This window comes from Daphnia magna, linkage group LG7 (genome assembly GCF_020631705.1).
Source record: "Daphnia magna isolate NIES linkage group LG7, ASM2063170v1.1, whole genome shotgun sequence".
NCBI classification, from domain to species: Eukaryota; Metazoa; Arthropoda; class Branchiopoda; order Diplostraca; family Daphniidae; genus Daphnia; species Daphnia magna.
In genome coordinates, this window is record NC_059188.1 from 10,426,894 (window position 1) to 10,636,880 (window position 209,987).

Here is a 209,987-nt window from a genome sequence, read left to right on the forward strand (position 1 = left end):
CGGTGTATTGTTGTTTTTCCTAAAACCGTTTTCCTAAAACCGCGGTGTGACCCGTAAGAACCGCGGTGTGACTCAACAAACCGCGGTGCGATCGGTTCCCAAAAATTGATAAACCGAACCGCACCGGTTTGGCCTTTTTAAAAAAAGGAACCGCGCGGTTCGGCCAAAATCGTACCCGATCGTCGCGGGGCCGAGCCCTAGCGCCAATGCACCAAGTTGGAATGGAAGTTGCTAAACCGCAAAACCAAATCCAGAGCAGTCATAGCTGGTCATGGAGGTGATGGCAGAGTCATAGAACCCTGGTTCGTTCACGACAGGGGGGGAATCGTCTGTCTTTGTGCTGAATTTCGGAAATAGCAGTCAGAGCCTCCAGCGGGTGTGTGATAAGTGCACCAATCAGGAAATACTTTGAAAACTTCAACAGCCAATCACAACAGTGATAAAGGAAACGAACAGAGCAGACGATACCAGAAAAATTGAAGCTCGAATAGAAACACTGAAATGGCCGTTGAATAATTCAGTTTCTCTCGATAGATGACTCTGATTTTAGTTTCCACCACTGTGCCCCGCCCCAAAAACGTCGAAATTTCAGACATTCAGACCAACGAAACGCGGTATAGGGATTCCTCTCAGCCTGGACCAACCAGGGTTCTATGACTCTGGTGATGGTTCGTTCATTGGGTTCCCTCTAGACTCTGCCACAGTGATAGAATCATGGTTCTATGACTACTATGACTCTGCCAAAACTAATAACCAATAATCAAAGTCCAAAACCAAAACCATAAGAAATTGAAATCAGAGAATGAGATTGGTTGTGAACTTGTGGTTGAGATGTTAAAATTTTTTTCTTTGCTTCACAGCAAACAGAACCTGCAATGCCTCGATGATCCTTCTTCAAACTGCAATAGACACTATATTATCAGTTTTAATTTAAAAACTGTGTCCAGTATCATTTTTATCTCTGCTTTATGTACACCATGAGTCAAAATTTTTGGATAATGATTCCTGTACAATATTTCGTTGCAGAGAATAAAAAGTAGAATCGTCACTCTAGGTCTATGGTATCAGATGAATTATTTCAAAATAATTTGTCTTCCACTAAGTCAAAATGCATTTTGCTTCAACTTTCCTTAAACCAGTAAGAACAAACCTATTAATATTTGAATATTTCCCACACGGCGTGTGCTAGAAGCTCAATTGATAGGTCTCCGTCGGTAGTGGTGACGTAACATTAAATACGACGTCTCCACTTTTGAAACGCTTTAGCTCAAATGTCGTAAGGCATCGTCAACAAGGCGACAACAAAAAGCACTAAGCTGGAAGAAAAAACCATTTGGGAATTTTATTTGTCGTTAAGCGATTTGGGGAATGGTTTATATTGCGTATTCAGGCACTAGTCGGAGTCAGATGTAAGATTTGCGGCTGATGAGGTTGCTTGTGAGCCTCGTTTCCAGGAACCTTTTCGGGATTTAGAATTTTTGTCTCCTTTTCGTCTTTTCCACTCAATATCGGCTTCAATTTCGCGATCCGCTTCTTCGGGATCAAGACCTTTTTCTATTAACTTTTTCCGCTTGTTGATTCTTTTCTTTTCACCGAAATCTTGCTCGTCCAAATTAATCTCTTGTTCTCTTTTCGTTACAGCCACTTGCGTCATAATTTTGATTACTTCTTTTTCTGTTTGGCGGAAAGCAAGTATAGGCAAGTTATTTCAAAAATAAAAAACAACGAAATAAATTATTAGTACCTTTGATTTTGTATTCAAGGAGTTGCTTTGAAATCCGTCCTTCAATCGCATGAAGAAGTTTTATATCATTGGGAGTGATTAGTGTCAATGCAAGACCGCCTCTACCAGCGCGGGCAGTACGACCCACACGATGAACGTATTCTTTGGGACTTGAAGGAACATTGTGATTAATGATAAGCTGAACTGTAGGAATATCGAGTCCTGAACGAAAAGAAAATGAAATGCTTTGAATGATTTAATCAAGTACAGTCAATGCACTCACCTCGGCTAGCCACATCGGTAGCCACAAGAATTTTGACGGTATTTGAACGGAATTTTGTCAATGTTGCTATCCGTTCACGTTGGCTCATCATAGAGTGCAGGCACAAGCTTTGAAAGCCTAATTCCAATAAAGTCATGCTTAGGATTTGACAACTCCTACGAAAACACCGAAATAGATATTGAATTATAAAACGCTTAATCGCGTAGCCTTAAAAGTTTTCTTGTTGTTACCTGCATGTATCAGTGAAAACAATAATGGAGCCTTTTGGTTTCTCTTCTCGAAAATTTTGAACTACGTGGACCAGGTATCCATCCTTAAAATCTGCTGGTACAAGTATGTACCTTTGATCAAGTTCTTCTACGGTAGCAGTGTCTACGGGGGCCGACCACATGAATGGCTATGAGTTTGCGAAATACGTTAACGAAGTCAAACAAAGCCTCGATACGCATTCCAATATTTCCTTACGTTATTCAGTGCACATTCACGAAGCTTTGTCAAAGTGTCCGTAATCGTCGCACTAAAAAGTAATGTCTGCCTTTTTTCAGGTAAAGCCTGAAATATCGTCTGTAACTGGGTTTTTTAAAATAAAAAATTATGATGTTTCTCAAAACTTAAGGTATGCCAAACATTATTTTAAGAACCTGCTCATCAAAGTTGCCTTCCAGTAGCCTGTCAGCTTCATCCATAACCAAGAACTTAATTGATTTAAATGAAAATGTTTTGCAGCTTTCCAAATGATCTGCAAGTCTTTGAAAGAAAAATTGTATCAGTCAGTCAAATTTTTTTTTTTTAAGGATATAAGTACCGCCCAGGAGTTGCAATGACTATATGTGGATGATTTGACAGTTCTATGCCTTGTTCCATCATTCCCATTCCACCAACAACAACCGACAGTCGCAGGTTAATTGACTTTCCAACAATTTGGAATTGATCTGCAATCTAAAGAATGGTGGATTCATTAATGTAATCTCGAGAAAGGAAAATGGAAAGATACCTGATATGCCAATTCCCGTGTTGGAGTTAAGATCAGAGCAAATATACCGTAAGGATCTTTGCTCAGAGTTTGAACTATAGGTAACGCAAAAGCGAATGTTTTTCCACTTCCAGTTCGATCACAACCTATGCAATCACGGCCTTCCAGAATAGGAGGTATGCAATTGGACTGAACTGGAGTTGGTTTCTCAATCCCTATCAAGAAAAACATTTTGACTTGAGATGACACCAAAGTGAAAAAAGGTAAGTTAAGCTCGAAAGATTACCTAAAAGTTTACATTGATTGATGAGCCATTCATCGATTTTCAATGAATGAAACGTGGAAACTGTTTTAGTTGTTTCCATCTTTTATTTTGCAGACACACGTGAGATATACAAAAATTCGTTGGGAAATTTTATATTTTTCGTCTGTTCTCGATCTTGGTTGCTAGCTTAGTTGCCTGATTTTATGAATTCAGGTTCATGCCTTCCAGTACCCTGGTTCCAGTTTCCAGACTCCAGACAAAGTCATAGGCTCATAGCTCATAGATTAGATTTTCTAATTTATGACTCTGCTCCAGACTCCAGTCTAGACTCTGATGTTTTTATCTTCAACTTCAATTAGACCTATTCATGCAAGATGCAACAAAAACATCCTTTGGACGGACAACTCTCCACTCGGATCGATCGTGTTCCATACATTTTGTTCCGTCAACATCAGTTCGTAAATTTTGATCTCCGTTCTGACACGGCTTAATGCGCTATTAAAACACCAAGAATAGTGACATATCAATGACGCGGGCTGAAACTATTCCAGATATATGTACACACACACACACACAAAAAAAAACCTTCATCTTAAAACATTCCCTTCCTCTTACTAAAATCCTCTGAACACAAGAGCATAGAGTAAAACATCATCATACAATCGTACACAACAACCTTGCTGGAAATGCATCATACATAGGCTACTGCTTTACAAGCAGCTGGGAAGACAACAATAGATGGACGGTCTCTCAAGTAATAAATCCCTTCTTTTTGTTTTTTGTTTGTCCAGTTTAGATTATAGATGCTCTAGCCGTTTATTTAATCTCAAGCAGGATAATAGTTTTTGCGACTTATCCGCCATTATTACTTGTGTTAGCCTTATACCTTTCGTGATAGATGTGAATGAGTAAATGTTTCACTGTACGATACAAAAAATGCCATGCAGTACGTAGCAAATTTAGGTAACAGAAAACCAGAATGCTTTTCCTTCGAAACAATTAGATTGCCCACTAATCCGCTAAGTGTCTTTGATGCTTCGTTCCAGATTTTCCTTACTGACGCAGTACATCAGGTTGAAGCCATCGATTTGCAGCTTTATATCGTCAAACATGGGTACCTAATAATCATGTTAAGTATAATCGTACTCTTGCGGCTTGTACAGCATCTGTGTCTGTTGACAAAAACTAACAACGCAGCAAGCAAAAAAGGCCCTGTTAATGTACTTGAGATTATTTCGTTTGGCCCGTAGATGGATTTCTGGGGTCAATTCCCATCTGACTGTTCTTACGTTGATGCTTACTCGGTATATACCTTTTTTTTTCTCTCTCGAATCCTATACCATCAGTTTGACGCAATACGCAGTTCGAAAAGAAGTCCCAAACCTCTCGCTCCTCGTCTTATCCCCCTCCCCCAAAGCAGCTTCTGTCTTTTCGGGCTTGGGTATTTATTTTTCTTCTTCGCCATCTTATAGACTTTAATGCTAGCTTGCTAGTACAGGCTACCGTTCAAAGACTTATAATCGGATCAAACGTACACCGAAAAAGAGAGTCGGGCAAAATAAAGACTCAACATGTCCTCTCTTAATGCCAACTGAATATCAAAGGTCTCTGAGATAACTTGCATATTCTCCACTGTGTTTACCTTTTTACCCCTCTTCGTCGTCGAACAAAATCAAAAGGAAGTCGATCAGATTAAACAGTCGTCAGTGGGGTAAGTAAACTTGCGGACGTCTGTGGCGTATAGCTGGTTAAAAAAAAAAAGGTGGGGGGGGGGCAGTCTAGCAAACCAATGATGCCAACATTTTCTTTAAGTTTGAATGTCATGTCAAACAATATCTGGCAAAAGGTCTTACGTATTCACGTATTAAACGACAAATGGGAGACGACCGCCAGTTCAAGGATGTCATTCTGATTTCGTGTCACGTGTCCTTATGTCCGCTTTATAGCGTATAGCTTGTACAGAGACACACACAAAAAAAAACACAAAAAAAAAAAAAAAAAAGTAGAAAGAAAAAAAAAATAAATCAAAATGCAGGATTGGAGCACACAAATGCGCTCAGCAGCCAAAAAGCATCTGCCACTTGAAAACGAGAACTATAGAGAACGAGTATATCTACACAGTGGAGCGTGTCCATGATACCATTAGCATTTTCACTGGCTACTCCCTTTCTAGTTCCTCTCTCTCTCTCTCTCTCTTTTTTGTAGCTTTTTTTTTTTTTTGATCAAGTGCCCCAAACAAACTACAAAAGAGCAAAGAGAGGAAAAAAAAAACAGGAGGGGAGACCCTCCCCCTCCACTCCCCGCTGTACAAAAAAAATCGTGAGTGGTGGAGAGGAGGCGTTACACGCAGATACACTTACACACAACAGGGAAGAATAAAATAAAAAAAAGAGACGTCACAAAAGAATAGGAAACAAAAAAAAGGGAAAATCGTATCGAAAAGATATTGACATTCCCTAGAGGTAGAGCACCTTTTGTTATCCTGTCGTAAGAGACTCCAGCTGTCAACACGGGGGAGGGTACGATAACGAGAAGGGTGCTACTGTTGAGTGTATTAACTCTCTTGATGATTATTTTCCACACCCATATCAAGAGATTTAAATTTTCAACCATTAACGTTTTTGAATTAGTATCGCTTCTAAATCGGTTCGTGTGTCTAATAATCGCGTCTACGAGATCCGAGAACTATGGAAAAAAAAAATCAATGTGTGTGTAGGCAACTGCGGAGGTCCACTCGTTGTGGAATATTTTTTTTTTTTTTTTCTTTTGCTGGTGGTGGCGAGTTGTTGATTTATGTAACCATGACGACGGACGAGCGTGATGTCCACTGTCTAGTGGGTTCCACGGTTTGTATTCTATACACGTTACGATGGAGAAAGAAAAAAACTTTGCGGTGTGTGTCTCCCGGATTGATGAACATCACGTTCCATTTACCAATTTCCATCAAGAGAACATATAACTATACAAGCTGTAGTGGACTCTACAAAAGACGCGCTACAAACAAATGACACACACGATTCGTGGCTAGATGTACTGGCATTGTAAATCCTCTTTGTTATGTTGACTGCTAGATTTCCCGTTTCAGTCTATTGATTATGATAACCAGAAGCTCGTATATATTATTGGTCATCGATTCATTTGGATTGTATTGCCGTGCATTGATTTATCGGATCGTGTGATTCACCTGTGTGAACATCCCAGTTGAAATGGTCCCTTCCTTTCGTACACTAACAATAACCACAAATCTGGGAGGTCTTATACCCACCTGATTTTTAAATAAGCACACGCACAAAAATATATCTCATGAGAAAGGGAACGAGTTTTTTCTGTAGGCTCTTCTTCGTCAAAAAGTAAAAGTCTAATGATTTTGGGGAACATGTTGGAAGTTATAGAGAATCAAACCCCTCAGCATCCGACTTCTGTTTTTTTTTCCCGTTTGGATAGCGTGAAGTCTGCTGATTATAAAATGAAGGCGCAAAAACCCTAAAAAGCCAGTACGTCTATAGACTTCATAATTGCATACGTAGGCAGCTTCGAAATGGCCAAGTTTTGCTTCAGCGGATGTAGAGCCATTTTCATACGAGGGGAGGGCTGAAAAAAGTGCGCCGACACACGGCCTGAGTGTTATCCAGTTCTCTGACATGAAGGGCGGAGGGTCTTTTCGTTCATCCAGTAAAGCCCCATATTACGTATGATAAAAAAAAATAGAAGGGAAACAACAACAAACAAAAAAACAGTCACAACTTTTGGGGGTGTCTCTCTTATTGTGAGCCGATTGTTTTTCACCTACTACTGTTGACACTTTGATGGCCAAGTTTTGGGTCTCTGTTTCGTATATAGGCGGTAGAGAATGGCAGAAGGCAAACATGCAGCCGAGAGGAATCGAAACTTTTTCTCACCCACTTTTCTCCGGTGCATTTGCTGATGGTTCGAGGCTACCGGCATATTCACCTGTCTCTGTAGCTCCTATATAGGCTCCTGAGGGACGTGAAGAAGGCTGCCAGATTGGAAAAGAACATCACGCCAACGAAGGTCTCGTCGAATGTTTGTCATCTCAACTTCTCTGTACATCGCCTGATAGGAAATTCACCTATTTGTTTCTATTGTAGACATATATAAAAGTGTGTTAGATAAACAGGCCAAAAGGAATGAAATCCAAGAATAATCAGTTTATTCAGAATCAGCAGTCAAACAGCAGATTATGCGTATTTAAGCTTATCATTCATTCCTACGTACAGATGGGATATTGAACGAGCTAACAGGTAGAAAACAAGACAGACGGATTCCTTTCATTGACTAAGAATCTATACCTTATGTTGGTTTAAAACCTTCCGTTAAGACAGAATGAGGAATGAGCACTTCTAAGGCAACCCATCGACGTGGGTAATGAATACGTTGTCGCTGCACTATAGTTTTTTTTTCGTCTATAATTGATCAGATAGCTCAACAGTTGTATCAGTAAAGTCAAAAGACGTGAACCGAATTCTCAGAATGGCCAACGACGAATGAACAAAGCAAAAACAAAATAGACAATCGTCTGCTGACAAGAATTTGTTTACAATTCTGTATCGTCTGCTCGTTTTCGTTTGATTTGCAAATCCTTTTGGCGATTGTATTCTAGTAGGATATTTGGCTGTGGATTGCATTCATTATATACAGCTTGGGAGATCCACGATGACGACAATACCTTTCTAAGCGCATCTCTTTCATAGTCCCCAGCATCCATGAAATCAACGCTGGTTGATTTGTTATTAGTGGAGCGTGTGTGTATGCGACCTGCGATGGTTTTAATGGATCGAACATTGAATATTCCAGTCATTAAGTGCTCTTTAGTGTAGACTAATTATCTAATAATCGTCATGTCCACGTTAATTCATTCCTCCCTAGCATATGATATGCTAGATACACACTGTTTAAATCTATGTTTACTACAGTGCTGAGCACACCACAAAAAAGAAACCAATGTGTTTTATTAACATTCTTTTTACGTCTTTGCAGATTTACTGTGAAATAACCATTTAAGCTTTTATATATATACTAGAACAACATGTGTATAATACACTGGAATGTATAAGTCAGGTTAGTATTCAGGTTGTCACCATATCCACATGGGCAGTCTATTTATACACAGTCTCAAAGAAAGAAAAAGAAAAACCACATAAATGAATATGTAAAAGCAAAGTTGGGGAACAAAAGCAGTCTACGTCAAACAAAAAATGTGATCCTTTCTACTCTCTCCCCCCTATAAGCTGAAGAATACACAAAATACTATATAAGCTATAAGAAAGAGAAGAAAAAAACAAAATGTAGAGTTTGCGTACAGAAGCAGCTTGTGCAGAATGAAGCTGCGCGTGTGCCTGGAAATGCTGAGCATCCAGTGTATTACGGTGGGGATGGCAGTCACTTTAGACTCATCTAATATTGAAATGAGATTGAGGTGAATGTTCCATTATCTCTGCAAGAAGCAGCGAACAGCAGCACTAAACAGCAATAGAGCCTCTCGACTCTTTATCTCGCAGTCGTTCGGCTCTAACGTTCTTTGGCTTTTCTCTTTTCTGACGACTGTATAAACTGGCGAGTCGCACACAACAGTCTCGTCGGGGCGTTCCTATCGAGGAGAAATAACCGACAAAAGAGAAAAGACAGCGGAGGAAAACTCGCTATTCTCACTGAGTGTCATTCCTCTTTTGGGACACAACACTGGCACTTTGGTCAGATTCATTATTCATCAAGATCTGCTGCGCTTCGCTTCTGATTTCCAGCCATATAGTAGCTTGTGTGTAGCATATATTTATATATATTGTAGTATTAGAAAAGCGTGCGTTATTATACGATATCTCATTTCTTCCGTCCCAGTCTTTTGATTCTCTTTCAAAGGGCTCGCATGACAATCTTAGTGACTCCCCGTCTTCGCAGTGAACATTTAAACAAACAAAAAAATGAAATGAATTTTGCAGGGGCTACGTTTATAACCGAATGAAATGTTTTATTCAGAGAAAAAGATTACTTTTCGCAGGGACGGGAACAGGCCGAGGAATATTAGAGATCGAAACAACAATCAACTGGGTGAAATATTGACGTCACAAATTCTGTTTTTTTTTTTTTTGCTTTTTTGAGTTCACGTCTCCAGCCATTTGAATGAAAACAGACACACCAGAGAATTAAAAAAAAAAACAAAAAAAACAGCATAATAATAATGTGATAACTCCAAAAATCAAGTAAAAAGAGGATGACAAGATTTCAAAACGTGGGACTTAAAAATCAAGACGAAATGAACGTTCAAAGAAGTCAACTTGTTGGGGGGAGATTGGACCCAACAACACAATGTATGGCTATTTCTACATTTATAGCTATATTTAATCGCATATATATATATATATATATTTTCCCTTCCTCGATAATCTTGATCATATCACATGTATATTATATGGTTTGAATATGATGAATGCTAAAAGACTGTGAGAAAAAGAGATCAATATATATACACATTGACACGACGGCCAAGGTAAATTGGGAGGGACGATCAATAACGACGTGTGTGCATGAAAAATGATTTTTTTTTTTGTTTTTTATCTTGTCAGTAATTTAAGCTTTTTTTTAGCCGCGACGAACATTACAACAACAAAATCGCACGCTAATATAAATAGAATAAAATCAGCACGACACATAGCAGAAATCAAAAATCGTTTTTAATCTAAAAACGAAAAAAAATAAACCAAAATCAAAGATGAAAAGAGAAAACCCTGTTGATTGGCGCCGAATATTACACGTTAATAAAAATTGGGAACACGTTGCGTATACACACGTCAAGAATAGTTTTTAAAGGACCGTATGGATACGTATCGATATAATGTCAAATGAATTTCTATAGATTTGATTAAATATTTATATGTTTGTGTTTAAATCGAGATCGACGTTGAGCACGTTATGTTACTATGAATGTAGAATAATAATAATAATACTCTAGCTTAAAACAAAGACAGTCGGATCAAAATCAAAGCGGGGACAGACATTTTGAATTTGATTGAAACAGAAACATTGCGGGATTTCTTTCCCCCCCGTTAGTGGTGACCAGAGAATATTTAGGGACTCGAAATGACCAGACCAGTGGACACGTAATCATTTTTTTAAGCTTATTCGTATTAGATATATATATGTATATAAATATATAAATCAATTAAATGACTGACTCAATTTTCTTTGGTTCCGTTTTTTTCTTTTTTTTAAATTAAAATTTAACCTAATTAAATTTACTTGTTCTTTTTCTCGTGAAAAAGGAAAATTGATGGATTCAGCACGACTGTTGGGCAGCGAATTTCATGCGCTTCTGTTTCTGGCGTTGGTTGCAGAACCAAACGCGGACGACATTCTTTTTGAGGTCGAGTTTCTCGGCAATGGCGGCGATCTTCTCGCCAGACGGACGCGGCTGGACAGCGAAATAGGCCTCGAGAGATCGTTTCTCCGGTGCGGCAATCGACGTCCTCTTGCGCTTCTTTTCGCCAGCCGGAAGAACCGATGGCGCTTCCGGATCGCGACGCTTGTTTCTCGTCTGCGCTTCAGCTTCTTCCAGCCACGCGTGTAAAATCGGCTTCAACGCGATCATGTTGTTGTGTGACAACGTCAACGATTCGAACCTTGAACGATTTTTTTTTGGGACGGAAAAAAAATGTTTCAATTTTCTCAATTTGCATTTATGAGTGCATGTCATAAATTCTGATAGCCTATTCTTTTAAATGTGAGAAGAAGCAAAGAAAAAGTTGGCCTCGTTCCACCGTCCACTCAACGATGCAAATCTAAATACATACACGAGACGTAGACATAATAACCCGGATGACATAAGAAAACTTGAACGCGTATGCAAAAGAAGATTTAGAAATCAAAACTAAAAGACAATATTATTTATCAGTTAACAGAACCATTTTAAAAATGTTCAAATATTCTACAAAAAAGCTACGCAAAGGCAAAAAAAAGATGGACGTGTAAGAAGAGCCATTAAACGTATACACAGGCACGGCTGCACGTGTCCATGAATGATGGCGGCTTTTTATCAATTATAGAAATGGCTACACATACGTTTTAAATACTTAATTTCACCTCCTTGTGAATGAAACACGACGCGAATCACACACTCTTTGACCAGCTTGTCAGTCATCTCGTAATCCAATTTTTTGTTTGTTTGTACGAACGTAATATTCTAATCGCCTTTGTTTAGTACTTTTGCCCCATTTAGCTTCATGAAACATGTCTATATACATCTACATAATTAATTAGATTTTTTTCATTTGTTTTGTGCAGCAGCTCACCTGCAAATAGTACTCTGTGACAGGGCACCGACGCCGGGCAAGCGGAGATTGGCCAGAGCTTTACCGACGTCAGCTTGGGTGACGCCCAATTTGATGCGACGCTGTTTGAATCGTTCGGCAAACGCTTCCAGCTCTCGAGGATCAGAATCCGTATCGTGGATGCCGAGCGGAATGCCGGCCATTCCAGCCATGCCGGCCATCCCGTTGTTGCTTCCAGCGTTGCTGTGCTGATGCAACTGATGGGCGTGAGCTGCGGCCGCGTGAGCGTGATGAGGAGCCATTGACATGTGATGCGGATGTCCGTGCGGATGACTGTGCTGATGATGGTGGCCGGATAGTCCGGCGGCGGCGGCTGCTGCGGCCGCTGCCGCAGCAGCCGCCGCGTGATGATGGTGGTGACTGTGCGACGCCATCATGGCGTTGCTGGCCATGGCCGCGTGACTGTACATGCCGTGCAATCCCGGATGATTCGACATTGAAACTCCTCCACCGGAATTGTGATGATGGTGACCGCTGTTTCCGCTTCCGTTGCCTCCGTTTCCGAACGGATTGTGCTGATGACCCAATCCGCCGTTGCCAGACGACATCCCGTTCTGATCGGACGACATGGAATTCAACGATCCGCCGACGGAAGTGCTGACCGATAATGCTTCCATCATTTCCATCGTATCCAGCGACGGATGCCCCATCTGGTTTTAGTTTCAAAGTTACATTCCGAATGCATTTTCAAAATTTAGAAGACGCTACCTGATGTTGGCGTCCATTTTGGCTGGACTGGATCGTTGCCGTAACGGAGACGGACGAAGGGACGTGACCGTGAAGGAATCCATTGCCGTCGTGATGATTACGCAACGGTTTCAACGATTCGCTTCCACTTCCGCCACCTCCGCCAGACGATGCAGCAGCCAGAGCTTCCGATCGTGCGGCTAGTAAACCATCGCCAAGACTTCCAAACAATTCCGGTTGGCCGTACAGAAATCCTCCGCCATAGTCCCGACTCTGATCAATTCAAATTCCATTTTGAATTAAACTATATATCCACTACGAATAATGAACTAGGCTTGTAACACGAACGATAGAACGATGTACATTTACAATACTTGAATTTAATTGAAAAATGTAAGAATTCTTAATCAAAACTTGAATATAACAAACTCAGATTTATTGCCGGCCATTGCACGTAACGAGGCGTCAACGGTTGGACGACGTCTATCAATAAATCAAGTCATTTCGCCACATTTAGTACATCAATAATTCAAATACATTTCCCCTTAAATTAGCTATTTAAAAGCTAATAATAGATCGTACACGCCCGATTCCGAACATTAAAGAAAATTTGAAATTACATGTTGCATTGAACAATTATAATGGTTACCTGACGTTCACTATTTTAAGTGTAAGACCCATCAATTGATATGTTCGATGGGCTATGACCATTTCAATGCCAACTGATTCGTACACGTGACGAGTGTAGACTAAAAATTCATCGAACGTATCACCCCGTTAGGTTGGCAAACCCTTCACAAGGAGGCAGGGTAAGGAATGGCACGTGCCGTCCAGACCGTGAGAAAACGCAAAATTTCTGAGAAACGTTTTTAAAGAGGAATGTGACGCATCAACGCCATCGAATTCAAGAGCAACTCAACTTTCAGGTGGGAAGTTTAAGCAAAGAGAGGCGGGGGAAGGAAAATATTTAAAACGGGTTATTACTTTTGAATAGCTGTCGATTGACAGGTGCATTCAAGATGGCACCTCCCCGTAAATGAAACGAGAGGAAATTCTAAATCAATTTGAAATGAACGGCAATTAGCTCGATTTTCGGCGTTGATGGTAATCAATTAGTGTTTTAGCAGCGTTGCTAAGTGAATACAACGATACATAGCCAAATGTTAATATTCTCAGCTAGTACTTTAGATAAAACGCCTAACACTGGCGTCCAATTAAAGATTTCAATTAGTCAGCAATCAGAGGTGTGCTGTCGGTGCGCTGGCATACGAAGGGAAATTATTTCAAGATAAGAGGGAAGGGGTCGAGAGTATATAAAACACGTTGCCATTAGCTGAGGAAATGATATCTCTTTGTGCGTCTAGCCGTTCCGGGACAAATGCATCAGGTATATTTATCAGCAAGGGGATTGCACGTGTACCTGAGAAACGGATATAACCTTTTGTTTCCGACTTTTTAAAAGGCCTATCTCATTTTGGGGTCAACACAAATGCAACTACTTTGCCAGGCATCTTTCACCGTATGCAAATTAGGCTGTCCTATATTTGTGTTGTATGCAAAGCATTTGATTGAAAAATGTTTCCGTCCGTTTAAAAGAGGAAAATTGAGAAATTTGCATTTTTTTTTTTTTTTTTCAAATGGAGAATAGCCTCATTTCGGTGTTATTGCCGCTCGCGCGTCATACACGCCAGCGTGAGCGCGTGTGACGGGATATGATCAAGCTCCGCCTACCGACCTGAAACCAACGACCAATCATTTGGGCCGCAATAGATGAACGACGTCTATATGATGAAACCCACAAACCCAAAGCTCCACCCCATCATTTTTTTTTCCTATTCCTATTTTTTTTTTTGTTTGTTTGTTATTGTTTTAATTGATTATAATTGTACAGACACTCACCTGGGAATTTGTCATGCAACGTCTCATAGATTCAGCGGCGGATGTGCGGTAGGAAGTGGGCGAAAATCGGCCGGCTGCGGAAGAGTAGCACGACGAATTACCGGCGTTGACGACGGCGGCTGCTGCGGCGGCTGCCGCGGCCGCAGCCGCAGCCGCAGCCGAAGTGATGATGGGTTTGCCGTTGTTACCGCTACCGCCATTGCCACTGCTACCGCTACTCGGCGATGAATGGTGATGATGGTGGATGCTTTCCTTACTGTCCGTCGCGTACATCATGTCGTTTCGATCAATGATTCAAGCGGCCAACATACACACACACACACACCAACACAACACGAGTTTAAAAAAAAATGAAAATAAAATGTAACTTTGAATTTCCCGCGTAGATCCTCTGAAATCGATTAGCTACAGCAATTGTACTTCTGTTCTTTAACTGGACACCAGGCGGGTGAAATCAATCGTGTGTTCTACACGTATCGAAAAAGATGGCGGCTCTGTTATGGGAATCGGTTAAAGACAACTGGTCTGCATTAGAAAACAACCGACTTCACGAAACCGATTTGAAAAAAAAACAAACAAAACAAAACACGCAGCACGAAACGTGACTAGAATCGCAACTCGTTTTCCTTTTGTGTGTACGTTCTCTTTCGTAGAAGGACCCCTTCTTTAGAGGAGGGTGAGGTGCGAGCGTGAACGAGAAACAATAAAAGATGAATTGGCGCTCATCAAATGGGGGTATATGGCAGTCCGGCAACTGAACGAACAGCGTGTCAAACTTGTGTGCACCGGACCTAAATTTTTGTTTCGCTTCTCTCTGTCTCACTCTCATCTATATTACTGCTGTTACTCTTGCCGCAGTGCTCCTCTTTTTCTCTTGCCTCTGCGGGACCTTGATCGGGGTGGAGTTCGCAGCGTGTATAGAGACGTGTGGAATAAGGAAAAGGCTCCGCCCAAAACTCGGCTATCGGTGGGAGGAGTTGTAGCGTTTCCTATACGCTATCGACGTCAACCAATTAGAGATGGCCCCCGCGTTTGCGCCGCTCATTCATCTATGTGGCCCGTGAAAACAGCATCACGAAACAGCCTCGCCTATTTTAGTTTGTCTTTAGCGCCATTTACAGATTCAGGACTCTCCCCCTCCCCCTCGTTTTCTTTCGCTTTGATGAACAAAACTTTTGGCTTTAAGCGTCGCCTTTCTCTTTCGGAAACAGTTCACAGTTATGACGGCAATTATTAAAATTGAAAGATAAAAAGAGAAGAGGATATTTAAAAAAAGTTCCCGAAAAATCCTAAACCCACGTATTCATAATTATTTTATATACCAGGCCTGTAAAGCCTTAAATAAAGGAAAAATTAAGAGTCATTCTAAAAATAGTCGAGACAATCTCAGCAAAAGTTTGGTATGGGGTTTGCTTTTGTTTTTGTTGAAGGTATGGGTCGTGAAATGGGAATTATGTATGCATGCGTCGTTGAACGTTCTAAAATGAAATGAGTTATGTGTTGCCTGTGGACTTGAAATATTTAACAAGACCTTACATCTCAATACACGTTGGCTTTCCTCCTTGCTCTTTTTAATAACAAAAGTCTATGCATATTCAGTAACAACTAATAACGTTCACGATTGAACGTGAAACAGTTGAAGATCCCCGTTTGTGACCCATCCATTTGTGCTTTTCTGCTACTGTACGTGAATGGTTGCATTTGTATACAAAAACAGATAATTTCGTATGCATCATCAGGTGGTCGCCTACATTAATGGCTGTAAGAAAGGTCAAGAACAGTCGATTTATTTGTACACGGCCACATCCAACACATCATTTTTTTATCGTGAATGCTTTATGTACATAGAGTCGTATATATGCATACAAAATGCACGAGCGACGACTCAATACAACTACCCCGCATTAGCTCATCGCAACGCAAATGGCTACACCGATGCCCTCATTTGAATCGCTTGCATCTTTTTCAAATTCAAATTGAAAGACGCGTAAACGTTACAAAGGGAATAACGCTCAAAATAAAAAATTGTGTGTACATAGAGGGGGGCGAAGAAAGAAAGGAGGGTGGAGACATTTGATGACATTGCATGACCGCGTAGGGCCGTGTGTGCAGTGCCATATGGTAACGTACTCACGCCGGGGAAAGAAAAGAAACGAAAAAACAAAAAAAAACAAAAAATGTTGGGACGATATGAGACTGTTCCATGCCACTTTATTCTATATAGTGTGTACTGTGTGTCGCGTAGAATCGTAACACGAAAAGAAACAAAAGGACGATGGAGAGCCCCAGCACTCGACATCACATGTTTGAAAGGAAGTACGTATATACTAGAAGCGGATACAAAATACAGGAGAGACGGCCTCTGTTGTCTAACATCGATTGTTATGTACCTTTGATGCTATTATATACTCCGTCATCTCATTAAATAAGATGATTGCGGTTCATTGTGTGTATACATAGTATACATTTCACTGTAAATGAAAATCAGCTAATCAATCGTGTGGCAATAAACAGTTGTCCAGATGGATTACTCTTTTTTTTGCTGAAAATAGATTTCTGATGTCATCTAATAATATACAGCCGTGATTTTATTATCCTTCCTTCGTATAGATTGAATTACATGGATTTTTTCTTTCAAATTCCCGCCGGATGTGTATTGCTACTTTTCTGTGCCCCCCTTGACACATCTCCCCCTTCTCTTTTGGCACGTTATAGTTCTGTTGTACATACACAACAAAAGAGGATTGTAAGGCAGAGATTATGACATAGTGGGGGTGGGTTGTGTATACAAAGAGAAAAGAGAGGGATGCACACACGAATGAAATTCAAACCATAACAGATTGTGTGCACAAGGGTATTGACCCATGTCATTCACCATACAACGAATGTGTGGATGATCATCAAGGTAGCCTATACTACTTTCGAATAGAGATTGTCTACGTATTGTATATATAAAGCTCTTGTGTGTTCACCACAAATCACGAGCTCCATTAACACTCGATCTTGTATATAAACAGATAGAAAAGGCTTTAGTTATAGGGCACCGATGATTACACAAAGAAAAGGCCCTCGTTACAATTGAAATGTACGCCAAACAGTTGGGACTTGTTTAAATTCAATTCAAACGTGTTCCGCTATTTATAGTCGCACACAACAACAACAACAAATTGAGTTTTAAACAAGTTTGATCATTCAGAAAAGCAGCTGTTACGTCATCCAGGGTTTATAAAAAAAATCGGGTTTATATCGTCAAAGAAAGAAACACGTTTCATTCGTTACTTGAGTACATTCTATTCTTCCGAATCATTAGAGCAAATCATACACCTGTGTATGCAGACAGGCCCTTCCTCCCCTCTTCATCGTTGGCCTTTATGTCAATATGGAAACATAGTTTCTCTCTCCCCTCACCCTACAGTTACGTCATTGTTACACAAAGTCCACCTCGTTATTTTCATCCACACACAAAAAATGACGAAAAAATAAGGCCCTCGGTATCAAACGATGACGTCATTTTTCTTAGCTAATTTCTTCTCACTTCAATTTTTAATCGAATTATTTAAAAACAAATAATAATAATAATTTCTGCCACACCAAACGAAGACCCCCCCCAAAAAAAAAAAAAGAAAAAAAGACGAAGAGGGGGAAAAGAAGGAGGGAAAAATGGGCGTTAATTCTTATATGGGGCTGTGGCGACCCCACCATTTAGGGGACTCTACGAGGTCTCGAAATGAGCATTCCCGTTTTTATATGCTGTATACAGTACAAAAACGCTTCCGAATATATATAGAGGCAGAAAACATAATAATGACTATCACATTGTGTTTTTCCCAACCGGTCAGGCCCTCGTTGTATAGGCCCTTACAGCACCGTATATAAAAATGGCCCTCTATATACTAAGGAAGCCGGTCGCCTTCCTTTTCCCTTTTTTTTTATAGCGTTCCATATTACGATGTATGCATTTTCACAAAAAAATATGAGAAATAAAAATAGCTATAAAGAACATAAATGCGTCTGTATATTACCTCATTCGGCCAACAAAGAGGGGATAGATAGTATAATAATAATAATAATAATAAAGAGAGAACGCAATCGATTGAGAGTTAATGGTCCGCATCGCAGCCGTCTAATTGCGCAACTCATTTCTGCCTATCAAAAAATCATACGATGTAGTGTGTCCGATAGCCTATAGCTAAGGAATTGCAGTCCTCAACATAAAAGACTGGCGCAAAGAGATATATATAAAAACCATCGGCGTGAACGAATATAAGATGTGGCAGGTATATGGAGACACACATGAAAAACGAAAAGTTCTTCACGGCCGATAACCGGAACCAGACGGTTCCGGTTTCTTTCCGTTTCCCCCTTTTAAATGGAAACCCATTGTGCCTGTCTTTATTAATTTGGATGTATATACGTAATTAGAATCTGTGCTGCATGTACAAGAGAAAATCTCGACAAACACGCAACTTATAGACGTGCATGTCTGTCAATCTGCGCTTGCAACAGTTTCAAAGGGAACTTTACAAACAATGGCTCGTCAACTGCCGTACACGGACGCTGGACAATGACACGAAATTTCCATTTAAAAACGTCATCCTACTTCGAATAGCAATTGATTTGCCGGATCTCATTTTAAAAAAATGCCGGATGTATTCCAGTACTTCCGTACACGATTCCGGAGAAAAACAAATCGATCCAGCCGTATTTTAAAAAATAATAATAATAATAATATCGCAAAAGATCTGAATACCCATACCCTCATTTGTTCCCCCCCCTTTACGATTAGTAGATGGACCCTACGGTCTGACAGGAAAAAAGACATAAGGTTCCGATACAAAAAAAGGGGGGAGAAACCCATAGAAAACGAAAGTACACACACACACACACACACACAGAGTAATAACGATTAACTCAATTTGTATATATCTACTATACAGACAACCGCCCCCTCCTTTCGTGTCCCTGTGTATACACATCGTGAGGATAACAACATCCCCCCTATACTCCCTCCTTTTCACTTCCGACAGCAGCACGTATGTAGATACACACCCCTTTAATTCCTTGAACAAATTGATTTGCTTAATAACAAAAACATGGCGATGCAAAAAAAAAAGGGGAAGGGGGGACCTTTTTTGCGGCAGTCACGTGACCGCAGCAAAAAGTCACGTGACGTCGATTGATGGTTGGTATTAGGCATCATTTACACACCCAGCTCTATACATCACACACACACACACACGGGGGGGGGGGGCAAATGTTAGCCGAGAGGCACAACGATTACTCAATAATGATTTGAGTGGAGTTTGATTTCTTCTTCTTTTCAAAAAGAAAAACAGTCGCAATAAAAGTAATTATGTGTAACAACAGAAACAGATATAGTTCTAACGAGAGATACGGACGATACGTAACGACCATCAAGAGAGTGAGAGAGAAACAGAGTAAAAGGCATCTGTGTCTACGTAAAAGGGGTGGGGTAAAAGAACAACAACAACAAAAAATGGGCGTCAAGAGTTTCATCGATGATTTCCCAACTGAATTGGAAAGTAGTTACATTCCTCAGTGGCGTTGTTTACTATTAGAAATTATCGTTTGATCGCGCAACACGTGTGAAAGTATATACCGTCTCCTTTCCCTTCTTTGTTTCATTACAATCACAAGATTTATTGGCCCTTTGATTGGATTATAATAGCAACGGTGCGTTCATTCCAAAAAAAGACGGGGAACATTTGATGCAACTACACCGATACGGGTGTAGTATATTATTCGATCCGTTGATCAGCTGGATTGTTTTTTTTTTTTTAAAGGACCTTATATATCGTAGATATATGGTAGGTGTCTGTGTAATAACGAATGACTGTGTTTGGATTGTCGAATCAATCAAATGTATATAGGTCCTCGATAGATAAGGATATTATTGTTGGGTATGATCAAGAAGATTCGAGCCTCCCATCAAAGAAAACAATTTATTTTTTTAATTTTTTTTCGAAAAACAAAATCGTTAGAGTGTGTGACGGATGATTGGAACTACCATCAGTAAGATCGAATTTTACAATGCCGAGTCATCCCTCAAACGGCTGCTGCTTTTGCGGCTGTTGGGTCTTACTCGATTATAAATGCCCGTTCTTTAGCCCTATAGCCCTATATAGAAAACAGCTACCACTATATTATAATGTCTTAGTATTATGTTTTTTTTTTTGTTTTTTTGAAACCATAAACTATCTGTAAAATTCATTGATTCTTTGCTCCGATTTGCTGTTCTTTCAAAATTTCAATCCCCTTTTGTTTTCTCCGCATTGATACAAGGACCCCCCCCAAAACAAACGAACAACTCGTAGATTATACATCGATTGAAACATTAATATAGACGTATAGTCGCTGTATACAGAGTTCGTTATAATCTGTATAATGGCTTTGTACAGCAGGTTCACGTCTCGGTAAATGAGGGTGAAAAAAAAAAAAAAAACTAAAGTCAAAATTTTCTTTACAGAACAAGTTGGATTGGCAACCAGAGCAGAGACAATAGACTCTCTCCTGTCGCAAAGCAAAGGTTATCCAATGAATATTCAATTAATTTCCATATTCCCCCATTCCACCGACAAAAAACGAAAAAAACATCTTATTCCCCCCCAAACAAAAAAATAGGAGATGCACGAAAATCTTTATAATGACTTGGCAAGCAGGTCTCTATAGCATCACAAAAACATGTTAACTGTCTTACAGAGTGTCACTGCTCTGTGCAGACTGTACAGGGCGACCTTTTTGAGCCGATGGTCCAGTTCCCGAATTCACCGTCTACAATGCAAGCTCATGTATTGGTAAATGCCTCAGTGTAAAACTTTGGATTCTCACGGAATTATAGATGGCGTATAATAACGCAGATCTAGGGATGGATGGCCTGAACACACCGGGGGCCATCAAATGTTTAATAGGCCAGTTGAGTGGCAACTGCGCTTGATTTTACCGAGTGAGGAGGACCCTGTTGTTATTGACGGTGTCATTCTGTCAAACAGATGCGCATCTTGGAAAATGGAACGTGATGGACCGGCAAAATGCCCATATGCCTCCAGCTAGTCCTTTCTGAAACTGCGCAATAGTTTTTATTTTTATTTTTTTTCACGGGTTAGGAGGAAAGGTTAGATGGATCGGATAGACGTAAAGCGGTAGACTGTCAAAAACTGAATCCAGCTCATGTTTACTTCAACATATTCCCGTCTACTTTTTTTTTTTGCGTTTACTGACAGGTTCTATTGGGAATGACGTAAAGTGGAGATGGGCCAATGTGACCCTTTCTGTCGATGTATGAATTAATGAAGAGACGTAATATCCTGCGTTTCCTCTTCGGCTGTATCATCAAAGAAATTTTTTTCAAAGGTGAATTCTATCCCAAACTCTCGATTTTTGCAATTTTTTTTATTTATAAGACAACGCGAAGCTTCGGAAAAATATACATATATATAACGTCTAGCTCTTGTATGCAAAGTGACGGACAAATTTGCATAAAAGATAAGACAGATGCAATATCTGAGCTAGTGCACCCTACGCATATTTTCACTTGAAAATATAACGTAAAACCTGTGTAACGGATGGGTGACATTTTGTTTTTAATAATCAAAAATATTAACGTGGCTCTTTGAACTGGACGGAAAAAATATGTCACTAAATGGAACCTCCCAAGAAAAATTTGTTTATGAATAAAAAATTCTTTTCCCAAAAATATGGGGGGAAAATAAAATGGATGTATCAAAAAAGGCGTGGTCTCAGGGCGTGGGTGTCGTCAAAATGTGAAAGAAAAATAGAAAAAGAAAGCAAAAGATGCACCTGTTTAAACCTATGCTGCTCTACATTCGTGCAACGGCATATCGTCATAGACTGAGAAAAGACATAACCTATACATGCCCTTCTAAATAAATGATAACAAATAAAAAGAAAAAGGGAGAAACCAGATTTTAGGTAATTCTATCATCGAAAAAGAAAAGGGGGCGCCTAAAAATCAGAGAAAAAACGAAAATAAAAGAGAAAGACAGGATCGATTGAACATTCATGAGTTTGGGTTCTCTCTAGCAGCTGAAATCGACAGAAAAAAAAAATCGAAAAAAAAAAGGGGAATCTTCAAAAGCAAAAAGAAATAATAGCACGATCTATCCAACGCATGAAAATCTTTCAGATTCAAAGGGTTAGGTAGCGTCCCTATTCTCAAAGGCATACGCGATTTCTATAGATTTCATCGGCAACGATGAAACGTACATCAAAAATCGAAGGTAATGAAAAACGTATGTGTACACATACCCCGGTTTTGAAAGGAGTTGCACGTCGACGCAGCTTCATCCGGCTTAGATGTACGCCAGATTTTTGTTTTGACCCGCTCAATGTTGTTCCACAACATCGAGAAGCGCGTGCAACACAAGAGACGAAGAAAATGGGCAAAGCCAACCGGCTGTCCGTGCGTCCATCAAGTTTGAATTATCGATGAGCTGGACATGCAATGGGGTTCCGTCATTCTGTCCCGACATTTCGGCTGTGCTCTTATTACCGTCTCCCCTTTGTGACAATAGCCCTGTCGATCAGAAAATAAAACAAATGACACACGATCAGCGCCTATACACGTAGAAAGCGAATTTGATATTTGAAGAAAGAAAACGAAAAGAGACAAACGGTGAAATAAAAATCTGCTGAAACGGGTCAGAGCAAAAAATAGAATAAATAAATAAAAATGGAGGAAAGAATCGAATAAATGCAAAGGGAATGAGAGACAGGTGAAACAGGTGCGTTCCCGTGAGCTGCGGGAATGGAGGGTGGCCGTTCGAATTGTGGGGGAGGACGAACAAACAAGGACAACACGCAACGTTTTAGAAAACAACTGGGAGAGTAAAAAAAAACAAAAAATGGCACGTACACACAGCTCAGAGAGACACCTTTCGGCTTTCCCCCTTACCCGTGTCCAGGTGCCCCATTCAGTGCCCCTTCAAGTTGATAATCAGTAATGCATGACGTTCTCTCGGCTAGAAGAAAGTAAAACAAAATCGAATCATGTTGTGGTCCGTGTTGAGTTTGGAAACGAAAATGATTGCCATGTTTGGATGCGCAATCGTAATCGCTTTCAGCATTCTGATTGTCATTTGTTTTCTCATCCCGGATACCTGGTGGATATGGCCGTGGACAGGTAAAACTAATCAATTCTATTTATTTTTTTTTTTGTATGTGTGTGTGTGTGGAAATCCAGCAAAAATGAACTATCGATCTCCAACTTGTGTTGCATCATCGTCATCTCAGTCTACGACGCCATTTTTAACGAATGAATGACTCATGTTACCAATTGCAGGTGAATCCGTGGCTGGCGAAACGGAAGGTACTGGCCCCAACGTTAAACTCAAAGATTTCCATCACTGGCCGACGGAAGAATCGACTGCAACGATCGTCGATTCGAACAGAAAACCTCGTTTGTCTCGCAACGAGTTGTGTTACGATTCTTCCGGATTTTCCCTGGATAGCGGAAGACCTGGCTCGTACCGCGGATCTAGCAGCAACGCATCCAGCATCGTCAGCGAAGCCGGAATCAGTCCGTGCAGCAGTAGGGTAGGTCCCACTTTCGCCTTAAATTAAAGACAGGAATGAAAAAGAAAGTCTTTTATAATCATTGAAAGCTACTCCATTATCAACGACTCTTGTTCAAATCTAAATGCGACGCCATATTTATGTTGGTTTTTAATGAAAGAGTGGATCGACAACGACGCTGCAGACGCCGATAGACGAGCCGAATCGAGCGCAAGTGCATCTCACGTTGCAATCGAGCGTCGTCACACAATCGGACGACAACGACGTCAAACATTCAGCTCTTGATCAGCTACTGATTATCACAATCGAGGTAACGTTTTGCTGCAATTCAATGGACGATTGAGATTTTAACTATGACGCCCCATGTTGATGTGGGTAGTGGGGAATTTCGTGTGTTCTAATATGCGGGTTGTGTTTAACGCGTGTCCCTGGACGGTAGAAATCGGGGTCGAGGGAAACACCTGTCGTTATCATTTCCCTGCTTTACGGGCAACTTGTCGTCGAATTTTGTTGATTGGGGTGGTCGTGTTCAATCATCTAAATAAACCCTCACCCCCACCCCCCCTTTGATGACGTGTTGGTGAAATCCGCTGCCATCCGCTCTTGATTAACCGCAAAGCTAATCGAAATCAACACAACAAATGGCCTGGTAACATGAGCTAAAGTAGTAACAGATTTCATTAATCTTAACTTTTTCTTGTGGGGAGGTTCTGCATAAGGGCAAAACTTTCCTTTTTCTTTCGAAGCGAATATTATGTAGAGATCAAAGTTAAACATGTGTGTGCATATTAAAAGAGATCGTGTTCCCATTGACAAAATAAACCCCCTCCTCTTTCCACACAAGTAAAAAACCTAGTGGTATACATACGTATTATAATCCGATTAACTGTGCCAGCAGGGGGGTTATATTATTAACTAGATGCGCGGCTAGACAAAAGTAAAAACAAAAAAATTCCGCGAAATTCGAAAACTTATTTTACAATTATTTTTTTTAAAAGAAAAGGCAAAACTATTTTAATTAAAATAATAATAATAATAATTCATTTGTAACGTAGAATGCAACTGACCTTCCGCCGAGGAGTTACGTTGATACGGTCGATCCATCCGTCAGTGTCCGTTTGGAGAAGAGGAACAATCACCGGCTGGGCAGTCTGATGGGCGCGTTGATTGGCAGCGGAGGAGTGGTCAACGGACGAAGAAATAGCCACCACGTCGTGACGGAAGACTCCACCTGTCCGGTGGTCTACCACAGCCGACATCCGCGCTTCCAGCATCCAGTGACGATCGCCGTGCCCAAATGCACGCAGCTAAAGGTTCGAATAAAAACGAAAAGGTTCAAAACTAAACGGGCATCACTGACGTAGCTCCGAAATCCGGAGCGGCCTAATATTCCCCCTCCGCCGTCTGTTTTTCCTCCAGTTAATGGAATATTCAATTTCAGTTCAGTCAAGCGCTTGGCAATCGTGATGAGATGCCCCAAAGTCTGCGTTTCCCTTCAGTCGTCAGCCTCGAAAGCTATTATAGGCAAAGCCTTTTGTTTCCCGATTATTTCCGTCCGCTGTGTGTGTGTGTGTCTATCCGGCCCAAAGTTTCAAGGCTTGTCTGACTCGCTTCGACCGTGAATAATGATCCAAGGTTAAAAAACGAGCGATCCTTAGACGATTTGCCCAAATTGAGAATTCTGTTCAATATGGGATTTCATGTCTGAGATCTAGGGAAAAAGAAGAAAGAAAAAAAAAAAAGCTATTAGAAACAAATAGGGGATCGTGAATAATTACGTAAATCATTAAGATGATAGGCGTAGAACATGAGAATTTGTAACCAACCAATGAACAAATTGACGAGAAAAAATTAATAAATCAAGAACCTTTTTTTCATCCATCTGGCGATCATACTAATAACTGATTTGAATAAATTCAAGTCATCTCGATTTTAATGTTTTGATTTTTTTTAATTGCAGGATTGCCAATTGGTTGTGAAAGTGGAAGACAAGGATAAATTGGTGGGCGTGACTGAACTGGGCCAGTGCACGGTGGACTTACGCGAGCTGGATTTTTTAGCCGGATGGCTGGATGGAGGAAGCCCTGAACGACAAGAATCGATCGTGCGTCTCAGTCGATTTCTGGACATTTCCAAACCGGTAGAAAAAGGCGCCATCCTTTTGGGATTGTCTTTCCTTCCCACCTCCCAGCGCATCACCGTTCAAATGACGCAATGCAACCGGCTCTTAAAAACAGCTGATTCGTCTTTAACTCAAGCTGTGATCCGCCTATTTTTGCTCAACGAGTCGGGCAGGGTGTTGAAAAAGCGGAAAACGGCCCCGTTCAATTATCCGAACGGAGGCGGTGGACGGATCGAATTGAATGAACTTTTTCACCTTGACGTTGAAATTGAGCGTTGGGATCGTTGCGTCATTTTGCTCGTCTTATCGCGTATGCTTTCAAACGAGCTGGCCGCGTCACAGGCCAGCAGTCAAGAGTCCAGCAGCCTAGACGGAAAGCCTCAGCCGATACGGAGCCCTCCGGTCTACCAGCACTCGGGTCACGTGGCACTCGGCAAACGGGTAACGGGACACGCCGAACGAATTCATTGGAACAGCGCGTTCCAGAGTCCTAGACGAGTAATCAGCCAGTGGCATTGCCTACATTAGGGATCGAAAATTTTGAAAAATTAGAAGAAAAAAAAAAATTAAATTTGTGATGTTTTCAGAAAATGTGTGGCGTTCGTGTGCTTCTTTAGTTTCAAGTCCAACGCAAGTTCGCCGACGTGGCAATCGAAAATCCATTAATCATTTTTTTTGAATTTGTTTTGACATTTTCCTTATTTTTGTTTTCTTCTCTTTTTTTTCCAACTTCCTGTGCGATTTTCAGTCAAGTCAAACGACGTCAAGTTTTATCTAAACATTATATCAGGCAATATAAATTTTGAATGGGAACTCATTAGCCTCAATTGACGATGATTCAAATTTCGCATCCTTTTCGTGCCATATATAAAAACCTAAACGTGAAATTGTATCAAAAAAAGACATTTCGTTTGTTTTAAATCAATAAAATTATATCTACACGATCGGTTTGTTGTTGGACAAACAAAACATTGCGGGTCCCGTGCGTTCCGGCGGTCGCAACCAAGTGTGAACGCGGGAATTGGTGTTGACACGAGCCTCCACGTGCGACCCAGTTTTGTTTGTTTCGTTGCGGCCACACGATGGAGGTCGTCCATTCATGCTCCCATATGATGCTCCATATCTGATACAATCAGAAACAACTTCCACGATGTAGAGTTTGATATCACATCCGGCATCCGCTGCTGGCGGTATTTACGTTGGATTTCATCTGTATGTTTTGGTCTGCCTTGTCATTTGATTCTCGGCTTCCACCATTCTTGAATATACAGAGAGGTTGATGCCACGAAATTTCAATTCACAAGCCAACGAAACTAAAAAAAAAAAAATATTTGATAAAGTACAAATAAATAAACAACAAAACAAAAACGTCGGCGAGATTGGCAGACGCAATTGCCGAGATGCAGGGTCTACTATGCAAATGGCAAACAACCTTTTTTTTTTTTTTCTTTCTTACGTTTGTGAACCTTAACGACCTTGATCGATCCAGTAAGAACCAACCGTACACGTGTAGGCTATAAGACAACATCCTCTCGGTACATTTAGCCTCCGCAGATTCAACTGCACTTGCGTCCTTTGCGCAAAACGAAATAAAAAAAGGGGGTCGAATGGATTGCGAGAATTTTTTTTTTCGCACCGTTTGTAATTTTGTTCTTCCGCAATCAATCCACATTTACACAGACATTAATCTGATGTATTTTTAGCCATTGATGCGCTTATTTTGGCAAGTTATTGATTGATTCGTTGGCAGAAAAAAAATTCTGTCGTTGGCAAAAATCGGTTCCAAATTTAGACATTTTCCAAACATCCGGCGCTAAAAATTGCAAATCAGTCCGCAAAACATTTTAGCCTTCGTGGGGTAAATGGCTAGCACGGTCATCGGGTTCACGGCCGAGTAGCTAAAGTCGGCCACTAATGGCTTCTAAAAATACATGTATTGACACTTGCGACATGACCAAACGAGGGAGTAATGAAAAACGAGTCGGCTGTTGCTACATACAGATGTATATAGTAACGGCCATAGTGCCCGTGACCTCTAGTCCCCAGCCCAGAATTTTTGGCTATTAATAAACACATTTTCAAAACAGAACAAAACAAAAAAAAAATACATTCCCTTGAAAATGTAAAGCAAGGATTATCATCTTGCGCTGGTTATGTTTTTATCAGCTGTTCGTAACAGACGGGGAGATTTCATAGGCAAAATAGAAACGAGAGCGTAAATAATTTCGTTAAAGAAAAAGAAAAAATCCTTACGATTTCAAGGAAATAGAATGACCACTAATAAGGATGCTATTATCGGTCGTAGACGGCGAAGGATATCGAGTCCAAAATGCATCACGAATCATCAAATCGTCTTTTTCATATGTTTTGAAAAGATTTGAAATTTGATCAACGTAGCTTTTAGAAGCGGACCTTTCATAAGAGGCCGACAGTGATGCAGCGAGTCATTCATCTCTGCTTCATCAACGCTCATCCAACATGGTTAACGAGCTTCGTCCAACATTAACAGCCTTTACCGTCTTCTGCTTGGCAGTTAACATCGTCGCTGGCATGAGGCTGCCCGTTAGAGAACGTCAATTACCTTTAGGCACTGGCATCCATCCGCTGGAGCATCGAATCGGCGACGTGTTGCAGAAAATCTCGTCATCCGCGAAGGTGATTCCGCGGAGTGTCGATGCTACAACGCCTCCACCTGCAGTTGTTCCAGTGATTCCGGACAGTCTCAGGTCAGACATCCGAGCCGCCATCTTCGTCCTTCGCGAGACTCAGCTTCAAATACTCTCCGTCCTGTCTGTTCAAATCAAAATACAAGAGAAGTTATCTCACTGGCAATTAGCACCACATCAAACCAAGGTATAATACATTTCTAAATTTTATTATTATTTTTTTAAATTTAATTCTTAAAACAAATAAATTAAAAATGTGAAATTCAATTACAGATTGACGCTAGTCAGACGAATGATAATTTCCTAGTTCCTTCGGAATTGCGCACAGACGCGCATAAAATCAATTCGGTGGAGCATCAAATGGCCCACCTTCTACAAAGGATTTCATCGACTTCTTCGAACATTCAAGGCTGGCCGAAAACAGCGCGGCTCAATAAAGCAAGTTCCAACAACGACAACAAAGATCCTTGGCTGCTTTATTCCGCCATCAAGGAAGCCGCTTCGGTTTTCCAAGAAACCCAAGTTCAAATCTCTTCCATCTTGTCCGTCCAAGCCGATATCCAGCAAAGTCTAGACTATTGGCAAGTCGAACTTGTCAAACTTTTAAGCCCCGAAAACGTGGCCGACGACGCTGAAGAAAATACCACTAATCCTTCGGCTAATCTTCCCTGTTATCCCAACGACACAGGTGAATTCATTTAAATTGTCCAAATGGGAATTTAAAAAAATAATAAAATCAAATCAAATCAGATGACAATCTAAAATTTTCTGTTCAGAATCAAAGTCGAGTTGGCTTCTTAAAGCGTTCGTGTGCCACTCGCCGCTGCATGCCACTTTTTGGATCAATTCCGGAGCTAATTGGTACTGGCGTTCCAACAACAACGGCCAGACAGCTCTGCAATTGGCCGTCAGCCGGAATTGGCGATCCGTGGTCGAATTATTGTTCAAACGCGGAGCTGATTGCAGGGTTCAATCTTCGCAACAGGAAGAAACTCTACTACACCAAGCCGTGAGAGACGGAGTGGAGGCTCCTCTGGTCCGGCTATTAATTAGTGCTGGATGCGAAGTCAACGCTACCGACGGCCTACACAAGCAGACGGCCCTTCATTTGGCTGCCGAAATGGGACGGAAAGATTTGGCTGATTTACTCGTTAGAAACGGCCGAGCTAACATCGAAGCGCAGGATCAGATGGGATTTAGGCCGCTTCATTCGGCCGTTAGGAGCCCGCAAATAGTGACGATGTTGATAGCCTCCGGTGCGGATATTGGGGCGACAACAGTGACGGGCATGACGCCACTCCATCTGGCCGTCACGGAGAATCAAATGGCAACCGTTCGCATTTTAGTGAAGGCCGGCGCAAAAGTAGGTAACGCCTTCGACGTCTACGGCCACACGCCACTTGATTACGCGGCTCTCCTCGCAGACTACGAAATGAGGACGTTATTGGCGCCTTACGCGTCCATTGACGAATATTTTCTCGACATGCCGTCCGAATGAAGACGTTCATTCATCATCGAGTCGAGCATTTTCAGTTGTGTCTTATTTAAATCTCATTGCTGCTGGTCTGCATTGGTTTTCAATTCAAACGTTAGCTCGTGGTGTCTTTCGAATAATCAATAAATGTGTTAATTCTAATGTCGCAGTTCGTTCGGATACGTTGCATTATTATTATTTTTTTTTCACTCGAATATTCCGATCGCGTAAAAATGAAAGTCTAGAGAATTTTAAAAATCAGTTAGAAATTACGTTTAATGTAAATCTAGAAAGAAAATGAATCAATTTCAACTATTAGGCCCATAACATAATTTTAAAAATTACATTTCTGAAAGTCATTTAGGCTTTGTAAATAATAAAGTAAATAAAAAAGTAAAAATTGTAATCACAAAATAATTTATATACGCATGACTTCGCTAAATAAACGATGCAGATAAAAACAAAACCCAAAAGCTTCAAACGACGATGAAAAGATCCCTACGAGGGCAATACGTTGGAGCGGAAAAGGAATCAGCTGAGAAGATGCTGGTATTCGACGATTCGTTTTTAAAGTTTGGGTACTTTGAGAGACGAAGGAAACAAAAGTCTGAAAAAACAAAATTGTGTGGATTGATGGATACGCCTACGATTTGACCCACTACGTCAGCATGTCTTATCTGATGCCAGTGTGTGAACGAAAATTCGGTCGGGAGTTACGTCAAATCGCAAACAGTGGCTGATCTCAATGTAATAGCGGGTTATCAACGCTCAGATTTCATCGGGAGCCAAATCACGTAATCAAAAGGCCTAATTGACAGTAATCAAATTTTGTGAAGTAAGAAGCAATTGAAAAGTTAGGATGCCTCCAATAGAGCCATGAAGCGCATTAGACGAGTTGCGTAGGAATAAACAAAATTGTCCTTTTTGGGAGGGCATCTGAAAGTGATCTACAAGCACGCACCATTAAATTGATAACGAGCAGACTGAGTTGTTGGATAGAGACTGTTTCCCAGGAACAGGGAAGCCGCTGCAATTTGAAGGAAAAGAAAATTTATAAAACATGAAAGCAAAAAGTAATGCTTGCCTTAATGAACTTTAATTATTTTTTTATTTTTAATAAACAAATGAACAATGTCTGCCACCTAGCGGTAAAGGCTTTTACTAACTCGTCCAAATTTACTGGGGAAAAGCGCCGTATGGGCTTCACATTTAAAAACGTAAAGATAAAGAAAGTCGAAAGCCCAGAAAATTCACAACACTAAATAATTTACTAGTATTTGTCTAATTCTTAATAGCGACCGTGACGCAGCATGGGCCTTAGCATTAAGTTAGTAATCTGCAATAACTTTTCGATAATCAATGAGATGATCCAGTTAAAGCAGAGAACTAATAGATGTAGAAATAACACAAAATAGCAATGACCGCGATGATTCCCTTTGACTAAATAACTTCGACAATTCTGGTATGATGCCTTTGTTCAAGAAAAGCACGTTTTGAGCCTTTTTTAGGTTAAACCGTTAAAAATACGAGGCTCGAATGGTTTTCCCGATATAGATTTGCAAATGAAAAACTGACTTCATGCGAATGCTTAAAAACTATTATCAATGCCGAACCTTTGTTCTCCATTTACTTGAAGATGAAGTATGAACTTCGTTCCACAGAATGTAACCACGCGGTTGGCAAGTTGAAAGCAATATGGCCGATCCATTTTCGAAACCAAGTTCACCTGTTTACGCTGTCCTCTGTTAAACTTTTCACAGACGCACAATAACAAACAAGATCAATCCTTTAGACTAACAAAACTACAGATTTTTTTCCTGAGCTCGACAATTATCATGGCTTATTTAGGCGGGAACAGTGGGTACTGGTGCAAAATCCTCTAATGGCATTTTAGCCAACGCGTTATTCTTGGTCGTTGCAAAAGTTACATGTGAGAAATAAGAGTTTTGTCTAGAATAACTGATGACCTACATGCCTAGGTGCATAGCTTAAATAAAAATCTAATAAGTTAAGCAAGCAGAAATAACTTACCGCTGCTTCCATACGGGAATTTCGTCACGAACAGCCAGGAAAGAAGGAAAGAATGTCCATTCGACGACGACGACCACCACGAGAGAACTGAACTGGCAAGACAGGGCTTTCTTGCATTCGGTAGTAATGGCGGCCTCTGATTCGAGCATGACATACATGTGTCTGTGATTTAAACGTTGTGACTTCTCAGAGAAATTCAATTTGTTTGTTAAAAATGGTGCGCAAAGAGTTAGACAAGAGGATCCGCACGTTAATTGAGACCGGAGTAAAACAGGGACATCGATCCATGTTTGTAGTTGTCGGTGACAAAGGCCAAGATCAGGTAAATTATCTATGATTTCCTGTGGTCCTTTGAAAATGACATAATATAGCTGTTTTTTGTTTAAACAAGACTGTCATCCTGCATAATATTTTATCAAAGACGACCGTCAAATCAAGACCCAATGTCTTGTGGTGTTATAAAAAGGATTTGGGGTTCAGCAGGTATCACTTGTTTAGAAATTTTCCTCTGTACTAGTAAATCAAATTTTTTTAAATTATAGTCATCGTCAAAAGCGGATGAAACAAATGAAGCAAAAGAGGAAGCAGGGCAAAGTTGATGTCAATGAAGATGACCCATTTGAACTCTTTATCCTTTCCACATCAATCCGTTACTGTTACTATGCAGAGACACACAAGATCCTTGGTAACACATTTGGAATGTGTATTCTTCAGGTCAGTTTCACAATTACCACCATTTAAGAAAATGTGAAAAACCATGATGTTTTTAGGATTTTGAAGCCTTAACTCCTAATATCCTTGCAAGAGCCATTGAAACAGTGGAGGGAGGTGGTCTTGTGGTTCTCTTACTAAGGTCCATCAACTCACTCAAACAGCTCCATACTATGGCCATGGATGTTCATGCAAGGTATAGGACGGAAGCACATAATGACGTGGTTGGCCGGTTCAATGAAAGGTACAAAAAATTTAATGTAACTGTACAGGTTTTGGTTAGCAGTCACCAGAACTTTCTGTTTTAAATTAATTTTCTAGATTTATTCTATCTTTGGCCTCCTGTACTCGCTGCTTGGTTGTGGACGATCAGCTTAATATTTTGCCCGTTTCGTCTCATTCTTTTGAGATTAAAACTATGCCTGCAGTTGAGACTGCCAACGAACTGAAAGAATTGAAAGCCAGTATGCAGGATACCCAACCCGTCGGGTCACTTTTGAATTGTTGTTGCACACTTGATCAGGTAAACCAGGAAACGAAATATGGTGTAGGATCGTTCCCATCATATTAAAAACTTTCATTATACCAGGCCAAAGCTGTTCTCAAATTCGTTGAGTGTATTTCGGAAAAAACATTGCGCTCGACGGTAGCATTAACAGCAGCACGTGGACGTGGCAAATCAGCAGCTTTGGGGCTAGCCATGGCAGCTGCAGTAGCTTTTGGTTATTCCAACATATTCGTTACCAGTCCAAGCCCGGAAAATCTGAAAACTCTTTTTGAGTTTATCTTCAAAGGTAAGATATATTTTACGTTTCGTACACGAAGTATTTTTCTAATTTAGTTTTATCGCTTAAGGCTTTGATGCACTACAGTACAGCGAACATGAAGACTACAGCATTACGCAATCGAGCAATCCAGAATTCAATAAAGCAGTAGTGCGAGTGGATGTTTTCCATGACCATCGACAGACCATCCAGTACATCCATCCAACAGACGCAGCCAAACTTGGTCAAGCAGAATTGGTGGTTATTGACGAAGCTGCAGCGATTCCTCTACCTCTCGTTAAGGCCCTTCTCGGACCCTATCTTGTTTTCATGGCATCTACGATAAATGGGTAGGTTTATCTTTGATTTATTACAATCAACTAGAATATTCACAATAACTTGCGGTGTAGTTATGAAGGGACAGGTCGATCTTTATCTCTCAAGTTGATTGAGCAGTTGAGAGTGCAGAGTCGACCGATGGGTGCCTCTACTAAACAGAAAGAGGTCGATTCTAAACTCGTAGGCCGCAGCTTGGCTGAGGTAATGTCTAACAAGTGTGACCAACTTCCAGGGTGTGCTCTATTATATTGAAACTATTCCCTAGATTACGTTGGACGAATCAATTCGTTATCGCAACGGAGACGCCACCGAAGCTTGGCTTAATCATCTTCTATGCTTGGATGCAACTTTGGCTCCTCCTATTCCGGCAGGTTGTCCGTCCCCTGAAAATTGCGATCTTTACTACGTTGATAGGTGAATTTTATATCGCGTTCGCCGCTTCATAATAGTTGTGCTCACTTCATTTTCAATTGTGTGTATTAGAGATGCGTTATTTTCCTACGATAAAGGGTCGGAAGCTTTTCTTCAGCGAGTCATGTCGCTGATGGTATCATCCCATTACAAGGTAGACAAAATTCTACGATTGCTGCCCTTATTCGTTAACGTAAACCGATTACTTTCCCTCCAGAACACGCCAAATGATCTTCAGATGCTATCAGACGCACCAGCCCACCATCTTTTCTGTTTACTTGGACCCTTGTCTTCATCTGGAGGGAAAACGCATGAAGTGTTTTGCGTCATTCAAGTCTGTCTAGAAGGTGATATTTCCAGCGCATCCATCATGCAAGGCCTCGCTCGAGGCCAGAGGTCCTCTGGTGACTTGATCCCATGGACTGTGGGAACCCAGTTCCTCGATCAGGACTTCCCAAGATTGTCAGGTGCACGTGTCATCCGCATTGCAACGCATACAGATTACCAAGGGATGGGTTACGGAAGCCGTGCTTTGGATCTGTTGGAGAAATACTATGAGCAAAACATGATCAATATTGATGAAATGGAAGAGCCTGAACGCCAAGGACTGAAGATTGTGAACGAGGAAACGGCTGGGGAGCTAGGAAAAGATCAAGGGAAACCTAGAAAGTTGAAGCTTTTATTGAAGCTTAGCGAAAGGAAACCAGAACGATTAGACTACCTTGGTGTGTCTTTCGGCTTAACTGGCTCTCTGTTGAAGTTTTGGAAGAAAGCTGGATTTGTACCAGTCTATATCAGGTAATTACTTTGTCATTTTCGCATATTTTATTATTGTTTGCTTTTGTGTTTTTCTATTTATTATTATTATTATTATTTTTAACATTTACTAGACAAACAGCAAATGACCTGACGGGAGAACATTCGTGTATCATGCTGAAGGTTTTGCGCAACCAATTAGATGATGCCATCCCTACCGACAATCAATGGCTCCAGGCCTTCTGGTTGGATTTTCGCCGTCGTTTTATCTCTCTGTTGGGATTCCAGTTCAGAAAAATGAGCCCAGCTCTTGCTTTGGCCATTCTCCACAACAAAGCTGTCAATGACAACCATTCTGGTATCAATTTGTTTTATGAAGTTTAAAAGCAAATTCATTCATTATTGTGTTTCTTAAGATATTTCACGCCAAGAACTCGAGTTACACTTAAGTCAGTACGACCTTAAGCGGCTCGAGTATTATTCCCGCAACATGGCCGATTATCATCTTATCATGGACTTGTTGCCGAATGTCACCAAAATCTATTGCTTGGGTTCCATGGGTGACACTCACTTTTCAGCGGTTCAACTGGTAAGTGCATCTACAACTGTACCAGGAATTACAACTTGATTTAACTATTGTGTACTTTTTTCAGACTATCTTAATCGGTATGGGATTGCAGTACAAGACTGCCGATGAATTAGCTGCGGAACTAGAACTACCAAGCACTCAGTTATTGGGTCTATTTAATCGAACCATGCGTAAGATTTCGCAGTATCTCTCTTCAGTTGTCGAGCAAGAAGTAGCTGCTGCACTAGAATCGAAATCTGGCAGAAACTTGGTGTCATTCGGACAGCCTATTGCCCAAACTTTATCAGACGAACTTGATGAGGACGCTAAAGTAAGTTCTCTGAATTTTCCGTGCACATATGTGTTTAAATGCATTTATAGTTACCCTAATGTACATCATTTCGGTCACAGAAACTGAAAGAGAAGCAGATGGAGGAATTGAAAAAACTGCAACTCGACGACCTTTCTCAGTTTACAATCAAGGGTAGCGAAAACGAATGGAGCAATGTTTTGGCCAAGAATCCGAAAGGAATCGTCAGCTTGAAAAGGTAGTTTTATTATTCCACTCGCATGTTTTTGCTGCATTACTAAAGTTCTTTGTTGTTTTCTTCCAAAAGTGGTGAGAAAAGACGACTACTTGATGCTGCTGAAGAAACTAACGTCGAAGACGAAACAAAGCCAGACAAAAAGAAAACACACAAGAACCAAAGTCAAAGAGGCAAAAAGAAAGTTAAGAAGTAGGCTCTTTATTTCTCCTTCAGGTCACTGGTGTTGTCGGGGGCAAATATATATGCATATGTATTTGGCACGCTAATGTTGGCACTGTAAATTAAATCTTATGAGAAGAAATTTTTGCGAGCACGAAAGGTATCCGCTTTTATAATTGCTGCTATTTAGAAAGTCTTTTCTGTGCAGTAATTGCCAGTGGCAGAAATCGGTTGAAATAATTCACAAAAGGTAAGCGACCAAGACTGTCAAAAAGGTGGCAGAAAGGCTAGCATAGGTTGACGTTCCACTACCCGTTTCGATTGCGGCCGAATCTGTAAGTAAGAAGTCCAATTTGATACGTTATACTTGTCATAAGGAACTGTTTTTGTAGAATTACCGTTCAAGTGAGATATTGAGATGAAACGGTCCAGTGTCACAACAACTTGGTCCAGCATGTTAAGTCGATCTACAGTTAAAAGTGAAGTGCTGTTGCAGACCTCCAGTCCACACATCCTTTGGATGCCTCGCCATTTACCTTATGTCATTGGAATTTATGTTAAAGGTAAGTCATTTCAAAATATTAGTCTCTTGTTAGGATACGCACTGGTATCGGTGAGAAGAACGGCCGGGAGCGGGTTGTTGTTGTGATTCCAAAAAGGTACATGATCTTGTTTCAAGAATTCAAATAATGCTGGCGATGCGGCCGTCCGACGGATTTCCAGCTGGATTAATGGAAATTGTCCTTGAGTGTCAGTTTTGTTCCATTCTTGCGCAATGACGTAATCCAACTGCAGACTCCTGAGTCTTTCTTTGGTGACCATTGCCAGGTAGTTGCCCTTGTACATGTTTGCTTGCACTTGACTGAACGCTTCCGGGAATGACTTTGGTATGCCAACAACATCATTTAATGAAACTCGTTTAAAATTAAATAACTTTTACCTTGTCAAATCCACTGGGAAGAACTTGCGACCCCGTGCTGCTATTGTAATTCATAACTGAATCAACGACAATGGCTCCAAGGAAACCTGGCTTGGGTTGTTCGTCAAGTATAGTGGCCAATTTTTCTTTAACAAAGAAATCACTTCCACCTGTTTGTCCCAAGCCATCGCTAAATTCCTGCAAAGACAGCAGAGTTTGGATTTTTTGTTCCACACACATGCAAGAAATATTTCATTACGTTTTGGATATCAAAGGCGACAAACATGATTGTGTTTAGAAGGATCGCTTTGCGGTTAACAATGGCATCGGCCAATCCGCGGGCTACTTCCAACATGGCTACCACTCCGGAGCCATTGTCGTCGATGCTGATTAAGGGAGAGGCTTCCGAATCGTAATGAGCACCGATGACTAGGATCTCGTCGGTAGCTTTCCTACGATTTTTGCCAGAGAAGGTAACGATGATATTCTGACCTTTGATGTCAGTCGATATGTTGGGCACGAAAGATATCTCTGTTTGGAAGTCTTGGATTTCCATCGTTACGTTCGGTACGTTGTGGAGGATCTTTTGGAATTCTTCCACAATTGCAGAACGAGCCTTAATCCAATTGACTTCGTTGAGGTAAGGGTGTCGCGGCAATGCAAAGTGTTCGGTGAGTAAACTTTTGTAGCGACCTATTCTTTCGCTGGCAATCGACCTGCTGGAAGCGGCTGATTTAGCCTGTCCATCTGCAACAGGAACGTTTCAGGTAAAAGTCAATTAAATAACAGTTCAATTTAATGCGTCGAGTCTTTTGATCATCATGTTTTATTTGTGTGTGCGTGTTTGTGGGTAGGTCTATGTGTTGTGGTGTGTTTGCGTGTGTGGGTAGAGATTTTTCGGGCAGGATATCCGCCCAGCAAAGTGTGTACATACGGTTGAACGCTTCTTTTGCAGCAGTCACGTTTGTTTGGTTTATCTTTTTATCTTTTTCTATGTAATTTCAACAAAGAGGTACAGGAGAAGAACTGCGCTATTTTAGAGCTGGAATGTGTAAATATTGCTTTAGCCTTTCCTGCCATAAATGCTGATGTAGTTGGCAATTCAGTTCAATGTTTTCGTTTTACTAAATGAACGTACGACTTCAATTTAAACTGCAGTTTTGTTTGCCTCGTTCGAGAGGAATTTGAATGTATCGTTTCAAGGTGTACTCAGTGGCATGGTGTAATCGTAAAAGGATACAAAAGATCGAGTCTAGTTTTTTTATGGGCCCGATGATAGTGTAAAAGTCTAGAACTAATTCAACTTCCGTCAAAAGAAATTACAACAACAATGTGAACTTACCGGTTGCGTAAATGGCGATAGTCGCGATAAGTAACAGTTGCCATCGTGTCATGTTGTTTAACAATTGTATTTTGTAGGTGGGCTATAAAAGATTGTCTAACGGCCGTCGAAAACAAAAGTGAACTGGCTTGGCTGTTCTAACGAACCGCTCTCTTATACGAAAATGGGCCATAAGATACGAGTCGTGTGGAAAAACCAATAATTTTTTTATTCTTTTTTAGAGTCATATAGACACATCTCCCATTGCTGAAATATCCCGCCTTACATCCGCCCGACGTAAGTTCGCTAAAATAAACAAATTGACACATACTGATGACCGTACCGGATAACAGAATTTCAAGTTGAATTTCTTGTTGAACTATGGATCATTTCTTCTTCCTGCGAAATGGAGAAATAATACAACCGCATTGAAGTTTAAGCCGGGTGAGCAACTGTCACGCCAACCAGTGATAAAAAGATTGCGTTCCCCTCCCTCCTTGGCTGCTCTCATCGAGTTCACTCACGCGCTTTGGCTTTATCGCCAGGATTTTACAATTGATTACGACGGCTCGTCTGTTAGCCTTGCACGATCGATAAGGTATAATCCATTTTCTTTCATTTTTTTATATTTTTTTTATTAATGATTTGTTCTCAATGAATAGAGCAAACGCCCATGTGAGCAATATTCAAATTTATGTTATCTTCAGGTTGAAAAATGAAGGAACTAGGAATCTTCAGAATGTCGTAAAGACAAACGAAAGTCGATCTTTATGACCATGGAAGTGAAACTTGAAAGTTGCACATCTACCGACTTGAAGGAAAAGAAACATTTGAAAGATACCTGGTCGAATGGCTCTTGCGCGCGCACTGTGGGGGACCTGTCCGTCGAGTTCCAGCGGGTCACGTGATGTCGATGATCGGCCACGCCTCGTTCCACCATTCTACCTGTCCGTGTGCTGCCTTAGAGATCGATTCATTTACCTTTTTCCCGTTTCTCTCACTCGTCCCTCTTTTGCTTGTCTATGGGTTTCCATCTGATGCGCTTCACACACACAAACCGGATGCCTCTCCGCATGCCAGTGACATGGTGTGCCATCCTTGCCCAGTAGTTGCTTCATTCCTTTGGTCCAATCGTTTACCCGTCACCTTCCTTTGTGATATCATTCAGTTAAAGACAAGTGTACACGAAAATCGTCTTTGCCGGTGATGGTGGAAATTCGGTGGATGGAACGAGAAATGGGTCCGTCATGAATCCGTTCATTTTCCTACTATTTCGAGTCGGATTGGTGGCCGTCGGCTGGTTCGCCTCGTCCGCAGAAACCGCTCCTGTTTTGCCGTCTTCATTGGATGTTGGTAAGTCAATCAAACTGAGGAAAACGATTGTCATTCACCCGCCTCATTTTTGCGTTCCAGTTGAGTTATGTTTCGGTATGTTTTTGAGTTCCAACACCTCAGCGACGAACAACAACACAAAAGACTCTATAGACGAATAACATAAACGATGGCGTCACCCATGGCAACCGTCGAGTTGTTGGTTGTTCGGTCCCTTCCGGCACACTCAACCTGACGTGCATATGCGCTTTCCTATAAATAGTTCATCATTTTTTATTATTCATTTTTTTTTTTTTTCTTCTGACTTCCTGTTGTCGATTTTCTTTTTCAGAACTGGTGGACATCGTAGCTGTCGATGGCGATGAAATTGTACAAAGTTCCATGATCACGCCATTCCCCTCGGGCAACGGTGGATTACTGCCGGACGAGCCCAACTTTTTCTGGAGTGGCTCTGGGGACGATCCCGATGCTGGAATGACCTACTGGATCACCACCACCATATACAAAACAGCCGTCGTGACCATGACTCCATCAACGCCCAAACCAACTATCGCCACTACATCTCCGACCATTACGCCAACTCCACCTATGAAAGAATCATCAAGTCCACCCATCACCTGGCCAGTCGAAGCCTTTCAACCGCGCAATTGGATCAGGACAATAATTCGTTCAGATATGAATGAAACATCGCCCCGATTCCATCAGCTGATCCAGTCGAGGCTTGGCAGGATGTACTCCGACCTCCTACAACAACGTAATGTCACAAACGTCATAGGGATTGGTGCACCGCTAGCGCACGTCATCATCCATAATATCACTCGACGATCGGGGGACATTGACGTCATCTATTCGTTATCGACTTGGCATCATCAAATACCAATGGATGGATCAATTACTAGTCGCCTAGTCGAACCTTATTTGGCGGTTGCAGCGGTGCGGAGAGTCGACGTCACGCGTCAGCTATGTCACAGGCAGGCAAATGACACACAGGAAATGAGCCTGTGCCTGTCCGTTGTCAACCAAGCCGAACGTAATTTATGTTTTCTGCTGCGTAACAATATAGTGTCATTAACGCATCATTTTTCAATTTTGTTTTTGTGTGTGGATGCAGCTTTCTCGCGAGCAGAAGAGACGAGTGTAGCCACCACGGCTAGCACGGGTTATCAATACTGGATCGTTGGAGTCATCGTTGGTGTCCTTCTGATTGTGATCGTCATCGTTGTGTTCATCTATTTTACTGGTCGTAAAAAGAAGGAGAAGAAGAGGAATAATAAAAGAGACGTGGCCGTCGGTGAGTTGTCTCCTCCTAATGTGCCGCAATCGGAATCTGTTGGCGATAGTCGAAGCAAAGCCGTCAGAATATCGAAGAATATCGTTTCAAAATTGGTGAGTGCGGTTTTTCTTCTGCCATTTCATTTAAACTGATTTAATTTGTTTAAAGGCGAAATATGTTGTTTGATAAACGTTGCATGGGTCCTCCTTGTCTATTCCGTGAAATCGTTATTTCAGCTGATAAGGGGCGGAGTACAATTTCAAAAAAGGCTTGCGTGTGCAGTTGTGTCTTGCAAGTCGAATCAATCATTAGAAGGGAACAGCAAAAATAGAATCGGCATTACTTTTAAGGTAGCGAGTCCTTTCCCCGTTATCGTGCGATGTCTAGATATCCAAGAAAATGTGCATGTTTTCCAGCTGGTAGATGTAGTCTTGATGGATGGTGGTTTGTCTGTCTTGCAACTACAAGATGGATCTAATCTCATTGCCGAAATGTAGGTGGCAAAAGGCTCTACGGAAGTGGAAGAGGATCCTGATCCGTGGGTGCGGAAGGCACGCAGTACGTCGAAGAAACAACGTAAACATAAACTGAGACCTCAGACTGCGCCAGAAAGAAATGCGCATCGACAGAGTTCTAGCAGCCTTTCGGCCATTTTATCCGGATCGACATCGTCCACATCGAGCAGTCTCGACCGAATGGAGTATCGTCTATCCCGAGAAGAGCCCGTCCAGCCTAGTCGGGGAGCCCGTCGTCTGAAACGGAAAAGAACGGCCAAAACGGATGTTTTATCCCCGGAGAGAGCAAAGCATAAGAAAGAACTGAAAACGCAAACGACGGACGCGTCCATTTTAAAAACGAGACGTTGGATTACGACTTCGGTTGAAATGGAAACTCAGGAAGTGATGGCTGATTTCAGCGATTGCCCTGACACTCCCGACGATGTGTCTCACGAAGTTGAATTAATTCTTACGACGGACGATCTTGGATGGCAACCGGGCAGTCTCATTCCATCGTGCGTGACGGCCGGTGTTTTCGGGTAACATGAAATAATTCTATTTGTTTAATTCTGTGGATGACATTTCTGTTTTTAGTTCTAGGAAAATATCATCGGCACCTGTCGTACTCGAAAGTGCTGGACATACTGGAGAAGATGGCCGGCAAGCTATGAAGCCTAGACGGGCGTGGTCAACGCCAGATCACGTGCAATTCAATGGGCAATCGAAGAATGTCGAAAATATCGTTCCAATTCATTACGAATCGTCGAATATTGAGAGTTCGGACGACCACTCGATTGCGGGACGGCAACAAGCGACTCACTTAAAACATCCAGCACTTCATATCCATTCCATATCGTATCCTACTTGGCCGAGCTTAAGTGACACCGATCCTGCCATCGAATTAATTCGCACAATCAAAGACGAATTGAAAAAATTCGAACCCAAAGTTTCTTAGGCCAATTGATGAGTCGTTTTACTTTTTAAAACAAGACGTGACAAAAGGTCCCTTTTCGACCAATGGGGTTCATTTATTTCTTCGGTAATAATTGTGAAATGTGGGTGTGTGTGTGTGTGTCAACAAAAGATGATTATTATGTTTGCACTGTACATTGTATGATGAGCATTTGGTGGTAATTTGATTTTATTGTTCGAGTGTTACTGTACAAACCTGCAAAATAGCGAAATCTCTTTTGTGGCGTATTTCTATTCTTCTACCTGCCCCTTGTGAATGTTGTTCCCGTTCAACACCGCCATTCTTTTCCTATCAATTAAAATCGATTTTCATCATCCGGGATCCGGAGTTCTTTCTTTGCAACCGTTTTTTTTTCCGTTTTGATCGCCACACGAGCAAAGTTAAGTGAATGATGGTTGCTATCCTATTCACATGCGAGGCTACAAAAAATATCATAGCGACAGAGAAAGTACTAATTGAATAGTGGGAGTGGTTGGCGTGCGTGATTTTATCAAGAAGGATAAACGTCACGTGTGGCTACGTTTAACGAATAATTGTGACAACCTTTTTTTAAGGTCTTAATGGTCAATGATTTTGTTTTTTCTAATCCAATCAGTGTTATCAAATGATTACCATCAGTGACAAACATCGCATGTGGTCATCCTCTTACAAATCCAATCAGTATTATCAAATTAATTTCGGCTGTTTATTGTCTAGAGAACAGCCGTTTCCTTAATGGTATAAGAGTCATTAAATTAAATAGGTAGACTAGTTAATACTCATACAAAAGCAATTCTGAATCAAGTTAGACATCCGAAAATTCTCAATCCATAGATGTCAAGTTCTCAAGTCCATATTTTTAAGAAATACTATTTGAGTTGTAATCGAATCATTACGAAAACATCTTCAAAGGTCAGTGCTATATTAAGAAAAGAAACAAGAATGAATCTTCATTTATGTCTTTGATCTGAAACTGAAACCTCGTTCTCTGTGACCATCGGATCCAACAGTCTTCGCATGACGTCTTATTGATTTAATGCCATTGATATGGTTAACCTTTGTCCCGTATGACTTAGCATTGTTGCTTGTTACTGCGTGTCAGATACCTAATCAACTCGGGGTTACAATGACGAGTCTCTTCGAAGCTGGCCGTCTTTGATGAGGGGTACTACATGATATGGAAAACCCGTTAGCTTGTTACGTCGTGCGTGAACAGTTGGATTTGTTTACTAAACTTTGAAGATTAATTGTATAAGCATTTTGTCTTGTTTAGAGCGTGTACGTACTTATAGGGGCTAGGTGTTTAGATTCTTGACGTAATAGGAGCACCGAGATATGTCGCTTATAGGATACACAATATCGCAAGTAGATGGTCATAAGGCAACCATTAGCAGCCCCTCAGACTTGACTTGCGGTTGGATTATTGTGTCATGTTACGTGATGTAATAAGCCTAATCAACAATAGCCCTAGGAAAGTTTTGCTATAATCTTTTTTATTTTCTTCCCAAGTTCAACACAACGACGAATAACGAATCTTATCATTACCTTAACTCTCGAGGTTAACATTAACAGACAAATGATGAGAGATTTTAAAACAATTGAAAAGGTACAGTTTGAAAAAAGAAAAAGGGAGAAAGAACATTGCTGGACCCATTCGGACCCGCTTCTCCGGAATAAGACCTATTCTGCTTAATAGAATTGCACATGTATAAGGGTATTGATTGGCTTTTAACGTAATAGGAATTCGCCTTAAACTAATGTGAGAAACTGATCAAGATAACAGCCAACAGTCACTTGATTACATTGATTGAAAACAATTGACAAGCCCCGTGAGCAGCTTTAATGAAGGTAGTCAGATACATTGATTGTCGTTGATAAAAACCGCAAGTCACGCACGCACCAACCACCTGCGCTGTTCAATTAGTTTTTTTGCTTGGCGTTGTGTCTGTTTTGTAGCCCCTAGAAGGTCAACATGTCGTTTAAAAGACGTGTGTATATAGCCTATGACGTTTTTCCTCGTCTACATACAAATTACTTGTAACAAGGCCAGCGAGAATGCAATTCACGATATTGAAGACTATATGCACGGGCACATCAATTGTCAATCACAATTGCAATAAAGAAAAACTTCCTGGAATTTTTTTGTCAGCGTCGTCGGCCACCGAAATGAAGAATAAACCGAGCCCTAATTTGTGTCTACATGAGATACCCCTATAGAGTGAACGCAAGGAATAGCTGCAAGCCAGAGATGTCCTTTCTGGTGACTTCTTTGAAGCCGCTTTTCCGATAGCCGGCCGTATAAAACGACTAGTACTCCGGACGTTTGAGCACAGAACGGCACAAGTAAACGCAAGACAAGCATCTTGTTGGAGCTCCCCAAGATCCGTATAGTTTTTGTTTTGCTAGCTGACGTGCTATTGTCAAATCAGAGTTGATTTCCGGTTGATAATTTGTTTTCTTCCAGCAATGAACTGCCTCAAGTTTAATCTTGTCGCCGTTGCGATTCTCATTATCAACGTGGTCACCGCAATGAAGTTTCAGGTAATTTTTTTTACAGTGATTTCTACGTTGTTCATATTCAAGTTATGTGGACGTCTTACTTTAAGGATTTACATACTTAAATTTACTTATGAATCGTTCGTACTTGAATGGTAGGTAAATGTCAGTAGATTATAGAATTTACTTGTTGTTGAGTATTTTATGTTTTAAAAAAACTAATTCAGCATGCTCGAACCGCACTGACATGTTCAATCAGAATCGGTGACCTTTACCTTGTTGAAAATGATTGCCTAATTCTCTTTCTTCAGGGCAACGAATACGCATTTAGTGGATGCTTGTCTTATCCTAAAAATTGTTTTCCTCCATCATTTTCCTTATATGTTGGCTTTCCAGAGTAGACCATTCAATTTCTCGGGCGTGAGGTGGCCGCCATAAAAAAAAGGCTCAAGACTTTATTTTTTTACAATAGCTCGCATAAAGAACGTGACAAGGCGCTCAATAGTTAACCATATATTGCCCGTTTCCTCTCTTTTCACCTCATTCAATCTCATTTGCAGAGTGACGACGCGGCGGGAGTAGAACGGGAGCGTGATTTGGATAGACTCGGAGCTGGCCAGCACATTTTTCGCGGTTTGGATTCAATAGGAGAAGGCAGTCTACTTCGAGCAATTTACCGAGGCAAGCTGCTGCTGGATACAATTAACTTATAGTATAACATGGCCTTCATAGGTCAAGGGTATCGTTTTATCTTTTCGTTTCGTTTCTATAAGCATTTTTTTAAAGAATATGACAGGTCCTTGGCCGGCATAGACTTATCACATGTTTGATGATAGAAATGAGCTTCTGTGGTTCGTGTTATACATTTTAAAACTGATCTTTAAAACTTGATTTAGAAAAACCAAGAGACTTTTTGCGGATAAACCGAGGATTGGATTCACTAAGTGGTGCCTCTTTTGGTATAGAGAAACGCCTAGACTCGTTGACGTAATGTTTTTTTAAAATTTATTTCATTTATTTATTTGAATTAATAGAGTTGTTTCTTGACACTAGTGGGCTGGGATTCGGCAACCAAAAGCGCAATCTCGATGAAATTGATAGATCCAATTTCGGTACGTTCGCCAAGCGAAACCTGGACGAAATCGATCGCAGTGATTTCGGACGTTTCGTCAAAAAAAGGGAAACCATTGATGGAGAGAGTTCTCAACAGCGTTGAGCCTTTCACGAAGAAGAAAATGACCTCTTTTTGTTCCGAATACCAGTTGGAAAGGAGCTTGCTTTAACATAGATCTCCACCATGTCAAACGAAAGTATTATCGTACAATATCGCCGTCTCTGATTTCACAATGCCGATAGGGCTTTATAGGCCTATTGCACGCGTCATTGTAGGTGCACATTATGGCTTTGTTATTATTCAGTGTATCTGCAGTGACTCCTTTCAATAAATCAACATATTTCAATCAAATCGGAAACGTGTAAACGTGCTTGAACTTGTCTCGTTCACCGTTTTTCAATTCTAAAATGTACCTTTCATTTACATAATTTGAAAAGGTTTACTTAAGGCCATTGCATTTTGGGGCGATGAGGTAAGGGGAAGGGGTAGAAAATTACTTTGCATAAAAAGGACACGTTTTTTATTATTTCAAAGTTTTTGTTCCACCACTCTAAAATTGCACGTGCAGACAAAGTCCAAGGACACAGGTAAGTGCGTAGGATAGGTAATCTTTTTACAAAGGGACGTAATCGCATACAACAATAGAATAAAACGATAAAAATTTATTTTCCATATTCTCTTATGACTCTAATGCTGACGACTTGGTCCCCAGTGTATGAATATAATACAAGCAAATAATGCTCAGCAAATCAGTCAATACTCAAATGCCAACCTTAAAGTCAACGTGAATTGCTTCATCAGCCCACACGTAAGCGCATAATACGCACACACGAGCTTCCACGTTAAATTACTTGCGTCGTTATTCAGTTCTGTATCGGAAAAGCTGATTTTCTCATCATTAAAGAAATGCTAAGTCAAAGCTTTCTGGAAATTCAAAAAGAAAGGCTAATGCGCACTGAGAATACTCCGCGTAGGATATATTTTTATTAGAACAGCAACATGTACATGATTCTGAAACAGGTGATTAACAATGCATCGTGAACAAGAACATGACAAAATGGCTCGATGTATTAACGAAGCCATAAACAGCGTTTGTAACGAAACGTACGCCATATCGGATATAGCCCCATTTTCGATTAGTAAAAAAAAAAATTCAAAAAAACTGAGATCGTTGAAAGAACTTGTGGGAGAACCCCTGAGACGAGCCCAGCGAACTTATTCTTCCAAAAAAGGGACCAAGAATACAAAAAAATTGTTGCCAATCTACATCCAAAAGTGAACCAAACATTGCAATTAAAGTGTTTTCTAATCCTACCGTCTACAAGAAATCTATAATCGTGTTGTTAAAGGGCAATAATAACGAAAGATTCACTTTTGTACAGTTGGATTCGCTTATTGCTCATGTGCTAATGGCTGTCCCCATTCGTTGAGATGAACGTTCGCGATTCCTTTCATTTTTGTTTTTACACGTTAGAATCTTAGAGGATGTGTGTCAATGCATATTAAGTGCCCTTTTGTAAATCATTTTAGTGAATTGAATGAAAGAGTGACATAAGAAACACAGGTAAGAAATAAAGGTATTTACCTTATGCAAAACAGTGAGGAGTTTCTCTCCTTTTTTTAAGTGTGCCGGACACTCGTATCGCTCACATGTCAAATAGATTAGTTAAAGAAATAAGCTTGAATGAGTTTGTAAACAGAGCTGGATCAACGTGTTTTGATAAACGGTACTGATGAACCTTGTCAACTCATTTTTCTGTTTTAAGGTTTAGGATTAAGTTTAACAATATTTGTCCCGTACGATTTGTAATTGTAAGTAATGGCGTTTTCGTCATACTCGGGAATGTCTTTGAATTTGGGCGGTTTAGTTCTGATGCTGGTGTAGTATGTGGATCGTGGTGTTGTGCTAACGAAGGCAGACTTTGTTATTGGCTGTTTATGAAAGGCTTCTTTAGTGGTCTCGTTCGCCATCTTGACCCTCACTCTTTGCGCCCAGTCATCGATTGTTTCTCCTTCGATTCGAATCGGAGGGCTCTCCGTTTCTTCTAGACGAACCCACCACTTATCAACTGGCAGGACGAGTCCAGGAGGACCTTTTCTGATCACGTGACTGTCGTTTCCTAGCACGGAAACTGTCGGGCTATTTGGGCTTCGAGTGTTGAAAAGATTGGCTTGACTGAAAATAACCAATCCATCCGGATGAATGGCCGCGTACATAAACAAAATCGAAAAGCAAAGAATGACTAGGAAAACGAACATGAGGACCATGATGGCGAACCAACGGCGTCACGTCTGCCTCGCAGTGGCTTCCGATTGGAATTCATCCACTCGATCTTCATCAGCTAAACTGCCATCGTAGTCCAGCGACGGCTCGCGTCTACCTTTCACCGGTATTTCAATCAAAATTGGTTAGGGCCAATAACACAATCCGCCCAGCCAAAATCCAGCGTGTTGAGGCTGGTACAACAAACAAATTTTCAAGACTCACTGACCTGCTGTTACTCCCACTGTTTGATTTGCGGCTGGGCCGGTTGGATTTGGTGGAACTTCGACTGACGCGCGTTGGGCTGCCCATCTCGTAAAGCTCGTGAAGTTCCTGAAGATTAGATCCTCTTGAAGAGCCTGGGATCGGCCGTCCTAAATCCCTCGGTCGTGTTGCTGCAACTCTTCGACTCTCGCGTTCACGGCCGTCTCGACTGGGCGTCATCGCACGTCCGGGAATCTGAATTGAAAAGTTATGCAATTTACGGATGGTGGCTCTCCATTCTCAGGTCAATATTTTTGCAATAAAATCTACAGTCTAAGGTGTACATGCTACCTACTCGCTTTCCGTTGCCTTGCGATTCACGAGTGGATGCCGACGAGCCCGTCGAATAACCAGTGTCCTGACGTGTTGTGCGTTTCTTTTCTTTCCTAAAACAATAGGCGTAAGAGGGCTATTATTATTTGATCACAGTTTGTGATTATATTACGATTGACTAGTTGAACAACGACTGGACACTGAACGGTTGGTTGGTGACCTGTTTGACGGCTGTGGTACACCTCCGGCCGTCTTGCGGGGCATGGGCACTGGTCGTGTTTGACTGGTGCCCGCTCTTGGTCTTGACGATGGATTCGATCTCACTTCATCCACCACAGCATACCGACTGAACAAAATGGATGGATTATATTAATTTGGTCTTCAAAGACTACGATGGGGTTATTTACTTGTTTGTTCTACGTTTTCCAATCTCCTTCTCTCTGGAATATTCCAATTCCGCAGAGCTCTGCGATTCTACGTCATCGTTAGCCTCTTCATTATCGTTATCTTCTTCTTCCAAATTGCTGAGCCTCTCGGCTTCAAAATCGGATTCGATGAGATCACCTCCCTCGGCATCACAACCTGCCCCTAAATCGGCACTGAAACACGTCGATCTGTCGGGACTGGAATCGATTTCAACCGACATTTCGGCCGTGACACTGAGATCGCCAGTCGATAAAGATCTTCTCCTTCCCTGTTAAGAAAAAGACGTCAAGAAACTACAAATGTTTCGCATTTGTTTGAATGACCGACCCGTGAATACTGTCTCCATGATGTGTCATTTTCCGTGTGCAACAGGAACGCGGAACTATGCGCTGGATAAACGGCCGTTCCATCATCCTCGGATGCCGTCCGCACTAATTTCGCCACCGCACGTTTCGGTGATTTAGGCGATTTGCCTCTGACACTGGCGGGACCAGGTGTCACTTTAACGATTTTAGTGGCACGTAGGTTTCTACTGGACTCCATGCCACCAGCGCCACTTCCAGGAGAAGTGCCCCGTTTCTTACTGGAATTGCTGGACATGACTTGATTCTTCCCTATCACCGTGTCCCCTTGCTTACTCGATTTAAATCCTTTGCGCTTTTCGGCTTGAACGACGATGAGCCGATAGAATTGGAGAGTAATGACCAACGTGTTCTGCGTCAAAGCCGAAATGAGACATTTTTAAATTAAAATTTGCGTTAACGAGTGGATTTAGAACCTTGCACGTAAAGAAAATGTTGGTTTCGCTGATAATTTTGTAGTGCAGAATGAGTAGCAATCGAAAGATAAAGAATGGAGCATCCTGCAGGATTATGTTGATAAGGATAGACCAGACGTCGACTGAACAGCACACATTTTTGGCCGTGTGACAACAATTGGGCTTCTTCTCTTTCACGCGCAATTTGCTTTTCTTGCTCTTAGTTGGACTGGCCGTCAACACCATTGTGAATTGAAGCAAACTCCACGACCAGATTGCCAGGATGATGATGCATAACACACGATTGCTGGCCACCTTGTCGTCCTGCGAGATCAATTATAGAGTGCACGCAATGAGCGCAAGAAAAGAGAAATCAATTGTTTCACCTTGAAAGAGTCGAAGAATTCGATGATGTCGGCCGCCGTGCCGATGTAAACTAACAGCAATTGAGACAGTTGATCTCTGGTGAGGTCACCTTTGGGTAATAACCATCGACCAATGATGAGAATGAGCATCAGAAGCTGTTGGATAACAGTGGCCCATCTCTCTGCTGAAAGCGTCAATGGAATTTTGACGCCCTTAAAATCAAAAGATGTTTCCAATCAATTGCCTATTGAATTCGAGGATGAAGACACTTACTCCAATCTCCGACAGCTCTTCTGTGGTGTTCAGCGCGGAGAGCGATATGTTGGGACCTTCTCGTTCTTCAAGCCTCCTATCCAATTTATCGAATTCCAGGAGCCAAATCGACGGCACGACACTCGACAAGTAAAGAAAAACACTCGGGCAAAACCTGAAAAAGAAGTCAACTTTAGTCCACTTTTCCGTTCAATGGATTCTCCGATTTAATCCCCAACATTCAATAATGTGATTTGGCCAATGAAATCCATGATTATACATCACACTGGCACATCCAGCACCGTGTTAATGAACTATGCAACGCGATTCAATGAACAATGCATTCCTAATTGCTTAACGAGGCTTATAGACAATGAGATGTCTAACTATCCACCATGATTATAACCTGACCATATAATATGTATAGTGAGCTCAGAGTTCAGTCAGAAGACAAGGCAGCAAGCCTGAAATCCGGTGTTCACGATCACGCTGCCACGTGTATTGCGACGCACCTCCTATAGTACGTATATCTTTGGCAGGGTTGCGGAAGGTCCACTAATCAAGCGAAACAGATGGAAAGCCATACAAGGGATTGTAAAGAAAGGTCACTAAAAAGAAAATCTTCTGTATAGAAATACGCAGTCGTCGTTTCCTTGATGACAGTTTCGCGGCCAAATATCCTTTGCGCTGAATGCGTGAGTTGTTATGCTCGTTTCTTTTTTTCTACCTCTCTTCTTCTACGCAATAGTCGTATCCCATGGCCTGCGCCATGCTAATGCAATGACATAAATTCAGAGAGCAGGAAATGGGCAAGTCGAAGCTTGGTTTGTTAGAAAAAGAAAAGCGACAAGATCGATTCTGTGCTTTTTGACGATCCAATGAATGGCAGATAACGCGAGTCACTCAGCCATAAGAGTATCAGTTGTTTGCTGATTCAGTTCTTTGCCGTCTTTTGCAAACTCGGCAAATATTCTTGTGGCTTCTACATACCGGCAGGACAATACAGACAAAAAATCTAGGCGGATGCAGAATACCAAAAAAGAACAGCAAACAAGAAATATGCATTTACACAACAACAACAACAACATTGAAAAAAAAAAAAAGATGCCAAATATTTTAAGACTCTATGCCTTATATACTCTGGCAAGCTCATCATTTACTACATTTCGGATTTACAGGGTCTTTATCGCTATTTAAAAAAAACAAAAACAAACAAGTAATCAGATAGTATACAAATACTTTTAGACGGTTCTATACATAGAAATGGCGTTTGTTTTAGTGAAACACGTTTTTATACAATGTCAACATGTTTGGGCCGGTTGGGTGGGAAACACCATCGGGAAAGACGTCTATCACGTGATTGTATGCTGCGGATATGCATGCAATCGATATGTACACCCAACTCGCTTAGGATTTCGCCCTTGTTGACATGTAGACGCAAAATTCTATTTGCCAACACATTCTCGATTGAAATGCTTTTGCTGGCTCAAAAAGATGATAACTATTAATAGTTGATGTATGCATTGTTTACGGCCGTGGGCTTGCATTCGAAAATAGATGAGTTGGCCATACATTACACGACAAGGAGAACAGACAGCACTTTAAAAAATTGCCTTCCACTCTAAAGCGCTCAGATTGGAGATATGATGAGCCATTGTGCGCTATTTAAATTGATTGACTTGATGTTCAGCGGCTCAAACTGCTTAGATACGTCGCTTTTCCTATCGCCTCAGCGGTACGTATACATAATTCAGCGAAGGAAATGATGGAATTTGTGTTTTTCTTTCTGCATAACGGTGACACGGAAAGCGCAAGCTGTACGATCTGTGTATCCGTAACGATTGCGATATTGAAATTTGTTTAAGCATCAAGACTTTATCTTCTCTCCCCTCTCTAATTCTAGCACTCGACTGTAATTGGCGATGGTGAATCTTAAGCATCACAATAAAAGAGACAGAAAGGAAATCGATGAAACAAATAAGGCAAATGGATTGCGGTTATTCCATTGTGGGTACCCCGTCATCGATACGAAGGACGTTGTACCCTTGCAAACTATATAGTCTTAATACTATTGATTAAATCTATATTATTTAGCAGAGTATGATGAAGTGTTTAGCTCTAAGATCTGCGGCTGTTTATACATGAAGGAGGGACGTGTTATGTAGATGATTGCTGATGGATTCCTTGTGCGTAAGATCTAAACTGGTTACGTGTGATGGATTGACATGTAACGCCTTTACACCACCCATATAAGCCCGCCCAAGTCGGTAACCAATATAGCTTTACAATGTGATGTACAGATCTATTTTTGGCAAGCCAAGAAGTTTATCTTTCTTATTCCCCACTCCAGCAGTTGACGGGAGGTATTTGGACGCTGCACACTCGCTATTGGTAATCAACACTAACTGGCACTGACAGGAGATCTGGAAGACTCAGATAGAACGACGGGCCAAAAAAAAAAAAGGGTTGGGTTCGCTATACGATGGATTCCTTTTGCACGTTAACGCCGATCGGTTAAAATAGAAATCAACGTGACACATCGTCATCGGGCAAAGAAATTGGAATAATACGTACCATCTCCATTCTTGGTTAGCTTTGATAGTCAGAGTAAATATTCCTTCGAATGCTAGCACCAGCAACGAGATCGACAGGTACCAATAGGCAGGATCGTCCTTAATGGTCGTGACTCTCCATATCGCTGTGAAATGACGTAAGGGAAAAACACGTTGATTTTCATTCAATCACATTGAAATGAACTTGATTAACAATTCACATTTTTTTAAACGTTTCTTCTGTACATTGAAAGTATTGCTTCTAAATGACGTCCCAGCGCACGCTAGTTCAACGTGAATATCAGCGGATTGGACATTTAATCGTACTAACCTATAAATCCGTGTCCGGCGAAAATCAGACGTGTCAAAATAGCTTTAAGAACGTCCACCACTTTGCCCATGTCTCTGTTGACCAGTTGGCTTTGAACTAAAACCTTTAAACCTGCCAAAAGTTGGTGAACAGTATCCTTCAAATTCAAAAGCCGAAGAACAAAGGCTACACTAAATGAAAAACGATGATGAGCGCGGCTCTTTCAATCAGCGGCCGTTGCTGTTTTAAACGTTCATTTTGGCTGGCTGGAACACTGGCCACTGGAACTGAAACGTCACACGGCACGCACGATAAAGACACGAGTCGGCTATTCGACGGAGGCAAAAGAATGGCAGTTGCGAATCCAGTGGAACTAGAGGATAAACATTCCGTTGGCTGGTAGTAAAAAATGGTTTTTTTTTCTGGGCTGTTGCCGGATTTAAAGGAGAGGGAAACTGAGAAGGGACTCAATGGAAGCAGAAAAGAAAAACAGGGGGAAAACACATCGCCGCAAGAGAGAACGAAAAAGAAGGGTTCCGCGCCGCCGCAGTAATCTGGCAAGTTGCCGAAGACGTCACACACCCTTCAGAGGGTCATCATCTGAAAATGTTGCCGAAAAAAGAAATCAAACAACAACAACCGTCGACGATATCATTATACTCTTCCGCATCGACGTCGCCGTTGTTGAAATGTGCTTCCGCGGCAGAGCCCAACGCAAAGGCCATTGACCAGTTGCGGCCGGATTGGTTTCCAACGTCTCAATTTGACGTCCATTCTTGTTTCTTCTTCTGTTGAATTGAATTCACGCCAGTAAATTCTGGAATTAAACAGCGATAGCTCAAATGGCCCTGTATTTTTTAAAAATCAAATACAATAAACGAATAGACGGCAAGGTGTCTCGAAAAATGCGGTGATCTATCAAACGGTATCCTTGTCCGCTCCATTTTCCACCTATCAATTCGTGCAAGTCAAGCAATCTGTTGCATTATGCAAGGGGTCAAAGAAGCTCTTTATTTTTTGATGCTATTTAAATTCAAGACTGTTTCCTATGTCTATGGTGTTGAAAAAAAAAAGCGACATTCGTTCAACATCATGGTGAGAGACGATTGTGGGTTGCAGACGCAGTGATGTATGAGGTTGATGCATTCTTTTTTGTTCTTTCCGAACGGGGGAGGAAAGGGATGTCCAAAGATTTGATAAATGCAACGGCACGAGGCTTTTTGGCAGCTAATCACGTTGGATCCTGCCGAGCTGCACGAAGGTGCATCTCCTACTTTTTTTTCTTCTTCTTTTCTATCTGTCTATGTTTGGCTACGTCTACTGCCAAGGAAACCGAAACTGGTATAGCTTAGACAAGTACAATGTGGAGGCTAGACGTTCACAAACGAACAAAACATCCGAACCAACGCTTTCATCCTTTTGTAAAATAAGCGATCCACTGATGGTCGGTTCGAGTGCAGCAGTCACGATCTTATAGCTCTGGCCAAGTTTGAATGCATGTCTATAGTACGTAGGCGGTGATAAAGAAAGGGTAGTCATTACGTCATTGGGTGTTTTGCATGTACGTAGGCCTATATAGATGCACACCTAGGAAACGATTGATTTGCATAGATGTATGTCGTTAAAGCTCGCGGCCCAATTGAATTCAAGTTGAGACTATATACGGCCACAGTGGGAAATTTTGTACTGTGTCTATTTGGCAACCGCTTTCGCCCCGTGTGTGGTCAAATGCAAATAAGACGATGACGCTCGTGACGGCGGAAGTGGTTTTTTGTTTGTTTTTTTTTTTTCTGGCTCTCGGAATCGTTTCACACAACGGCCGTGGCTATGCATGTCAAACTGCCAAAGACCTTTGCGTATATATATTTTCGTTTCCTTTTTTTTTTCTCTTTTTCATGTTGTTTTTCCAGCTGGGATGTTCCCGACTGTTGACGAAAAAATTCATTTTCTGAGGGCGCCACATTTTTCGGTAACGTCTGTAAAACAACATTCAAAAAAAAAAATCCTTCTATTTTTTTCTGAATGCTTTCCATAGGCGCATGACGGCCATTGCTTGTAGATGATCCACTAGATCGACTTCGTACATATATCCAAAACCCTTTGGTGATTAACGACGTGCTGGCAGCCACAGCGATTGGCAACCTTTTCTCAACATGAGTTATTGATTATCCAGTTTGAAAACGTTATGTTACGGCTAAAACAGTGTGAGATCTGCATTCGTTTCTATAAGCTATACATCTATCCTTTCTGAATGGCTTTACGGATTCCGGTAGCTTCGTTTCCGGCCCGCAAAATGTTGAATCGATGCTCTACAGATCCCCTACTTTCCATCCGTTCCTTCAATAACTGCGTTGTTTTCTTTAACTAATTTTACAGTTGATTTCTGGATCCTATCGTAGGTCCAACGTGCTGATCACAAAAACATTTCAAAATGAATATTTGAAGTTGGTTTAAACGGATCTAGTTTTATCATCACTTAAACCACAGAAATATGTAAATGATTTCCAATTGAAGAGGAGCTGAGGACGTGAGTCTCACCAGCCTTCTCAATCACTCCGTAAACCAAGTAATCAATCAATTTTTAAAAGGCATTCGCTTCGTCCCGATATTATTCATAAAAAATAGATCGATAGAAACGTTTTTAAAACGTTTTAAACCAACGATGACAAGGAATTCTTCCTTCTTATTTTGATGGTGACAAGCATTTGCGTAACTTAAAAAGACGCCCAATGTTTTATAGATAATGTTCTTTCACCTTTCAGACAGATACAAAAATCATCGATAGATCATCGCCGTGGTTTCTGTGAACGGCTTTTAGCGAATAAAACTCATCGGGAAAAGGGTCGAACAAAAGAAGAAACAATGCAGTTGTATAAAAGTTATTAAGGTGTCCAGAATAGTGCGATACTTAATGATGGCTGGGCATCAGTGCGATCCTTCAAACGAAACGAGATAACGTAAAAATGGGGCAATAAGTATAATAACGTAATGTATCCCATAGAATGCGGATGCAAGAGCAGGAGGAGGTTGTCTTGGCTGTTGGCGCACGTCCCAACAATCCAGAAAATGTTACACTAACATTTATTTCTTTTCTCCATTGGTTCGAGGTCGTCTTAGTCTTGGTCTTGTTATTTTATTTTCTTTTCTTTTATCTCTCCTTTCGGCGATGGAAAGGCCGGACATTTCTTAGCACTTGGCACGGCTTCCGACACTCGTTCGGTAGAGACGGCAGACCAGGGAAAAATCTCAGATTTGGCTTCTCTGAACCGGACAAATGGCTGCGAAATTCAATCAAATTCTCGTTACTTCCGTTCGACAGTCAGATATAATAGGGACTAAGAAAGCTCAAATCTTTCAGCTCACTTGTTCTTGCAAGCTTCTCCGAAGCCTTTCGCTCTGTTTTTTTATGAAAAACTTACCTTTTGTTTTTTTTTTGTTTCTATATTGTTTCTTTTCTGTCTTCTAATTCCATATCGACTGCCATTACATTCCCACAACACATGTCTAAAATAAACTAGCATCGTAAAACAAAAAATTCGGTTTCCTTACGTCTGGGCAACGTTACAGCATAAAAGTAAATTTGAGTTTTTTTCCTTGCAAATAATTGATGTTTTATCATTTGTTTTTCAACTCTGTAAACTCGCTTTCAAAGTGGAGGCATAAACACGTTACAAAGGCATATGTACTCTATGCTCCGGATATAAGGACCTAGTGGGGGGAAAAGAGAAGCATATAAGAGTGATTAGGCTAACTCTGTCATTTTTCATTTTTGGCCTATGTGTACCTCAGGAATCGATAAGCACTTGATACTATCCAGCTCTTAAAAAAAGGCTAAAAATAAATTGAATTACGTTTACTGAACAAGAGACCCATTGAGACAAATCACGTCCACCCACCGCACACACACGAAATTCACGTATTTTCTTTTTGGAAAGCAAGTCTAACTAAACAAAATAACTCACTATCCCAGCCAAAAATCTGAGACAATTAATTGTACAAGTTTACAATGAATCGCATACTAGTATAATTAATGATATATTAGCATGATTTTATCATACTAGCTTGTATTAAGTATGATCATAAAGTAACAACATGCAATTTAATACATGCTAATAAAACAGAAGCAATTAATTATGCTAGTTTTCAATAAATCGCATACTATCAAAATTAATTATTTGTTACTTTACTAACTGGTAATAAAATGTGATATAAAAGTAATACTATGCAGTTTGATACAAGGCGGAGGCAATTATTGCTTAATGTATATATTATTAGAAGTCAATTATTCTAAGTTATATTTTAGTTTTCAATAGATCGTGTTTCACACCGATGAAACAAAAGTTAACATAGTGCATAGATGTGATTAGTGCGTAAAATTTTGGAAAATTATTATATGGCTGTTAAAAAGGATATAATTCTTTCGGGGTTAGCAAACCAGGAATAATGGAAAAAAGCAAAATTTTTACATTTTCCCAAATTTTCGGGGGTGTTTATACCATTCATTATATTATCAAATAATATCCTAGAATTTTTTTGGACATATGAACGCCTGAACCGAATAAACGAGAATATAACCCGAATATTTTATGGACTTGGAAAGTTGGGAAGAACCCATTTTTCAGGGTATTTTTATTTTGTTTAGCCACTTCTATTCCAAGTATCCGCATTAATACGAAAGTTTAACTTTATAATGTCGATTTATCTGTTTCAATATTATTATGTTAATTCAATTAAGTTAAGTTATCATTATAAATTTCACAAAAACAATTTTTATGAATCGTTGATGTTCGAAAACCAAATTCTATCACGTAAAATTAAATGTTTCCAAATATTAAAAAAATCTCAAAAATTTTTCTATCACCTAACGCACTTGAATCGAATCTGGATAGATATTTTTTGGAACCATCACCATCGAAGGTGGCACAGTTGGTAGCACGTTCGGCTACCGATATATAGTTCCGTAGTTCGAAACGCATTGAGTACAATTCTCCCATGATTCAATCTATTATTTAACTTATAGTATACCAAAATTGGGACACAATTCATTATTCTTTTTATCTAAAAATTATATTTTAGACTTTAGTATGATTCAATACATAATTTATATCTTCCTCAAGTGTCCCAATATAAACATGTATTAAAACATGCATTTAATTGTGTCGGATTTTTGGCTGGGTATCTATCCAGTAGATGGCATAACGATTCCAATGACACAACAATCACAAAATAATAATGTAAGAGGGTTGACCATTAGCTCCTTTTTCTATAACTTTCTGCTAAAGTGCCAACACTGAACGACTTTGACTATAGCTAATGGTTTCAATCGCTAGATGCACAAGTCGGCTATTAACACCTTTCTAAAGGCTTCCTTGTAATCCTAACACCACCGCTAACATACACGCAAAAATGATCCAATTGCATCTTCTAAAATGCTAGCGCTAAACTCCACTCTCTGTTAGCAATCTGTATTACTGTAACCCAACGACATCTCGCTCTGAAGCATACTCCATTCACAACTATTGATTTATCCAGGTCCAATGGAAAGGTTTCAATATAGTCGACGCACTTGAAATAATAGATTGTGTATATAACGTCACGTAAGCCGTTCGCTATGCGGCGCTTGAACGTTACACTTTACATCTAAGTTTCAAGCCCGCAACATAAACCTGCATTACTCACAACACAGTTTGTTACATTAGCATCATGGCTTTGTGACTAGCTACTTCTTCATATAGTTCTATATCACATTTAGATATGGACGCTTTGCATTATCAAGCGTTTTTGCTCGGTGCGCTACACTTTGTTGTCAAACTGACTGTTTGGAAGATTCATCAGGGTAAAAAACAAAAATGACCGCATTCATCAATTAATTTGGTGATCGCTATCCATCGAATAAATAATATAACACTCGAGCAAACTATACAACGATGAAGCACCAACGCCAAGATAGTGAATGGGGCGAGATTGTTGCCCAATTGTAAAGTAGCAGATCTTCCCACGGATTGATGGGGGAAAAAAAATCAATACTCTTCAGTTCGTTTATCTTTTGGGTAGGTCTATACAAGATTGGCTTGTTTCCTAAAACAATAACTTGTGAGTTTTATCGTTGTTTCTTTTCTCAATTACTTACTTTCTACTAACTCAGAACTATATTTTGTGACGCGTTTAGAATAAAGGGCCATATATAGTTCTATTATAATCTTTCCTAATTGTTTAAATGTTCACACATGACCTTCATTCGTTAAATCTCCGTTGAAGGAGTGGTGTACCGTTTCACGTTAGATTGGGCAGCGTGAAGGACGCTAGGACAAATTGAAAGACATCGGAGCGACGTTTCAATAAAGGATATTCTTGTCTCTTTGATGAGAAATTCCGATACGATCGGCTTAGGTGCCTGCTCTAAAGTGGCTCTTACGCCATCGTGGTTTGTTGCACACGAAATTAGTTGATTAAAGATGACTGGTTCCTCCCCTGTTCGTTCAGTTTATCCTTTCGTCCTATGTTTTCTCAAGTTGTTCCCAACTGAAACTAATGGATAACCATAATTATTACAGAACACCTTCGCAGGCCGATATACAAACCAATGAGGTACCGCAAAGAGCAGAGAAAAGAAGGTCATTTCCATATAGGCCATTGGATCTTTTCGCTCCTTCCGAGCTACTTCAACATCCTTGCTCTACATTAGATGGCGTGGGCAGGTACATCGGAGAGAACTGATCCACTGTATACGTTTCTTACTGCATTCACTCCAAAACATTCTTCGAGGAAAGGCAAGACAATTTTAAAGAGCGAAGTCACTGGAGATCAACAGCATCGATGACGCAGATACAAGGACAAGTCAATGTAAGGACAAGTACAGTACGTGTAACGTAAAAAAGGGGGGAGAAAGGTATTGAACAAGGATCAAGAAGAGGAAATGCAATCGACACCGGGTCAGCAGCGGTCAGGAGTCAATAAATGTAATGTGCAACAGGCCACTTGACTTGAAAGGATATCCGAGCGGAGAAAGAAACGTTTATTGATTGTTGACCAGTAACGGGGGGAAATGCGCATATGAAAATCTTTGTCGCACGTACAGCAGAAGTTTCAAACATTGTGCTCTGCACGAGTTATGCAATTAAGTGTTAGTGCAATTGATGGCACTTTTGCTAGTAACAGAGTTCTGCCTTCCCTTAAAATACCGTGCAAAAACTAGCGAATAGATAAAGGATTTTTAATGCCAAAGTTTTATTTTTAGGAAAGATTTACGACCAGCAAGCGCCAGGACAATTGAGGCATTTCTGCGATGGCACCTTTGTGTTTGCTTTTATTCGGCAACGTTTACTACTAACAAGGTTAAAATTTACCGACTGTCTGCATCGCTTGGTCTATTCATTGATTTCAATGTTTTATCGAAAACTTTATCGAAAACGCACAGAGTGCTCGAACTTTTGAAAACTCTATCGCAAACTCCGCCTGTTCGCCTATAGAAATAAAATGCCCACGCATAGAAAGACACTTGTTTCCTCTGTGCCTGATAAGTTTGACATAACGTCAAGAAATATCATAAAGACTTTATAAAGTTAAAACAATGGCCATTTTTGGTTACAGGGTCGTTCTTTTTTACCGACTGTAAAAATCGATCATTCACATTTTAGAGAAATCTACACAAATATATGCTCACAGCGGAGAAATGGTCTGTTAAAATGTAAACAATTGCGACACGTAATTGCGCACCTCTTTGTGTTTTTCTTTTACCAAAATAAGCGATTTCCAATCTAGTTGGGGGAAAAAAAAAAGAATCAAAATCAAAAGCACAAAATGTTCTCACGTATGTTTACTTTGTTGGCACAATATGGTCTTACGTGCGTAGGGCGGCGTACGGTCGTACGTGTATTCAATAAGAATTCGTATCACGTTGTACGAATTCCTGATGTCTTCCGCTTTTCTCTATAGACCTATAGTTTCGGTTGACTTTAAACACTTTTCCTTTGCGCAAGGATAAATCAAAGGCATGATAGGATTTTGTATTCTTGTGTTTCCTGTCCCTGTATTTTAGATTTTTCAAAACTAAAAATACAACCCTCGAATGCATTGTTGTTAGCTGTCTGTCCGTTATATATACGCCCACGATATCAGTAAAACTGGTGCGTGCTCAACTGACCGCCTATTCGCCATCGCGGCCGTAAGGCTGCACTTGAGAGAATGGAATTCTCTCAATTGAAGCAAAACAGTGATGGTCTTTTTTTGTTTTCGGTTTGCTTTACAAACAGGGACATGGAGGTGTGCAATTTGATTTGGAAGCATAGCCCACTGTCTATTGGCTATGGCAAAAGAGAGAACGGGAGACTTCCTTCAGCTGCCATTCTTTATTTGTTACGCTTTTTTGTTCTGCGCCTGGTCGAAGGCAACCGTATAAATAGCGACACAGCAATCGGAAGGCAACTGTCGACGGAGGAAACAGAAGTTTAGTTCACAACTTACCAATACCCAGGAGCATCCCTCCTTCTAATCGACACCTATATCACACCGAAAAGTAAGTTTTAATCAATCACATGATCATTGATAGTCTCATCATGATTTAATTCACACACGTTAGATTGTGTGTGTCGAGTTGCTAGAATAATGCTGAAGGATGTGGTCGTGTGATGCTGATGTGTATATCACTTGGTAGACTAGCCTCAATACTGTCAATTCAAAACGTTGTTGTTGACGGTGCAATCAAACATTGCTGATTCGTTCCAACTTGTTAGGTGACATGTTGGCGTTTTTAGTTGTTGGACTGCTGCTTTCGGCGGTTCATAGTATTCGAACCCCGCCGTCCCTGTCCCAGATCGTAGAGAACTCTCAGCCAACTTCAAATCCATTGCGTTGGTTTCGTCAACATTCTTCGGAGGACGTGCAACCATTGGAACGGACACATCCTCAGCTCTGGTATAGCCAAGCAGTTAGACGAATGGCCCAGATGCACGAAGAACCATTTACTGACTATGGGCTGAATGTATACCGGGTAAGCTTTAAATCACTTTCTGTACATGGTTTAGGATTATAGTTTTTTACTCGGTAAGAGTTGTGATTCAGGGCAGTGTTCAACCTATTGATTTAAGATTTTCAGTCATTTTTATAGTTGTGTTTGATTTTTTGAAAACCCCAAATTAGGGAAGCGACAGTTTTGCTGCTCCTGGTTTAAGTACAATGGATAGAGCGGAAATCAGTGACCTGTCCAAAGAGCGGTAAATATACTTAACCTATATTACTTGACAGCAAAGCTTTTTCATGTTCTCCCTATACAGAATGCAGAGAATCACTTCTAATGAGCTACCGTACATGGAAAAACGAGACAGCTGTAAGTGGAAAGGATAACGTGACGTCCCAAAATGAATTTACGATTATGTTTCAATGTTTGTTTTTCAGATTTATCAATGTGTCACTTCAAGCTTTGCAATCTGGGAAGAAAACGACGGATTTCTCAGGGAGGACAAATGGAACTCGCTCCTGGCATCCTTAACTCCAATTAGTCAAACCCAAAGAAGATGCCGTTGAGGTTAGAACCTTTGAATACAGAGATGGCAAGAAATATATGTCATAAAACGTTAAACGAAACACAAGGAAATAGATTGTAAATGATACGCGTATACGTGACGCGTGGGAAATAAAAAAAATTCATTTGTAAACTGCTCGATGTACGGAATAAATTGATTGGGTACAGTCGCACCACGGAAAATGAATTCCTTTATTTTCGGTGAATGACACGAAGCATTGTCAAAATTTGTCTGTTTGTTTTGTTCTCTTGAAGCAAACGTCTTTTCTTTATCTACGGAACGATGCCATCGTACAGGAAATGGTTGACTGATGGACGTAATATTTCTCCAAGAGGTTGACGGGTCCCCAGGATATAATTTATTATGTATTGCACAACAAGATCGTGACTCTGATTGAATTTCTTCACATTGACACAATGGGCTTTCATGTCATCTAACCACAGAATTCCAATTAGGAATTTCCAAAATATTTTGCAACTTGTCTGAACGATTAAACGGTTGCCACTTGAAAAATTCTTGCGAATTGAACTCGGAATGTTTAAAAAAATCCAAAGCCTGTTCCCAGGATTGGAACTGTTGAACAGGTGATGACGTCAGACTATATTTTTGTTGATTAAACGATTGATGATCATTCCCAGAGCGATAAGTGATAACCCTGCCACGATCTTCTTGAATCGGTCGGAAATTGTCGTTGAGTCTGCGACCTTTCTTGTCAAACAACTGCCGGAACTTCCTCAACTACAACACGAGTTTTAATATTAGGCTGTTAAAATCGACTAGTATTGGAAATGTAAATTACTTGGTATTCAGAAACAGTGATGGGCGTCTCGAAAACAGTCCAACTGACAACCTCTTGGCAAGTGGGAGTCGTTAAAGAGCCATCGTACCTGTAGAAATTCTGAATATTGGTCGGAAGAAGGTCTTGCAAAAGAATAGGATTGTGCAGTTTAGCTGTTTGGCCACCTTGCAAAATATCAACAAACTGTCCGACGATGTGTTGCAAGACACTGTTGTCGGCTGATCCACTCTATATATCAATTAATACAACATCTTACAATATACGGAAAGAATATTGTGGATTTCAAAAGCGATTGAATATACCTCCATTAAGATAGCGAGAACTGCAACCCCGTCTTTGTGTTTAGTAGCTTCGGCGAACGATATATACTTTGAATTATAGTGAACTATGTGAAGCTCTCCGGAATATCTAGGCCAAATGTTGGATACATTATCTATCAATATTTTTTTAAATAGTCGAGTCTCCCAAAAGTAAATGTAATATACTTACTGTTTCGATTGAATTAAATGTTCACTGCCACGTACGGAGTCGCCACCCCAATGGAAGTGGAGTTGCACAAAATTGAACTGATCCGGCAGGCCACCACCTCTTATGAATGGCAACATGTTAGCAGGGTAGTTACGGGGTAAATCAAGCAGAACTATTATACAGATAAAATGTTACCAAAAAGAAAATCGTTTTTATGATTTAGCTATGGAAATCATGTTTAAAATTTTCGTACCTGTGTGACCATCGTTGGTGATACTCATTGGCCAGGTGCGGTCATAATTGCCAAAGATGAGCTTCGGGTAGCTCTTGGTGATTGCCTTGGCAGGATCAATATTGATTGGTGACTGATAATTACCGTTGCAGCTGTCGTAGACTTGGCTCCAACTCGAAGAATCTAACCGGTTCAGTTTCACAACATGGTTTTCAAAAAATTGCTACGTATTTAATGGAGTGAAGCGCACGCAATAAATTACCTTCGTAGTTCCAGTAGGACGCCATGGAATCTGTTCATAAAAAAAGGTGTAATGCGGCATATTCAGTTTTGCATCAAAGTGGATTACACAAATGATTTAAGGGAATTCTCCAACGAGACCCGTTGCTTAAGGATAATGTATGAGGTTATACAGAAACTTAGACTTTGCTTTAGGAAACGTTCAGTGTATAGAATTTAATTTAGCAAACTAATATTTAATAAGGGGTAGATAAATTTAGAGTTGTACTTGTTACTTCCGTTGGCTCAATTATTTCGGGTTGAATGTCATCTAATTCGTTCGTGAATCTTTCATCGGTGTCAATTAAATTGTAATGATAAGCAAACGGCAACCCAAACGTTAATCCAAAGAACTCTGTGATGTAGAGAAGCATCTTAAGAAAAGAAAAGTTACAAGGTACACAATTCCAGGGTAAAGCAAAAGAAAAAAAAAATCTAAATGAATAAATGGAAGTCAGTGCTTACTAAAGAAAATGTAATAATCATTTTCTCAAGGAAAACGTCTTGCAGGAACTATCCGAAAAGTTTGAAAGAGAGACCTCTAAGAACTACTGCATTAATTAAAGGATGGACCAGCCCAGTTTATATAGAGTGCCACTGTATTCACGTTATGCACATAACGAGTATTTTCACCTACGCTGCCTTCTTTACCAACTATTGGCTTTCTGCATAGGTTATTCCCCCGCTTTGAGAAATGGTAGGTCGTGCTTCATCAGGGGACTTTCGTCGTGATGATTGTTACAATAACGAAGTGACTAAGAATTGAAATGTCTCAAAATGAATTCGATTTTTCTTCGCTCCAACAATATTACAACATAGATAAACCTGCATGGTTCTGTGTGTACATCTCTATTGAAAGTCCTCCCGTCATTTTTATTTTAAAGAAACGTTACCATAACAGAAATTTCAGAACAGAATTTCTGTCGGGAAAACTCCCTCGTCCCTAAAGTTTTAATTAAAGGCGAACCGGACCCAGATGCACACATACTTTTACGTCCCACGCCAACAGAAAAAGTTGTTCTGTCGCAACAATTTATTTTTCAGGACAATCACTAAGTGGAAAATTGGGGGCGGGTCTATTATCAATGATGACGGGGCACTAACAGAGAATCTATAAAGACGAAAAAGGGTGTTTTCAGAATTGCTTTAGTACCGATGATAAATGTCTTAATCGATAAAATTGGAATTCCGGAACTGATTCGGACACTGAAGGTCGCCAGCAGCAACTCTAGATCGTTGTCTAATGTCATGCAGTTGCTACACTCTAAAAACAGAATCACGTTCTATAAAATTTGTTTGAAAAAATAACCATTGCCTAATAGGAAATGCACATTGTCGAGCAGGAAATACACCGATGAAGACTGTTTGAGGTTTTAGATCTGGCTACGTCTAAATCTAAGTAGAGTCGTCTGCATTACGCAACGAAAACACGAAGTTGTTCGGTAAAGCGGATCTACACTGTGCTATTAGTACCTGTGTTTTGTTGTTTGCAGTTGTCAGCTTAAACTCGTCGACCTATCGAAAATGCTGCCTTGCGTCATTCGCCAGGTTAAATTCTCCTCAACCCGTCGTTTTGGTCATGCGAAAAATGTTTTTCCAAAAATACTTGGAATCTGTCATCGAAATCTGGTTACCAGCGTAGATCGTACGTGTGGACTAGAAAACTATTTAGTTTTTTAGTTTTATGTGTTGCTTTGATTAAACTTTAATCCAAATTTGCAGCTTCCAGTGGGTTAAGTGAAGAGCAGCAACAAATATACAAAACAGCTCTAAATTTTGCTCATCAGGAAATGAGGCCTCACATGGCTGAATGGGATGAGCATGTAATTGGTCATCTTCATACATTAAAGTTTAAATTGCATATCAAGTTTATCTGTCATTTTTATTAGGAAATATTCCCAGTTGACACCATGAAAAAGGCTGCAGCCCTGGGATTTGGTGCTATTTATGCAAGAGATGATTTTGGTGGCACAGGGCTTTCACGACTTGATGCTTCCATTGTATTTGAAGCTCTATCACAAGGTTGTGTTTCAACTACTGCCTACATTAGCATCCACAAGTATTATCTTCATATCCCTACTCCTTGTTAATTACTGTTTTATTATTTAAGTTGTACTCAGTTGCATCTTAATTTTATTTGTACTATTTTAGTATGTGTGCATGGATGATAGATACCTTTGGCACTGAAGATTTGAGAAAACATTGGGTCCCTCAACTTGCAAGTATGGAAAAGCTTGCATCATATTGCCTGACTGAACCTGGAGGTATAATGAGAAAGAAACTCATAATGTAAAGGATATGGTAAATGGTAATGTGTTACAATTACTAATTTAGCTGGATCAGATGCAGGCTCTCTGAGCACCACAGCAAAGAAATCTGGAGGTGATCTTATTCTCAACGGTTCAAAGGTGATTATCTTTTCTCTCAATCTTCCGAACCGCTTGAATACCATTGCATTACCGTTTAGGCTTTCATCAGCGGTGGAGGCGATACCGACGTATACCTAATAATGTGTAGGACTGGTGAACCAGGTCCGAAAGGGATTTCTTGTGTCCTCGTTGAAAAAGGAACGCCTGGCCTTAGTTTTGGGAAAAAGGAGAAAAAAATCGGATGGAATTCACAACCTACTAGAGCCGTCATTCTGGAAGATTGCCGCGTTCCTGTCAGCAACGTGATCGGCAAAGAGGGTCAGGGCTTTAGTATTGCAATGAAAGGATTAAACGGTGGTCGAATCAATATCGGTATTGACTTTAACATTTTCTAAAGATTTTCTTATTACCCTGAATGATTTCTTTGACACTGTTCTATAGCGTCCTGCTCCTTGGGAGCAGCACAAGCAAGTCTGGAAATTTCAAAAGATCACCTCCAGGTGCGTAAGCAGTTTGGGAAGCCACTTGCTGATTTTCAGGTGAAAAAAAAAAAGCATTTAGGAATATTTATATTAATATTATTTCATTATATTCATTCGTGTAAATTTCTGGAATGTAGCATACCCAATTTCAAATCGCAAAAATGGCTACAAAACTCGTTGCGTCAAGGATGATGATTCGGAATGCCGCCACGGCTTTGGAAGAGAGCCATCCTAATCACGTCACTCTGTGTTCAATGGCCAAACTTTATGCCACAGAAGCGTGTTTCGAAGTATTTTCGCCTTTTTTTTTCCAATAACCAAACTCGCCATAACTAGGATTTTTCTTTGCATTAGATTGTCAATACTGCTTTGCAGTTGCATGGTGGCTATGGCTACCTGAAGGTATGAGTGCCTCTATTCATATCATTAAAAAAAAGGAATAATATTTTCATAGAAATGTAATTATTAGGATTACCCCATCCAACAATATCTCAGAGACATTCGCGTGCACCTAATCCTGGAGGGAACCAATGAGGTCATGCAAATGGTGATAGCCAAAGATATTCTGAAATTCAAGTAAATTATTTGTAAGTACATCCCTTGATTTAGTCAGTTTCTTTTTATTTTATTATAATTTTTTTTTCTTAATGATTATTTGCGTCGGGGGGGGGGTAGTGATACAACTCGTAAAGTTTGGCTTTATTGAGTATATTGTAATAAAATCAAACTGCCCATCTTGTTACGGTTTCTTTAGTCCGCCGTATAGACCTATGGCTTTGTGGATTGTTTCAAACATCGTGGTTTCAAATGTTACCGTGGTCGTGGTTACCTGTGAATATAATACCTGTGAAATCTAAAATTGCCGAAAGATGGCACTACTGGTCTAGCAGACGAAAGTTAAAAGAAGGAAGAAAACAATTCTCAAATTAGCCTTTATCGTCTTCCATCAGAAATTGATCAGTAATTACAGTTTGAAATAGTATTTTTCGTTACAATCAATTAAATTTTTCATGTTGGACGTGCTGTGTCTCAGGCAAATCGTTGTTGGTGAGTAGAATACTTACTGTACATGATCATTGTTTAGAAAAGAGAAGTATCAAACATAATTTTCAGTTGTAAGTTTATTTATGTCAACAGGTGTGTTGGATTAAGAATTCAGAATGAAATGCAAGTTGTGTTTGTTGGCTCTGTAAAAGAATTGGACAGAGTAAAGAAAGGGACATAGACATCATTCCCGATTCTCCGTGTGGCCTATTCTTAATGATGAAGGTCAGGCATGTCCCTAAACTGTTCTCTTTTTGTCATGTATACTTCAATTTTGTTTCCTGTAACCTCCAGCATATCCATACTTCAAAAAACCTGTCCTAGTGAAACTCCTAAAAATGTTAAAATATCTGCTATAGGTTATATTTCTCCTTGGACTTGCCTGGAGTTGCTTATAGATGAACTGTGGGAAAACGCCGGCCCGTCATTGTGCATTTAATTTTAATCAAGAATTAACTGCTGTGAAAACAAACGGGAAAAAGGTAAAATTAACACAAGGTGCAATGTATTTTACTTTATCTCATTGGTTCAATCAGAATTTTTCCTTAAATATTTCAGGTTCTTCTTGTATGTTACCAAAATGCCCTCCAGACGCCCACCGCTCACAGAAGAGCAGAGAGTTGAAAAGAATGCAAAGCTTCGCGCAAGAAGGGCTGCAGAAACGGCTGATGCTAGAGAGAGGCGGTTGCAGGAAAACAGAGAACGAAAAGCTGCATTAAAAATACGAAGGCTCAATAATGACAAAACTCTGGAGACTCATGCTGCACAAGCTGCACGTAAACGAATAGCACGTCAACAAGAAACATCAGAACAAAAAGAAGCTAGGCGCAAACAAGACAGATTACGCCGTCGAATTCTCTGCACTAAAAAAAAACAAGAAGAGCAAGAAATAGTAACTGCTTCAACGATATCCTCATTTCAAATAAATTGTGAATTAAAGTCCGGTTGGAAACGTGACCAGAATACCTCAGAAACGACGATGGAAGTAGGACAATCGGGCGATGCGAAGAGTGTGCCCACGGTCCTTCTGCTTATTCTTCCTACACCTGTTGAATCAGAAGTTAAGCAGATAAAACAGGAACATGCTTGTAAAGATGTAGCGCCCGTTCAACCGACTCTTCCCGTGCCTTCTACACAGTTACTTCGTCTTCTTCATCAGCACAACGAGAACGGGGTACAGGCGAATCTAAGTGATCTGGAACTATCAGATCCAGACGCCCTGGTAAAATCCACAGGCTCAATAGGAAACGAAAGAAAAGGGATAGCAAGTTATGTCTCAAATCAGCAGAAAAAGAAAGGTATACCGTGTAGTTCTTCAGTAACGAACTCTGCCGTCCTTCAAACTATTAAAAATCTGCATCAAGCTCCTGCCAAACAGCCCCATATCCTTCCTATGCAATCAAACAGTACTCTAAGTCTTGAGAGTCAAACTAAGATTGTAACACTTTCTCTCCCACCTGCTACCCCAAAGTCTGAGAGTCTGCCAAATGTCACCGTCAAAACAAAATCTCACACACTTTCTTCATCGTCCAGAGCGATAAAGCCAAAAACGCCGAAACCGCGTCTTATCCTTCCAAAGCAGTCAAAGAGTACTCCAGGTGTTTTGCTAACTTGGTCTTTTAATCAAATCAATCGGATTCCCTTGGCGATCTCTGCCGTTATTCCACCTAGTTGCCAGAAAAGGACTATGTTACCAATCGTATATGACAGCCAATCTAAAAAGGCAACTCTTTCCCAATCGTCGGTTACCCCAGAATCTGTGAGTCTACCGATGGAATGGCCTGTAACAAAATCTCACACAATTACTTTAACGAACGAAGCAGAAGAGCCAAAAGTAGCAACGAGCATTCCAATGAAAACTATTGTGGTCAAAAGCCTATTGAACAGTCCTCAGGCGGCCGGAAAGGAAATCAGTGACAGCTTGCGTCCGGCTGAAGTTCTTCAAACCTGTTCACGACAGCAGGAATCTAGCATCTCGAAAAATAACAGAAAAGTTCTTCCTGCGCAAGACCCGGGGACTATTCTCAAATCACTTCGACAATTTCGACCCCTTCGACTACCTGGATCAGCTCTGGTAAAAGATGCTACAGCGACTCATCCAGCCTTAACAGCAGCAAGAGCCAAGATTTCTTCTAGTGTACAGTTTTAGTTGTTGTTGGAGTTGCCTTTGACATTGCTTGGCTCACGCCATTTAGCCTATTTTAAAACTGATAATTGATTTCGTTTCATTACTGTTTTATCGGTATTATATACGTAAAAAAAATTATATCATTTATAAGTGTCTGAACTGATTTACAGCAATACGTGACACTGCAAGGACAGAAAGTCCACTAATAGAGTCATCGTTTTTTTACCCTTTATCCATGAGGTTACGGGGTGCCTAATCGGGGATACATACAACCCCGATTGCAATCAATCGATCGACGTAAAAACATAATCGATCGAGTCAAAATCGATTATTATGATGAAAATCGGGGAGATCGCCCCGAATAAACCCGACTCTACCTCGTAGTTTGAATTCCAGGCGCCATTTTTGCAAATGGCGTCGGGGCAAGCGGGTTATCCTCAATGTTTGCCCCGCCCCACCCTGGCCTACGTAGTAGCACCCCGATTCAGCCCGGATTGCCCTTTTATGGGGCGGGGCGGGGCGGTTAACCTGATTTTGGCTAATCGGGGTCAATCGCTTTTTCTGAGGAATAACTTTGAATTTGAAAAAAAGAATTTGTTAAATGTTTACTGGCGAAAAGGGGTAACTGTAAGCAAAGTTCTGAATGTTTTTGTTTGTTATCTGGTCACGTGGTTAACGAAAGAAATAAATGGCCGCCTCGTGTTTTGTTTCCATTTCGGTACAGCAACCTGTTTAGCCGTTCTTCCGGTGGAGCTGGAAATTGCTGGTACATGGTTTCTGAACCCAACAGCATGACTCAAAGGTTTATCAACGTTGAACGTATGATTTCATCACAGTCTGAGTCTAAACAGAAATAACTCTGGTGGTGATATTGGGCACCACTGCTTCAAGCCCTAATACCAGCGCACCAGCCTCGTCCGCAGAAAGCACAAAAAAAAAAATTTCATCAGACGCTAATCAGAGTCGTAGAAGCAAGTAAAAGTTAGTCTTTCTTCCGTAAAATTTCCAGATCTGTTTCCTTTTGCTTCAGGTAAGCGTTCATTAGGTTTTGGCAATTGTTCTCATATGTTTTATTTCATGACACATGTAAAAGTGATTACAGAAATGTTGTAATATACTAATATTCAAGTTGAGGCCACTTTTACATGAAGCAATCATACTGAAAAGTTCACATATTTGAGAAATATAAAGATGAGAAACCAATTATTTGAAAGAATTGGTAGCCAACAGGCTTTGTCATGCAAGAAAAAAATTATAGTTGAATTTGTTTTCTTTATTTTAATTCAATGGTTATCCATAAGCTGTTTGCTGAAGTATTTCATTCAACAGAATGTTGCATCATATCCAATAAGTTCATTTTGTTTGAAAGATTGTGAAACTTGCAGATTTTGTTAGGCAGATTGTGAAACTTGCAGATAATTTTATCAGCAAGATTCACAATCTTTCCAGACCATGGTAACAGCCGTATGTCTAATGCCTGTAAACCTTTTAGCAGTATTCCAGTCTGTGTCCATCCATCTGAGTGATTTTTCCTGTTGAAAATGACCAGAAAAAGGGGAAAGAAGCAGAATGAAAAACCTGATGAAAGTAAGTTAAATCTTGTGTATACTTGATCTACTATGTTTAAATTCTTTACATTTTAAAAATTAGGTGCTCGTGAGGGTGAAACAAGAGGACCTGAAGTTACCCAAGCTATGGAGCAACTTACTCTAGGCCCACAAACTGTGCAGCAACATCCAGCTGAACATTCAGGGGTGCAGCAGCGTCCTGCCGGACCTCCAGGCGTGCAACAGCGTCCTGCTGGACCTCCAGGTCTACAGCAACGTCCTGTCGGACCTCCAGGGCTACAGCAGCGTCCCGCTGGACCTCTAGGGTTACAGCAGCGTCCCGCTGGACCTCCAGGCCTACAGCAACGTCCTTTCGGACCTCCAGGGCTACAGCAGCCTTCTGCCGGACTTCCAAGCATGCAGCAGCAAGCAGTTGGGTTTCAAGGCGTCCAGGAACATCCTACTGGGGGCCAAGGCATTCAACAGGAACGTCCTGCTGGACCTCCGGGCATGCAGCAACGTCCTCCTGGACCACAAGGCATGCAGCAACGTCCTCCTGGACCACAAGGCATGCAGCAACGTCCTCCTGGACCACAAGGCATGCAGCAACGTCCTCCTGGACCACAAGGCATGCAGCAACGTCCTCCTGGACCACAAGGCATGCAGCAACGTCCCGCTGGACCCCAAGGCATGCAGCAGCGTCCTGCCGGACCACAAAGCATGCAACAGCGTCCAGCTGTACCCCAAGATATGCAACAGCGTCCAGCCGGACCACAGGGCATGCAGCAACGTCCTGCTGGACCGCAAGTCGCGCAACAGCGTCCAGCTGTACCCCAAGATATGCAACAGCGTCCAGCCGGACCACAAGGCATGCAGCAACGTCCTGCTGGACCGCAAGTCGCGCAACAACGCCCTGCTGGACCACAAACTGCGCAGGAACGCCCTGCTGGACCGCAGGCCACACAGCAACGTCCTGCTGGACCGCAAGTCGCGCAACAACGCCGTGCCGGACCATCAGCTGTGCAACAGCCTGTTGTTCCTCAAACTCAGATAAGCCGGCCAATGGCTCAAGGTGGTGCCCTTCGTCCTCCTCCCCGCCAAGCTGCCGGTGGTGTGGGAACCCTAGGCCGCCCGATTCCTCTTTCTGCAAATCATTTTGCGATTAATATGAGAAAGCAAATACTTTACCATTATGACGTTGATGTCAAACCTCTACCGTCAAAGACACTATTCAGGTGGGTATTTGTAATGCAAAAATTTGCCTTGTTAGGATAGCTTGTATTGTATTTATCATCTGCAGGAAGGTCGTTGAACAGTTTTTGGGAAGCGATGCGCGGTTTAAAAATATTCGCCCTGTCTTTGATTCCAAGAAGAATATCTACACTGCTTGTCGAGTGCCTGGCCTGGATTCCAAGGTATAAAAGCCAAAGTTGCCATTATATTTCCAGGCTTTTGTTTGATAATCTGTATTGTCTTTAGTTGGAAATCAAATTCGAATTTCAAGAAATGGACCGAGATCCACCCAGGATCAACGAATTCACCATATATTTGCAGCCCACTGGAGAGGTAGAAATAGACCTATCGGCACTGGCGAGTTATTGTCAATCTGGTTCGTCTGTTGATATCCCGCTCCGTCCCATTCAAGCGTTAGATATTGCCATGAAATATGGTGCTGCCCAGCGGTAAAGAGAATTTCTTTAACATTTTATCATCTCGAGTAACAATGTGTTTTTAACTATAGACCCACGAAAGTGATGCTCGGTAGTTGCTTACTAAGTAAACCAACTGGAAGACCACAAGAACTTGGTGGAGGAGTAGAAGTCTGGTTTGGTCATTTCCAATCCTTGCGCCTTGGTTGGAAACCTTTCCTTAATGTAGATGCGACTCAACGTGCGTTCCTGAAATCGGGTAAAGTACATCTGATAATGGCAGAGATGTTCAATACTAGGCCTGGAGAAGAATTATACGATCGTGACTACATGGATTTCAGCAAGAAAATTGCTACATTGAAGGTAAAATATATGCATAAAGTTTTACGAAAAATCAGCCAAATTTTAGATTATGTTTATTCATATTTAGGTTTCCTATAACCGCGGTCAATACATTGCCACTGTCGGATGCAATGGCATTAAAGGTTCCGCCAGCACTGAAAAATTTGAATGCGATGGCCAGCAAGTTACAGTGCAACAATATTTCGAGAGAAAACTTAATATGAAGTTGCAGTATCCTCATCTGCCGTGCGTGTGGGTGGGAAGCCGAGAAAAGAGAAATCTGGTTCCGATGGAGGTAGAAATAAGTTTTTTCCTGGCCTGTTGCTCTTTAGTTATCTTGCTGACCCATTTTATGATATATGTAGTTGTGCTTGATAGCCGAAGGCCAGGAATATCGACGTAAGTTGACTGATTTTCAAACATCGGCCATGATAAAAGTTGCAGCAACACCCGCCGATGTTCGCAAAAAGAAAATCCTCGATAGCGTTCGTAGTATGGAATTCGACCGGGATCAATATGCTCAACATTTCGGCATTTCTGTCGACAGCCAAATGGCAAAAATTCAAGGTAGATACATGGTTTTTCCAAGTAATCGAGATAGGCCGCTTAGCCATTGCATTGACAACCGTTCTTATTTTTCATCATTATTTTTTTCATCATGCAGGGCGAGTGCTACCAACACCGAAGCTTGTCTATGGAGATAAAGAATCTACTCCTATAATGCCTAGGGATGGTGTTTGGAATATGAGAAACATGAAATTTATAGAAGCCAAGTCAATGAATGCCTACGGTATATTGAATATTACAAGATGTCAAGATCGTGACATAGAAACTTTCGTTATGGCATTGACTAGAGCTGGCCGGGAAATGGGTAAATTGTTTTGATATTCGTATAAAACTATCTGCACTTATTAAAATATATATAATTGCCTTCAAACTGGCAGGCATGACCATGGGTAACCCGCTGTTCAACAGGCCTTGTAGTCTTGCCAACTTGGAGAAAACAATGAAAGAGGCAAAACAAAAATTCCCGCAACTTCAAATAATTTTTGTCATCATTAACCGCAAAGGAGACCCTGCGTATGGTAAGTTGTTTTTAGATTGAGTCATATCTTTGTAATTGTAATGGAAAAGTGATGCTAATGAGCAGAAACTATGGCAGTGCATGGAAATCAATTTAAAACATGTAAGTCATATTTTGGTTAATAAATTTTTTTCTTTCATTTTAGAAATTGTCAAACGTGTTGGGGATTTGGATATCAAAATCACAACACAATGCATTCAGCAAAAAAACGTTCAAGGCAGAAATGGCCCAGATCCATCAACGATGGCGAACATTTGTTTGAAGCTCAATGCTAAGTTAGGAGGAATCAACAATTTGATTGCACGTGATTTTCGGTAAAAACTTATGCTTATTAAATATTTAAAAATAAAATAGGTTAGCTAATCCGTTTTCAAAGCCCCAAGGTTCTGTTGGAACAACAAGTCATCATCATGGGAGCGGATGTCACTCATCCCGGTGCAGACCAACAAGATTCCGGTAAACCTTCAATTGCTGCTGTGGTAGGGAGCGTAGATCCCCGTGCCTCTCAGTATTGCTGTGAGATAAGAATTCAAAAATCGAAACAAGAGTATATCGAAGATATGGAAAACATGGTTTACAATTTGCTGCGCAAATTCAACAGAGTAGCTGGAACAACGTCCACAGGAAAGCCTCAACGCATAATTTTCTACCGCGATGGCGTGAGCGAAGGGCAATTTGCTAAGGTACAGTTTCAATTTAAGATAGGTTACTGTACTCGAACACTTAATTGATCAACGGGTTAGGTACTGGAGTGGGAGCTATCTGCCATACGCAAAGCTTGCATGAAACTCGAGAACGGCTACAATCCGCCAGTCACTTTCATTGTAGTTCAGAAACGTCATCATACTCGTCTTTTTCCGGAAGATCCACGAGATGAGGTAGTAAATTACTAAATTGAATGTGGGGACCTAACTGTATTTTTTTTTTTTTTTTTAGTGTGGCCGTGGAAAGAACGTCCCACCGGGAACAATAGTTGATAACACCATTGTACATCCTGTCGAGCAAGACTTTTTCTTAGTTTCACATCAAGGCATCCAGGTTAGACAACTAGCTAAAGAGGTGCTTGTTCTGTTGTCTTTACGATTTTGTTTTGTTTTTGAAATAGGGTACAAGCCGACCAACTCATTATCATGTTCTTTGGGATGACGCTAAACTGCACGCTAATGAAATTCAGATGCTCACTTACTACATGTGCTATCTGTTTACCCGATGCACCCGGTCAGTGTCGTATCCGGCGCCGTGCTATTACTCGCATCTGGTAGCTTTTCGTGGAAGACAGTATTATGACAAGTATGTATTCATGTAAACAGTTTATCTGTGTTCTCATTAATGCTTTATTTTTCGTAAATTTAGTCTAACGGGGAACCGTCAATCCGTGACCTCCAGTGCTTTGCAAGCTCACATTGATTCTACCCGAGATTTGAGCTTCATGTTCTTTGTTTGAACACGAGTCGTACTATTCTATTTTTTTTTCCTACTTACCTGGGGGTTAAGAGTTGCTTCTCCTTTTTCAAAGATAAGAAAACTGGTTGGTTTCCTTGTGATTTCCTTTCGTTTGATGCCGTCTTGATGACATGAAAAGGTGATTGTCTAGTTTCAGCATCAACGCGATCTTTTTCATTTTTCGCTATATTTTCATGTATCTGGAATTATTTGTTAAAATATACCCATTTATTACATAATTTACTTAGTCATAACATTAATTCTGGAACAGAAAGCAATGGCTTGGAAGTAAACCGTGTAATAATTTGGAAATCATTGAGATAAATGGTGTTCTTAGGTATTAACTCTCATTGGCAACTTGCTTTTGGATCTTCTCAAGGAGGATTTCTATTCTACCCTTCATGACTGGCTGCCCTTTCTTTGTTTTCTGAGTGAGCTTCTTGATCCTTTCCAGTCTTACTTGTTTGCTCTTCATGATGGCCATTTCTCTTTCTTTTACTTTTTGTTCCCTTTCCAATCGAGCTTCTTCTTTTAAACCTTGTATACGTTCATATTCTAGCTTGGCTCGTTGAAACTCAGACAGCCTGGAGAAAAACAAACTGAAATGTCATAATACAGTGTAATAGAGTTTAGTAATATCGGTACCTTTGAGGAGGTGGTGGTTGAGAATATCCACTATTGTAATTTCCATCAGCAATGTTGTACAAACGATTTGTAATGTGAACAGATGAAGTAGATTCATCCTTTTTTAGCATCTTCCTGTATTTTCTTTTTACAGCTTCTTTTCTTTTGCTTTCCCATTCCGATACTGAAATTAGCAAATAAAGGTTGATCAAAACATGTGTTGCACATGGCAGTTCCAACTCAATTCTTTCTTAAGGAGAAAAGTGATGGTAAACTACATACTAATAGTTCAATACCTCTCTGTTTGTGGCTGTATTGCGTTTCTCGCCATTTTTTTTTGTCGAAATTTCGTTTGCCTTCTTTGTGTGTGTTCTGTGCTTCCATTTTTAAATCTATCAACTCATCGAGCCTCCGAGGTAATGTTGGCTCTTCGTCTGCTACTGCACTGTGTCTACTCCGCAATCGCCGCAATCGCCACCTGCTCGAACAGTTTACCATGGAAGATTAGATAACTATGGATTTGGTAGTTGTATAGATCCTAGTTAAAATTAAGTTCTACTTTTCGGCAAGGATCGAAAGAAGACACTGGAACGGCTTTTATACGTAGTTATTCCCGCGGACAAGTGACACCTCTTGAATACTAAAGTAGACACTGGAACTGCGAACTGCCATATTGCCAACCCAGAATCTGAAACATTGAAAGAGAAAGTTTGGTATTGTTTTTTTACTGTTTTCAAATCCTTAGGCTACTATACTATTGGGTTAGGGCTAGGGGCCTTCACTGTAAATGTGTTCGCTCCAATTTATTTGAATAACGAAGCAATATTTACTAGCAGACTTGCCAGCATGTAGCTGTAAATGCATGACAACAGATTTTCTGGGAACACATAACTGAAATTTTGATAGTTATTTGGTGCTGAGGCGAAAGTTATTTATTCTTTGGAATCAATGTCCTGATCCGCAACAGACAAAATGCTAATAGCAAAGGGCGATGTTCGTCAGCAAGTGCATTACAAGCGGCGTTCGGTCCAGACGATGGGTGATAGTTTCCTATCTACTGTAATCCTGAAATACAGAAGACCCAATAACCTATCGCACAATGTGTACCACTGTATACGTGAACTGTTTGGGCCTCTTGCTTACGCAACTTAACTAGAGGTATCAGTTGTGGTGCAAGTATCACTGTTGAAATCGTTCGTATAAATAGGAACATGAATCAAATTCTCAATAGACTCTTACTGCACGTGTTTCTTGGCGTGTTATTTGCAAAACTGCCTGCTATTATAGTGAGTTTAAAAATTTCCCTACTAGAGCTTTCCATCAAACAACGCAAGACTAAACAATCTTTTTCAATCAAGGCCCGTTCATACAAAGCTGCTGTTATCGAATATTCTCCAACGGGAAGTGTATTCAGCCAAACTCCGACGGAAGTACTGGGTCAAAACCTGAACAACTACAATCAGTTGATTGCCGAGGCTGCATCTTTAGTAAATATTGTCTTAAGAAATTTCGTTGTTTTAATAAAACAATGTTTTCTTTTGCTACGAAAGGGTGCGGACATAATCGTTTTTCCTGAGTATGGGTTAACAACACTGTCGCTATCTTCTCTGTCACGGTTAGCTGCCCGGCCTTTTCTACAACAATTTCCGTCCATCAACACCTCTGTACCTCAACTTTCTTGCGATGGCAACAAAACAGTTCCTGACAACGAAATAGTTTTCACAGGACTAAGTTGCTACGCACGCCGAAATGCTATTTACGTGGTGGCTAATGTTGGCGAAATAGTGATGTGCCCTTCTGGCCAGAATACTACAGAAAATGGAGGTAAGATTTAAAAAAAAAAAATCGTTCCGGATACATATGTAACCAACTCTCTACGACTGAAAGTGTGTCCGGAAGACGGCGCATTCCAATATAGCAGCAACGTCGTCTTTGACAGAAACGGCGTATTAATTGCCCGGTAAGCTATTCAGAAAAATCTTAATAGAAAATAGACAGGCATTAAGTCTAAATTCTTAAATTGCTGTGATTTCATTTAGGTATAGAAAAACTCACCTATTTCTGGAGCCTTTATTTCAGTCGCCAATAATTACCGATCTTACTGTTTTCCCCACTGATTTTGGAGTAAATTTTGGACTGATGACATGCTTCGATATTATGTTTTACGAACCAGCTTTGTCTCTCTACTACCAACAAGGGATCAGAAATTTCATCTTTCCTACGGCCTGGGTAGACGAACTACCATTCCTAACTGGTAGAAAACGAAGTAAAACAACTATTTGTCTTGTAACTGACTTTTAAAACGTTAAGCCATTCAGAAACAAAAGGCTTGGGCCCGCTTCCTAGGGGCAACTCTGTTAGCTTCTAATTATCATCTGCCGGCTAATGGTCAAATCGGCAGTGGCATTTACGATGCTGCCGGTGCAATCAGTTATATATCTAGTCCGGATTCGGGAACGCGAATTATTGCGGCACAAGTCGGGAACAAAGAGGATAGTCCGCGCGGAGAAGTCTGCCCAAAAGAGATACTCCAGAATTCCACTGTAATCAATTTCTTTACTTTTTACATTTTGTGGTATCATGAAGTGCCAATCTACTCTCAAAGGCACGTTGGATGGAGCCACATGGAATGTTGTATGAAGACTTAACCAACTATTCTAGCATGGAGCTCATAGCTGGTGTTGCTCAAACTGCCTTCTTATGCCATGACGATTTGTGTTGCCAATTAAACTACTCCATTTCGTGTCCCTCGAATGAGATTTGTGACCAGTACCGGCTGTTCACCTACAGTGGATTCCGAACCCTAGGTGGCGGCGTGTATACAGTGAACATTCAGGTTTGTAACTTAAGTGTGCTAAATTCACTTTGCTTAATCGTTTATTCTTTGCAACTGTAGTTGTGTGGAGTTGTTGCTTGCACTGATCAAAACGTAAAAAGCTGCGCCAAGCCAGATGTAATCAATTTGGCGCAAATAGATGCGCTGGATTTATCAGGAAATTTTTCATCAGCGCGTCAAGTTTATCCTACTTCGATTACCAAAGATTTGCAGCTTTTGCCAGCCGGAAGTCTAGATCTCAACTTCTACGGTGACGGTGCCATCGGCTTGATTACTTCCCTCCCCTTGTCGGAGGCTTTAGCTATTGGTCTTTATGGAAGAGCGTACAGCAAAGATATTGACGGAAAGTAAAGAATAAAAGTGCTTGGCCGTGTACACGAAATTTACTTGGGTAGTTTTCTTCAGTCGGCTGGATAAATATTCTTTCCACCACGAGAAATAAATAGCTCATTTGACAACCTCATGTTTTTCAATCTCGCATTCGGTGTAAATCATTGCGTTCCAATACTATCTGCTGAATAATTCTGTTGGCCCACTGCTAGAAACTAGTTAAGAAAATAAATTAACTGTTTAGAAAGAAAGATTTGACCTTAAGTTATCGATTTTTTAAATGATCGTTTTGGATAAAACTTATAATTATCAATTACCTTATAACTTATAATTACAGTATTACCATGGTATTACTAGAGTCATAGAATCCAATAGAACCTAGGTTCTATGACTCTGGTATTACACTTACACCATGCTTACACATTTATATAATATTACATTTTTATGTAATTTTGTCAGAGTCATAGAACCCAGTCATAAACAGTTGGGTTCTATGACTCTGATTTTGTTAGGGCTCGGCCCCGCGACGATCGGGTACGATTTTGGCCGAACCGCGCGGTTCCTTTTTTTAAAAAGGCCAAACCGGTGCGGTTCGGTTTATAAATTTTTGGGAACCGATCGCACCGCGGTTTTACCGCGGTTCTTACGGGTCACACCGCGGTTGTTATGACATGAGCATGTTTGGCGGTAAGCGCCTGGTACTCCTTTAATTCTATGACAACTTCTGTCAGGTTTCGCGTGATGCGGGTTATGCTAATATCTCCACCTCAAGTTACTATGTGTAATGAACGCACTAGGAAAAATTGTGTTCATTGGACAAAAATCGTGTGCTTGTAAAAAATTCAATCAGCATTACTAATGAGTTAATTTACTTACTCATTTTTTTGCTAGTAATTATTGACTGATTTGAAACATTCGGCACCAAACAGGGCTATTGGAATTTGTCTTGTTTCACTTCCTTAAAACTAAGTAAACTAATCCTTAATACTATATACTAAGTTCAATTTAAAAACGAGGGTTGAGGCACTGACTCTTTCCGACATTCAGACGGGGGGTGCTCCCTACGAAAGTGCATCCCAGATCGCTATCAGATACGAAATCTACGATCCTTGAGGGGGATGCACTCTGTGAGACGATGGCACACGAATGCTACGGCATGACTTGGCACTAGGTACCACCCGTCTTCCGCTTAGTTCGTCTTGGCAGCCTCGCAGAGCCCGTATCCGTTTTGAATCTCTTCATAGCCAGTGTTACTCAACCCTACATTAAGAGGAATGGTAATGCAAGTCTTTTATACTGCTCCATACATGATGACAAAAGGCTGCAGTTCATTACGGCGTCAGTTGACCTTTAATGTTGAATTTCGGAAACACGGTGGACTACAACGATTATAATAAAAAATGAACATTATTCTTGACTTGCTGTGTTACTTATTAAATAACATTTCATTTATGCTAGAAAAGTTTAAACACGCAAAAAAGCTACAATAGAAACTGGTGCACGGATCATGAATGGAACATGTATACCAATCCCGCCCTAAGACCTAGAAGATGCTCTTCGGTTGCCACTAGGTGGCGCGTGAGTAGCATATTTCAATGCAATCTATTCATTGCTAGCAACGTTTGCCAAAAGCAACGAAAAACAGCAAACAATTGGGCCTTTTTAAGATAACAGCCTAAAACAAATGATTTCAACGCTAGTGAAACCAATCAAACGTAAACTTCACGTTCGCATTGGCGATTCGAAAAACCGCGGTGTGACCCGTAAGAACCGTTTGCAGAAGTTTGCACAAGTTTACACAAGTTTTACACAGTTTATACAACAGTATAAGTCGTAAATTATGTGAAAAACCAGTTGTATTTTTGCCCACATCATTACAACAATTTTCTGAATCATCGTTCGTCAATGTTTTCAATATCGAATTCAGTCAGATTGTTGGAACGTGAATCAATTTCGTTGATCAAACCGGCTTTAAACCAGGAGCGCAAGCAGATGAGGGCTTCAACAGTCTCGGGATTAAGGCTCATCCTAGCAATTCCAAAACAATCTTTTCCAGTGCTGAACGCCCTCTCACTGCCTGCACTAGTGGCTGGAATACTTAACATATCTCTAGCCATGTTTGATAATTTAGGCCATTACAGCAATGCCTGACAGCCTGACCTGACTCAATTAAGTCAATTAGTCAAAGTTCGAAGTTCAACTCAGGTCCCACCTGGCAACCATTGGTGCCACTTCACGCTCAACGCGATTTGATTGGTTGATTTGAAATTTCCGTCAAATTTTCAAAAAATTTTCAAAATGGCGGCGGTTCGCACCGGTTTGACCGAATTCCAAACCGAGAACCGCACCGAAGTAAAAAACGGCTAAACCGAACCGACGGTTTGGTGATTTTTGGCCGGCAAACCGCGGTTCGCCCCGATCGAAAACGATCGGGGCCGAGCCCTAGATTTTGTACTGTCTTAGCCTTATTAGCGTATCACTGGCAACGACGGATTTCCTCCCTGATAAACAAGCTCAAACGTAAAGTGCGGAAAAACTAAAAAGGTGCTTTGACGTTTACGAACGATTAGCATAAGACCAAAGTTCGGTCACAGACCGTCAGACACTTGATAAGGCGTGAGTGACTTGCTAACTTTTCATTTTAAAAAGACAATTCATCGTCATCATAACTTGCGTTATCCGAGGTATTTATTTACCAGATAGGTTTCACGTCGCTTCACAACTGTTTGACACGTTTCCGAAGAGAAGAAGGCCCTTCATCTCTGCGTTTCCGTCTGAAATTTCTTGTATTTCGTTTGCCGATCACCGGAAAATAACTCTGAAACTCATTGAAAAGAGTGTAAATCGAAAATGATAGATATACCAAAAAAAGGAAAAAAATTTATTCTTGCACGCCATTTTGAAGGCTCTCCAACTCATGACAACTTCAAGCTTGTGGAGTTTGACATCCCAGATCTCCAAGAAGGGGGTAAAGTTGTATTACAAAATTAACAAATAATTTTGTACATTAATATTTGTTCTTGATTTATTTCAGAAATTTTGGTTGAAGCCCTTTTCTTGAGTGTTGATCCTTATATGAGGCCATATAGTGCTAGACTTTTACAAGAGGGCACTTCTACTATGATTGGCAGTCAGGTGGCAAAGTATAAAAATCTTGTAGCATACTTCAGGAATTTACAACTAATAAATAAAAATAACTCTGTGTTGAATTTTAGGGTTATTGCAACCAAGAATGGGGAATATCCTTTGGGAACCAGATTGGTTGGATATTGGGGATGGTAGAGAAAGATATACTCCATAAAACCTGAGAATACTATAATACTACTATTATTTGTTGTGTATAGGTCCACTCATAGTGTAGTGAATCCAAATAATGTTGCAACTGGCATGATTGGATCTTTCACACACTTTCCAGATATAGGAAATCTATCTCCATCTTTAGGCCTTGGTGCCATTGGAATGCCTGGGTATGCTATCTCAAGCTTTCTTATAACTTGGAAAGTGGGAAATGATGTTGTTACACTTCTCTACTTTTTAAAGGAACACTGCATATTTTGGATTTCTAGAAATTTGTCAACCAAAAGAAGGAGATGTTGTTGTAGTCACTGGAGCAGCTGGAGCTGTTGGAAGTTTAGTTGGACAAATTGCCAAGATTAAAGGTTCAGTATGACTGTACCATACCAAAAATAAATACATTACTTGTGTATTTCTTCTCAATATGCATAGGTTGCCATGTAATTGGATTTGCTGGAAGCGATGATAAAGTAAAATGGCTCGTCGATGAAGTGGGTTTTGACAAGGCGTACAACTATAAAACAGCGGATTGGGATAAATGCTTAAAAGAAGCTGCACCAAATGGGGTTGACTGTTACTTTGATAATGTATGGAAGAGCAATTCTGCAGGTTGTTGGTGTTACATGATTTATTTATTTTCTCTTCATTACCAAGGTCGGAGGTCTGTTGTCAACAACAATTCGTAATAATATGAAGGATTTTGGACGTATTTCTGTCTGTGGATCTATTTCAACTTATAACGACAAAACTCCAACCATGGCTCCTGCTTGTGAAGCCGCTTTTGTTTTTAAGCAGTTGAAAATGGAAGGATTTCTTGTGGGACGCTGGAAATCGCGTTGGATGGAGGGTTTGTCTCAAATGACAAAATGGATTCAAGAGGTAAGAATAGCACAAAATAGTACATCAGATACTCGGTCCATTGTTTTCCCTTCATTTTTACAGGGTAAAATCAAAGTAAAAGAAACCTACACCGAGGGTTTCGAACAAATGCCCCAGGCCTTCATTGATATGCTTAATGGCGTTAATGTTGGAAAAGCAATCATTAAGGTTTAAAAAAAGAGCATTTCATCCCTAGAATAGACTGGTCGTTCTAGCGACGTTACAGTATAAATAGTCATCGTTTCAATTTTCGCTGAAACATTAAACTATTCTTTTTTCGAGATTGGCACTTGTTTGAACAGAATATTTTCTAATACATTATTTTCTTTCATGAAAGTTGTTATTTGTGCACCTTGTTCTTTTTTGGTTCATAGAACTAGGCTAGACTACTGTTTAAAAATTCTTGCTAAAACCAGAGTCATAGATTACATGGACATAGATCTATGACTCTCTATGACTGGTCAGACCATGTAATCTATGACTCTGCTAAAACCACTATGCCAATTAAGCGTTATAATGGAACAAAATTCAAATACATATTTTTTGTCTCTTACGTTACCATTCCTACTGAAAAAAAAATCTCTTTATCCAGAGTGCTTTCTCTTTCTTTTCCAATTTTTTGAAGGATGATTTGAAATGGGCTAAACTGGCAAGCGCGCAACTAGAACTATCAGCTGTACAGAGCTGTGAAAACAGTAAATAAAACGTCTGCTTTAATTGAGTCCTTTGTCTCGTTGTTAGTAGAACCTGTAGAAGTTACGCTATTTTCCTAAAACTGAAAATGTTTTAGTTACTCAATACTTATGTTTGAATTATGCTGCGTCTCTGCGTATGACACTTATCCATGCATGACAATTAAAAGTGCTTCTCCATCTTGCAGCATTCATTGACGGAACAGGTTATTTTGGCTAAACGTATACTTATCGAAGTGAAAGTGTTGCTCAGCCTACTAATACGCGTCGCAATTGGCATGTGAACAATGAATGCTAGGACACAGGTTTTTGAAATGGTAAGAAATATTTGTTTCAATATTTGTCAAAATCAACTCAATGGGCATTATTTTCTGGATGATATAATTTTTTTACTTAAAGCATCTCTCTCCGTCAATCATCGAAACTCTAATAATAGATTTAATAGTCAGAGTTTCAGAATTTTAGTATTATATAGGCAACTTTACATTAGGATCTTTCATTTTTTGTCAATTTTAGGCATTGCAAAGTATCAGTAGTTTCCAAAGCAATGCTAAAAACTAAAAAAAACCCTAAAATTTATTTTCTTTTTTTTTCTATATTTTTAGCAGTCTAGAACCTACATCATAGTGAAAATATGCATTAAATTTTTTTGTAAGTTCGTATTTCTTAATTAATTAATGTAATATTATATTACCAGGCACTTGAAGGAAGGCAAGTGGAAGAAGCTGTTTCAAGTTTGTTTCACACATTGCTATTCCATAGAACTTTGGGAAAGTTTCACTACAAGCAGGAAGGAAATTATTGTGTAGGAACAGTTGGATATGAAGATGCTGACTGTGACTTTGTTGACCTAACATATGTAAAGACACTAGAAAATATATCCCCTTTCTTTTGACTAACGTTTACCTTTTTCAGGTGCGATGTAGTTCTGGTGACATTAAAAAAATTGTTCATAAAGAAGCTACGGCATTTAGCGAATGTCTACGATCACAGGAACGAGAAACCCAAGGCCAGGCAAGATCTGGCCATATATCGTTGACTTTCTACCAGATAAAAAAGGCCAGGTGGCCATTCCCATCAGAAAGTATTCCTTGGGAAGTGTGGAACCTAAGAATGGAAATAATGACACTTGCTAGTGAAATTGGTGAGCTCTTAACAAATCAAAAGTTTACAATGCACTCCTGATTAAACATTTTTCTTTCCTGTAGAACGGCAGCTATACAGGGAAAAGGTTGGAGAATTGTTGGCTGAAAAGATCCTGTACATAGCTGAATCGATGAATCGTCCGTCTTATGTGCCCAAGATGCCCAACCAACCCGAGCTGGATCTCATCTTTGACACCAGTTTTGCTGATATCCAACCATATTTGTTCAAGGTTAGTCGGTAACGTTTTCAGCAGGTGTAATTTTATTCCAGCGAAACATTAGCCTGAAACATCACCGTCGTTTAGATTTCGTACGGAACATCGCCACCGTCAACATCGATGGGTACCACCGTGCGTCGACTACTCAAGGACACCCTCTCTATTTAGAGCTGTTGCTATAAAATTAATATTTAGGTTAAATTTGATATATTGTAAAAAAAACATACAAAGATGCACGAGGCCATAGTTCAATTTAACATGTTCCAGCTCACATTTTCCTGATCACCCTTTATATCTTGGATAACCCTCGCAACGGATGTACATGGGTGTTCACGTTTATTCCGTGTCGTGGCTTTTGTATAAAATTGTGTACCAAGCAGTTTGTAAACAGAGTAGGAAGAATTATTCGCTTATCTTCCTACCTCTGTTTACTATGCGTTTTCATGGCTGAAGTCCAATGTTAGTCAATACGTGAAACAAAAAGTGTCATGTCAAGTTTCTAGGTTAACCTGTAGAACCAAAACCTATGTTTCAAGGTGGAATATTCATTGCTATAAGAAAAGGGTCAAGTTTTATTGCTCGAATTGCAACACCGCTATTTAATGGGACAGTAGAACACGATCGAGATTTTGAGAGAAAGAATATAAACCTTTTAGAGTTTGTGCCTTATGAAAATAAAAACTTTATAAAGCGCAAAACATGAAAACAAATCGAAAAAAGGATGAATTAAAATACTGAAACGGTTCAAGCAGGGTATTAGACTAGAAAAAAAAAACGGAGTTGGTGTTTAAAGCCATAAGAAGAATCAGACATGGACTGAAGAACGAGCAAGTAGCAGAAAAATGTAAGCCCCCCAGAAGTTAAGTATGTTTGCATGCCAGAAGTGTTACTATATAAAACACAGAAATCATAATTCCGTAAGTTCATATTTAGATAGAGCTTTAAAATGTGAATACCAGGATTTTTGAGTGGAAGGAATAAACCTGTCAAGAGAAGCTCACTCTCTCCTTAAAAAAAAAAAAAAAAAGGTTCATGAAAGACTTTGGGAAATACAAACAAAAGCTACAAAATAAAATAAAGAAAACACCTCAGCTCTAATAACCAAAGGAAAGGAAATCCTTAATCATGAAGGAAAACTGTCTCGAGATTTGAGTATACTGTTTAGGACGAGGCACCTAATGGTAACGGTCATTTAAGGCGGGCGGTGAGTATACATTCACAGCTCGGTTTGGAGGCGAATCTTCACTCATCGGTTCAGAAACGTTCCATCCCCACGACCTGTTTGGCTGGGGATGCATAAATTCTGGACAAGTATTACTTCGCCTATGCACATTGTTGGCTTGCGAGTAATGTGGATTATAAGGCGGTGGTTGGCTAATAGCTTCAGAAGACACAGAATTTCTTCTATAACGCTCGACTTTTTCTTTAGCTTTGAGCACAGCTTGTCGTCCGGATACAGCACCTGCAACAGGCGACGTAATTATTTCTGCCACTTCATGATTATTACGTGAAACGCAGAGTATTTACCTGTATATTTGATATTTTCTACATTGGCATCTTGAACATCAGGCAATGCTAAAGCAACTTCTCTTTGTGCTTCAAAAATGTGAATACATTTGTGTGCAAGCTCTAGATAGGATTCAGATATTTTGATCAAGCTTTGTTTCATTCTGATGAGCTTCACAGCTTCATTTTCCTTGGAACACTCTGTCACTATTGAACATAATGTAAGTGATAATTGACTGGAATAACAGCAGAGATTATATTACTTTCTTCCTGGGCCAATTCACTGGCATGCGTTGCTTGTTTTAGCTGTGTTTCAACATCTAGAATTTCAGAAGGCTGTTCCCTTTTAAAAGCTTTTTTATACTCTTTCCTCAGTTTAGCTTCTTTGGCTTCAGCCAAAGAAAGTTTTTGCTTGCAGTTATCCACTTGGTTTTCTCCTTCAAGCATTAGCTCAAATTGCTGCTTGTAGTCTTTCAGATTGTCTGTTTAAAAGCCAGAAATGTAACAAAAGACAGTATACTGAATTAGAACTACTAACCTGTAAAGCTTTTCTGAGCATCACTCCAGATCATGTTAAGTTCAACAAGTTGAGCTGCTGTTTCCTGTATAGCTCTATTCTCACCGCGAAGAGACCATTTAAGAAGGTCTCCAAGTGCAGAAGTTTGAGAGCTTTGGAACCATCTAGCAGCAGCCCTCATTTCTTTAATTTCTGATATAACAAGTTGGAGGTCAGTGTGCCCACTTCCAGCTGATCTGATCCTTACACTGCTTCTGTAAGAGTTAGCATATGAATAATAGCTTTAGTAACAAAGCCAGTTTTGTTTGTTTGTTTGGTTATTAACTATGAACATATAAACTTATGAACATTAAATTTGGTATAAAATAAACTTAATTTGATTATTTTATTTTTAATTTGGATTTTAACCATATACAGATAAATGAAAATGATTTTACCTACGAAACGCTTTGCTGGCCTTTTCCATTTTTCTCAATGTTTTGATGAAATAACCGTTGCATTGGCAACCAAACTTATAAATAAAATTTTCGTCAACCCCTCCCCAGGGTTGCCGCCATTTTTTTCGAAAAAGGATACAGTTGTCGCTAGAGGGCGCCAAGATTAGATTCATTTTGGAGGCAAGGGAATATTTTTCAAAGAAATTGTCAGCCAACAGAACGTCGAAAAACTCCCTGGTGAGTTATCGAATTTTCTTATAACATGGGAGTTTGCATATAGATTTTAAGTGGGTGTTATTTGTCTGTAGTCTTGAACCATCTTCACTGTTTCGTTTGCTTTCAGTCCTGTATGTCCCCCCCCCCAATATTTGTCAGTTTGAGAAAAGGTTTATCAGAATTCCAATTCTAGAACCGTTGTTGAAGCTGCCTAGGCTTAAGTTCTTAGCTTAAGAGGAAATGCTTGACTTTGCATAAAACAAAGGGGAATATTGAAATGTATGGTAGATTGTGGTCCTAGCACATTAACCCCACTTGACAGCATAACATTGTCATATGGTGCCTTGTGGTTTTGGCAGAACCCAAAAGGCTTTTGTACAATAACTTTATGGTAGAGAAAGGGAAAGGAATCAAGCAAAAACAGAAAGAATAGAAAAGTGTGGTTGCTCATGTAAACAACATGGTTGTCAGAATGAAGAATGGTCCAAAAGTTATGGTAAAGGTAGTATTCTACAGCTCAACTGTTTAAATGCTTTATGATGAAAATGGTAAGCTGTTGAGATGTTATATAATGATTGCAATATTACAATAACCATTCTTTAAAAGATTGATCATATGGATTGTTAATTCACCAGACAGGTCTAAAGCAAATGTGGGAGAAACTCAAATGTTCAGTGATCTACATTACTTTTTCTTTTAAAGGATTGTGTGTTGTGGTTGTAACTTATGATTTCGTTACGCATAATTGCTTAGTAAAACAGCTTCTTTTCCCCAACGAGAAAAAGTAAAACAATTTTAAAGAAAAACAAAAAATATTTGTAGCCATTTGTTGATGGCCCTCTAACGAAGAATGATTGAAACGATGTGTTCTGCAGATGTTCGTTGTTAACATGAGACTTGTGAATCGAAATGTCGAATGAAAACGTGTTTTCGCAACGCGTATAGGCTCATTCGAACTCGACTAATAAGGACCACACAAGACAAAACGGAATCTGATACGCATGACTGTTTTCTCCGACTGATAACGAAGCTTTTCCAGACCTCTTTGCATCTACCCAACCAGCTTCTCCAGTAAAGAAAAGCGAAGCTGGACGGCCAATCCGCATTCAGTCTTATCATGAGGTCAAATGTCATTTACTGAGCTGATAAAGGAAAGGCTTGGCTCTTTTTGGGAACCAGCTTTAGTATCTTTCGAACCACTACCGCATGTTTGTGAGCTTTTTTACCAAATCGTTCTTCTTTCGAATTCACTTTTTAGCAACAGTTCGATTTAACTGGGGTTGCATAACATTCTCTCCCAAACATTCTACCTTGCATTTCGAATTGTTATTGGCGTTTCGTACTTGTGGTTCTAAAAAATTGATGGTTTTAATCGCTGCTAGTGTGTCGTAGCAAAAGTTATGCAAGCAGAGTGATTAAAATGAGACTTTTTGGTATTTTATCTTGCGTGCTAGGAATCCTGTTCATTTTTCATCATGCTCACGGTAAGCTAATCGTCGAGACATAAACAATTATGCCAATAACTTTTGCATTTTGCTTTGTTCTTCTTCATGGTTCAGCTATCCCTTCCGGAAATAGACCAGTTACGTGCTCCAAATCGGAATGTCCAAGTGAGTTTCAGAATCCCACAGAGGATTCGTATGCCTGATCTTATTGTGTTCCCATAATTTTTTTCGTACTGTTCAAATATATATATATATATTTTTTTTTTTTTTTTTTTTTAATTTCTTTTTTTGTTGTTGTTGCAGGATCTCTTAAATTCCGCTACTCTCCTGGAAAAAGTTACTCATACCGCTATGAAGTTGACGTGGCCTCATTTGTGGATGGTGTGAGTGGAGCTAAGGAGTCCCGGATTCATTTGACGGCTAAAGTTCACTTTGATGTCCATACAGCTTGTGACTGGACCTTGAGAGTATGTTTTCGTTTTTACAGTTTTATCGTTGAATCAGCCAGTTAGCATCCTAAAAAATTGCTCGTCACTTCCTGGGTGCTATTAGCGTTCGAAAAAGGAACCTCCCTAGAGAAAATGAATTTACTTTATAGCATTCTAGTTCCTCAATAGATAGGGAATAGGAAACTACTTGTTAGCGTCTGCGGTCTAAATAATGTTGAGTATGTCGTTTGGGACATGAACACGATCTAACTCGAGTTTTTGTTTAGGATTTTTCTGAAATTTGGACTTGAATATTTGGAATAATTCTGTTCTTCTCCTGCAGGTTCAAGATGTTACCTTACAAGACTCCGATCCGTCAGATGCGACGCAGAAGTCAACCATTCCTGGAGAAGCTGCTTTTAAAGAAACACTCGAGCGCTCTGGCTTGTCTTTCACGTTCCATGATGGTGGAGTGCCATATATCTGCCCATCGATTGATGAACCGTCATGGAGTATTAACATCAAACGGGGCATTCTATCTTCCTTTCAAAACACCATGGTTCGCTTCGATGTAGACCACGAGAGTCTGGATGTAAGCAATTCGTGAGATTGTATCGCAAACTTCATGAACCTCTTTTTATTTTATTTTTTAATATTTAATGCAGACGGACGTCTTAGGAAAATGCAAAGTTGGTTACGTTTTCAATGGTGCTTCACTGAATACCATCAAAGTTATGAAAACTTACAATCTCGTATCGTGCACCAACCGTTACGGTTTCTCCGACTCGCTGCCGAGTGTACCTTATCGATTCTTTGGGGCGGTAAAAAACATCTTGTAATGTATCACACTATACAATTCAATTCGTTTCGTTTGTTTCCTGATAGGGCTACGAATCTATTCCTTTGACGAATTCAACAAGTTCATGTGAACAAACAATTGCAGCACATCGAATCATTCAATCTGAATGCGAAGAGAAACATGTCCTCCGTCCTTTTTCTAACGATGGCTCTGGTGCTACTACCACTGGCCGGCAGTCGCTGGTATTTATTGACGAAATACCGACTGATGAAAATGAAAATGGCAATAGTGCTATTAAAGAAGAAAAGCCACGGAAGAAAGCCTCTCTTCTCTTTCAGCATTCAAATGCCAAACACAGTAGTGGCTCTGATTCGGCAATTTCTTTACCTCGCATCTTGCAGAGTCTCTGTCAGAACACAGAGGTATTATTTATAGTTTTCTCTCACGATTCTGCAATTAGAAACTACTACTGACAGGTTACCTTAATTAATTGTGGTATTTGATCATATCTAGGAAGGTATTGAAAATGAAGCAGCTGCAGTTTTTGGTCGATTAGTAAGAACTTTGAGAACCATGGATTACCTAGCCCTGGGTGAACTAATGACTTCGGCAGACAAAATGTGCCGTGATGGAAAAGCTGCGTAAGATTTCGAAAAATAATTATGATACAACAATTTTGTGGAGTAGAATTTCAAAGGGAACTTCTGATATATGTAGCAGGAAACATCTATTAAATGGACTGATCAGCGCAGCAACGAGTGACGCGGTTGCAGCCATGAAAGACGAAGCTTCAACCGGAAAAGTAGACGAAGATTTGATTGTTCGATGGATTAGTTCCCTAGCTTTTATACCGAGGTAATGTGAGTGTGTAACAATTTGTTATTACAAATGATTTTTTCATGTTTTCTCTTTCAGACCCACAGGCAAGCATTTGACTGCTGCATTACCTTTATTGGACATGGCGTCTTTTTCCCGCCAAGCCAGTTTAAGTATTTCATCGATGGCAAAAAAGCTATGCATCAGTGGCTGCAGTAGCGAAGTCTCTCAATTGGTTGGCAAGCTTAGCAAGCAATTAGGCAATGCCTGTCAATCGAGATCAAGAGAAGAGCGCGAAGAGGTATATTCGTCAAATTTGCTTTTTCCGAAAGTTTTTTTTACTAAAATCCATGTTTAGATTATTCTTGCGTTAAAATCACTGTCAAATGTTGGGGAGGCCATTTCGGGAGATCATCTTAGTACCGTCAAACAGTGTTTTGAAGAAAAGGACAATCCAACTGAAGCCCGAGTGGCTGCGTTGAGCGCATTTAGGTCAGTAACTTGTTAGCTTCAGTCTTAGCCTTTTGATTTAAACATTTAATGCAGGACAATACCTTGCCATATCCGAGGCGATGGAGCCATGAACATCTTAGCAGACAGTAGCGAAGATTCCGAAATCCGCATTGCAGCCTACTTAGCAGTGATGAAGTGTGCCGACTACCAAACCATTTTAACCGTTAAGAATCTTTTGGCAAATGAAGAAGTCAATCAAGGTTAGTTACAACATTCCATACGTGTAATCGTAACTTTTTAAAAATAGCATAACTCTTTTTTAGTGGGTTCTTTTATCTGGAGCCATTTGAAAAACCTGGCCACCACCTCAATGCCATCCAAGCTGGAAATCCAAGGGCTTGTTCTTGATCAGAATTTGGTTGACAAATTTGATACGGATGCACGAAAATTCTCGAGGAACTATGAGAAGTCTATTTTACTTGATCAGTATAACGCTGGTAAGAAAAGAACAAGCTCAAAAAATATTCACATTGATTAATCATTTTTGTCATGAAGCTGTCGGTTTGGAAGGCAATGTCATTTTCTCTCAGTACTCTTATTTGCCTCGATCGGCATCCCTTAATTTGACTGTGGATATTTTTGGCCAGTCAGTTAATTTACTTGAGGTAGAGTGCATTCTTTTCAGCGGAAGTGAAAAGCAATTCCTTAATTTTATTTATTCCTTAGGTTGATGGACGTATCGAGAGCTTTGAACGGTACATCGAATCGCTTTTTGGCCCGGGTGGCCTTTACCCACAAAAAGAAGTAGGATATCTTTTGGAAGGTTTGCGCTCTAAACGAAAAACGAGTTCATCATTGAATCAGCTAGACGCTAGGAAGCTCCAAATGATGGACGCACAGTTCGATGCTGGTAGTCGATTCAAAGATGAACCTGAAGTAAGTGCAAAGAAAGATTTAAGTAGGATTATTATAAATAATTTTTTTAATTACTAGATGTCGCTTTCGATGAAAATCTTCGGAAACGAAGTAGGATTCGGTCATTGGGAGGGACGGAAAGAAATTTTAGAGAATATTCAAAAACTCAATCCTATTTCGAAACTTAATCATTTGATGAACGGAGAAGAAAACCAGTTCAGCTATGCTGCCCAGTATATCGATTCCACCCATACAATTCCGTTAGCAATCGGTTTGCCGCTGAACTTGGTGGCTCAGGGTCAGGTGGTTGCTGATATACGGGGAAACATGCGGACGGATCTCAAATCTATATTTTCACGTGGCCAAGGGGAAATTGTTTGGAAGATCCATCCTAGCACGGCCGTCAGCTTTAACGGGGCGATGACGATTGATGCTGTAGCAGCCAAGGGTAAAATATGGCTTAAAAAATTTCACGATTAATTAGCCTGGAAGAAGGCAAAGAAAATTCATTTCAACTGACTTTCGGACAATGTTCATATTTAGCTGGAGTAACTTTGGAAGCAACCTTGCACAGTTCCATAAGCACTTCAGGAAAGTTTTCCCTTGACGGATTAAAGCTGATCGATTTTCAAATAGATTTGCCACAAGAGAAGGCTGAGATAATTTCTTTCAAGTTGGTTAAATTTAGATAAACTAATACTTGCATTGTTAAGCTAATCTCTTTTGTCTTAACCGAAGGAGTGAGCTTTCAATTACTCATCGTAAACTGAAGTCATCGTTGCCGGGAATAGAAGAAAACCGTGTAGAAATGTCAGATTGCACACGTGGTTTGACCCAGCGCTATCTAGGCTTGCAAGTTTGCTCCCAAATTGCTTACCCAAACGCCTCTGACGTGGAATTTGTGCCATATTTCCCATTGACTGGGCCTAGCCATTTGAGCATCGAATTGGTCAAAATAGATCCGGCAATAACATCGTATCGTTTTCTCCATAGAGTAGAAAATGAGGAGGTAGAATCTTAAAGCATTTTACCTGTTCCGACTCACAACGTTCACAAAACCTGAATTTAGGCAAAGAAATCGTGGACATTGAGTTTCCGGCCAGAAGGTGCAAAGGAGTCGAAAGAAGTTGGTGTCAGAGCTGGAATTGAATATAAAGAAAGCGATTCTGGTTTGCTAGAGTTCAGCTTAATGCTCCCAAGTAACAGCTACGAAACTAAGGGTAAGTATATTTGTATTGATTGTTTCATGTAAAATTTATGGACGACAAATCTGGAATCAAGGTACATTTAAATGGAAGGAAGAAACAAAAACAGTCGAAGCCTCTCTTTTGCGCGATACACAAGAAAAACTACTTGTAGCCAAAGCTAGCCTGAACCGTTCTGCTTGTTCGAAGCAATCCGCTGCGCTTTGCTACCAGCCCAAATTGACTTTGATCCTGAGCAACAAAAAACTGATAGATCTTTATGGTAAAATTCTTCTCGTTTAGGAAAGAGTTTGAATTCATCAACTAATTTTATCATTCCAGGAAATATTAAATTGACGGAAAAGCAAGGCAAGCGCAACTACGAAGTAGGCCTCAATTCAACGTTAGGCGATTGGCGATCTGTATCGAAAGGATACTACTTAATGGACGATACGTCGCATGTGTCTAATCTTACAATTGATTACACATCAAATCCTCGTGATCGCCCAGAAAGAATACAGATTGAAGTATGGACCGATAGAAAATAAGCCAATCTGAATATATCTTCAATTTTAAATCTTTATCATCAGGTTAAAATGAACAAAAAGTCCTCACAAGGCTTGAATCAGTTCGATTTACACCTGGGGATAGAGCCAACAGCTTATCCGAACCGAAACTTTGTCGGTACCTGGCGTCTACAGCGTGGGTTGGGACATCTAGAGAATGTTTTGATGATGAATGTTGGGTCGTTGCCCCGGGAAAGTCGCAATTCTTTAACGATTCAGCAAGGATTTAGTTATTCTGTCGGACTGAGCCAGAACGTTAAATTAAAAAGTCATTTCGAAATGGCTCTGCCAGCCAAGGGGCTTGATGTCGGTTTGATTATCGGACATGAGCAAACCGAGTACAGAACGGATTCGGTATTCGTTGGAAGATATGCACCTGGTAACATTCACGACGACCAATAACTTTTCATTCCTTAATTCTGTTTTTCGTAATTAGGTAAGGAACTTCAGTGTGGGCTTCTTTTTACGAGAAATCCAGGCGTCCTCTTAAAAGCAAGCGGAGCTTTCAACTTAACGTTGCCTTCACAACCTGTCATTAAACTAAGCGCAAATATCCAGGAGCAGTCAAAAAATAACTATCGGGTATAATACGTGCTTTGCATATTTATGGTAGTGTGAGCCTATTAATTTGCCGTATATTTAAAACAGGTTGATGCGGATGGGGTTTGGGGACAAGACACTGATTTTCAGCTAAGCAGTAGATACGACAATCAAGTCAAGAACACTCATTCCAGTCAACAATTGACTGTGGAAGTGACTGGCTCTACCATATACCCTGCCGAATTAGCCTATACCTTCCAAACCAATCTCACGGCTATAGAAGTTCAAGTGCAAGTATGATAGGCATTGAAAACACAATTGTTAAACTCAAACTTTACATTAAACATTTAAAAATCTTCAGTCGAGCTACGGAAAAGATGCGGCATCGATCTATGTCTTGCAAGAAAATCCGACGAAAGAAGAAATAAAGATTGTTACAAAAATGAGTTACCTTAATTACCTCCACACTGTCGATGCTTACTGGAAGGAACTATCAGATGGCAAGCAAGGAACTCTGGATGTCCACCTAGACAAGTTTGAATTATCTGTTAACCCTCAGATGTCAAAGAAAAAATGGCAGTAATCCTTCTTCTTTCGAATAGAGTAATGGACTTGAGAAGTGATTTTAGCACTGACGTAGCCACAAACGGACGCCGCGATGTCTCACTGGATGTACAGTGGGACCCCAATCGCAACCCGCAGAAGAAATTCGTACTTAAAACCTCATTCGAACCTTCTAACCTCAATTCCGATGACTGGACAAGTGCTGTTATTCTCAGCTATCCTGGCTCATATGTCAGAGGAAACCTTGCGGCGCTTACTAACAGTAAAAAAAAATTTAGCGAACATGTGCTACTGCAAGAGAACTTAACTGCAGCATTTCTTAACGCGTTTTTTTTTTAATTTTAATTTAAATTTTTTTTTTTAGAAAATAATCGATCTATTTCGGGTATTATTGATTTGGGGTCGAAGAAAACTGTCAACTTTCTAGCTTCTACAGTCCGAACTGACAGTGAGTTGACAAGTGAAGTAGTTCTTAAAACACCTTTTGACGGATGGAAATTCAGCAAGGCTGTTTTCACGTAAATAAACTTTCAAACTTACCCAAATAGAGCATGCAGCAATCATAACCTATTTTATCAATTTCAGGTCAGAGACAAATGACTTGCATCATAGAACCCAGCTCATGACAAGTTGGGGAATAAACGGCCTTTTTGAAGCCGGGCTGGATGCTCGAGTAAAAAAAGGCGTAGAGTCAAAGATCGCTGAAGTTTCATTTGGGTTGAAGAGTAGCTTCGAACAATTACAGAACTTCCGAATAATTGCTAAAGGTGAAATGCTTCCTAAGATGTTGGACAATGCGATAAAAATTCAGGTTGATTTCCGTTCTTGATTAGTTTTGATTTAGCACTTTATTTATCCTTAAATTTTACAGTGGGGAAAGAATCAAGAAGTTGGATTCAGTTCAAACCTGGAATGGAGTTTTGATGGCCAGTTCATGATAAAAAGCAATACCAATTTGACAACACCTTTTCCGCTACTGAGTCAAGTGAATCTTGAAGTTTATCATAATACGGAATGGGAGTCGGCCCAAATTTGTGAAACGAGAGGATCGTTGGGCTTCAATCAGCTCAAATATACAGTTCTCCTCAAAGGTTTGATGAAAGAACTCAAATAATCAATTACGTATCTTAATTTACGAGGTGACGCAGGAGAAAACCCGGAGTTGAACAAGCGCTGGGAGGCCTCGGCAGTGTTAACGACGCCTAATCCTAACTATGCGGTGATCGGCATGTCATCCCTGTATATTGCTGATGAAAAGCAACCCACATTTGATTTACAAATTAATTGGCCTGGAAAACAGATCGGAATCAATTTCATTGCTGATGTTAGCGAAGCATTTCATGGGGGGCAGTTGCAGATCAAGACCCCTTTCGAACAACTTAGAAATTTTACTTTAGACGGATCTTTTCCGCCACCTTCATCTGATCCTCAGGTAATTAACCGCCAAGTTTTAGTTTAGCGAACCAACACATTCATTTAAGTAAACCTTTAAAGGCTTTTAAACTTGACCTTGGAGCACGATGGAATGCCATTGAATATGTTACATTCAATACAACTTGGGACGTAGAGTCCTTAATGAACGGCGATTTATTGGTCGACCTTAAAACGTCATTCCCTCAACATGAAAACTATGGAACCCGGTTGAAACTGAACATAGATCTCGCTGAATTTCCTTCTGCCAGTACTCTGATTATGGTCACATTCCCGTCAAGCCAGGTAATAATATTTGTTTATTAATTACTTTCTGAAATTTTCATAGCTAATCGGGTCTTTTAGGTTGGATTCGGTGCCAATGGATCCATGTCAGAGATAGAAGATGGTTCGTCACTCGACATTGTGACTAGACTTGAAATAACCGGAATCCCGGAAATGACGCTTAATATCACGCATGAGACAAGAGGCCCCATGGATTTCAAAATGACTACCCATTTGTCAAAAGGTGAACAGTTCTATAGTCTGAACAGCTACGCAACAACGACGGTAAGACGCTATTGAACGTCTGTGCCAGTTCAGAGATATAATTTGTTTTTCATGGATAGGATGATGGACAATTCGTCGCCTCATTAGGCGCAAAGACACCTATAGATCAGTTGAGTGAAGCCGAAATTCGAATTCGAATCCTTAAAAAGATCATTGATGAAGTGAACGTAGAACTGGCCTACGAAGCAGGGGCAAAATGGAAAGAATTTAACGAAGAAAATACAGTATTTAAATTTAAATAATAATAAAAAAGGCATTGGCCGAAGTTTACAATTTCTATATTTGATTTTTTTTTTTTTTTTTCCAGATTTCCGGTCGCTTTCATTATCTTACTTCAGTGGAAACAAACGAAGAATTTATGGAGAAATCAACCACTAATTTTGAGTTTAAGGTTGCAAGCCCTTGGGAAATGATCCAGCGGTTGACGGTGAAAGCTAAACTGGTTAATGAAAACTCAGAGATGTTACCCAAATTTGAGGCTATCTACAACAATCATACCTGGGCGCTCACTGGAAACGTTAACGTAAAAATGCTACAAATTTATTGTTTGTGTTGGTAACAGCTGTTTGTACTCTTATTATTTCAATTGCAGTTTATCACTGAAAGTGCCAACATAGTGATTATACGGAAAACTCCAAATCAATCTAAGCCATTGAATATCCGGATGAATTCTTCTTGGGCTCTGGAAGATGATAAGATTCAAGTTAAAGGTGTTGTCACAACTAACGTACAAGGATTCAACCGTATTCCATGGAAATTAGAAATAACATTCGTAGATTCCGAAGAAGATGAAAACGTCTGGGAAAGACTTTTAGTCGGTGAAGCACGCCTAAGTAACTCGCAGTTCATTTTGTTAAATGCTGCTCTGTTACCGGCGAAACTAACAGCCAACGTAGCTACGCCTTTTGCATCATATAAGAATGTGAATTTAACGCTCGACTATGAAAAAGCTACCGATTCAGCAACTGCCATCACTGCGGAAGTTCGCATCAATGAAGACCTTTTGGAGATCACGGGTAACCTTGATTGGCCACAAGATAATACGATTCCAGTTTCTACCCAGTTGACGGTTAACACACCTTATGAATACGAAAAGTTAATGTTCTCGTGGATATCTGAAGATCCTCGAATGGCTGCCGAATGGTTGACCTCTTGGCATAAGAAGAATCAGCCAAACAATTTGCAAGTGCGCTACAACTTAGACTTAACCACTTTGGAAAAGATGGATGTCGATCTAAAGCTAGAGATGCATGACAAACCACAAAAAGAGTTCTGGGCACTCCGGTTTAATTCCGATACATCGGAAAACTTCACCGGTCTGATATCAGTTTCTACCCCGTTGAATCAGTTTAAAAATGCAGAATTATCGGCATCCAAAGTAGACAAAGTCTACAAGTTATCAGCTGTTGCAGATACTTTGCCAATCTCAGGAAAACTTATAGCAAATCTCTTGTGGAATGATCAAGGGGATATTTCCGTTGATACCAATTTGGAAGTTTTGCAATTTTGTGAGTTTGACTTGAAATTTGCCATCAAACAAAACTACAGTGATGTTATTCTCGACACGTCTGCTGTATGGGATCCTTTACTTATACAGTGGGGAATCAAATCTAAACTGAAGCGAGATGGTTGGAGCAAGTATTCGTGGAACACGACAGTGTCATCGGATTCCGAACAGAAATGGTTATTTGACATAGACGTGGATTTCAAAGATATCTCAAGCCTTTACAGCCACAAAGTTCGCTACGAAGCCGTTCACGAAAAGACTTTGTATAGCACCTATGGTTCTCTGTCTAGAGAAGACGTCCAATACCAGGGTCAACTGGGAGTCGATTGGGGGGCATCCAACCCGATCGAATTGAAGTTCACTAATAAAAAACTGGCGAAGCAACTGGGCAATGCTGTGATCGAAATCATAACTCCATGGTCGAAAGAGCCATCGCTCGTGGTTGACGTCACTGTCGATGCTCGTCAACATCCCCTCGAGGTTAAAGTTAATGCTGAAGTGGCAGACAGAATTGTGATTATCGGCATGGACGCTAAGTACAGTAGCTTGGATTCAATGTCGGCTAAAATCAATCGTGAGTTTCAATTCGCATTATAAATAACTAAGCGGTTATCAAATTTTTTCTAATTTTATTTTCAGTTATAACGACGAAAACATGGATGCCAAGAGCTTCGTTGAAACTAAATACTCATCGAGGCCGAGGTCGAGGTCGAGAATCGTTTAATGGATCTTATGTGTTAGAATGGTTGGACGGTTACGCTGTAGACGTCAACGTTTTCCGCCAAGAAACAGAAAGAGATTCCCTCCTCGATGAAAGAAAGGTCGAAGGCTTCGTTCAGGTAAATGTTAATGTATAATCTTTCAATTGAGCGATTTTTTTATAGCCTTTGTTTGTTAAAGGTGAAATCGTCGTGGAATAAGCTACCGGAGGCAAGCGTTCGTTATTCCAAATTTGTTAGTCCAACCGGAACAGAATCAGGAATTTCCCTCAGCCATAACTTCACAGAAAAAATTAAAGTTGCCTACAATTCAACTGACAAGTCATCGGCCGGCCATGAGATGAACAATGGGCAGTTAGAATTCAGTGGAACATTGTTATCTGGAGGGTTTGCCTTCAGTCGCTTGTACAAGTATAGTGGTGGCCAGAATGGTGAAAATTTGCCAACAAGTCTGAACCGCATTTTAGAGATTTACGAAATCGGCAAACGTCCTCACTTTAGTCTGCGAGCCGAGATTGTGGAGAAAGAGACATTCACTGGTCAAGAACAGGTGCTCAAGCTGTCATCTCCGTCCCGAACCATCGAATTCCGAACCCACTCGGACTTCCCTGACGGAGTTTTCCGACACGGTTCTGAATTTCGCTGGAGGCCTAACGCAACAATTTCCTACGAGATCGACATTGAAAACAAGACCACAACAGCGGCAACGGATTACGTTATGACAACTACGCTTATCACTCCCGTCCGCAGCATAGGTCTTACTGGAACATTAAGGCAGACGAAACGTAATTTACGTGCAGTTGGCGAAGTCGTTTGGGATTTAAACCGAAGGGATAGTGTTGTAAAAATGACCGTCACGTGGGAAAACACTACTAAAACTAGAGATATCGATGTAAATCGTGTGAAAATAGCATTCTCTCAAGGTAGGCCTCTTTATTAGCCATAAAGTACGAAGACAAGTGCAACGAAGACAAATGGATTTGTATTTATTTTCTTTTTTTTTTTTTTTATACAGGTAACTTACCTCAAGAATTGGCGATCTTAACTGAAATCTATCGCAGTGCAAGATATCCACTTGATATGCGCACCGAGATCCAGTACTCGAACGAGCCAGAACGAAAACTTCTGATCGGCACTTTAGTAACATCTCTTCCTGGCAACTACCGATATGAGATGAACATGACTCACCAAGCAACTCAGTTAGAACTACGTCATATATTGGCATATGAACGTAATGCTATCGGCCGTGCTCAACTGACGCACCTTTTCTCGCATTCTCGTTCCGATTCGGAACTTATGGTCCTCGAACACTTGTTCGTGCTGGATCAGCAAGAAAAAAAACTGATTTTTAGCGCGTCGTCCCCAACGATGAATTTAAGGCACCTCGGCCAGCTAGTACAATCGAGCAATACTTCACGCATGACGTATGAAGTTCAACAAGATGATGCTACACCAAGAACTGCTGAGTTAACCTACAACAGCAATCTTCCCTTTGCGCGTCTTGTAGCACAGTTTGATCCAGAGAATCAAAAGGTAAAAAAAAATAGAGATTGACTTGACGTTTGCATACGTTCAGTTGCTTAATTGGTACCAAATCATTTCTAGGGTCTTTATATGAATGCCGGAATGCAGGATCGGCGCCAAGTTATTCTCGAGTTGTTCAACATGGACGACCAGGAACGAAGCACTTTCTTTGATTTTGCTTTCCGCCTGAATCATTCGCGTCTTGTGACATCTAAGACTCAATGGCCAACTGACTGGAAAAATCGTTTAGCCCAAGTCATTGGTCGAACGCGAGACTCTCTTGCTCTAACTGCTGATCAATGGGTATCGGCCTTCCTGCTCAGTTCTTTCTCTGAAACGGTTGGATCCATTCTGACGATAGCAGACGATATCGAGCTCGTACTCGATACAGCCCTACTGAATTTTGGCAAAGAAATAACCAAACTGCAGGAAGACGTTGAACTAATGAAGCAAAACATTATCGAAGGTTACTACGCTGACGCCTTCTTCGCTAAACTTGTTGTTGAAATGGGTGGAGCAATTATTCAAGATATTCCATTTGGGTCATACGCTCACAGTTTCGTTGCGTTCATTGAAAAGACGGGCAATCGAATTTTGCATCCATTTACAAATGAGGAAAACAGCTTCACTCGTTGGCTTGCGCATTTGGGACAATATTTCAGTGACCTCTCTGAAACTTTGTCAAGTTGGTTAGGAGACCAGTGGAATTGGCCAACCGAAGGATCTTCAAAATTTCTGGCAGAAATGAACGAGGTTCTCAGCAAGATTGCAGAAGAATATAATCAAGTATTACGTTTGAAAAATTCCGCGCACAGTTCCCCGATTTCCAATTTGTTGTTTTATTCTGTGACAGTTCGTCGAGCAGTTTTGTAACAATTTCTGGGAGTCTATACCCGAAATCGCAGTTCCGCTACGTTCTTTGTTACACAATTCATGGAACGATATCTACGCTGTTATCCGCCCTCTTGTTTTACGCGGCTTTGTCACCATAGAAGCAGTAGCCTGGAATGTGACGAAAGAACTTTTGGGTAAGCGTTACCTACGTCGTGATGATAACCGTAATGATTATATTGCTTTGGCAAACGATTTTGATTACAGACTACTTTTACGTACATCGCAAAGCTGTCGTGGAGTCTACATACTTTCAAAAGCTTTCGCTTCTACTGGACGATCTCAAGCAATTCTATTTAGACATGCAGAGTACCGATTGGCCATCCAGGATCCGAAAATATGTGACACGTGCTGGCTACTTTCTAAAAGAAAAATACTCAGACTTGGACGAGTATCTGTCGTGGCTAGTCAAAATACGATCTGAAGTTGAAATGATATATCAAGGATTCTTGAGAGAAAATCCCGAACTACAAAAAGGAGCGGAGAATTGGCAGAAATTCATGGCTCTCGTTCAGTGGTGTTACAACCACATTGATTTTAACCAGAAAATGTCGGATCTTGTTGCATTGCTGCGTGAGAGGGGAGCTGAGTTGTGGCGCCAAACTGTCACAGACGTTCAAATGAGACATATGGTGCAGAAAACAATGTTCAGATTCAATCCTGAATTAGGACATATTGAACTAGAGCAGAAGCTACCCTTCCCTTGGATTAGCCTGGATGAAACTCCGCTCTTTGATCAGCTTCCAGAAATCCAGAAAGTGCAATCGTTGGTGTCCTTTTTCAAGCCTTCCAACATCAGTACGATAGACGTGCTGTTCTCCTACCTCCCTAGGCAACAGCAGCTATCCAGTTTGCTACCCCCTTTCAAGAGTATGTTTCTTAACTTATTTATCTTTTAACGCTTATGTAAACTAAGCTTCAAAAAATCGAAAACGCACAGGTTCTGCCCATTTGGTAGGACTGCAACACTTTACAACTTTCGATGGCCGGCATTTTGATTTCGTTGGACCTTGCACCTATCTCCTCGCTCGAGACTTTTTAACACATAACTTCACGCTTGCCGTGCAATATGTCAGCTCTCGTGGCAAGCCATATGCTTCTGTCTTGCAACTGTTAGTTGACGACGTTCAGTGGGATCTTGATTTGGCCAACCGCACCGTCCGTGCGAATGGAATCACCCAAATGTTACCAACTTTCGGTTCACGTACCGAACGTGGCACTGCTGCGTTTTATGAAAACGGAAAGCTTGTCATCGAATCCTTTGTTAAAGGAATCCGCTTGGAGTGCATTGTGGTGTACGAAGCCTGTACTATTACATTGTCTGGTAACTTATAAAAATATAAATAATTTCTTTTTTCGATATAATTTTGCAACACAATATTTCTAGGTTGGTATAACAACAAGGTCGCTGGCATGCTGGGTACTATGGATAACGAACCCACGACCGATCTTATTTTACCAAATCGCGCCGTCGAGCTGGATCTGAGTTCTTTGGCCCGTTCATGGGATGTTTCAACTAAAAAGGATTGTAAGACTATCGATAATCTTGCTCGTAAAAGCGTGGCTCAAGAGGATAGTCTAACTGAACTGTGTGCTAGCTTTTTCCAAAGCCAGAGGTCAGTACGAAATTCGAAAATTAAAATAATGGTAGCCTCTAATATCGCATATTCAATAGGTCGCAATTGAAGAAGTGTCTGGCAGTGATTGACCCCTCACCTTACCTAAAGATGTGCATGATCAAAAGTCGTATGAAAGGAAGTGTTCAAGATGGGTGTCATGCTGCAGTTGCTTACGCTTCTGCATGTGCTGCAAAAGGTGTGCCTCTCCGTGTTCCTTCCCAATGCATCCGGTAATTGAACTCAGCAAACTAATATTCGGTGTCGAAATCACTAACTTACCATTACTATAGTTGTCAAATGGACAATGAATCGTTATCAGAAGGAGAGACGAAGGATACAAACTCAGATAAAAACAGTCGGCCGTCGTCTGATGTAGTGGTTTTACTTGACCTGAAGAAATGTAATGAACCGGATACCATGTCAGCCCGATTCTTACCTTCGCTAATCAGCACACTTGAAAAGGAACTCGTTAGCCAAAAAATTACAAAAAATCGCTATTCTTTGATTGTTTTTGGTGGACAAACCCCATACGATAGTCCTCGAGTTCGGACTGTCAACGGGCAAGAATTCGTTGCGGCTAAAGAAACAGCAAATCTTTTCGAAAATCTACCATACGGTATTAAAAATTTCGATATCCTTTTGAAAGTTGGTTCATGTTTTATCGTATCTAGGCAATGGAGTAGCTGGAATTATGGATGCGCTGCGACTGGCCTCTCTACTCAACTTCAGACCAGGAGTGTCAAAAACCTTTATTCTACTGCCCTGTTCTAGCTGCCAATCTGACAATACTGTAACTATTGCTAATTATTATTTAATTACCACCTTAGAAAGGAGAATTCATGATCAAGGCTTTCTTAGGACTATGAAATAACTTCGGGATCGTTGTTAGAGCAAGACGCGACGATTCATGTTTTGACAAATGCGGAATTCCGCTTCATAAAGCATAATGTTAGCCGTCAATTTCTAGGTAAGTTTCAATCGATAAGATGTTAAACTGTAAAGTACCAATGTAAAACCAATATTTCTTTTTAGGACTTGATGCTACTACGGGATTTACGCCAAAAGAGATTAAAGGTCGCTTGATTGGTGATGCTGATCTTCGACGTCAAGCCCGACTACCACGTTCCTTGCTAGGCGTATGTGCTCCTATTGCCCTTGAAACCAATGGTGAAGTTGAATTCATATCCCACGATTGAATTGCTTAATTTATCGGGGTTTTTCAATTATTATTATTGTTTCTTAGGAACGATATTTGCTGTTGCTCGCTTACGTGAACAGCGCAAAAATTCCGGTGAGAGTAAACGCGCTCTCAATGTTTGGGTTAAACGAGTTGTCACAACAGCTCGCCCGGCTGATTGCCAAAAATGCACGTGTAATCTAAAGAACTATCATGAATCAGTTTTAGATTGCCGAGTTTGTACTCCTAGGGTGACACCTACTGTTGATACCGTAATACCAACTCCTTGCTTTAATAATCGAATCTTTATTTATATATTTTGTATTTGTATTTAATTTTTTAGTCTTTCCTCGTCGACGAGGCAACTCAACAAACTTCCAGCAGGAGTAATAGGAATCGTTCAAAAGAGGAATAAGAATGCGGCTTGACGAAAAAGAGGAACAAGAAATTGATTCAATCTAAAAAAAACGAGCATAACAAGAAATTTCTTATAACAACAAAGCTTTTGCCAAGTTGGACAGGCAAAATGTCCCGTATTGGCTACTTTTTCTGTCTTTAATTCACATTTAACAGGTTGTTGGATGAGCAAGTAATTCGAGTGTATTCAATTCAATATCGATTCAGTCATTTGCCATACAATGTAATCTTATTCATGCGTAATTTGAATTTAGCCTTACATAAACAGTGGATCCTACGCTTCTACAACGCTCAGCGTGTAAGCTGATGGCGATATTCACGTATATTTAGATGGCCTCAGTTTTAAGGGTGTGGTGTCACTGTTTAGCAACTAATTAGGATATTAAGGCTGGTATTATTTGCCTTAATGACTAAACTTTCCTGTTGAAGTAAACAAGTGTTTCATTACTGACGGTGTTTGCGAGGTTCCCGGTAGCCATAACTCAATAGACAAATCAAATATTAATTGATTTAGAACTTTAAACGAGGCAAGCATTCCAGACGGCGAAGGTGTGAATTGTAAGCAATATGACTGTATGAAAGGGTATGTAAGCTTCTAAAAGTGAATAACAGCTCTGACGTGTTTGGTATGCGAAAAAGGTACAGCAAAGGGAAGCGTCAAATGGCCGTTTTAAGGATGAACTCTTTCGTTTGCTTTGCCCAATGAATCTGTACTTGAAACTGGCAGGTTGCGTTTAGCAGTGGCACCCCAATCTTTATTCTTAAAAGCCAGTTTGTTTTACTACCCACATTGTTAAACATTAGACAATAAATGCAAGACCTGTGGAATGAGGAATCAGAAGATCAGAACGATAAAATACTTGACTTGTACCTTGTCAAATCGGTAGATGAAACATTTATTTTGCTTCCTTCCTGTCATTTAAATTATAAAAACCAATTTCCTTTTAATAATTCTCACTCACGTGCTTACTTCAACGCGACTCCTAGCATTGTAACTATTTCTCTTTTCTCAAGCAGACGAACTGTTTGGCATATCAATTTCTGATATTTACACTGATCGCCTACGGAACGCCAAATTACCCCCTAAAATTTCAGCACCTAAGCTAGGGCCATTTATTTTTTTTCGCAGAAAATTATCACCATCCACCAACGCCATCTAGCGGCCACGATACGCACCTTTTTGAAATCCCACCCACTGGAGGAGGAGCTGAATCACTATCGATTCCTATAACCATTTCCAACCATTAATATCGATTTTATCGTGACAGTGACAATTACATGTGAATGTGTCTGTGATTGTAAATTTGTTTTGGTTTTCTAAACATTCATCAATTACTGGTTTTCAATAGTGTTCGCTTGTTGCAAAAACATACCAGTTTATCTCGCCGTTGAAATGGACGAGGCTAAATTAGAGTCTCAGGTCCACAGGTATTTAAGTAAGTTCACACATTGTTATGAATCTGCATAGTTTTTCTTGTTAATATTTTATTTATTTAGATCTCGGTTTCCTGGTTCGAGAAATCGCAGATGAAGTTAATATGCCCTACAAGAGGCTTTGGAAATTTATGGCAAGAAAGCATATAAGTGTCAGAAATATGTATAGCACAATGTCTTCGGAAGCTCTTCAACTACTCGTGTACCAGATCTGCACTGAGAACCAAAGGCTTGGAGTTAAAATGGTTGTGAATCGACTTCATGCCATGGGTCATCGATTGCAAAGAGCCAGAGTAAGGGAGGCCATGAATCTTATTTTTGGATCAAGGCAAATGAATAGAAGGCTGAAAAGAAGGGAATATAGAGTCCGTGCCCCACTATCTGTTATCCATTTTGATGGAAACCACAATTTAATTGGGTAGGAAAGAATTGTGTATTTATTTTCTGTTAACGGGTAATTTTAAATTATTCGCGTTTGCTTATTTTTTAGGTGGCGTTTCGTTTTCCATGGTGGAATAGATGGCTTTTCACGCCTCATATTCTTTTTGAAGGTGGCAAATAATAATAAATCACGGACTGTCTTGGAAGGTTTTTTAGAAGGAATAAGAAAGTATGGTGTTCCCAGTCGCGTCAGGTGTTATAGCTTATTTCTAACATAAGAAATTATTAAAAGAAAAGTTATTTCTAACATCAATGGCATTCTATTTAGGTCTGATCATGGTGGGGAGAATATTCTTGTCGGCAAATTTATGCTTACTCACCGTGGATTAAACCGCGGTAGCTTCATGACTGGTCGGTCGGTCCACAATCAAAGAATTGAACGACTATGGCAGGACGTGTGGAACTCCTGCACTTCCATCTTCTACGAATTATTTACGTAAGCAACGTTAATTCTATCTAGTTCAGAATCTCATAATCACGTTTATTAATTTATTTTTTATAGAAAAATGGAGCGAGAACGAGTCCTGGATCGGTTCTCTGAAGTGGATCTTTATTGCCTTCATTTAATATTTCTTCCAATTATGCAGCAACATATAGAAGAATTTATTGACGCATGGAATCTTCACACCATCCGCACGGCGCCGTCCTCAATGTCTCCCATTCGTCTATTTCTAAGGGGACTCACATCTTTGAAGAGAAGAGCAGCTGCGGAAAATAAACTGTTTAAGGAGTTAGAACAGGTGATTAGTTTAAATGTTAAGTTTGATTATTTTAATAATATTTTTCATTTAATCCAAAAGAATATAGACTTTGAACAATATATCGAGGAAGACGTGTCCATCGATACCGAAGCAGTGGAGGTTCCGGAAATCAGAATACATATTGACGAACGAGTCGAACGACGCCTAAAACGAAAATACGGCCATCTTCTTTGTAGACTTCCAATCGCAAAGAAAAGATACCTCAGACTTCGTGAAGAAGTAATTTCTAGCTTGACTGCATAATTGTTTAGTCCGTCTATTTTCAAAAACAAATACAGAACTTTGAATGCAAAAATTATCTTTTCCCTTACCTTATCCTTTTAGAGAACGCTCTTACTGACTTGTCCTGCAGAAAATTGCAGTACTATTCTTACCTGAAAAAAATTCAAAATATTAAAACATTAAAAATTTTAACGAACTAAAACTGTTTCCTTCAGCTTTTCCCGACATAGAGTAAAGTGCGAAATGGACTGGAATCGGCTACACTGAATACTTTCCGTTATGGACATTAATCGTATCCTTATGATAGGTTTCTTATTGTGTGTTTCTGTCATTTGAGCTGTTTTTTCCTTCAAGATGATCAAAAAGATTCGCTGTCAAGATGAAAATAAGAAGTTTTCTTACCATAGGGGGAGAAAGTAAAATTAAATTTGTTTACGGTTTTTGGTTGTTAGTCTGTCGAAAATGTTACACCTTTTCCTGTACAACCGGGGGTAGTCTTATCTACCTACTTTGACCTTACTTCGGCGAAAAGAGTTACACGACCTTTACCAGCGGTTGGGGGAAAAGGTTAGTATGCTACCCTAGTTCAACCCCCCTCCCAAATGTTTCAAGGACTTTTCCCAGTTGTTCGAAAGTATAAATTGCAGCAACACTGCAAACCACCATCAGTCTCTTATGGTTGGTACTCTGAAGTTCACCAAAAATGCCGTTCTCCAATAGTGTTGTAACTGTAATCGGCATGTGTTCGGTGTGCCATAATAGCTATGAGTCTGACGAACGTCCCCCAAAATTTCTTAACTGCCACCATCGATATTGTCTGGAGTGTTGCGTTGTAAGTCACTCTCTTTTTTATTCTTTTTTTTTTTTTTTTTTTTTTGCCTGTGTACACGTGTATTCAACGTATAAAACCTAATGTGATGATTATGCCTGTGATTTCAGATGATTGCACTCATGTTTTTTTTTTGTCATTTAGAATCTGGTCGATGAAAACCACATTAAGTGTCCTCAGTGTCGCAGATTCACTCCGGTTAGTGCTGGGAGAATCTCTGTGAATGAGGATCTCCAAACCGATCACGATTTGATGGCCCTACTTCTCAATTTTCCACATTCTGCTGTTACCACTCAACCACAGCCATCGACTTCACGTTCAGCAGAACTACCTGGTGGAAGCGGTGCCATGAGTCTGTATGATGCAGTAACTGAAGTACCGACATCCGAAGCTTCATCTAGCGATACTTCAACTAGTGAAAAAATCAGAAAATCCAGAAAAAAAAATAAAACAAAAAAACCAAAAAAAAGGAGCAAGAGAGCCAGGTCTAGCTCCAGTGAAACTTCTTCATCATCGGAAAGCAGTGCATCGGACAGTTCGTCAGAAGAAGAAAAATTCAAGAAGAAGAGAAAAGCCTTTAAAAAAAAGAGACATTCTTGTGTAAAAAGCGAATTAGACGCTTTAATGAGGACATCAAAGTCCGCAATCTTCAATAAACAAAAAAAAGGTGAGTTTACTTATGGTTTATATTATAAAATTACCGCACTGAAAATAATTTTATTTTTTATCTCGTTTTCTTAGAAAAAAAAAAAAGAAAAGGAAAATTCTTTCCTGAAAGACCTCTTTTTAGTTCCAGAAGCCGATGCCCGGGAACTTCCTGAGACGACTCAACACGGTAGTTTGGAGCGTGCTGGATTGGGCCTGAGATGTGATGTGGAATTCAAGTGTGGCGGCTCATCAAATCACGTTCTTCGGGTATTTAAAAGGTATATTAATTTACTATTTTTTTGTATTGCTTGAAATTAATTTATTAAATATTATTGCACTCAAAGGATTTTCCCTCGCCTAGAAGAGGTCAAGCGCTTCTATATTTGTACAAAAGCCCAGGGTGTGAGTCGCAACTTAACAATCCAACATTATTCCACTCCATCGGCTCCCGTGCTTAAGGTAAAAATTCAACTTCAAATTAGTAGGTACTTACCTTAGTTGATGTGGCTTAAAATTAATTTATCATTATTGCAGCGCTTGTCCGGCAAGCTGGTCGTGTTGGTACCCCTAAAGGCATCACTCCCTTACGAGTCATCAGATGAAGGGGTAGACTGTGACGTTTGTCAACAAACTGTTCCAATCCGGCAGTGGGCGCATCATATTGATCGTTGTACAGAGCAAGCCTTCCGCACAACGAAAAGAAAAACGTATTGAATTAATTTATTGTTAAATTTATGTTTAAAACTGTTGTTTATGTGGTACAGAATGTGGTTTGAACACAGAAAAAATTCAGAATTACACTAAGACATAACGTGAAATTGTTTTATTTTTAACAAACTCTCCTACCCCTATCGTTTATAAGCAACCTTGGAGCAGATAAACAATTTTAAGCAAATGTTGCTTATTATTACAAAATGATGGAAATGTGAGTAAAAAAAATTGGGAATATAGTTGCAGGACATCTTCCGTGTTAATTTGCATAAGACGATCAGGAAATCTGGAATGAATAAAAAAATTCAAAGCAAGAGGCACTTGAATTTATGCAAATAATGATTAAGAGTACCATAACGTGTTAATCTTCGTTACTTTTAAGAAGTCAGTAACAGATTTGTTGGTGTTGATTTCCACCAACGGAACAACCTACTCTTCAGCTGGACAATCATCATTAGTAAGGTGAATGAGAGTTCACAACCATTTTAACTCCAAGCCTCGTTCTTAGTGCAGATCTGGTACACGAGTAGTTGAAGAGCTTCCGAAGACATTGTGCTATACATATTTCTGACACTTATATGCTTTCTTGCCATAAATTTCCAAAGCCTCTTGTAGGGCATATTAACTTCATCTGCGATTTCTCGAACCAGGAAACCGAGATCTAAATAAATAAAATATTAACAAGAAAAACTATGCAGATTCATAACAATGTGTGAACATACTTAAATACCTGTGGACCTGAGACTCTAATTTAGCCTCGTCCATTTCAACGGCGAGATAAACTGGTATGTTTTTGCAACAAGCGAACCGTATTGAAAACCAGTAATTGATGAATGTTGAGAAAACCAAAACAAATTTACAATCACAGACACATTCACATGTAATTGTCACTGTCACGATAAAATCGATATTAATGGTTGGAAATGGTTATAGGAATCGATAGTGATTCAGCTCCTCCTCCAGTGGGTGGGATTTCAAAAAAGGTGCGTACCGTGGCCGCTAGATGGCGTTGTTGGATGGTGATTATTTTCTGCAAAAAAAATAAATAGCCCTAGCCGAGGTGCTGAAATTTTAGGGGGTAATTTGGCGTTCCGTAATTTGGCGTTCCGTAGAAGAAACAGTATGAGTTATTTTTTTACAAGAAAGTCGGGCTTACTTCGCTTATGGAAAGGTGGGAGGGTTTCAACCATAGACTTCAACTTTCAAGTTTGGTTTCAAAGTGGGTGGTGCCTTGACCATATTTTCTAGACATCTAGGAGAGAAATAACTAACTCCATAGAATTTTTATGGGTGTCAGCTATCCCGTCAGCTGTTCCATTTCGCGTGGCTTTGGACTGAGGATGGATGCTTAAACGTACGTGTCTCCTCTTGAAATTCAGGATGGATGCTTAAACAACCGTCTCTCTTCTTGAAATTTCACCACCGATTCCGTTTTTTTAGCTGCATCTTTGAATTCAATCAATGCAGAGTTGTCACAGGTATTATGGCAAAAATTTATGTCAAAGAAACATTGTACCACATTTATTTTAAAGTTTTAAAGTTTTTAAGGAGGAGCATGGCTTGGCTTTCTAACACGTTTTCATTCCGTTAGTCTAATACACCCATTTTGTACTAATGGTGATAAGTAAAGAAAGTAGTTCTATATAATCTTTTTCCCTATCTAGATCTCGAAGATTCTTGGAGGTGACATTATGTGATGTTAGAATTTATTGTTAACAGTTCAAGGTTTTTTTTAAATTGTACTTTCAGATCTTCGGGATTCACCTGATGTGCTGTGGTGGCCGCAGAATCATTCAGTGACGAAGGAATGCTGTTGTTGTTCTGTTAGTTAAATACAATATTTCCAGTATTAATCTTGCATCGGTGAATTATTAGCTCACGTACAAGAAACAAAGACAAGTTCAAGATGATTTTGGTCTTGACATTGATCTTTACTGGCTAGTTGAGTTTGTCACATTTGACGTCACGTACATTGCAAGTCAATGAAAAACTTTAATCTGGAAGATTCTTTAACAGTTGTTGTTTTATGATTCATTGGGGGGGTTTTAAGACAAAAAGTGAATTTCTTAGTTGGATTGTAAAAATCGACGGTTTGAGGTTTAGTAAAATCGATTGATAAAACGATTTATCAATTTAAAAATATCTATAATTTAAAAATATTTTATATCGTTAAATGAAATACAAAACGAAGTAAATTAAATTAGAATTGTTTTTATTGTCCCACCTCCACCCAACAATTCCACCACTATTTTACATAATTTACATTACATACATAATTACATACATATAAACACATACATACATAATTACATACATAAAAACACATACAGATATATATACATATACAATTAACAAGTTAACCCGTTGGCTGCCAGGCCATGCAACCCGTAGGTTGCTTAAACTACTATTGCTACGCATCACGTCAGAAGGATCGCGAACAAGAGGGGACTTGTCCGAAGACAAGTCCGGGCTGGCACGGTGATAGAAACCATTCCGGGAATGCACACCCCTGGAAATCTATCACCGCGCCGACAAAGAGAAGTCCCTACTGGTGCATTGCCTACGGCGCCTAAAGGCGCGGCGACTGTTCCCCCCATGGCCATGGGGCAGAACAGCGCCCGGTCCCTACAAGCTACAAAAAAAATGGGACGCAAACGGGGTGGCAGCCAACGGGTTAACTTAAACATTACAATGCAAAACAAAACAATACCAGGGCGACGATCCACGGTGAACTCCCTCCATCGCTGTGGGGTGTCTGCTGAGCTGCATCCCTTTTTCGGTCGAATTTTCCGTAAAGGGCGATGGCGAAGACGGCAATAGGGCAATGGCGAAGACGAAAACGGCGACGAGACGATGGCAAAGGCAAAGGCGAAGACTGTGAAGAGACGATGGCAAAGGCAAAGGCGAAGGCTGCGAAGAGACGATGGCAAAGGCAAAGGCGAAGGCTGCGAAGAGACGATGGCAAAGGCAAAGGCGAAGGCTGCGAAGAGACGATGGCAAAGGCAAAGGCGAAGGCTGCGAAGAGACGATGGCAAAGGCAAAGGCGAAGGCTGCGAAGAGACGATGGCAAAGGCAAAGGCGAAGGCTGCGAAGAGACGATGGCAAAGGCAAAGGCGAAGGCTGCGAAGAGACGATGGCAAAGGCAAAGGCGAAGGCTGCGAAGAGACGATGGCAAAGGCGGAGGCGGCGAAGAGACGATGGCAATGGCAAAGGCGGCGACAAGACGACGGCAAAGGCAAAGACGGCGACGGGAGGATGGAAAGGCGAAGACGGCGCCGGGACGATGGCGAAGTCGAAGACGACGATGAGAGGACTACCAGGACAACCTTTCTTATTTGCCCTGTGTAACAGATGTAAATAAATTAGGCTAGAGAACGTGACATTTTGTTAGAAAGAGATCAAAGTATGATTAAGGTTTACTGGAGTATCAAAATGATACAAGTTTGAAAACCAAAACTAGCTTGGGTGATTTCCTGTGACCATAATGATAAAACTGTCTGAAGACAGGGGGTGCTACTTCTGCAAAATGGCTTTTTATATAAAAAACAAATAAAATTGCTAAATGGGAATCTTTTATCTTTAATCATCTTTCAAGAAGAGCTTGTTACAAACAGTTGTCTCATATTGCTTCGCTTGTGGATTGAGGATACAAGGAGTTCAAACAAGGAAATATCTAGCTCAACTAGAAGTCGCAATATTGAATACAAAAGTGCAAAAGGTCAATAAAACATTTAGTGCTCTAGATATAAGTGAAAAAAAAACAGAAATCTAAAATATAAATAGCTCAACTAGTGGGCTTAAGCTTCAAATATTTTGGCCAAACCTTTGGGATTTACTCACGATGCTATGTGACAGACTCATTGTAAAGTAATACTCTAGCATAAAATTTACCAATAACATTTCTGCTATGCTTGAAAGAAGAACTGGGGAGACATTTACCCCTAGAAAAATCAGAAGATTGCATTTTCCAAAGCACAATCTGAGTATTGAGGTATAGGATTGCTTGTTATATGTGTTCAACTGATTATTGCTTGTTAACATAACAGGCTTCCACCTTCCTAATTCTAACAATAACGCAAAATAGTAACGCTTAGATAGGTATAATGATCACATATTACTTACTTGTTGCTATAGATGCACAAAACAACAGAAAAACTTTAAAAATCAAGAGAGAAAATTTGTTTGCATGTTTACATAGCTAATGGCAGACATAGCGGACGACGGTAGCTGATAAAATTTTAATCATGGGTTTTAATCCAACACCACAAAGGTTTTTTAAAACCTTATATAATAGGTATTCTGGAATATTTAGATACACTCTCAGTGAATGATTTTCTTAGTTAGACTGCGTTACTGCATTTTATGCAAATTTTCCGGAAATAATTCGGAGTTAACGAATAACTTCAGAAATATGAAGCACACAAAGAAACGAATGAGAGACTAGTAATTCATCCTGTAAATCTTGTATACAGAACGATTGATTTTACTTAAGAACCTAAACTTTGGCCAAATATGCTTTTTGGTATTTTCTTCTGACACAAGAATTCTACCCCAAACTGTGTGAGAATCTCCAAAATGCGGCTCTTTTTTCTTGCAGAGACTCGTTAGACAGGCATGTAAGTCTGTTCGCCTGGGTTTGAATATGGATTGAATTAAGAATTTGTACAATTCGTCGGCTTTAACTGTTGGTCCTAGCAGGGGTGAAATGCAAATATAGTGTGATATTACACTGAAAACAAGCGATGACAAGCTGTTTAAAGAGGAAGTTTATTACACGAGTTTTAATTTCGTGTTGACCATTCTTACTAATGCAGGGCATAGGGGGATTGCATTTCATTTCGAACGGACAATCCGACGTGGTGAACTGGTCATTCGTTTATGTTCACTGGCGTCTGGCCGTCCATTTTGGCATCCAGCGATTGGTCGTCCAATCCCATACAAACAAGAGAGCAATAAAAAGGAAAGAATAGGAAAACAATAAATATAATATTAATTTAATAGAATTTAAAAAAAATTTTATAGAATAAAAAAGCAATGTTGAATTAGGACAGAAAGATCATCATCAGCTTAATATAGCAGAGCCGAATGAAGTTCACTGAACTGAAAAATAAGACGGATCACGGCAAATTGTCAGATCAATCGACGTAGGATTGACATATTTCGAACTATATTAGCTCAAACTAAACGATAGAGCTTCTTTGCTGAATTGATTTGCTCTATGTAGTAATTTTTTTTAAACAAATAAATAAAATTTCAACTTTGCAAGAAAATTCTTTCTTTAACTTGCAAAAGATTGCCCTAGGATGAAATTTGTGATTTACACTTACGTTTGCAATAAAAGTAACTTATGTTTTATGCACAACCAACGTGGATGCATTGATGGAGGAAAAAGGAACTGACTTACTCCCAATTCGACACCAAGTGTAGCTCCGAATACTCTACGCGAAAAACATGGTCAGCAATCAATTCGATCGTATGTTCTGTATCGCATGAAAAAACATAAATAAATAATTAATTCGTAAGCTGTCGTAGCTGCCATTTAGAATCTGCGCAAGCTTAACAATAATACGTAACAGTAATACCTTTAGAATTAGTTCCCGTTTTCCGGTGGACGGTGCCTGCCTAACGAACCATACAAATTTAAGATAATTCTGAGAATACAACTGTTTCGACTGCTTTTGCTAACAAGAGTAAACGAGTAACGAGTAAACGAAATATACCACTTCGGATTATCTCCATGAAGGGAAATGGGGAGTTAAAAAACACCCTACATTGCCAAACTGACAAATTCGAACAAATTTTTCAAAATATTTTTGTTTTTTCTGATAATTTAGTTTTTCCTTGTGTACAATAGCACTTGTCCTCCCATGATTTATCTGTACATATTGGATGTCTTAGTCACATTTCGTTGAACGTGGAACCATATGGATTTACAAGTTCGTTATTCAGATTGAGGCAACTAAGTCTCATTAGTGTACAATAGTTCAATTGCCACTTTGTAAGCATCGCATGCTATATAGTTAACGTTTCGTGGATTTAATTTAGTCTAAAAATCATACACTGTTTGAAAGTGCCATATTGACATTAGAATACTCTTTTTAATTCAGATTTTATTTTAACTTGACTCTGTAAGGAATCTAACCTTCATATTACAGCATCCCAGGCCGATGCTCAACCACTGAGGACTGAGCCATGAGTCACATTATAATTTTACTGTTTTTGCTATGTCATTTAAAGTGTGTGTACATTTAGGTGTAAATGTACGAGTGATGTACCGTACCTACTTGTACATCACTCTAGTCCCAAACCAATCCACTAGATGGTGTTTAAAACCCGTTGTTTTGAAAAGAACTGTCAGTCACTCTCCCAGCAAAACAAATCAAATCATCCTGATCTTCATGAAATTTGAAATGGGAATGTCCCACAGCTGGATATTGCAATTCTTACCATTTGATGCCAACATATGGCCCATGAAAAGGCCTTTTTTTAAACCCAACTGTAAACCGCGTTTGAGGTCTACATTTTGACTTCAATCGGATACTGAGTTCTCGCAAAAATCAGGTTTTCCATTGTGGTTGTTTATACTCTCGTGCCTTATGGCGAAAAAAAAAAAAAAAGTAAACATGACATAACTTGAAGTTGTTGTGTTGGTGCATAAAAAAAGCGAATTTCTATTGCAAATCTCAATCACATCGATTTCTCTGTGTACGGGCCCATTTAAAGAATAAACCTGTTCTCAAATTATGCTGATCTAAAGATTAAACGAAAAAAAAAAGCTAAAAATATCAGGAAAAAATAAAACAAAAAAATCCCGTCTGAATAAGCATTTAGAATGGAGACCCTTCTTGACGGAATAAGAAGGACTTTCCAAGGCCGAAAACAAGACCGGAACAGGAGGACGACATTGGTCAACCGGACCATAAAAAGCAAAGAAGAATCCAACAAGGAAATGCAGAATGTTTGTTTTCGTTACAACGTTTCGTTCAATAAACAAGAAAACACTCCTCCAACGAAGGCTATTGCCAAGGTCGTATTTATAAGCTGCATGTCAAATATCAACGCAAAATGAACTCGTCAATGTTCGTTTTCCATGTTAGCGAACGTTGGCAACAAAAGAGCCATCAGAAATTATTTAAAAAAAAAAAAAAAAACGTTTGTGTTTTTAAAAACCTTGTGATCGATTGTAGGCTGTACAGGGACACTGTATTCAAGTGCCGAATATAAAAAAAAAAAAATGGAAAAAAAAAAATCATTTCAAGTTATACAGTGCAATTCGAATTGGAGGGAGTAAGAGGAATCAATACACAAAGAAGAAATAAAACAAAACAAAACAAAAAAAAAGAATATGGAAGCGCAGCACCCAAAAGAAAGTTCACGCACGCAACATCAGCAAACCCGAGGAAACTAAAATTTGTTTTTTGGAAAAAGAAAAGGTCAATTTTCAATAACGACAATTTTGGGATGGGAATGGGGGGGAATTAAAAAAAAAAAAAGAAAAGAAAAGAGGTAAAGAGAAAGTGAAAATAGAATTATGGATGGAAATACATAATCAAATCTTGTGATTACACAATCAAGTTTTTCTTTTCGTTGGTGAATGAAATAAACAGCAAGTGGTCTTTTCCCCCTTTTAAAACAGAATAGAATCCGTACGCTATGATATAATAGGTTTCCTTTTTGATTAAAAAAAAAAAATTATATTTAATCAAATTTCTATTTTTAAAAACAGGGAGAGAAACGCACACATTCGTCCAATTTGCAGCACGCGCCCTGCGCCTTAACATCTTTCATCATTTCCGTATGTGACATGATTTCCTTCACGCGGCTGCGAGTGAAATCTTCATCAGAAACACACCGTTCCTAATTAAATTTATGATTTTTTTTTTTATATCGCCTTTTCTTAATTTTCCCTTTTTTTTTTTTCAGACAAAATAATTGGCCGCAAAGATTCGCTTTCACAGTGGAGAAAATAGGGTAATAGAAAAATTTCAAATAATAAAAAAAAAACCTAACCTCTTTCTAAGAATTCAAATGAAACGATATTGACCCCATTCGAACATCTGCGATTGGGATACTAATAATTGCATTTGAATTTAGAACTTTCCACAAATCGTCGTTGTCTTTGTCTTTTTTTTCATCGTCCTTTCTTTTGAAACGTCAACATTTTAATATCATTCATTTAATCATCCTTGTTGTTTGTTGTCTTGTTGTTCAATTGCTTTGTCTCAGACGTCTCCTTCCGCCTATTTTGTTAACCGGACAGGGTTTTGAAACTGCGGATCGTCTCGTGGATCCATCCGTCGAAAGCCGAGAGTCGCGTGTAAACGCCCGGCAAATTGGTCCGCCCACAGCCGATGCCGAAACTGACGACACCCACCTGGAACCACTGACCTTCTTTTTCACATACAAGAGGTCCTCCTCCGTCTCCCTGCGACCGGTCCATCGACATAAAACAAAAAGAAACGAATAAACAAAAAAAAAAGAAGAAGAAAAAGACAAATGAGAAAAAGTTAACAAATAATAGACAAGAGAAATGTCTTGTTTTTTGTTTTTTACATCACAAGCGTCTCTGCCTTCTGCGCCGGCGCAGATGGACGTGGACGGCAAGACGAAATTAGGTCCAAATTGGGTCTTTAACGCCGCCTGACACTTGGCGTCGTCCCACAAAGGCACTTCAATTTCCTTCAAAATCACCGAATGCGTGCCATCTGTCGGGATTAATTGTCATTACATCAATTTTTAATTCTCAAAACAACAACAACACAATTGAATTGAATTAAAAAAAACATAAATATATAACGGAGCATACCTTCGAGCTTGCGTCCCCAACCGGTGACGACGCAACGTGTGCCTTCCGATTCGGATACCTGGCCCGGATGCGGCATGCAGACGACGTCGATATGAGGTCGACGTCTTGCCGGCTGGACGAAGCGGAGCAAAGCAATGTCATTGGCCAGCGACAAATTGTTGAATTGCGGATGCACCATAACGTGCGAGACGTCCAGCTCCTCGTAGGCCAGCTGCTCGGTCGTCACGCTGACGTCGTATTCGCCAAGACGGACCTTTAACACAGAGCTAATGTTGCCGCTCGCCAAACTGTCGGATTTATTTTTTTTTTCAAAGAAAATAATAATAATAAAAAGATTTTTTTTTTTCGGGGGGTTTACTATTCACCAGACGTCCTACTTTATATCATTAAAGGATAAATATGCATAAAGTGAAATTTTTTTCCCGTGTTTTGTTGTTATCTCTTTTCAATCTTTTCCCTCTCTCTCTGTTTAAAAATAAAAAAAATAAAATAAAAACGCGTGTTTGTTCTATAAGATAGCAAACTTGAAAGGCCGGTCTTGAACAGAAAGTCGATCTTCTTCCTCTTTTGTACAAAAAAAAAAAAATGGAATCAAACGTTAAAAAACAAAAAATGCATTGACTGTTTTTGTTTTGCAGTCAATGCAAAAAGGGGGGGAAAGCCGGTTAGAGGACTTTCGCAAATGGTTAAAAAAAAAAAAAGAAGAATATATACTGTATATAGCGAATGTCAACTTTCATTCGGTGACGGGCTGGAATGAAGAAAGAGAAGGTTTCGGACGGGAGAAAAACAAAACAAACGGTAGACGATTGAAAACGGAAAACAGGATGGCTGTTTCTTTTCCAAGAGAACAGGGTAAGCTGCAAACATTGGTGGACAACTTTCTAACGTCTAGTGATGTGACATCAGAGCACCTCTCTCTCTCTCTACTCTACATGTCCACCTGAAGTCGTTCTGGCTAACACCATTTTGCGACGCAATCATTTAACATCCTGTGCACATCCCATTACAAGACTTTTAAACCAACCTTCTAATAATCAATCGAATGTGTTTCTTTTTCTTCGAAGAAAAAAGAAGAGGGGCTTTAATTCTAATTGTTAAAATGGAAGGCAGAAGAAGGAAACATCCAAAAATAATAAAAAAACAAGTTTCACTTACTAATCATCGACGCAATGTGCAGCTGTGACGACCCACGATTCGTCCAGTAAAGAAGCGCCGCAAACGTACAAGTCCTGCGGTTTCTCCAGCACGGCCGCCTGTTAACATTCGTCACAACGTGAAAAGAAAAGAAACAAAAAACAGAGAAACAAAAAAGAAAAATTCAGGTAAAGAAATCAATGGCCAATTTGCAGAAAACGTCTCCCTTATCGGGAAAAGAAAAGAGACAATGCCAACAGCTTCTCTCTCTCTCTTTCTCTCTTTCGACGTCCGTCTTCTTTCGCAAAGATACAAAGAGTTTCGTGACAAAAACGGCCGGCCTTGAGAGAAATGATGGCAAGCGTCTCACTGTGTTGATGCCCGTCTTATTTATTCGTTTTGTTTTTAAGTTCGAAATAACTAAACGGAACAAAAAGCTACACGAATGAACGAGAGAAACGCCCCCCCCCCCTTTTTGCTATTTGCATAAAACATCCCTTTTGTTTGAATAAGATAATGAAATGTCGAAACAATCGCGGGGGAAAACATTTCCTGCCGTTTTGGCTTACGTTTTAAATGACGTGTTGCCACACCTGTCAATCCGCTAGGGCCAATCACCCCGACCGGGGTCAAGTGCTCGTCCATGTACACTCAAAAAAAAAATATAAATTTATATTTCTTTTAAAAAATATCATTATCATCATCACATTTATCATTTTTTTTTTAAAACCTGGTTGCAAAGGGCTCCGGTCAGCCTTGAGAGAGGCCGTTGGCACCAGTTTTTGTTTCAGGATGCCCGCCAGCGCACCGTGCATAATAATGGATTTATACACACACACACACACACACACGCAAGATCGCAAGAAAAAAGAGAGAGAAAGGGCCACCCTCAGCTTCCTTTTCTGCATATATTGAAATATCGCAGCCAAAATAAAATCAGCAGAGACAGCGCGCGAGAGAGAGATACGATTTTATATAGCGCGCGTTCTATTATGGAGCCGGATCTTGTAACCAAAGTGCGCCGTTCGCTGTGTGTGTGTGCTAAGAAAAATTGCCGGCAGCTACTTCTACTTTTTGTTTCGGAGCCGACCTCCATCTTTTTGCCTCTTCTTCTTTGAATCACACAATTACAAGCTACTCTCTATTCATTTGTTTATGCATAAAACAAAAATGACGGCAGCCTATACTTGCTGATCATCTCCGATGAATCTCGCGTGATTGATCTGATAAATCGAGTCTGCTAAACTAATAAAAACCTGAGAAAAAAACAAAACAAAACAAAAAACAGATGATGACGTCTTACATGCCATGGCCATTCTCCCAAATCGGCCAGTCCGTCGCTTCGTTTGCGATCGCCAACGGCTGCGGCCACGTTTCCTTTGCGTCCGCACTTGGACTTGTTGAGAACGGGCAAGAGTCCGATTGGACGGGCGCCTCGCGGCACGTAGCAACACACGCTCTGGTCCATGTTGCCGCAATAGCTGTAGGCAGAGCCGCCACTATAAAAAATTAAAAAATAAAGAAACCCAAAGTTTTAAAATGAATGAAAAAAAAAAAAAAAAGATTTGGAATAATTTTAGTGTTTTCAACCTGGTAATGCAAGCCCAATATTCCATGCAGTCGCAACCCATGGGATTGTGGTTGTGGTCATCGTCGTGCAGATCGACGTGGTTCTGCTGGCCGGTGGAGACGGACACGGCCACCAGCAAGAGGAGCCACCTCATCCAATTGGTCCTTCCCATTTTTGTTGTTGTTGATTCAATCGAAATAGACGACGACCTTTTCTTGTTGTCCTCTTCGTCCTCTTTTGTCCTGCAGTGGGAAACAAAAAGAAAATGTGTCATCCATTCATCATGTTTTATTTGTCGGTTCAAATGTTGTTCAAATGTCAAATGTATTTTGTCTGGATTGATGGTCGGTTTTTTGTTGTTGTTGCAGCCCTATCGGTTATTTAAAAAAAATGAACCGGATTTCTTAAAACGGAGAACGTTGCCATACGTTCAGGTAAAAAACCAAAAAAAGTCTATATCTATGTCAATCGTTTGTTACAAACGATGATCGACGGCTGACATCCGAAGAAGAATTGGGTAACACGCCAAAGTATCTTTAAAAAAAAAATCATTTCCTTTAATACGATGATTCAGAAAGAAGAAGAAAACAAAATGTGTTGGATTTTCTAGTTAATAGCTTGAGGCTATACACTCCTTTCTCCACTGCTTTACTCAAATAAAAAGGAGATAAAAAGAAAAAAGCAACAAGAACTTGCTGTGTGTGTTGAGGATGAAGCACAAAAGAACCAGAAAGAAGGAAGAAGAAGAAGAAAAAGAAAACAGGTTAGATGTTGTTGGACGTGTAGAAAGCAGGTACTTGACGAACCAAATCGATGGGTTACATACCGTACATCATTCCTTAAAAAAAAAGAAAATTAAAATTAAACAACACTTGATGTGTGTGAATCGAGTCCGTGTTTTCACCTGACGTGTCGCGCAGTTCTACCTGCCGTTTGACAAGGTCGTTGTCTATCTAGCCAAATGCAAAAGGGCTGCACACGAACAGCAATCAATAAAAAGAGAGAGAAAGAAGAAAGTAGTGACGAAACTAGGTTAACGTAATAACAACCGAAGGTGGTCAGCTGTGTAAAGCACAAGCGACCACCATCCATGCAAAATATCAAACTCCCGTCCGTGAGGAGTGGGCAGCGCAATAAGAAAATGTCACGCAAAAACAGCTGATAAGCAAGACATCCAAATTCAATCGTTAAGAAATTGAACAGATATGATCAAACCCCAACGCACATGAAGTCACCACCCCGAGTGGTGTTCTTTTTCAAAGCGGAAGTGCGTAGGCTTATCACCATCAAGTATATACACACCTCCGTTGGACACGTGAATACAGGAAAGATGTGTGCACTTTCACGATGACATCACCTTCGTGTTCAGAAGAGACGTGACGTTTTGTCTCTGAAAAAGAAAAAAATTCAGCTGTGCCCACTCGGATGTTTCTTTCCCTCTGCTCTACGTATACGCGATCGCGTTCCCTTTGCACATGGCCATCCGCAAAACGAAATGATTTCATTCAAGAAACAGTAGAGAAACAAAAAAAAACTTACGGCCGAGTGCGCGCTGATTCGCTTCAAACTCGAATAGAAAGGCGCTAAACGAAAGAAGAGAGAGAGAGAGTCTGTGAATGCACGTGTGTACGCTAAGCGAATGGATGAGAAACTGATCAACAAAATAAAACACAAAAAAAAAAGAGGAACGGCCGGAAAAAGTTGTTCCTTTTTTTTTTTTGGTTCCGGCATGTTTGTTTTTCAGTGTGCACGGTGCCTTTCGTCGACGTGCGTGAATGGTTGAATAATTTTTTTCTCCTTCTGACGTTTCCCTGTTTTTCTTTTTTTGTTGCGTGATTTTGTCCTTTGCGGTTTTTGTTTTGTTTTTTTTTTTGTCTTGAATTTTTCCTATGCTCAAAAAAGGAGAAGAAATGCGGCTGGGAGTGGCGAATGAAATGCAAAAATTCACGTTTAGTTGCCGTGCTAAATAAAACGCAGCCAAGTTTATCGACGTGGAAACGAAGGCAACGACTCCAGCGTTGCCGATTCGTTTTTGGTTAACGACCAACATGACCGTGAATTCAGAAACAAAACAAAACAAACCCAAAAAATGGCAATCAGTTACATAAATTCCAGATCGTCTTACGGAAGAGACGCCACCTGAATGACGTCACTTCAGACACACACACGCCAAAAAAGAAAAGAGGCGCAGTCATCCGATAATGAAAACACACAGGAAACTTTAAAAAAAAAATGCACTCAAATAAAACGAAAGACTTGAACAATGAAAATACCATCGCTGAAGGATGAAATGCAAATGACGGAAATGTACGAAAAAAAGAAAGAGAAGAAACAAAAATGGCGACCTTGTCACCTGCTGTGGCAGTTACATCCGCAATACGAAGGCACTCGATAGTTAATGAACGCTGGGCAAGGCTAAACACAGGTATTTTTCAAAAACGGTGTGTCGACCTGCGCATTTTTGTTTATTTTTTTTAAAGAAATACAATCGACGTAAGTTTCTACTAAATTAAAAAAATAAATAAAATAAAATAAACGGAGACGTCCTTGGCCAAGGACGTTCTTCGACTCTGGCAATCAGAAAAACTTCTAGACGCCTAATGTAAGCAGATGTTAAACCAGCATGAAAAGAAAGTCATCATCTCTTTTAAGGAATATTTTGATTGTAAAAAATGAAAAAAAAATTTTCTTCTAGTTTTCTTTTATTTACTATTATACGTTGGAGAAATAAGAAAGAAAAAGAAAAATGTCGGAATAACATTAAACAAGAAAATATATACGCCGCCAGGAGGCAGATCGAGGGGTGGCTTGTCTAAACAACCCTTCTCTCTCTCTCTCTCTCTCTTCCTTTACTATGTTCAAATTTAACTTTCTCTCTTCTTCCCTTTCACCTGTCACTTGAAAAAGAAAAAAAGGGGATTCTGGTTAGAGATCTGTGACGCAACAACCCTTAAAAAGAAAACTCTCGATTCATTTGCCCCGCTTTAAAGAAAAGAAAAGGTCAAATCCTATCACAATCAAATCTCATTTTCTCTCTCTCTCTCTCTTTTTCTCTACACACACACAGCTGAGGAGAGAAAGTGATATGCCCACTTCAAACCGTATCCTTTGCCCCCACCCTTTTGGTGGGGGGGACTCTTATCGGCCAAAGTAGCCGAGACTTTCGTGACGAAAAGAGATAAAAAAAAAAAGAGAAGCCCCTCGCAACACAAACCAATCACGTTACGGCTTTCACTTTCACTTTCCCCTCTTTATAGTTAATGCTTCCCTTTTTTTCTTTCACGCTGCGGCCCAACCAAATAATAATCCTAACAACCGCCACCTTCTTCTTTTACCTTGCGGCCATTTTGTTTTGTTGTTCTTTTTCGAGAAAAAGAAATAATAAATACAGATGGGTATATATTGTTCGGCGTGACCTAGTGAGCCGTGAAAGCTCTCCTATAAGCGAGACACTCACGATAGAGAAGAAAAAAGAAAAGCTTAAAGAGAGAGAGAGAGAGAGAGAGAAAGGGAAAACGACATGTCATAGTCGTGAAAATAAAAAATAAAATAAAACTTCCTAACACGGAACTGGGCAGCAACAAGACATATTTGTGTGTGTGTGTGTGTGTGGAGAAACAACTTTTTATTTTTAAAGATTCGGAATACGATCCGACATGATCCATTTAATTTATTTTATTTTTTTTATATTTTTCATGGGTGAGTTGCTCCACCCATAAATGGCTAACAAAAGCAGGGACGGGAGGGGGGGGATTGTGAAATTTAAAAAAATAAATAAATGCTTCTTTAAGGTGTACATCAAGATTGTGAACTTGATCCATGACGATGGAACAAGCCAAGTTTCAAATGCGTAATATAAAGATCGAAATGTTTGGCAGAGAAGTTTGGCCACTTTCACTTCTCATGCGATTCATCAACAAATTTAGTTTTTTTTTTTCTCTCCCCACCCCCCTTCCTATTTTTTTTCCACTTCAAAAGACGCAAAACTTTCGCCATTTTTGCGGAGATTGGAGCGTCGAAATCTCTCAAGGCTTCCCGACTGCGTTTTTTTTTTCTTTTTCTTTCTCACACGAATAAATCTAGAAACGTTGTCGTTGATATTCTCATTTAGATTTTGGCCATTTAACATTGGCATTGTTCACAAAATCGTGAACGATCCCTCCCTTTTCATTTTGTTCGTGCAATTTTTTTTTGCGGCCCTCCCTTTTGCGTACCCCATTAACCTTTGACCTGGTATTATCCAAAGCCTCTGCGAAAAATGATGCAACACGTGACCGACTTGAAAAGAACATCATCGCGTTGACAAGAGAGATCGCGTACACGTCGTTCAACCAAATCCAAATATCATCGGTGGCGCTAGTTGGCGGCGTGTCACGGTCGACTAGAATTTATTTTTTATATATATTTGGCAACAAGGTAAACACGGATTTAAAAAAAAAAAAAAGGTGAACTTTCCCTTGTCTGGTGGGCGCGTGTGCCAACTAAACAAGCGAGAAGAACATCAATTTTTCCTTTACTTAATAACCACCCACAAGAAATGGAGGAATGCAAGGCCGTTTGATATCGAAAAATAAATAAGATCTCTCCCTTTTTTTTGTGTTTTTTGATTGTCTGATTTGTTAACTTCGTGAGTGAGAGAAATGGACGGGCGTTAAGAACCCGACTAATTTGCCCGACACTAGCCGCTCTGTCGCGCCGTCTACAAGTTAAAAAAAAATATAGAATAGCAATTTCTTTTTTGCTGGTGTTTGTCAGCTCGCGTTGTTAGAGTAACAGTGGGGGCATATGCAGCCAAGAGAAAGGGAAGAAGAGAAAGAGACGGAAAAAGAAAAAACTGAGCGAGAGCTACGAAAAAGAGCAGCAGAGAAAGTTGCCTATGCTGAGAACGACGACGCCGATATACTTTGATATAATAATGGCTTGTAATCCCATATAAGGGCAAGTATCACGCATTAGCATTCAACTGCCGCCGAAAAAAAAAAAAAAAAACAAAATCAACAAGTTCTTTTTTTTTTTGCATGAATCGGCGAGTTTGGAATATAATTTTTAAAAAATAAAATAAATTGACTTACCGCTTTTTAATGTGTGTGTTTTCAACTGGAATCGGGATTGGCGATTAAGTCCTTTTGCTTTTCGAGGAAATAAATGAGGAAGAAAATGTGCGTTTTCTTTTTTCCTCTAAGTAACTCGTTGCCGGAGCTGATGGCTTCCTTGTTGTCGGTCGTTATTAGAGTGGCAGCACCAGTCCATACAAATATATCGCGATTGTTTTTTGTTTGTTTTTTTCTTCAATCAGAAACAAACAAACAAAAAATGAGTTTTAGACTTCACGTATACGTACGTACGGAGCACAACACGTTCCAAAAAAAAACTGATGCACAAACCAATCAAGACACAAAAACTTCTTTTTCTCCCCAATTTTCTTTTTTTAAAATAAAAAAACCCAACAAAATTCTAAAGGAAAGGGCAAGTTAAATTTAAATAAAACAGTCGTCGGATGTGATGGAGGGGGGAAAAAACAAAGAGTCAACCGGTTGAGACTGCGGATCTTTTGCCACTGAGAGAACTGCTGGTCTGAACAGCGCTCACGAAGCCAACCTGCAGGGGAGATTGGGAGGTTCTAAACGAGTAAGAAAAATTTAAAAAAAAAATACACGACGATAGGAGGCGGGTCTTAATTTTTGTTCTCAGGTGAAAAGAGAAGAAGAGCGCGCGCGGGATGGAGCCCGTGTTTGGCTGCCTGCCTAACTTTCACACACCAGCCACGTAACACACGTTTACTTTGAATCGATGTAAAATCATTAAAAACAAAAAACACAAAAAAAAATTTAAATATCGAAATTGACAGCGGACCGCAATGACAGGCGACAACCTTTCCTCTTTCTTAGCGGCAAAGATGGCCGCTGTTGAGCCTCCATTAAGGCCTACAACGAAGGCTGTCCTCCTCCTTGTTTTGCATTTCGGGAAGGTGAAAATGAAATGTTTCGCTGCAGTTTTCGGATAGAGAAGAAAACATGGCGCCTTTCTCTTTGCCTTTCAGCGCTGCCCAAAAAGTCCGCCCTTCCAACTTCTTCTTTTTTCTTACTGTTTGCCAAAAAATTGTCGAGAAAATAATTCCGCTTTTCTGTTTTCCGAGAAAAATAGCCACAGCAAAAAAAAAAAAAAAAACCGCAGCCCCACAAGATAAAAATGCAATAAAACGAAACGCAATCAAATAAAAATCTTCCGCGTTATCCGCGAGAAATGACACGAAAAAAAGAAAGAAAGGAGGCGATCTTTTCTTAATTGTGAACGCACGTTGAAAAATCAATTACAAACAAAATAAAAAAGGGAGGGTCTTTTATCTAAAACAAAATCATTTTCTACAGTTTTCTCTCTCTCTCTGAAACGTAATACACAACTGACCGTTTCTCTCTCCAGCGGAAAACGTTTTTGTGAGCTCAACGGCGCAAAGCGGATCGCGTCCGATTCGTCTTTCGTAGGAGTCGCCCTTGTTTGTTAATGACACGTCAATTTCTTCTGACTTTTCTGGCCCTTTCAAACATAAATGTCTTTCTTTCTTTCTTTTTTTTTAACGTGAAAAAAGAAAAAAAAGAAAGAGAAAAGAAATTCACATACGCCAAGGAATGAAAGTTCTATTATAAAACGCGTTTTCTTCCGGAAAGCCCATCCCCCCCGACGTAATATAGGCCCAGGATGTTTTTGTTTAATTTTTCACGATGAACGCGTCCGTAACGATTCTTTCATCACATTAGAACAAAACATTTTCGCGCTTTTGTGTCGGCCTTGTTGATGACGTCGTGACGAACAAAGAGAGAGAAAGAAAAAGAAAAAAAAAGGGGGGCAACACGAAGAAGGAAGGGGGGGGATGTAGAGCTATGGTCGTACCAAAACAATGACGGGCGTGAAAGCTGGCCATGTGAACTCCGCCGCTAGTGTGTGCGCACACACACCGTTGGAGAAACGAGGCCAACTTCTAAAAAAAAAAAAAAAAATTAAAAAATGATGTTCTTTCTCTTTGAAAATCGTTCTTTTCCTATGTGTGTGTGTGTGTGTTTCTCATTCGTCGTTGTATCGTAATCATTGCCTCATAGTGGCAGAGAGTCAATCCTGTATACAGTATATATAGCACATAAGCAAGTAATTGTTTATAGCATTTAATTATCAACTCTTTATGATGATGATGACGTGGGACTCTCTCTTTCTCTGAGCCGTAGACAAATGACGAGCGTTGAACGAGCCCCAAAAAGACGATAAGAAGACAAACTTCTCTTCCCCCCCCCTGTTATTTTAATTCAAAAAGAATTAAACAATCATAATATGAAAGAGTGATTGCATTATATCCAGCAGCTCCCCACCCCCCCCTAAAAAAATAAAATTAAATTAAACTCCAAGGGCAACGATGAGAGACGCCACTGATGGAATCGCCGCCGTCTCGGCTGCCCGACGCCCTTTTTTTTTTTTTTTAAATACATTTTCTGACCAGTGTACGTTTTTTTTCTTCTTATATTACAACAACAGCTACGTAGGCATTAATAAGCTTCACCTCTCACTCTTTTTTTTTTTTCCTCATCATAATTTTCTCGGTGGAAAAAAAAAAAAAGAAAAAGGCCACCGAATGAAATCATAAATTTAGATTTCTCTCGTTCCTTTCGTGGAAGAGTGGAGATGATTGGGGGCGCATTCCCGAAAACAAAACAAAAAAAATGAACAGCATCTCCCGCCACCACGGTCGATTACTTACAGAGTTTTGACGTAACCGATGCCAAGAACCTCAACAACAACAAACAACAACCTTGCGAGAAAAACGCGAAAGTGAAACAGTCAATAATAAATCAACTGTTTTCAAGTGTGTGTGTGTGTGTGTGAAGCTTAGTATGTGTCCATTCAAATGCACCGTACATAAGTACACTGTATATTGCATTATTTTATTTTTTTAAATATATAATCAAAAATTTAAGAGAAATAAAATATAAAAAAAGAGGGGAGGGGGGTTAGAAAGTTTGGAATATGTACCGCATTGTGTCTCCTTATAATATCGTGTCATACGATAACGACCGGAAGTCGTTTGTCCAGTTCGTGATGAATAATAATATAAAAAAAAACCCTTTTTTTTTCCTCAATGTCCCCCCTTCCTCTCCATCCCGACAGACAATATAAACAGCGGATCATATCGTGAATGTCTCTTCAACAATGAAGTTAAAAAAAAAACAAACAAAAAAACAACACAAAATGTCTGCAAGATTCGATTGCGAAACGACCGTGTGAATAGAAAAATGCTGTTACTTTCACTGGCCCTTTCGTGTGTGTAATCATCATCCAATTAACTTTGAAAAGAAATTGGCAACGTGATTACTAGCGCGTAAAAAAACAAAAATGTCAAAATAGAGATCCGCTTTTTCGAGGGCACGTCCAGTGACAAGTTCCACAATTTATTTATTTAAAAACTAATAACAAATAACAACAAATTTCTTTTTATAGCCAACAGGATCCAGATCTTAACTCATCCGAAAAGCCAAATCCCTTTGCTGAAGAAAATGTTTCTCCCTTTTTCTTTCTTTAACAAAGAAAAATGTCAAGGTGAGTTATTCAATTAGGTATCACTAAATGGAAGGTTTTACTTTCACTTATCCTACCTCTACGATAACGTATCGACTTGATTATAAGGGAATCAAGAAGTTAGTGGCAGTCGTTCTTTTTTTTTTCCCTCTCGTTCCCCCCTGACGTGAGTCACGTCTCGTTTATCCCGAAACTGACGCAATATGACTGGGCGCTCGGTTTGACACGATAGCGCGCCACAAGACTTGCATCTCTAGCGGCTGCTGATGGAGGAATGTTTGCGCAAGAGCCCGGCCGTGCGTGTCGTGTCACGCAATCTCTTGCCAATCGAAGACCAATAACGCAAACCCAAACGGGGAGGGAATAAATAATAATAGCAATAATAATGATACAACATCTCAACGAGTCGATAGGGCCAAAACACAAACAAAAAAAACGAAACTTGTGTCTTTTTTTTTTGGTTAACGCCCACACAAACAATTTTCATATTGATTTTTACGTTACGAACCGAAACTGTAAAAAAAAAATATATATGTTGGCTGGGCGATTTGAACGCACGCATTTACCGTATCGTCACATAAAAAATAAAAAAATAAAAATAGCAAAAAAACTTTCTGTTGTAGCCTGGCACAAAGTTTCTTTATGACTCCCTCCTCTCTCTCTGGAGTTTCGTAGACATTGTTGATTGTTACTGACAACCAAACAAGAAAAAAAAACATACAAGGTCGTCGTGAAAGGGGTTTCGTTTAGGACAATTTTGGACGGCGAACGCTGTTGAGATAGTGGAGACTGAACGAATCATCCCGGAGGATGTGCACTCAAAAAAAAAAAAAAAAACAGATGAAAGACATTGACGGAGGGAGAACGAAACATTTGTAAATAATAATAAAAGGACAAGAATTTTCGGAACTCAAAGGACGAGGAATTCTTTGGGATGTATAGTTCCAGGACAAGCCCACGCAAAAAAAAAGAAAAAAAGATGGAAATAAGAAAACATTTCCATGCGTAATCTGAAAGAAATCGTCGAAAAGGGAAAAGTCGTTTGTGTCCGAAAGTGAAGGTCGCCATCAGTCGCCATTGGAATTTCCCCCCCTGAAGACGCAATCATCATATTATGCATACATATAGGCTCCATACGTAGAAGATCCTGTCTCGTAGTAGTAAGAGTACCGCTAACTTTAGTCGGTTCCACACACACACACAAAACACATTTATTTATTTATATTTTTTTTTTGTGATGGATCCGCGTGAAAACATGTCAACTGAATTGCTATTGCATAGCTAATTGACACGGTGCCACCTAGCGAAAAAAATAAATAAATAAATAAAAATTTCCCTTTCATTTGCGGTGCTTTAGACGTGACCCTGATGCGCAGAATGTATACGCAAAAGAGATCAGCATTTGAATTGAGATGGAATTGTTTGTTTGGGTAATGGCCGTTTTCTACGCGTCTATCCATGTTTGGCAATCTACCCATTGCGGCTTATATGTCCAACCCAAAAGCTAAGCAAACTTTGGCTTTTTACTTAAGAGAGAGAGAGAGTTGTGGGGATGCAACAGTGTGGCTTATTTGATTGTGACAAAGAGATTCTCTTCGTTGAAAAATATATTTCTTTTTTCAAAGCCTTGCTCAAGTAAGAAGGTGTTGAAGCGCAAACAAAAAAAAAAAAATGGCTGTGGGCTGCCGTGCATTCATCAGCTACCGAGAGCGTGATGAATCGGGCGAATTGGCCTAACAAAACACAATACATTTGTCTCTGGGTGCTAAGATAGGCGGTGGTTTTTTTTCACGTTCTGGTCCAGTGAGAGTTTTTGAGCGAAAAGAAAACTATCGCCTACAAAACAGCTTCTGTAAGCCGCAGCAGCCGGAAAAATTGCTCACCGACATTATTATTTGGGCTCGGCGATGCATGAGAAATTTGCATGCACATGTTCGCATTTCACACCCACAGAGAAGCCAAAAATCCTATTGTTGCATTCCGATTTCTAGTGGAAATAGGAGACGAATTAGCAATCAAGTTGTCACGCGCCAACCATTCGACCAAGGAAAGCGAGAGAATTCCACACAATATGCTTTGGCTGATTTCCCTCTCTAATTATGTCTGCATGTCTGCATGTAGGTATGCATGAGACAGACAGCACAACTGATAAATGGGCCATTCAAGGTGTTGCAACATGCAACTATATTTAGGCAAATTCTGTCAAACAAAAGGGTGACACCATGTTTAGCATGCCCTTTTCGATTTGAAGGATGAGAGGGGGAAAAAAATTGACTTGTTAATTTCAATGTCTGAGGCAAAGTTTTGTTTGCGAAACATGAAAACGGTTGTCACACCAAACTGTCAGAAGCTGTTTTAAAGAAGTTTCAAGTCATGGTGCAGCACTGCACTGGCGAAATGGAAAGTCGACAAAATGCCAAGTCATTATTGCGGAATCGAAACGCTGGTGTGCTGGGACTCAAAACGTATTACATGACCCAACACCTGGTTCTAGAAAAGACGTGGCGTAGGCCAGCCACACAGTAGGATATGAAATCTGACGTCAATCCCAGAAATATACATAATTCTCTTACCTTTTGTGAACTTCAGGGACGAACAAAGGCCAAACATTCCGATGATTTCGCTGAGCACGAACGCGTAAAAAGTAACACTGTTTGAATTCATTTCATTTGAATTTTGAGAAAGCTCTTGTCGTCGACTGTTGCCATGTGGGCCCAAACATTTCTGTTGTTCTAGTTACAAAAGTGACCGCTAGATGGCGTGTGGAACCCCGAATTTCAATTATTCAAATCGAATCCGAAAACTAATTTTGAAACTGCGACAAGTATTTGTTTTCTTTGCCAAGATAAACAGAAACAAAGATAGCACTGAACGCTTCGCTCGATTTGTAATTTTAAAAAATAAAATAAAACATAAGACGGGGAAAGAAATGCAAGAAATAAAATTGCGCCATCGATTGCCCAACAGTGCGCACGCGTCATAATTCACAATTTCGGTGAAAGACACAGTTTTCTCTTCCTTCTTTCATCGTTCGATCGAACAAGATAATAACATGAAAGCCTATTTACACGAGACTTTGGTTGAGATCGTTTGTTACGTCTTTGCAAACCTGAAAAAAAAATGTACCATCATCACTTTCACGAGAATGACGTGTCACAACAAGCTCAATGGATTCTCAAAAAAAACGACCGAAATTTTTCTTTTATGGCGACGTGCATTTGTAATTGTCTTCGGAGAATTAAGGATGACGGGAGAGAGGAAGATAAAGAAACAAACTTACTTCACTGGCAAAAAAATGTACACACATTAAGACACACATTGACACCCAACATTTACAGCACACACTCTCACACGCTCGGCTTCATCTTCGTCGTGTAAAAATACCAAGAATTGAAAAATTTTAATAATAATAATAATAATTGATTTTTTTTTGTTTGCCTTTTCTTCTTTCAATGGAAGCTAATGTAGCCCAAGTGATTTTTGTTTTTTGCTAGAAGCCAATTTCGGATGACGTCATCTCTCCCAACTGGCCTTTTTTTTCTTCTCTTTGCCAATGGTCCGTCTGCACTAGTTTATCAAAGTATGAAATGTAAACAGCCATGTACATCCATTGGGAGGAGCAACACGTAAAATAGGTGAATACACTGAGTGAAGGATTATTTTGATGATGCACACACACAAACAAACACACACACACACACACACACATTTAAGTGAGAAATGAGGAGTAGGATATAGTAGTATTAATTTGAAATCGTATTCATTTTTATGAAAATACCGAACAGTAATCAGTCGTTCAATAAATGTCCACAGAGAAGGTGAATGAAGAAAAAAAAAAAGAAGAAATCAAACGAAAATTTACGCCATGCATTTGTTTTTCCTCTGAAAAAAAAAGGGGAAAACAGGCCTACAATCATTATTTGTCACACGAATTATAATAATTAACTATAACGAAATTGTAAGACTACCAGGTAAGTTTCGAACCCTCACGACATTCTTGTTGTTTTGTTTTTTTTTTAACTCTCGCAATTATTTTTTTCTCTTCTTCTTTAAATTAAGACGAGCAAAATGAAACAAAAAAAAATAAAAGAAAATGGATCCCAATTTTTGCTGGATCGTTACAAGGAAGAGAAAAAAAGGGGAAGGGGGAGGAAAAATTTGAATATTGTACACTCACGGACGAAACTAAAAAAAGACACGATCCAGCGCGCGAGAAATGTATAGGGGAACTAGGTGTGTATGTGTGTGTGTGGGTGAGGATTGTGAAGTTGACAGCAAAGTGCTACAACAACGACAGCAACAACATGATATTGATGTGAGGCTGATAATAATAATAGTTATTTTTTTTTCCAGCGCGTACAAGAAAGAGAGAAAAAGGAGGGGGGAATGAGATCGAAGAGGATTTATCTTCTTCCTTGTCCCATCGCGATTAGTTTGGCCTCAGATGTCCGTCTTTTCCTTGCATATCTGCCAAATTTTGCCCGAAGAAACTGGGAGGGTAGCAGGGCGGGGGAATAATGGAGGTAAATTTAACTTCGTCAACAAAATCAACCAAGCGTTTCTTTTTTCTTTTTGCTCCACGAACAAATCGTTGGCAAAATGAGGTGTTTCAATGTGGGCGGTTTGTGGGTATGCCAAAAAAAAAAAATCATACAAAACAAATGAAAAAAAACCAAAAAAAACAAAGAGACATCCGTCATCTAAGTTGACCGATGACCGGCTTGCTGTTGATGCTGTTGGGGTTGCAGAGGCATCTGTTGGGCACCGTAGCCATGCATATGTTGTGAGGTGAGGTAGGCTGCTGTCGGGTTCGGCGATGTCGAATAGATGCCTGAAAAGAATACACAAGTTGTAGTGGCAGGTTTTATTTTTTTCCAGTGTTTTAAAAACAACATTTCCGGCAGAACAAACGAGTTGAAACCGGCGTGACCAAGAATAGAGAGAATCGAGGGAGCACGTGATCGACCAAAATAAGTTCCCAACACAACCCTCTCTCCTCACTGTGAGTGTTTCTTTTTTAACTTTGCTCGGCTTGGAAAAAAAAAAAGGGGGGAGCCACAAAGAACTGCAACACAAGAAGAAACTTGAAAATGTTTGCAACCACATACCTGGCGAGGTACCGAATTTATCGGAGGCCGACAGTTTGGCAAAGGCGGCCAGGGCGTCAGGAAAATTGGGGGGTGTCGCTGGCGTGTTGGCTGGCGTACATAACTGCAAGAAAAATAAATGCATTTGCATTTTAACAAATGTTTCAACACACAAATCAAGCATGGCGATCATGTCGCCATGAGACATAGAACCGGTTTGGAAAATAACAAGTGCTCGAGGGTTTGTTAAATATACACACGCGGTGCAAAAGATGAAGAAAGAGAAAGAATGTTGTTTGAATACAGAGAGAGACAGACGCACCTGATTGTAATGGAATTGATGGGCATGGCCGGCACCTCCGCAGTTGGCCACGTTAACTTCTTGGAAGAAAATACTTAAGGCCGTCTGTTGATCCGTCGTTTCAGGGACGAAAATGGAACATGGAAAGTTAAGAAAAATCCAGTTAGCACGGTGTTTACCGTAGAGTGACGTATGGACAAGAAAAGACATAGAACTTCTTCTACTGCAATAACAAACTATGATCCAATTAGTATTAGTATGGATCCGTGCAAAAGGGGGGAACTTGCGTCGATGCCCAAAAACGGACGAGACGGTTCAACGTATTGGGTAATCAAAACATCACGTGATCTCACGACCCCCTGCGGCATATATAGGTAAACACGTACACACACAAGCGGATTGAGTTTCCAATCCGCCGCACGACTTGTTTTAAGGTTTGCAATTCGTTTCGATTATTTTTGGCGCTCGTCGTGCAATTCAAATTTTCTCTTTTTTTTAAACCCCTCCACTCCTGCATTTTTAGCAAGAAAATCCAGGAGGGAATTATGAGAAATGTTTGCCTATGGGAGAGGCAAACTATACAAAGAGACAATCATAAGTAAAATAAAAAAAAGAAGGGAGGCGGACTTGGCTGCGGCCATTACCACTATCCAATCGTCGAAGGTCAAAAGAAACCAACCCGCTCAAGGACAAAAACAAAACACAGCTGTGTAGAGCTATGATCCAACACGGTCGAAAACACAGCCGTCAAAACATTCGAATTATTTCATTGGGTCCAACAACGTTCGTCTAGTCAACGTGACCGATCATGTCGCTAAAGACAACGTGATTTTTAAAGCGTAACGTTAAACTGCATAATAAAATTGTTGCTGAGATCACGAGACCATTTTTGAAACTCATTTTACAAAGCAAGATGGCCGATTTCCTCATCGTTCCCTTTGCCCTTGTTTCTTCGTCGCCAATGGTAAATCGCCATTCAAAACAAAGTCGCCCCACTCTCCATGGCCCCCTTAAAGAAAAAAAAAGAGAAGCTATCTACGTTGCGTAATGTTGTGAAGCGCCAACCGTGCAGAAAAAGCCAGACAGTCCCCCAGCCCCCCACCCGTCTCCCCCTACTCTCCTTCTGGCATACATCCATACACGCAGAGAGGAGGGGAATGAAAACCACACACAAAAACAAAAAAGAAATTATTCTGGCGGCCAAGGTAAGAAAAACAACAAAAACAACAACTTGAGGCACCGGTTTGCTCAAGAGAACGGTTGACGACGACAAAATATGATGCTAATTTCAGATTGAAGGCAAGCATTAAATAATTTTCATTTAAGTATTGGAACAACAAAAAAAAGGGTTTGGTGTTGTTGAAGAGAATTCGCCTCGTGGTCCACCGGTTTTATTTTGCGACTCCATGTTTTTTCGTATCTCGTGGTTTCCAATGGCTATTTTCGAAACTGTTTTCTCTAGTAACAAAACCCTTGTTTCGTTTACAAAACACGTGGAGGAGGCGACTCTACACTTCCTGTGGTGAAATCGTGTGTTCAACGAACTTGACGAGTTTTGCGACCATCTTGGGGCGGCACGAGATGGTGGCAAGAAAAACAAACCCGCCCAAACACAAGGGGCCGAAAAAATTGCCAAAAGTGAATTCAATGGGAAATATCGAGGCCAAAAAGAAAAGGCATTTTAGACGCGTGGGGGTCGTTTCTCTCTTCTATGTGGCCGTCCGTTAGCAGCCAAAAATTCAATCTTTTCCCTTGTTTACCTCGAATTGCCAGTGTGCTGCTTGTAACAGTTGTCTGGCCTGTTCCCGGGCGCATCCGGCAGCGAGGACGAACTGGTTGATCATCACTTGTTCTCGAAGTGAATCCATAATGTAGCAGTTGTTTTGACAATGTCTTTAAATCGAATGAGAAAATGGCAAACTCAATGGTTTTCTAGAAGTTTCAAAAGACCCCAAAAAAACGGTTTCTATCACCAACAACACACGGCACCGAGGTGGGGTGATACAACACACGACAGTCAACAAACAACACTGGCTTGCTAGAACTCAATGGCTGGCTGAGAACACACAGACAAAACAACTCGGGCGGTACGGGTGCGATTCTCCACTGAGAATATTTTTCGATTCTCGCCAGTCGACTGCTCAGCTGGTTAGCGAATGGGGTCATCTGCTTGCGGATAATGGTACCTTGAGGCATGTGGTTTGTTTGGGGGAGAAGGAAATGGAAAATGTTTTGAAAAAAAGGGGAGATTTTTGTTGTTTTTTTGTATTCTCATGGAACGGCTTTATTTTTTTCGCTGTCTGGCACATGGCGTGTCGCCATTATTAGACTTTCTCCCATTGAAAGGTTTTTATTGTTGTTATTCAACAAGGTTTCAATCGAGCGAAGAGAAAATGGCTGTTGATGTGGCAGACCTACATTTGCCATGCAATCATACCTCATTATTCGACGAGTAGGCGACTAATTGGCCAGTGTATAAATCTTTTTCTTGGCAATAAGCATCCTCTTCATTTCACATAAATCATTCGACTCATTTGTTTATGGACTATTAACGATATCATGTGCAACGTCCATGTCTCAGACTTTCTGTGCACGTTTGTTTACATGCCAAAACAAAATTTTAATCGAAAATAATAAAAAGAAAACACCAAAAACATACAAAAGTCAAAATAAAATATGACATCTGATATGTTTTGGTTGTTTATCTCGTATCCTACAACGTCGCAAAACCATTCATTTGATTTCCCTTTTCAGCACGAAAATGGTACGCTGTAGCAAATAAAGCTACACGAGAAAAACGTGTTAATCCAGATATGTTTGAGGGGAAGTTTCATTTGAACTTTGCTTTTAGACGCATGTGACCAGAATTTCGAAATACACACAGAACATCACAAGGGTCTCCAAGGTGACCTGATAAGAAACAAATTGTAATTAGACTCTGCCACGATATGGGCAGGTCGGTCATACCCCAATGTATTAAAAAAGTATTTACAATTGAAAAGAATCATATTCATCAACAATTTCGAAAACGGTAGCAAACGTTCGGTGTGTTAAGTGACAGCTGTCAAGAAAAATTTTAAACCATAATGTAAAAAAAAGAAAAATAGGGTTTCTCTTTTTCAATTGTAAAAAAAGAAGAAACCAAATTACAGAATTTCCGTAGAATTTATCTCCGTCTAAAATCTTAGGGTTTTTTTCTTCATCAAAACCAACCTAATACGCCTAATTATGGCTGATTGGGATCTGCAGTTGGTCGTCTAGCCGTAAAGATTCGTTCCCCGCTGTTTTGGGGCATCCCAGGTCTATGGTTTGGTCGAACAGGTCTATGCCTATTGGCCTGCTGATGCTGTTGTACTGGTCCTCCTCTATCACGGTTCATCTGATGAAATCCTTGAGGTCTGTATCGGTTCATCTGGTGAGGACCTCTGTCACGATTCATTGTTTGCTGAGGCACATTTCTGTTATGTACTTCCTGTGCCGCATTCTGCGGATTATCTCTTGGCAGGGGAGGGTTTTGATCTTGACCCCTGTTCCTCTTTCCCCTGTTATCACATTCTTTGGCCTTGTGTCCAACTTTGCCACAAATTAAACATCCACGATCGTTTGGTGGTGGTCCGGTGGCAATCAGCACTTTGGGGTTGAACAGATATTCCTATACAAAGGGGGAGATAAATAAATTATTCTCGAGCCGGAATTTCACGCTTTGATTAATCTCAAACCTCCAAGGACGAAAAATGAGGGGGCAGTGCTCTGACGGGAGTCTGAAAAAACCTCCGAGCGGTCACGAATACCCGACGGATGTAAGCACCCACTTTAAGAGATAAGGTTCCAGTTAGGAAAAATATCCTTGACTGATGGCTACTATTTCACATTTATGATGGGGAATAAACTTACTGCGAAGCGATACTCCCGATCCCAGATTGTGACTCAAGTCAAAGGGGTCTTCGATTGCGATTGGACGATCAGTCCACATCTTTTCAAGCCTGAAAAGCGGTTTTAGCTGTCGGATAGAGACAACTTGCAAGCGATAATCGAATAATTTGGCATAATAAAGTAAAAATCCAAGCCACAATGTTGAGGGTGGTTCGCGGTTGGTACCATGATGCGGCCACACTCTTCCCTATGGGGTTTGAATAATGAATCACAAAAACATTTACCCACTCTACTCAACCGACATACCAAATCTTCAGCATTTTCAAAAAACCACGTATCCCATCCTTCGACAATGTACTTTTCCCTGTCGGGGCCCTCAAACTTGATCTACAACAAGATTGGTACTTTAGTTTCACCGATCATTTTTACAATCAAAACATGTAGTTACCTCTTGGAGAACGGGGATAACAGGCGGTGTGACTTGTTGCAAGTAATGAATGACCATTAAAGTGTATGCATAAGAAGAGAGCGAGCCGCGGGAAGCATCACCAATTTCGCATTGTTTGGCTAATAATTTTGTCATGTAACCCAGGATCTAAAGTAATGGTTTTTAAACGTTACTGTTAATCTGATGCAACTGAATCGTCTAACTTGGCATCGTACCCGAACGCGCGAGTCAATCGCGCAATAGGTTGCGAGAAGTTGTGAATTCCGCCGACCAAGTTGATTATACAACGAAATGTCCGACTCCAAACCTGTTGGTCTGTGACGCAATTTAACGATGGGAACCTTCGCTGATGATATGGGAATAATGTCGCAAAAGAAACGATTACGTCTTAAACTGTTGGCCAACTTTTTGACGACCGCCACGAAATCTATGCCCTGCAAGAAAGTGAGGTGACCCCGTTCGTTGAAATATTGAACAAATGATTTCGTTTAGTTGAATACTTTGCCGTCTTCGTTGGAATCGAATGTCAAACAAAGGTCCACGTCACTATCAGCGAATCCAAAACCATTGCACGATGATCCAAACATGGACAGGACAGCATCCGGATAGTCACCGCGAATATGCGTTTCAAGCTCTTTTTGGATAGTTTTCCTGTAAAAACAAATATATATGCTCAAGTTATTAACTGCTTTAGGAAATTTGTTTTTCGAAAGCTGAACGTACCTATTGGCGGTATCCACCTCCCTTTGAGCAAAGTTGCGAAAGATATTCCAGCAGACGTTGTCTAAGAGAGCAAAATAACTGAAATCCGGTGGCGGTATGAAGCCAACGTCCGGCACTTCCAGCTCGGTGCACTTTTGTTTCGTGTGTCCATCAGCACCGCAAACAGTGCAAATAACTGGCAGACGTTTCGAAAGTAAGATTTTTTCTGGTTGAAAATCCCATTTGACATCTTCTTTTTTCAACGCTGTCATTCTTCTTACAGCTTCCGCCGGAGTACACTGTAGGGGATCATCGATGTTGATTTCACCAGGCAACAGTAAATGGACAAACAGCGGTCCATTGGCAGTTTGTGGGACCCAAAAGTAATGAAATATGTTGCGTATACAATCAATGAAAAATTCAAATGCTTGAGCGGTCGACATAAATGCGCCCATATTGACATTGCAATGAAATGGATCTTCAATAGCGATACGACGATTGCCCCAATTTTTTGTTGAACGCAACAATGGCTCAATAGAGCGGACACAGACGGCATGCTCGTTGTTCGTGAAAGTGTAGGCATAAAATTTCAAAAGGCCCAACCAGAGATGGGCTAGAGTCAAATCCTTGGGTACCCATTCGCCTCTTTTCTTCATTTGAAGAAACTCGGCAGCAGCTAAGAAAGAAAAATAGTTAAGTCTGCTGATTTTCTATCAGTTAAATTAAGAAAAAAAAAATCGACTTACTCATATAGTCGTCTTCCCTGTCACTTTTTTTCAGTTGGTGTAAAACGGGTAAAACACGGTCTTGTTGCAAATAGTACAGGACCATGAGGGTAAAAGCATGCGAAGGCAAAGAGCCCAATTCCGGTTGGTCGAGAGAGCAAATACGAGCGAAGGTGCGAAACGCTACGGTTAGCACCGCAAAACGTGGATCTATGTCCCGATATTGTTGCAAAAGAAGAGTTGTTTTATAGGCATTTTCGCTTTCAACAACCATAGCGAACGTGATGCCCATTTGCTCGTATCGAAAGTGGATGACGGGCGTTCGACAATTCAAATCGTCGCTGATGTGTCGGAACGTGTTAGATGCGGGACCTCGCAGCCAGGACAGAACTTGAATGATAATTAATCCGTCCTTCTTCGTATCAGGAGAGATTTCTAACAAACCAACATTGACGTCTGAAGCTCGAAGTCCAAGCTCTAAAAAATGAATCGTACATTAGTATGTTCGCGATTCGTTTGTGTAGGCGGAATTTACAAACCTGTGATGATAGAACCATAGGGCCTTATAGTAAATCCTGGAAAAGCCATTTCTATCATGTTTTTTAGGAACTCTGTAGCAGATTTACGGATTTTCAGATCCCCTTTGGTTAGACCAGAACAGTGGTATATATTTTCGACGAACTGCTCAATGACATCGGCGATTTCAGGGGTTGGTAAAGGCATCAACGACGCTGTTTGGCGGTTCATTTCTTGCTTCTGAAGTCGAACGTGTCGGTCGTCTTTGGTGTGACGGTACACTTCTGGTATGGCTGCTGATGTGAAAACTGCATAACCGACAGTGAAAAATGGCCCTGGGAAATTTCGGGCTAATGTGCTTCAGTGGGAGAACACCCCTTCTGCGGAATATCTCCAATTCAGGTCTGTGTATATTGAATATCAGAGGCTGCTGGACTGTGTTAGGCCTTGGTCTTTTTTCCTCTTCACTTGAAGACGAAGAACTACTGCTGGACCTATCCTTTTCCGCCTTTCCTGGAGCTTCCTGTTTCTCACGCTTGACTCCTTTCTTTCGTTGTTGTTGAGGTGGCGTCGGCAAGACCACTATTCGGACCACCTCTTCTCCATCTTGATTAGTCATTTGCGGAAGTTCATCACGATGGGTTTTTTCAGCATCTTTTGAGACAGGTCCCGCGCCATTTTTTTCACCATTGGATAGAGCAGCCGAGTCAATAGGTGGACAAGATGGAACTATTCCTACGGGGTAGTTGGATTCCAAAAGATGTTTGGGAACTTCTTTATATTCTAAGATCAAACGAGAAGTTAATTCATTACGTTCTTTTTTTAAAGCATCCTTCTTAACACGAAATTTTTCAGTGGTCCTGGCCTTGGCCCCCGCTCCTTTTTGTCGTCTATCATCTTTCATACCGCTTTTTGTTGTTCCTTCCGACACATCGTTCACGTTGTCGGCCACAGTAGCTTCTGACAGGTTTGCACGTTTGCTGCTATTCTGCTCACCTGCAGATGAGTTACTCTCCTTAGGCGTCACCTTGCGAGATACTTGGCTAATTTTTTTAGGTGGTTGGCGCCAATTCTGTGGAATTTCTTCTCCATTACTGCTTAAGACTCTCTCGTCTTTCTTCGTAGTTTGGTCATCTTGATGCCAACGACGGTCACGCATGAAACCTGAAATGGAGGTTGACTCATTTGGAATTTGTTGTCTTGATGGATGTTTTTGTGCAACATTGTTCTTTTTTTCTTGTGCACTATCATCCTTTAGATTTGCTGATGCATTTTCTCCTTTTACAGACTTTTCAATAGGTTTGGTGCTAGAAGAAGTTTCGCTGTGAGAAACTTCTTTTCTTTGGTTAGCCAGAGGCTTTTGGGGTCCTTTGTCTGGAGTTGACTCACTATTTTTTCCTCTAGAAACCTTAGTTATAATTTTGGTTGCTGAAGTATCTGATTTTTCAGGCTGAGAAACAACCTTCCGGTTTCTTCGACAAGCCGAATTTTGTGCTGACTGTGATGGTGTTGGGACATTGGCACTTGAAGTAATACCCAGTAATTTTTTGAGATCTTGCTCTAAATGAGCTACACTAGTACTTTCTGCCATTTAGATTATACTTTTAATAAGTGAAATATCCACAAGGATCACACACTTGTTGGCAGCTAAGTTTCAGAAACTTGAGTCAGTTCCAAGCTATCAAGCTATCAGGTGATGAAATTACCTAGAAACAAAATTAGTCACATTTCTGATTAGATAAAGATTATGATGAATCAGCAATGGCTCTGACAACAACAGTACCATATGAATTCAATGCAGTCTGATAAGAAAAACATTTTGGTCGGTGTTCCTAAGACTCGGATAGGGTTAACATGGCGAAGTTCCAAATATTGTTAACAACAGTTACAGAACCTATTTTTTTAAAATGTGGTAATACAAAAAGTGCTTCACAACACAATACCAATGTCACCAACATAAATAAACATTGAAAATTTGCTTTTACTTGAAAAGGTGCGAAATCAAAATTACGAAGCCGCCATTTAGATGGGCAGTTAGCTATTGCTTTGTATTAAAGGAGGCTCTAAAAACGAAATAACGAAACTCCTCCTCCAAGAATCGGCCCCGAGTGAACCGGGTAGATGGCAGATCGGTTTGATCGTTTTGCTTTTGCACATACAAGAACGATGATGACCTAACACTAACAGGCATAACAGGACGAAGGCTAAAATTGAAAAAACAAACCAACAAGGTAGATCATTTTATCAAATCCTAGTAATTTCTTTTGAAATTGGTTCGTTTAATTATAAACTTAAGGAGATTGAAACTTAAAAAGTAATCCAATTATATTGTTTAAACAAAAAATGCGAAATATTATCGCTAATTGTCATTGCCAAACAACGTTTTGCTGGATTGTTTTCATATACGGTGATTGAATTGGAATTCACAATCGATTTTCGCCATAAAATAAAAATGATTTTGGAAAAAATCAAAAACTTTTTGTCGCGAAACAAAAGCTGGATCATAGTTCTCACCCTGATCATCGTTCAAGCCTCTTTGATCGGCGTTGTCGAAAGATATGGCGACTCTCTCCAGGCAAACCCAGTCAAGATTAAGTGCAACGATCCTGCCCTCATCCACCCAAAGGAATTTGCATACTACGATCTGCCACTAAACGAATTTATAGTAAAGGCGGTATTATTGACGGTAATTTGTGTATTGTCCCTTCTAACCCTATGGTTAACATGTGATGGAAATGAGAGCGACTTCCCAATTGGCCGGCCTCACATTTCCTGGAAGTGACTCGCTGGAAATCGCTCCTTTAATCCTCTTGATACGCTGGATAAGCGTGGCGGTGATTGGGTTTCTTTTCGTGATTTTGACCACGTTTACATTGAGTTACTCTCTCGGAATAGTAGCCCCCAATTTCGTGAGTGCCTGCAAACCACAACATCGAATGCTTTGCGATGCTGGCTACATTAATGTCACTTGCACGACGTTGCCTCAAAAATGGAGGCGGGCCGGGTATTCTTTCCCTCCGACATGTGTGACCCTTCAAGGCTATCTGATGTTTGCTGCCGTATATTTCATTGAGCATCGCTTTTCCTGGAAAGGATCGCGTCGATACGTAAACATCTTTAGCCAGGTGTTTTTTATTGCGATGGCCCTGCTCACTGGATTCAGCACGGTACACTACAACGAGGCGAATTGGGGTGAAGTGTTGATTGGTTTTCTGATCGGAGCTGGAACAGCTTGGATAATATTACGTGTCACTTTCATTTGGATGAAATGGGGAAAGGAACCTGGGCTTCCATATTACTGGAACGACGTCCTGGGAAGAATTATTGTCAGTCAAACGGGCTCGATCCCTGTCACGCCTCTGCCCATGTGGCACCGAGAACCAGGACAAATGGGACAACAACTTTCCTGCCAACGGAATAACGAAAATGAATTGCCTCAAACCGGGGGAGAAACACGTCAGCCACCATCGTACCAACCGATAATATTTTCGAGCTCGGAATACACGGAAAGTCCCCCAGCGTACGACGATATAATTTCATTCAACCGGACTTGAATTTGTTTTGCAGATCCTATACGAGTTCATTACATGTAACTGGCGACTCTTTGGATTTATGCATGTCATGATTACAATAAAACTTTTTTTTTCTGAATATTTGTTGGGTGTTACATTTATTTGCACAGCTCTCACGATGTGTGAGATTCAAACTCTTTCAACTTCATTCGTTTGAAAAGAATGAACGGAGATGCAAGTTAACTAATCAACGTTGACCTGCACAGCAGTGATTGATGTTGGATGTCATCGTAAAAGTTGAACCATTCCACAAAGATCGTTTGTGAACCGACCCACCAAAGTCATTTGGCTGGTTAGAAAAACCCAGCTCGTAAACAGTTAATAGTCAGAAAGTCTTTGCACACGATGAGCTCTGTGTCCGGTTCTATATTTGTCGATCACGTACGCCCTTTTGCACGTCGACCGATGCAAAAACATGCAAACCACGCCAGGCAGTCTCACCTAATACAACTGAGACTGTTTGTTTTTTTTTGCAAAAAAAAACCCTGACCAACGATGATGGACATTTGGCACTAGTATATGCACAGTCTTTTAAGACAGGACGCAAATAAAGAACACGGACTGAGACATTGTGTGTATTGTTGCATACATATAGTAATAGAATTTTGTGATTGAATTGTTCTTTCTTTTTGTTGAAGGTTTTATAGTTCATCAGGCTGGGGACAAATAGAAACTGAAATGTTCAGTAGTTGTCGAAAACACTGAGTCTATAACTAAAAATAGGGGAAATGAGATGAAAAGAAAACGAAGAGAGACAAGCCAAAAGTTCCCCCTTTTTTTTTTCTTTCTTAATGATGACGTTAAAGAAGAACACAGTCTTCTGGCCCTGTTTGTCGATTTTAGCCACTCATCATCGTAAATTAAGAGGAGGAAATTTCTTTTTTTTTTTTTTTTACAAGCAGTCGAGAGAATTGCACACGAACTGTGATTGTCTTGTTTGCGAGCTTAAAGAAACACAAACAAAACGCACAATAAAAACTGTTGGGTCATCATGCGTTGATAAGGAGGGGAGGAAGACAGAGGTGGGATTTGTTTTTAAAATTTTATTTGAGGCGTGTACAGTTGAGAAAAGAATAGTGCGATGGCTGCCGGAGCTCAATGATGTCGGGCATTGAAGAACTGTCTAACAGTTATTGAAATATACGAGAGAGACACATCAAGTCAAAGGGGACATTCAGAGCAGAAAAAAAAGGGGGCAGTTCAATTCATTAAGAAAAATTTGAAAATTCCAAAATAAAAGGTAAAAAAAAAAAAAAATGTTATGCGAATTGATAACAGCATTCCCGACCGTATCATTTTCAAAGGAAGTCACGCTAAAATCAAGGCATGTATAATAGAGAGAATCCGGCCGATGAAGTATGTATAACGGCGTGACGTTTCGTGTTGTTTTTTGTTACCTTCTAGTTGACCCATGTTATTGGCGGAAGAGTCAACGGAAATGAACTACGCGGTCTTGTCCCTCTGATGCCCCCAAGACCCTCTTCGTGGTGGTGTACGCGCAACTGCTTTACATCTACATTCAAAGAGAACAACGGCATTAATAGTTTCAAAATATTTGAAATTCTCCCGCCACAAATAAAGCAGCAACGATAATAGAAGGAAATGAAAAGAGAAGTGAACGATGCACGGACGACACGTAACGATCCACTTGAACAGCTCCAATTTTTCACGCACAAAAAAAAAATGGTTGGAAAGCAGAGAAAAGAATAAACGTTTTTCGTGCCCAGTTTCTATCTTTAGAAATTCAGCTTTGTTTTTATTTTTGTTTCCAACAACGAGAAGAGGAAGAGAACTAGGAAGAATAAGCGCAGCATCAGCTTACGTTAAGACAGCAGATATCCATCATGCAAAGTGGAAGAGTCAAAAATGTTGTCGGTTAAGGGACAGGGTTACTAATTTTTCTTTTTTTCTTGTTGAAATAGAGAAGAAACGATTATATCCTCGTGTGCATGACATTTCCGAGCCAAAGTGGCAGCTGTTTGACCCTTTTTTTTTCTATTTTTTACTTAGCCAATGGAGCAGTTGCGGTCCCGAAATAAGCGCCAGAAAGTCATCAGACGCGTACCCATGTTTTTGCTTTTTACAATTTTCTGTTTGTTTTTGAATTTTTTTTTTTTTTTGGCCGAGTTTGCTTTTCTGGAATGGGCAGTTTTTTTTAAATATTTCTTTACTTCAAAAAAACAAAATCACACCAAAAGTAAACAATAAACATTTTGCTAGTCAGTACTGCTGCTTTTCTCCGGTTCAGGGATTTTCGCCCCGAAAATTGGGGCCAGGGCGCAAGAAAAGGCGGTGCTCGTTCAACAACTGACGATCGTGTTGAAAAGTATTCTCGTGGCACGTGTGGCAGCCGCTCTAAAAGTAGTTCTGGGGGCCGAAAGCACACACACACACACACACAAGATGATGATGGTGCAGGAAAAAGAAGAACCCGTTCACTGGGCTAAATTGGTTGTTCCTCCACCCGGTAACGCCCCGTCCCTGTGTAGAGCAACCCCTTCCCTTACGACTTTTTTTTATTTTTTATTTTGGCTCTTGACAAAAGACACATAACTCAGATAAATGCGCTTTAAAATAAAAACCAAAAAAACAAAACATGGCGGAGCTTTAATTTCGTTGTCGTCCATTTTCCTGGTGGGGTGCCATTTGCTGGAGAAATTAAACATTCATTCTGCTGTGAAATTGGCGATCCCCTCAAAAAGAAAATAAATGTCTGATGACGTTGAGCGACAGGTAGAAGAAAAGCCATGCTTCTTAATTAAGAGATTTCCATGCTGCTGCGTCTCAAAGGCATTTTGTTGCTTTGTTTTGTTTTTATAGGCCAGACGACAGATAGTAACAGGCGAGTAATTCGATTTTCTTGTTTTGTCTGGTAGCATTTTGGCTGAGACAGTGCGAAAGAAATTCTTTTGCCAAGAGAAGAAGAAAAAGAAGAAGAAGAATTTTAGATCGAGGACATTTTGCGGCTAATGGGGTTGCAATTGCTGGCTGACTGATCAAAATGTACTACCTGGATATCCTTCCTTAAAACGAACAACACGATTTTTATTTTTTTATTTTTTGGAGATAGATAGAGAGAAATTGTGTGTGAAAGAAAGTGATGACTGATGACGTGAGGAAATGGCGCCGCGTGTGAAAATCATTTGTTTTCTCTTAAAACGCCTATTATTTAAACACACCGTTGTTTTAATTAAACACGAAAAATCAGCACAAACACACACACACAAAAAAACAAAACATAATTTCAGTTAATTTCAAAACTTTTTGGTCTAATTGCACGTGTGATGAATTGATATCTTACCCCTTCGTAGAGGAGCCAGAGAAGAGACAGCAGCAGAATGATGACGACGTAGTTGATGATCAGAGATTTAGCGTGGGCGTGCTCCGGGTTGTTCATTTTTACTGCTGGACGGATTGGGACTTGTGATTCAAACCGCTCTGCGAATGATTCGAATGTGAAAATATTTCACACAAAAATGAGTGGGAAACGGCCCTGGGGATGGATGTTACTCGAAACTGTAACTCTGCACGGGAATGAAGACTTAAAAAAACGATTTGAGCGAGACCGAGAAGGGCTGGAGGTTGCAGTTGATCTGAGACTCTTAGGACAGGATCTTTAGGATCAGTATAGCCGCTTTTGGGGGGGACGGGTGATGTATTTGGGAGGTAAGAGTGGGATGTTATTGGGGGGGCCGATTTGGCACGGACTCACAAAGTCTTTTCGAGTGGTGCACACGAGAGGAAATCTATTTAAACGACGCCAAAGCATATAGATGGATGGGAGAAAGAACCAGATGAAAAGGTGAGGCGGAGTAGTAAAAACGAAAGAGAACGAAAAACGGGGTAGGAGAGAAAACTTGAATGTGTTTATTAAACCCGGACCGATTCCAAAAGTGGACCAAAAGGTCTACACACGTCTTTGGCTTCTTCTATTATATGCTATACTGTACACATGTCCTGCCGAGAGCTTCTCGCACGCAAAAGGGTGTGGCCTCTTCAATGAATATCACAATTTTAAAAAGATCTTTCGTATACACGTCGTTGTGCTATATCCTCATGTATTTTTAGGTTACCACATTGTCCATCATTTGAATAATTTTTTTTTCAGAACAAATCAAGGAAATTTTTAAGAAGAGTGTTGCAATATGCCATCCCCCATGGTATACCAATCCATCATCATCAAAGTTTTATTTTTAAAGGTGCTCTACTTAAATTATAATGGTCATACACACCGAGATGTCGCTGTTGTGTCGCGTCTCTCTTTCGATATAAATAAAATATTTTAAATACAGTGTACTATATAATAAACAGATGACGTACGGCTGCTCTAAATATAGTGGAGGAAGGAGACGGACGTGAGTAAAAGCACAGTGAGAAGGGGCCATGAGGAGACGACGCCTCGAGACGACAACAACGACGAAGACGATCCAGTGGCGTGTTGTTGTTGTTGATTATTTTGACGCGAAGAAACAAATTCCGTCTCGTCGACGTTGCGTTCCTCCTCGATTCCGTCACTGCGGTCCAGGGCCTGTTCGGAAGCCTCGTAGTTATTGTAGGTCGATGACGAAGTCAACGACGCATCGTTGGACGTCGGTAGTTCGCATTCAATTTCGTGCTCCGTTCCGGGCTCGTAACTCAGACAGTAACCCTAATTTGTTTTTGGTTTTTTTCAATTATTCATATGCAAATTTTATTTTCAAATACAAGAGAATTCAATACCTGAATCAAAGGACCGGCCATTGTGTCGAGGAATCCTCGCGTGAATGAAGCTGTAAAAAATGGATCATTTCAAGAGTTATGAATATGTTAATGGGCATTTCGTGCGTGATGAATACCAGTTTGAGCTCCGCATTTTCCGGCAACGACTGACTGCGAACACTTCATGTAATTCTGGAACGAACTGTACCGTGACAGGCGTCAAGTACGTTGTTACGTCGCAAATTAGAGGAGATTTTTTGTTTGTTGTTTTTATTAATGAAAGAAAAAAAAATGTATATACCAGCAGAGTTTTTTGGAATTCTCAACCGGATCGTCAGCGATGCTGCTGCCGCCAAGTGTTGCGCCAGCGCCGTTGTTATTATTGCCGCTATGCTCCCGCACGTGACTCTGGTATTCAACGGCGCAGCGTTCGTAGCCCGACTGGACGTCTCTCATGCACGGAGCGTGCATCAGATATTCTGCATTCATTCACAAAACAACAAATGTTAATTGATTTAATCAGATGGAATTCGCAGCAACGGTGATTTGTATCTACCTTTCTGGTAATCTTCGTCTTCGCACAGATCGACGATGACCTGTTTGGTGCCTGCGTAGAGCATGTGGAAGAATTCACGATGTTGGGCATCTAAGCAGCGCGAAGTGAAGTTATCGATGCATCTCAAACCATCGATTAGTTTCCTTAAATTATTCCAAAAATGAGTCAATTCGAGTGGGCAGGGGAAAAAAATGCACGAGACCTTTACGGTCACGTAGCGTGAGTAACTGAAAATATGGCGGCCCACACGTGTGCAACACTTGGAAACTAAAGTGTGAAGCATTTCTGTACATGTTTTCTATTTTTATTCGAACGATTACAAATCGCCTTTAAGTGCGTCTAGTGCCTTTTCCTTCTTTTGAATCCTTCGCCTTTTTGGAACACTGCCAAAGTGTCCGATTTAAAGAGGCCAAAACGGGCCCACACCTCTCGTGAGTCTACGCACTCTTCTAATGGCTTCCGCCTGATTTAATCCACCTGTATTCTTCTTCGAGGAAAACAAGGGGTATCGTCCTTCAGCGCTGCACATGTTCTAAGTCAACCTATTTATCTTTTTGGTTTTTTCGTTCACGCTGCTATTTATCTGCCAGCTTTTTTGGACTGCGGGGGAACGGCTTTTAAACGAAAACAAACGCTGTAAGCCAACAGCAACAATGCTCTCGCATTATCCGGCTATGAATAGAGAAGGCATCAGCACGTTTTCTTTGCTAGGATCATTTCAACCTGATTGTTTCCCATCACCTGTTTAGACGTCCCGTTATCTGATGGCGCTGTCATATTTCTTTCGCACCTAATTCCACGTAATATCTTCAGTTTTGCGTACACAACACTGAGTACTAGATGGCTATCAACAACAAATCTCAGTTTAACTGGTTAATCTGTTGAAATTCACGAATTTCTATAGCATTCAAATAAAACGATGACCGAGAGAGTTTAGCCTCAAACGATTGTGAAAGAATGCTATACAGTTAGACGTATGGCTTTGATTCTTCATATAATAGGCAATCACGTTTTTAGCTTCTGGACACAAGAAGATGTTGACCGGAGCAGGTTTTCTTATTCGAATGTAGCGACTACGTCACGAATTTTGAGACCCAAATGAATGGCTGCAACATCGTCAAACAATAAAGAAATAGAACACCCACGTTTTTAAGTTAAGATATATAGTTAACTATAAGAACTCACGGGCAGAGCGTGTTGAGTTCCTGTTGGGAAGCAGCAAAGCCCAGGTCTCGATTGTTGGTCAGGACTTTGAGCGGATCGGTACACCTTGTCAGCGAATCCTGTTGGCACGTTGCAGTCCTTAATCCTAATTCATTTGATGCTGTGAACACACAATTGAAGCAAATTGTAATTCATTCCTCTGCTCAGCAAAAAAACAAAAAAGGGGAAAACAAAAACTTTTGGGACACACGAACGACGCAACTCACCGTTGATTGAACTACAGATGAACACCAATGACACGATCACAGGTAGAAACATGTTGCGATAATCACAAACTGCTGGGACACTATTGAAAATAACACGAACGTGTGGAACGCACGAAATCAAGTGGCGAAAACTGAATTTGACAGAGCAAAGCGGATGGAATGTGCGACTAATGAACACCGACGATCAGAAGCGACTGAAGAGAACGAGACCTACACTCGGACAGGTATAGCTGATGGCTGTATACCCTAAAACATATCAACACTACATATAAAGCCCCAACTGGGAGAAGGGGGTTGGCCCAGTGGTTTGCGTCTTTGCACCAACAACAAAAAAAGCAGCAGCAACAAGTCGAGCGTGATTGAAAAAATAAGGAATTTGAACGGAAGGCTTTTTGGTAACCCAACCACCGGTTCGGGCCGTCTAACGTTAACACAAGGACGTGCTGTACAGTCTCCAGTATTAGAAGAAAAAAAAAGAAATCTTCCCAGTCATGTGTTTGTGTTTTTAGACACGCAGCAATGGCAGCATGTAGGACGTTACTATGCTTTACCTATCGTTCTATAGCTGTATCTTAAAACAAACCAGAACACGCCAGGTGGTGAATGCAGCCTTCGACTTCTTTCGGTGGTACACAACTGGCAGCTTGTATGTTTATATACGAGTTTCTTCTTTTTAAAAAAAGGCTGATGTTATCTCTCGGCTTCTAGAGAAGATGATGGTAAGAATGATATTAGTAACCTAAAAAAAAAAACGTTTTTTACTGTACCGAACATAGAAAAATCCAAGAGACTAAATCATTTGTGCTGATCTGATATGCAGATATCATCAGATTTCTTTCCGTTGGGGTTAGACAACAGGACATGTGGGTTTCGTCGGTGCGGTTTGTGATATGTGTGTTTGGACACGAGACCGTTGATGTTATTATTTTTGTCTTTTTTTTTTGGGGGAGGTTGTTGGTTCTCAGCAAACACCGTTACTATAGCTACGCCATCGACCCAACAATAACAAAATTCGGCGACGCGTTTCACTAGCCCAAAACTGGTCGATGCGCCAGGTGGCTGGGCGTGGACAGTCGGAGTAAAAGAATGAGGACGAAAACAAGGGACACCTAACTAGTGCTAGTGTGTTCCAGTCGGATTAATAACATTTTTTTAAAATCATCCAGTTCTTTGAATCATTACCACCTGCATTTGGTTAATTCAACTGGTTTTTTTTTTTATGTTTCCCTCAATCACATTCGTGGTCGGCCTATAACTGGAATGGAAGATCTACGCTACGAAGGCTGGTCGATTGGACGCCAATTGAACGCCGTGTACGAATCGTTGGAACAAATTTGTGGCGTCCACGTCGCGGCCGTAGACATCAGCCGGGACTGCGTTCGACCGACATTGGTTAACGACGAAACAGAAGAGCATCTGCAACAGCTGCTGGAAGGATTACGCCAACAGGAAGGCCTCCTACGCCAGCAGATTCGTGACCTCATTGCCAAATTGCCCATCCGCACAAACGACGAGGTAGTTTCAACGAGCCTGTTCACTTCCCATTATCGTTTATTCTCGTTAAGGTATCAGTACCTGGTCACCTGTATATGACAAGATGAGATACTTAACGTAGATACGTCTCATTTGCAACGGGCAATAGGATATTACCGCTATGGTCGTTTTGGATTGAAATGTCAGGTGAACGTTTCGTTGGCTGTTCTTATTCAGGTTTATCGATGGGTTGATGGACTATTAAACAAGTGAATAGTTCGTTCGTTAGACTATCGTTTTATTTGCCATCACGAAATAGATAAACCTGAATCGTTTCTTTTAAAGGATCAGATGATTCGATCTTTCAGATCTCCAGGACATTGTTGACACGTTTTTTTTTTGTTTAAAAAGAAAAGAAAATTGAGCTGTTAAAACTAAATTTAACGATTGAAAAGAAAATGAAAAACGACCAAGTCTTAACGGACCTTTCCCATGAATGATGGTTAATGTCACATTTCATGTACTATTTTATTTGAGTATTCCACTGTCTCTAAGATCACGTCACATCCAGCAGCGTTACAGCAAACATTAAAAACAAAAAGATGACTACATTAAGTTTTGATAGATAACATTTGAAAGTTGCTTCAGCTTCTTGTTTCACTCGTGTCAAAATCTGCGGTTGGGGAGGTACGAAACAATCAGGACTGGGGGGGCTATTACAATGCCAAGGAAACGACACTGGACAGCTGACATGCTGGAACCAGCCAATAAATCATCGTCATCCATCGTGAAACTGTATACAAAACTTTGTGTACAGCCACCACAAAGTATGTAGACAACGGGGCCTGTACGTGATTAACGTCTCTTAATGTGCCAGGCGGTGACCAATGGAACAGCAGCGCCTGCGGCCGAAGCGCTCCGTCACTTCCTCGTCTCCAACGGTGGCGAAACGGGCGGATGGGATGCCCGAGATCACGGCCTTTTCCTCCAGTGGCGTTCCAGATTTAGAAACAATCGACAGACGTTCGTCTCGGCCGTCTGTGACACGGTGCCAGGTATAATTTTCACGCATGCATATATTTTGGTGTTTGAAATCTTGAGTGCAAGGGGGAGCAAACGGGATTTTCTCGGGATTTTCTCACGATGTTCGACCACCACAACACGATGGATGGCATCCAGCAGCTGCCATTTTTTTTCTTTTTTACGTGTCGCACTGAAAGCGACAATTTTGAGTTACCGATGTCGAAAACGATCAGCGGAACGACGGGAATTTTCATTCAAGTTTTGTGCTTTTCTTGATTTGGCAGTCACAAACAGTAAACGACAACAATCAGAAAAGATATAACAGTTGATGATAGTAAAAGCGTCCCATGCTGCGTTTAGAGAAAGATCCGTTTGGCGGATTATTCGCTAAATTCTTCCCTTCCCCCCCCCCAAAAAAAAAAATTGAAAATGAAAATGAACGAGAAAACGGGAAATGACCAAAAGATTCCAGGCGAATGGACGATATCTTTGCTATTTACCGTTAGCCACGAGGAAACTAATCAATGCGATTTACGGTCAGCAACACATGGCGTGTGAAAATCAGTGCGATTCAATCGGCCCACATTTTGTTCTTATTCAAAAAGAAATGAAATAAAAGACATGACACAGGTAAGAATCCAGCCCAGGTGGAAGCCCATGAGAAATGGTATCAGAACTTGCAGAGGTTACGTCGTGAACAACGACAGGAACTGGACAATTGGAAGCGCGAAAAAAGGCAAATGGAGGAAGAAGATCGGAAGCGAATAGCGTCGCATTTGCAACAGCAAGAAAGCGACGCCTGGGTGGCCGAATGGCGTCGTCAACGAGAATCGGTTCGTGAGCGACTCGATCGCTGGAAGGTAATCCAATCAGCTTGCGTTAATGAACTGATTGTTGAGTGATGTTTTTTGTAGGAGACAAAGGCACGAAAAGCTGCTGAAGATCCAGCAATGACAGCCGAAGCGATGGAAGAAGAGCGGAAAAAGGCGGAAGCGGAGCAAAAGCGCCGGATGGATCAACAGTACCAGAAACTAGTGGCCTATTTATGGCGGATGGAGCAAGAAGCGGCCAAAGTAGCAAGCGAAACGGCTGATGATTACTTGGCTCGGCTGTTGCGGAAGCAGAAATCACTGTCCAGCAACGGCAGCAAGAACGGCCAGCTGATGGCCGAGCAAAGGCAACAACGCGACCGGGAATGGCTAGAACATCGACGTCGTCAGCTGTTGACTCGCCAACAACAACAGCCATCATCCAAAGTGGCTCCGCTCAGGAGGGCTGTCTCCGTTCCACGCGATCCGCAGCGTCTCCTACGACCCACATCCGCATTTATGGCCCGGCTTCTACCTGCCACTGATGACGGTGTGTCAGGACGGCCCACCGACTCTTACATCCTCAACGTTCAGTCCAAGTGAGTTGTCATTGTTTTCCTTGTCTTCTTGGACTCGTTTTCTTTTATGTTTCGCGTGCGGTGCCATTTTCGGTTAAACGAAAGACAATCGGCAATTGTTTGACCAAAGAGAATCGCTGCGTTTATCAAAACCAATGGGTGAGCTCGCTCTCGGTTATTCTCACGCAAACCAGCTGTAACACACATAGAGGGGACAACTATATAAAACACCATTTCCGTTTCTAAATTGTTCGGAATGAAGCGAATTTCGCTTGCAACATTCAAATGATTGCGCCTTCTTTTTATTGGCCGGGATTTCATCTTTCCTTCTATAACGGCCAGTATAACCCACTTCCTTATATGTCACGTGACCAAATGAGTTTCATCTGCGAACGCGTGCATCATTAAAGAGAAAAAGAATATTCAACAGGGCGCCCTTACGATTCTCTTATTTCAAGAAAATGGTGCTGTCCAATTGGATGCTACCATATGGTTCAAAATAGACATGTTCAAAATGTGTGTAGCGTAACGGTCGGCATCCTCAGAGTGAATCATTACGTGGCCAATGTCGTAAAATATAAATTAACGACTACACAATAATCCAGATTTTTTTTTTTTTTGTATTTTCTAAAATTTTGGTTCTTTTAAATTCTGGAACTACCTATATACTTTAGGACGGTGCCCAGTTGGCGACAGCTATCAACGGGCTGATGACGTCATCACTGGAAAATGGAATGTCAAAAAAGACGGTCGTAAAACATCCAACACCACCACCGCAGCTGACATTTCTTTTTTTTTTATCTAAAATTTTTCCAAATGAGAAGCGATTCAAATGCGTCATGTTGTCGTCAAAGTAAAAAAAAAAATGATGTGTTTCTTTTGAAGTCTTTCATTCATTGTCCTTGTGTTGATGATCGGCGCAATGTTTTTTAGTGGGCGGATTCTTTTCATCGTCATCTTGGTGAACCAGATACGACGGAGCCACGGAATGCGGCAACGAAACGGATGTGGGTGACGGGGCCCTCGATTCCAAATCCAGATAATCTTTGACAGCATCGACGTAGCCTGTGAGAACATTTCACACGAAACAAAAAAGAAAAACCATTCAATGTCTTGTTTTTACGAAATCCGACATTGTTTTAGCGACTCAACAAGTTAAAATTGCGTTTATGGACTGTGAAACGTTAAATGCGCGCGTGTTTAATGTCCGAAACGGGACAGGTCATTTCAGATAATCGATTGCTTGTTAAGTTGGCAATGGACCCGTCAACTCAAATGTTACAAAAAAAGAAAGAGCTGGAGACCTTTGACGCTATTCCATATTTTGCCTTCCTTGAGCAAAGCGGTAACAGCTTCGATATCTGGGGCCATGTAACGATCTTTATCCCAGGGACGGACGACTGCTCTGACGGTGCGATAGACTTCCTCCAGAGGGACGGTCGTTTTCAATGGCCGCAGGAATTCGATGGCTTGGCAAGCGGCGAGTAGTTCAATAGCGATCACGTGTTCCACGTTAGCGACCACCTGTAAAGCTTTGCGGGCAGCGAATCCTCCCATCGACACGTGATCTTCAGTTCCAGCGCTGGTCGATAGCGAATCGACGCTGCTCGGATGGCAAAGGACTTTGTTCTCCGAGACGAGAGAAGCCGCCGTGCAATGGGCAATCATGAAGCCCGAATTGAGACCGCCTTCGCGGACCAAGAAGGCAGGTAGCTCACTCAACACGGGATTTACTAGACGTTCGATTCGGCGTTCGCTCATCGATGCCAGTTCGTGAACACCTGAGAAAGTGGATTGTTGTTCACCATAATGGATGATGTTTAGTTCCGTTGATAGAGCGGATGATGTTGTTTTTCTTTTACATACCAATAGCCAGGTAATCCAACGCTTTGGCCGGGTATTCTCCATGAAAATTTCCAGCTGAGATGATCTATTTACATTTAAAGCGCGTGAGATTATTGGGCGTTACGGAAATTGAATGAAACAGACCTCTCCGCGTTCCGGTAAAACGATGGGATTATCAGTGGCGCTGTTCATTTCCGTCTTGATAATTTTGTGAACAAACTCGATCGTGTCGTGAACGATACCATGCACCTGAACAAACAAACAAAATTATTAAATTAAGCCTAATGTATAAATAGCTAATGAGAACGGACTTGAGGGCAACATCGTAAGGTGTAGGCATCCTGGACACGGTTGCAGAAACGATGGCTTTCAGCTATGGCTGACGGATAAGCCTGTGAATGGAGCAAGGATCTCAAGCGACGGGCGACGTTGATCTGGCCAGGATGCGGGCGCAGCTGGTGGATGTCACTGTCAAACGCTCTCGACGTGCCCTTAAGGACCTCGAGCGAAAGAGCAGCTACCACATCGGCCTGTTTGGCAATCGACTCGCATCTGTCGACCGCTTCGGCTCCGAGCGCCGTAATTAACTGTGTTCCATTGATCAAAGCCAATCCTTGACAAGTTTACACAAAAAAAAATTAAGGTTGAATAGAAAATCGAGGTTGATGAATGTCAGTTGTTTAAATCTGATTATTTACAACGACCACATTTTTCAAGAGCCACCTGGAATTTATTTTATGGACTGGAGTCTGTTCGTCTTTTTTTTTGCGGTGATACGCCAATGTGGCGGATTTGTTTTCTCCGACATGATTGGGTTTTTATAGTATTATTAGTATTATTATTACCTTCCTTGGCTCCCAGCTTAATCGGTTCCAGTCCGTTGCTCTCCAGGCAGTATTTGGCGTCTGCCCAACCGGTACGACGGCTCCACATCTGTTTGTTTATGTTTCAGTTATACACACACACAGAGAGAGAGACATAGAACAACTCTATATTGGTGACGGATTCATGGACTAGCGAAGAGAAACATTCTTTAGACGTCAACAATTGATGGCAGCAGTTTCCCAACTACGTCAGGTGAAATTCCGTACGTTATAACTTCCACTAATTCCGAGTTTGAGTTAAAGCGTATTTTTGAAAAATACCACAAGAGATCTAGGGCATGGAACGCGTATTAGAAATCCGTAAACGACTCATTTCCCTCCACGTCGTTAAGCGGGCAAAGAGGGGGGAAAAATAGGCCAACTGTCTCATAAGTCGTAGGCTTGCGCAACACTTTAGAATCAGCATATGGGAAAAAACCTTGAACAGATTTGCATATTTCCGAGAATGGTACTGGAATTTTGTCCTACCTTTCCTTCGCCCAACATGCCAAGGGCCAGGTGAGATAATGGGGCCAAATCTCCACTGGCACCGACAGTCCCTTGTTCAGGTATCCATGGCAGACAGGAGCTGTTGAAGGCGCTAATGACTTGGTTAAGGGTTTTCAATGAAATGCCCGAATAACCTTTAGCCAACGTATTGATCCGCAGGGCCATCAACATGCGGACGCGTTCCACAGAAAGCGGCTGACCGACTCCGGCCGAATGGGAACGAATTAAATTTTCTTGCAATTCTTCCAACTTGTCGGCAGAAATGACCGTTCTTGCAAACTGAAATGAACAGATGACGTTAAAGCAAAAAGAAAAAAATGGCAATTCATTTGAGTGAATTGCAATTTCTTACCTTGCCAAATCCTGTTGTTATTCCGTACGCCACCTGACGACCACGAATAGCCAAAATACATAATCAGATCACAATGGCTAAAAAGCTCTGGTCAACCCTAAAAATATGCATCTTTTTCGCCAATAAATTAATAAAAGAGTTGGCCACAGGCCGAACTGGGCTAAAGCAGATGCTAAATCGGACTCTACCGGCTATTTTAGGTACACAACGAGCTATTTTTAAACGGCAGCCCAAAATTATTTGGGCTTTATTTCAAAAAGTTGATGGAAAACAGCCTCTATTCAACCACACCCATCTACCTCCTCTCCATATGTATATATTAAAAAAAAAAAGGATAGTTCCATTAACCTTATTTTCTTTCAAAATGGCTTCGACGAGCTGGCGACCGGCTGTCACACGATCTTCGGCAATCTTCCTCAAACGGATTTTAGTGTTCCCTTTGCTCAGCAACACCAACTGTTTGATGGTCAGATGATAACCGTCGAGAACGATGTCGGAATCCGAGGACGCCGTCAATTGGTCGTTTGCCACGGCATCTAATTTGTCGGAGAGGATCATCGAATCGGACAGCGTGTAATCGAAATGGCTGTTGGATGTCGGGCCGATCGTGCTAGGTCCAACAGCATCTGGTAGATCGTTCTCCATCCTGACGTTAACGAAATCATTGTCGTCGAGTACGTCGACGACGTTGTCTTCCGGATCGAGTAGAACACAACCGCCAGTTTTGCGCACCTCGACCATCCGCGGCTTGTTGTTGTTGGTCGCTAGAAGAACGTCCCCACTGACCGGATGCAACCGCACATAACGACGTACCGCCTCTTCGGCCAGCCAACTTACAGTCACGTTACCTGTAAGATATTTGTTTGTTTAAATTAGATATTGTGTGTGGCAAAAGAGGGTTTACGACGTTGAGCCATTTATCTTCTGTTTCCTCCTCGAGGGGTTCTTTCTATCTAGACGTAAGGAAAGCTTACAATGCAGACAGAATGACGAGCAGCTGCTGCAGAATCGAATGTTCAATGTTTGATTAACGTAGAAAAACTACGTTTTCTGTAATACCAGTCGCATGGGACATGGTGAAAAGAGATGAAGACGATTTCCTTAGAATCAAATGCGAACGACGATCGAAATTCATGGAAATATCCAAAGGATAAGAAGGTTCATTCAAGAAAACGAAACTCACCGTCTTTGCAAGGGACTTGAAGCCACTCGCCTCGCACTCTGGCCGATATCTTCATGATTCTCTTACGGAGGTACAAGATCGGTTTGTAGAAGGGGCCACAACTGTGCACTTCCGGATACAAAGTGATGAACAGCGGGGTGTTATTATACTCAGGGAGGCCCAAAAGGTGCGTCCAACTTGGTCCAAAGAAAAAACAAAACTCGGTGGTAGTGCCCAAAAAGAAAACGACGCTGACTTTATATCCATTACCTTACCTGTGCGCGCAACCTAGCCTTTCGTTTTTGGGTCGATCTTCCGTGGAGGTCGAACCCCTCCTACCATCACGTCCTTCAACACAACAACAGAGAAAACATATGGATTTATAACTTTGTTGTGAAATGTTTTTTTTTGGGGGGGGAGTCGTAAACTATTTTACCTTTACCAGCTTGACAACATCTCCTGGATGGAACCAACGGCAATTTGACCTTCTAGTGACCTCAGGTTTCTTGACCTTGGCCAATGAGTTTTGCATCTGCGTCTTCGTTGCGCAGCAGACTGGAACGTTAGTTTCAACGTCTTATTGAGTAACAGTGAATATTATTGTTAGCTATTTACTTTTCGTTTGGTTCGAGACGCGAAACAATTTCCTCGTTCTTTCTTGTAAAACACGCGTCGTGACATCAAAGAGTTTTTAAGAGCAGAGCTGGCGCTTGTCCAACGCTGATAGCACTAAAAAGGGAAGGAAAAAGAATTTATTTTAAACTTGAAACTTGCTCAAGTGCAACACACGCTGCGTTTTTTAAAAATTAAACAGTCCTAAGATTTCGGAAAAAATCATTCCATCCGGTGTACAGAATAAAAACCCCGTTAAAACAAGACACGACTATGTGTTTCATAGCGATAAACATTTTTGCCGCCGCACTGTTTCGATTTGATAGTCCAATTTTCCATATTAAAAATAACAAAAACGAAAATTCTTCAGAAAAGCTAGAAGCACTAAGAAAAAAAAAGGGGGCAGCAACGTCAATAAACAATCGGAGAACGAGAATGTGTGAAATACAATTTTTTGTTTGAACGGATGCCAGCTTCCTGGAGTTATGCTAGATTCAAATTTAGCCGAGCTGTAATAGTACAACTCAAGTCTATATAGATTTATGTTAAAGAGATATTTAAACGCCCCTCATCCTCTTGTGAGCCTCTCACATCATCTCTGAATATGGGGGGAAAGCCAAACCAGAGCAACTGGTGCCTGACATTTTATTAGCAGTGTCTTTCATCGCAGCTTCCCAAAAAGTTATATACGGAACACGCAACGAGTCGTTTGCTCCTGTCTGTGTCTCTCTATTTGCTTTTTGGAATTCTAAACAACAAACGGGGAACAGCATTTCGATGGCACTACGGTTCTGCACAGTTTTGCTTTTGATCCAATGGACCTGCGCTGTTCCAGGTATAAACTTTTTGTCAAGAAAAGTAGGGCAAAAGACCCTACGATAGACTCCCCCCTAACAACTAAACAAAATGGTATCATCATCATTGTAAACTCACCGATTTTTTCCGCTAAGTTTCCGAGTCGAGTGACCTCGCCGATCTGCGGGATAATGTTTCGAAACTGTGGAAGGCCCTCAGGGAACTGGAAGCTGAAGTCCGTGAAAGTTTCGATATTCACGCGGCCATCGAAAATCACGAACACCAGGTAACAACCAAACAATGGACCTCTATTTTTATTCCGCCTGGTTTCCTTCTTTAAAAAAAAAAGAGAAAAATAGCACAAATTATTGTTTTACAGGTACATCATCTGGGTCACGAGGATAATGGACACGATATTCACCATTCTGAGCGGCATCTCAAGGTTTTCCCCCGTCCTATAATTTGTAGCTTTAATTGCCACGATATTAATCTAAGAAAATCTTTTATTGTTTCCTACCCAATGATTAGCATCTCGAGCAAGTCCACGGGCGGACGATTGCAGGGCCAGCCGGTATCGAGGCCCATAAGCCACACACTCCCGAAGAAAAGGTTTCACGATTAGTTTTAATGTGGGAAACTTTAACCGGAATTCTTTTTTAACGAACAACAAATAGGAAGTTCTACGACACGAACACGAATTTCATCACGCCAATACTAGTTTCGAGACGGAAGAAGAACACAAAGGCCATCACGACGAGAATTTGTTGAAACATTTGGAACTCGACCACGGACACGGTGAACATAACGGTGTTCATCACGGCAAGGTTCGACACGTTTAAAGTGTAGTTGTTCTTGCTCATCAACCTGCTGATCGAAATCTATGCCGATCTAGATGAATAAGGAGATCGAACACGAAATCGATGTTCATTTCATGTTGCGCAGTCACGACGGTCACGCTGCACATCACGATGAGAGTTTACTAAAGCATCTTGAAGAAGATGACGGGCACGGCCCAGCTGCGGATCGACCTAAGCCCACAACGACACCCAAACCACCCAGAGGATCTAAAACCTATCAAGCAGTTTGCGAAATGAAACCGAATCGCGCTCTTCAAAGAGCTAAACACAGCATCGTCGGCAAAGTTGCGTTCACGCAGACGACGGGTGGTCCTTTAAATGTTCACGTCAACCTCAAAGGTTTGCGTACTAATGGGAGAAGTTTGCACGGACTGCACGTGCACGAGCTGGTTCCATATACTGATGGCAATTGCAACCAAGCTGGGGGACATTTTAATCCAACAAATTCCGTTCACGGTGGACCCAAGTCACGAACCAGGTACACCGACAGCGAAAACAACTACAGAAGCGGATTATTTTGAATTCAATTTGCTTTAGGCATGTTGGAGATTTTGGAAACGTCGAAGCTATTGAAAATCAAGGTATTAACGTATCGTTTACTGATTCTGTAGCGACACTTACCGGACCGAATTCAATCCTACATCGAACTCTTGTGGTAAGTTAACCTACAAGTAAAGCTTAAAGTTTAAAACAATTTTTAATGAAATGTGTTACCATTCGTTTAGATTAAAGAGAAAGAGGATGATCTGGGACTGAATCGAGCTGATACAGAGAGTCTAGCCAATGGTAACACTGGCCGTCGTTTAGCTTGTTGTATCATTCGCGCTGTTTAAAGCGATAACATTCTTTATCCATTCTAAATGAACAAGAAATTTTGGAAACTGGATTTCCTTCCGCTACTTGATCAGCAGTTTTTGCTGCTTCTTCACGCCATTACTGATTCGCAACTTGTGTTTCGCACCGCACCATTTTTCGATCCAAGGATCAAATTGTCTTTTTTTAAATATAAAAATTCCATTTAAACCTATGAGCGTATTGCATTCTATCCGTGTTCGTTTGGTAGATATTCTCCTATTAAAAATGAACTTGTAGACCAATAAGAAATTACTATTTATGCAATGCTATTAAATGAGACGCAGCAAATTAAGATACAATTTGTGGTACTAGATTCGTATCGGCATCATGTTTTCGATTTCACTTCGGAACTTGAATCTTTGGGCGCTGACTCGTCACTCTCATTTTTCGTTGCTTCTTCTTCTTCTTCTTCTCCCGGTTTTTCGTCATTTCCATATAAAGTAGGATAATTAGACATACAGTCTTGCATGGCTTTAAATGAATCAAAACAATCGCTGCCTTTTGGTTCAGTAGTGCTATGCCACAAATAGAAAGATAAATTACTTACGTGAGTTGTTAATACATCATCAATAAAATTAGTTAGGTTACCTATAATGGAAGCAACTGAATGCTTCTCGGAATTCAACTCCACATGGACCCGTAGCCATTCCACCTAAACACGGACATTCCCAATTGATTTCACCATTCGGCAGCATAAGACCAGGTGGTTCATCTTCAGCAGGAAAAGTGACAGTACTAGGTTTTTGCAAATCCTCTGGCGTTAAAAAGACAATCTTGTCTTTTCCTAGACAACAAAACAGAAAGCAAGTGCTGAGATAATTACGAGACGAGGTTTGATCTGTTTGATTTATAGAAGAAGAATTTATTAAAAATTTGACTAGAGGTTATTTTCTTTTAATTAATGTTTCTCTAAGAACTGCAATTGCCTCACGGGAAGAATTGTAAATGAATCTCCAAAATGGTTCGTGGTCTGACGCAAAGCTAGCAGATATGGCTTCATTCACTATTTCAAGTTCGGCTGAATAGCGGTGCAGTGGAAGTGCAAATTTGTTAAACTGATTACTTATTAAGAAGATAACAATTTTCCCCATTGTTATATGTTATTCCAAGTTCTCACATTCAATGTCTGCAAATAATTTAGTTTTCTTACTAAAATAAGACTTACATTTTGTCTACTTTCTGTTCAACTATTCTGCAGTGGTGCACAATGCAAAGACGACCAGTAAACCATCATGCATTTGCCATAATAAGGTAAGCCTGAAGATGTAGACAAGACTAAATTTTTTTCCAACATCTACAGTGAGACATTAATATTTAGATTAGGACAAATAAACAACTATTACACAACTAAACAATAACGGTGGGGGCCCTGATATGAAGCACACCAAAAGCAACCCTTATTTACTGGTTCCTTCACAGATGGTGGTGGAACAATCCCTAAACTACCAACACGAAATATCAACCAAGATTAGCGACAACCCCATTCTTTCATTAAAATTTGCCAGAAAATATACGATTTTGGATAAAACGACAAACTGGTCAACGTTGCGTAATTTGGTTGAACGAAATCTCATTGTAAATATACCATCACATGTAAGGGAAAATATTTAAAAAAAACCTACCTTCTTCTTTACAGTAAGACATTTTTGGATATGGCACAATTAATGTTGAGGGGAAATTAACGGAAGTCGTCGAAAAAATTTTTACCGAAATACCGGTAAAATTTCTATTTTTTCACGTGCTTGACGGCCAATAGCCGAAAAGTGTTTTCGTCTGCTAATTCAACGATTGTGCTGCCATCTATCCATGAATAGATCTACTTGCTGGAAAACCATGTGACATTCTTTCTGCCAAGTCACGGCGGGATTTTATTACACAACAGCTTGAGCCGGTTGAATGAAGATGCATTGAATTGCTTATCTGAAGGCGTTTTGCTGTACCAATTTATTTATGAAACGGTACAATTGCACTTTGGACTGGACGACCAAAACTAATTGTTTGGAACCGGAATGCTTGGGAAAAGTTGAGAAATAGTGTTGGGGAAATCTCAGGAGATAACTGTGTCAGCTAGATGATTTGTGCCGGGATGAACTGAATTCCTTCCTGTTCTTTTTCGCATGCCCCTTCTCGGAGCCCTCCAGACGCATAACGTGTTCTGCGTAATTGTTTATTCCGTTAAGCTTAAGCCAGCTGTCATCTGTAAGGCGTCCCAAGTCATCTGACTTCAAACCGTTATATAAATGAAATAGAGAACCAAACTCCATATTATTTCTGTTACACAATATGATGCAAACACCCTAATCTTACCAGAAAAGGAATTTTTTGTTTTTCAATCTCATCAACGATAGGAAATGTGGAGCAGGATATGGTAAGGTATCTATAAATGTCAAAATGTATTGCGCTAATAAGGACACGTGTGTGCTTGTTGATAGAGGGAGTGTGGAAAAAGCGGTTGAGTCTCGGGTGGGGTTTTCCGTCAAGGTGGGAGGGAACTACTACCCAAAAAGCCGACGCCTTTTCAACCAGACAAAATTCATGCCCATATAAGGAAATGCTCAGCGAACGACCCTACTTTGCAGCTAGTTGGTAATAGGGCCTGGTCCTTTAGAACATTATATCTTATGACGCAGTTACAACAGCCGAGTTACAGTTATAGGGTGTACACGAGCGCCCCTGGTGTCAAACTAATCAAACCCTATTTTAAGAGCTAGGGCAGCATTCTTATTGCTAATAATCGATGCTGCAGATTCACTATTTTGTCAATCTTAACCATTTGACTAGGTTGATTAGTTTCTTGTCTTTCAATACAATAGGTTGGTATAATCAGTTCCATGAAGCTAGGTGTCGCCACTAACTCCGGGACTTGAAGAGTTTGAGACAGCACCTGTTATAGTGGGAAGGCCTTTGTTATTCAAAATGGTTCATCCCCCCAGTCACAACGTTGCACGATCTAAATAGGATAGGAAGAAGGAAGGGAAAGAAGAGGGCATAAAGGCAAGGCAAGCGTCTCAACGCCACGTTATTGCTTGCGGTGCCGGCTTTGGTGTAACTTTGCTTTCTCCGGTAAAAACGGATTTTTACTTCTTAAAACATTTGTTCGTTCTTAGTTATTTTAATCGATAAAGCGTGTACATTATGTCTAGTTAATTTTCCCGTGCTGATAGAAGCGTGTCGTTGTCGTTGTTACGTCAAAATTCAAATTGTTCGTTCCATTTTGTACCGGCGTCTGTGTGAGTAATACGCAGCCATACGCGAATCAATAGGGGTCGCACCCCTCGAGAAAAAATCCGTTGGGGAATCGCCATTTTCTCTTTCCTACGGGAAACGAAAGCCGTTTTTTCCTGAGATTGTTTCCCATTTTCTCATAGCCTTGTCATATATTACTTGGTCTTGGACTTTTTCTATTTATTTTTCCGCCGTTGTGGTGTAGTGTGGTGTTTTTCGTTATCCAAGGTGATCTTATCTTAGATCGAAATTTAAGTACGTGGGTGCGGCGTCGCCCCTATCTTTACGAGTCATCTTCCGATAGCTTGTTACATGGCATCATTTTTGATTTCACAATAGTCTTGTCTGAGTCCTTGAGCAGTGACAGTTTGACAGCTGATTTTTCTAGATTTAGCAACTGCTCTATTGTCCTTAACACTTATGTACATATACAGATTGGTATAAATTGACATGTCATAATTCTTGTTTCTTTTGACAGACTAACTTTAACCTCCCAGCTCCAACATGTGTGACGATGAAGTAGCAGCATTGGTCGTTGACAACGGCTCTGGCATGTGCAAAGCTGGCTTTGCTGGCGACGATGCTCCGCGCGCCGTCTTCCCATCGATCGTAGGACGTCCCCGCCATCAGGGTGTCATGGTAAGATAATTAAATAATTAATGATCCAACACCAATCACATAATTCAATGTACATGTTCACTGAGTACCATGGCTAATATTGATCCATCGGTGCTACACTGAATTTATATTATACTGGAAATCAATACACCTGCAATAGGTGTCAGGTGTTTAGTTATACAGAATAAAGATAATATCGTGTGTTGCTTGAAATTTAGGTCGGTATGGGCCAGAAAGACTCGTACGTAGGAGATGAGGCTCAATCCAAGCGTGGTATTCTCACATTGAAGTACCCCATTGAGCACGGAATCGTCACCAACTGGGATGACATGGAAAAGATTTGGCATCACACTTTCTACAACGAGCTGCGTGTCGCCCCCGAGGAACACCCCGTCCTTTTGACCGAAGCTCCTCTGAATCCCAAGGCTAACCGTGAGAAGATGACCCAGGTATAATTTTTATTTGGTTTTGACAAGGCTTGATCATTCACGTTGTTTAACTTGTTCTTGTTGTAGATCATGTTCGAGACCTTCAACACACCCGCTATGTATGTTGCCATTCAAGCCGTACTTTCCTTGTACGCTTCTGGTCGTACCACTGGTATCGTGTTGGACTCTGGTGATGGTGTTTCCCACACTGTCCCCATTTATGAAGGTAATCCATTAAATTTAGAATGCAATGAAACATAAAAAATCATGCTCTGCTTATCACATCCAAGGTTACGCTCTACCCCACGCCATTCTCCGTCTGGATTTGGCTGGCCGTGACTTGACCGACTACTTGATGAAGATCTTGACTGAACGTGGTTACTCCTTCACCACCACTGGTACGAAATAAATAAAGTCAAGGTTTCAGCAAGGGTATTTTACTACTTTTTTTTTTAAATTCGTGTAGCCGAGCGTGAAATCGTTCGTGACATCAAGGAGAAGCTCTGCTATGTTGCTTTGGACTTTGAACAAGAGATGGCCACTGCTGCTTCTTCGACTTCTTTGGAGAAGTCGTACGAGCTTCCCGACGGTCAAGTTATCACCATCGGCAATGAGCGATTCCGTTGCCCCGAGGCTCTTTTCCAGCCCAGCTTCTTGGGTATGGAATCTTGCGGTCTTCATGAGACGACCTACAACTCGATCATGAAGTGCGACGTTGACATCCGTAAGGATCTGTACGCCAACACCGTCCTGTCTGGTGGTACCACCATGTACCCTGGTATTGCTGACCGTATGCAAAAGGAGATCACTGCTCTTGCTCCATCTACCATGAAGATCAAGATCATTGCCCCACCGGAGCGCAAATACTCCGTCTGGATCGGTGGTTCCATCTTGGCTTCGTTGTCCACATTCCAACAGATGTGGATCTCCAAACAGGAGTACGATGAGTCGGGACCCTCAATCGTCCACCGCAAATGCTTCTAAACACATTCATCACCGTCACCACAGCCAATACTTTGTAGTCACCTGGCGCAATAAGGAGGTGGTGAAGAGGCTGATGTATGAAAGGGGGAGAGGAGGAGGAAGAAGAACAAGAATTTATAAAAAAAATCCATCTGGCTTCAAGTGCTGTTTTGAGTTTTTAAAAGCAGTCTTTTCGTTTGTTTAAAAAAAAAATCCATCTCCCAACTCCTTTGTTTCCTTGATTTTGTGCGTAGATTATCGTGACTTGGTGTGTTTGTTAGCTGTTGACGCCTACCTACCATCATTCCGAAAAAATTTTTTTTCGTTCGATTCCTTTTGGAACAGATAAAATTCCTCTAGCCATTCCCGCAAACAAGAGCCAGCCTCTTTGCGCGCAAGTCACTTTGAGGTGTGCGTGTGTCTGTGTATTTTTCCCCCATTTGAGAGTTGTGATAATAAAACTCTCGAAAATTCCAATTTTATGTCTACTTGCATTTTTAATTGGGGGGAACAATTTATATCTTCCGATAGATGGAGAATAATTTAAAACTCGACTAGTGAGGGGTGAGACAAATTGCGGAAATCACCTAGAGCCATCTATGAGTCGTGAATGATACGAAGTGTGAAGGGCATTTTGCACGTGGTGTCTGGTTGAAGGGCAAATGATTTTCTTTTCTGTTCGACGTTCCGGAGTTCATCCATTCTAATCACAATGAAATCATCTCACCGGTGTGTATCCATAGTGAAAAAAGAAGCTGATGGTCACGACACTGACGAATAGCAGTCATAAAACGAGTTTGGAGATCTTCAACTCTTCTGTTTCTTTTCATCCTCGTTTTGGCCACCTGGAACAAATTGGCGAGTGGAAAGCTGGAAAAGGACCTCAGGTAAAAACTAGAAAAAAGATATACAATCGCGACACACAAACAATAGGTGACTTGAAAAGGGGAAAGAGAAAAAAGGGAAGCAACATGTTTTGGGTTCAGTTGCCTATTGCTTTCAATTATCTTCTACATTCAACTTAAACTCAGATACGTCTATACGTGTGAGTGTTTTTTTTTCTCTCTCGGTATGTTATTATTGCCCCTCTCCAGGGTGGGTAGGAAAACATCAGCAGATGTTACTGACCGTTGAATAAATATGTTTTTTTCTCCCCCCTTTTAAAAAGCAGAAAAGTGAGAAAAAAACATAAAACTGCTTATTTCTTCCTTAACCGGCTTATGTATATATCTAAGTCCTTAGAACACACTGCATGAATTCCCATTTTTTATATTTGGTAATACAGATGTATGAGAAACTGGCGTGGCGTAGGGATAATTCATTCATTCGAATTTCAGATGTTTCCGAGAGAAATTTTTTCTTTCCAGTCGAGTAGTTTCCCTGATCCTCAAAGGAATTTTGAGTTCTCAACAAGCTTTTATCTCTTGTTTAAAAAAAAAATTATCTCTTGATGTGAACCAAACTACACGAAGAGATAACTAAACTTTTATCATCAAGATAACAAAACACTTGAACTTTCTGGACATTAACCGCCCACTGTATGCTGATATATCTGATCCCGATAAGAATCCCAGGCTTTGAAATTGGAAATCAACACCATTAGAGGACGGTAGAGGAGGAAACAAAAAAGTAGAGATAAAAAGAAACGTACACATATCTAATGTCTTTACTCCGGGTGGTCTAATCATTGGAAGCACGTTCTCCTCATAATATCAACTAAAACTCGAGTGCATGCGGGTCAATGTTGGTTTATTAAATTATAATTTCCCCCCCGTAAATTCATTGCAGGGTAAAATATAGATCTTGGGCGAAAGTTGATGAATTTCCCTTTTTTTTTTTTTTAAATCCGCCCTTGATATTAATCAGTCGAGAATTTTTCAACTTGTGCGACTGGCTTTCGCGCAGCTCACTTTCGTTCCACCGTAAAACACGAGGAAAAAAAGAAGCCAAACATGTCGTGTTCGAATTCCTTCTAGTGATCATAGTAAGGCATATGTCCTTTTTCTGTTTTCGGATTGACCGATATGCAAATTTCACAATTAAAATGTGCTACAAGAGAAAAGACAATGCGGCAAAACTTTCACGTTTGTCTTCTCTCTCCCGCAAAAATGCTAATGTGTGAGAAATAATTATGAGAACATCATCGTCTTATAGTTAGAAAGCTTTTCATACTGGCAGGGGAAGCCGGTGAGAGTGAAAGCATATACCGAAAGTCTTTTGCACCATGCTGCTAATGATGATGGAAGCTCTGGATAGTCCAGCCGAGCGTATCAAATCCTTGTGTTCTACTCCAAAGTTCTTTTCCCTTGTTTGTAGTCGCACAAGTTAGACCGTCACGGAAGGGGGCAAGGAAATATATCTGTCCGCTTTTTACTGACATTCTCTTAACATTGAAAGCAGATGTTTTTCAAAGCTGCTGCTACCGCCCAGAAGATAATAAAGGGAAATTGTTGACCGTGTCAAGAAGACTAATAAAATTATTTCAAATTTGAATGCAACTTTTTTCTTTGTTATTCTCACAGATGATGGGGCAATCAACACCTGGATGATGATCCTCCCCTTTTTTTCAAGCTTCTGATTAGAGAAAAGGTGTTGACGACGACTAATGTACAACACATGCAGCTCCGGATGAGAAACTTATGGTCCATTTTCTTCTCCAGTGGCAAGGTAAAATGAATTTCCCACGGAATGGCATTTATCATCATCAATTCTCGAGATTTTTTGACCCACAAATAGCCACAGCTTTCGAACACAGTCGACGTAAATGGAAGTAGAATATGACGATATACCAATGAAGCAAAACACGAGATTGTTGGTCCGCTTTCCTGGACATGTATCGCCATAACAAAACTGGCCAATAACAAAAGACGCGTCATCACTGGACTACTTAACTATTTTCCGTACAAGTCTAATACTATGCAGCTCCAGGGAAATCAGCTAAAGAAAAACTGGGGATATTTTTTTTTTTTTGGGGGGGGGGGGGGTTGTTAGATGGAAAAGGTCAAAAGATTGGGACCGAAAAAGCGGAAGTGATTAGACGATCCACGGCGTAACCGCAGATAATTGTTGGCCGAACGGTTCTTTTTTTTTTCTTCCTTTAGCGTGTGCTTTCTCTTTTTTTTTTTTCTGTATGCCCCTAAGAACTAAGAGTTAACCCAAACGGGAAACGGGCAAACATTGCGTCCGGCTCAACGGAAATGCTCGTCAGTCATAATGTAACACACCGGGCAGCTGCGTAAAACCCATCGCCCCAATAGACACACGCGCGTCAGATTGTTACGGACTACTGATCTCATCCACACAACAAAAAAACCTTTTTCAATCTAAAAAAAATAAATAAATTCTAAAAAAATTTTTTTTTTGTAAATACAGATACCATAAACAGAGTTGCCAACCCGGATTCAATGGAAAGAAATGGTTACGTTTTATTACATTTCCGAAGGATACTCTGATTTCCCACTGTGGTTCGGGAAAAATAAAGGTAAAAAATGTTTTGTAATTTTGCGTTCAACCTTGAAAAGAAATGTGGAAGTTTTAAAAAATCAGCGTACACTTTGGCGAAATTCGATGGTGTGTCACAGGTATTGTTTTCTCAGCAACCAGAGGTTTAATTGACAGGAACGGTTACCTGTACGCAGGTGTGTATGTGTGTGGCAAATAAGTATTTCAAGGAACTTGAAAATAATAGCAAGAAGACTTTTCGTCATTTCGGGGGTAGTATCATGTGTGTGTGTGTAAGCCGTTTTGATTACGACAGCTACACGTACAATGATTGAAGGTAAAGAAAAGGAAGAAGTGGTCAGTGAACTTCTTGTTTAAGGTTCGTTCTGCTCAATGCGCAGACAAAAGAAAAACATTTTCCGTCTACATCAAAAAGATACTTTTTTTTTTAAAAAGAAGAAAGACGAGCATTTCCGACGAAGCGAAAAAAGAAATGACCAGTTGATTTTTCTCGCTTTTCTTCGTATTTTCCTGTGCTTTATGGTCAAAATGTAGGCTCTCTCTACTTTCTCCGTGTAATCAGAGACCATCATCAATTTTTATGACGTCAACTATAGATGGATAGCACTCAAAGTAACTGAAAAAAAGCCCTTTTTATGTTTATTTGAGCAGATCCGGGGGTCTCTTGCGTGTAATCAACTCTTTCGTTTAGTTCTAGTGGTGATACATTCTTTTTGTCTAAACAATCCAATTAGTTTTAGCCTCTTTTCTTTCCTCCCCTTATTCCAGTAGTTTTCTCTTCTTTTTTCTGCAGCGCAAAACAATATGAATGCATTTATGTGTGTGTGTGTGTGTGCCTCTTTGGGGAAAATGTCGATATTGTAGACTCGAACGCCATTGCTTTTTTTTTCGTATGGTCCTCTAAAAAGCCTTCAGGCCGTTAGCGGTGGCGCTAGTGTCCTCCCTTCTCCCCCCAAATCCCATTTACTCTCTCTCCACTAGTCTTCAATGCTCTTCAGTCAGGAGACGCGGCTCCGAGCCTCGAGTTGTGTTTCTCCGAACGTTGGTTTTTCGTCCCAATTCTTTGTACATTGCAACAAAAGTTTTAATCGCTAAAAAAGAAACAAAATTTGTGTTTGTGTGTTTGTGTGTGTGTGTGTGTGGGGTTACTTCTGCTAGTGCGGCCACGATGTGTTCTTGAAATATCGACAAAACGTCAAAGTGTGCACACACACACGAGGATTTGTCTCTTGTTTCGCTCACGAATTTGTGTGTGTGTGTGTGTAGCCATCGAGAGGTATGACAAAGAGAGGGTTCTTTTTTTTTTATTGTACAGTCGTAGGTTAGCTCGGAGGCAAATGGACGCGTATAGTTGGGGGAACGAAAAACGAAGAGGTTCTCATGTACCTGCCAGTTTTTCTTTTTCCTCGAAAAAAAAAAGGAAAAATGATTTTTCGACTTTTTTTTAAATTTTTTATTTCTGCTCTCATCCAAAAATGCAACAGCTTCGTATTTTTGAGGGGGTGGATCGATAATTTTCGAGCTTTTACTTTTTGTTTTACTTGTTTTTTTTTTTTTAGATTGTCGGTCGGATGCTTATGGAAAAAGCGGCACGTAAACTATAAACAAACGAAACTCTCTCTCTATTATCCTTTCATCCGTAAATTTTTTCGGTATTTCTTTGTTCGTTATCAGACCGGAGAGAGAATTTTTGTGTTGCCTAGTTTTATGCATGTGTAGCAAAAAGAACCACCATGATGGATCAACTTTCTAATTTCCGACACGTTACAATCCCCCCTTTTTTCCTCTCTTCCGGGTGTGTATAAAAAGATGTCGTCCGTTAGCCCATCGGTTTTTAGGAAAAACGAATTCTATTCGTTAAAAAATAGAATCGGATGAGTTTTTTGGATCGATATCTCGTTGGAAGTGATGTATCATTGTTTCCCCAGCTGGATATGGTCAATTCTGATTAATGTATTTTTGTATTATTATTTTATTCCAGTTGATTGGCAGTGAAGGGAAAGAGGAGAATTACCAATGGCAACCCTTCATTCCAGCTCAACGGGTGGCGGCGTCGCTTCCGGCGCCGCTGGGGGACGAACATCTGTCGTCCGGGCGCCGATCAGCGCCTCGCTGCCCAGCTTGTTTGCCCGAACATTACCGACGCAATCGAACCGACAGCCGGCCAGCCGCGATCGTCGGGGACGTCTCGTGTCGACGGAATGCCAAACGGAAATGGAGGATTCCGTTTCTGTTCAGCAAAACGTGCGCGTTGAAAACGCCCGCAATGAAACAACGACGACGTCAGGCATCTTATTGGATCCGAGTGGCCGTCGGAGTAGGCCCGTCTCGCAGTTGAGTGAGAGTGGATTGAGTGGTGTGGAAGAGGCCGTCACCGAGTTGGAACGTGTCGGTCCGCCTCGGCGGAGGCGACGTGAGAAACGACGCCACAGACGCTCACAGGTGCCGGCTCAACCGCTTCAGCAACACGTCCAGCAGGCGTTGCACGATCAGACGGAATTGTCTGTTGATTCGTTGGCTGCGCCCGTCTCGCCCAGCAGCTCGGATCATCTGCCCGACATACTCAACGCCCACATGCCTCCGCCGTATTCGACGTTGCCACACAATAGCGAACGATGCATGGGCATGGGACCTATCCCCATTACGGCATTGCCCGTCCCATTGTCCGTCGTTCCCATGGCCATCGGGCCGACGGCCGCCAGTGGTGGCTTATTGGTTCCTCCTTCCACCACCACAACTCCGGCCGTAGTAGTGCCCGCTGGCGGAGGCACTACTTCACTTTTAGCAGCCAGCAATAGTTTCACCTTGCCGCCAGCCGGTGGTCGAAGGTAATTTAATTCAAAACTCTTATTTTTTTTTTTATTATTATTTCTTTCTCATTTTTTGCGTTTGTAACATTTTACTCTTCTTCTTCTTCTTTCGTTTGATTGCGTGCAATTCCGCGGAGGCTTTAGGCGTTTCCATCCGACACAAGACGATTTTTCTTGTTTGTTGTTTTTTTAGATTGTTGTTGAGGGACACGTAGACCGCAAAAAGCTTTCCGATGTACAACACATTTTTTGGATGAGAAAAAATTCTAGTTGTGCGTTGCCTAACGTCGTCATCATTTGCGGTTTGAGGGGGTGCAAGGTTGACACCATTTTCTCTTTCTACTGTCCTTCGACTAGGATAAAGAACCTATTCGCTTTCGCCCTTTTCAACGAAAAGAAAAAAGGATCTTACAAAATAGTTCCGGAGCTGTTTGGTTTCCGCCGGATTTCCAACTTTTTTTTTTTTTTAAATCATCACACGCATAAAGCCAATTATAGGGATAAACTCTGTATTTTTTTTGGTGTCTCGTTTCGAATAGACACACACACACACATTTCAAATGTTTTTAGATGTAATAGTATGCAACTAGAGTCGATATGTAGAATAAGGATATTGTGTGTTCAACTAGGGCGGGGGGTCTCCTGTATCGATTTTGAGGGGGAATTTTGTTTTGTTTCGTTCCTTTCACAACATTTCCAGCTGCAGCAAAAACGGTTTGTGTGTTGTCCGTTTTTGGGGTTCTCGATCAACATAAAAACCTTGAACCTGAGATTTTAGGCTGTCCTTTTTGTTAGTGCCGGAGAGCTTCCCCCCACACGACCCGACAATAAAGAGAAATAAAGCCCCCAACAAAATCTCTTTTTATTTTTGGGGCCGAATGGTTTTCTTTTTGCCCGGAGTTATGGGCTTGTGACCTCAATTGGCTTAGAAAAGACGCACACCAAAAGACGTCCTACATTTGCGTTCATCTGACATCGTAACGAGGTATAGCCACTATACACACACACACACACACAAGAGCAATCTCACGATTGCTGGCGCCGTTCGACTGGCACGATGCCCGCTAACCTGATTTTTCCTACTCCCGTCCGTGTCCGTTGACATTTAAAAGTTTACAGTCGTTCCCTTTACCCTATTCAACATTTATAGTGATGGAGCTGGCGTAGAGAGTTTATCTCGGCCGTACACATTCTTGGCTGCGAAATCATTTACAAAAGATGGTTCTTCTTTCTTTCTGAGCATTCATTTTACATGAATAGGGTTCTCTCTTTTCACCCTCTTCTCATATTCGTTCCTCTTGCACACACACAACAATATGATTCTTCTTCTCTTCCTCCCTCCCCTCTAGTTCGCTTCTTTTGTATGCGCGGGGAAAACATTTTTCAGGTCTGTGCAGCAGTTTTTCCCCTCTGATTTCTCCCTTTTTCTCCATGTGGTATTGATCGCCCTTCTGCGCGCTCTCTAGCGGAATGTGCTAAGCCACTCAAAACAGAAGAGAAAAGCCACGCACATTTTCGTGATTTCGAGGCACAGATTTTGTGTGTAAACCCCATTTCTTTAAGACAATTTTTTGATTCTTTTAGTGATGTTAAATTATAATAACGGTAAACGCAGTGGACGACAATATCAGGGTTGTATGCAAATGCGACCTACATAAGGGCATTATAATGCGGTGTACATGGAAAAAAAAAGAGGCTGGTGACCGAGTTTTTGTTTTTTTCCTTTATTTTTTTTTATTTGGACATTGAGACGACATGGAAATCATGTCGTGTCTCGTCAAAGTCACGGTCGGACAGTTTTCCCCGCTTTTGGCGTCTTGTCCGTTTAGTTGTTCTTTTTTAAATATTATTATTTGTTTTTCCTTAAATGGAGAGTGAAAGTCCCCGCCCAAATTTGAAACTAAAGATTTTGGTTTTTGTTGTGTGTGAATGTTTTGTTTCTCAGCAAGGTCGTGTGTGCTGTATGGTAGATCAGAAAGCATTCGGGGAGGGCGGTGAGAGTCAACCCACTTAACGATTTCATGGTGAAAACACGAAAGATTCTCGTTCATTTTTCCCAGCATCGTAATGAGTTTTCTCTCTCTTGCGTGTGTGCATTTCAAATGCTCGTAGAGCTCCGCTATGTGAACCCTAGAGAAAGAAAAATGGAGGGGGGAATGTTTTTATAGATGAAGTGGAAAAATGACGGGAAAAAAAAAACTAAAAGTAACGTGATAATAACAAAACAAAACAAAAGAGAGAGAGACCCATCAGCAACGAAAAGCAAGAGGAACCACAATGCTGTTAGTTCTTCTCACTATTTTTTTTTTGGGGGGGGAGGTTCATTCAAACAAAAATGATCACACGAGCACAATTAACAGTTAGTCTGTTTCTTCTTCCGCCGGTGACAAAAAAAAAAAACTTGAAGTATGAAGTCGCCATCGGGAAAAAAAAATAAATTTTTTTTATCATGATAAAGTTCAATGACACGCCATGACTCAATGCCAAAGGCCCTCTTTCTTTGGTGTTTGTTTTTTTGTCGGTAACCTCATTCAGCCGACAAAACCGTCCACAGGGCGTGTATGATAACCTTATTTGGATTTTGTTTTTCTTTCCAAGTGATGAAGAAGGTACGTTTCCATAACTACCTGACAAAACGTCTTCCGCACGGACTTAATTGTACGACTGGTTCATATTATTTGTAGACACAAAAGGGACTATCAGACAGTTACTAACGGTACTCTCATAGCGAGTGAGATCCATACGATCATCCGTCCTACACTGTTGAGATGATCAATTTAATATTTTTTTAAAATAATTTTCTGGAAATAGATCGCGAGGATCGATGTACGCTGGCGAAGAGAGCGGTAAATCATGTTGCGGAGTGATGGTGACGCAAACGGTATCGATTCGCTGGTTCATCGTCATGATCGCTTTTGTCGGCATCTGCTGCGCTGTTGTCGGAACTGTCCTCGGTGCCATGAGATCTTCCGGACGGGAACACCTAACCGTCTCCCTTCTCATGATTGGTAAGTTGATTATTACGCAATTTTAATTTAGGAGTTTAGGTTTGTGTGGTGCACGGTGAAAAGTGCATTTAAATATTATTTTTCAGATTTTTTGAATTTAGAAACTAGTCGTTGCTTGGAAATGAGGAAGATAATAAGGAAGCAGCTGACTATGAATTTTTTTTTTTCTTCTTGCGATAGTTGGAAAGTTTGGGGGGAAAAGAATAAAATTCCTTTTTTTTTTTTCATACTTGAGTTAAAAGACATAAAAAAAGGGAACTTTCACTCATGACGGGGTTTGGCCATTGTTATGTGTCTGATGGGATCATTCGGTAAGAAGCAGTTGAGCGAATCATCAATATTTGAAAACTCCCTCCTTTTTTCTCCACCTTTACGACGACAGTTGAATTGTGCGCTTTCATCTCAGTCGGGTTTCATCTGCCCGTTTCTTTTCCTCACATTCAATTTGAGTTTTCCTTCAGCAAATCGTCGGCGTTTGAAACTATCGACCCGTTTATTTATTTATTCATCCGGGTAATTTATCACAGCTAATGCCATCTGACGTACGGCAAGGAAAACAAAAAATTTGTAAGAAATAAAAATCTAATTTCAAAACGCCCTTTTTATTTTTCTTTCTCCAACTTGGCCCCTAAAGAAAACTTAGAAAAAAAACAAAACAAAAACAAAAACATTTGCATTTAAAGGTAAAAATGTAGAACCGGTTCGCAACAGAACGATCGTGAGTGTGCATTGATTATTGACGTTAGACGGGGGAGGGGGAAAGAGCATTAACCCGCTAGGAGTTGCATCCGTTTTACCGGAATAATAGAACAACTTCCCTCTTGATGATCTGGAAATGGGTCGTGCCATAATCCCAACATTTTCCGTGAAAATTTCAATCAAAATTGTGTTGTTGTTGTTGCAGGTGTGGGCATTGTGTTGATCACGGTCAGCACGATAGCCTGGAGGCTGACGTCACAGGACGCCCCGTCGTGCCGGGCCATGATGGGACTGGGTGGATCCTCCATGACGGGCGCTGGCGGATTGCCTGTGGCGGAAAATGGCGAATGCGGAGCTGGATTAACGAACGCCGGGGGAGTGGCTGAGCCCAGTGGGCGTCGCTTTCTCTCACGAATTCCGCCGACTTACGGACGGCCTCACCATCCTTACGCCGCCATGATGTATCCGGAATTCCAATATCGGCCTCCTCCGCCGTCCTATCAGGCGTCCATGCAAGAATATCGGCTAAGGTTATTGTTACTCGATCGGGATAGACATCAACAACAAATGCAGCAGCAACAACAACAACAGCAGCAGCAGCAGCAGCACAGCACGCCTCTTAGTCGGGCGTGCGTGGCCGCTAGTAACGTGACGGTACCGCCCGTTTCGCCTCCGCCGACCTATCGGTCACAAGCCAATACTCTTGTCAGGTAATCAATTAAAAAATGCTTATATTTGAATTCAAAAATTTAATCGATCCCTTTTGTTTGTTTTGTTCGCAGGCCGTCATTGCCAATTAGGGAGAGCGAAATTAGCCGTCCGCCAAGTTACCGATCGAGGAGTAGTGCCTCGACGGCTCTTGAAGCCCGGAGCGAATCTCAGCCGCCAGCGCCGCAACAGCAACGCGCGGAAGAGCCAACGCCGTCCACGGAGGCATTAATTCATCATCAAGCGATGGTTGAAGCTAAAATCAAAAGTGCTCCGTTCGACGAAGGGCTGCTTTCGCAAACGAGCAAACGAGACAAGGATAATAACACAGTCACGATCGTGCAGACCAATTCGTCCAGTCAGGTGCTCGGCTGCCACAACGGCCAATCGTCGCCCGTTTTGGTTACAGTCACGACGTCTCCCACTGTTCACCATCAGCCGTCTTCCTCCTCACCAACCAACTCACAGAATCTCCAAGTTTTGGCGCAATTATGACATCGCTCATAATTTAGTTTTTCCTAAGAGAATTAATGCTGTTATGAAATGTCCATTCATAGCACATTCTTTTTTTTTTTTTTGAAACCTTTTTGTTTTTATCGTCTTCGGATTGCGCGTACCTTCTGGAGAAATTTGGCAGAGTCTCTTTATTTTTTTTTTTTTCAGGGAAAAAAAGAAAAGTCATTGGAACTCGTTGCAGCCGTTCCAAAAACAACTCGGCAAAGACCATAAATCATTTTGTTGACAAGTTCCTACGCGTCTCGTATATACATTATACATATTCTTCCGATCGGATCGATTCGCCATCCGAGACACTCAAAATCTTTGTTTTTTCTTCTCCTTTTGCGCTAAAAAAAAAGTTTCAGATTTCGCGGGGGGTGAACATTTTTTTTTTTCTCTCTTCTATGTGCATGCTAATGAATTATTGCGATTTTTTGTTTTTCTTTAAAAAAAACAAAAACAAAGGCTGAAATGGATTGCCTCAGGGAACGCAGGATTTTTAACGCCTGTTTGCTTTTACGCCCGTCACCATCACAACAACACAAAAATTTTTGATTTAAAATTTAAATCAAAATCTGAAAATTTTAGAATATTTTTCCATGAAACTAAAGATTGCGGATTTTTTTTTCTTTTTCTTTTTTGGTATTTCGGGAAAGAAAAAAAAAATCAAATCCGTGGCTTATACATGGCAGCGTCGTATTGATCCGCCTGCTTTTAAAAAATTGTTTTTCCCCTCATGTCTCTATTGAACCAATGACGTGTACATTAGGGTTCTTCCTTTTTTGGGTATCTTAAATAATTGGTTAAAAAAAAAAAAAAAAAGAAAACAACTCGCCATTTTTTTCTTTTTCAAATGCTTTTGTATAAAAAATAGATGTTTCTCCATCGTTCAAAAAACTCTTCCAAGTCAACAAACTATCTTTTTCCCATTTTTTTTTTGTCTCTAAATAATGAAATTGTGTGGTTTGTGTGCAAAAAAAAAAAATACAACGTCGTTATTTGTCTCCTTAATGCAATTTATAGTCGTGATTACGATAGTCTTCCGCACAAGGATCGTCCCAGGGATATTTGTCTGTCACAGGAAAGCAGCGGACAGATCTTTTTTCCCGCCCGTTCTTATCAAAACAACATTTGTGTTTCTTTTCTAGTTCGTACGCCGAAGATTCCGTTTGATCCATCCAGTACGGAAGCGAGAAATCAGGTTTATCGTCATCGGTAATTTCTTTTCCTGCGAAAATCGGCAACGGTGGAACCAGTATTTTGACAAGTAGCACTAGCGGGATCAAGATGATGATGAAGGTTACTGCAACGCCCACGACTAGGTAAACGACCACTTCAGCTGTCGATTTTCGAGCCATGACGTAAAACCATTGCACTTCCCAGCTGAGAAGCTTACGGATCGCGTATGATACCACTTCCGTTTGTTTTGTTAACACGACTACGCGCTCCGGTGAGGGGTGGGCCGTTGGAGAAGTCACCGTTCTCTTGGTACGAATTCCTGAATTTTCCTGCAAATATGTATGCAAAACTAACAAAATTGAAACTCTGAACCTTGGAATAGAATATCTTAGAATAGTTTACCTTAGACAACATTGTCACGTTACTGCCATAATCGGGCGGTTGTTGCCCACGCACCCACGTCACGAACAATAAAACAAGAAAAATGCACAGACGCATCGAATGCGAAAAGTTGTACGAGACACACGATACACAACCGACGACATGAATCAAATGAGGTGAAAGTGCGCTGGGATTGTCCTATGCAAAAATGCGTTAAGGTCATTCCCCCCATTCAAGTGGTGCTTAACCCCGCGGACGCAGGGTGATTACCCTTTAAAAAGGTAACTACAAGATTCCACGAATGAGATTTAATTACAGGATGATTCCAAGAAACGCCCCAAATCCAAGGACTGTTTAAGTGAGACCTGTAAATAAATCGAAGAATTTTTGTTAGTGAAATTGTGTACGTTTGACAACTCAGCTGATGAGGAAAATCCTTTCTGAATCTCGAGAAATTCCAGTGTCTGTAACGAGCCTGCAGCAAAAACGTTAGTGATTTTTATCAGCAAATTTGTATATTTCCTTCGACCTCACAAACGGAAAAACACACAAAAAAAAACCTTGGCATAAAATTAAAGGAAGAATAGGAAACTGAATCAACACTCTTCTTCCTCTCTGTAAGTGTAAAACTAGACACGGATAGATTTGCTCGTTAAATAACTCGCACTGCATAGAAGTGCGGGAACGAAACAATTCAAAGGGATGGGATAATTGAATTTATGAGTTTATCGCTGAGAAAGACTACGGATACTTTGAAATCGTTGCAAGAACGAGCATAAGAAAGGAAGAAAAAGGCAGTTCTGTACAAGATGTTCATAACCTTTTCAACGTTCTCTTTTTGTCCTTGACGATGGGTTTCTTTTTATCCGCTAAAACTGTGCGATCAGTAGCTGCTTTCTTTGATGCTGTCGGCCCTTCCGCTAGGTTCGTGTCTTCGTTCAAATGTGTATCAATGCTTGACTACAATTAACCAACATAAGGATGAGTGTAACGGCATGATACTTAATTATTGTGCATGCTTACCTGATGTTGATTAATTTTGGCATGAATTTCTGTCATCATTTTTGCTCTTTGAAAGTAATCTTCATAATGCTCCAAGAGGAGCTTGCCAGCTTCTTCATTTAAAGCTGACTCTGGGTTTGGGACAATCAGCAAACATTTAATAGTCTGGAAGTAAATTAATAATCAGTTTTGGATCTCACCGAGTCAACAGACATTAAATTAACTTACCAAAAATATGTGTTTGATACCCAAATCGGGTTTCCAATCCTTTTTTAAGGTGTTGACACAAATTTCACCTTGTTGCGAGACATTAGGGTGGAAGATCTTGGTTAAAAAAAACCTTTTGGTGGGCCAGAAGGAAAGTCTTTTCCTAAGTACTAATTTCACTCTAAAATGTCCACATGCATAGGGTGTACCAGCTGAAGAGGAAAAGAAATATAATTGACCATAAATACAAAAAGCTTTGTTTAAGTGAGAATTTCTTACCTGGTCCATCAATAATGGCCTGAATATCAGAAATATCTTCTTCATTAAGAATAACTTTAATGCCTTCAGGTGGATCACTAATTAGGTGTTGCAATTCTTTGCAAATTTGGCGACTAACTTGAGGGGCCAAGTTTTCAAACGAAACCTAAAATTTTAACATTCAAAATGGGCGCATATTTGTATTGCCTTATACTGGGAACTGTAATTAAAATTAATAAACTTACTGAAGCCATGAGGGTAAAAAAAAAACGGACAAAAATTAGTAATGGGCTCACAAAAATCGAAGAACGGAGGAAAAAAAATTTGAAAAATCTAGACACGACCGTTAGAATTTCCAACAATACCAACTAACTGCGTTAAGATGTTAAGGCTGACTTTCAGAGAAGGACAACAAGAACAACGTTGCCTGAAAAAAACTAAAATGTTAAATATTTAAATTTGTCAATAAGTTCACAGTTCAGATTTTTGAACCTTAGAAATCAAATTTGAACGCAAAAATATTAGTAAAAAACCATCTAGTGGCCCAGGAAATGGAATTTGTTGATGGGATATTCCATATTCGATTATTCCTAACTTTTCCGATTTTCAGGAACCATGTCAACATTGTACATGAATCATGAACTTTTTCAGCTATTCACACATGCCATAATATTTATTCCTACTCTTTCCCATTACGTGCCGTCTCGGGCTCTTGGTTTCTGAAAACTGTTGTATTTTTAGGTTATAAGATGCCTGATATCCTTTTGGTATCAGACCAGGTTACTACATTGCAATAATTTGTATTACATGAAAATGTTGGCTATATTTGGTGATGTCCAAATCCAGGAAAAGAGGATAAAATCTCTGAAACGCCGAATAGAAACCTGGCGTGTATTTCTCGTTGCACTATATCCAGTTTTAATATGGACAGAACCTTGGTATCCTGCCCCAATTATTGGAACTATTAGCACCATATTTATGTAAGGTTCCTGCCCAGTCAATTTTTTCTTTTGAATTATTAATTATATTTCACTAGATTGTACTGGTACTGGGACCCACCAATCATCACCAGCATTTCTTTATTTTTTATGCTAGCAAGTTTGATTGACTATATTGTTCCCAGAATCACTATGTCAATCTCTCATCCACAGCATTGGACGGCAGCCAAAGGTATTTATTCTTAAATACAAATATGTGTTGCCACCTCTTAATTTTCATGTATGTAATGGTTCTTTTCTATGCAAAGAAAAACAGTTTGAAATAATATGTGAATCTCTAGTTAAAACACAAGACAACATCTGCAAACAGATAGCATACTTAATGGATCTCAAAGAAAAACGGCCTAAAATGGTAATTTCTTAATATTCTGCACTAAAATTTCTTTCATAATAACCCATATTGTAATTTTTTGTCTAGTACTTCCTGTCTCTGTTTTCATTTTGTACTCTTTTAGCTTGGATAGGCTATACTGTGAACAACCGGATTATATGTCTTACCCTAGGTATCATAATGTTAACTGTTAGTTTTTTTTATTGTTCAAAGATATTATTATTTTTTTATTAGTAACACTCATTGCATTGTACCCTGGTGTCAAACACAATGGAGTATCAAAAAAAATTCTTTCGGTATTTTTGAACCGAATCACAGACGGAATACGATCGTACACAGAAAAGAATTCTGTCAAAAGTAACTGAACGATAAAATCAACGTCTCCAGAATTCCATCCACTTCTAAGCATTTTAGATAACATTGGAGACATTTAAAGATATTTTGGCATACTAGTCTTTGTACTCAATGGTTCAGTTCCTTGGTTTGTATTGATGTAAACATTAATTTATTAATTGTACATTTGAGTTTAATCATTCAGTAATTAGGAACTGTAATAAAAATGCCAACTGAAATCATTTCCTTAAACTTCATTTGAATTGCATTATAGACTTTGCGGAGCGTTGACCAATTTTTCGCGTTTGGTAAGACTACCCTTAATTATTTTCTATTCATGTCTTTGTTGATTTCAAAGGAACGTTTTATTTTATTTTTTTCCATTTTTAAACCTTGTTTGTTAAAATTGTGAGAAAAACTGGAAGTATAACACAGAGCCTTGCTTTTTAGTGCCGATTGAGAATGGAATTTTTCCCAGTTTGAAAGTATTTAATGAAAAAGTCGGTGGCTGGGCGTAAAAAGCAGCTTAAAAGTTGAAACAGCTGAAGACACAGTTGACAGCGTTAACTCGCTTTCCATAGAAAATTGTTTTCCTGATTAAGAGGATGGCGGAATCAATTTCACCGCCACCATCGTTCTTCAGAATCAAAACAGAAAAAAGGTACAAATACAGATGCAGTTGCTATGCCCAGCATTGAACGAAAACGAGAAGATCTTGGAAAAAATTTGAATTTCGGCGTCTAACTAAAACTGATGGCATCATCATTTTCGAAGTTTTTTACTACAGTACTAGGCAAAAAATCTTACAGCAGGATTTTCTAACTTTGTTTATTACTATTTGATTGTCGATTAATTTTGAAAAATGGTGTCATTTTTCTTTTTGGGTCAATGAAAAAAATGGTAAATCTTATAGTCCGCTAGAGGGCTTTTCGTGGGGGATTTCGTCATAACATTGACGACGTTCTTGTCATTGCATCTAGAAGGAACGAACTACAACGTGCGGAATTGTATCGTAGCTCGTCGTTTTGTGGTGAAATACAGAGTTTAAATATGTCTCTGAATACAGCCCACGCAAACAATGGTGTGCTTATTTATTCTGGAGAATGGTAAGTTATTAACTTCATGTAACAATTCATTAAATGATTGATTATCTATTTTTTTATTTCTCAGCATCCTGTTGTACTGTGATAACGTCGTCATGGAGTTTAGCGGACAAGATAAACCAGAATTTAAGGGTGATAAAGCAGGAAGGCTTTATTTGACAACACACAGGATGATTTTTAACAATTCAAATGCAAAGGATCCTCTTCTTAGTTTCAGCTTTCCATTTTGCACTATGAAAAATGCAAGTTTATCTTGTTTATCCCTAGACAAGTGGAATAATAATAATAATTACAAAAATTTCTTGTTCTTGTTGATAGGTTGAATTAGAGCAACCAATGTTTGGAGCAAACTACATCAAAGGCAAAGTACGTGCACAGCCCAATGGTGGATGGATAGGAGAAGTCAAGTTCAAGCTCCACTTCAAACATGGTGGTGCCATTGAATATGGTCAAGCAATGTTGCAGGCTGCTGGATTAAGTATACTCTATCTTTGGTGATTTAAAAAAACTGTTTTCATACAATGTCTAATTTTGCAGCAAAACGTAATCATCAGTACACTGATGAACCACCAGCCTATCAGCCACCCACTGGACCCTGGCATGATGCTGCTCCACCAACCTATTCTCCTCCAAGTGGCTACTATGGGTGGGTACCTCCACCATCTGATGCATTTCCTAATGCTCCTCCTGGTAGGTTTATAGCTGTTCATTGGATACTTAATCAGATAACATACCCAACTATTTTTCCTTTCAGCAAATTCAGTTTACATGACTGATATGCCTCCACCATATCCTGGAATTAACACTGGTGGATATACACCATCTGCACATGGTAGAAAATCAAGAGTGTACTCCTTTTTCTGTATATTGTTCTTAATTTTTTTTTATTTTGTTGCAGATGCTAAGGCTGCTGAAGCTGCTGCGAGTGGAACAGCATATTACGACCCTAATACCCATTACGCTTATGTTCCTCCGGCATACGTAAGCACACCCTTTTTTTTCTTGTCAATGTAATCAAAAGTGATTTCAACGTTAATTTTTTTCTGCATTTTTTTTTAGTCGAACGAAGCTCCGCCCAGCTATGAAGAGAGCAAAGAGAAGAAATACAAATAAAAGCCATCTAGTACGCCGAACGGTTGGAAATTTTCTTTATTCTCCTATACTTTGATTGAAATATTTAAAACAAAATTTACTCGTCTATTCGGTGTCGACCTAATTATATTGCATTCCTTATTCCCGCTTAACGAGGATATATTCTGTAGTTTATGTTTGCGTCGCAATCTCTAGTCGTTTTTTCGATTATTGTCTAATAGCTTTAGGGTGTAGATGGTCGGTCCCACGTGACCTTAAATTCATTTTGGCTCTTGTATTCAATAAGAAAATTGTATCCTTGAATAGAGAATTTGTCGCGCATCGGCTCGGATGATTGGACTTGGTTTGTAAACAAATTGCGGGAGCACATAAAGTGATAGAAAAGTGTTTGGTAAGGATAAAGTAAGTGTTGGCACGACATAATTTATTGTTAACGTATCGTTTTGTTTTTTTTAATATCCAGATTTCTTGTTCGTTAAGGGAGTATTGATCAGGCGATGAAGGGGCCATTGTTAGTGAGCTCAAAGACCTAGGATGTCGCAGAAAGATTCGTACTTGAGTTTTTCGTAAGGAGAACGTTCAAAGCATCCGTAGAGCTTGTTCACTTTATAGCAATCAGTCCGGCTCAATCCATCGCGTTGACCAATCCTGGCATCGCGACGTTTCGGCACCAAAGTCGGTTTATCTTTTCCCGCACTTTAAACACCAGCAAAAAAAAAACCAAGAAAAAGAAAATCAAAGGTAAATATGCGCTGGCATGTGGGTTTCTCTTGAATGATCAATGATACCTAAAAAAATGGGTTCCGTAGTGCATAATGGATGCGTAGTCGTACTCGAAATCGTAGGTCGTGTTAACCAAACTCTGTTTGGCAAAGTTGTGCAAGAATGCTACCCAACAGAGGGAAAAAAGATATGAAGTGAAGAATATGTTGAAAATGTTGAAGGAATTTCTTACGCTTTATGACATTTTCCCGGTTGAGTGTTACGTAGTCGTCCCGGTCGGCTCGTGATTGCTCGTGAAAGATACCTAAGGCGTGAAGCGTTTCATGAATAGCTTTTCCTGGCCCTCCGAGACACTTCGGACCTGTTATGTGATAACGTTTTAACTCATTAGTTGCTGAATGCGAATTGCTGTAAACCTGTTTTCGTGACCGTACCTTGACTATCTGGCGGCTGTAGGGACAGAACCTGCTGCCCTCCCGTCCTACCGATGAACGACCAGCAACTGTGTAGATAGCGTTTAACCAGAGTTGAATAAGCATATTGGTGTGTTTTCTACAAACTAGCGGATATTTTTTTAAATCATCAAAAGTGGACGTTACCCGGCTGGTTCCTCTACAGGCCAAATAAGCAAATAATCTTCTGCATCTCCGTCGTATGGGACGAAATCGATGCAGGTCATCAAGCCGATGGTATACAAAGCGGTTTGTATGGTTTCTCTATCGATAGAGCCTTAAACAAACAAAAAAAAGTTGTGTGATGTTCAGTTAAAAGAATGCAGGGTAACTTGTTATCGCTAACTGAAAATCGCGAACGCATACTGTATTTGTGGCTGATGTGATAGGGGACTGTGGCATTCTTCCAGCGCCTTTCGGGAAAGACTTCAAATCTGAGTCCTAAACGCCAAGTATAATACGTCTGAATAAAAGAAGTCATCGTGGGAGAAAAAAAAAAACATCGTAAGTGCCAGAACCATTGGAGGAAAAATGTTATGTAATCACGTCAAACGATAATCCGGCAATATCTCCTTCCCACATCCCCGGGCTAACCTCCGGGTCCGCTTGTTTCAGGTTAAGCTGTACATTTCGATCATAGTCAACGACTGTGATACGTGAATATCACATTATTAAATCAGGTAAGTTGTTCGTTATTAACATAAATTTATAGCCATTACTTACCGGACTTTTGCAGGAACGAAAGTGAAGAAATTTCTGGGAATGGCATTGGCTTTGGCAGAGGACTTGCCAGCGAATACGCAACTAGCATAACAATTAACATCAATCCGCTGCAGTGCTGCCAAAGAAAAGAGTGCAATGATGCTTAAACGTCTTCTGTATGGGTTATCAAGGTCATCAAGAATTTTTTCATGGTAAAACGATATTAGATGATTGTTTAAAAAAAAAACAGGAATAGTTGTCTTTTACTGTTGTTTTTTTCTTTTTCTTTCTAGGACACGTGTGACACTTTGCGTTTCAAAATGTTTGCTCGTTACGAGTATTAATTGGTTTGAAACGCGTCGCAACTGTGTGGCAATCCCGGGGAATCTCTGACATTAAATCTACTGATCCGTTCGGGCAGCCGCCAGCCATCCGATTTAACCAGTAGTTGCAAACTCGTCAAGGCCAAGGTCCCGCATTTGTACAGGTAAGAAATCTACTTCTTACATGGACTACTTTATTATAGAATGATTTTGCATGGCGAGAGCGTCATTAAAAGAAAGAAAAGGCGGACCTCTGTTTTGGCTCGTCGAAATCGCAGTGATAACGTTTGGACTGCGCGTTGAGTTATGTTAGTACTTAAAAAGAAAGCTCCATTTTACCGCCTCGGAAATTTGGTTGAAAATAACAGTAAGGTCAATAGCCGTGCCTCGTTCGTCAAGGAGAGACTAGAAAGGAAATATGCAAATAAAGGCTACCGTCCATAGCCGTTTAGTTTTTTTCCCCGAAGAAATCGTGTAGGCAGAAGGCAATGCACAATTACTTATGAGTCAGCTTGTTTTATATCGTGCATATTCAATTAACGGGTTGTGTCGGTTAGTCTAAACGATTACCAGGAACGGCGGCATGTGCCATGAAAGTTTTCAACCTGATCAGAAGTCGGCACTGAATAGGGGACTTACCATCATATTTTTTTCTTTCTTCGAGATTACAAGAAAAACCAACACGTCACCACCCGCTGTTGCAAAAAGCTGCTCGGTGGCTTCTTATCTCCGAGCTGCCACCCTATTTTCTTTTTAAAGCCACCCTCTAAATCCGACGAACCGCTAAACAAGAAATAAAGGTCAGGAAGCTATGAATTTGGGTACTTAATATGGCCAGTATATGCCAACTCGAGCAACTTGGGAGACGGTTGGTCAGCAACTGAAGTCTTTCATCCTACAGACAGACGGTCAAGTTCTTTTTAACATCTTCTTTTGGAACCAGAAGGGAAGAAAAAAGGCCCGAAAAGAAAGAGAGAGAGAGAGCGAGTATAGAGGGTCTGAAGGTAAAGATGGGCGTGGACTACCTGACCGTTGCGGCAAGCGAGAGCCACTTACATTAGAAACATCAGAACCAGCCGAGTTTCCCACCAATCTATGCAATCTCACAAGAAGCGATAAAGGTAGAGGGAAAGAGAAACGAATAAATAAGCAAAAAATTAGATTACAAACGAAGGCAAAAAAAAAAGTCTTTCTTTCGCCCTTGCATATATTATTCTTTAATGATTAGTTTTGCTAGCATTTTGTTAAAGACTATCGAAAGAAGCCCCCTTCGAAGTGATGTACGACGTCAACCGTTGGGCGTAGTCATTATCAGAAAGCCACATCCAAGTTCAACTTGACGAGGGTTACACGCGTTCCTTCATGGGTGGTAGAAAGTTCAAAGATTACGCTCTTGAACGTATCCGAACTATCTTGTGTTCCAGAAGGTGGGATTTCTCGGCCGTCAAAGAGGAAACAAACAATTCGAGAAAATTAATTTTAATATGTTTGTCAACCACTCGATTCTGTCACACACACCTGTCTTTTTTTTTTTTTACCAAGTCATTAGCACCAAATGATAACATCTCTGCGTCCTTGGCAATGGTTTCGAAAGAAAATAAAAAATGTAGTGTGCCCATGGATCTTCTCGTTCAACGGCAATAGCTGACATGCCAACGTTAATCTTCCGCCCTTATCGTACAATCACGTCCAGGCGATTGAATTTCACTCTTTCATCATAGTATTTCTTGAGGGTAAAATTTTTCACCGTGACGCAGATGAATTGGCCCTGAAAGTGTTTGATTAGCAATTCATCCCTCTGCGTTTTTTTTCTACGTGCGTATTGAGTCAACAAAGATATTGTGTTTGATGTGTGTCTATTCTGCGTGGCTCCATTGGGGGCGTGCTGTTTAATTTGCCTGCTTTTACACTCCGTCAGTGTTACGGAGTAGCGATTGACATGAAAATGCCCATGGCTTGGCTATCTTTCAACTACATAGACGGTCATGCCGCTAGGGCTTGTGTAAACAGCCAAATGGGCCCGGTTTTATTTCCGAAGATGATGATTGCATTTTTGTTTCTCATTTTTTCTGGAGCTCATTTTTTATTTATTTGTTTTTCATATTTTTTATGTTTTTGACAGTGTTCGTTTTTTTTTATTTACTAGGAAGTAGGAACTAGCGAGGTCACTAAGGTCCATGACCCGGTGACTACCCCGCACACAGGCTCAAAGGTTAAATCGAAGATATCGGATGGAATCTGTTCCCAAATCCTGTTGCAACTGACGTTCTGTGTAGTCGGTCGTGGAAATCTGAGAAGCCATGGACTTTGAAAAAATGGTATTAATCAAGCTTGGCCGCCATTACGTAAGTTTTTGCTGAAGTATTTGTTTACGTTGCAATCCGGCTTAACGAATTTATTTCCTTTTTGCATGCGCTTTCCCGTCTTCCCTGGATTTACTTGTACGTGCAAACTATTCATTTTTCAACAATCCGTGAAGGTGACCGTCATTTCTTTTCCTCCTTGCGTAAATCACCCGTCACGTGTCCTGACATTTTTCTTGCATCGCAAGCGTTTGTCGACGTTCGTTTTGTGCGTCCTAGAGCAGTAAAGGCGCAGTTCAGTCGTAAGCTCACGGTGGCAAGAAAAGAAAACGGCAACTTACATGGTTTGAAATATGTCCCTAATCTGGCAAAATGGTTGCCTATGCTATCGAAAACACAATGAATAATTGCCTTTTTTTATAAAGTAGCCAGTGAGATGATGTTCCATTATTCACGATTCCATCAACGATCGTTTTCATTGATGTTTACCGAAACAGTTCCAAGAAACAGATATCGGTAGCTGCAGGGGACGTCCTGCTGATACTTTTTGCCCAGAAATTTAGTCCCTCAAGTCACGTACGGTTTTTCATATTAGTTTTTTTTTAGAGCGACTACAATTTGCAGCTATCACTTTCTTGATTGCGACGAATAACTGACGTTCCTACGTCTACTGCACTCTAATTGATATCTTTAAGGTCATTGACCGTTTTGCCTCTTGTTCTTTTCGGTTCGATTTTTTTAGCATAATTTTTATTCGGCTCCTAGACTCCAAGACTACTCCGTAGGTGTCCCCCTTTTGCCGTACCGCTGGTAAGATTAATCATAGTAACTCATACACAAAAAGATATTTACCTATTTTTGCGCAATGTTCTATGTTGCGGCATGGTAAAGTACCAACAGGAGGGATTCAAACGCATCGATTTTATAAACAAGAGTCGGGGAATGAGAGAGATCATGCCACCTTCCCTACGACGTTGTCGAAAAGGATGGACCAATATAGACGACCTTGCCATTGACCGATAAATGAGGTATGGTTTCTTAACAAGATTTTCGCTAAAAGAATCACACACCAAAAACATTCACCTTTGCATTTGTAGATAGGTGATTCCGATCTGACGTGAACAACACATACCAACAACTCAACAGCTGTTGGTTTTGTTTGCAGCCTGTCACAAAAAGATGGTGGCATTGTCATGTAGTTGTGAAGCCTTGTAAAGAAAGCATTTCTTCCGCATTGGCTCACTCCGCTTGATGTCTGTAGGAGCCTGCGGTACCCCGACAAAAATATTTTTGAAGAATGCTTCACTAGCTAACCACTTAAGGTAAATATTTCGAAACACATTGTTGCGTTGCAAAACGCAGCTACCTGGCTGTTTTCTTGCTTGAGGGTTAGTGGTTTAGATATAACCCTTGACTTTGCATAGGTTCCGGATTTTAGCCACTCGATTATTCATGTAATCAATAACTGCGGCTTAATTCCGCACCTTTCTTTCTGTACAGTTTTATTCAAATGGTTTGTTAATGATTCGACAACCTGTTTTGTCTCACTTTTTTGCTACAGAATTCAAGCTACTTTTGTGGGTTCACAGGGAGCCTAACTATCGACATTCTAGCAAAAAGGCAAACATTTATTTATCGGCTCTAAGTCATTAGTGAATCATGCTGTTATGCTTAATGTCAAAAACTGATAGGCATTCAACAGAATATTGGTCAGTAATTTGTTGGTATGACTTTATGCGTAATAGAAATTAGGAGGGGACAAGATCAAGATGAAAAATTTATAAGCGGTAGTCGATTCATCGTGTACTACATAGTTTTGCCTAACGACTGTATGACATATGGCAATCACAGAGCCCGAAGAATGTCAAATTCAAGAAAAACATGCACTACAATTAGAAGGATAAATCAACAGTTTCAATGACCGGATTTTGCATCGCCTAATTACGCACTGTTGACACGGAGTGGCCGAGGGTTAAAGATGGAACATAATGGTCATTTGTTTAGCAGAAATTCTTTTATTGAAAACAAATTTAATTAACCCCCTGTATCATGAGCTGAATTTCACATCCGTTGTTAGCCTTGCGAAAATTCAATGGCTCAAGATTTTCCTTTGTTGCAGGATAAACAGGAAAAAAAAAATAATCAAGAAACATTAAAATGAACGCGGAAAGGAAATTTTTAAAAGGCCAATCTGCATGTAACACACACATACACACTTTCTTTCTTCTCATCTCCATAAATTTTTTGTGGCGTGACAGTTTGCCAGCAAATTCTCGGTGATAACGAAGATAATATATTTGTTTTGTTTATGCTGGGAGTTGCAGTTTCTTTCCTTTGAGAACTAAATAAACATGTGTTTTATAGTAACCAGTTTCCAAGTAATAATGGTGACTTTTCTTTTTGCAGATTGGTTACCTTTGGTTATGTAGAGGTAGAAGAAGTCGCAGTACAAAATAGTTTGAACGATGCCAGCTATAACAGCAATCCAGTCTTGGAAGCTCTCTCCATAGTAACGGTAGATCCAGTTTAAGATGTAGAGGGCACGGTATGAACCCAAAGCAAACAAGTAGTGTGATGTGATAGATTCAGCCTCACCCGTCTTTGAATTCAGTGTTAGAATATGTCTTCCAATAACCATAAGTTGGGTCTAGTTACCTTAGAAACCATGAAAAGCTGAGGCAAGATAGCAACTGCTTCTAGGTAGATGGAGAAAGCCCATAGCACTTCCATGACAGAAAACTCATGGTTAAAAAGAAGAGCTAAAGCAGCAACAGGAATCAGCAACAAGTTCCACTCTAAGAACATAAATAATTTTAATACTGCAGAATTTCAACATTCTAACATGCATGTTATAAAAATCTTTACCTGAATGTGTCATGGTTTCGGTCATAAGTAGCTCTAAATTTAACATACATTAAATAAAGGGTGCCATAGGATGTAGCGATGAATACCACCTAATCAGTGAAATTGTATGAAATTTCTGTGAAGATATATGATAAAAATTGAACATACCTTCATGAAAGAGTTGTACAGGGAGACATAGTTTGTCAACAAATCCAAGTACCGGGTTGTGTAGACCAAGGCAAACAAAAATTGAGACTTACCAGAAATACCTAAAAACAAAGGCATATAGGGATGATTTAAGAAACGCGCGAATTTCTGTTTACAGTGTTTTTCCTCAAGTACCTGCACACGAGCGGGTCTTCCATATCTTCAACAGAAGAATGACAATAGCTAGGAGGTGAGAAATATCTCCCAACAGTCGGAAGATGTTCATTGTGATCTAGATTATATTCTAATTATCCAAGTTTTGGAAGTCGGTTTTATACGACAAATGTTGAAAGGAACGACAGAGGTACCGAGCTGTCAACCGGTTAATATGGCCGCTATGCTCGATGCAGAAGCTATGCACGATGACGTGGACTTCTCATCTAAGAAACAGTTTAACTGCGATTCAAAATAAATCTGAAAACGCATAATATTTATTATAAGGAATTTTAGTAAAATGTAATTCGCTATTTAAACTAAAAATGAATATAAAATTCAGTTAATCTTAAACAAAGGATTTTTTTTGTTTGGAACAATAAGGATGCTGTTTAGTACTATTATCGAGAAAAACAGACAAGAATTGGGGGATGGGTAAGAATTCTGTCTGCAAGACTGTAACAATTAACCAACTAGCGGCCGAACAGTAAAACTTGTGACACTGATCATATGGAATCCATATAGTGGTTCTGGTAATCTGTACGTCGCTTTGGTCTTATCGCGATCTGCTTGTTTGCTTTATGTTCCAAGATTAGCAGATCAAATTGGACTCATTATAGGAAATATTTTGAGTCTATAGTGAAACTTGGTGACTTAAGACGAGAAAAATTAAACTATTGTTTGACTGTTTGATTCGAAATTGAGTGCTTCTACATGTCTTCAGTGAACAACACTCGGACTGAGCTTCTAGTCGACGTTGAATTGGTTTCTGTAGAAGCAATTTCGACTACCCTTGTAGAAAACAGCTCGACCGAAGAACAGCCGTTACATCAGAATAATCGCAATCATTCTAACGGCGCAGTTGTAAAAAGCTATCAATCCACTGCAGCAACCAACAAAACCAGAACCACATCCTCAACTTCAGATGATTCAGCTTTGCTGCCTGACGTTGGATACAGCACCATACAAAGTGATTATAACCATTCAAATATCTGAATGTTTACAGAATTTAATTGTTTTTGTTGAGGAAACAGAAGTTTTGGGAGTGTTACATCAGATGTTAAAACCTTCTGTTTTGTGTGACCTAATTTTTTGGCTCTAGATTCAACTAGAGGTGTTCAGGAATATCAACCATTGTTGAACAGTAGAATGGACATCGATATGACATTTAATTATTTTCCTGGTAAACTTACATATATTTTGTGAATTTATCTTGTCAGAATTCTGACCTTCCTGTGTTTACTAGATGATCCTCAGTTCAATGATATTATCAGGGCAGCTGAGCTTGCAATTGAACATGGGATCTACCCAGAGCGGATATATCAAGGATCTTCTGGCAGTTACTTTGTAAAAGATGCTGAAGAAGTAAGTTTGTCAGAAGTTTTATTATTAGAGTTGAAGCTCTCTGCCTACATAATTCTTATAATGTTCTTGTTAGAAAATTATTGGTGTGTTCAAGCCAAAAGATGAAGAACCTTATGGCCGTTTGAACCCAAAATGGACCAAATGGCTTCATAGTTTGTGCTGCCCCTGTTTATTTGGGCGATCGTGTTTGGTACCCAATCAGGGCTATCTGTCAGAAGCAGGAGCCTCCATTGTTGACCAAAAACTGGGACTCAATGTCGTGCCAAGGACCAAAGTTGTCATGCTCGTCAGTGAAACCTTCAATTATTCTAGAATAGATCGAGAAAAATCACATGTAAAAAAACTAGTCTCCGATCATTTCCCTAGCGTTGGGAGGCGGTTTCATCGCATCGGATTACCACCTAAAGTAATTCATTATGTTTTCCTATAAAATAGCTCCTGTAAAACTGTTCTATTGCGTTAGGTGGGCTCCTTTCAGCTCTTTGTTGAAGGATATAAAGATGCGGACTACTGGCTACGGCGTTGGGAGTCCGACCCACTTCCTGAAACGATAAAAAAAAGCTTTCAATTTCAGTTTGAGAAGTTAGTTATTCTTGATTTCATTATTCGCAATACCGATCGGGGCAACGACAACTGGTTAATAAAGTATGAGAAACCTGAAGTCAAAACCACTAATGAGGAGGTTTGGTCTGTTTAATAATTACCAAATTAGATGTGACATTAAATTGTTGGTTTCAGCAGGATGACTGGTCTATTGTGAAGTTGCCGGAAGTGAAGATTGCCGCCATTGATAATGGTTTGGCGTTCCCATTTAAGCATCCAGATTCATGGAGAGCGTACCCTTTCCATTGGGCCTGGCTGCCGTACGCTAAAACACCATTTTCGACCGAGATAAAGGAGTTAATATTACCCTTGATTTCCGACATGAATGTCGTCCAGGATTTGTGTGATGAACTCTACGCGATTTTCAAGGTCGGTATTTATAAAAATGCCTCTTATGCAAAAACTCCTGCATAATTTTACTTTTTGTATTACCGTGATAGGAGGACAAGGGGTTTGATCGTCATATGTTTGAACGCCAAATGGGCGTAATGCGAGGACAGTTACTAAACCTGAGCCAAGCTTTGAAAGATGGCAAGTCTCCAGTTCAGCTAGTCCAGATGCCTCCAGTCATCGTGGAAAGGTAAGCCGTAGGAAACCAAGTCGAAATAAGTGATTGTAGATTAAAATGCTATCTGATGACAGATCTAAGGGTCATGTTGGAACTACCGCTGCATTTCGGAACTTCAGCGATACTTTTACTCAGCGTTTTCAGTATAAAGGCCCGGTATTTTCTTGGTGGTAGAAAACCAATTCCCTTCCATGTGGTAACTGAACTCCCCCGTCATTTCATTTTATGAAAACACGAATAGAAAATTCATGTTGTTGAAAGACGGGGATGATGCTGTTTCCTGGAAGTCGCGCATCCATCAGTATACACACGATTTATTTACCTTGATTCAATTGTCGATAATTCAATCATGCTTACGCATTTGTTAATTGCCTCGTACGCCGAACCTAAGTCATGAGAAAATGGTACAGTATATTTTTCCTCTTGGATGACTGCCGAGCTGTTTCAATCGCGATCATAATCACTATTTTTTTATTCGCGCCTGTCGGTGGATTTCCAAAAGAGCATGGTATGTCGGTTACATTCTTTCCTTGTTTTGCCAGCGGGTAGCTCGTGTTCGGCTCTTCCTAAATCAGAATAGGTAGGCCACCTTATTCTTTCTTTTCTCCCTCCTCTTGTCTAGCATATATAATGACTATTGTACACAGACAACATGCTTACATCTTACGAATACATACACCATTCCTCAATCAATATTGTAAGATCAAACAGCAAATTCGAAAAACCATTTACAGTTTTAGTTCCGCTTTCAGTGACCATAAATTAAAATAACCAGTATTTTTTATAGGACGTTCTCTTGTTTTTAAAATTGTTGTCATCGAGTGTTTTATGCTCAGAGGTAAGAATGTTTTCATGATATTGACCGTAGTTTATGTTATCCTGTCACGTAATCAAGCACAAAGTGTTTTGCTGTCTGAAGGATCATCCTTGTCTCATGCATTTGAATCGATAAGTACCTGCGTTTACCTGCCTTAAAAGAAAAACTATTCTTGTATCAAATTTTTTTGATAATTCTAAATCGGATTGTTCGGAAGCGCACTCAGGTAACGTCCAATCGATTTCGAGTCACGTACGTCACAATTTTCTAATATGCAAAAACTTTTCCTCTATTACACAAGGATTACTAAGGAATTTATTTCACGAAAATTAAAATTTTCAACAGAGCTGCAGAAATTCAACGAAAGGTATCTCTCATTTCCGTAGCTAGTGTGGTAAATTCCATGCCCTTTTTATTATCATACTTTTACACAATGAAAACAAAAAAGACTCTAATCTATAACCTTTTGACTCAACGAGCCCGTATGATAACGAATCTCCCTAAGCCGACGAGTATCTTAAACCCTTAAAATTTTCTATCATAACAGAACAGTTTCACTTTCTTTTTCATTTTGCCCATTTATTACTTTTATAATTTATAAGTATAAGCTCTTCTGCAAGTTGAATCGTCTCGCAGGCAGTAGGAATTGTTTGGATGTTGGTGAACTGTTTCCATTATGATTAGGTCGCATGATTCTTCAATCGACTTTTGATCCCGAGATATGCGTGAGGCGAGAAACGGTGAAATTCGTTGGATAATGATGAAAGGGACATTTGTCTGGTGGAGAAGTTCTGTTGCAAGCGTTCGTGCCACAAAACACCTGACTTGCCCTTTTCATCGCTGTTGTCATGACATCGCGTGTGATAAGGTAAGAGCAGTATTGATGGCTATCGAGGTCTAGTGTTTCATATTGTAATGATAAAAAACCAAACCATTTTCATACCCTAAGCGGGCCTGATTGGGACCATAAGCTGCATTCGGTTCCGTGATACGGCGATTGCAGTACCCTGCTCGGCATCTTCTTCGCGAATTGGACACCAATTCAATTTCATCCAGGTAATTAAATTAAATTAAATTAAATCTCGTTGCTAATGTAAAGCGGCACAGCAAATAGTTACCTGCTGTTAGGTACGACACTCTCGAGTGTAAATTTGTTCTAGATACATTCCTTTTCTCGTTTTTACCCGTAGTTTTGAAATTTTTACAAAACGATTGGTTGCAACCTATGTTTTCCTTTTTTTAGGATTTATTATTTTGTCAAGGAATTTATTCATTCAAAACTGTATTTCAATTGTTAGGAAAACTGAAACTTCCTTATAAGGCTATTTTCAAATATTGGGACATGGAAAACGAGTGTCGAACTAAGATATGGAATGTCTGTTCTTATCAGTTCATCAGTCTGACATGTCATATGCTCAACCGTTTGTTCTGCACGATAGTCATTCATCCATCTTTTTTCAATCTTTTTTACTATTAAGATCAACGCTTTGATATTCCCAATTGGAAAAAAGTGTAGCAACATGACCACCAAACAGCCCAACGTCGTTGATCCGGCTTTTAATACAGTGCCCAAGGATAGTCCGGCATTCATCATCTGGCGTGTGGAAGTATGGCATTTTTCATCCATGATTCCATTTCTTTAAGCTGGTACATTTCTTCTTTTGCATCTCTTTATCCAGGATTTGAAGCTGGTATTGTTGCCTAAGGAATCGTATGGCAAATTCCATGCCGGTGACTCATACCTGATATACAGCGCTTTCGAGTCTGGTCAACCGTGTGGAACTCTTCTTCAGGTATCACTTTTAACTGTCGAAATTTTGTTTGTATTAGAAGCGATTTAGCAAACTTGACATTTCCACCAAATCATTTTAGTTTAGATAAAGTGCCTTTATTAGACTACATATGGTACAGACTGATGTGATAGATAAGATCGTGAGATAATACTATTAGTCAACGACTTGTTGCGATATTTATTGTGGAGCCAAGAGATAACAGAAAACTAACTAAATGATTTTTTTCACGAACAAGCAAATCAAAGGGTCATCGAACAAGCTAGAGCGCTATATTCATTTTTGGCTCGGAACGGAGACTACCCAAGATGAAGCTGGCGTAGTCGCCATTAAAGCTGTCGAGCTGGATGATTTTTTGGGCGGCTCGCCTGTTCAACAACGTGAGGTCGAAGGCAGTGAGTCTGCGCGTTTTATGACTTACTTTAAGGACGGTATAAGGTATAATCTAACACGTGTTATCGCATGAACTCTGCTTAATGATACCCATTATGTGTTCAGAATTCTACCTGGGGGAGCTGCATCCGGCTTCAAACATGTGACGGATGAATTTCACCCAGCCCTTTACTCGGTCAAAGGTAAACGTAATCCGGTAGTACGTCAACTCGCGGAAGTCTCTTGGTCCCTAATGAACGAAGGTGATGTCTTCGTCTTGGATTGCAAAAAATACATCTTTGTATGGGTTGGACGTTCTGCAAACAGCAGAGAGAAGATGCACGCTGCCAAGGTTTGAATATTATTTCGCTACCTGATTTCAAAAGGTGCTAATGAAGCTCTTTTGTTAAAACAAAAAAAAAAGCTGGCGCAAACACTGAAGGGCGATCACGGTGAATCCTACAGTACCTTAGTTATAGTAGAAGATGGTCAAGAACTTGGATTGCCAGATGCAGAGAGAGGAGCATTTGAAGGCTTGCTTGCCATTCAGCACAAGAAGGTATTGATAGTGAAAGCATAATTCAGTAAAAATTAATGGGGTCCTAAGTTATCGAAATGTCGTAGCTGAAAGCTATCGAGGCAGAGAATGATGAGTCGTTTGAGAGCAAAACGACTGCAGAGATCAAATTGTACCGCTGCACCGACGAGGATGGCACATTGAAGGTTACTGAAGTCAAGAAAGGACCACTTTTCCAGGCAGACTTGTCGTCCAATGATAGTTTCATTGTTGACAATGGAGCAAATGGTAATTAAGTTGGTTGTTTTTGTAAGTAATAAAGTATTGAAAAAACTCTTTGGAATTTCTGAACAGGCATTTTTGTGTGGGTCGGCAAGAAAGCCACTCCACAAGAGCGGGCAGAGGCAATGAGGAACGGGCAGAGTTTCGCCAAAAAGAAGGAATACCCACCAAACACCAACGTGACACGAATCCTCGACGGAGGTGAACCTGCAGAATTCAGGTCCTTGTTTCGCGATTGGAAAGTACTCAACCAAACGGTTGGCTTTGGAAGACAAGCATCAGGTAAGAACATATTTTACGATCCGTGCGTACGGCTTTAATTTTAAAGAAAACAGAAATTGACGTGAATTGTGTGCCCAGTTGGCAAAATCGCCAAAGTTGTTCAGACGAAATTTGATGCCTCGACACTTCACGAGAATCCAAAAGTTGCCGCTAAAGCCGGTATGGTCGACGATGGCAGTGGTAAAAAAGAGGTCTATCGCATTATCAATAAGGAGCTCTCTCCAGTTCCTCACACCGAGCATGGCAAGTTTTACGCTGGCGATTGCTACGTCATTAATTATGCCTACACAGCCGGTGGTACAGAAAAGAACATCATCTATTATTGGCTGGTAAGTTAATTTTTTTTTCTTTGCATGCAAAACTAGCACGGCAACAGTTTGTTCAAATGTGTTTGATTATAGGGTTCCACTTCGGGTCAAGACGAAAAAGGCATTGCTGCCGTTATGGCAGTTGACTTGGATAAAAAACTCGGCGGGCGAGCTGTTCAAATCCGTCTTATCCAAGGCAAGGAGCCGGAGCATTTCTTAGCCATGTTTGGCGGTAAGCTGGTTATCTATTCCGGTGGACGAGCCTCCGGTTTCGAGTCCCAGGAAGGCGAGAAAGATGAAGTTCTTGGAGATACTTATATGCTCCAAGTACGCGGGAATGCCGCTCATAACACGAAAGCTGTTCAGGTACTGTATAATGATCGTTTATTTAGTTTTATTTTTTACTTCCAACATTTAGAAATGTACTCTACTCAGGTTCCACTGAAAGCATCTTCGCTAAATTCGAATGATGTCTTCATTTTGATGTCGCCAAAAGTTGTTTACATTTGGTGCGGCAAAGGATCCACGGGAGATGAAAGAGAAATGGCCAAGAAGATTGCTGCTGATGGAAAAGCTGATACGCAGATTATGGCCGAAGGTAATACCGTTAAAAGCATATACTTTTAACTTTGCTTGATGTACAGTTGTCTTGTGGGTTTTTCTTAAAGGTAAGGAAAAAGCCGAATTTTGGGAGGTCCTTGGAGGCAAGGGGCCTTATATAACAGATATGCGTACTGCCGAAGAGATTCACGAACATGAACCTCGTCTCTTCCAGTGCTCTAATGCCACTGGAAACATGAAAGTAACAATGGAAAACATTTATTTCGTTTAAGTAAATCTAAATTTTTAAACATTTCTTTGATAGGTTGAGGAAATTTTGGACTTCAATCAAACGGATTTAGTCGAAGAGGACGTCATGGTACTCGATGCTTGGCATTCAGTTTTCATTTGGGTGGGTGTCAATTCCAACAAACAAGAAGTAGCTTTGGTAGAAAAGGGGATCGTCCAGTACTTGCGCACTGATCCTAAGGGACGTGATTTGGATACTCCGATTCTTAAGGTTCACCAAGGATGCGAACCTCCTACTTTCACGGGCTTCTTTGGTGCATGGGATCCTAATAGCTGGGAGGTAACACAATAGATTTTAGTTTAAATATGCCAAATATGACATAAAAATGTTCAACTCCTTATCTAGAACCGCATGGATTTCGAAAAACTGAAGGAACATTTGAAGAAAGATAATCCTAACATGACCATCACTTTATCAGTTAATGGTTCCAGTGGCGAGAAAAACCGCTATCCATTAGTTGTGTTGCAAGAAAAGAATCCCGAGAAGCTCCCCGCCGACGTGGATCCTGTTCAGAAAGAGCTGTCGCTTCACGATGCTGAGTTCACCCGTGCGTTCAAGATGGAACGGGCCGCTTTTGAGGCGCTACCTGCATGGAAGCGTAATCAGTTGAAAAAAGATGTGGGCCTCTTCTAATTTCACCAGTTAAAGGGAAGCGAAATTGAGAATTTCGATGGTTTTACCTAACGTTTTCCCATTGATTCTATGTCTATTATAATCAGTTTATGAAGTTCGAGATTTTGTTAGCGGGTCTTGGAGATTAGCCTGCTTTAACCACATTATGTTTCCCGCAATTGTGAATGTTCATCACATGCAGAAATATATTGAAGTTCCTCATCGCATGGAGTTTTTAGTCAAATGTGGAATTTCCTGGTAGGGATATTCTTTCGAAAGTGTTCCTTATGTAAATCAATCTTCAATCGACCCTATTTTTGCCGCTAGATGTCGTTTCGAGCGCGTCAGCAAAAGTGACTGAAACGTTTTTTTAAGCGTTCGTTCTTTTAAGCAGTCACGTGACACGCGTAGACGACACAATAATACGTACGACTGCCGGTTTTTTCGTGACAATCGTTTCAACGATTAGGGAATGCGGAGTGAATTAGACTCAATCTAGACTGTTGGAGGGTTAAAGACGACATCTACTTTTTCCCATCTGTAACCTTTTTTCAACTGTATTACTCATTCCGATAGGTAGCCTTCGTGCAACATTTTTTTTTTTTTTTTGATTTTGAAATTTGACCCAAATTCGCGATTTTGCGGTTGCAGGTTTTCACTATAAATCAAGTAAGTCACGGGTTTAATCGTGTTAAATGTATGATTTTTCGATTCAAGTCTATTTATTTGTCAGAACTGAAATTGTACTTCTAGAACTTTTAAAACACCGCGTAACTTTCAATTAACAACCGTTTACTTTTACAACTATCAAAATCTTGTTAACGATTTAGAGGAGAACAAAGTTCATTTTTTAGATTTCTGGAATTTCAACTACCGGTTTTACTTCCGGTTTTAAAATGCCAAATAACTTCTTATTTGTTGGTCTGTCAGAAAAAAGATTCACATTTTCGTGATCCTCTTCAAAACTGCGTTGCTAAGTTTTGTTTCACTACCAACACTGTTAAACATTAGACAATAAAAGAGGGCCTTTATAATTATGAATCAGAAGATCATAAGCAGCACAGCACCCATTCCTAATACAATACAATCAGAAGATCATAATGGTCAAACACTTCACTTGTCCCTTGTTCTTTTACCCGAATTGTAACTTTTGATTCGCTTCTTTACAGCCATTTAAAATTACAAATGATAAAAAACAATTTTCTTTTAAAAACAGAAAATTTACGTGCTTTCATGAACCTCACTCCTGAAGCAAATTAACTATTTCTGAAGCAGACGAACTGTATGACTAACTCAATTTGGCCCATTGTTTTGAAAAGTACTGTCACTGGCATCACCATCTAGCGGAATTCTGACAGGAAAATAGCTTTTTTTTTTTCAATAAAACGTTTTGTGTAAAAAATTTAAATGATTTGGATTTAAAATTCAACAACAATTACAAAAAAACAATACAATTTACAAAACAGTCGGACTTACTTCTTTTATGGAGAAGTGAGAGGATTTTAAGTTGGGTTTCAAAGTAGATGGAGCCACTGCTGCATATTTTCAAGACATGACAAAACCTGTTTCATTTCTGGTTTAGCGTCCACCGAGAATACCCGCGTCATTAAGTTCTTGTTAAAATTACACTCCTGATGTCGTGTGGTTTTACCTGGAATTTAGCGTAAGTTTTCCATTTTGTGCTTTACAACTTTAAAGTAAACTCATACTTAATTGAAGGTACTATGGCACTGACTAATTCATAATAAACATTGTAACATACTTATTCAAAATTTTTCGAAGTAGAAGCATGGCTTGCTTTGCCAGCACGTTTTTTATCTCGTTTAGTCAAATGCATCCAATTTTTATACCAATGGCACTCCATAAAGAAAACAGCTCTTAATATTCTTTTCCAACCTAAATTTTCTAGTTGTATCATAAGGTAATGTTACAACTGATCATTAACAGGATTACTATTTTAATTTTACCTTTAGGTCTCAGAACTGTGCTCGATGTGCTGTGATGGCCACAGGACCCTGTTTGTGACAGAATGCAATGCCACAGATGTTTTGTTGCCACTGTAAATAAAAGATCTTTAGTGTCACTCTTGTGTTGATGAATTGCTAGCTCACACGTAAGAAGTAAAAGGAAGTTCAAGATTTTTGTCTTGTCATTGTGGTGATTGATGACTGTTTGTCACATGATGGAGGCTACTTTTAAAATGAAAAAAACAACTTCTTTAGTCATGAAGATTCGTTTGGGTTCTTTTTCGACAACAAAGTCTTGCAGAATGGTAAACAGCTGTGAATGGTCACATACTCAAATGACGACGAGATTAAGTGAGAGGTTTGTGAAATAAGTTATATAATGTTACTGTTAATTTTTGTAATATAAAATGAAATACAAAAATGTTAATATATATAAATAGTTTTATTGACCCTCCTCCATCCCACAATTCCACCACTTTTTTATACAACACAAAATATTACATAAATGTAAAATACATAAACATACATACATACAAACATACACACTTAACTAAGTTAACCCGTTGGCTGCCAGGCCATGCAACCCGTAGGTTGCTTAAACTACATTAGCTACGCATCGCGTCTGAAGGATCACGAACAAGGTGGGACTTGTCCGAAGACAAGTCCGGGCTGGCACGGCAATAGAAACCATTCCGGGAATGCACACCCCAGGAATCTATCACCGCACCGACAAAGAGAAGTCCCTACTGGTGCATTGTCCTACGGCGCCTAAAGGCACAAAGCCTTTAGGCGCGGCGACTGTTCCCCCATGGGCCATGGGGCAGAACAACGCCCGGTTCCCTAAAAGCTACAAAAAAATGGGACGCAAACGGGGTGGCAGCCAACGGGGTTAACTTATACATACAAGATACAATGCAAAACAAAACAATACCACTGAGGACGATCCACGGTGAACTACCATCGCCGTGGGCTGTTTTGCTGAACCAAATCCATAGTGATCGACTTTTCTGTGAAGCGTGAACGGGATGGCGAAGGCGAAGACGGTGAGCGGCAAATGGCGAAGGCGAAGACGACGGCGATGGCAATGACGAAGGCGAAAGACGGACCGATGGCAATAGGTAGGAAGACGGCGGCGATAACGATGGCGACATGGATGGCGATGGCGATGGCGATGGCGAGCGATGGCGATGGCGATGGCGATGGCGATGGCGATGGCGATGGCGGCTTATTCCGTTATTTCGTTCAAGTTATGACGTTATCCTCTAATAAAGAACAGAGATAGGAGCATTTTAAATTTTCCGAATCAACATAAACCGAACTTACGGATAGATGGATTGAGGACAGCGATGAGGCGAAGGCGAAGGAAGAAAACAGCAAGACCGAAAATCTTGGTTGGCCTTTGAACATAGTTGAAATTCTGAATTGATGGAATTACCTAAAAAAGGAATTTTTAGATAGGGTAAGTGAAATGTATTTTATCTAACCATAACGGAAAAAACAATTTACTTAATGCGTGCAGTCTGATGGATAGAAACGTGAAATCGTCTGGACGGTGGTTTGCGTAGAAACAAAGACGAAGGCTTGCAGCCCTAATGTTGGGATTACATTCCTACATGTGATTACATAATAGAAGAATACTAAAACAACAGAAGAAACTTGAAATACCTAATAAGATGATAGAGTTAAAGCTATGGGTAGATTGGTGGTAGAATTGTATCCTCTCACTGAACAATGGCATGATGAAAATCAAACAAACGTAAGATGCTCACATCTTCCAGCGTCCACATCCTAGTGCTTTTACTTTGAAATAGTTTCATCCTTGAAAGTGAACAATAGAACCATACCAATTACTTTGATAGTAGGCAGAATATAAGTACCTCATTAAACAATAGCATGGAGAAGTGACAAACCTGGGCTGCTAACAATTTTGTGGTTCAACAGCTTGGCTTTAGCTGATGACAAGGAACTCAAGAGACAGGAAAAAAAAACAATCCCTTTGAAGTGTTCTTCTTCTCCAACAGACATGTAACACTGAACTTACTAGGATCGCAAATAACACACCCATAGTCAATAGCTGGAATTATCGATGGGGAACACAAAAATTAGCTAAGAAAACAAACTTAAGGGTTACTTGTTACTTGGACACACAGTCACACACCCCCATCCTGTATCATTTTAATGGATGTCAAAATTCAGTTAATCCCGAAATTCATCCGCCAGGATGTCTCTTACCCAATTGTTGCATTCAGCATGGTATAACAATAAGAATTATAACATGGTATTCAAGTTAGGGAAATGTTTCGGCCTTAGACCTTAGGTTGCGCCTAAAATACGCATTACTCTTGATAAAGAAGGACTCAACGGCTACCGGTGTTCGAAAGTTCCCGATAAACCTTGGAGAAAAAGACACATCACACAATGTTATCAAAATTGAGCACGGATTTTGATTACTAGCCTATATGGTTTTCCTCGTTAAACCAGCCATTTTTTTTTAAACGAAAATAAACTGCTTTAGAGCACCAACTTTGTTTTTACGTTTAGTTGAAAAACTGTAGACCAATGGAAAAATGAACTTGATTTCCCGTGATTTTCATTCAATTTTGAATCAAAATCATGTAT

General features: G+C 40.3%; 41 protein-coding genes and 6 long non-coding RNA genes across 81 annotated transcripts; 27 read left to right on the forward strand and 20 right to left on the reverse strand.

The window, feature by feature from the left end:
• Positions 1-1,317: 1,317 nt before the first annotated feature.
• On the reverse strand, positions 1,318-3,437 carry LOC116926108 (probable ATP-dependent RNA helicase DDX49). Its single transcript, XM_032932894.2, has 9 exons — positions 3,266-3,437; positions 3,001-3,194; positions 2,812-2,945; positions 2,648-2,753; positions 2,472-2,576; positions 2,237-2,403; positions 2,007-2,161; positions 1,745-1,945; positions 1,318-1,674 (listed from the first exon to the last, which is right to left on the reverse strand). The coding sequence occupies exons 1-9, from the start codon at positions 3,342-3,344 to the stop codon at positions 1,394-1,396; spliced, it is 1,422 nt and encodes a 473-aa protein (XP_032788785.1). The 5' UTR covers positions 3,345-3,437; the 3' UTR covers positions 1,318-1,393.
• Positions 3,438-9,209: 5,772 nt separating this feature from the next.
• LOC116926116 (POU domain, class 4, transcription factor 3) lies at positions 9,210-23,620 on the reverse strand. Of its 5 annotated transcripts, none has more exons than XM_032932909.2 (6): positions 23,483-23,616; positions 23,105-23,171; positions 22,459-22,726; positions 12,295-12,546; positions 11,548-12,236; positions 9,210-10,878 (listed from the first exon to the last, which is right to left on the reverse strand). In XM_032932909.2, exons 3-6 carry the CDS (start codon positions 22,495-22,497, stop codon positions 10,536-10,538), a joined length of 1,323 nt encoding a protein of 440 aa, XP_032788800.1. In that variant the 5' UTR covers positions 22,498-22,726; positions 23,105-23,171; positions 23,483-23,616; the 3' UTR covers positions 9,210-10,535. The 5 variants fall into 5 exon arrangements, with proteins under 5 accessions (XP_032788800.1, XP_032788801.1, XP_045032327.1 ...); XM_032932910.2 differs by lacking the exon at positions 23,483-23,616 and adding an exon at positions 14,173-14,428 and having other exon boundaries at positions 23,066-23,171; XM_045176392.1 differs by lacking the exon at positions 23,105-23,171 and having other exon boundaries at positions 23,483-23,620.
• LOC116926118 lies at positions 23,197-26,400 on the forward strand. Its single transcript, XM_032932912.2, has 5 exons — positions 23,197-23,332; positions 23,492-23,745; positions 23,885-24,034; positions 24,780-25,037; positions 25,685-26,400. Exons 1-5 carry the CDS (start codon positions 23,200-23,202, stop codon positions 26,372-26,374), a joined length of 1,485 nt encoding a protein of 494 aa, XP_032788803.2. The 5' UTR covers positions 23,197-23,199; the 3' UTR covers positions 26,375-26,400.
• A 1,918-nt stretch (positions 26,401-28,318) lies between these two features.
• On the forward strand, positions 28,319-30,152 carry LOC116926117 (serine/threonine-protein phosphatase 6 regulatory ankyrin repeat subunit A). The gene is made up of 3 exons (XM_032932911.2): positions 28,319-28,699; positions 28,786-29,200; positions 29,289-30,152. Exons 1-3 carry the CDS (start codon positions 28,325-28,327, stop codon positions 30,008-30,010), a joined length of 1,512 nt encoding a protein of 503 aa, XP_032788802.2. The 5' UTR covers positions 28,319-28,324; the 3' UTR covers positions 30,011-30,152.
• Positions 30,153-32,201: 2,049 nt separating this feature from the next.
• Positions 32,202-36,380, forward strand: LOC116926114 (RNA cytidine acetyltransferase). The gene is made up of 16 exons (XM_032932902.2): positions 32,202-32,339; positions 32,409-32,500; positions 32,560-32,731; positions 32,788-32,972; positions 33,050-33,251; positions 33,318-33,522; positions 33,584-33,842; positions 33,903-34,032; positions 34,097-34,245; positions 34,315-34,396; positions 34,460-35,040; positions 35,133-35,356; positions 35,415-35,587; positions 35,652-35,897; positions 35,978-36,114; positions 36,184-36,380. The coding sequence occupies exons 1-16, from the start codon at positions 32,232-32,234 to the stop codon at positions 36,305-36,307; spliced, it is 3,069 nt and encodes a 1,022-aa protein (XP_032788793.2). The 5' UTR covers positions 32,202-32,231; the 3' UTR covers positions 36,308-36,380.
• LOC116926119 lies at positions 36,297-38,673 on the reverse strand. Its single transcript, XM_045176393.1, has 6 exons — positions 38,535-38,673; positions 37,452-37,939; positions 37,214-37,390; positions 36,879-37,155; positions 36,672-36,809; positions 36,297-36,606 (listed from the first exon to the last, which is right to left on the reverse strand). The coding sequence occupies exons 1-6, from the start codon at positions 38,584-38,586 to the stop codon at positions 36,515-36,517; spliced, it is 1,224 nt and encodes a 407-aa protein (XP_045032328.1). The 5' UTR covers positions 38,587-38,673; the 3' UTR covers positions 36,297-36,514.
• LOC116926115 lies at positions 38,669-42,909 on the forward strand. 4 transcript variants are annotated; one of them, XM_045176390.1, is made up of 8 exons: positions 38,669-38,810; positions 38,867-39,111; positions 39,176-39,866; positions 39,927-40,081; positions 40,177-40,875; positions 40,957-41,231; positions 41,616-42,154; positions 42,210-42,909. In XM_045176390.1, the coding sequence occupies exons 5-8, from the start codon at positions 40,227-40,229 to the stop codon at positions 42,568-42,570; spliced, it is 1,824 nt and encodes a 607-aa protein (XP_045032325.1). In that variant the 5' UTR covers positions 38,669-38,810; positions 38,867-39,111; positions 39,176-39,866; positions 39,927-40,081; positions 40,177-40,226; the 3' UTR covers positions 42,571-42,909. The 4 variants fall into 4 exon arrangements, with proteins under 4 accessions (XP_045032325.1, XP_045032322.1, XP_045032324.1 ...); XM_045176387.1 differs by having other exon boundaries at positions 39,927-39,941; XM_045176388.1 differs by having other exon boundaries at positions 38,677-38,810; positions 38,876-39,111; positions 39,927-39,941.
• Positions 42,910-44,884: 1,975 nt separating this feature from the next.
• On the forward strand, positions 44,885-46,528 carry LOC116926121 (orcokinin peptides type B). The gene is made up of 4 exons (XM_032932914.2): positions 44,885-45,108; positions 45,624-45,744; positions 45,960-46,050; positions 46,117-46,528. Exons 1-4 carry the CDS (start codon positions 45,034-45,036, stop codon positions 46,277-46,279), a joined length of 450 nt encoding a protein of 149 aa, XP_032788805.1. The 5' UTR covers positions 44,885-45,033; the 3' UTR covers positions 46,280-46,528.
• A 1,787-nt stretch (positions 46,529-48,315) lies between these two features.
• LOC116926122 lies at positions 48,316-54,192 on the reverse strand. 3 transcript variants are annotated; one of them, XM_045176394.1, is made up of 11 exons: positions 53,662-54,192; positions 53,353-53,476; positions 50,800-50,953; positions 50,547-50,738; positions 50,182-50,484; positions 49,731-50,117; positions 49,385-49,671; positions 49,198-49,323; positions 49,000-49,090; positions 48,670-48,899; positions 48,316-48,554 (listed from the first exon to the last, which is right to left on the reverse strand). In XM_045176394.1, the coding sequence occupies exons 1-11, from the start codon at positions 53,729-53,731 to the stop codon at positions 48,464-48,466; spliced, it is 2,055 nt and encodes a 684-aa protein (XP_045032329.1). In that variant the 5' UTR covers positions 53,732-54,192; the 3' UTR covers positions 48,316-48,463. The 3 variants fall into 3 exon arrangements, with proteins under 3 accessions (XP_045032329.1, XP_032788806.1, XP_032788807.1); XM_032932915.2 differs by having other exon boundaries at positions 49,150-49,323; positions 53,662-54,189; XM_032932916.2 differs by having other exon boundaries at positions 48,417-48,558; positions 49,150-49,323; positions 53,662-54,188.
• Positions 53,366-55,896, forward strand: LOC116926124. Its single transcript, XR_004395868.2, has 3 exons — positions 53,366-53,488; positions 55,551-55,609; positions 55,676-55,896. It is a non-coding gene; the product is annotated as an uncharacterized LOC116926124 (long non-coding RNA).
• Positions 55,897-56,327: 431 nt separating this feature from the next.
• On the reverse strand, positions 56,328-57,554 carry LOC116926123. Its single transcript, XR_004395867.2, has 3 exons — positions 57,425-57,554; positions 57,060-57,348; positions 56,328-56,918 (listed from the first exon to the last, which is right to left on the reverse strand). It is a non-coding gene; the product is annotated as an uncharacterized LOC116926123 (long non-coding RNA).
• A 4,452-nt stretch (positions 57,555-62,006) lies between these two features.
• Positions 62,007-63,330, forward strand: LOC116926128. Its single transcript, XM_032932930.2, has 5 exons — positions 62,007-62,155; positions 62,373-62,629; positions 62,779-62,852; positions 62,913-62,965; positions 63,034-63,330. The coding sequence occupies exons 2-5, from the start codon at positions 62,378-62,380 to the stop codon at positions 63,135-63,137; spliced, it is 483 nt and encodes a 160-aa protein (XP_032788821.2). The 5' UTR covers positions 62,007-62,155; positions 62,373-62,377; the 3' UTR covers positions 63,138-63,330.
• A 47-nt stretch (positions 63,331-63,377) lies between these two features.
• Positions 63,378-66,330, reverse strand: LOC116926127 (carbonic anhydrase 2). Its single transcript, XM_045176397.1, has 8 exons — positions 65,405-66,330; positions 65,169-65,313; positions 64,923-64,952; positions 64,682-64,843; positions 64,450-64,600; positions 64,263-64,368; positions 63,961-64,188; positions 63,378-63,899 (listed from the first exon to the last, which is right to left on the reverse strand). The coding sequence occupies exons 1-8, from the start codon at positions 65,423-65,425 to the stop codon at positions 63,591-63,593; spliced, it is 1,152 nt and encodes a 383-aa protein (XP_045032332.1). The 5' UTR covers positions 65,426-66,330; the 3' UTR covers positions 63,378-63,590.
• An 11-nt stretch (positions 66,331-66,341) lies between these two features.
• Positions 66,342-68,649, forward strand: LOC116926126 (isobutyryl-CoA dehydrogenase, mitochondrial). 3 transcript variants are annotated; one of them, XM_032932927.2, is made up of 11 exons: positions 66,342-66,584; positions 66,662-66,762; positions 66,829-66,998; positions 67,091-67,203; positions 67,274-67,347; positions 67,407-67,680; positions 67,750-67,847; positions 67,928-68,080; positions 68,145-68,192; positions 68,260-68,377; positions 68,545-68,649. In XM_032932927.2, exons 1-10 carry the CDS (start codon positions 66,464-66,466, stop codon positions 68,368-68,370), a joined length of 1,263 nt encoding a protein of 420 aa, XP_032788818.1. In that variant the 5' UTR covers positions 66,342-66,463; the 3' UTR covers positions 68,371-68,377; positions 68,545-68,649. The 3 variants fall into 3 exon arrangements, with proteins under 3 accessions (XP_032788818.1, XP_032788817.1, XP_032788819.1); XM_032932926.2 differs by lacking the exon at positions 68,545-68,649 and adding an exon at positions 68,466-68,528; XM_032932928.2 differs by lacking the exon at positions 68,545-68,649 and having other exon boundaries at positions 68,260-68,528.
• LOC116926125 lies at positions 68,609-71,100 on the forward strand. Of its 8 annotated transcripts, none has more exons than XM_032932920.2 (5): positions 68,609-68,750; positions 68,824-68,837; positions 68,904-69,059; positions 69,194-69,316; positions 69,393-71,100. In XM_032932920.2, the coding sequence occupies exon 5, from the start codon at positions 69,415-69,417 to the stop codon at positions 70,981-70,983; it is 1,569 nt and encodes a 522-aa protein (XP_032788811.2). In that variant the 5' UTR covers positions 68,609-68,750; positions 68,824-68,837; positions 68,904-69,059; positions 69,194-69,316; positions 69,393-69,414; the 3' UTR covers positions 70,984-71,100. The 8 variants fall into 8 exon arrangements, with proteins under 8 accessions (XP_032788811.2, XP_032788814.2, XP_032788812.2 ...); XM_032932921.2 differs by having other exon boundaries at positions 68,627-68,750; positions 68,928-69,059; XM_032932923.2 differs by lacking the exon at positions 68,904-69,059.
• Positions 71,101-71,833: 733 nt separating this feature from the next.
• LOC116926130 (protein argonaute-2) lies at positions 71,834-77,266 on the forward strand. Of its 2 annotated transcripts, none has more exons than XM_032932932.2 (16): positions 71,834-71,992; positions 72,458-72,549; positions 72,613-73,744; positions 73,810-73,924; positions 73,989-74,191; positions 74,251-74,521; positions 74,589-74,795; positions 74,866-75,067; positions 75,165-75,371; positions 75,445-75,585; positions 75,730-75,898; positions 75,961-76,267; positions 76,328-76,462; positions 76,521-76,622; positions 76,690-76,874; positions 76,938-77,266. In XM_032932932.2, the coding sequence occupies exons 2-16, from the start codon at positions 72,504-72,506 to the stop codon at positions 77,026-77,028; spliced, it is 3,513 nt and encodes a 1,170-aa protein (XP_032788823.2). In that variant the 5' UTR covers positions 71,834-71,992; positions 72,458-72,503; the 3' UTR covers positions 77,029-77,266. The 2 variants fall into 2 exon arrangements, with proteins under 2 accessions (XP_032788823.2, XP_032788824.2); XM_032932933.2 differs by having other exon boundaries at positions 71,835-71,992; positions 72,455-72,549.
• A 43-nt stretch (positions 77,267-77,309) lies between these two features.
• LOC116926136 (rRNA-processing protein FYV7) lies at positions 77,310-78,149 on the reverse strand. Its single transcript, XM_032932941.2, has 3 exons — positions 77,948-78,149; positions 77,673-77,835; positions 77,310-77,611 (listed from the first exon to the last, which is right to left on the reverse strand). The coding sequence occupies exons 1-3, from the start codon at positions 78,147-78,149 to the stop codon at positions 77,368-77,370; spliced, it is 609 nt and encodes a 202-aa protein (XP_032788832.1). The 3' UTR covers positions 77,310-77,367.
• Positions 78,150-78,225: 76 nt separating this feature from the next.
• On the forward strand, positions 78,226-80,945 carry LOC116926132 (pantetheinase). Its single transcript, XM_032932934.2, has 9 exons — positions 78,226-78,364; positions 78,619-78,937; positions 79,010-79,138; positions 79,202-79,475; positions 79,539-79,611; positions 79,691-79,905; positions 79,962-80,194; positions 80,257-80,487; positions 80,548-80,945. Exons 2-9 carry the CDS (start codon positions 78,863-78,865, stop codon positions 80,836-80,838), a joined length of 1,521 nt encoding a protein of 506 aa, XP_032788825.2. The 5' UTR covers positions 78,226-78,364; positions 78,619-78,862; the 3' UTR covers positions 80,839-80,945.
• A 2,334-nt stretch (positions 80,946-83,279) lies between these two features.
• On the forward strand, positions 83,280-85,326 carry LOC116926134 (prostaglandin reductase 1). 3 transcript variants are annotated; one of them, XM_032932936.2, is made up of 9 exons: positions 83,280-83,433; positions 83,517-83,785; positions 83,852-83,960; positions 84,033-84,095; positions 84,162-84,284; positions 84,358-84,476; positions 84,544-84,698; positions 84,766-84,990; positions 85,054-85,326. In XM_032932936.2, exons 2-9 carry the CDS (start codon positions 83,668-83,670, stop codon positions 85,162-85,164), a joined length of 1,023 nt encoding a protein of 340 aa, XP_032788827.2. In that variant the 5' UTR covers positions 83,280-83,433; positions 83,517-83,667; the 3' UTR covers positions 85,165-85,326. The 3 variants fall into 3 exon arrangements, with proteins under 3 accessions (XP_032788827.2, XP_045032336.1, XP_032788828.2); XM_045176401.1 differs by having other exon boundaries at positions 83,308-83,433; positions 83,521-83,785; XM_032932937.2 differs by lacking the exon at positions 83,280-83,433 and having other exon boundaries at positions 83,457-83,785.
• A 343-nt stretch (positions 85,327-85,669) lies between these two features.
• Positions 85,670-88,040, forward strand: LOC116926135 (autophagy-related protein 101). Its single transcript, XM_032932940.2, has 5 exons — positions 85,670-85,999; positions 86,380-86,541; positions 86,598-86,826; positions 86,891-87,057; positions 87,133-88,040. The coding sequence occupies exons 1-5, from the start codon at positions 85,970-85,972 to the stop codon at positions 87,211-87,213; spliced, it is 669 nt and encodes a 222-aa protein (XP_032788831.1). The 5' UTR covers positions 85,670-85,969; the 3' UTR covers positions 87,214-88,040.
• On the reverse strand, positions 87,598-89,665 carry LOC116926133. Its single transcript, XM_032932935.2, has 5 exons — positions 89,506-89,665; positions 89,090-89,322; positions 88,815-89,033; positions 88,573-88,758; positions 87,598-88,507 (listed from the first exon to the last, which is right to left on the reverse strand). The coding sequence occupies exons 1-5, from the start codon at positions 89,532-89,534 to the stop codon at positions 88,221-88,223; spliced, it is 954 nt and encodes a 317-aa protein (XP_032788826.1). The 5' UTR covers positions 89,535-89,665; the 3' UTR covers positions 87,598-88,220.
• A 1,236-nt stretch (positions 89,666-90,901) lies between these two features.
• On the forward strand, positions 90,902-107,497 carry LOC116926129. Its single transcript, XM_032932931.2, has 49 exons — positions 90,902-91,205; positions 91,281-91,331; positions 91,470-91,633; positions 91,938-92,186; positions 92,260-92,415; positions 92,480-92,815; positions 92,907-93,034; positions 93,111-93,248; positions 93,309-93,510; positions 93,568-93,701; positions 93,756-93,922; positions 93,986-94,159; positions 94,218-94,327; positions 94,389-94,598; positions 94,656-95,025; positions 95,121-95,250; positions 95,316-95,586; positions 95,647-95,797; positions 95,859-96,044; positions 96,104-96,288; positions 96,352-96,706; positions 96,764-96,909; positions 96,976-97,161; positions 97,229-97,401; positions 97,470-97,693; positions 97,796-97,949; positions 98,017-98,242; positions 98,303-98,522; positions 98,580-98,863; positions 98,926-99,147; positions 99,208-99,411; positions 99,471-99,635; positions 99,719-99,934; positions 100,004-101,492; positions 101,558-101,757; positions 101,819-102,560; positions 102,653-103,170; positions 103,243-103,947; positions 104,015-104,189; positions 104,260-104,922; positions 104,993-105,376; positions 105,440-105,668; positions 105,728-105,901; positions 105,962-106,287; positions 106,343-106,461; positions 106,530-106,638; positions 106,704-106,838; positions 106,915-107,120; positions 107,192-107,497. Exons 1-49 carry the CDS (start codon positions 91,142-91,144, stop codon positions 107,261-107,263), a joined length of 12,597 nt encoding a protein of 4,198 aa, XP_032788822.2. The 5' UTR covers positions 90,902-91,141; the 3' UTR covers positions 107,264-107,497.
• Positions 107,498-108,322: 825 nt separating this feature from the next.
• LOC116935505 lies at positions 108,323-110,199 on the forward strand. Of its 3 annotated transcripts, none has more exons than XM_045176398.1 (6): positions 108,323-108,701; positions 108,763-109,117; positions 109,190-109,333; positions 109,409-109,576; positions 109,643-109,880; positions 109,941-110,199. In XM_045176398.1, the coding sequence occupies exons 1-6, from the start codon at positions 108,659-108,661 to the stop codon at positions 110,142-110,144; spliced, it is 1,152 nt and encodes a 383-aa protein (XP_045032333.1). In that variant the 5' UTR covers positions 108,323-108,658; the 3' UTR covers positions 110,145-110,199. The 3 variants fall into 3 exon arrangements, with proteins under 3 accessions (XP_045032333.1, XP_045032335.1, XP_045032334.1); XM_045176400.1 differs by having other exon boundaries at positions 109,948-110,199; XM_045176399.1 differs by having other exon boundaries at positions 108,323-108,693.
• Positions 110,200-110,826: 627 nt separating this feature from the next.
• LOC116935506 lies at positions 110,827-112,383 on the forward strand. The gene is made up of 4 exons (XM_045176781.1): positions 110,827-110,871; positions 111,097-111,619; positions 111,965-112,059; positions 112,135-112,383. The coding sequence occupies exons 1-4, from the start codon at positions 110,827-110,829 to the stop codon at positions 112,312-112,314; spliced, it is 843 nt and encodes a 280-aa protein (XP_045032716.1). The 3' UTR covers positions 112,315-112,383.
• Positions 112,384-112,408: 25 nt separating this feature from the next.
• On the reverse strand, positions 112,409-113,238 carry LOC116916079. Its single transcript, XR_006649018.1, has 3 exons — positions 113,034-113,238; positions 112,664-112,972; positions 112,409-112,597 (listed from the first exon to the last, which is right to left on the reverse strand). It is a non-coding gene; the product is annotated as an uncharacterized LOC116916079 (long non-coding RNA).
• Positions 113,239-113,520: 282 nt separating this feature from the next.
• Positions 113,521-114,164, forward strand: LOC116926371. Its single transcript, XR_006649019.1, has 2 exons — positions 113,521-113,789; positions 113,852-114,164. It is a non-coding gene; the product is annotated as an uncharacterized LOC116926371 (long non-coding RNA).
• Positions 114,165-117,061: 2,897 nt separating this feature from the next.
• Positions 117,062-129,038, reverse strand: LOC116926245 (phenoloxidase-activating factor 2). 4 transcript variants are annotated; one of them, XM_045176156.1, is made up of 11 exons: positions 125,364-125,467; positions 125,127-125,214; positions 123,845-124,066; positions 123,558-123,753; positions 122,276-122,373; positions 121,118-121,404; positions 120,865-121,016; positions 118,454-120,736; positions 117,894-117,933; positions 117,716-117,791; positions 117,062-117,203 (listed from the first exon to the last, which is right to left on the reverse strand). In XM_045176156.1, the coding sequence occupies exons 3-8, from the start codon at positions 123,994-123,996 to the stop codon at positions 120,560-120,562; spliced, it is 1,062 nt and encodes a 353-aa protein (XP_045032091.1). In that variant the 5' UTR covers positions 123,997-124,066; positions 125,127-125,214; positions 125,364-125,467; the 3' UTR covers positions 117,062-117,203; positions 117,716-117,791; positions 117,894-117,933; positions 118,454-120,559. The 4 variants fall into 4 exon arrangements, with proteins under 4 accessions (XP_045032091.1, XP_045032090.1, XP_045032092.1 ...); XM_045176155.1 differs by having other exon boundaries at positions 117,639-117,791; XM_045176157.1 differs by lacking the exons at positions 125,127-125,214; positions 125,364-125,467 and adding an exon at positions 128,897-129,038 and having other exon boundaries at positions 117,639-117,791.
• Positions 129,004-139,868, reverse strand: LOC116926256 (UBA-like domain-containing protein 1). The gene is made up of 5 exons (XM_045176162.1): positions 139,532-139,868; positions 137,793-137,876; positions 137,492-137,594; positions 134,957-137,214; positions 129,004-129,110 (listed from the first exon to the last, which is right to left on the reverse strand). The coding sequence occupies exons 1-4, from the start codon at positions 139,637-139,639 to the stop codon at positions 137,084-137,086; spliced, it is 426 nt and encodes a 141-aa protein (XP_045032097.1). The 5' UTR covers positions 139,640-139,868; the 3' UTR covers positions 129,004-129,110; positions 134,957-137,083.
• An 828-nt stretch (positions 139,869-140,696) lies between these two features.
• On the reverse strand, positions 140,697-146,143 carry LOC116926235 (terminal uridylyltransferase 4). Its single transcript, XM_032933059.2, is given in 13 exon segments — positions 140,697-141,423; positions 141,491-141,582; positions 141,666-141,891; positions 141,951-142,031; positions 142,093-142,239; positions 142,308-142,526; positions 142,593-142,743; positions 142,816-143,470; positions 143,541-143,996; positions 144,059-144,326; positions 144,328-145,741; positions 145,819-145,929; positions 146,021-146,143. Coding segments are annotated over 11 exon segments (4,020 nt in total). The 5' UTR covers positions 145,627-145,741; positions 145,819-145,929; positions 146,021-146,143; the 3' UTR covers positions 140,697-140,997.
• Positions 146,144-146,629: 486 nt separating this feature from the next.
• Positions 146,630-147,686, forward strand: LOC116926244 (phospholipid phosphatase-related protein type 5). The gene has a single exon (XM_032933076.2). It carries the CDS (start codon positions 146,765-146,767, stop codon positions 147,587-147,589), a length of 825 nt encoding a protein of 274 aa, XP_032788967.2. The 5' UTR covers positions 146,630-146,764; the 3' UTR covers positions 147,590-147,686.
• Positions 147,687-148,166: 480 nt separating this feature from the next.
• Positions 148,167-154,428, reverse strand: LOC116926247. Of its 2 annotated transcripts, XM_045176160.1 has the most exons (9): positions 154,292-154,428; positions 154,047-154,185; positions 152,862-153,004; positions 152,607-152,784; positions 152,443-152,507; positions 152,327-152,376; positions 150,909-152,255; positions 150,618-150,769; positions 148,167-149,120 (listed from the first exon to the last, which is right to left on the reverse strand). In XM_045176160.1, exons 1-7 carry the CDS (start codon positions 154,341-154,343, stop codon positions 151,935-151,937), a joined length of 948 nt encoding a protein of 315 aa, XP_045032095.1. In that variant the 5' UTR covers positions 154,344-154,428; the 3' UTR covers positions 148,167-149,120; positions 150,618-150,769; positions 150,909-151,934. The 2 variants fall into 2 exon arrangements, with proteins under 2 accessions (XP_045032095.1, XP_032788970.1); XM_032933079.2 differs by lacking the exon at positions 150,618-150,769.
• Positions 154,429-154,831: 403 nt separating this feature from the next.
• Positions 154,832-159,058, forward strand: LOC116926241 (coiled-coil domain-containing protein 112). The gene is made up of 5 exons (XM_032933072.2): positions 154,832-155,806; positions 156,642-156,819; positions 157,418-157,647; positions 157,702-158,195; positions 158,849-159,058. Exons 1-5 carry the CDS (start codon positions 155,552-155,554, stop codon positions 158,883-158,885), a joined length of 1,194 nt encoding a protein of 397 aa, XP_032788963.2. The 5' UTR covers positions 154,832-155,551; the 3' UTR covers positions 158,886-159,058.
• On the reverse strand, positions 158,600-164,590 carry LOC116926237 (histidine ammonia-lyase). Of its 3 annotated transcripts, none has more exons than XM_032933064.2 (14): positions 164,452-164,590; positions 163,522-163,635; positions 163,343-163,461; positions 163,182-163,254; positions 162,928-163,103; positions 162,093-162,592; positions 161,745-161,777; positions 161,372-161,671; positions 160,865-160,952; positions 160,331-160,632; positions 160,164-160,268; positions 160,041-160,104; positions 159,479-159,955; positions 158,600-159,239 (listed from the first exon to the last, which is right to left on the reverse strand). In XM_032933064.2, the coding sequence occupies exons 5-14, from the start codon at positions 162,980-162,982 to the stop codon at positions 159,064-159,066; spliced, it is 2,100 nt and encodes a 699-aa protein (XP_032788955.2). In that variant the 5' UTR covers positions 162,983-163,103; positions 163,182-163,254; positions 163,343-163,461; positions 163,522-163,635; positions 164,452-164,590; the 3' UTR covers positions 158,600-159,063. The 3 variants fall into 3 exon arrangements, with proteins under 3 accessions (XP_032788955.2, XP_032788954.2, XP_045032089.1); XM_032933063.2 differs by having other exon boundaries at positions 163,177-163,254; XM_045176154.1 differs by lacking the exons at positions 163,182-163,254; positions 163,343-163,461; positions 163,522-163,635; positions 164,452-164,590 and adding an exon at positions 162,649-162,794 and having other exon boundaries at positions 162,928-163,084.
• Positions 163,954-166,197, forward strand: LOC116926242. The gene is made up of 9 exons (XM_032933073.2): positions 163,954-163,957; positions 164,102-164,353; positions 164,469-164,599; positions 164,693-164,755; positions 164,842-164,922; positions 164,988-165,137; positions 165,206-165,648; positions 165,708-165,825; positions 165,896-166,197. The coding sequence occupies exons 1-9, from the start codon at positions 163,954-163,956 to the stop codon at positions 166,001-166,003; spliced, it is 1,350 nt and encodes a 449-aa protein (XP_032788964.2). The 3' UTR covers positions 166,004-166,197.
• Positions 166,198-166,267: 70 nt separating this feature from the next.
• LOC116926255 (mitochondrial intermembrane space import and assembly protein 40) lies at positions 166,268-168,247 on the reverse strand. Its single transcript, XM_032933091.2, has 3 exons — positions 167,648-168,247; positions 166,614-166,809; positions 166,268-166,540 (listed from the first exon to the last, which is right to left on the reverse strand). Exons 1-3 carry the CDS (start codon positions 167,667-167,669, stop codon positions 166,351-166,353), a joined length of 408 nt encoding a protein of 135 aa, XP_032788982.2. The 5' UTR covers positions 167,670-168,247; the 3' UTR covers positions 166,268-166,350.
• A 685-nt stretch (positions 168,248-168,932) lies between these two features.
• LOC116926243 (actin, clone 403) lies at positions 168,933-171,736 on the forward strand. Of its 2 annotated transcripts, none has more exons than XM_032933074.2 (6): positions 168,933-169,088; positions 169,729-169,889; positions 170,087-170,317; positions 170,384-170,522; positions 170,587-170,694; positions 170,763-171,736. In XM_032933074.2, exons 2-6 carry the CDS (start codon positions 169,755-169,757, stop codon positions 171,278-171,280), a joined length of 1,131 nt encoding a protein of 376 aa, XP_032788965.1. In that variant the 5' UTR covers positions 168,933-169,088; positions 169,729-169,754; the 3' UTR covers positions 171,281-171,736. The 2 variants fall into 2 exon arrangements, with proteins under 2 accessions (XP_032788965.1, XP_032788966.1); XM_032933075.2 differs by lacking the exon at positions 168,933-169,088 and adding an exon at positions 169,618-169,672.
• A 163-nt stretch (positions 171,737-171,899) lies between these two features.
• Positions 171,900-185,172, forward strand: LOC116926239. 2 transcript variants are annotated; one of them, XM_032933068.2, is made up of 8 exons: positions 171,900-172,146; positions 173,782-173,926; positions 174,632-174,740; positions 176,703-177,549; positions 180,343-180,539; positions 181,444-181,948; positions 182,021-183,932; positions 184,006-185,172. In XM_032933068.2, the coding sequence occupies exons 4-7, from the start codon at positions 176,738-176,740 to the stop codon at positions 182,439-182,441; spliced, it is 1,935 nt and encodes a 644-aa protein (XP_032788959.2). In that variant the 5' UTR covers positions 171,900-172,146; positions 173,782-173,926; positions 174,632-174,740; positions 176,703-176,737; the 3' UTR covers positions 182,442-183,932; positions 184,006-185,172. The 2 variants fall into 2 exon arrangements, with proteins under 2 accessions (XP_032788959.2, XP_032788958.2); XM_032933067.2 differs by lacking the exons at positions 171,900-172,146; positions 173,782-173,926; positions 174,632-174,740 and adding an exon at positions 175,703-175,997.
• Positions 183,216-184,158, reverse strand: LOC123474232. Its single transcript, XM_045176161.1, has 2 exons — positions 184,026-184,158; positions 183,216-183,952 (listed from the first exon to the last, which is right to left on the reverse strand). Exons 1-2 carry the CDS (start codon positions 184,119-184,121, stop codon positions 183,452-183,454), a joined length of 597 nt encoding a protein of 198 aa, XP_045032096.1. The 5' UTR covers positions 184,122-184,158; the 3' UTR covers positions 183,216-183,451.
• LOC116926251 (ubiquitin-conjugating enzyme E2 S) lies at positions 184,501-185,879 on the reverse strand. The gene is made up of 5 exons (XM_032933086.2): positions 185,717-185,879; positions 185,493-185,637; positions 185,235-185,425; positions 185,028-185,171; positions 184,501-184,964 (listed from the first exon to the last, which is right to left on the reverse strand). Exons 1-5 carry the CDS (start codon positions 185,723-185,725, stop codon positions 184,818-184,820), a joined length of 636 nt encoding a protein of 211 aa, XP_032788977.2. The 5' UTR covers positions 185,726-185,879; the 3' UTR covers positions 184,501-184,817.
• Positions 185,880-186,070: 191 nt separating this feature from the next.
• LOC116926254 (ADP-ribosylation factor-like protein 6-interacting protein 1) lies at positions 186,071-187,372 on the forward strand. 2 transcript variants are annotated; one of them, XM_032933089.2, is made up of 6 exons: positions 186,072-186,250; positions 186,318-186,451; positions 186,508-186,641; positions 186,718-186,821; positions 186,888-186,972; positions 187,035-187,372. In XM_032933089.2, the coding sequence occupies exons 1-6, from the start codon at positions 186,221-186,223 to the stop codon at positions 187,163-187,165; spliced, it is 618 nt and encodes a 205-aa protein (XP_032788980.2). In that variant the 5' UTR covers positions 186,072-186,220; the 3' UTR covers positions 187,166-187,372. The 2 variants fall into 2 exon arrangements, with proteins under 2 accessions (XP_032788979.2, XP_032788980.2); XM_032933088.2 differs by having other exon boundaries at positions 186,071-186,451.
• A 705-nt stretch (positions 187,373-188,077) lies between these two features.
• On the forward strand, positions 188,078-189,649 carry LOC116926250 (WW domain-binding protein 2). Its single transcript, XM_032933083.2, has 7 exons — positions 188,078-188,239; positions 188,304-188,478; positions 188,555-188,714; positions 188,774-188,926; positions 188,991-189,068; positions 189,135-189,217; positions 189,296-189,649. The coding sequence occupies exons 1-7, from the start codon at positions 188,184-188,186 to the stop codon at positions 189,347-189,349; spliced, it is 759 nt and encodes a 252-aa protein (XP_032788974.2). The 5' UTR covers positions 188,078-188,183; the 3' UTR covers positions 189,350-189,649.
• An 82-nt stretch (positions 189,650-189,731) lies between these two features.
• Positions 189,732-192,423, reverse strand: LOC116926248 (hatching enzyme 1.2). The gene is made up of 9 exons (XM_032933080.2): positions 192,168-192,423; positions 191,227-191,341; positions 191,050-191,150; positions 190,870-190,966; positions 190,651-190,780; positions 190,486-190,553; positions 190,284-190,412; positions 190,117-190,216; positions 189,732-190,024 (listed from the first exon to the last, which is right to left on the reverse strand). The coding sequence occupies exons 1-9, from the start codon at positions 192,171-192,173 to the stop codon at positions 189,850-189,852; spliced, it is 921 nt and encodes a 306-aa protein (XP_032788971.1). The 5' UTR covers positions 192,174-192,423; the 3' UTR covers positions 189,732-189,849.
• LOC123474233 lies at positions 191,044-195,154 on the forward strand. The gene is made up of 8 exons (XR_006648843.1): positions 191,044-191,183; positions 191,240-191,417; positions 191,499-191,692; positions 193,675-193,873; positions 194,008-194,175; positions 194,260-194,641; positions 194,723-194,859; positions 194,929-195,154. It is a non-coding gene; the product is annotated as an uncharacterized LOC123474233 (long non-coding RNA).
• Positions 195,155-195,619: 465 nt separating this feature from the next.
• LOC116926253 (ER lumen protein-retaining receptor) lies at positions 195,620-197,243 on the reverse strand. The gene is given in 6 exon segments (XM_045176163.1): positions 195,620-196,172; positions 196,247-196,430; positions 196,487-196,626; positions 196,674-196,785; positions 196,844-196,944; positions 197,018-197,243. Coding segments are annotated over 6 exon segments (663 nt in total). The 5' UTR covers positions 197,109-197,243; the 3' UTR covers positions 195,620-196,137.
• A 270-nt stretch (positions 197,244-197,513) lies between these two features.
• On the forward strand, positions 197,514-200,264 carry LOC116926240 (phosphatidylinositol 4-kinase type 2-alpha). Of its 3 annotated transcripts, none has more exons than XM_032933069.2 (8): positions 197,514-198,005; positions 198,138-198,218; positions 198,282-198,400; positions 198,474-198,806; positions 198,864-199,082; positions 199,139-199,372; positions 199,444-199,583; positions 199,646-200,264. In XM_032933069.2, the coding sequence occupies exons 1-8, from the start codon at positions 197,750-197,752 to the stop codon at positions 199,743-199,745; spliced, it is 1,482 nt and encodes a 493-aa protein (XP_032788960.2). In that variant the 5' UTR covers positions 197,514-197,749; the 3' UTR covers positions 199,746-200,264. The 3 variants fall into 3 exon arrangements, with proteins under 3 accessions (XP_032788960.2, XP_032788961.2, XP_045032094.1); XM_032933070.2 differs by having other exon boundaries at positions 197,515-198,005; positions 199,142-199,372; XM_045176159.1 differs by having other exon boundaries at positions 197,863-198,005; positions 198,070-198,218.
• Positions 200,265-201,337: 1,073 nt separating this feature from the next.
• LOC116926236 (advillin) lies at positions 201,338-205,625 on the forward strand. Its single transcript, XM_032933062.2, has 14 exons — positions 201,338-201,444; positions 201,867-201,995; positions 202,068-202,181; positions 202,417-202,616; positions 202,677-202,902; positions 202,975-203,109; positions 203,175-203,355; positions 203,422-203,631; positions 203,710-203,960; positions 204,033-204,305; positions 204,375-204,537; positions 204,608-204,741; positions 204,805-205,068; positions 205,135-205,625. The coding sequence occupies exons 2-14, from the start codon at positions 201,909-201,911 to the stop codon at positions 205,420-205,422; spliced, it is 2,526 nt and encodes an 841-aa protein (XP_032788953.2). The 5' UTR covers positions 201,338-201,444; positions 201,867-201,908; the 3' UTR covers positions 205,423-205,625.
• On the reverse strand, positions 205,455-207,349 carry LOC116926258. The gene is made up of 2 exons (XR_004395941.2): positions 206,538-207,349; positions 205,455-206,474 (listed from the first exon to the last, which is right to left on the reverse strand). It is a non-coding gene; the product is annotated as an uncharacterized LOC116926258 (long non-coding RNA).
• Positions 207,350-209,987: the final 2,638 nt, after the last annotated feature.

Coding starts and splice junctions, on each gene's coding strand:
- LOC116926108 (XM_032932894.2), bottom strand. CDS start 3,344: ATGGAAACAACTAAAACAGTTTCCACGTTTCATTCATTGAAAATCGAT. Junction 2,946..3,000: donor CACGGGAATTGGCATATCAG/GTATCTTTCCAT, acceptor ACCATTCTTTAG/ATTGCAGATCAATTCCAAAT. Junction 1,946..2,006: donor TACCGATGTGGCTAGCCGAG/GTGAGTGCATTG, acceptor CTTTTCGTTCAG/GACTCGATATTCCTACAGTT.
- LOC116926116 (XM_032932905.2), bottom strand. CDS start 14,448: ATGATGTACGCGACGGACAGTAAGGAAAGCATCCACCATCATCACCAT. Junction 12,547..14,172: donor GTTGCATGACAAATTCCCAG/GTGAGTGTCTGT, acceptor TGAATTGATCAG/AGTCGGGACTATGGCGGAGG. Junction 12,237..12,294: donor AAAATGGACGCCAACATCAG/GTAGCGTCTTCT, acceptor AACTAAAACCAG/ATGGGGCATCCGTCGCTGGA.
- LOC116926118 (XM_032932912.2), top strand. CDS start 23,200: ATGTTGTGGTCCGTGTTGAGTTTGGAAACGAAAATGATTGCCATGTTT. Junction 23,333..23,491: donor GTGGATATGGCCGTGGACAG/GTAAAACTAATC, acceptor TACCAATTGCAG/GTGAATCCGTGGCTGGCGAA. Junction 24,035..24,779: donor TACTGATTATCACAATCGAG/GTAACGTTTTGC, acceptor TTTGTAACGTAG/AATGCAACTGACCTTCCGCC.
- LOC116926117 (XM_032932911.2), top strand. CDS start 28,325: ATGGTTAACGAGCTTCGTCCAACATTAACAGCCTTTACCGTCTTCTGC. Junction 28,700..28,785: donor TAGCACCACATCAAACCAAG/GTATAATACATT, acceptor ATTCAATTACAG/ATTGACGCTAGTCAGACGAA. Junction 29,201..29,288: donor CTGTTATCCCAACGACACAG/GTGAATTCATTT, acceptor TTTTCTGTTCAG/AATCAAAGTCGAGTTGGCTT.
- LOC116926114 (XM_032932902.2), top strand. CDS start 32,232: ATGGTGCGCAAAGAGTTAGACAAGAGGATCCGCACGTTAATTGAGACC. Junction 34,397..34,459: donor TGGTATCATCCCATTACAAG/GTAGACAAAATT, acceptor CTTTCCCTCCAG/AACACGCCAAATGATCTTCA. Junction 35,898..35,977: donor AACTTGATGAGGACGCTAAA/GTAAGTTCTCTG, acceptor TTTCGGTCACAG/AAACTGAAAGAGAAGCAGAT.
- LOC116926119 (XM_045176393.1), bottom strand. CDS start 38,586: ATGACACGATGGCAACTGTTACTTATCGCGACTATCGCCATTTACGCA. Junction 37,391..37,451: donor TCGCCTTTGATATCCAAAAC/GTAATGAAATAT, acceptor CTGTCTTTGCAG/GAATTTAGCGATGGCTTGGG. Junction 37,156..37,213: donor TTCCCAGTGGATTTGACAAG/GTAAAAGTTATT, acceptor GGCATACCAAAG/TCATTCCCGGAAGCGTTCAG.
- LOC116926115 (XM_045176387.1), top strand. CDS start 39,761: ATGAATCCGTTCATTTTCCTACTATTTCGAGTCGGATTGGTGGCCGTC. Junction 40,876..40,956: donor CGTTGTCAACCAAGCCGAAC/GTAATTTATGTT, acceptor GTGTGGATGCAG/CTTTCTCGCGAGCAGAAGAG. Junction 41,232..41,615: donor AGAATATCGTTTCAAAATTG/GTGAGTGCGGTT, acceptor GCCGAAATGTAG/GTGGCAAAAGGCTCTACGGA.
- LOC116926121 (XM_032932914.2), top strand. CDS start 45,034: ATGAACTGCCTCAAGTTTAATCTTGTCGCCGTTGCGATTCTCATTATC. Junction 45,109..45,623: donor TCACCGCAATGAAGTTTCAG/GTAATTTTTTTT, acceptor TCTCATTTGCAG/AGTGACGACGCGGCGGGAGT. Junction 46,051..46,116: donor AAACGCCTAGACTCGTTGAC/GTAATGTTTTTT, acceptor TCTTGACACTAG/TGGGCTGGGATTCGGCAACC.
- LOC116926122 (XM_032932915.2), bottom strand. CDS start 53,731: ATGGGCAAAGTGGTGGACGTTCTTAAAGCTATTTTGACACGTCTGATT. Junction 50,739..50,799: donor AAGAGCTGTCGGAGATTGGA/GTAAGTGTCTTC, acceptor TTTGATTTTAAG/GGCGTCAAAATTCCATTGAC. Junction 49,672..49,730: donor CATGGAGACAGTATTCACGG/GTCGGTCATTCA, acceptor TTTTCTTAACAG/GGAAGGAGAAGATCTTTATC.
- LOC116926128 (XM_032932930.2), top strand. CDS start 62,378: ATGTTGGCGTTTTTAGTTGTTGGACTGCTGCTTTCGGCGGTTCATAGT. Junction 62,630..62,778: donor ATGGGCTGAATGTATACCGG/GTAAGCTTTAAA, acceptor ACCCCAAATTAG/GGAAGCGACAGTTTTGCTGC. Junction 62,966..63,033: donor CATGGAAAAACGAGACAGCT/GTAAGTGGAAAG, acceptor TTTGTTTTTCAG/ATTTATCAATGTGTCACTTC.
- LOC116926127 (XM_045176397.1), bottom strand. CDS start 65,425: ATGATTATTACATTTTCTTTA. Junction 64,601..64,681: donor CACCAACGATGGTCACACAG/GTACGAAAATTT, acceptor TCTGTATAATAG/TTCTGCTTGATTTACCCCGT. Junction 63,900..63,960: donor TCACTGTTTCTGAATACCAA/GTAATTTACATT, acceptor CTCGTGTTGTAG/TTGAGGAAGTTCCGGCAGTT.
- LOC116926126 (XM_032932927.2), top strand. CDS start 66,464: ATGCTGCCTTGCGTCATTCGCCAGGTTAAATTCTCCTCAACCCGTCGT. Junction 66,585..66,661: donor TCTGGTTACCAGCGTAGATC/GTACGTGTGGAC, acceptor CCAAATTTGCAG/CTTCCAGTGGGTTAAGTGAA. Junction 67,204..67,273: donor TTGCCTGACTGAACCTGGAG/GTATAATGAGAA, acceptor TTACTAATTTAG/CTGGATCAGATGCAGGCTCT.
- LOC116926125 (XM_032932920.2), top strand. CDS start 69,415: ATGCCCTCCAGACGCCCACCGCTCACAGAAGAGCAGAGAGTTGAAAAG.
- LOC116926130 (XM_032932932.2), top strand. CDS start 72,504: ATGACCAGAAAAAGGGGAAAGAAGCAGAATGAAAAACCTGATGAAA. Junction 74,796..74,865: donor GAAATCTGGTTCCGATGGAG/GTAGAAATAAGT, acceptor TGATATATGTAG/TTGTGCTTGATAGCCGAAGG. Junction 76,268..76,327: donor GCGAAGGGCAATTTGCTAAG/GTACAGTTTCAA, acceptor TCAACGGGTTAG/GTACTGGAGTGGGAGCTATC.
- LOC116926136 (XM_032932941.2), bottom strand. CDS start 78,149: ATGGTAAACTGTTCGAGCAGGTGGCGATTGCGGCGATTGCGGAGTAGA. Junction 77,836..77,947: donor ATACAGCCACAAACAGAGAG/GTATTGAACTAT, acceptor TGCTAATTTCAG/TATCGGAATGGGAAAGCAAA. Junction 77,612..77,672: donor CAACCACCACCTCCTCAAAG/GTACCGATATTA, acceptor GTTTTTCTCCAG/GCTGTCTGAGTTTCAACGAG.
- LOC116926132 (XM_032932934.2), top strand. CDS start 78,863: ATGAATCAAATTCTCAATAGACTCTTACTGCACGTGTTTCTTGGCGTG. Junction 79,906..79,961: donor CGAACTACCATTCCTAACTG/GTAGAAAACGAA, acceptor TAAAACGTTAAG/CCATTCAGAAACAAAAGGCT. Junction 80,195..80,256: donor AGATACTCCAGAATTCCACT/GTAATCAATTTC, acceptor CTACTCTCAAAG/GCACGTTGGATGGAGCCACA.
- LOC116926134 (XM_032932936.2), top strand. CDS start 83,668: ATGATAGATATACCAAAAAAAGGAAAAAAATTTATTCTTGCACGCCAT. Junction 84,285..84,357: donor GGTGCCATTGGAATGCCTGG/GTATGCTATCTC, acceptor TACTTTTTAAAG/GAACACTGCATATTTTGGAT. Junction 84,477..84,543: donor ACAAATTGCCAAGATTAAAG/GTTCAGTATGAC, acceptor CAATATGCATAG/GTTGCCATGTAATTGGATTT.
- LOC116926135 (XM_032932940.2), top strand. CDS start 85,970: ATGAATGCTAGGACACAGGTTTTTGAAATG. Junction 86,000..86,379: donor GGACACAGGTTTTTGAAATG/GTAAGAAATATT, acceptor TTATATTACCAG/GCACTTGAAGGAAGGCAAGT. Junction 87,058..87,132: donor TCCAACCATATTTGTTCAAG/GTTAGTCGGTAA, acceptor ACCGTCGTTTAG/ATTTCGTACGGAACATCGCC.
- LOC116926133 (XM_032932935.2), bottom strand. CDS start 89,534: ATGGAAAAGGCCAGCAAAGCGTTTCGTAG. Junction 89,323..89,505: donor GCCAGCAAAGCGTTTCGTAG/GTAAAATCATTT, acceptor TAACTCTTACAG/AAGCAGTGTAAGGATCAGAT. Junction 89,034..89,089: donor TGCTCAGAAAAGCTTTACAG/GTTAGTAGTTCT, acceptor GCTTTTAAACAG/ACAATCTGAAAGACTACAAG.
- LOC116926129 (XM_032932931.2), top strand. CDS start 91,142: ATGAGACTTTTTGGTATTTTATCTTGCGTGCTAGGAATCCTGTTCATT. Junction 97,950..98,016: donor TTCAGCAAGGCTGTTTTCAC/GTAAATAAACTT, acceptor TATCAATTTCAG/GTCAGAGACAAATGACTTGC. Junction 101,758..101,818: donor AGGTCGAAGGCTTCGTTCAG/GTAAATGTTAAT, acceptor TGTTTGTTAAAG/GTGAAATCGTCGTGGAATAA.
- LOC116935505 (XM_045176398.1), top strand. CDS start 108,659: ATGGACGAGGCTAAATTAGAGTCTCAGGTCCACAGGTATTTAA. Junction 109,118..109,189: donor GGAAACCACAATTTAATTGG/GTAGGAAAGAAT, acceptor CTTATTTTTTAG/GTGGCGTTTCGTTTTCCATG. Junction 109,881..109,940: donor TGTTTAAGGAGTTAGAACAG/GTGATTAGTTTA, acceptor TTAATCCAAAAG/AATATAGACTTTGAACAATA.
- LOC116935506 (XM_045176781.1), top strand. CDS start 110,827: ATGCCGTTCTCCAATAGTGTTGTAACTGTAATCGGCATGTGTTCG. Junction 111,620..111,964: donor CTTCAATAAACAAAAAAAAG/GTGAGTTTACTT, acceptor CTCGCCTAGAAG/AGGTCAAGCGCTTCTATATT. Junction 112,060..112,134: donor CATCGGCTCCCGTGCTTAAG/GTAAAAATTCAA, acceptor TCATTATTGCAG/CGCTTGTCCGGCAAGCTGGT.
- LOC116926245 (XM_045176157.1), bottom strand. CDS start 123,996: ATGGGAAGGACCAATTGGATGAGGTGGCTCCTCTTGCTGGTGGCCGTG. Junction 123,754..123,844: donor TATTGGGCTTGCATTACCAG/GTTGAAAACACT, acceptor AATTTTTTATAG/TGGCGGCTCTGCCTACAGCT. Junction 121,405..122,275: donor GCACATTGCGTCGATGATTA/GTAAGTGAAACT, acceptor TAAATCCGACAG/TTTGGCGAGCGGCAACATTA.
- LOC116926256 (XM_045176162.1), bottom strand. CDS start 139,639: ATGGATTCACTTCGAGAACAAGTGATGATCAACCAGTTCGTCCTCGCT. Junction 137,595..137,792: donor ATCAATTCCATTACAATCAG/GTGCGTCTGTCT, acceptor TTTTTCTTGCAG/TTATGTACGCCAGCCAACAC. Junction 137,215..137,491: donor TAAATTCGGTACCTCGCCAG/GTATGTGGTTGC, acceptor TATTCTTTTCAG/GCATCTATTCGACATCGCCG.
- LOC116926244 (XM_032933076.2), top strand. CDS start 146,765: ATGGAAATGAGAGCGACTTCCCAATTGGCCGGCCTCACATTTCCTGGA.
- LOC116926247 (XM_032933079.2), bottom strand. CDS start 154,343: ATGTTTCTACCTGTGATCGTGTCATTGGTGTTCATCTGTAGTTCAATC. Junction 154,186..154,291: donor CATCTGTAGTTCAATCAACG/GTGAGTTGCGTC, acceptor GTGTGTTCACAG/CATCAAATGAATTAGGATTA. Junction 152,377..152,442: donor AAAATGCGGAGCTCAAACTG/GTATTCATCACG, acceptor CATTTTTTACAG/CTTCATTCACGCGAGGATTC.
- LOC116926241 (XM_032933072.2), top strand. CDS start 155,552: ATGGAAGATCTACGCTACGAAGGCTGGTCGATTGGACGCCAATTGAAC. Junction 156,820..157,417: donor CGTCTGTGACACGGTGCCAG/GTATAATTTTCA, acceptor GACATGACACAG/GTAAGAATCCAGCCCAGGTG. Junction 158,196..158,848: donor ATCCTCAACGTTCAGTCCAA/GTGAGTTGTCAT, acceptor TATATACTTTAG/GACGGTGCCCAGTTGGCGAC.
- LOC116926237 (XM_032933064.2), bottom strand. CDS start 162,982: ATGAAGATATCGGCCAGAGTGCGAGGCGAGTGGCTTCAAGTCCCTTGC. Junction 162,593..162,927: donor TCAAGTCCCTTGCAAAGACG/GTGAGTTTCGTT, acceptor AATATCTTACAG/GTAACGTGACTGTAAGTTGG. Junction 161,778..162,092: donor CCATTTTGAAAGAAAATAAG/GTTAATGGAACT, acceptor CGTGGTCGTCAG/GTGGCGTACGGAATAACAAC.
- LOC116926242 (XM_032933073.2), top strand. Junction 164,354..164,468: donor ATGGACCTGCGCTGTTCCAG/GTATAAACTTTT, acceptor TTTTCCGCTAAG/TTTCCGAGTCGAGTGACCTC. Junction 165,826..165,895: donor TCCTACATCGAACTCTTGTG/GTAAGTTAACCT, acceptor CCATTCGTTTAG/ATTAAAGAGAAAGAGGATGA.
- LOC116926255 (XM_032933091.2), bottom strand. CDS start 167,669: ATGTCTTACTGTAAAGAAGAAG. Junction 166,810..167,647: donor GTCTTACTGTAAAGAAGAAG/GTAGGTTTTTTT, acceptor TTTGTTGTCTAG/GAAAAGACAAGATTGTCTTT. Junction 166,541..166,613: donor TTCAGTTGCTTCCATTATAG/GTAACCTAACTA, acceptor TTTGTGGCATAG/CACTACTGAACCAAAAGGCA.
- LOC116926243 (XM_032933074.2), top strand. CDS start 169,755: ATGTGTGACGATGAAGTAGCAGCATTGGTCGTTGACAACGGCTCTGGC. Junction 170,523..170,586: donor CACTGTCCCCATTTATGAAG/GTAATCCATTAA, acceptor ATCACATCCAAG/GTTACGCTCTACCCCACGCC. Junction 170,695..170,762: donor TTACTCCTTCACCACCACTG/GTACGAAATAAA, acceptor AAATTCGTGTAG/CCGAGCGTGAAATCGTTCGT.
- LOC116926239 (XM_032933068.2), top strand. CDS start 176,738: ATGGCAACCCTTCATTCCAGCTCAACGGGTGGCGGCGTCGCTTCCGGC. Junction 177,550..180,342: donor CCGCCAGCCGGTGGTCGAAG/GTAATTTAATTC, acceptor TTCTGGAAATAG/ATCGCGAGGATCGATGTACG. Junction 181,949..182,020: donor CAAGCCAATACTCTTGTCAG/GTAATCAATTAA, acceptor TTTTGTTCGCAG/GCCGTCATTGCCAATTAGGG.
- LOC123474232 (XM_045176161.1), bottom strand. CDS start 184,121: ATGCGTCTGTGCATTTTTCTTGTTTTATTGTTCGTGACGTGGGTGCGT. Junction 183,953..184,025: donor ACGTGACAATGTTGTCTAAG/GTAAACTATTCT, acceptor ACATATTTGCAG/GAAAATTCAGGAATTCGTAC.
- LOC116926251 (XM_032933086.2), bottom strand. Junction 185,172..185,234: donor GTATCAAACACATATTTTTG/GTAAGTTAATTT, acceptor ATTTACTTCCAG/ACTATTAAATGTTTGCTGAT. Junction 184,965..185,027: donor CCAAAATTAATCAACATCAG/GTAAGCATGCAC, acceptor GGTTAATTGTAG/TCAAGCATTGATACACATTT.
- LOC116926254 (XM_032933088.2), top strand. CDS start 186,279: ATGAAAATGTTGGCTATATTTGGTGATGTCCAAATCCAGGAAAAGAGG. Junction 186,452..186,507: donor ACTATTAGCACCATATTTAT/GTAAGGTTCCTG, acceptor ATATTTCACTAG/ATTGTACTGGTACTGGGACC. Junction 186,973..187,034: donor GATTATATGTCTTACCCTAG/GTATCATAATGT, acceptor TTTTTTTATTAG/TAACACTCATTGCATTGTAC.
- LOC116926250 (XM_032933083.2), top strand. CDS start 188,184: ATGTCTCTGAATACAGCCCACGCAAACAATGGTGTGCTTATTTATTCT. Junction 188,715..188,773: donor GTTGCAGGCTGCTGGATTAA/GTATACTCTATC, acceptor CTAATTTTGCAG/CAAAACGTAATCATCAGTAC. Junction 189,218..189,295: donor CTTATGTTCCTCCGGCATAC/GTAAGCACACCC, acceptor ATTTTTTTTTAG/TCGAACGAAGCTCCGCCCAG.
- LOC116926248 (XM_032933080.2), bottom strand. Junction 190,967..191,049: donor TTGCCGGATTATCGTTTGAC/GTGATTACATAA, acceptor TCTTTTATTCAG/ACGTATTATACTTGGCGTTT. Junction 190,413..190,485: donor ACAGCCGCCAGATAGTCAAG/GTACGGTCACGA, acceptor ATCACATAACAG/GTCCGAAGTGTCTCGGAGGG.
- LOC116926240 (XM_032933069.2), top strand. CDS start 197,750: ATGTCTTCAGTGAACAACACTCGGACTGAGCTTCTAGTCGACGTTGAA. Junction 198,006..198,137: donor TGGATACAGCACCATACAAA/GTGATTATAACC, acceptor TTTTGGCTCTAG/ATTCAACTAGAGGTGTTCAG. Junction 198,807..198,863: donor GCATCGGATTACCACCTAAA/GTAATTCATTAT, acceptor CTATTGCGTTAG/GTGGGCTCCTTTCAGCTCTT.
- LOC116926236 (XM_032933062.2), top strand. CDS start 201,909: ATGACCACCAAACAGCCCAACGTCGTTGATCCGGCTTTTAATACAGTG. Junction 203,110..203,174: donor TTGCCATTCAGCACAAGAAG/GTATTGATAGTG, acceptor GAAATGTCGTAG/CTGAAAGCTATCGAGGCAGA. Junction 205,069..205,134: donor GGGATCCTAATAGCTGGGAG/GTAACACAATAG, acceptor CTCCTTATCTAG/AACCGCATGGATTTCGAAAA.